This window comes from Cryptomeria japonica, chromosome 5 (assembly GCF_030272615.1).
Source record: "Cryptomeria japonica chromosome 5, Sugi_1.0, whole genome shotgun sequence".
Classification (NCBI taxonomy): Eukaryota; Viridiplantae; Streptophyta; class Pinopsida; order Cupressales; family Cupressaceae; genus Cryptomeria; species Cryptomeria japonica.
The window spans coordinates 497,385,032-497,673,389 of NC_081409.1; the positions used below are offsets into that span (position 1 = coordinate 497,385,032).

Here is a 288,358-nt window from a genome sequence, read left to right on the forward strand (position 1 = left end):
GGCTAAAGGGGTATGGTCGTAATAGTACATGTTAAAAGGGGTATGGTCATAATTAGTTAATTACATACTAGATATGTGTCTTAAAGGGATGGTCATACAATCAGGACACAATGTGAGATCTTATGTGGTCAAGTTGGGCCAGCCATAAGGGGTATGTTGTATACACTAATGTTAAAAAGGTGACATTGTGTCCTAAGGGACCATCATATATATGTGGTCCTGAGGGGTTGGACACATGTGTGACCTCTTAGGACCACATATTCAACCCTTTTTAACATTAGTGATCCTAATTGGGACATGGCTTAAGGGGATGCAGGCCTAATTGGGACATGTGGCAAGAAAGGGGATCAAACTAAATAGGACATGTGGCTTAAAAGGAGAATGAATTTGAAAATAAGACATGGCTAAAGGGGACACGCATGTGTTCTAATGTACATGTGTGACCCCTTAGGACCACATAATATGACCCCTTAGGACACTATGTGATCCTATGGGGTCATACATGTACATGGTCCTAAGGGGTTGAATGCATGAGTTACAACGTGTGCATGTATGATGGGCCTTTAGGACCAACTTGTGTTCTAAGGGGTCATATGTGATCCTAAGGGGTCACGCATGTGTGACCCCTTAGGATGACATATGAGCCCTTTTAACATCTTAGTAGTGTATAAAATATAATATATACCCCTTAAGATCCAACTTGACCTAAGAGGTCCTATTATGGCATTGAATAGGACCTATGATGCCATATTATATGGTATATATATATATATATTAGGTCAAGTTGGGTCATAAGGAGTATATTGTATACACTACTAGGATGTTAAAAAGGCTCATATGTGGTCCTAACGGGTCAGGCATCTGCTCTAACACATGCATGACCCCATAGGATCACATATGACTCTTTAGAACATAATGTGCTCCTAAAGGCCCGTCACACATGCATGCATTCTAACTCATGCTATAATATGGACATAGCTTAAGGGGATCAAACTAAATAGGACATATGGCTTAAAAGGGGAATGAATTTGAAAATAAGACATGGCTTAAGGGGACGCGTGCATGTGTTCTAATGTATATGTGTGACCCCTTAGGACCACATATGACCCCTTAGGACACTATGTGATCCTATGGGGTCATACATATACATGGTCCTAAGGAGTTGAACACATGAGTTAGAACGCGTGCATGTGTGATGACCCTTTAGGACCACATTGTGATCTAAGGGGTCATATGTGATCCTAAGGGGTCACACATGTGTTAGAACACATTCATGACCCCTTAGGACCACATATGAGCCCTTTTAACATCCTAGTAGTGTATATAATATACCCCTTATGACCTAACTACTAGGATGTTAAAAGGGCTCATATGTGGTCCTAAGGGGTCACACATGTGTTCTAACACAAGTGTGATCCCTTAGGATCACATATGACCCCTTAAAACACAATGTGGTCCTAAAGGCCCGTCACACATGCACGTGTTCTAATTCATGCTATAATATGGACATGGCTTAAGGGGATGTAGGCCTAATGTGGCAAGAAAGGGGATCAAACTAAATAGGACATGTGACTTAAAAGGGGAATGAATTTGAAAATAGGAGATGGCTTAAGGGGACATGCGCATGTGTTCTAATGTACATGTGTGACCCCTTAGGACCACATATGATCCCTTAGGACACTATGTGATCCTATGGGGTCTTACATGTACATGGTCCTAAGGGGTTGAATGCATGAGTTAGAATGCGTGCATGTGTGATGGCCCTTTAGGACCACATTATATTCTAAGGGGTCATATGTGATCTTAAGGGGTCACACATGTGTTAGAACACATGCGTGATCCATTATGACTAAATACAATCCCTTTTAACATCCTAGTAGTGTATATAATATACCCCTTATGACCCAACTACTAGGATGTTAAAAGGGCTCATATGTGGTCCTAAGGGGTCACACATGCGTTCAAACACATGCGTGACCCCTTAGGATCACATATGACCCCTTAGAACACAATATGGTCCTAAAGGCCCATCACACATGCACGTGTTCTAACTCATGCTATAATATGGACATGGCTTAAGGGGATGCAAGCCTAATTGGGACATGTGTCAATAAAGGGGATAAAAATAAATAGGACATGTGGCTTAAAAGGGGAATGAATTTAAAAATAGGAGATGGCTTAAGGGGACGTGGACATGCATTTTAATGTACCTATGTGACCCATTAGGACCACATATGACCCCTTAAGACACTATGTGATCCTATGGGGTCATACATGTACATGGTCCTAAGGGGTTGAACACATGAGTTAGAACGCGTGCATGTGTGACGACCCTTTAGGACCACATTGTGTTCTAAGGGGTCATATGTGATCCTAAGGGGTCACACATGTGTTAGAACACATGCGTCACCCCTTAGGGCCACATATGATCCCTTTTAACATCCTAGTAGTGTTTACAATATACCCCTTATGACCCAACTACTAGGATGTTAAAAGGGCTCATATGTGGTCCTAAGGGGTCACACATGTGTTCTGACACATGCGTGACTCCTTAGGATCACATATGACCCCTTAGAACACAATGCGGTCCTAAAGGCCCATCACACATGCATGCATTCTAGCTCATGCTATAATATGGACATGGCTTAAGGGGATGCAGGCCTAATTGGGACATGTGGCAAGAATGGGGATCAAACTAAATAGGACATGTGGCTTAAAAGGGGAATGAACTTAAAAATATGACATGGCTTAAGGGGACACACACATGTGTTCTAATGTACATGTGTGACCCCTTAGGACCACATATGACCCCTTAGGACACTATGTGATCCTATGGGGTCATACATGTACATGGTCCTAAGGGGTTGAATGCATGAGTTAGAACACGTGCATGTGTGATGACCCTTTAGGACCACATTGTGTTCTAAGGGGTCATATGTGATCTTAAGGGGCCACTCATGTGTTAGATCACATGTGTGACCCCTTAGGACCACATATGAGCCCTTTTAACATCCTAGTAGTGTATACAATATACCCCTTATGACCCAACTACTAGGATGTTTAAAGGGCTCATATGTGGTCCTAAGGGGTCACACATGTGTTCTAACACATGTCTGACCCCTTAGGATCGCATATGACCCCTTATAACACAATATGGTCCTAAAGGCCCGTCACACATGCGTGCATTCTAACTCATGCTATAATATGGACATGGCTTAAGGGGATGCAGGCCTAATTGGGACATGTGGCAAGAAAGGACATCAAACTAAGTAGGACATGTGGTTTAAAAGGGGAATGAATTTTAAAATTGGTGATGACTTAAGGAGACACACACATGTGTTCTAATGTACATGTGTGACCCCTTAGGACCACATATGACCCCTTAGGACACTATGTGATCCTATGGGGTCATACATGTACATGGTCCTAAGGTGTTGAACACATGAGTTAGAACGTGTGCACGTGTGACGACCCTTTAAGACCACATTGTGTTCTAAGGGGTCATATGTGATCCTAAGGGGTCACGCATGTGTAATAACACATGCATGACCCCTTAGGACCACATATGAGCCCTTTTAAAATCCCAGTAGTGTATACATTATACCCCTTATGACCCAACTACTAGGATGTTAAAAGGGCTCATATGTGGTCCTATGGGGTCACACATGTGTTCTAACACATGTGTAATCCATTAGGATCAAATATGACCCCTTAGAACACAATATGGTCCTAAAGGCCCATCACACATGCACGCGTTCTAACTCATGCTATAATATGCACATGGCTTAAGGGGATGCAAACCTAATTGGGACATGTGGCAAGAAATGGGATCAAACTAAATAGGACATGTGGCTTAAAAGGGGAATGAATTTGAAAATAGGACATGGCTTAAGGGGACAAGCACATGTGTTCTAATGTACATGTGTGACCCCTTAGGACACTATGTGATCCTATGGGGTCATACATGTACATGGTCCTAAGGGGTTGAATGTATGAGTTAGAATGCATGCATGTGTGACGACCCTTTAGGACCACATTATATGCATGTGTTAGAACATAGGTGTGACCCCTTAGGACCACATATGAGCCCTTTTAACATCCTAGTAGTGTATACAATATACCCCTTATGACCCAACTACTAGGATGTTAAAAGGGCTCATATGTGGTCCTAAGGGGTCACGCATGTGTTCTAACACATGCGTGACTCCTTGGGATCACATATGACCCCTTAGAACATAATGTGCCCCTAAAGGCCCGTCACACATGCACGTGTTCTAACTCATGCTATAATATGGACATGGCTTAAGGGGATGTAGGCCTAATTGGGACATGTGGCAAGAAAGATAATCAAACTAAATAGGACATGTGGCTTAAAAGGGGAATAAATTTGAAAATAGGACATGGCTTAAGGGGACATGCACATGTGTTCTAACTTACATGCGTGACCCCTTAGGACCACATATGACCCCTTAGGACACTATGTGATCCTATGGGGTCATACATGTACATGGTCCTAAGGGGTTGAACGCATGAGTTAGAATGCATGCATGTGTGATGACCCTTTAGGACCATATTATGTTCTAAAGGGTCACACATGTGTTAGAACACATGTGTGACCCCTTAGGACCACATATGAGCCCTTTTAACATCTCAGTATACACTACTAGGATGTTAAAAGGGCTCATATGTGGTCCTAAGGGGTCACACATGGGTTATAACACATGCATGACCCCTTAGGATCACATATGACCCCTTAGAACACAATGTGGTCCTGAAGGCCCGTTACACATGCACGTGTTCTAACTCATGCGTTCAACCCCTTAGGACCATGTACATGTATGACCCCATAGGATCACATAGTGTCCTAAGGGGTCATATGTATGTGGTCCTAAGAGGTCACACATGTACATTAGAACGTGCATGTGTGACCCCTTAGGACCACATACATGACCCCTTAGGACATATGCATGATCTTATGGAGTCATATGTGGTCGTAAGGGGTTGAACACAAGTGTTAGAACACGTGTACATGACCCTTTAGGACCACATATTAAATGACCCCTTGGGATACTAGGATGTTAAAAGGGGTCATATGTGGTGGACTAAGGGGTTTAAGGCATGTGTTAAAACACATGCGTGACCCCTTACGACTAAATATGACCCCTTAGAACGTGATGTGATACTATGTGGTCATTGGGGGTATGTTGTATACACTAGATGTTAAAAGGGGTCGTATGTGGTCCTAAGGGGTCACACATTTTAAAACACATGCATGACCCCTTAGGACGTGATGTGATCCTATGGGGTCATATGTGGTCCTAAGGGGCCGCGCATATGTTAGAACACATGCATGACCCTTTAGGACTACATATGACCCCTTAGGGTCCACTGTGATCCTATATGGTCATATTGGGTCATATGGATCATATGGTCATGTATGTGATCCTATACTTTGGTTTTTCAACATTTTCATTTTCATTTAAGAAGGTTTTGGTTTTGGTTTTTCTACATTTTAGTTAAATTTCTATGTTTTGGTTTTCACTTTGGTAAATTTTAACAATATTTTAGTTTCGATTTTATTGTAACTTTTTGGTTTTGGTTTTCATTTTGATTTTGTTTTGATTTTGTATTTTGTTTTGGTTTTGATTTTATTTTTTGGTTTTGGTTTCCTTTCAAGTTTTTCAACATTTTTATTAAATTCATTCATCAACCACAAAAAAATAATTTATAAAAAAATTACTATCATTAAAACCTAGATTAACAATTAAAAAAAAATCCTAATCTAATCAATTCATAAAAATAAAATTCATTATCAATAATTAAAAAAATTAATTTCAAACTAAATTTAACTAATTTTTAAACTAAAAAAACAAAATTTTAAACTAAAAACATAATTTTTTAATGAAAAAAATAATTTTGAAACCAAAAATCTAATTTTTTTAAGTAAAAAAATAATTTTTAAACTAGAAAAAATAATTTGGAAACTAAAAATCTAATTTTTTTAATTAAAAAATAATATTTTAACTAAAAAAAAATATTTTAAATTAAAAAAATTAAAATTTTAAACTAAAAATCTAATTTTTAAACTAAAAATCTAATTTTTAAACTAAAAATCTAATTTTTAAACTAAAAATCTAATTTTTTTAACTAAAAATTAATTTTTAAACTAAAAATCTAATTTTTTAAACTAAAAAAATAGTTTTTAAACTAAAAATCTAATTTTTAAACTAAAAATCTAATTTTTTAAACTAAAAAATTAATTTAAATATGAAATATTGAAAAAAAAATGGTAAAGGGCATACCTAGAAGACTTGTTGGTGGCTTGCTTGTGGCTTTTGGGGAGGGCTCCAATGGTTCAATCGGGATCCCGTGTGGTAAAAATGAACTCAACCCCGTAAAAAAAAAAAAATTATATATTCGAAACAGGATCCCATTTGGGGTTTCAGGCTCGAGATCCAGTTTGATTTTGGGCTCAGGATCCCGTGCCTAATCGAGGTCCCAATTCGTCTCCTACAAACTCCACCCGATTTTCACTTTTTTCCTAAGTCTAAAACTTCCACATTAAGTGGACACAACTTCTTGCACTTACCCTATAAATTATTGAATATTTATTTAAATATTAAGGAGAGATTTTGGATTAAGACATATTTTCCTATAAAAACATACATCATCCCAATGTATTACGAAAATATATGCATACCATTCTTACCCAAAATAAGATCAACAAGATTCATATTGGACATAGTTAATATTTTCATTAACTAAATGCAATCTAATTTTATTTTTTTCAAACATTCAAGATAATGCATGCATGGGCATTCATCAAATAATTATTTTTAATGAAAAATCCTAAGTGAGTGTGTGAATTTCCATCACTTGCCTTCAATTTTGTAAAGCTATGCTACCTCTCTCTAACAATGTTCTCTTCCTCATGATGGTGCCAACCTATCTGTAACAGTCATACAAAAATAACACTTAAACATTAGCCCTTGTTAGTGTTGTCATGAAGGATTGCGTCGTGTTGCTAAGTTGAGAGCTCAACAATCCCATGAAACATGCAAACACCTTCAAGCCTGTGGGTTGCTTGAAATGACAACGAATCTCCAAAGCAAGCTAGTTCTCTTGATGGACCTCTTAAAAATTAACTTTGATGGGAAAAGGGATAGAAGGATAATTGGAATTTAAACCTATCTTAGGAGGTGATGCACCAAAAATATGAGAAGGCTAATTATCTACTCAAACTCACAATCGAATGTAATAAAGATCTAATTCTGCTTACAACTCAAATCAAAACACACAATGCATAAATATTTCATAGGAAGGCTTTGAATTTATCATTTGTTTGAAGCAAAACACTAGTTTTTCACAACTTCAACTTGTTAAAAATCAAATGAGCACAATTTATAACCCGCACTAATAATGTTGTTGTTGCATCATCTATGTTTGAATAAATGGAATCTAGAGGATTTGAATGCAAATCATAAGAGAAACACATAATTTATTCATTCAAGAAAGTAAACAAGAATCATAGACAAGGAACAACTACTGATATTTTATTAAACTAAAAGGAATAACTTTACAAGCTCAGAAATGCTTCAAAATGAGCTACAATGTCTACAGTGCCTTGTTGTTGTGCAAAAGGAAAAGAGAAAAGAACTCCCTAAACAAGAGAAAAGAGAAATCCTTATAGAAAGGAAGGCCTAAGTCTAATTAAGAGATAATTGAAGAAGACTTGAAAGTCAAACTTGAGATGAACGAGATGAAGTCCCTTTGAAATGCTCTTCAACTGAAGTTGACTTGATCTTAAAAGATGCCTTAATTTGCATGAAATATCTCCTTGGGGTCGTGCATCTCTGAAAATCCTATAAAATAGGTGCCAAAACTACCCCAAACTGATGGTTTATTTGTCCAAGACATTTCACAATTGGTACTCCATCCATGTGTGGTCTTCAACCACACTTGAACTGCTACTTGCACCTTACAATTCTACCTTTTTAGGACCAAACTGCTAGCATGAGTTTGAACTCTACTTCTCATTTCTTCAACTAACACTGATTATTTGATCCTTTCAGGTAATTGCATGATACAAGACTTATGTTTGATCTTGAGGTTTGATTCTCTTTCATGAGGCATAGGATACTTTCTAGGAGATCAAAGTCATATATTTTATTTCATAGTACCTTAACTTCATCTGTCAATATACTGCTCTATGTATGATTATTGTTCATCCTTTATTTTGATGTTATTACTATCTTCATCTATCAATCGCAACTTTATTCAACCTTTCTAAGCCTTATCGACAGGTCATGCTTTATCACTAGTAAGTGATTAAAAATGGCTTTGCTAACTATGACCTTTCACCCGACTGCACTATCATAGAACGACATATTTGACTGTGATTGAGCTCCCATTCTGTCCTTTTGTTTTGTTCAATATTGTTATTTGTGACTACAAACATGCATTGTTGACAGTAACATGATTGCTCTTAATGTTGCAATTGTAATTCCTTTGACAGTGTTATGATTCTGCACCATTGTGATCGTACACAACCATCTTTGTCTTTTGATGTTTTTTTTCAAACCTCTAATGACTATCTTTAATTTCTAGTCTTCATTGTTTTCTTTGTAGGGATACAACACTAGCTCTTACAAATCTCTATGTCCATGACTATGATTGGGATGATGTGCATTGAACCTTGGAGCCACTATTTTGTAGATCTTATATGATGATTGTTCACTATCATAAGGTCATATAAATGTGCTCCTATTTACTTAATGGATTCTAGCTCCTATTTCATGATATATAAATGATAATTCCAAACATCTCAGGACTTATTGTCTATGTCGTGTTCTTTAATGGACTATTTGATAGTCATGATAACTCTCATTCCATGCAAAGGTCTGACATAACTATATCCCTTCATTGCCTATTGAAATGACATGGAAAATCCAAGAAGTGAGAAACCACAAAAAATGTTTTTGAATAAGGGAAAACAGGTTTTGAAGGGCCCCTGAAACCCTTTACAACATTAGATCAATAGATAGCCATTAAAGAACAATGAAAAAGCAAGAGACATCAAACATAGAAAAGACAACTGACCAAGAAAAAAAAAATCCAACAACAGAAAGACACAACAAACAGGACCTACAGATAAATAGCCAAGGCTAGGTAAAGTTCTTTAGCAGCTCGGTAGCTTCCAGCTCTAGTTGCTCCATGTTATCAGCAGTCTGCTTAATTTCCTCAATCTCTCTGCTTTGGCTTTGCTTTTTTCTGGTGCTTGTGTGAGTTCTTCTACCATGACCGGTCTCCTTATCTTCAGGGGTGTCTTCCTTCACCTCAGTGGTGTCCCCGGAGGCCTTTTCCCCTTGATCACTTTCAAGCTTGTTGATAAGAACTTTAATGCTTTCAAAGGCGACCTTTAATATCTTATGACTTTGCTCCCCAATCTTTTTGAGCATATTCTCAACCCCTTCCATCCTTTTTTCAGTAGCCCCAGATCTGTTTTCCAATATTTGGAAGCTATTACGTTGGGCATTAATGATTTCCTCAACGTTATTGATTGTCTTGGTAAGCTCACTTAAACAATCATAAAGGGAGCTGAATTTACCAGTGCCAATAACTTCTAAAGTTTCAATTTTGCTGGCTTCTTGGGTTTGATTGGACTTTATGCTTTTTATTTCCTTCTAAACCCATAGGAAAACCTTGTTGAAGCTTTGTGTGTCATTTTTGAAACATAGGTCAATATCTAGATGGGAGCCATCCTGGGCCTTGTCTTCTGCAGGATCCAAGTTCACCTCCAGACCCACCTCCTTCAAATCTGTACTCTTAGCTTCCTTCATGGAGGTATCCTCCCCAGCTAAGCCCTTATCCTTAGAACCAGTAGAGAAGGGTGAAAGACTCCTAGCTCCCACATCCTCATTTCTCAGAGTTTTCCCCTTACGCTTCTGGCTAGAGAGGATTTGAACTTCCTTGTTGTCAATCTCCATATCATCTGCAGTCTCGTCTTCCTCCTCATACCAACTTTCATCATCCTCCCCCTTATTCTTCCTTCTAGCCGACCCTTTACCCTAATCCTCTTGCCCTATTTTTCTTCTTCTCTTGCTCGACCCAGTGATATGGGGGTCATCCTCAACATCAGCCTCAGTGTCATAACCTTCACCACCATCATCATCTGAATCATCCAATTCCTCGTCTGACTCAAAAACCTCTGCAATATTCAATTGAACTGTGGTATTCTTGATGTGGTCGTACAAAAATACCATAAGATCCTCATGCATAGCCGGATTGGTTTTGGGATTGGAGATAGCATCCTTTATCCCAACATTTAGGGCACAGAACAAGTAATAGGGGATGGAAATTTTCTCCTTGTACCGAAAATGGTTAAGAATAACAAAATGATAGCTGTAAACCCTGGTAAATCTACCATCTAAAGTAATAAATTCCATAATTGCAAACAAAACCCATCGCCAGATCATCTTAATTACCTTAGGGGAGTAGTAAGTGTGACTTCCCTTCACCAGCTTGGCTTTCTCCTCCTCATCCTTAGGGAATTTCTTCACTGCATCATTTGACAGCTTCATATCCCTATAGAATTTGATACTGTCCATCGGTAGACTCGTAGCCATAGCGATCATGGTCTCATTCACCTTGACCTTCCTACTACCAATGGTCAAGGTGCCCTTATTCTACCCCATTTTGAAAATCCTTGTGATTTTTGGTCATCTTTCTTGCATTCTCTCCATATAATCAGTCATTTTTGCTGCTTGCAGCATAGCCCAGACCTGGGGACAGTCCCGCCATTTATCAATTTTAGTTGCTTCCATTCACTTGTGATTTCCTCCCATTTTCTTATCGATTTCTATCAACTGTAATTTCCTACAAATACCACTCTTCATTGTGGAATTTCTAATTAGCAGGGAAGAAGCCACTAGAAGCCAATGGATATTTCTTAGGCTTCCGCTCCAAAAGGAAAAAAAACACCCACAAAGCATGCGAGATGATCTGGCAATTACTAATGTACCTCCTTCTCGGTTGCATACAAAATCGTTTCATGATGCCACGACCACCCCTACATCTCGGGAAATGATATCAAATCCTGCCTTTCTTACCATGATATCTTTCATAATTTAAAATGTCACATGCCACTCGAGGGAGCTCCCCCTCGCTATTCCAAATCTTGATTTGCCCATTCCGTACTGCCTCATTGGCGGCCTAGTCAACACTCTTGTTGGCCTTTCTATAATCATGAGAAATGTAGCATTGATCGAAACCCTCAAGCATCTCCCTGATTGAATTAGTGATATTTTTAATCGTCCACAAGGGTTGGTGCTTACCAAGGAGGCAATTGATAATGGTTTTAGATTCCCCCTCCAGCCATAATGATTTGACTCCCAGATTGTGTGCTAATTTGATACCTTGGAGGGCACCCATAGCTTTAGCCAGATGATTAGTCTAGTTCCCCAAGGGGAAGGCCACCGCTCCAATGCAAAAGCCAACACAATTCCGGATAACTCCACCATAGCCAGTAGGCCCTGGGTTCCCTTTAGCAGGCCCATCAAAGTTAGCCTTAAACCAATCACTAGGAGGAAAAGACTAGCAACACATCCTTCTTTTGAGTTGGTTGGTGTTGATGTCCATGACGACTGGGATGTTCCAAATTTTTAAAACATCAAAATCCTCCTTACTATTGCAGTAATGATCTCCCCTAGCCATCACATTGTCAACAAAATTGTATTTTATCTTAGCCCAAACCACCTCAAAGGGGTTAATATCATTCTTGAAGATTCTGTTATTCCTTTCTTTCCAGATACCCCAAAGGATATGTGGAAAGGAAAACTTCCATAAGTTTCTTATGGTTGGATTATTTGTATTATAATACCAACTCCTGAAACAATCTTGAATCTCCTCTTGGAATACCCAATTCAAATCCCAATGTTGGAAAAACATAGCCCAGATAGGTTGGACAAAAGGACAGTGTATAAAAATATGGTTCACGGATTCCTCATCATTGAGACAAAGATATCATCTGTTGGGGAAAACCACAAAGAATGTTAGTCTCAATATAAAACATTGGTTAAGGTGATTTTTACAAAGGGTGGCTCGCTGCTGAAATGCTCACTATAGGAGGGCTCACTACCCATAAAAAGGCTCACTGCCAAAGAAAGAGAGAAAGAAAGAAATAATCCACCACTGAAACACAATATGCAAAACTGGACTGCTTCCAGTGCTTCAATACCAACACACTCTCACATATCACCAACAGTTAGATCTTTCCTTTCTAGTCTCATATAACTTTAATAATAATGTCACACTTTTTCATACTAACTTATCCCAATAATTCTCATATATATATATTGTCTCTGAGAAGCATAATCTTCCAAGTCGGCCAAGATAGAGATCTAAAATGGGTCAACGCTAATCATTCTAGTGGTGGGAAGGAATGAGAAGCAAACCATACCACGACACACATCAATGGTCAGATCAACATGTTACAATCATTATAAATTTTGGACCCAAAACATGACTCACACGTTATGCCAAAGCCGCTACACATCCTCAAATTTTGGACTCAATCCAGACCCTAACATCATTGCCCAAAACACCAAAAATAATAATAACCAAGATATGCATAAATACAATCGATCAATACCATATCTGATAACCAACACATTTGATCCATCAACACATCATCTATGCTGAAACACACCTTTCAGAGCATTAAAGATTTCAGAAACACATATTTCGGATCACCAACACCAAGAACATCATAGACATCAACGACAACCATTATGTTGACATCAATGACAACCACTCATAATCATCAACAACATATCTGCAACATTGCAGATATTCTATGATGATTGCTCACTATCATAAGGTCATATGATTGTGTTCCTCTTTACTCAATGGATTCTAGCTCCTATTTCATGATACATAAATGATAATTCCAAACATCTCAGGACTTCTCTTCTATGCCATGTTCTTTAATGAACTATTTGACAGTCATGATACCTCTCATTCCATGCAAAGGTGTGACATAGCTATATCCCTTCGCTACCTATTGAAATGGCTTTTTCCTTTTGCTATATTCCTTACTTTCCCATCAAACAACCTTTGGAAATTATAAGGGTGTGACTATTTTGTCACTGTGAATGACTATTTATCACTGTCCACCCTTTATCTCAATAATGGCCCCTGTCTATTGTCCCTTTTTGTATCTTCATGATGATTCCTTCATTGCTATGGTTGCTATTTGGATTCATTGCTTCATTTTGAGGCTCTATCTAAATTGTTGTGGTTGTCCCATGTGTTGTATGAGGTTGTGTTAGACCCCATGTCTTTAAGAAGCTTGTTGCAACAATGATCCATGTGTTTCTATCTCAAAACTCAAACTGTCCTTAGTGTTGCAACAATATGATGTTCCTTGCTATTCTTTGAAGACCCTATGGCCTTTCTCTGCCACTAATATCCTTGTTCATGGGTTGTGAGCACTGCTCTATCTATCTTGTGCATATATTATCCTTTTCATGAGCTTTATTACCACTACCAAGCATTTCTATGTCGATGACCTTTATAATAATCAAAATTTTGGAGCCTTTTGACCTCACTGTTATTGTTGCTCATGTTTTTCTTTGACAAGATCACTACTTTTTTGCCCTTTAAAAACTGCCATATGAAGCTTTGTTCCTTATTGTTTAAGGTCTTCTAATGGTTATTTTGCTCCTGTAACTAATCTTTCTTGGATTTGCAATCTATGTCCTTGACCATGATTCATATATTGAAAAGAGGATTGCATCTTTTCTCTTGAGAATTATTGTCCTTTGTATTTTTTTTAAAACATGACAATAACTTTGAAAGAGGCTTATAGAAGCTTGACATCATGTCTTTTCTTTGTCATCTTTTCATGATTGTTATTATCAATCACTGCATAGTCTTTTATGTGATCCCTCACTGCCTTTACTATGTATGAAGTCTGCAGTTGCTTTGATTTGATTTGCACTTGAATGCATTCCTCGTAGCCTTTAAATCTCTCTTTCTATCTTGATGTACAACAATCCCTCTTTTGACTATCACTGTTTTTTATTTTCTCTTTTCCATCACTATCACAAGTCCTTATTACTGATGCATGCCAAGAAAAAATACTAATCTTTGTCTTTGATGTCTGATGGACTGCAATGACTATCTACTCTTGTAATAATTGGACTGCTATATTGACTAAGATCTCATTATTTCACGTGATTGTAAAAACTCTGATTTTGCCTTTTAATAGTGACATGAAAGTTGCTTCAAGCTCTTTGCATTCCTTTCTTGTTTTGTGCTTTGTGACAATGAAATATTCACTGTTCTTTTTGACCGTGACTGTCTTTTTTGAGGCTTTGTTCTGTACTCATGTCTTTCTACAATGGTTGTTGCACTAACTTGTATTACTCATTGTTTATCTTTGTTGCAACTATTCTACAAGACTGTCAAAAGAATGAAACTTTTTCCTTGACTGCAAACTCTTTCTTCTTTGTGTATTGGGTTTTTGAAATTAATTCTCTGCCTTCAAAAAGGCTTATACTACTTTTTATGCCTATGCTATTGTCCTTGGTCTTTATGTGATCTGGACCCTGAAACTGTCCTGAACCCTTTGTATTCAGTAACTGCAACTTTGGTAATGTTTGGCCTCCATTCTTTCAAACATGTGACTGCTATCATTTGTCAATAAGGATTGTCTTATTCATGTGTGGTGACTACCATTCTGGTTATCCTCTTTAAAGCCTTTTTGATTTGCATCAGACCTTGTGGTTAAAGGCATGCCCAACACTTTTGGTTTTGTCAAAATCCATCTTGGACTGGTGATATACATTCCTAATGACTTTGATATCTTATCTTTCTATCTTAAAACCTTTTGGCACTTTTGTAAATGTCTATCTTGTTTCTTGCTTAAGGCTCTTGACTGAGGGTTTGTTTCATTGTCACAACCCTTTGACTGTCTTTGAACTTTTATCAAAACTTCATTTAACTTTTGTTACAAATGTGATGTTGATGATTATGATTGGTTGTCATTGATGTCAACATAATGGTTGCCATTGATATCTCTGATGTTGTTGGTGTTGGTGATCTAGAAGATGTGTTTCAACATGGATTACTTGAGTTGATGGTGATCTGGATAGCTCTGTCTATCGGATATGGTGTTGATCGATTGCATTCATGTGTATCTTGGTTCAATTCTTATTTTTGGTGTATTGGGCAATGATTTTTAGGTCCAGATTAAGTCCAAAATTTGAGGATGTGTAACGGCTTGAATATAATGTGTGAGTCATGCATTGAATCCAGAATTTGTAATGGTTGTAACATTTTTATTTGACCATTGATGTGTGTTGTGGTATGGTCTACTTCTCATTCCTTCCCACCATCAAAATGTTTAGTGTTGACCTATTTTAGATCTTTGTCTTGGCCAACCTAAAAGATTATGTTTTCCAGAAGACAATATTTATATGAGGATGATCTAGACAAGTTAGTATGAAAACGTGTAGCATTGTTATTGAAGATATGCGAGATTGAAAATGAAAGATTTGATTGTTGGAGATATGTGAAAGTGTGTTGGTGTTGAGGCACCAAAAGCAACCTGATTTTGCAGATTGTGATATAGTGGTGGATTCTTTCTTTCTTTCTTTCTTTCTCTCTTTCTTTGACAATGAGCCTTTTTCTAGGTAGTGAGCCCTCCTGCAATGAGCAATCTGGTAGTGAGCCACCCTTTGTAAAGATCACCTTAACCGATGTTTTATATCGATAACTAACATTCTCCTTGGTTTTTCCCTTCTTGGGTTTCTCACGTCATATTTGGTGTTCATTTTGTGATCTGTTGTATGTTTATGTTTCATGCTATATCTGTCTTAATTAAGTTTATTGGTTACTCCAGATGTGAAAAAGGATAGAAGAAATTAACTTATTCACCCCCACTCTTAGTTGCCCATATATTCAACAACTTTTTCACACAGTCATATGCAAATAACATAGTGAAGGGAAAGAAACACAACTACCATATAGGATAATTAGAAAGGCTAAAGATAATGAAGGGTTTTGCATTGCAGTGCATCTAAGGATCGATGCTTCATTCTAATCTTAGATCACACACTTCTATCCTTGTATCAGGCTCATTATTATACCCTCTTATCATCTCATTTTTTAGGGGAAATATTTTACAATGGATAATGACAACTCCCTTTTTATGTGTACAAGCTTTAGGTTCCTTTTTTGTGAATAACAAAAGGAGAGTTCTAGAAAGATAAAAGTGACCTTCTTGTCAAATCGGTGATCTTGTTGGCTTGTGCATGGAACTAAGAAGAACTTCCTCATGCGTTTCTTACATTCGTGATCCTTTTTTAAGCACCCAATCTTTGAAAACATTTTGCTCACACTTATAAACTATGAATGTATTGAATGCACTCCCTCATTACTGAAGATGTATAACTCACTCATGACTAGATCTGCTATTAAAACTATTGTTGGAGACGTTAAACTCCATCAAAGATCAGCATGAAGGAAAAATTCTAGCAAAATATGGTTTCTTCTCTCGTGTCACAACTAAAAGTATTCTCTAAACCCTAAGTTTACCCCTTTCTATGTGGAAGATAACTTGGAGAAATAGTAAATTACATGGTAAAAGACAACTTTTTAGATTGACCCTTCCATGCAAATATGAAAACCTTTCTTTTCTTTTAAATTTAAATTCCTTTCTACACATTAAAATGAATGCTTTGACCTTATTTCAACGTGGAAATTTTATTTTGAAAATCCTTCCAACTATAAACAAAATATTGCCTATAATTTCAACCATTTGACAATTCTTAATAGACTTTTGATTCTTACTTGTGTTTTTACCTATTCCTCAAAAACCTTTTACAACCTCCAAATAAGATTTAAGACTCATTCTAAAGCCTATTTTGTAGAGAGTGGAAAAAATAGGTAATAGTTAGTACTCATAATCAAAATCAAAACCATAGGTTCCTCAAAACATTTCTCCTTGTCCAAATAAGATTTACTTATCTCAATGCCTACACAACATAATTTTTTTTTGCAGGTATTTCCACAAATTCAAGGTCACAATCATACACATACATACCTATTCTTACCATAACCTTGTAGTTCGATGAGTTGACCAAGTTTCTAGGTATTTCTCATCAACATTCTTGACATGTTTATATACACACTTGCACTAATTTTAGCTCATTTATAAATATCAATACCTCATGGAAAGATCATTGCGATGTTCAAAATTTTAAGACAAAAATGATCTTTTAAAGACTACAAATTTCCAACTAAGAATAGTTTTAAACTAGATCATAACTTGATCATATATAAATATTAACAAATAAATTATTCATAATTACCCTTTCACAAATGATACTTATGTGTGTCCTTATATCATCCATGCATACTTGCAAATCATTAGAAAAGTTAGTGGATCCACCTAGGTAGTTCACGTGACCTAAGCATCATGCCCATCTCATTACTATCTAACAATGTGACATAGGCATCATTTGCATCTCGTCACATCATTCTAAATAAGATTGACTATTACATAATTGATAGGCTTCTATTATAGAGGGACTCGTGCTTTTTTAGAAACACCAATATATTGATACCATATGTAAGGACCTCCACATTCTTAAATTAAAATAATACTAAAAAATACACAATAATTCAATTATATAGATTAATGCCACATGATCCAATCTACGGGAATAGAGACATGAAACTATATTTTGACATAAAGTCTAATTACATAAGCTAATATAAGGTAGAACTTAAGAAACAAATCCTTACATTAGACCACAAGGTCGAATACAATGAATACATAATGTACATAGTTGATGACAATCCCGATAGGAACATTGTTTGAGAACTTAACGATCCAACCACAAAGCTTTTACACTCCCCTGAAATTATTCCTTACATGAAGAATACTTGATTGTACATGAGGATACCTAGCAATTTGAAAATGACAAGAGTAATAGAATTTGTGCAACATGGTATATCTACATTCTAATGTTGATGTAATGATATCATGATGCGACATAGAGTAATGAGACAACGATCAACATTAGTAGTATAAACTAATATTAAATTTGATCAACCAAAGCTTTATCTAAAGCATCTTTTAAGTTGTTTGTTGGCAAATAAACATAGTTTGATAATTTATCCTTTTTTGTTCTTCCATAACCATCCATAAACACATGAAACAATCAATGAATACACAAGATGCACTATAAGCATACATAAGTGGACGAAAGCTCAACAATCTTTACTTTTCTATCTCAAATCACTTCATAAATTTTGGATTCCATCTCAATAAAAAATATTCCATTATAATGCAAATTTATCTCAAGCATAGAGAAAACTTAGTGACTTCATCACGCTTCTCTAGGGATCACTATATTAAGTGAATAATTATGCACAATATGAAAAATGATTCAATCACATTAAAGTGTGTGAAATCTTATATCATAGCTACCATTAAGATTTGAGTTCTTTTTTAGTCACAATAAATAAAGATGTACATTACTACAATCAAGTCTAAAATAAAAGTCATGAAAAAATGTTAATGTTAACCTACATCTTAAACATACACATGAGAGAATTACTAGGTTAATCATCTTCGTGATACATAATGCTATTCGCCAATTGATTTTATTCGATAAGAAAAGTACCTGAACTAACCTATATAAGTTGATAGTGATAAGTACATTAACCTACATCTTAAACATACACATGAGAGAATTACTAGGTTAACCATCTTTGTGATACATAATGCCATTCACCAATTGATTTTATTTGGTAAGAAAAGTACATGAACTAACCTATATAAGTTGATAGTGAGAAGTAGTATGTTAATCATTAATATAAAGGATCCTAACCAATTAAATACTTTAAACAAAATCCTAGATAGGATGAAACCAAGGTTGTTTTCCAAATAATGTTCCTAAGTGTTGCCCAAATAATGTCCTAAGTTTATCAACAATCTTCTAATACACTTACTTTAAGAAGTCACGCAATAAAAGTCATAATTCTCTCATAAGGCATATCTCGTTTAACTTTTTATCCTAGATATCATTCAATGAGAAATGAAAATATATTTACAAGGTAATTTCTTATAGTATTCTTTCTTTATCTCAAAATGAAGTAGTATAAAGTGATACTTCTATTTAACTTTTTACTATTTAAAGATCTATGAAACTTTTCCCATTTCTCTTAGGAACATATAATAGAACCATTTTTTTTTTAAGCAATCACTCTATTTTTCGTAGAAAATCATGTTATGGATGGGACAAATTATTGGCATCCTACTAACTTTTTATGTTTTACTTAAAGTCTCTTCAAAGAAGCTAAATAACATTGTAGCATAGAAGATTAGGAATCATCAAAACAAGTATATCAATCAAAACACAAGACATGATAACTTAATCAAAAGAACACTCATTGAAATGAACCTAATTCCAAAGCACATTCAATAGAGGCATAAAAACAAAGCATCTAAAAGAAAATATCATGCAAACCATATAACAATTCGGATGCTTCTTCCATGCGGCTCCATTGTTGTTCTTTCCTCTTCAATGGGTTTGTGGATCTCACCTACAAGTGCTCACACAATTGAAAGCAAAAAGCTCAAGAGTACTAGAAACGAAAATTCGGTAGTTTGATAGAAATTCGGGATTCATGAAGGATCAAGATTCAAGATTATGAAGGGATTTGATTGAAGAAAATCATCCAATTTATAGAAGAATTGGAGAAATGAACAAATTAGCATGATAGTGATTCGAATAGAAATTCAAATCAAGAATAGCAAAATTATGACATATCTATGACAAATTGCTATGCAAGGATTTATGACAATTCTATGACAAATTTCTATGTCAAGAATTTATGACATTTTATGACAAATTCTATGACAAATTCTATGACACATTTCTATGTCAAGAATTTTATGACAATTTATGACAAATTCTATGACAAATTTCTATGTCATTGCCATAAATTTAGGAGAGAAATAGGTGGAAATTGAATTTAAGAATTAAGAAATTAGGAAATTAGAGAATTAGTGAATTAATCAATAATTTTTCATTTATTAATTAATTCACTCACAAAGAGGAATAATTAGCCAATTAAATGAATATTTAATTGTAATGAGAAAACTTAGGATTAATAAATAATTTAGTAATCCTAGAGGAAGAAATGACACATTAGGTTAAATGATTAAATCATAAAACCCTAGAAGGCGAATTAGAAATGCGAGGATGACAATTAGGTCTATAATTGACTTGATCATGATTTGATTTGATAAATGACCAATGCGACAAAACGATTTGATTGATAGATGCACCAATTGACGAGGAACAATGACAAATTGATCCAAATTGACATAATTGAGACAGACAATGATTGATAGCAAAATGATCGCAAAATGACAAGATCGACAAGAGGACAAGAATCGACGACAAAATGGATTGCAAGACGACAAGATTGAAAATGACCACGATCAATGACAAATTGATCGCAAAATGACAAGATCGAACATGACAACGACTGATGACAAATCGATCGCATGATGACAAGATTGAAAAGAGGACAAAACCCTAATTAGGATTGATGATGTCCAAAATGATAAGATTGATGAGAGGACAAAACCCTAATTAGGATTGACGATGTCCAAAATGATGACAAATGAATACGCACATTGATGCGACAGGGTAAAATTAATCAAAATCATGATTGGATAATGTTATCAACAAGACCAAATTCGAAGACGAGATGATTGAAGAATGTAGAAGAATGACTCGACGTTCGCAAATAATAAAGACCAAATGCGTGACATAGGAGAAATGTTAATGCGACGCAAAAACCTAAAATGAGGCAATGCGCAAATGTTAAAGTATGACTCCGCAAGCGTTGACCATTTTTAGGTGTCTACAAACATATGTCTTAAATTTCAATATAAATGAGAGAAAACAATTTCTTCTAACTAAAATAGTAAAATAATCTTTAACACATTACAATCATATTTTCTGAACTAAAGGAACATTAAAATTACTATCATAATTAGAAACATATGACTACTACAAATCTTACATTAATTGAATTTCATAGCTAACACACAATTTAAGCCTGATATACATGTATGGTTGAAATATATCATCTTGCATAATTTAAGGAAATGGAAAGATATTTGAGAAACTTAATGCTCAATAAACCAAACAAATGATTTGTTAGGTGAAATATGTCAAGGAATGGGTTCTTATGGTTTTCAAAGATGACTAGGTAAGCACAAGGATTTGTTGAAATGGCTTAAGAAACTACGTAAAAATATGTGGAGGCTTGCTTTTAAATATATGATACTACCAGTTAACTCCCTACCCAAGCTAAAATGGGCATTTGGAATACTATAGTACAAGCATGGAATATTCAAGTTGGTCAAAGATATATCTACCTTGGAGACTTACTATTATCAAAATATTTTGTCTTTGAGAATCTCTTCCTTGGGTATATCCATTCTATGTTAATTTTTTGAAAACATAATTTTATAAATAAACAAGAACAAATTAACAATAGATAACATCAACATCATTTTCTCATTATCAATTCTAAAACTAAATACCCTGATCCCTGCATTTAATTTTTGGATATTTAATATGATCTATAATCCCACTTAGTTTAACCTAAATTAATCTATACTTAATTATTGCTTTTTATTAATAATAAGTAAAATAAAACATTTTATTTGTGTGATTGGCTGCTCTAACGAATTTGTGCAGTTTTAGGCGGAATGAAAAGGTGAGACAATCATCCTGGCGGGCAGAGACCCTTGGGCCGTAAGCAGCGGTGTTTTGAATTCCTGCAATGTCTGGCTTTGCTCCCTTCGCAAGTAATGCAGAACACCCTTTTCGACCACCAGCTCTTCAGAGGCAGCTCAACATCGGCCTAAATGTTCCCCTCAAGGCGATCCCGGCTGTGCCCCCTCCTGTATGGAAAATCTGAGAGCTCATCTACTTCCCATATTTTACTTAATATGATTGCGTTAGCAATATTTGGTTTTTATTATTCTTTTCAGGACTCTTGATACAAACTCAATCTCCAGTGTAGGGTGATTTGATGACGCCTTTTTTTTTTTGTGGAGTGGACCTAAGACGAAATGTGGTTTAGAAAACATCAGTTAGAGGGGAAAAAATGCCTCAGTAATCTCTGTTGATAATTGTCATCATAGTCTAGTCCAGCAGGTCATTCTTTAGTTTCAGTTGTCTTTATTTTGAGCTAGTCACACGCAAGGCTAAGCACAGGCTGGCGCGCTTTAGCTATCGAGTTTTTGAGTTCGGCTGGTGGAGAAGTCGCCAATCCCGAATACGCACTTGCCATCATGGTTACACTGTATTCCTCACCAATGGATTATATCTCACGGCATTAACAATCACACTATTTATACCCGGAAGCAGGGTTTTTTTACCTAATTGGCATGATTAAGGCAAACTAATTGCTATGATGATATCTGGGCCTAACCTCCCCGGACGTGCTCCTTCCCACGCTAAAAGTGATCATATTGGTAAGGGCCTAAGGATTACTAGCCGTGGATTGCAACGACGGCTAATGAGTCTATAATTTATCTATAGTGGGAAGCATTGCGACATTTTTTTTAACGAGGGTGCCAAAGACTTCCAAAGATCTTTTCTTCGAGTAAAATCACTCATACAAGTTGTTAAAGGAGTTTTTCAATGAGAAAATTCAAGTACAGATATTCCAAGCTCTTAGGAACTTAGAAGTTGCTTGGTAAGAAATATTCAAAATTATTTCGCACTGTGGACAATGCAGCATGGATGCTACTTTGAAATAACAAATAAGAACATCTGCATTTATGAAAACCTGAATTGTTTTATCTTGGCCTTATAGATCAAGTTGCAAAGCAAAGAGCCCACAAAGGGGTCAAAGTGTTCAATTACTGTTATTGGATGGACAGGAATATTGGAAGCAGCTCCTATTGGTGCATTTCAAAGTTTGTATGCATTTTTTTAATCTTTTTCCCTCTAAATAAACGGTTTATATTAAGCTTAAGAAAGGTACACAGAAACAACACAAGACAACATAATCAAGCCCCTCATGATAGCATGCGAAGTTATGAAGTTTAGATCCTCTCAATCCATTATTGACATAGAACATTACATATGACTAAGAAGCAAAGGCATCAAGTACGGGAAAGCATTATTGACATAGAACATTACATATGACTAAGAAGCAAAGGCATCAAGTACGGGAAAGCTAAAACAAGCTTATTGGGATCTGCTTGCTTTATTTTTATCCATATCTTCAAATGTGGGCACACTCATTTTATGAGCACCATTCTCGTGGAAGAAAATCTTGTGAGAAGTCATGAGATGCATGTGGGCTTTGATCTTACGTAATCGTTCACAATCGATTAATTGGAGAGGAGCATTTATGACTTTCATTTGGTTTTGAACCTTTACGATAACATCCAATTGAAAACTAGTCTCCTGTTGAAAGCAACGAATCTCTTGACTTGCCTTTGACACAAATCATTCAGAGATGAAAGGACCAATCTCTGGGTTTGAAAAGTCTAGCTTACACCCTTTAACTAGTTCTGCATCTCCCTCCCAAAAGCATTCATTTCATTATGGTTTTGTTGAACATTTTTATGCAAGGACTTAAAAAGCATGCTTTCAATTTCGAACACTTGAAAATTATCCTTCATTTCACTTTGAGTGTTTTTCAAGTTCTCATTACCCTCTAGATAGTGTCAAAGTTGCTATTATTCTAAGCTATCACGATTTCTTGTTCAACTAGATTGTAATTAGCATCAAGATCCGACAACATTAACTTCTTACCTTTCACATGTGAAGACTGACCTTTGGAAGGGTGATTTGTTTTTTCAGAGAAATGCTGATCTAGTCAAGATTGGGGAGTCAAATGAATGGCCACCTTTCCCTTGCAGTAATACCTAACAACACACTTCCGTAGTAAATTACAAGAGTCTGATAATGTTCTAAAAAAAGGTTATATGATCCCAACGCTTGCCCTAAACTTAGGAGGAAAAGATTGCCAAGACTAGTCTTCAATTTAGGCGATTTTTGAGGTGAGATTCCACAGTTTTCTTTTAGAGTTTTACACATTCACTTTGCTGGTTTATTACACAACTTAGATACATTTAAGAGATATCATATGACTGATTTTTAGCAGAATAACAGAGATTAGCAATCCTCACGAACACATCTGGATGTGGGAAAACTGGTTATAACATGAATAAAATACTTGCAAGTTTATATTAAAATCCTGGAAAAAGAAAGAATGAAATTATATTAAGGTCCATGGATAACCAAAAGTAGGTCAATGCGACTTTAGAGTACATCAGTATATGTCAGTATATGATAGATAATTCTAGGATGAAGAAATCCTAGAGAGGCCCGAAAAGGAGAAGAAACAAAAACAAACCACTAACATGCGGTCAAGAAACCACTACAAATAGCCAAGTAGGGGGAACAAGATCCCTAAAGAGCAAAGGCAATGTTTGACTTCAGTAGACACTTTTGACACTTGTTTATCAAATTTGTTCAGGCTAGGCTTTTTTTCAAGTTACTATAAATGAAACTCTATCCCATTGCATATTCACCTTTTGCTTTGAGAATGATCATTGGAAAGTTGAGCTAGATATTATGCTATTGACTTAATTTTTTTTATAATGCAACTGAAGGGAAGTGGCTTATACTGTAAAAGCAGACTCGTTTGTCTTAACATGTTCTTTCAAGAAAGTTAGAAATTGTTATGTGCATCTCAGTTAGATGCCTGTGCGTTCTGGTTTTATTGAGGTTTAAGTTTGCAGCTTGCTGGGTTATGAGGTACATATCATAATCTACATACTGTTTGATATTGCTTGAAGACTAGTTTATGCACTTCACTTTGTCTCAGACATTGGAATAGAAATGCAACTGTTTATTGGGATAAGTGTTGCCCATTTCAGTATGGTATTATTAGCTCATATATTTTTCTTGCAAGCTTTTTGGTTTAATGCGCATGCATGCAGGAATACTTGACAGCTAACTTCTGTGATGCAGGTAATGTCTGTGGCAAATCCTTATACTGTAATGAATGCTGGTCATTGTGTTAATGAGGCTAGGTACCTGCATAACTGTTAATATTAATGGCAATCTGGATTTGTAGCCATTTAATGGGGTGGATTAGAATCATTTGCATGTATTGGTATTTGCAGGGATAAAGGTGCCGACAATGCTTCAGTAGTGACCATCAATGACAGGAAAGTGAGTACCTAGTAAAGTCACCTTTTTGTTCTTGTACTTGAGGTCAACATTGTTAGCAAGTTCCGATTTACATCAAATCAACAAAAATACTAAGATATGCAGCTATTGAATCTTATTTTAGATGATTAAATTGACATACAGTGTTTATATATATATAACAATCCCCGCCCCCCAACGAACACACACATATATATCAACTACTATTAAATGTGCTATATATTTATAACTTTATTAAATGTGCTGTACACTATATATATTAACTCCTACTAAATGTACTGGAATATATATACCAACTCCTGTCTAATGTGCTTTACACTGGAATTATAATTTATATACAAACTGTTTCACAGCCCATACATACATACATATATTTATCAACTCAAAAATTCCATTTTCCATATATATATATATATATGTACATAAACAAATTCCACTGTGTATGTATGTATATATTTAGGAGCAATAGCCCATGGCATCCCATATATATCAACTCCTATTAAGTGTGCTGTATACTTGAATTATGAACAAGTTTACACCTTGTTCACAACACATATATTCCAGTGTACATCACATTTAATAGAAGTTGATATTATACAATGGTAGAACCATTTTCACTAAGACCAATATCACATTTACCAGAGTAGCTGGAAACTCCTTTGTCTCTCCCTGGGCATGCGTATCCTTGTATCCGTTCCTGTATCTGAAACGGATATGTATCCAATACAGCCTAGATACACGTCAAATAGCGTGCCCAAAAAACCTTGATTTCCAACCATGCTAGATACTATGTGATTTGATTTTTTAAAATTTGACATAAATCTTCATAAATTTGATTTTAAAAAAGTTCGTTCATGCATTTAAAAAAAAAAAATTGGTATAAACAAAATCTACACCAAATGAGAAAAACAAATGAAATGTTTTTCTATTTTAGTGACCCATTTTTGGGGTTATCTTCCAATGCAACTCTACTATTTTTGCATATTTTAAAATGTTAAATCAACTTATCATTATATATGTAGCAATTATGTGACTATATTGCTTTTGAAGTAATGAAAATCTCCTCAAATAACTTAGAAAATTGTGTTAAATATGTGTATGTGTTTTTTATGAATGACGTATCCAGCCGTATCCATATTGGAGTTCTTAAAAAATGGCCATATCCGTATCCGTATCTGTTTCCATGCAACTTTGACATTTACAATTGACCAGCATAAAAGTGATAAAATTTGAGTACCAAATAACTTAATAAATATCTTTAGACACAAATTGTACACGCATGCAATCATGTACACACACAATTTACTTTAATAAGAAGTTTTCAACATCAGAAGGAAATATAAGCATAGAGCTGCAGGTTGTGTAATTGATCTGTTATCTCTGAAGTGTAAGTACCGGCTTGAAATTAGAACATTAGAATCTGCCCTATCATAATTTATGCTTCAAATGAAAGTATTACAATTCAATTTGTGTAAAAATTAGTGTTTTCAAGTTGCACTAGAAAGGAAATGAAGACTGTAGTTTCTGAAATTCAAATAAACAAACTAGAAAATAGCTAGAATTGATAAACCACAACAAACTTGACACAAGAATTCTATTCTAGAAATCCTAGTTTTGGGAAAACTAGCTGGAAATGGCAAAAGACCAACTTTCTCTCTTTGTCTTGGCTGCAATATTTACAGAAAGCTTGGAGCATGCTACGACATTCATCCTACTGTATTCTCACTAACCACTCATTATAATTCTTCCTCAACGACCAACTGAATTCACTAATTCACACTCCTTCATTCTTATGTTTATAATTGGACTTATGTCTCATTTTTATAACAACTTTGGGAGTGTCCTCTTGTTCTCTAAAGAACTGTTCTTTGGCATTGCTCTATCTATTCTAATCCAAGAGATGAAATAGCTAGATAAGACATCGAAATTGCCACTTGTAGGCAAAATGGTTGACTGTGTGAAAAACTGCCTTTGAGAATTCTGAAATTGCTGTATAGTAAATTTGAATTCTGTAATGTCCCTTATCTGATTAACATAATTAATCTATTTCAATATACTAAAATTGATTGAGAGACTAATCATGAAGCCAGTCATTGATATTCTTCAACTTATTAGTTATTAACAAGTGCTTATTTATTTTCCAAATTAGATGATTAATTTCTTTATTCATAGTTCTTAATATAGTTATCAGACCCTGCTACTACTTCAGTTTTAAGGGAGAAGGGTCTATGTATTTTACCAAAACGCTTAGAGGACCAAATACAATAAGTTCCCTCAAAGTTTACAGATCCAAGTCCTTACCTATCTTGGGTCTATACCCTCAAGGCTTATCTTGGATCTATACCCTCAAGGCTCAAGACTTATGGGTCGCTGATCCCCACCCTATCTTGGGACTTAACCTATTGCTTGGATTTAGACTGCCCCTCTTTGGAACATCTCATTCCCATCTTCTTAAATATTGACAGTAGTAACATGATTTAGACTGTAAGTATACTAATTTTTTATGTATTATGAATATAGATGAAATTGTATGACTGTCATACATATTGCAGTCCATATTAATATTATTATTATTTTGCATAAGAACATTATCGGGCTTCATATATTAAGCTTACTTCTTAAACACGTCCCCATGCATACCACCAAGAACAAGGATGTTACTGGCTGTAACTTAATAACAGTTCTGATCTGATCTGATCTGATCCATGGTGCTGTCACTGGATGCTTTTGACTCCTTTCCTTTATATCTCTCAATGTGAGGGAGAGGTCACACCTCTTCATCATGTATACCCTTTGGCAAGAGACACACCCTTTGAAAAAGTGCAACTCTTCATTATTTCTGCCCTTTGAAAGGGACACAACCTTTCAAAATCAGATCTGCACTTCTCATTCCCAAATTATCCTCTCTTCAAATGAGTTCTCTCCTCCCTTTTATACCTCATATTTGGGGGAGTCACAACTTATCATTTCATGCCTTTTGACCATCCATTAACTTTAATCAAATCTTAATTATATTTAATTATTCTTTTATATTTTATTTTATTTTTATTTTTATTTTTATTCTTTTGTATTTTAATTTTATTATTATCATTTATTATTAAATTATATTTCAAAGTAGGGACATTACAAATTCGCCATTTGCAAAACTGCTAAGTGATAATCACATCCACAATCGCCATTGGCATTGATTCAACTGCTACCTTGTTATATGTGGTGGTTTTACCACTGGATAAAAACCACTCATTATAGGTCTAAATCTGATGAGTTTTTGGCTGTTGATGAAGAAGTTTTAAACCTGAGCCTTATGAATTGTACTTCCGCATTTCAGGAGGCCTTTGATTTCACAAAACCATAGTCGTTTAGGAGACATGAAAAGAGTTGTCACTTTCTCTTCAAGGTACAATCTTGCTTGCTTGGGTGTCCTCGCTTTGATGCCAATCTGCCTATATTTTTTTCAGTCTCGTGTCTGTGATTTTTCTTTTCATTGCGACATATTCTAACTTTTCTTATGCAACCAAGTCAAAGTTTTTTATAGAGGGTAACAATTATCCATCATTTTCTTCATTCAACATGGATGGCACATATAAGTGGACATTCTATTAATTTATTATTTACAATCTCAGGAATAAAGGTAAGTCGAACATGAAAGAATTCTCTCCAATCTTCTCCAAGATTATAAGTGTTCATATTTTAGAGGTTTGAACTTCATAGTTTGTTCTTGAATTTTCACTTTGCTCAAGTAAAAGCACACCTTGTCTCCGCCTTGAGTGGGTGCTCATGATGATGTTGGTCTTGCCTAGCCATTTGGTTTGGGACTTCACTAATTGTTCATTTTGCTGGAGATGGATTTGTTTAATCCTATGTTCCACCAAGTTTCTAGGACAAGGATGGCAGGGAATGGGGAGATGTGTTTTTTAGGTTTGATAAGGGACAACAACAAAAAAAATAGGGGAAATTTTGAGAATTTTAAATATTCATGTGATAAGGCATTCACTATATTTATTATATAACCATATTATGAATCATTAGAGCTGAATTTAGAATTCACATTAGTCGATATACAAAGTTTTCATTACCAATATGCATATACAATAAAATGAAAAGGCTGAAATGCTAAAAATACAAAATAACAAAATGTAGATTGTAGACAACTAGATCTAATGCTGCTATGCTTTTGTCTCATCTTCACCTAAATCTAAATCAAACTTTGAATCTAAGTCAGTGCCAATATTAAGGCCTGTCCCGTTCAATGAGATCACCACCAATCCCTCCTATGCCTCTTCATCAATCTATGTGGTATCTTTGAGATTGACATACCATTGTAAAGTCGGAGTTTGTTGATTGTGAAATTGCATGGTGCTATGCACAACAACTAACTTCTTGCTCATTGACAGGTAAGTCTATTTCTCTTGATAGAGTGGATGAAGTTGTATGTGGACCAATTCTTCTTTGTAGTAGAGGAATTGGCGGCCTATGAAAGGAGTCGAATGATAAGTATCTTCAATTCTCATGTAACCTTGCCATGCCATGCCCACCATCCAATAGGGTTGGATTATGCTAATGTAGCTCTCTGTACTGAATGTTGGACCACAAAGATTGACAACGGCAATCTGCTGTGTTGAAGCAAACTTGTCTCTTCAATTTTATACATCTTTCAAAGGGCGTTCATTATAAAGCGGGTTGTTCATAGTGATCCACCATTGCATTGTAATGGGATTAATATACTTTTTATATTATCCCAAAGTATGAAAGATGCCGACTACTGACTGTAGCAATCTGATTTAGTTTTTATGATTCTGATTTCTTTGGCCAGTGGTAGGGGAATTTGGTTTTATATGTTTGTTTTTGTGGTTTTATGCTTTTTTTTTGTGTTTTTGCAACATATGTGCCTTGGAATTTTGACAATGCAATTGAATAGCAATGATATAACATAAACTAATGACTGAAAATAAATTTCAAATTAACTGATTTTCTAACAGCAATTAATAAATGCCAATAAATAGTGGAATTCAACAATGATATGCCAAAATTGGCCTACCAGGATTCCGACGCCTTGCCTGGAGGGCTGCTTTATTGACTTCAATGAATCCAGATGCTGCTACAGGAGCTATCAATGTGTCCTAACTGCTCCAATGAACTTTATTCCTCTAAATGATAATTACCAAAAACAAATCTAACACAAATAGACCAAACTACTGCTGATTCCCTCATGCCCCCAAGAGACTTCAGAAAATGGTCAATTTTCCCCACTGATTTGCTCATATCTCTCTCCAAGGACTTCATAAGCCTGAATGAATGATTCTAATCTTTATTCCTAATGCTGACAATGAGATTTGTACAAAAAATCCAAAGGTAAACCCTTCAATTTATTTTTAATGAATTCCAGGCAAGGATAAGTGTGTAAAGTTATTTCAATTTTAATTAAAGAACAAGTTATGAACTATGAATGCTATATATGGATATGAGGAATTATGTCAATGTCTAATAATTCTGATTTTTATCTGCAGGTCTGAAGGAAAGAGATCATTTAATATTTTCTATGTCTTCTCTAAACGAATTCAATTGGCATATATATCATTTAGGCAACCGGTCAATTGGTGTATTGACCGGTCATGCCTTTTAGGCATGACCAATCAATGCACCCATTGATCGGTGCCTTTACAATTATACCATTAACACAATGCTGATTATCGGTTCAAAAACCCCCGATAGCATATTGTAATATCATAATATAATGACTGATCAATTTAATGAATTGGTTCATATAAACACCGATGATTCAAAGTGCACGATGTATATAATCCAACCGGTGCATTTGCTAACCAATGTTAATGCCAAATGAACCGGTGTATTCATTAAACCCGATAACAAATATGCCCGATATAATTAAGCCCGATAACAGATGTGAATCGGTGCCAATGTTTATGCACCCGATAGCAAGTATGTATCGGTGAATTTAACCCGATAACTTATAGCATTTAATATGCTATCAGGTTAATACCCCGATAGCATATTAATGCCAATTAACAATTGACATTAATATGCTATCGGGTTGTTAGCCCGATAGCATAATGATAAGCAATGTTTGTACAATCCAATAATCATATGCAATATAAATCAGACATGAAGCATGTAGATAAATAACAGAACAAGGAAGGTTAGGAAGATCTTATCTTGCATAAGCTACCATGCATTAACACTCCCTCTTAGCTTTGGAAGATAGATAAGGCAACCTGCATCACATTTCCTTTTCATAACTAAGATAATGTCAGTCAGCAAAAATCATTTATACATGAGAAGTACCATCAAGACATATGATACAAAATAGAAGAACATCACCTGAGCATGTGACATAAAGTATTATTTTAACATGTGATAAAAGTAAGAGAATCATCACTTGATCATGTGAGAAATCACCAAAACATGTGATTTGTAAGATTCATCAAGATATCACCTAACACGTTATATCAGTATTGCCTAACATGCAATACTTAAGGATAAGTCTATGAGAAAGGTTAGTTTCTCATCATATCCAAGTTGTGATAAGTGCAATAACATTTATAAATGTTTATCACAACATAGTCATGGCACATCCATGACTTACCAGAGATCCAACATGATCAGTGGTTGAGATATCACCTACACGTGATATCAGTATTGCCTAACACGCAATACAAGGATAACCATATGAGAAGTGCTTAAGTTCTCATCATATCCAAGTTGTGATAATGCAATAACATTTGTACAAATGTTGTATCACAACATAGTCATGGCACATCCATGACTTACCAGTGATCCAACATGATTACTGGTTTGACTATCATAAGATCATCACCTTATGATGTCTACATACAATTGTTCAGTATCTGAGAGATCGTCACCTCTTAGATATGAATACAGGTGGCAAGAAGCCAAGAGATAGTCCAAACATGACAAAGAAGTTTACACCTTAAACATCTTAAATATATGTAAGTATAGATTACAAAGCAGATTACCTTTCTATCATACCTAAACCCTTTGTGAAGTGATCAACCTTCACTCTGGAAAGTGGTTTGGTCAGAATATCTGCAGTCTGATCTCCTGTACACACATATTCTAACTTTATCACATTCCTGTCAACCATATCTCGTACATAGTGATATGGAATCTCAATATGTTTGGACTTGTCATGAAATACTGGATTTACAGAGAGTTTTATATAGCTTTGATTATCACACTGAATGACTGTAGGTTTCATAGGTTCTCCAAATAATCCCACGAGCAATTTCCTTAGCCATACTGCTTCTCGGGCAGCCATTGAAGCTGCAATATATTCAGCCTCTGTGCAACTCTGAGCTACTGAAGATTGTTTTCTGCTAATCCAGGATATCATGGCTGACCCTAAACTGAAGCAGCACCCTGAAGTGCTCTTTCTGTCAGTCACACTGCCAGCCCAATCTGAATCTGTAAATCCATGTAGATCTATGTCAACCTTTTCATATTTAAGACCAAGCTTTAGGGTACCTTGTAGATATCTCATTATATGCTTTACTGCAACCAGGTGTATCTCCTTAGGTTCACACATGAACTGACTTAAGGCATTAACAGCATAGCAGATATCTAGCCTTGTATTTACTAGATACATTAGGGACCCAATCATCTGCCTGTATTGAGTGGGGTCAGTAGGTCTTGATTCTGCTGCTGCTTCTTTAAGTTTATGGAAGTTGGTTTCCATAGGAGAGGTCATGGGTCTGCAGTTTAGCATTCCAAATCTTGTCAATATGTCCAAGGTGTACTTCCCTTGGTTCAGTACAATATTATCAGAATTTTGCCATACTTCCAATCCTAGGAAGTAATGAAGAAGCCCCAAGTCTTTCATATCAAATTCTGTGGATAGATCTTTCTTGCATTGATCTATTAGGTGATCATCTCCTGTGATTAATAAGTCATCAACATATAAAATTAATATTAACATATCACCTTTATTTCTTTTGAGGTAGAGATTAGGATCTGCATCATTCTTAGAGAAACCCAGCTTTGAGAGATAGGTGTCAATTCTTTCATACCAGGCTCTGGGAGCCTGTTTGAGCCCATAAAGTGCTTTCTTGAGTCTACACACATGAGACTTTGCATCATGAATTTCAAACCCTTCAGGTTGCTCTAAGTAGACTTCTTCCACGATCTCGCCATTTAGGAATGCTGTCTTAACATCCATCTGATGTACCTTCCACCCCTTTGCTGCTGCAATGGCTAGGACAACTCTTACTGATGTGTACCTGGCAACAGATGCAAATGTTTCTTCGTAATCTATTCCTTCCTTCTGTGAGAACCCTCTAGCTACAAATCTGGCCTTGTGTTTTTCAATACTGCCATCTACAGCATGCTTGATTTTAAACAACCATTTAGAAGACACAACAGACTTCTTGGTTGGCCTAGGAACAATCTCCCAAACATCATTCTTCATAATGGACTGATATTCTTCAGTCATGGCATCTATCCATACTTGATGTTTGAGTGCATCTGAAACATTGTTAGGTTCAGCTTTAGAGAGATCATTCATAAGTGCAACATAGTTGATGAATTTATTAGGCCTCTTGCTTTCCCTGAAGGTTCCTGAAGGAGCAGTGAACTTGTGAGCTTCTGCTATAGTTTTGGTGGCCCATAGTGGTTTTTTCTTGCGATTATCTATAGGTGGGTCTTGTGTTTCACTTATAGTTTCTTCAAGATACTCCCTCTGAAGCTCAGGAGTAGGATTATGAATTTCAGGTTCTATTGTATTTCGGGCCCTTTTGAAGGCTAAATCTTCTTCGAAGATTACATCCCTACTGAGTTCAATATTTCTCTGCCCTTTTACATAGATTCTGTAGGCTTTAGAAGTTTCACTGTATCCTACAAGTATTCCCCTTTTCCAGAGGGTTCTAGTTTTAGTCTTTTCTCTTTAGGTACATGAATATAGACCGGACACCCAAATATCCTAAGATGGCCGATATCTGGTTTTGTCTTGGTAAAGACTTCCTCAGGAGTTTTATCTTCAAGGTGTGAATGAGGACATCTATTTTGTATGTACACAGCAGTGTTAGTTGCTTCTGCCCAAAGGTTCAAGTTTAGATTTTGATCTAGTATCATGGCTTTGGCAGCTTCTACTATGGTCCTATTTTTCCTTTCAGCTACTCCATTTTGTTGTGGATTATAAGGTATTGTCAACTCCCTCTTAATCCCAAAATTTTTACAAAAGTCTTTAAATAGTCCTGATGTGTATTCCCCCCCATTGTCAGTTCTTAAGGTTTTAATTTTGTTTTCAGAGAGATTTTCTGTTAATGTTTTAAACTCTTTAAACCTACTTAGGATCTCTTCTGATTCTTTACATTTCAGAAAGTAGATCCACGTCTTCCTAGAGTAGTCATCAACAAAAATTACATAGTACAAAAATCCCCCTAGCGAGGGTACGGACATAGGTCCACATACATCAGAATGAATTAACTCCAAAACTTTGCTAGTTTTCCTAGTACTATTCTGAAATGCATTTTTGGTATTTTTACCTAAGGCACACCCTTTGCATGCCTCTGAATGATATTGCTTCAACTTAGGTAGACCTGTGACAAGGTTTCCCATGGTTGACAAAGCTCTATAATTCAGATGGCCTAATCTCCTGTGCCATACTTCATTTGCATTAGTTGCTTCATGGATCAATGCTAGATTGGGCTCTGTACATAGGTCATACAAATAGCCTTGTCTTTGACCAATGACCTTAGCGTCTTTGATGGAGGATCTCTTTGGCCAAGCCAACACCTTGTTTTCCATGAAGGTCACTCTGTATCCTTGATCTTCTAGTGCTGATATGGAGATTAGATTTCTTTTGATGCCCGGAACATATAGTACTTCTTCAAGTCGTAGTGACATGCCTGTCTTCAATTTGATGGTGCAGGTTCCAATTCCTCTGACTGGATGTGAAGAATTGTCTCCGATGGTTACTTCCTCATCATCTTTCTCTATCATGGAGTCTAGTATTTCTCTAAAGCCGGTGATGTGTTTGGATGAACCACTGTCGATCACCCATGAGTTAGATTTGTTTGAAGCATGGCTTGTAAGTGCTGAGTAGAGGACATAGTTCTCGGAGTCATTTTCTCTTCTAGATTCCTCACTTTTGCAAATGTGGCTTGCTTCCCTTTTTCCGGACAGTTTGCAACATAGTGTCCGAATTTGTCACACCTATAACATTGAACATGTGATAGGTCTTTCTTAGAAGTGTTCTTGCCTTGTTTAGCTTTTCTTTTCCTGAATTGCTTCTTTTTGTACTTCTTATTGATGTTTGTATTTAGGACTTGCAAGTCTTCATCTATATTCTTCTGTTTTATTCCTACCTTGTTCAATCTGGATTCTTCTTGTAGACAGTCATCTCTTAGTCTTTCAAACTTAGGATATTTGGACCTAGCACTGATGCCTTGGACGAATGTGTTCCATCCACTAGGCAATCCATCTAGAGCAATGAGTGTTAACTCTTTGCTTTGGATGTCATATCCAAGGGAAGCTAGGTCATCTCTTAGGCTTGATATCCTCATGAAGTAGGAGTTAATTGTCTCTCCTTTGTTCATATTGATATGGTTGATCTCTCGTTTTAATGCCAGAGTACGACTTGCATTTGATATCTCAAATGTCCTTTCAAGTGCCTTGAACATTTTATAAGCCGTCTCCTGCTTTCTAATGATGGGCATTATATTATTTCTTACCCCATCCACTATTATTTTAATAGCCTTATCATTTCCCTCGATCCATGTGGATTTCTCGGTTTCATCTTCTGGTTGTGCACCTTCAGTTTGGACATATGAATCAACTTTGTTTTCTCTTAAAATCATTTTGATTCTAAACTTCCAAGCTGAAAAATCTTCGCTACCTCCGAGTCTATCTTCGAATCTGATAGCGTTGGCCATTATGGAAATGTGATGTAGTTTGTAACTTAGTCCTTGAATTTTATCAAAATTGAATAGCCTTAGGTTCGATTACCTTGGCTCTGATACCATGTAAAGTTATTTCAATTTTAATTAAAGAACAAGTTATGAACTATGAATGCTATATATGGATATGAGGAATTATGTCAATGTCTAATAATTCTGATTTTTATCTGCAGGTCTGAAGGAAAGAGATCATTTAATATTTTCTATGTCTTCTCCAAACGAATTCAATTGGCATATATATCATTTAGGCAACCGGTCAATTGGTGTATTGACTGGTCATGCCTTTTAGGCATGACCAATCAATGCACCCATTGATCGGTGCCTTTACAATTATACCATTAACACAATGCTGATTATCGGTTCAAAAACCCCCGATAGCATATTGTAATATCATAATATAATGACTGATCAATTTAATGAATCGGTTCATATAAACATCGATGATTCAAAGTGCATGATGTATATAATCCAACCGGTGCATTTGTTAACCAATGTTAATGCCAAATGAAGCGGTGTATTCATTAAACCCGATAACAAATATGCCCGATATAATTAAGCCCGATAACAGATGTGAATCGGTGCCAATGTTTATGCACCCGATAGCAAGTATGTATCGGTGAATTTAACCCGATAACTTATAGCATTTAATATGCTATCAGGTTAATACCCCGATAGCATATTAATGCCAATTAACAATTGACATTAATATGCTATTGGGTTGTTAGCCCGATAGCATAATGATAAGCAATGTTTGTACAATCCGATAATCATATGCAATATAAATCAGACATGAAGCATGTAGATAAATAACAGAACAAGGAAGGTTAGGAAGATCTTATCTTGCATAAGCTACCATGCATTAACAAAGTGGTACGGCTGACATCTAGGAATGGATAGCTTGCTGTAGAATCCTCCAATTTGATCAGAATTTGCTGTCCAAACCCTCCACTTGCTGTCTTAGCTGATTAATCACACAATCGGGTCCTTCAATGACTTGAAATACTGAAAATCGTGCCAAATAAGGTAGGGGCTATGTCCAACCTAAGAGAATATGGGAGATTTTGTTCCCAAATCCTTGTCAAATCCTGCAGATCTGAATTTGCAGACTTGCTCCAACTATAATGATGAGAAAAATAATCCAAGAATGCCTCAAAATGCATCGCCCAATTCACCCTATGCCTTTCCAACCTAGGTTGAACCCCACAAAGCATATTTAGAATCTTCTTTCTCTAGGAAGTGGCACCAACTTGGAGGGGAGATAATCATCATGACTTTGAACCACTTTTTAAGTTATTACTTGCCTAGGGAAAAGGGTCATGTAACTTTCTAAATAAAGTTACTTATTAAATCATATAGTAACTTATAAGTTACTTTTATTAACTTTTTCTAAATTTAGAAAAAGTAATTTTATAACATAAAATTATAAAGTATTATTATTAAGGCCCACCAAAGCAAAATTTGTCTAAGTATAGGTCCCCTTTGGCTAACCCATCATCTCCCAACACTGAACTTCACCTGTGGAGATGGGTGATAGGTGAATTTAAACATCTGGATGGCAACTAGAGAAGTGGGGACATTACAAAGTAGAACTCCTATTATGAATTGCGTGCTTCATCTACCCAAGCATGCTATTAAATGTCTTGTAAATATCTCCTAGACTAGGAGAGTGTGTGTTAATGTATTTAAATACTTTCAAAACAGGTGAGGCAGAGGATCAAACATATCTACAAACAAAAATTTCAATTAAAGAATAAGATTATAAGGCTCAATGACAAAAGTGAATGGTAATACAAAAAAATGAAAATAATTGAAGATTTACAAACATCAATAAATTAATAATTTAGTAATATCAAATATAATTAGAATTCTTGTACCTCACAGTGGCCCACCGATAGTCAATCACATATCTTTTGTTTGACAATTTTTGCCTCAGTTGTGTTCACATCTAGGCATCTTGGATTAGCCATCATTAACTATAGAGGCTATGGCGGCTTAGGAATCCTCTTTGAAAAATAAAATAAAGTATCTAGCATATATAGTTCCTATGGGTTTGTCATATCCCCTTATTTATAAGAGAATTAACTTTGCCTTGTAATATATTAAAATCATATTAAATCAAAATCAGAAACATTGCCTTATTAATCATAATATTATATTATATTATCAATATAATGAAATTTACATTTTACATTTATAAGCAATGATATTATATTATATTGTCAATGTAACCAGATTTACATACGATATTCATGATAGCTAATTAAACAGACAACTAATTAAACCGTGGCATTTACAATTATACGAAGCGGTGTTGTTTTGTAGAGTAGCTGTAAGAGGTGAAAGGGCAGCGACCCTTCTAAAAAGGGGGGCTGCCAATTAAGGAAACATCGTGGCTTTTCACCACGATAGGAGGATGGATAAATACCCTCCCCCGTGCTAATATGGAAATATAGGAAGAGATCATTAAGTCTGCCAGCAAGGAAGGAAACAGGAGTAAGCTCAGTGACAGGTACGTTTCATGAATAATTTCTAATTTAGTATTAGAATATAACAGCTAGTATTTTCTATATCAAAGTCATATATGTATATCATTGAATATAAAATGCTGTGTATAATCTTAATTAAATTGATGACATTAATGTGATACAAGTTGAAGAAGTAAATAACATATAACCCTATTCAATACAGCATTAAAATGATTACACAGAACATTACTGTTTAACATTATATATATAATCTGTTAATGAATCCAAGGATGAATAAGGCAATCAAATTCAGTTTGTACAATTTGTCATAATACTGTAAATCCATATAGTGCTAATAATAAATAACGTAGTGATTGTAATGGAATAATGTCAAATAATGGTTAATATTGATACAAAATAATACTAACAGAAAGTATCGATGACAATCTAATATAAGGCACTAATATAATATAATGTAATGGAATTGTGATAACCATCTCAAGTATAATTGATGGGTTGAATTGAATAACAAATACAATTTCATTGGAATATCACAAATGGTTCATTGTATAAGAGGGACTCTCTCTTAAGTACGCCACTCCATTGTGGATGCCTAAACCCTGCCACATGGGGCGAAGAGGGGTGTAGCATCTGCTCTTGGGCTTAAGAGAGGAGGTGGTTGTGATGAGGGGAACGGTGAGAGGACACCTCACTAGTTATGCCACCTCATCTGGATGGCAGGAGGCCACATGGGGCCAAGAGGGATGAAGCATCCGCTCTTGGGCCTAGGGTTGAGGGTTTCTTGGGCACCCTATCAAACTAGCCTATCCGTGTTTATTAAGAATGGTATAACAAGAACGTGAAACTCATCTATGATTTAATTCTACCAACACTATCCATAACAATATAAATGATCAACTAACTCACTAACTATATCACTCATTCTAATTCCTTAAATGTAGATATTTTAGTTCGTGAGCATTACTTTATAAAGTTCTCTAATTCTGTGTTTGCAGGAAATCAGTTTACTAGAGGTACTTCCCTAAACTCAATTACTTGTTTAATTTCAATTAATTTAGAGTATTTCTAATTTGGGACATTACAAGGTTTCAAGAATTCCTTCCTTGAAAAAGCCTTGAAGAGAGCAAGGTGTGGTAGTTGGAAGCAAACATTTGTAGATCTCAAATTTTCCATCATTGTCTTCCCCCAATTTGTTGGGACTCAATTCTATTGTACTAAGTTTTTCTGCAGTCCTTTCTTGTTTTAGCCTTTGTTGGCCCAAGTTTATAAACTAATATGAGATAATTTATGTGGGCTGTGTTTGTGTGTCTTTTCCTTCTGTGTTGCCTTTCATTTTCACTTTAGTCAACCATCCAAGTTACAAAAATCCAAAATTAACTCTCTATGTTGCTGATCCTTTGCTAAGGTTTTTGAAATCTATGTTGACTCTTGACAAGTTTTTCACAACCTCGTCTGTGTTCAGTAGGTCTTTTGAAATTTTTGAAGGCGAAGGGGAGAAGGCATGTTTGTTGGCTTGGCAGAGATTTGAGATGGTTTTATGATCATCTAAGGTTGATGGAGGTTCTATTGCTGCCATGTTTTGCCAACTTGATGGAAAGGGCATGTATTGTGCGTTGGGTGTTTGGGGTGGTTTTGGAACCTCTTCCAAGTGTTGAAATGGTTCAATTTTCTGTCTAAAGCTTGTGTGATAGGAAATGGGCACCTATTTTATTTTAATGGCAATTTCAAATGAGTTTTTGGTGCCAAACATGTAACAACCATATTACTTAAGCGGGAAAACAATAAACTAATATAACATTTTAGTGAAACATTTTACATATAACATTCAATTCCAGCTGAAATGAAACAATTAACTAACTAACTATTTCATCATAAAGAGAAACTAATTGCCAAAAGAAATATATTCAATTTCAACTATAAGGAAGAGAAGAGTTTAGAGATTACATAGTAACAAACTTACTACTGTTAACAAATGCAAATCTTAGCATAACATGGGAGAGGGAGAGCGTCATCAAGGGCTTTTCTGCCCAACCATAGACTTAAAGTCTCTTGTGCTTCTTCCTACTAGAAGGGCTCAACTCTTCACGAGGGTAGTAGGCTAAGGATAGAACAATACCATTAAGCCATTTGAGCTTGGTGTTTAGAACCTACACAGTCTAGCTGGTCATACACTATAGGTACCCCCCTAGCTAGTATGACCCTTTGGCTAGTGGTGTATCTGGTTCAAGTGAATTGACAGTCGCATGCTAGCTGCAGTGCCACCTTGGCCAAGGATTCATAATATAAGTACATTCACCACCCTTACTCGGCATAATGAAATGGAATGCTTCTGACTCTCTACTCATAACTACATGGTTCAACTGACCAAGGATAAACTCACTGGTTCGCTATTCACATTACTACTGACAAACGGATATAGACAACCGACAAGTACTATGTAATGTCCCCACTTTGAAATAGAATTTAATAATAAATGATAATAATAAAATTAGAACATTAAAAATTAAATTAAAATATAAAATAATATAATTAAATATGATTAATTAAAAATTAATTAAGTTAATGAAAAGTCAAAAGACATGAAAGGAAAAGTTGTGACTCCCTCAACGATGAGATATAAAAGGGAGAAGAGAACCTCATTTGAGAGGGGGGATAATTTGAAAATGAGAAGTGCAGATCTGATTTAAATAATAAGTGCACATCTGATTATGAAAGGTTGTGTCCCTTTCAAAGGGTAGAAATAATGAAGAGTTGCACTCTTTCCAAAGGGCATACATGATGAAGAGGTGTGACCTCTCCCTGAAATTGAGAGATATAAAGGGGAGGAAATCGCTGAGGAAAAATCATGTCTAGACTTCAATCTGAATATACGCTGCTCTAATCACTAGCCATTGGTTGACATCCATTGCATACGATTTCCTTAGGCTGGGAATACGCGTCTGGGATCAGTTTACAAGAATTCCGCTGCGATCCTGCCAAGGTACACATAATTTACACAAATATATATAATGCAAGTCATCCATAATACAATAAAATACAACGTCAGTAATTTAATTCATGATTACTAGAATAAACCGTAAAGGGGATGTCAAATATATCAGTGTTTTAATAAAATTGCAATAATTTAATAATTAATTTCTTATCTATAACTCATGTATGAATCCATAACTATTTATTCTTTATCATACAAACTCTTATCCGTAACTAGCAAATGAACAAGTTAGAACAATTAAACAAGACAAACAAATTGTTAATCCTTAATATGAATGTAGTCGGAAGGTTGTATGAATGAATAGGGAAAGGCCTGTGTAAAACCATCGGGTGTCTATCCCAAGATGGGTAGAGATCAGCGACTGATGTAAGACCTTGAGGGTGTCGTCCCAAAATTAGGCCTGGGCTTGGATCCAAAAACCCTGAGGGAGTCGTCACGCTGAGGTATTAAAGCGTCCTATTCAAGATCATAATCCTTTCCAAACTTACATTGGTAGTAAGGTTTTTAAGTTGAACTCCATCGTGATGTTAATTTCTATTTCTATTTCTATTTGCTTTGAGAATGTTGGAATTATGATGTCTTAAATGGTTAAACTTACTTGGGGACATTACATACTATAATTAATCAACCAACTTACTGTTGGTTACAGAGTAAACTAAACCATTGACAGAATCAGTCAAAGCATGCGGACAAGGATTATCAATAATGGCTGGTTGAGGAGGAATTACAAATATACATAGCATATATAACCATTGCTACTTTAATTTATGTTCATTACACAACGAACAGATAACAGATTCATGAGACAAAGATTCATTACACCCGTCAAATGCTTCCTTACAAAATTGGATAACTTTTTCCATTTAGTCAAATCGAACCACATCCTAGTTACAATCTGTCCATAGACAACAATTACCGATTGGATCCTATTCCTGATAGGTATATCGAGACTCTGTCGATCCAACCCGCAGTACCATGGAAGGGTATGCAAGACGGATCTTCAGTCATTAACCAATTGACTCATTCTAAATTACATGATCAACATTACCAAACACAATAGAAGGCAAGTAATGATACAATCCAACTTCACAAGCATTTCCCAACAGTGATCATCAATCACGTATATCACATAGATTAAAAATTAAATAAGAAAGACCCATGCGTGCATGCGAGACTTCTGCTCCCGATTCCAGTTCTCATGTGACCCAATCCTTCCTCACGGATCTTCAATGGATAGCCCAAGGTATATTGCAGCCAATAGAGCAAGCAAAAAGTCAACATTCACTTTCCATTCATAGAAAAAACAAAAAGCAATATCTTTGATTAGCTTATCACAAAAGCATAATATGCATTTCAAAAGTCAATAGGTTGGGTTTGTCTGTTGATTGGTTTGGATGTTCATTTATTTAATTGCAATACTTATTAAGTTAAACCATTGGAAACACCCTTCAAATCTAAGCTAGTTGTACTTGGTTTAGTGGCAAACTTTGGGACTAAGTCAATAGGTTGGGTTTGTCTGTCGATTGGTTTGGTTGTTCATTTTTTTAATTGCAATACCTGTTAAGTTAAACCATTGGGAACACCCTTCAAATCTTAAGATGAGCTCAATGAGCAAGAGATGAAACCCACTATTGTAGAGTTGGCCTATTACCGTCCACAATTTGCTGATGAGCCGATTTCACTCGCATGATGACAACCTTGGCCTTTGTGAGTGAGATTAGTTCTAGGAAGTGGAGCAGTGGTTTTGGGACTTGTTGACGTGTTTTTTAGGACTACATCTAACACAAAATAAAGTTTACCAACGCTCACTCTATTCTCTCTTGATCAAAGTTATACCGTATGCTAAAATTGCAAAAAAGTTCAAACGGCTAACTCCAAGGTTCCTTTAAGCCTGGACGTGACTTAGTCAGTTGATGAGTTTGCTGTTCACCCAAGGGGCCTTATGCATTCACTTGAAGAGGATAACAAATTTGTGCAAGTTCAAGGATTTGATACGAATGATTTAGCTTTGAAAACAATGTTTTTGCGGGACTTTTTGATTTGGAATATGCTGAAAATAAAATGAGGTGAGGGTTGAGAGAGCTATGCTAAGACTAATCTAGCCCTAAGATCAAGGAGACAGGTTCACTCATGCAAAATCAAACCACTCATGCAAAATCAAAGATGATTTAGCTTTGAAAACAATGTTTTTGCGAGCTTTTTGATTTGGAATATGCTGAAAATAAAATGAGGTAAGGTTTGAGAGAGCTATGCTAAGACTAATCTAACCCTAAGATCAAGGAGACAAGATCACTCATGCAAAATCAAACCATGATTCGTTTTGCCAACAGAGCACAACTACGCGAAGGCGGTGCAATCTTCAAAGGGTGTGTAGAGGGTTTTCAAATCACCAATGAGGATCATCAATTCGAACAATCTTCACTGATAACCGAAGTTAAGCATACACATATAATGGAGGCTCAGGCTAACTTTGCAAAGTATGCAACAATTAGCTGCACACACAAAGTATGAGCTCAGACTCTGCAACAAGCAATTCTATCAAATCCAGTTCTTCTAACAACATAAAGCAAAATCTATTCTAACTGAAGCAAGACCATGCGGATTGCTAAAATAGAACAAGAATACACCATCAAATTGAACAATATATTAAGTTGGCTACTTCAACAATCTTAATGCAACAATCTCAGAAAACAATCTCTCCTCCCTTACAAATGAAGGGGGTCACCCCTTTATATATGCCTTGAGCCATGAGAACATGCAAACCCTAATTAGGGTTTCACCCCAAAAGATTCCCCACTCAAGATGCAACAAGGTGGGAATCAACAATTAATGCCCACTAAGCCAATATACAATAAATTCAAACAATCCCAAAATGGCATCCATTTGTGCATTAAATGCACCCCATTATATCAAATTTGCCCAAAATACCATAAATATTTCTCATGCAGAAATAAATGCCCATCATTCTCCATATGACAGCTGCATGCAAAAGGAATTTGTCATAAAATCTTAAATACGGTGGCTGCATGCAAAAAGATTCTTCATGTGTTCAACATGCATTGACCAGGCCGCCACTAAGTCAAAATATTCTAGCAGTAAATACGTCACCACTACTCAGTCAAAAGATTCTTGTCCAAGAATGGACAATCATTATCCCGCTCATTAATTGCATATGTGATGAACTTAGTGATGACGGCTTCCAGGTCCCCTACGGAGACACTTGGCACGCTTTCAATTTCGAATTCCATCAAGGCGATTTCTTCCTCGCTCTTGGAAAAGAAGTTTTCCCAATCCACCAGCATTTCCTGTGTTTTCTTCATTGTGCTGGAAAATGAAGAAACATTTGCAAAATGTTTCTTAGAAAACGAACCTATGAAGAAGAATTCATGCAGTTGGGATTTCAAGGAATTCATCTTCACTCCATCTTCACTCAACCTCTTTGCGAACAATGCTTCAATTCTGCTGATAATTTCTTCTTGCACCCTTCTAATCGAGTCTTTCAAAGCTAAAGACTCCATGCTAAACTTTTCAAAGGTATTCCTTCTGGAACAAACGTCACAAAACCATCGGGAAAAGTCATAAACCTCATTCTCTTGAATTACTTTCCCATCAATTAGTGTTTGCTTCAAAACTTTCATTAAGGCCTTGAGTCGCGGAATGGTTAAGTCCTGATAAATGTGAATGTCCTCCCATAAACCTTCCGCTTCCTCCAATTTGTTTAGAAGGACAACAAATCGGTGTGAAGCTAAGGCAAGTCTTCACTGAACTTTCCAGCCGCAGTAAAGACGTCTTCCACCCACTCCCTGGAACACCGGGCCATTTCCTTGATTACTTCTGTGTCATCAACGACTTCCTTAGGGAGGGAAGGAGGAGGAACAAATGAAGGATCTGCTTCCTTGAGCGGCCGCTTGAGACTTCTAATGTGTTCGCATAAGGCCCTATTTTTTTCCTTCAACCTTTAACATTTTGCCTTTGTTTTCTGCATCTTTTCTGTCATGGTCAAGGAAGATCCCTCAAAGTCTTCAATTACCTGCCCGGTGGAAGCATGCCCTAAATCAACTTGTCTAATCACATAATCCTCTGGCATAATTTTATTACTATCTATATCTACTGCAAGCTCAGCTATATGCAAGGTTCGGGATCCAGATTCATCCCTCATGACCTTGGAGAATTTCCGGGGAGCCTTCTTCTCTGCTGATTAATCCATTCTTTTCAAAAGCTCTTCTAACTCTTATGCTAGATCAATCTCTTTTTCGGGCTCCCTCCTTAATCTATCCATCAGCCAATCAGGAGTAGAAATGGAGTGACTGTGAATTTCCATCTGCTCGTGCTCTTGCGATTCTTCTTCCATCTCCCCGAGGATGGCCTCTATGAAACTATCTTGGCGAGTTTCTTCTTGATAAGGAGGAATTTTCTGTCTCTGACCTCCTGGCTGATTGGGTCTATGTGAAGCACTGACGCTAAGAATATCTTGTGCTGGAGCATTGTCAGGAGCGTTGCCTGGAGGTAGACCTGTTGGATTTTCCTGTGAAAACATTTCTACCTCCCGCACACTAGAAGAACTAGTTGGCGACTGTATCCTTTCCACCCTCACTCGTTTTTGCGGTAGTTCTTCTTGCTGAATTACTTGCTGAACTTCTTGATGGACTTCCTGGTGGGATTCTTGCTGAACATCCTTCTTCCTTGTCGTCCTCGGCCTCTTTGGAGTGTTATTCCCTTTATCAAGCTGAACTTCTCCTTCTTCACCTTGGGCCTGTGAAGATCCTCCCGTAGTCTCGCTGTGGGAATCAAGATTTCCCATCAATTGGAAAGTCAGACAGATGTTTCCTTCTTTCAGCCTTCTTATATGGCGAGCAACCCGGTGTTTAGTAAATCTTTGAACCGGTTTGGCTAAATATACAGATCATCAACTTCTAGTTTTGACCAATTTGGGAGTTGTATAGGTTGATCTTTCACCTTTTCAAATTCTGGTTGCACCAAGTCCGAATCTTCCTTCCTGCTGAATTACCTGCTGAACTTCTTGATGGACTTCCTGTTGGGCTTCTTGATGGACTTCCTGCGGTAGTTCTTCCTGCTGAATTACATGCTACAGGATGATAGGTCTGAAAATCAACAGTAATAGTGGACAGACCTGCAAGATAACATGCTACAGGATGATAGTCATATGAAATTGTTATCAGCTTCAAATCTACATTAAAAAGATGTCTCCAAAGACTCCTAACATGTGCACTTCCAGCCAGCGATAACCCTCTGAAAATGTTTCCAAGGGTAGGTCTAATCACTAACAGCAACACACCCAACACTGATCCAGTGCTAAAACAGGGTTGGCAGGGTATAAATTCCCTCCAAACACAGTCTAAACTGTCCACAATAGCTTTTGAGAATTCTGCAGCAGTTATTAGCACCTGGTCAACCTCAATGCAAGGGCAATAAACACCTCCAAACACATTATGAGCACCCAGATATGCCACACGTGGGTTTCTAGGAAAATAAATGCCAGTCATTACTACTGGAAGTTGCTTGTAAACGAGTACACAAGCTTAGGGAAATCCAACAAAACAATATCCATAATCACAAGAATAACCTAACTAACATGGTATCCAAAAATGAAGGTACAACTATTTGCAAATCAACTAAAATCCACACCCAAAGTTGCCAAAAATCCAATGTCAGTCATCTCTAAAAGTTCCAATTAGTTACCCTGAAAATTTTCATTCTTCCAAAACCCTTAATCACCAAAAACTCTGTGAAGACCTATGTATTTTCTGAGTGAAAATACCAGACCAGCTAGTGTGGGTCTCTCACCACCAAAACCAACAAGATTGAAGATGGTTTTTGTCCTCAAGAACACCTGTGAGAACTCCTTTGTTCATTCTGACAGCATCTCCTTAAGTGTTTAAACTTTAAATCTTCAGTCCCTTCAAATGTGTAATGTCCCCTTTGTAAGAGACATTAGTTTCGACCTAGATTTGCCCTAGATATGATTTTTAAGTTTTTAACCAATAGGAAGAGGGTTAGAGGGAAAGTACCTTTATCTCTTTAGATATAAAGACCTGCAAAACAAAGTTAGGAAACACTCTACAAATCATGCTACATAAATAAGTAATCATAGCAACACTATAACCAAGTAAAGAATTGAATCAGAAATGACTAATGCATAAAAGAGAGAATGAAGTAAGCACACATTTGATCATAAATAATTGTTAATACAGAAGTTAGAAACCATGATTTACTAATTGTTCACACTGGTACTTGGCTACTAATGAAGCCTCAAGCATAGTAAGTTATTATGGATGCTTGATAGGGTGTCTTGATCAACCGTTCCCCCTCATCAAGCCCAACCAGATAGGGTGTCTTAATCAACCATTCCCCCTATCAAGTCCAACCGGATAGGGTGTCATATTCCCATGTAGACAACGGGAAATGATTAGAAACAGTAAACAATACATATACATAAATACATATATTTTCAATGCATAAATTATTTTTATCGCTTAAAATACGTTTTATCTTAACTAATGTGAGTGATGAAAGGACGCGTCCATTCCCAAGCCACCTTCGGAAGAGACACCATGTTTCAAGGGGAATCGCGTGGTTTCAAAGAGGTATAAACCCGCACCCCAAGGAAGCACAGGAGAGGAGGTGACAAGGAGAGAAGGGCAAGGAGAAGCGTCCAACAGGTAACTTTGTTACTCAGCAATAATATTTATTTCAGTTTTCATAATTTATAATGCCTAGACAACCATGAGGATTGTCCAGTAAACGCATCAGTCAGCAGACGATGTGAAGGGCTAGTCGTTGGTTCTTCCTAGTGATGAAGAACCAGCACCTAGTAAGCATCCCTCCCCATCGCCAGCAGGCTGGTACGTCACCAGGCCAATCCGCTTAAATGTCGAAATGTGCCCATGTGTTTATCACCAATGAAGTATGTCTCTGTGCAAGTCGTATTAAATCTGCTTTCATTCCTCATATAACAGTAATGAATATAATTTAAGTAGTGGCCCAGATTAATTGCTAAATCGGTTCCATGCCTAAAAATGTCTTGACAAATGAACTAAGCACATTTGTAATGTACAAAGGGTAAAATGAACTTAATCTTCACGTCAGATAGGTAACCTGCAATATCAGGTTTAGTATGCTTCATTAAAATACACTTTAGTGACAGAGAAGAATAAAAACAATTCATTCATTCTCAGACACAACTAATAAGTAAAGGAAAGGAATACTAATTAATGATAGTCATGTTTCTGTAACTAGGCACAAATATAATGAATTAATCCCTACAAATTTATATAATGGATAAATGTTAACCAAGTAATATAGTCATGAATCTATGTTTTCTGTAGGCATTTATTATCTACCTGTTATCCTCTGTTTGTTAGTACATTCAAGATAATGAGTGCAAGCCAGGGGTATGTTGGGCCCATCCTCAGGTGGCCCTATTAGCCCTAAGAGATGGGATGGGTCTGGATGGGTAGCCCAGCCAACCTGGAAAGTCCTCAAAATCTAGAATGGGTCGTGTATGTATTTTGTGCTGCAATAATTATGCCACTGATCTAATATTACTGCTGACATATAAAATGAAATATCTAAATGTTGCAGGAAATCGTAAATCCCTTTTGTGGCCCTAAATCCAACCTTCGGTGGACAGATCAGGACCTAATTATCAGGAAGGCGAGGCAGGTACAACAAAGGTTCGTTAAGTGGTATCAGAGCCTCCTTCCTGCCACCCTGTGGAAATAGTTGATGCAACAAAGCCAAAGAACCCGTAGGGCCTTAGAAAGAGAGGAAAAAATGAGCCAACAACATGAGTGAGCAGGCTAGTAAGGGCCTTAGAAAGAGAGAGGAAAAAAGGAGCCAACAACATGAGTGAACAGGCTAGTACTGAACTTAGGGCCTTCATAGAGCAAACCGCTCAAGCACTGAGGGAACAATTTGAAAGAACCATGCAGGCCTTCATTGAATATAATGAGAGGAACAACCAACCGGTCCTTCAGGCCCTCCAAAACATAAGCAACCATAACACCAAAGAAGCCCAATCCACCACCCCACCCCATCAAAGGACACCAACTCAAGGCCCACCTGACCTTCATTCCTATGTGAGGAAGCGTCAATAAGTGATGATAACCATGACAAACTCATGGGAAATGTAGACCAGATCCTTGCAGACTATCGCGGGTTGGATCCCGAACTACGAGATCTTGTAACCTTCAAAGACTATTGTGATGCCAAACTAAAGACACTTGGCCGTAACGAAAGACATCCTCCAATCCACAAAGAGCTTCAAAACAAGCTCAGTAAGGTGACTATCCCCAACTATGATGGGGAAGGAAAGGTATCGGCTAGGTCATGGGTCCAAAAATTGGATACCTATTTATCCCTCAGCCCCATGACTCAATCCAATGCCATTAAATTTGCTATACTTCAACTATCCGGAGTTGCCCATGAGTGGTGGCACCCTGGCCTCATCACTCAAGGACATCAACTTATAAACACATATGAGGAGTTCACCCAAAAGCTCATAAAAAGATTTCACCAAAAGCATCCCGAGTGGTACTTTCGAGAGCTCACCCAACTAAGGCAGCATGGGACTATTGAAAACTATGCCACAAAATTCCAAAAATTAGCACAGTAAGTGCCCATGAACCCCAAACTTTATTTGAGGCTATACAAAAAGCTATGAAATTTGAAGAAAGCTCACCCAAGGACAAGACCAAGCCCTTTGACAACTCCTCCAAACCTCCACCCAAGGACAGTAAACACAATCAAGAAGGGATTGTAAGGTCTTGCACCTATTGCAAGGGAAAGAGAGAAAAGGGACATATGTGTTCAGCCTTGGAGGACCTTAAAAAGAAGGGACTTTGTTTCACATGCCTAAAAATGAAGGAAGGAGCCATAAATGTGAAGGCCGGGCTCACAGAATAGAAGCCTCACCATATGAGGATGAGGAAGACCCACCTAGCAAAAGGATGAGACTGGGGGAGGAAGATCAGGCCATAGTTGCCACTATCACCCATGCTGCTAAACGCAACCTGTTTAGAATCAAGAGTTCACTTAAAGGGAAGAAAGTAGTCACACTTGTGGACAACAGAGCCTCCCATAATTTCATCGATGAAAAGGTTGTGAAGCAGCATAAATTATCCACACAAATTTGTAAGGGGTTCGAAGCAACAACAACCACAGGGGCAAGGGTCCAATGCACTAAGTTGGTACCTAAGTTGGAGTTCATAATAGGTAGCCATTCGGTAAGGGAAGATCTCTACGTGGTACCATTGGTCATGAATATCATATTGGGGACTCCATGGATTTATTCACTGGGATGTTTCATGTTTGATCTCCCAAACCAAATAATCCGATTTCAGCATGAAGGGAAGGAAGTTACTCTCAAGGGCTTACCTAATGGTAGCCCTAAAGTGGTTTCTTGTAAGAAATTGGAGCAAATTTTTAGAAAAGGGCGAGGAGAATGGGTGGCCCAATGCATGATACTAGATAAGAGCAATACTCATGAGAAATCCACGCATATGGACATCAAACCCATCATGGAGAAATATAAAAGGATGTTTGGGGAAATTCCCCAAGGGTTGCCTCCCAAACGGGGGTTTGAACACGCTATAGAATTGGAAGAGGGGGCAAAACCAGTCATCACTACCCCTTATCGCCACCCTCACAAATATAAGGAAGAAATTGAGAAAACCATTAAGGAACTACTTGCTATGGGACACATCCAACCTAGTTCCAGCCCTTTCGCACATCGGTGGTACTTGTTAAAAAAAAAGATGGCACTCTAAGGATGTGTATTGACTATAGAGCACTGAATATGAAAACCATCAAAAATAGGTACCCAATCCCAAGAATAGATGAGTTGATTGATGAACTACACGGAGCCAGATATTTCTCCAAGATGGACCTTCGATTAGGATATCATCAAATCAAGATGAGGGAGGAGGACATCCACAAAACAACTTTTCGGTGTCACTATGGACATTTTGAATTCTTGGTTCTACCTTTCGGTCTAACCAATGCACTAGCAACATTTCAGTCATGTATGAATCATACTTTCCGCAAGCAACTAAGGCAATTTCTACTAGCTTTTTTTGATGACATTTTGATCTACAACAAAACTTGGGAGGAGCACCTCAAACATATTGAGGAAACATTGAGGATCCTAGATTAAGAGTCACTTTATGCTAAGGCGTCCAAATGCGAGTTTGGAATGGAGGAAATCCTATATGTAGGGCATAAGATTAATGCGGAGGGATTTAGCATGGGTGAGGAGAAGATAGCCACTATCAGAGAATGGCCTAGACCTACACAATTAAGGGGGTTCTTGGGGTTATGCAGTTACTACAGAAGGTTTGTATGGGGTTTCTCCAAAGTGGCAGCCCCTATGACCGATCTAACTAAGAAAGGGGCTTTTGCTTGGAGCGAAGCAGCCCAAAGAGCTTTTGAAAGTCTGAAGGAAGCTATGAGCTCATGCCTCGTCCTAGCTATCTCTGGTTTTTCCCTTCCTTTTGAACTACAATGTGATGCCTCTGGAGAAGGGATTGGAGCTGTCCTCATGCAAAACAAACACCCCATAGCCTTCGAAAGCCGTAAGCTAACAGAAACAAAAAAGCATTACCCCGTCTGTGATAAAGAGATGTTAGCCATCATGCATGCCCTAGCTAAGTTCCGTCAATACCTGGTTCGCACCAAATTCCATGTAAAGACAGATCATAACAGCCTAAGATTCTTTTTAAACCAAAGGGATCTAAATGATAGGCAACAAAAATGGGTCAGCAGGATACAAGGTTATGACTTTGATATTGAATACGTTAAAGGAACAACCAATGTGGTAGTAGATGCCTTATCAAGGAAGCCACAAATAAATACCATAACTTCTATAAATGCTGATTGGAAATATGATCTTTTGGTAGAATACGCCAAAGACCTTTTTGCTAGCGAGATCTTGAGGGACCCATCAAGTCATGCAAAATACAAAGTTGTGGAGGAGCTTATCCTATATAAGGACATGGTGTACTTGGTGCCCAACTCTAAACTCAAGGAAGTAATAGTTAAAGAGTACCATGATAATCCATTGGCAGGACACCCAGGGTTCTACAAGACATATAAACAAATCAGAGAACGGTATTCTTGGAAAGGACTTAAGAAGGAAGTCCAAAAATACGTACAAGAATGTGCACAGTGCCAGAAGAACAAAGCAAAACTCAACCACCCAGCCGGGTTGCTACAACCATTGCCCATTCCCGAACAGAAGTGGGAGAGCATTTCGATGGATTTTATCACCGGCCTACCCAAGGCTGAAGGAAAAGATTGTCTATATGTGGTCGTGGACTGTCTCACCAAATATGCACACTTCTTTGCTATAACAAACAAATTCCAAGCATCTCAAGTAGCTGAAGTGTTTTTTAAGGGAGTCTTCAGACTTCATGGGCTTCCCCAGAATATCATAAGTGACCGAGACAGCCGGTTTATGGGGCAATTTTGGCAAGAAATCTTCAGGATGGCAAGGACTAGTCTCAGTCCGAGTACTAGCTATCATCCCCAAACCAATGGACAAACTGAAATCGTCAACAAATGGATTGAAGGATAGCTAAGAAATTATGTCACTGGGCAGAAGAAAGCTTGGATCAAATGGTTACATTTAGGAGAATACTGTTATAACACTACACACCATATGTCGATCTAAATGAGCCCATTCAAAGCACTTTATGGTTATGAACCCACCTCTTTAGGATCACTAATTACTCCAGAAAGTCAAGTACCACGAGCCAGGGATTTTATTCAGGAAAGCATGGACATCCTAAGGGCTCTAAAACATCCCATACATCAAGCCCAAAATCAGCAAAAGATATATGCTGATCGTAATGGTATTGAAAGATCATTTGAGATAGGAGATTTAGTCTTCCTACGATTGCAACCTTACAAGCAGTCTTCGTTGAAATCTAGAGGGGCAGAGAAACTGAAGCCACTGTTCTACGGACCTGTTGATGTGTTTTTTATGCACATGCGAACATAGAATAAAATACCCAGAGGTACCTTATCCTCTCTTGAGCAAAGTTTCCTAACTGCTAAAGATCTTGCCGAAGGATCAGTCGAGGCAACTCCAAGGTTCTTGTATGTAGGTTCTCTACTCGTGGATAAGCTCTTTGTGGTATGATGTGATTTTGTTGGAATCACAAGGGGACTTACATTTGATGACTAAACGTTTGATTTGCTGGAATCACAGGTCCTATTAACTAACTGGAAGACAAACAAATGACAAAAGATGCAGGGTTCAGGACGTCTACTCTACTACCTAGAATGCGAGAAAATGGATGAATGACTAGGTGGAGTCCTACTGGGCTGGGTCTCACCATCAGGTTGAACAATTCAACACCAACTCAGTGCGATCTTCTAAGGGATGCTTCCAATATGTTCAAATCGTACACCATCTGACAATGATCACCATTCAAGATAATGTATGAACAATAGACGTGTAACGACTTAAGATTAAGCTCATTTTATGCCAGTTGACCACGCAGGGCGCACTTACCATTAGTAAGAGGCTAGTGGTATGGACTAGACAGATTCCACACAGGTGCATTCAACAATTTTCTTCACTCAATTTAATCATTTATCATCAAAAATGAAGATTCAACAAGAGACCATGCACATTGCAAAGAAACAACATATTCCACCATATCTTCAATGAAAAGAAGTCTTTACAATTAAGGCAACAATGTCTTGCCTTCTCTTCTTAATCTACTCTAATTGCTATTCTACTATTCTGGCTTCTATTACTAACTATTAACTATTAGCTATTATTGACTAACTATTCTCTGACTATTGACTAACTATTATTGACTCACTATTCACTAACTATTAGCCTTTACAAAGGAGGAGCCAGGGCTTATATAGTGCCCACAATACAATTCAATGGCTTGGATCAATTTGAGATCAATGGCCAAGACTTTACAATGAAACCCTAATTAGGGTTTGTTACAACAAACTTAATTCTGACCAATGAAATAATTGCATTATTTGGACACATGTCTTCTCTGGAATATTCGACCAATAGATAGCCGGGATAGGTACATTGAAGTTTGTGCCACCTCCCATGAGTCAAGTACATTGAATCTGGACATGCTGAAGTGGACCAACCCGACTGGAGGAGTGATGACTGGGATGCCACCTTGTCTTTCCTTCAAATGTTGGACTGGAAGAGGTCGCCCTTGATGAGGTTGGGCTGGAGAAGGTCGTCCTTGTTGATGCTGGGTCTTCTTTCATCTGCCAAAACAAACCAAAAGATGATTAAGGACACATGATAAATTCATTTCAACATAGCATTTTCAACTTAAATCATCAACAAAAAGATATTAACATGAAACTTGCCCAAGATTTTCTCCAGGAACAGACCCTATAAGAATTTCGCCCTGGACCCTTTGGAAGGGTCAGGAGCGAAATTCCAACTTTAGCTCAAAATTCACATTTTTGAAGGTCAAACATCTTTCCAAGGCATTCCAAATAGCTTTTCTCACCCTAGTCCAGGCCTGACTTAGCACAAAATTTGGAGAAAAGGATGGTTTTAGTGTTTTTCGCTCTGGACCCTCTGGAAGGGTCAGGAGCGATTTTTTGTTTTAGGCCTATTCCTTCATGCTTTTTAACTTCAAACCACTTCTAAGGCATAGAACATCATGCCTCTCTCCCATCCAAGTCCTGAAAACCAAAATTTTATCTTGAAATGCAAGGAAAATAGGAGGAATTGGAAATTTCGCTCTGGACCCTCTGGAAGGGTCAGGAGCGATTTTTTGTCTTGGCATCGAAATTCTCATCCTTAGCAATCCAATTCGACTTTAAGGTAATTCAAACGTCCTCTTATACCCATGCCTAAGCTTAGCTTTGCCCAAACTTTGGAATAAAAGATAGGTTTTAGGATTTTCGCCCTAGACCCTCTGGAAGGGTCAGGAGCGAAAATCCTTTTCTAGGCTTGGTTGCTTCCTCTTGACCATCTCAAATATCTTCAAAGGACAAAACATACTTCCTCACATTCATTCAAACCATAAAAACCAAAAAGATTGTTTTGACCTTGCAAGAAAAAGGTGATTTTAGGAATTTCGCTCTGGACCCTCTGGAAGGGTCAGGAGCAAAATTCACAATTGGGCTCAATTCTTCCACCTTTTGATAATTTCTTCCAACCTTAACATATTCTCAGGGGCAATTCCTTCTGAGTTTCATCTTATCCCCCACTTGGTTTAGCCAAATTTGATAGCAAAAAGGTGTTTTTGAGAAAATTCGCTCTGGACCCTCTAGAAGGGTCAGGAGCAATTTTCACTATTTTGACCAAAATCCTTCATTTTTTTACCTTGAAGCTTCTTTGCTAAGTATGATTTCACCTTCCACTGTGCTAGGAATAAAGTCTCATGTCCAAGGAAGGCCAAAAAATGTGATTATGAGGAATTTCGCTCTAGACCCTCTGGAAGGGTCAGGAGCGAAATTGCCTTTCCTGGGCAGAATCCTTCATTTTCTTCATCTTCAAACATACCTAAAGGTTTCAACATGCTCTTTCCACCTTTCATCATGCCTTTAATATTCCAATTTGACCAAACTGAGCAAGAAATGTCTCTCATAAAGATTTTCGCCCTGGACCCTCTGGAAGGGTCAGGAGCGATTTTTATTCCAAGCTAAACTGCTTAGTCTTTAAGTTTCAAACCATTTCACAAGACAAGGTTAGATCATTTTCAAGGCCAGGAACAAGGTTTCAAGCTCAAACAAGGTGGCAAATGAAATTTATGATGAATTTCGCTCTGGACCCTTTGGAAGGGTCAGGAGCGAAATTCTTCTTCCAGGCTAGAATCCATCATTTTTTCAAGGTTTTCAAACATTTCCAAAGTCCAAACATGTCCGCTTTTCCCTTCAAAATGCCTTGCAAATCAAAATTTGGTCAAATAAGGCAAGAAATGAGTCCTAGGTTGATTTTCGCTCTGGACCCTTTGGAAGGGTCAGGGGCGAAAATCACTTTTTAAGCAAAATCTTGATCTTTGAAATCATCCAACTCCCTCTCAAGGTAAGAACATTCAAAAACCCCTCCACACGTGCCTTGGAAACTAGGAACTTGGTCTTGATAAGTGATAAATTGAGGTGTATAAGGATTTTTGCTCTGGACCCTTTGGAAGGGTCAGGAGCGAAATTCCTAATCTTGGCCAAAATCCTGACTTCATTTTCACATTTTTCCATCCAAACAAGTGTTTTGCCCTCAAAGATGCCTGGGAACGAGTTGGTTCTAAGTTTGGGTCAATCTAAAATGTCTTATGGAGAATTTCGCTCTGGACCCTTTGGAAGGGTCAGGAGCGAAATTCGCTTTGGAACCTTTGGAAGGGTCAGGAGCGAAATTTGACATTTTAGACTCTCCGTCAGGATCATTTTATGGAATATAACATTTAAGTACTTTAAGTTATATTCCATATATACTTTCAGGATGTTTGAGAGTGGTTTCAGACCTCCAGGAGTTATATTGCAAAATCTAGTTTTTGGAGGATTCTTCAGTTTTCCAGACTTAGTCAAATTTCAGGACATTCCCGACTTAGCCAAATTTCAGGATCAGGGCATTCCAGACTTAGCCAAATTTCAGGATCAGGACATTCCAGACTTAGTCAAATTTCAGGGCATTTGAAGATCAGGATGACATTCCAGACTTCATCACTCACCAACTCGACCTAACTCAGACCTTCAAGGATGATACCCACTCACAAAGCAAGACACAATTAGCAACAAGCGCAAAACCAGGCCCTAAAGAAGATTCTCAAAGAAACCCTAACCTGGAGCACCTGCTGACTCCCTTGGCTCAAGCAAAGCCTACCATCCTATTGATCCCCTGGCGACACTCAAAATGCAAAGGCTAACAAACAAACCCTAAACACCTAGAAAGCAAACCCCAAAAAGCAAAAAAAAGTAGGGGTCCCCATTTGTAATGGGGTGATGTGTGAATACGTCACAACAGGACCCTACCCAATATCAAGGAAGGTAGGGGAGGTAGCATATGAACTTGAGCTTCCTCTAGGCAGCCGCATCCACAATGTATTCCATGTGTCTAGATTAAAAAAAGCATTAGGGCAGCAGATATCCCCATGCAAGGAGTTACCTCTGTTAGATGACAAAGGAATTAACATTGGAGCCAGAAGCTATTTTAGACGTAAGAGAAAGGAGAATAAAGAGTAAAAACATTGTAGAATACTTGATCTTATGGAAAGGGTTGCCGGAGGAGGATGCAACATGGGAGGGTGAAGAGATCTTCAACCACCCAAATCTCCACATCGCTTGAGGACAAGCAATGTAAGGGGGGAGGACTGTCATATTCCCGTGTAGACAGCGGGAAATGATTAGAAATAGTAAACAATACATGTACATAAATATATATATTTTCAATGCATAAATTATTTTTACCGCTTAAAATACGTTTTATCTTAACTAATGTGAGTGATGAAAGGACGCGTCCATTCCCAAGCCACCTTCGGAATAGACGCCATGTTTCAAGGGGGATCGCGTGGTTTCAAAGAGGGACAAATCCGCACCCCAAGGAAGCACGGGAGAGGAGGTGACAAGGAGAGAAGGGCAAGGAGAAGCGTCCAACAGGTAACTTTGTCACTCAACAATAATATTTATTTCAGTTTTCATAATTTATAATGCCTAGACAACCATGAGGATTGCCTAGTTAATGCATTAGTCAGCAGACGATGTGAAGGGCTAGTCGTTGGTTCTTCCCAGTGATGAAGAACCAGCACCTAGTAAGCATCCCTCCCCATCGCCAGCAGGGTGGTACATCCCCAGGCCAATCCGCTTAAATGTCGAAATGTGCCCATGTGTTTATCGCCAATGAAGTATGTCTCTGTGCAAGTCGTATTAAATCTACTTTCATTCCTTATATAACAGTAATGAATATAATTTAACTAGTGGCCCAGATTAATTGCTAAATTGGTTGCATGCCTAAAAATGTCTTGCCAAATGAACTAAGCACATCTGTAATGTACAAAGGGTAAAATGAACTTAATCTTCATGCTAGATAGGTAACCTGCAATGTCTCGTTTAGTATGCTTCATTAAAATACACTTTAGTGACAAAGAAGAATAAAAATAATTCATTCATTCTTAGACACAACTAATAAGTAAAGGAAAGGAATACTAATTAATGATAGTCATGTTTCTGTAACTAGGCACAAATATAATGAATTAATCCCTACAAATTTATATGATGGATAAATGTTAACCTAGTAATATAGTCATGAATTTATGTTTTCTATAGGCATTTATTATCTTCCTGTTATCCTCTGTTTGTTAGTACATTCAAGATAATGAGTGCAAGCCAGGGGTATGCTGGGCCCATCCTCAGGTGGCCCTATTAGCCCTAAGCGACGGGATGGGTCTGGACGGGTAGCCCAGCCAACCTGGAAAGTCCTCAAAATCTAGAATGGGTCGTGTATGTATTTTGTGCTGCAATAATTATGCCACTGATCTAATATTACTGCTGACATAAAATGAAATATCTAAATGTTGCAGGAAACCGTAAATCCCTTTTGTGGCCCTAAATCCAACCTTCGGTGGACGGATCAGGCCCTAATTATCAGGAAGGCGAGGCAGGTACAGCAGAGGTTCATTACATAGGGTGTCTTAATCAACTGTTCCCCCTATCAAGCCAAACCTGATAGGGTGTCTTAGCAAACCGTTCCCCCTATTAGCCATTCACGATAGGTTGTCTTATTAAACTGTTCCCCCTATCAACTATACACGATAGGGTGTCTTATGAAATCATTCCCCCTATCTTCCACATGTGATAGGGTGTCTTGATAAACCGTTCCCCCTATCAATATTACAATCACCATGGATTGATTAATAGCGCTCAGATTTCAAGTTACAATAGGAATCAAATTTCAGTACTCAGATTATTAAGTTCAGTACTCAGATTATTAAATTTAGTACTCTGATTATTAGATTATAGTATTCATTTATAATGCTGTATTGCTCAAATCATTGTATACCCAGATCAGTATGCTTAGCAGTACTATCTTTTATTACTATATAATATTATCAGTGATTAGATTCATTGTATGATGCAGAAGATATCAATGCTTAATGCAAAACAACGTTATAAATTTCTCCTCATTATTATTATTGAATGCTTGATGCACATTTTGTGTTTCTATATCTTAGAACTTCTATTCCGATTAAGCTATACGCATAAACACTGACAGAGAAACATATATCTACCTACCTGTGTGTGCCAGCTACGTCTCACGATGCCTGCCTTTTTCTCTTGACAATACCCGATCCTTGTTTATTATCTCCTATTAGTCTTTCTTTAAGTATGACACCAAGAACAAGGATGTTACTGCCTGTACCTTAGCAACAGTTCTGATCTGATCTGATTGATGGTGATGTCCACAAGAGGCTTTTGATTCCTTTCCTTTATATCTCTCAATGTGAGGGAGGGGTCACACCTCTTCATCATGTATGACCTTTGGCAAGAGACACACCCTTTGAAAGAGTGCAACTCTCCATTATTTCTGCCCTTTGAAAGGGACACAACCTCTCACAATCAGATTTGCACTTCTTATTAAATCTGATCTGTACTTTTTATTCCACCATTCTCCCCTCTCAAATGAGGTTATCTTCTCTCTTTATATCTCATATTTGAGGGAGTCCATGTCTTTTGCTCATTCATTAACTTAATTAAATTTTAATTATATTCTTTTAGATTTTAATTTTAATTTTATTTTTTATTCTTGTGAATTTTAATTTTATTATTATTGTTATTTATTATTAAATTCTATTTAAAAGTGGGGACATTACAAAATGAGATCCCCAACCTTCTTTAATAACCTTTAACGATAAACTTCCGGAAATTACAATTTAAATTACTTTTAAAAATATTAATCCTTATATCTCCCAAAAAATTGACTAATTTATTTATTTAATATTTCCGACACTTAAGTCACTTTATAAGTTAAATAAACCTTTGCTCCAAAAGACCCCTCTTAATGAAATAATAATTAGTTTTGATAAGAAAGGTCCCCTTTTTATGCGTCTATGATTTCAAACTTTTAATTTTCATTCCATCGAGCTATTATTACTAAGGTTCTTTCTAAATTATTTTAATAAAATTATGCAACCTTAGTAAAATAATCAAATTAAAGCCAATAATACACTTTAGTTGTGTTGTGATTTTTTTACACATCGCCCCATTGCAAACAGGGACCCCCTCTTTCCTGCTTTTTGCGTCTTGTTAGTTTAGGGTTTTGGTGGTAGATGGCAATTTTGAGCTCCCAGTGCCTAAGTCTCAAATTTTGAAGTGTGATCATGCCTAAGTGCTATTAGGGTTTTTTTGAGTTTTGAATAGGATAAGTGCGTATAAAATGTTAAATGTCTAAGTGATCCTAATTTTAAAGTGTCCTAGTTGGAGATAGTTTTGTGCTTGAGCGTCTGGAGGTCCTTTAGGGGTTATTTATCTTTCCCCTAGGAGGTAATTCAAGTCAAATTTGCACTTTATCCCGATGAAATCCATATTTTCTCATTCAAATTTTGATAAAACTGGCTAAGTTCGGATGTGTAGTGGTGAAATTTGAGGTGTCCAGATGTTTTTGAGTGGGGAAATCATTTAATTCTAGATGAAAATCCATGTTTTAGTAGTCTAAGGGTCAAAATTTCTGATGGAGGGCGATTTTCTACCAGGAGGCTAAAATTTTGACTGTGTTGGAACTATTCCTGATGACCCATGTTTTTCTCCTGGAATGTAGATGAATTTTATTCGAACGAAATTTCCTATCCAGATGCAGGTCGATTTTCCCCCAGGACAGTTTATGATCAAGTTTGATGGATTTTTGTGTAGATGATTGTCCAGATGAGTGGCAAATTTCTACAAGTGTGATTTTGATGAATTTTGATCTGGATAATCATCTAAATGGGGATTGATTTTCCCCAAGAGTGGATTTTTGGACTTAATGAGAAAAATGAAGTGATTATTTTGGAGTCCAGATGGGAATTGATTTTCCTCAGTGATATTTTTGATAAGTTATGATGATTTTGATCTGGAATTTTATCCCAAAGGAGGTCGATTTTCCCTAGGAGGCAATTAAGGTGATTGATGATGAGTTTTTCATCAGGATTTTTATCCAGATATGGGGCGATTTTCCCCAATTAGCTCAATTTTGGTGAAAGTGAATTAAATTTGATACAAGTGGGCCCAAATATAATATTTTTTGTTTTGACAAATGATTTTTTAATAATAAAAAACAATAATTTAATGATTTGCAACAGTTATTAATGACTAAATGTTTTTCAAGAGGCAAATCGTTTTTCCTAGGCAGGCTATAAAGGCAAAGCTTTATCCCACATTGCTTGTGTGGTGAACTGTTAAGGTGAAAACATGTTTAAAAGAGCCTGCCCAACATTAAAATATTATTATAGGTGCTGATTGTGACAGTCAAGTGGCAAATTGAAGACATTTTAGTGGCAGATTGGAGTGTTCCCAGCTAGGCGATTTTGCCTAAGTGTCATTTTTGACACCTTTGGTGAGCTGAAGTAGCAGATTGAAAGGAGTTTTCTGCCCAAGCAGACCTGGTCGCCATCATTGGGAGGGAGTTACAGTGAGTTTGGTGGCCATTTTTTATCACATTGGGCGATTTTCCAAAGTGGCGCCATTATTGGAGTTTAGTGATTTTATTTGGGAGGTTGATTCCTCCATATTTTGGGGTGATTTTCTTGACTTTGTTGGGCACGATTGATGTTGGAAGGCTGTGAATACACTCAGACCTGCGTTTTTCACCATTGCTGGAGCTTACTTGGACACCATTGTTGGCTGAAGTTTGCATTTTCGGACTCAATTTTCCATTCCCAGCCAACTCCCACTTAGGCGATTTTGTAAGGAGGCCATTTTGGGGCCATTTTAGGGTGGTTTGGAGGCATTTTTTGGGTACACTATTACTGGTGTAAAGTCTGAAACTCCATTTTCAGGTTGTCTTCAGATTAATTCTTCATTTCCAGCCACCTCTACAATTGAGCGACTTCACTTGTACATCATTTTAGTGAATTCTTGAGGCATTTTTGGAGGCTTCCATTGCTAATATAGGTCTGAAACTTCATTTCCAGATTTGTCTTCAGACTTAGACGTCCATTTCCAGCCCTTTGTTTTTGCCTGGATTTAGCCATTTTCACTTTGGGAAGGTAAAATTCATCAAATACAAATGTTTCCTATGACTGCGACAAGTTCAAATGACTGATTTTTATGAGTTGCAGGTTGTCTTCAGACTTTGGGCAGCCATTGTTGATATTCGAAGGGTGTCTTCAGACATCTGAAATTGCAAAATCAGACTTTTCACACCATTTTCCAAGCATTTCCAGATTTGTGGTATACTTCCGGACACTAAACTTGACTTTTTTCTGAGTATATCGCATTTGTCTTCAGACTTTATTTTGAATTCAGCCCTTATGCAAGTCTGAAACTAAGGGTTTTAGACCCTATTCTTGTGAATTTCATTCTATTTTTAGAATTCGTGATGAATATGGATAAAATTGTTGATTTTAATCCCTAAATTTGTCTAGATCATAAAAAACAGGACTTATTCAATTCTGAAAATAGGTTATTAGGATAATTTTCCATGTTATTGACTTCGAGTTTCATACAGGTGCCATGTCTAAAACCAGGATTGGAGCTCAGAAGGAGCAGCTGAAGATAGTTCAAGAGGAATTCTATCCAGATTCCCAATTGTCCTCTTGATGGAAAGAAATCATAGACACGAACATGGAGTTCCTGAATATGGAGCGGATGCGGTAGAGGATGTTCGGAGCGAAGAACCAACTTCCTTCGCCTACATACACCAATATCATGAAGAGTGGCATATATATCACGCCGCTGGGTTTCCTCAATCCATACAGTGCAACGAGCTTGTTTTGAAATGCGCAAGACATTATGATCCACTTTCCAGGATGATCTGGACTCACAAGGGGATAACCATTGCTTACCTCACTGAAGATGCAATTACAGAAGTGTTTGGAATTTCTTGTAGTGCAGATATGAAAGAAAGAACGAAGGATGAATATGAAGCAAAATACAAATTGAAGGTGGATGCGTGCAAGATTATTGTGAACAAGGAATGGATGATTGAGCCAAAGCCTCATCATTCCAAGGCGCCAAAGACACTAATGTGTATAGATTTCAAAGAGGAATATAGCGACTTGATATTCCTACTCAACTGAGTGATGTGGATGCCGCAGGGTGCCTTGTTTGGAGGACAAATGTTCTACTTTATCCAGGTATGTATAAGAGGAACAATGATCAATTGGGCAAGGATTATCAATGACAATCTGGATTTTCAATTGAGGAATGTGGAGAATAAGTCATTCAGCATGACTTCCTATCTTGTATACATACTTGCAAGATTTGTCACATACAAGGGATTAATATGCAAGGGCAAATGAAGTCGGGAATGGACCAGGACAATATAGAAATTATGAATGTTATCCACAACTTGATATGCATAGAATTGAAGACTACAGGAGGGTGCATGATGCTTTAACCATGTATATTACAAGGTGGAATCCACAAGAGGTTGTCCAAGGTGGCAACAGAGTTAGTTGAGCAATATAGATTGTGGTACGTATAGTTTACCACATACCTAAGGATTTAGGGATTCAGATCTGCACCTTACAAACTTCCTAGGTATCCTACAGACATAATGATCCTACTTGAGGTGGTGAGACAACTTCTGGAATCATCCAGAAGGAGAAGCATAGATTAGGGATGACTTTTCCTATTTCGATAGGAAAAACTTTGGAAGTGTGCCACACTGCCGTTGTAGCTAGTATAGTGATTGATAAGATTGCATTCTATTGCCTTGGAACTTACAAGAGCAGAGACAGATTTGATCCACATAAGAATTTTGAAAGATTCAGAGGAGAAAGATTCATACACAAGGTTGACATTGAGGATTACTGGGCAAATCTAATGGATGAACAAGCAGTAAAGAAGAGGATGTGGTCCAGGGTGTCAGTGGATTTCATAATAAAATGTGAACTCTTTCTCATTTCGGATCAAATTGTGGATGATAGTGATCATACTCATCTGCAGTATGAGAATGAAATGAAGAAATCTATCCTTTTGCCTAATTGGTCATAGCCAGAAGTAATAGATTTGAATGTGCTTATGAGAGATGTTGATTTCTCCAGAGAATGGGTAGACAAACAAATGAACAAATTGATAGATATGGGTGTTGCCTTCACTTATGAGAAAATGAAACAAGAGGAGTCCTCTCTTGAAGATGATCAAAGAACAATTACTGATGTGAGGATGCATGCAACTGAGGAGAGTCATGCTCCTAAACGAAGGAAGAGTATGCTTGGAGAATCCAGGACAAAGGAGAAGGAGATAGTTGGTCAGCAAACAGAGAATAAGAAGCAAAAGCCTAGCGCTCCTTTGTCTCCCCTTAGTTCCCCATCAGTGAAGGAGGTAGATGTGCCAAAGAAGAGCAAGGAATTTGAACAATGCTCTAATATAGTAATTTTGCCAGAGAATATTCAGGAGCTACATGCTACGACAACATCGACATTGTGGCATGAAGATGATGAGCAACCAGGATCACCCATTGTCCAGTTGGAGGTCAGTTTGGGCAATAATGTTTATGTTTTGAGTAAGGACAAAGAGGAAGATTATGATGTTATCTCAGCATTGAGGGGACTTGATCGAGAGATGTGTCTTGATGATGGGATGGAAAAATTCATCATTCCCAATTGGTTGCTACGGAGCATGGAGAAAAGTAAGAAGATGGTGGAGACACAACCTATTGATGACATTGATGACTACTTAGCTAGGAATGATAAGGAGAAAGAATCTAAGGAGGCTAAGATATTTTTAAACATAGTCAGAGATGAAACATGTATGCGGATTGCACAGGTGGCTATCGCGATTGGTGATGTGACTAGGGATGTGGCTACTCCTATGGATTTCTAGATCACTTCGGTTACCTTTGGATGGACTACAAAGACACAAGAGTTCCAAGAACTTGGTGACACAATCTGGGCAATCAATGCAAGATTGGATAAAGGGAGATAGAGAAGAAAAATATCTATTAGGAAGAGAATATCAAGCTTAAGGAGTATATTGCAGAGATGAGGTGTGAAGATCACACCTTTGTCTCGCTTATCGCAGTTGACCGTGGACTTCATTTTGATCATGAGGCAGTGAGGAATACACATCCAGAGTTTGGTAAATGGATTGAAGATGTAACAAAGTAGGCAAACGATTTCCTTACTCAGTTTGTCCAAGCATTCAATAGGACGACTATGCTCGCATATAGGATACAAGATTTGGAGGGAGTTTGGGATGAGTTCCAGCCTATTCAAGAGAAGACTATTCCTCGCCTTAGAGTGTTGAAGGGAATCCCTATGTCCATGTTGATCCATGAGGGAGTTCTGAAGGCAGGAGATAGATATGATTTCCAGGGTGGGTATTGCTCATTGGCCATGCAAAAATCTGTTTATGAGCATGCACGAAGAGATTGTGCAAAGATGGAAGGATCAATTTAGGAGATACAATCGAAGATCCTTACATCCATGTACTTAAGCCAGTTGGATTCTTTGAAGAAGAATCAAATTGATGATTTGGTTTGCTGATCCATGTCCATAGTTCGCAGAAGCTTATGCCGGACTGGGAGCATACTTTGGATGCTTGTTCAAATGTGTTGGATGTGATTGATGCACAACAGTAGGCTTTGCCCAACCTTTCTATAGAGGAGTTAGATTCAATTCTGGCTGGATTCTTGGAATATGCTGCTAGAGAGAGGAATGCGGGCCAAAATATTCTAGAAGATTCCCTACTTGATGACTAGGCGTCATCCTATTGGATCACATGTTGGTGGTTCACCTTTTGATGTAAACCCTAATTAGGGCAACTTTAGGGTGTGTTGGCATGATCTTGGCCCTTGATTCTAAACGAATCTTGGCCATTCATTTCTTTTGAAGCTCTATATAAACCCCATTGCCTCTCATTTGTAAGGGAGAGATTTTTGAGAATTGTTGTCTACATGTTGCATATTTGAATACAATCATTGATGTTTAGTGATTTTGTTTAAGTGTTGTATGCATTTGTGGTTCTCATTGCCTCCAATTTAGATTAGAATTTGTTTTCAAGTATTTAGATTGAATGAAAGAGCTATTGAATGCATTTGTGTGGAATTAATTTAGTCCATACCACTAGCCTCTTGTTGATTGCAAGTGTGCCTTGCGTGGTCAACTAGAATTTTATGTAACTTAACTTCAATTGTTATATGTTCATTGTATGCATTGCTTTGATGGTAATGATTTGAACATCTATGAATTTACCTTAGTTGATTGCACTAAGCTTGTGTCAAATTGTTCATTTGATGGTGAGACCTAGCCTAGTAGGATTCCATCGAATTTGTTCATTGCCTCTTGCATTCCGGTTTTTAGAATAGAAATTCCTAAACCCTATTCCTTTTGTCTTTTTTTAGAAATCCTTGTTAGATTAGATCAAGATCTTAATTGCAAAATCTTAAGTCATCGACATAGCCTATGCCACATCCATGATAAGATAAGATCGATTCGGACAATTGTGTAAGTCCCCAAGTGAAACAACAATATCACATCAAGCCATTGAGTTACGCACATGTTAAGAATTGACCGTAGAAACCTTGGAATTGTCTTAGTTGATCAGATATTTAGCATCTGAGGTGATTTTGTTCAAGAGAGGGTAAAATACTTTGGTATTTTGTTCTGTGTTTGTATTTGGATAAATCACACATCAAGAAGCTAGAGAAACTACTAGAAACCATCATAATCGAAATCTGGCTATACTATAATGATACCAATGATGAATAATGAAAATCGGGGATGATTAGGTGACTTTCTATATATAGGCGCTTTTTCAAAGAATCTTGGAGAACACATTAGAAGCCGAAATTTACTAAGAAAAGAGCCACATAAGAGTCCTCAAGAGTTTTCCCTTTTTGAATATACCTTTTCTTCCAACTCTACTCATCCCTTCTTGTTAGATTTTCAAACTTCTCCATCATGGCATTCGTTTGTCCCTTGCTCCGTTGTTGTATATATCAAACTTTCAGACTTGCCCTAATCAGCATGCTCGTTGTTGAACCTCGACTCCTCAACTTGTAGTATTTGTCTAGTGGTATGGCCAAGCTTTGATCTCCAATATTCTTGCTTGTGTTTTTGGTCCCCTCCTAACTTCCTAGCTTGTGTCATATTCCAATAGTTTGTTTTTGGTGCCATAACTTCTAAAGTGGAATCGTTCTCGCCCATGATCATTGTTTAAATTTGAATTTGTCGGTGTGGCTGACCTATTTTGTCTGTGGAGGGTATGAAAGAGGAAATGTTTTCATTTGGGATGGTCATCAACACTCATCCAAATTCTTTTCAAAATCTGTTTAGATCATTGGTGCTGGAGGATGGGATCTTAGGATGAAAGCCCTAGTAATTTCAGAGGGTGATCTCATACAGAGATCCCATTTGAGCTTCATTGATCTTAGATCTAAATGCACTATATTGGTCTGATTTACTATTGCTTTTGGTATGAGTACAATAGTTTATTGCTGTTGTAACTGTTGATTTTGCATAAGTATTTGAATGTAATACGATCATTGTTCAAAATTCAAATAAGGAGTTGGGGAATCATATCTATTATTTGCTATTTATTTGTAATAAGGAGATTGGTAGTTTTATATATCATTTTCTGTTGAAAATGTAATGCTTATGCTAAATGTAAATAACGAGTTCAATCAGAGTTATCTAAGATCTGGTTTGATTATGAGAATCCTATATAGTGGTTATCCAGATAATAAGTGTTTGTAGAAGGAATGAGGCTGGATTTGCTTAACTATTTTAAATAGGACATTATAAACAACCATATGATGCTTTCAACATATAGGTAAGGAGGGAGGCCAAAACCAAAGATAGTTTTACCGAAACGATGGATGCCAAAATCATGTATCATGCAAAAATCCACACTCACCATGGAGAGCATCTTCCAAGAACAGTAAATGCATTACTTTGGAGGGCATCTTCCAAGAATAGTAAATGCATCAAATGACTTCACACGGGTGTCATGTGTGCTCAATCAATGAGTCCCCAAATATAATGGTAACCACAAAGGCATTTAATAACTCTTCAATGGCTCACATCCTCAAGTCTAGTTCTCCATTTTGGAATCCACTAGCTCATGTGGGCTCCATCCATCATAACAAGATTCTTAACTTCTTCCTCTAGCACCTATGAATGGGGAACGTGCCTTAATTGACCCCAAATTTGACCATAACTGGAATTGTTGTGCTCCACCTCCCTCACAAATGCATATGACAACAAATGCCACGAATATAGGGGAATAAATATTATAAATTATTTCTCTAATTACACCCTAAGCATTTAAGCACACATTCCAAGAGTGTCGGAGAGACATAAAATATATAGAGGATTGCAATTTTAATGGCACCTTAATATTAACAAATACGACCCTTTCTACTTTAATTAAAAGAAGTTTATCTAGCACAATATACATGACGTGTAATGATGAAATCAAAAAATCTATCAGAAATGAAAAATATTAATGATAAGAGGGCCTTTTTCTCATTCCATTGAAGATTGCAATCAAGAAATGCCTGATTTGCAAGCTGAAATGTCCTTCATCAGTAGGTCCTGTGTGCTGAAATTGTTTGCATTTGCATTTCTAGAGAAATGTTTTGCTCCAGCAGAGAAACACAACATGCTGGATGAGAAACATGCGTTTTGTTGTGCAATGTGTTTCTTGGTCCAAGAAGCAGAAGCATTGTCTAGAGAATGCATTTCTTGTGACATAAGTAAGGGTTAAAAAATAGAACGCAATTAAAGACACATAATGTAAGAATTTTTGGACTGGTTTTCTCTTGGACTGCGTTTGTTGGATATTTGTGATTTGATGGTCAGATTGGTTACACCTCTAAATTTGAAGGTGTCATAGTAAACAGTGTTTCTCTGAGTTTCGGGGCAAGGCAATGTGGTTTTGGGGACAACAAAACATTTCCTGAACATTGGGGATGGCAGGGGGAGGGCTATTCAAATAACTTAAACAAATTCAAAGCAGCAAGTTGCTGAATTTGTAATGACATTCCTGCCTCTTTTACATGTTTAGGGGATTTCAGGATTATTTTCCTCAAAAAGTTACTTCTAAATTTTTTTATGCACGAAATGGAGTAGGCTGTCCAGTCCTGGATTAAGGGGACATCTCCTCCAAGTCCCCAAATCCTTGGGACACTAGGAACATCATCTAGATGCCTGGGGTGTGTACCTGTGGAAGACCACCATAATTAAGTTTTGGTTTCAGATCAAGCCTAAGTTGCTTTTTCTTTTGATTTCAGATCAACCATGGCTAATTTGGGGTTTTCAGGTTCAATGTGCATGAATGTGAGGAAGTGTGTGGATGTGATGCAAACAAGGGCATACTTGGTGTGTTAAGGATGTGCTGCAGGATGTGGTTGCTGATTGGCTGCATTCCCTGCGAAACCAAGAAGTGCAAAAGAAAACATGTATATATAAAAGATAAAAGAAGGATGAACTTAATTTTAATATTTGATATCTTTGGTGGAGGAATATCATAAGTTAAATGTTTAATGGGGAATTGAAATTCATTTGAATGGGAAAATATAAAAATTTCTATGTTATAATGAAATTCAAATCTTTAGAAAGAAATTGTGGAAGAGAGAGTGTGACAGTTCTTAAACCCTTTCCAAAATTAAAATAAGTGACTCCAAGCCTTTGTAGAGGTTAAATGTAATTCGGCCCATGATTTTTTATTTTTTATTTGACTAGTCATTGAATTGAACATTCTTTTTACTACATGAAATACTACTGCAATATCACATATGCATATCATAGTAGCTTTCCATTTACATGGTATTGACGCGGTGTCATAAAAGTGTAAATAGAATTCAGTTATCGGGATTCAAAACAGGGAAAACTTGGCAAAAACCTCAATAACTCAATAATAATGTAATAATTAAAAAACTGTAAAAATGAATTTGGTCATTTCATTCCAAATATAATATGTATGGATAAAAACATATTTATATGCTAAATAAATGCTAGTTATAACAATTTGCATTGAACTTTTTACTTTCATCTAAGAGGGTTTAAAAAGCACAAAGTTGACCTTTAAACAGTGTGTCATTCAATAATGAAGCATAGCCTGCAATTTTAGGGCTACCCTTGTGTTTTTCACCTAAACCCTATCAGGGTTTAAAATTTAACTTCAAAATGAAAAACATTCAAATTCATATTTTAAAGAAAAATCATGTAATGTCCGACTGAAATCTGAATTAACAATGAAGATAAATCATTACAATCCTTATTTTCTAAACAGTTATGAAATACCTCTGTTTCTTCAGATTTATGATGTCACAAATATGCCCAGCTATGAACTCTGTCGTGGATCCACCTCCAAAGATGAATTTGGTTTCCGTCCAATCCATCGAGAAATTTTGAAGGTTTCCGTCCTCGGGTTTTCAAATCTGAAAGCCAAAGATTCCTAGAATTCTCCAAGAGAAAACAATAACCAAATATAAACCAAGCATAATTAGAATGAACCTCTCAATGTTCTTTTATAGCACATCCTTGTGACCCTTCGTTTTCCTTCCGTGTCTCTTTGTTTCCCCTTTATTTAAATTAAAATGACTTTATTAATTATTCACTAAGCTCTATTAAGTCATTTTAATACTATATTAAATAATTAAATTAAGTTGTCATTAAATTTGATATAATTTGGCAACTTAAATTATAATTATTTAATTGACTTCTAATGTCCCAATAGTCCTCCCTTCCCAGAGATTGCTTGCCCTTAAGCAATCTGCACCTGCATGCTGAAACAAAATGCCTGGATCCCATATCAACCTCAAGAATGTTGCTCCGCCAATCCGCTGCGCTACTCTGATATAAACAACATGCCCGGAATTGTGAAGCCACTCATCAAAAACTCACTGAAGTAATGCACCAAACATACCAATGCCAGGATCCCAAATTATCATGCTGTCATAATTGTCAAATATGAGAAGATAGTAGTATCTCAAGGAGCTATCAGAACTGAAAAACTCTCCAACTGCAAATGATCTCCTATGGAAGTGTAACACCCATCATAGGCACAAAATAGTATATATCAGCCCATCCTGAGTTGCTGGTGTAAAAATCAAACTGCTCAAAGGCTGAGGTCAACACCAGTGGTACGGGGAAACTAGTACAGCAGTAATCAATTTGAAATGCTACTGAATTCATAGGAATCATGAGTAAGAAAGTATTTGAAAAATCATCTCCTCTGATCAAATCATACCTACCATCCACCCTCAACCAGGAACTACTCATTTGCTGAACCAAGTTATCCATCCAACTCATTTGTAGATCAAAATCCGAACCCATGTGTAAGCTGATCAAAGAGTGGGCAGCAGTACTAACTCGAGAAATCGATCTACTACTCCAATCCTATGACGAAAACTCATCACTAGAAACTATACGTGGGTCCCAAATCCTGCAATCACTTCCATTCTCAGCACTGGAGTTAGAAAGAACTCCCTCATCCAACTCGAAGAGTGGATTATCAAATGTCCAATCAGCATCACCTCAAACAAAGAATTGTCAGCCAACTGAATATTATTCTTTTTTCCCAACTCATACTCAGGCTCTGGCTGGTCCAAAAATTTATTGCTTGATTTTTTGGGACAGTTATCCAAATCATAGGTTTGTTGTATGCGGTTAAGTTCCTTAATCACTTCCTTAAAAAACTCAATCCTTCCTTTGTCCTCCTGCTCCCTGAAATGATTGGTGGCAACAATTTGATTTTTTGCTTCTTGAAGAGCCATGTGAGTAATCTCAAATATCTCGTGTATCGTTAAACTCCATGATGAGCCTATTGATCTCATCCTCCTTTTCCTTCAATTTATCAACATATACTTCAGCAACCTCAAAGATATGATCTCCATCTGAAAGTAAACACAAATAATCAGATTTCATTGATTCAAGGGCTACTTTGACTACCTGCAAGTCAGATAAATAAGAGTCACCTTCCATGCCCCTTTTGCCTTTTTCAATCCGAGTCTTCCAGTAGAGGTTTTCAATGATCTTGTGAGTGCTATCATAATGAGTTAAGGCTGCAACAATCATATCATCGGTAACCTTCAGTTGATTCTTCAAGTTATGTTTTCCAACACCGTCATCTTGAAATGCATTTTCTGATTGGTCATTCAAAACACAATCATCTATCAGTGAATTGCTGCTATTAAGAACACACGACTCAGCATACCTTTCAAGGGTGTTGTCAATGTCATCACAGGCCTCAAACTCCTTGTTTGATTGATCTGTAGGCAAAGCCAAGGCTGCTGCTATGTTATCATTTTCAAGCAAATTCTCATCATGTGAAGATTCATACACTTCATTGGAAACATCTTGAGTCTCCAACATGCTCTCTCCTTGAGTAAGGTCATCCTCATAAAAATGTTTGTCAATAACAACTTCTAAGTCACCAATATAGAGATTTGTATATCCCTTATAACAACAGCTCAATCCTTCTTCTTGCAAGCATTTGTGATATTCTGTTGAAACAAAACTGTGAGATACCTATCTTCTTTATCACTGGTTAGACTCTCTTATCGAACAGCAATATGATGTAGTATTTGTATAGTTCTAGTGTACTGACATTTTGTCAATCATTTGTATGACTATCACCACCTTAACCAACTAAGAATTCTCAGTTCTGCACAAAAAAATTAGAGTATAGCAGCCAGTCAAATCCAAATAACTGAAACCATTCCACAACGACGACAAGATAAATAGGAACAAGCTTCTAAACCACCAATAAATGAGCAATTACTCTTGCAATAAGCACAGAGCACTGGGTCACCTGAACCAATACTCCACATCTAAGTTATTGTTTAACGGCTTAGAAATTCAAGAACTCTTCCTGTGTTCACCACGTGACTCCAGAACACAGCTTGTATACATTCAACACTAAACAACAGATAAAGAAACCGAATTCTAGCATTCAAAGACAAATGAAGATGCAGTTTCAATACCTGATAACACACAGGCACCCTGTGATAGAGTATCTGTCTCATAATATACTCGATGACATTCAACCTTAAGCAAGGAATAGCTCAAACTGAGCTGTCTCCAGATTCAATAACCATTCTCAATTTAGGTTGCATCAGACTCGATCCAATATATACAAACAACTGCAGATGTATATATTGCTGTTGGAAATACCTAGAAATATATTTTGACTATTCAGGTGGAAATATGTGTGCAAACCATAAGCCCGCCTCTGTGAGTAGGAAGTTCGACATGCACAGGCAATTATAGCTCGAACCAATCCTTCATTGCTTCGTCCAGGCACTCACGACAAATATTAGTGTTTGTTCAACCAATGATATTGCAGGCAACTCACAAATATTAAGGATTGAGTATAGTTGCCATGAAATAGTTGTTACTTTCGACTCTAACTCTTTTCGCCCTTTGAACAAATATTACATATAATAATCAGGGTCCACAGGAGTTAAATTAAAAAAAAAACAAATACTATTTTCTTGCCCGTACACAAGTTGGGCTTTAATAATCATATTTTTAGAAACCTTATTACTCCCGATGATAAAGTTCTGTTGAAATAATTAATCATATTATTCACGACAACATCAATTCTATACAAATGCAATCCTTTATTTATCGGGCCACCAGAATAAATATTATGCCTCTGATATCATGGTTGTCTAGATATATTCCCCATGGCAATAGCAATTGAAAAAGAAATCTTGTAATGGCAATGATTCAATTTGGAATGCCTTCTGATATTAATATCACGCCATCAGATATGAAACATCAAAGCAAGGAGACGCACAAGCACGGGCCCGGAAAGGCTTGAGAAATGAATCAATTATTTATTTTTTCCCTTTGCCAAAACTATGGTCATTGACAAGTATTTTTGATATGATATACTTTCAGTGCAGAGTCGACTTAATGTCCCTTACGCCAAATAGCTAATGGCCCCACTCAAATATTTCACACTTCAATCTCTATAATCCGCCTTTGTTAATGTTATCCACGAGACCTGCCCACCATACTCTTGTTCTCGATATTTTGGAAACCACAAATATCATTCATGAAACCTCATAGGTTGGCAGGAGAACCAACTTTAATACCACTGAAATATCACCCTAGGATATTTGCTTCAAATTTTCCAAATGTTCAAAGGAATTTGAGCAAACAATCTGTATGCAAACTGATTTCTTTTAATCCAACAGGTTATACTGTAAATCATGTAATATCCGACTGAAATCTGAATTAACAATGAAGATAAATCATTACAATCCTTATTTTCTAAACAGATATGAAATACCTTTGTTTCTTCAGATTTATGACGTCACAAATATGCCCAGCTGTGAACTCAGTCGCGAATCCACCGCCAAAGATTAATTGGGTTTCCGTCCAATCCACCGAGAAATCTTGAAGGTTTCCATCCTCAGGTTTTCAAATCTGAAAGCCAAAGCTTCCCAAAATTCTCCAAGAGAAAACAATAACCAAATATAAACCAAGCATTATCAGAATGAGCCTCTCAATGTTCTTTAATAGCACATCCTTGTGACCCTTCGTTTTCCTTCTGCCTGTCTCTTTGTTTCCCCTTTATTTAAATTAAAATGACTTTATTAATTATTCATTAAGCTCCATTAAGTCATTTTAATACTTTATTAAATAATTAAATTAAGTCGTCATTAAATTTGACATAATCTGGCAACTTAAAATTTAATTATTTAATTGACTTCTAATGTCCCAAAAAGGGGATATTACACAAAATGTGACAGTTTGTAATTACTCATTGTTAATCATGGGGTTTTCAAGTGTAGTGCTACTATGGTCCATAGTTGTATGTGTTTCAGGTTAAGAAGCCCTGGACTATAGTGAACCAAACTTTTGTAGAGGACAATCCATGAAGCTTGTACTGATATTTTCTGTTATCACATTTTTTTACTGTGAATAATCCACAATCTGTCTTCAATGAAGGAAATTATGGTTTTGAAGGTTGCGTTCACCTTCAAGGAGAGGAAGGCTCTAATCAAGTCTAGACTTGGTCTATGGCATAAGTTTAGCATAAAAACATAGCCTGCTCAATAAGTAGAGTTGACTGTGCTTTAACAAATAAATTCAAAATTGAAATTTTGATCTCTATTTCAAAGAATTTGTGATTCATGTATATACAAATATATTTGTCTATAATACTAATGCATTCTATACCCTGCACAAACCAGAATTGGGGTGCGCATTGTGCTCCACATTTGTACCTTGCACATTACCCCACCAAAGAACTTTGCTTTAATTGTTTTTGGTTAAATGGATCTTTTGACTGTAAATGAGCTTGTGCTGCTCCTAATGAGTTTTTAATGGCATATTTGTTTGTTGGTATATTTTTTCTCAAAATTTTGGCTATGCACATATGGAAACTTGTTTCATAGTATCATTTGTGGCAATATTGCTTTGATTACCAACTTACTCTTTCCATTCTTGGTTGTAGGTGAGATTATCTAATACAGGTTCAGATTCCCTTTACACACTTTGTCGTCGTTGGGTTCGTAATGATATGCCTGTTAAGGATCAGGTTTGTCATAATGTTCCTCGCTAATTATTTTCGTACTATCTCAAATGTTTCACCAGAAATTTTTACTCAACATATTGAAGTGTAAATGCTATGCAAGTTTTATTTTCATTATGGAAATTAAAACAAATACATTGGTTAACATCTGGAGCCCTTTCATTCAAGACTTTGGGATTATTAATGACTGATTGACCAAGCCATTGAGCTTACAACAATAGAAAATGAAAACAAATAATTTCCTGACCTTATGCAGATTTGGTAAATTCAACTTGATTCTTGGCAGCTGGCACAATGACAGTCAGGACTGCTGTAGAAATGCATAACAAGGGGAATAGGGATGGTGCCTTTCAATATCCAGATCTGCAACTCTATTCCTTATTATATTGCTGTCTCAACCCTACGACTGTACTCCTCTTACTCATGTCCCTTCTTAACTCTCCTACATGCCATGGTCTCCCAAAATGATACCCGCAGGGATGGCATTAGGGATAGTGGTCTTCAAAGACTCCACACACTGGCACGATCCTCCCTTTTTAAAGCCTGCACCGTATATGCTTCCAAATGTCCCCTTCAGCATAAGTGCCTCATATCTCTGAGGCTGCGGTTATCAAAAGCACACTATGGATTCAAGGAAATAATACTCATTGCAAAATTAATCCCTTTTAAACATCTCTGTACAAGTGGTGTTGAAGATTGGCAGCGTCGGTCATCACTTCCCGCCTGAGGAAGACAAATATGTAAGTGGCCTAATCGGCCTAATCGGCCTAATCGGCTTAGAGTTAGTGTTGATGCTATGGTCGGATTCCTTCAGGTCGACATAGACAACATAAAGGTTGTGATAATATAATTATTGTGATATAATAATTATATTGATAATTATTGATAATATAGCAATGAAATTGATAATATAATATAATTATATTATTATTGTGATAATATTATTATTATGAGATAATATAATTATATTATTATGTGATAATTGTATAATTATTATATTATCATATAATATAATAATAATTATATTATATTAATAATATAATTATTGGTGCCACTTGGAAGAGTGGCGTCCCTTGGTGAAGGGGCACCACTAAAGGTATAAAGGAAGATTAATCTTCTCTCTTGAATAATATATAGAGATATAGACACACAATCCTACAACAGACTGAAACGCATGAAGAATAAGCAGTACTCAGGGGAGATGATAAGCATTTATCATCTATGGTTGGGAGGGCAACAATGATTGAGTCATTGCCCGTGGACAATTGAGCACCATAAATTCAATAAGTGGCAGCCAACTATTGTAGGCATAGGGATTTAATAAGAGCTGACCAACACAAAACATAATAAATCTTTTACAAATTTATTTTTCCTGCAAACCCTCAATGAATAGCTCCTCTTACATATAATATTTGCTCACAAACCTCTATAAATATGTTGCATGTAAATCCCAAGAGACCATAAAAATATGACAATCTGCTTTAAACGTCCACTTCTTCATTTTAGCACAACTATAAATCCTGATTGAACCCAATCGATTTTGACTAGGAAGAAAAGTCCCTTCTTTGAAGCCAATAATATTTATTAGAATAATATCTTTTATTATTTGTTAATGGTCAATTATGTAATATAATGTATTAGTTAGTTTCTATTTATGATTGTTTCTTTTTAGAAACATCATTTTGTAAATTCTTTATAATGATCTTTTGATCATTCTTTTAATGCATTCAACCTTTTACTAATTACTTTTCGTAATATGGGAAAAACCCACAAGGAATCTGCTGTCAAAAATCAATTCCGACAAAAATCTGAGGGTTTTCTACAAAACCCTAGCCGGTTGAAATCCTAGGTCGTCAAAATTTGTGCAGGAAGCTATAAAAATCCGTGGGTTTGATGCAAGAGAATTTGGAGGGTTAGAAAACCCTAGCCGTCGCAGACATAAAGCACCCAGATCGTGAAAAATGTAGAAGCCGCAGTTGCAAAGGAGAAAAATGCGAAAAATCGCGTGTTGAGGATCGTGCCACGGATTTGCCGAGGCTGGAAAAATACAAAGAAGCCGTCGTGGAATCCCTTCGTGCAGAAAATGGTGCCCAGATTAGACGCGGGTCGTAGTAAAATAACGCGCCATGATTTTGCAGAAGAATGCGAAAAATCGCGTTGAGAATAGACGCGGTCATTGCGCGGGCAAAGGACACAAATCATGCAAGAAGAAGTCACATTGGGCGGGAAAAATGCCGTCGAAAGCAGAACACGACACAGAGTTGCAGGCCACACAAAAATTGTGAAAAAAAGATCAAATCTCGCGATTTCGAGAAGAAACCCTCGAGAAAAACATGCCCTTGATTTTTATTTTAAAAAGAAACTAGAAAGCCAAAAGAATGGATCAAAATAAATTCGTCTTGCAGAAAAACTTTTCAAAAATTTCTTTTCTAAAATTTTTGACGAATTTATGTCTTTTGCTCTGATACCATATTACGAAAAGTAATTGGTAAAATATTGAATGCATTAAAATAATGATCGAAAGATCATTATAAAGAATTTACAAAACGATGTTTTGAAAAAGAAACAATCGTAAATAGAAACTAACTAAATATTTACAATATATCACATAATTGACCATTAACAAATAATAAAATATATTATTCTAATAAATAACACTTGATGATATTCGTCCTACTGTTTGAGTTGAACAAAGATGTCCAAAATGAAAAAATGAAATGACTAATGATATCAAATTTCCTTTTGCAACTCTTTTTGTATCCTCCTCAAATTTTTGAGAAACTTTTTACTTTATTATTTCACAAAGTGACCCCTTTTAATTTTTAATTAACCTTTGGCTATAGAAAAGACACGAAATAATTAATTAAACCAAAGTTGCTCATAAAATAAGAATGTAAGACCACTTAAATTTAATTAATTTATTCCCTCTTCAAACGCTCAATTAGCCTACAAGAAATGAAATAGGCTAAAGGGTCCTCTTTGAGTACCTAGGTTGAAGAAGAGGACATTATAGTCCTCCCTCCCCAAAGTTGCTTCAAGTTGAAGAAGGGCCATTACAGTTCTCCCTCTGATAATTCTCCCCCCATTATCAGACCGAAGAGTAACAATAGGTTGACCAGACTCTTTTTCAACTAATGCTTTGAACTTTTGAAACACAACAAACACCTCTGATTTCTGCTGAAGAAAATACACCCACATTTTTCTACTATAATCAGCAACAATATGAAGAAAATACCTGGACCCAGTAACATAAGGAGTAGCCATACGTCCACAGATATTATCAGCATGGACAAGTTATAGTACCTTAGAGGCTCTCCAGGAGTTGCCATCCGAAAACGCAGTCCGACGCTGCTTTCCAACCTGACATGCTCTGCAAACTCCAAGGTTTTGGGTCTGGATCTCTGGCAATCCGATAACAAGATCTTCCCGAACAAGCTGAGCAAGATAGTGCACATTTAAGTGCCCATAATGGTGATGCCAGAGTGTACTAATAGAGGAGCGCTTGGCTGCCATGGCAAGCTCTTGAGAATCACCAGAATCAATGAGTCTGAATAGACCATGATCCTCAAGACCCACGACAACAATAGACTGAGTCTCCCGATCAATGATACTGCACTGATGTGAATTGAAGGTCATGTCGAGCTGAGGAGAATGTCTCAAAATTTGACTGACTGAAAGAAGGTTAAGTTGCATTCCTGGAACATAGTACATGTTGAGAAAAATCAATTTCCTCCCTCCAGACTGAAACTGCACGTTGCCCTTTCCGACAACGGTGTACTATTCCCCTCCAAAAATAACTGAATTTGAGCAAGGCTGAAAATTAGTGAACCAATCTTGGCGATGAGTGAAGTAGCATGAAGCACCTGAATCTATATACTAGGCAGAGGATTTGACATGGTCTGTAGGTCTTTTAGCCATGAAGGCGTAAAGGGCAGACTTGCTCTGCTCAGTGTGCTCCGCTACATTTGCTTTCGGTTGCGAACCACTTTGCTTAGCCCGTGCAACCAAGCATTTACGACACTTAAGCTTCATGTGACCAAATTTATGGCAGTAATTGCACTAAACACTCTTTTTCTTCGAACCTTCTGATGACGGAGTAGAGGGTTTCTGTTGAGAAGACTGAGAAGATTGTGATTTGCCTTTATCCTTCTGAATGCTTGTTTTGAAGAGGATGAGCTATTACCACTACCGAACTATTGCTTCCATTGATCCTGTTGTAGAAGTTTAGTGCAGAGATTAGTGAACTTTAGATCAACACTAGTTGAGGTGATGTTGAGAGTTTCGACAAAATGCTCATAGGATTTTGGCAAACTTTTCAAAGTTATGACGGCCATGACCTCCATTTTTCGGCCGATGGCTTCCAACTGGTCACGGATTTCCTTGATACGATTGAGATGATCTTGAAGGAATTTTCTCTCATCCATGACAATAGAGAAGAGCATATTTTTCAGAAAGAAGGCTCTGCTCTTATTAGACGTCTCATGTAGCGTCTTGAGATGCTCCCATATCTCGACAATTGTTTTGCCGAAAGGTATCTGAGGAAGTTGAGCATCTGTCACTGAGAGCTTGATGAGCATGACAACTTCACGATTTTGCTCATCGAACTTGGTCTGATCAGGACCGGCTGCAGAAGGACGTTGGACTTTGCCAAGAACCAACTGATCAATAATACGATACTTGAAAATGGTGAGCATCCACTGTTTCTAAGTATTGTAGTTTCTGCCATTGAATTTTTGACTTCCCTTGAGCAAAATATTCGTCAGAGATGACATTAGGAAAAACTGAGGTCAAAGCTGGTTGACCGAATGATGGTACGGATATCGAGGTAAAAGTTGTCAATGCGTGAAATCGCGTAAATATGACGCGTGCATACAACTGAGGCAGAAAATTGACACTGATTAGAAATTTTTGGCGGGATGAATTCCAATGTATGGATTTCTAAGCACCCAAAAAATTCTGATAGAGACCTAGTAGGATTTTTGAAAAACCCCAAAAAATCTAGATAGCAGATTTTTGAAAATGATCTTTCAAAAAACCCTAGCCGATGAAAAAGTACGGAGTGTTCGTGAGAAACCCTAGGCAACTTGAACAACGATGTAGAAAAATTGATGGATTTCAAACCGAGGGTAAAAACCCTAGGGCACGGAAAAACGAGCCACCGTTGGAATATAAAACCAGAAGCCGCGCAAAAAACACGTGTGCAAAACAAAATGCGAGGTCGTGTAGATCAAAATTGTGGGCTTGAAAGCAGAGAACTGCTCCCAATCGTGTAACCAAAGGAACAGAAACAAAAATTGCGAAATGAAATTGCATAATAACAGAAGATGAAAATGCGCGAAAAATCGTGATCAGACACATTGCGGGATGTACAAAGGCGCGGAAAAAAATGAAATTGTGTGATGCTGAAAAAATAACCAGATTGATTCATGTTGCAGAAAAACCAACGTTGTGCAGAGAAAAAAATGCACAAAAAAATGCGAAATCGCCGCCGAAAATGAATCCGCAGATGAACGCAGAGAGTAGATGGATGGTTGCACCAAAAAAAACCAGATAAATGGGCCTTTTTGATCAGAAAAATCATGATGGAAACCCTCAACTGTTGCGGCGATAAACTACACGAATTTTTGAGATTTTCAATCTAAAAAACGACACACAACAGAGACGATACGGACGCGAAAACCCTTGCACGGGAATTGGGCACAGAAAACCCCTAGAAGGATTCGTGAAAATTTTCAAAAATATTATACTTAACAGAATTTTTGAAAAAATTCCTTACCTTGGCTCTTATACCATAATACGAAAGTATTTGGTAAAAACCTGATTGAATTAATGAATGATCAAACGATCATTAAATAGAATTACAAGAGATCGATGTTTCTATTAAGAAACAATCGATAGCAAACACTAAATTAGAAACTCCTAATATTTACAATATCTTACAATATTGACCATTAAATTAACTGAATAAAGATATTTAATAGCCATCCGTTGAGGACTTGGATCCAATCCCTGCTTAACAGTATACCATATGCACTAGGGATAACCACCACTTGGATGTCAATGTACATTTGTATGCGTGGATCTGCGGTTAGCTGCATGTGGACATTGTTCAATTCACCCACCACATTCACTTCGGTTTTGTCTACCTATGTCACCTTTTTGTTTGTTTTGGTGGGAGTTATGCCTAGGGTTGTGCATATGGATAAAGGCATTACATTGGCCGAGGCCCCTGAATCTATCAGACAGTTATGCAGATTATTGCCAAAGATTCTAAGTGTTAGGAGGAAAGGTGTTGGTTCTCTTGAGCATTGAATTTAAATCAATGGAATCCCGTGGTTTCATTAGAAGCTACAGAAGTTTTCTTGAAAAAAATGGAATCAAGCATGCCCTTAAGAATTTCGATAGAACCCTTAGCATTTCTGTTGTCGGGAATAATCATTATGTTTTTTGTCGTATTATGTTATGTTGTCGTCGGTAATTATGGGTTACGGCAGTCAGTTAGTCTTCCTGAAGGGCAGTTGGACGCGACGGTTGGTCGCACCCCTTTGGGTATTATATATTGCATACCTTTCCTTCTTAGTAGGATCATGATGGTCATAGCTAGATGTGATGTTATAAGCACTTGATGTACATGGACTGTTGAATTAATACAGAAATTGGTTCTTTAATATATTTCCATTATGTTCTGTGCATTTACTTTCTGCGTTTAATCGTTTACTCGTATGTGGCAAACGTCTGGCGCCATTGCCGGGGAAGGAAGGATCGGATGGCGTACGAACACGATGGGCCTACCCATTGGTGAGATTAACCCAAAGGGCGACGACGCGCAAACAAAGCTCTACAACGGAGAAGACATTGCAACGAGGGAATTCTCAATCCTGGTGCAGGTGGCCATCGAGACCTACGTTCGAAGAGAGGCCACTGAGGCTGATGTCCCAACAAGTGCCGTGTGGACAGCACTGGAAGTTAGCCCTGCAGCGAATCGGTTGATGAAACACCTCCCCCGGTGGCTTGCACAGGCATCACTGGCATAACGAACCCGCTTAGAGGAGATTGCCCGTGAGGAGCGATGCCAACAGGTCCTCTGACAGTACGAAGAAAACAATCGTCGTTGGGAAGTAGAGCGTGATGGCAAGAGGCGAAGGGGAAATTGAACCTTGAGCCTTCGGGAGGAATAAAGCAATACTGTAATAATCCCGACACAATGTCGACTTAAATTGTGGCCGAAAGGGAAAATAATAATTTTTTGTTTTGTTTTGTGTACATGGTGTGTGCTCGCTATGTACGGAAGTGATTTATGCCCAATATACTAAATAAGGACAAAAATTAAAAGATACGAAGGGACGAATGGGAAGTGGCACAAAGAGCGTTGAATCTCAGACAACAGATAGAACGAAGGCGTAGGCTAAGGCAACTTGCCGAGGGACGACCGGCCGAGGGGTTGCTCGAAGAGAACCCAGGAGGTGTCACGGAGGTTGTGGAGGCAGAGATAGACGGAGAGAATTACACTCTCTACACTTTCGTGGGGTTGCCTGAAGGGAACCTAGAAGGAGTCACGGAGGGTGCCAAAGGAGAACTCTACTGTTCGCCAAAATACCAGCGTAGGGTAAGAAGTCGCGAAGAGTTGGTGGAACAAAGAAGGCGAAGTCTAAACCTGATCGATGCCACCAGAGACCTACTAAAGAACTTGTCCATTTCGGAGGACAACCGGAGGGAGACGACTGAAGGCGACGGTACGACCGAAGGTGCCGGAGGAGCACAAAGGTACCGTACGGGAGGCAATTTGTTTGGTTCGGGGTCAACAACCTTCTCGGGAGGACCCACGAGTGGAGGGTCAGGTGCAGGAGGCGGAGGCGGAGGATCACTAGGTACAAGCACACAAGGCACTGGAGGAGCGAGACCCAGCGGTGGGATGGCTAGTAAATAGAAGCTGCCGAAGTTCAACGACGACGGGAAGGAAGATCCCGTCCGCCATTGCCGCACTTGCGAAACCATATTGTCAGCGAACGGTGTTACCGACCAGGACGAATGGGTAACACAATTTCCAGCAACCTTAAGGGGAGTGGCCATCGACTGGTACTCCGATATGGATAAGGCCAAAGTCGGCACATGGCCCAACCTGAAGGAGTTCGAGATAGAGTTCCACCTCCTCAGAGACGACAATGAAATAGTAGCCGAAATCTATGGCACAAAGCAGAACAAGAACGAGACGTTCCGAGCCTATAGTCGGCAGCTCAAGGAACTGTTGGGGAAAATGGACAGTCAACCAGCGGATGGGTTGAAAAAGAGATGGTTCGTGGAGGGACTGAAACACTCCCTCCGGAAGAAGATGAAAATTGTTCCACCAACCTCGTACGAAGATGCATATAATAGAGCGATGGATGTCGAGAGCGAGACCAAGACATCCAAGAAGAAAATGAAGATAGTCCCTCCCTCGTCATACGATGATGCATACAATAGGGCTATGGACTTAGAAAGTGAATACAAAACGTCTAAGAAAAAGGGAAAGTCCTCTGAGGAAAATGACTCTTCCTCTAATGAGAGTGGTAACGAGGGGTCGAAAAAGAAAGTGACGGCTCTGCAAAGGGACATGGAGCTTATGATGAGGGAATTTAAAGCGATGAAAGGCTCTACTAGCCGGACCGAAGGAGACGTGTGGTGCACAGAGTGCAAGGAGGAAGGACATACGAAGGGTACATGCCCAAAGAAGGCCTTTTGCGAAATTTGCCAAGTAATGGGACACTCCATCAAGGAGTGCCCATACAATATGAAGAACCGAAATACGCAAGTGCTGTTCACTGAGCAGGCCACAACATCCGCACCAGCGGGTATGACCCAGCAAACCAACACAACAACATCATCTGGAGGTTACCGGGACAATAGATGCGGCGGTGGAAGGAATAACAACGACAATAACAATACCCGAAGCCGTGTCCAGTATGACGCCAAGGGCCGACCAATGATCCAATGTAGGGCCTGCAATCAGTGGGGGCACTTTGCCTGGGATTGCACGAAGGAAGCCACCCCTCAGCACCTCTGCCGGTGGTTTGGGCCAGGTGACCATGAGGATGCAAATTGCCGAAAGCCAGGAGTAAACCTTTTGAACATCGAACCCACAAAGGCAGAAGTGTTGGCAATCACAAGGGCACAGGCCAAAAAGGCCACATACTTGGATCCTCGCACGGAGACCGAGAGAGTGCGGGAAGCAAGGGTCGAGATCACAAAGGAAATGGCGGCACAAGGACAGAGTAGCCACGAGGCCACAAGTTCGTCACGGACGAAGGTAGAAGAGAGAATCCTATGGCAAATATTGCAAATAGAGGTACCCGTGAAGATTCAAGACCTCCTTGAAACCATGCCACAGTTGAAAACGGCTATCTTAAACTTTGTACCCACACAAGCTAAAACGAGGGAGGTGGTAAGCCCCACGGTCGACCCTATGTCGTTAGTAGTCAACAGCGGACGCCAACCGGCGGTGGTAGAAATGGGCATCCTGGGAACTACCTTGACGGACACCATTGTGGACGAAGGGTTAGGAGTAAATGTGGTCGCATAAGAGACATGGAAAAAATTGGGAAAGCCTACGTTGTGGCCCCCCACGTTCAACCTGCTAGGGGCAGATCAACATGGGATTAAACCCCTCGGTACCCTCATGGGCTAGCGGGTGATGATTGGCACACATCCATTCGTGCTAGATTTTGTAGTGATTCCATTGAAGCAGAAAGGGTATGACGCCATTCTCGGACGTGGGTGGCTCATTGCAGCAAAGGCAAACCATAACTGGAAGCGGAATACGCTTTCCTTGGAAAGCGCGGGGAGGAAGTACGTGATCGATCTCCGTACGCAGATGGTGAGCGAGGAGTTGGCATCCTCCTTCGAGTCGGAATCTGAGGGAGACCAGTTGGGTGAGTATGGAGACGGATGCCGTATGGACCCCAATGACGGAGGGGTATTAGAATTGGAAGCATGCTCGAGGGATGACGACGACTCCATGAATGGCCTCTTCCACTGGTAGATGGAGGATTACGAAATGTTCTAGAGCTACCGGCTCGAAGTAGAGGAACCAGAGCAAGTAACAGAGGAGGTGTACCTATCGGAATACGGAGAATATTGGAAGGGAGACGCTCGTGTGAGTGACACCACCGCACACCAGTTCTCGAAGGAAGAACCCATCAGGTATAAAGAGGTAAAATTGAAGGAGACAAACCTCGGTGACGTAGATAATCCCAAGATCATTCGTGTCGGCAACGATTGGAACCCTGTGTGGAAGACCATAGCCTTCAAAATCTTTATTCTTCTTATTCTTCTTATGTACGGGAAGGAGACCGTGGTTCCTGTAGAAGGAGGCCGCAACTTGCAAAATCTTTATTCTTCTTATTCTGATTCTAATGCTGATTTACTGGGATTGTGCGGATAGCACTTCCTGGTATAGCAAAACGTGGATTTGAAGAACTAGGTTCACTTGGGTCTGCAACCATGGGATATTGTCTATGCCTATAAAATTGTATTCGAGCAAAATTTTGTCGCCCAGGAGTAGATCTTAGAATTCTTTCAAACCTCTCTGGAGAGAAGGAACCGATTCTATCCAACTTGGGCCCTCCTTCTAGCGCCAATTCTGTTGATACGTCTGTAGTCGGACTTCAACTCCTTCGGGTCAACACAGAATAGAATTCAATAGCAATCCCATTCTCTCTTGCGTAAGGAAGTTCCAATGCTACTAAAATGATCGTTGGAAAGCAACCTCAAGGTTCATTTCGCCAGGTCTTGATTGTGGGATGGCTTAGAAGTTGATGTGTCTTGCTGGTAGACACGAGGGGGACTTATGTTTTATGGATAGAATGAGATTTAGAGTTCATGCAAGGTCCCTAAGACTCTGCAGGTCTTGATTTCATTAGATTAATCATACGCATGATGCTGTTTTACGGTCTGCAATTTCAGATTTGTTTAAAAAAAAAGGAAAAAGAGAGAGAGAAAGAAGCAGATATTAACTAATCTAACTAAAATAGCTTATGTGGGCAAATAGACGGGGATCCTAACATTACCATATTATACTTCGCCAGTTAAAAACAACTTAGTATAATTTGGTGCAATCTTCAAAGGAAAGTTGGATTTTCAAACTTTTAAACACTAATACAAAATCTAAAATATACATTCATCAAAGTGTTTAACAGCCGAACTAGATGCATGAATATGTTCAGACTAACCATACAGAGGGATTGACAATCAACCAATCCTTAATGGTATGAACTAGAAATCTCTATCAAATATTTTCCCAAATACACTACTTATAAATAAAATGTGTTACAAAAATTTGAATGAAGAAGAGAGAAATATGCACTCACAGGAAATATGAACAGCTTGGAATTCCATAAAACTTGTAAACATTTCTGCAGAGTTTTTTGCAACAATTCTATAGTCATTACAAAATAAGGAAACTCAGTCCCTTAAAATAGAATTTCAAAATTGGATGAATGGCCCATATCAAACAATACAAGTGGCCCAAATTCATCCCCAAAAGTATGACTACCCATACCTAGTTAATAAGGAGCATACCTCCCAACTAACCAACCAACAACCATAAAGCTGACCCCCCAAAAGTGCATTGCACGGAGCTCTAAAACTGAAAGGAGTTAGTGGCACATAGCTTGTGCTCTATTTGTAGACAAGGTTCTTTGCTTTCTTTGACCCTAATCAGATCCTTTTCAATGAATGAACAAAACCATAAGCATTTCAATTCCTCTCACAAGATGAAGAGTTGACTACTTGTGAGAGCAACCTTATTGCAAATGATTGCAATTTAGGTGTTTCACTTCCATGGTTCCACCACCACTCTATAGAATATACTTTTTAATGCATCTCATATAAAACTTCCATAGAAGAAAAATCACCTTGCCACATGAAAGCTTATTTCATTGAGTCTTGATAATTGAAGCATCCTCATCTCACCCATAAATCTTTTTTAGTGCAGTTGAAATCCATCCATTGTCTCTATCCTCGTATGGAGACGTTTTCTTGGTCAATTTTATCATACTACTTAGGATTCAAGGCATGAGCAACACAATGAAGGGGTGTGTTAAGTTTGTTCCATATTCCATGCATCTTTTCTTCTATCAAAGGATATAGAGAAAGATCCCTAAAATTTGTTATTTTCTTAATTCTTTCATACATTGAATCCATTTCTTCATAAATTTCTCGCATACATTGCTTGTCAGCATTTGCGAATTCAATCATCTCATTTACGGGCTGAATAACAAATTTAACATCAGCCCTAAAATGGTCATCAAGGACCTGTTGTGACCATTTCACACATCGCCCCATCGCAAATGGGGACCCCCTCTTTTTGCTTGTCTTTCGCTCACTTTTGCTTTCGTTTTTAGGGTTTTGTTAGTTAGTTGGTCGTCTGGATTTAGGGTCAAGCCTTAGGGTTTTAAATTTTGTCGTTTCAGGCCAAAATCCAGTCATTTTTGAGAGCTTTTGAGCTTCCTTTTCTAGGATGCAAATTTTGAATGCAATGAATTCGCCAAAATGGTCTAATTTTCAATTGGAATGTTAATGCAGAGCTTAAATTTGTCTAAGTCTTGACAGTGAAATGTGAATTTTTGTCTGATTGAATATTTTGACCAAATTTTGACTTTTTTTGATTTTGATCCTGGGCATTGGAATTGATTTGTTTCCACCTCGTGAAGTGTTAAAATGTGAAAAATCATGTTATTTTGGCCTGTAGGAGCAAAATCGCTCCTGTCCCTCAGTGAAGGACGGGAGCTCATTTTCAAATATTTCATCATCCCTGCAGAGTCCAGACAAATTTCAAGTTGGAAGTGATGGAGAACGGCGATATCTTTCCATTGAATATAAATTGAAGATTTTCATGAGCACAGAAATGCCTCTAGGAGGAAAATCGCTCCTGTCCCTCAGTGAAGGACCGGAGCTACAATTCAAATTTCGCCTTGTCCTTGCAAGATTTCGAAAACTTAATGATTTGAGGACGTCCAAGGGAAGATGCTTTGCCAAATGAATATAATTTGATATGCAAAAACGAAGGAGAATGACCTATATTGACCAAATCGCTCCTGTCCCTCTCCAAGGGACCAGGGCGAGGTACCTTGTAGCTCTCGTCCCTCTCCCAGGGACCAGAGCGATTTCCTTCATTATGCAAAATCCAGACAAAGGTCAAGGCAAGTTTACGTTCAAAAACAAGGGAAAACATGAGATAAATGCGTTGAATATAAATTGAAGATTTTTGGGACGTCCATAACAGTGTTAAAATGCCTAGTTCGCTCCTGTCCCTCAGGAAGGGACCAGAGCGATTTTTGATATAATTGCTTTTCTTGCAAAGTTACAGATGATGTCAAGGCATGGACGAATAGAGTGAAGAGGGACGAGTCCGTTGAATATAAACTTGGAACCTGGCAAAGTGAGATAGTGGCCACAAGGGAAGGATCGCTCCTGTCCCTCTCCAAGGGACTAGGGCGATACAATGGTGATGATACTTCCTACGCAAGTTCAAGGTCGTTCCTCCAAAGTTCAAGGTCGACACAAGTCAAGACAAGGTGGCGAGGGACATTTCAAGGCGTCTTCATCATGCGCAAACACTCAAAGGACGTTAAAATGAAGAGATTGACACCCTATAACATAGATCGCTCCTGTCCCTCAGGAAGGGACCAGGGCGATGTTAGATGCATTGGCCATTTCATGCAAAATTTACGTAAGGACAAGATGTTGCAATGTTCTAGAGGGTCCATGGTATGATAAAAGGATGATATACAAGGGTTTTGGACGTAAAATGATCATCATTTTGAGCATGGAGACTATATCGCTCCTGTCCCTCTCCAAGGGACCAGGGCGATTTGCTTTGGATTCCTCGTTTTGCTTCAAGTTCAAGCTAAGTCAAGACGTCATAAGATAGCATATGGTCCAAGGCATCGTTTGAAGATAATTCGCAAGAGTGTTGAACGTCCAAACATTGCCAATCAAGGTAAAAGCTCACATCGCTCCTGTCCTTTGGACAAGGACCAGGGCGATATCATCAAAAGCACGCATATTCCTTCAAGATCAAAGCTAGGCGAGGATAAACAAGGCAAGGGACATCGTTTGGAAGACATCACAACGAAGATTGAAGTTTAAACTTGCCAAGGTTAAGGAGAAAACGTGGATCGCTCCTGTCCCTCTCCAAGGGACAAGGGCGATGATCCCTTTAATGCGTCCAAACACATAATGAAGACAAATGGAATAAGCGCAAAAGACATGAGCATAGATGTTATTCGCCAACAATAAAGATCGAAGTTAAAAGATGCAAGATGGACGTAGAAATTTGGAGATCGCTCCTGTCCCTCTCCAAGGGACAAGGGCGATGAACATTCAAGAGGCCTTTAAGTACGCATGCAAGATGATCAAATTCAAAGGGCTCATCATGATGATCGATTTTCAACGCGAAGATGAAGGAGTTGGACGTAAGAAATGCAAAATCAAGACCAAAATCATGGATCGCTCCTGTCCCTCTCCAAGGGACCAGAGCGATGAGGTACGTCCCTTTGTTTTCCAGTTTTGGCGCCAAATTAAACAATTCAAATTTTCCTTAAATGCTAAATCGATTAAAAAATTGAAAATCCATTTTTATTTAGCATTTAATATGGCGTTATCTTTTATTAATTATTTTTTTGCCTTTATTAAAAATCGAAATTCACATTTAAAAAACGCAAGGCATTAATAATTAATTATTTAATTAATATAAAATCGATTTGAAACGCCCAATTAAGCAAGTTGGCCTTGTTATTTTATTGCAAATCATTTAAAAAATGGTTTTATTTGTCAAGTCGGCCTAAGGGGTGAAAGGATGAGCGCGCTATTTATAAGGGGAGTGAAATGTTCATTTTCACATCATTATTTTTATCCTTCACATGCGATCTTGAGGAGAAGCGAAGGTGATGCGAAGTATATCATTAAGTGTGGAGTGCGAATTGCGTTGAAGACCAAAGGTAGTGCGAATTTCATTCATCCAAGGGTGGTGCTTAGTTATCAAAAGGTGGTACGAATTTGAAGACCACACCAAATGCGAACTTGAGGATACATTAAGGCGAATTTGCTAAAGACTTGGAGGATTTGTTTGGGCAATTTGTCAAAGGCGAATTTGAAGATCATTTAAGACCACGTCTAAGGCGATACTTGAAGATCACGTTCTCTCCAGAGGTGGCGAAGTCAATTTTGAGGAGATCATATTGAAGATTATTTTATACCTCAATTTTTGCCTAGGCGAATTTTGTTTTTGCATTCTAGAGTTAGCTCTCTATCGAGGTATGGCGATTTAATTGTTATTGCTTTATTCATTCATCGTCATATTTCAAATTTTGAAATTTTGAAATTTTGAATCTCTTGGCTCAATCGTTGTTTTTTTTTTAGGAAATGATAACTCTAGAGACTTATCATGATGTTTCCTAAAAAATTTATCTCTCTTATTTACGTTATTTATTGCAAAATCTATTTCTTATAATGAAATGTTGTGTAGGTATGGCGACCCCGAAGGCGGGAGCATCCACCAGTCGCTCGGCTCTCATGAAAGAAGATCAGAAGACCGAAGAAGTGGAGACCAAGATCGTGTCGAAGTGGAGCAACATTGGAGATACCAACTTGGGGAACTTTAGCACGAAGAAGTTTCGAGAGGTCCCTTACATTGGCAAGCCATCACCTGTCGCCCGGAGAATAATAGAGAGTGGCATCATCAAGGCGGCCGGTTTTCCTCCAGCTATTCAGTGCCACGAGTTGATGATCGAGTGTGCCCGTCACTACAATCCACAGTCCAGGACAATTGTGTCCAATGAGGGAAACACTTTGGCGTACCTTTCAGAGGAAGCCATAAGTGAGGCTTTCCATCTTCCAGAGCACAGGGACATGATATACAAGAGCATTGAAGGAGCCAGATCAGTGTACGATGATGATCCAGATGCTTGCCTAAGCATAATCAACAAGAACTGGCTACTCAAGAGTCGTCCCCGTCTGAGCAAGGTACCGAACACACCGCATCGGATTGATTTCCAGGAGGAGTACAGAGATTTGATTACCATGCTCAACAGAGTTACAGGAGCACCTCATGCCTTCTATTTTGAGAAGTGGATGTTTTACTTCATCCAGGTGATTGTTCAAGGAAAGGGTACGATACATTGGGCTAGAATAATTAGCCATTGCTTAGACGTACAGTTGAGAAGACTCAGGGCTACTAAGTCCTTCCACATGAGTTCATACGTCATCTATGCCTTAATCAGGAGCGTTGAATACGCAGGACTACCTCACAGAGGAGTGATTGGAAAAGGACCCGGCGAGGTCAGAGCTTGTGAATCCTATACCTACTTGCATCATCCGCCAGGAAAGAACTACAAGTTAGTCAATGATACTTTCATGATGAACATCACAAGGACGTTGCAAGGAGGGATTCACAACAGATTATCTCAGGATGCCCAAGAGTTCATCAAGAGGTACGGTGCTTGGTTCATTCAGTTTCCCAAGTTCACTTACATTAGAGTGCATGGATGTCCTTTACCTCCATACATGTTGCCGAGATATCCGACAGACAGAATTGTGTTACTTGAAGTAACAAGGCAGTTGGCAGCATATGTAAAGGCATTCAGACACAGACATCAGAATGGAGTTCAGGTACCTATTATTTTGGGTAATTCAGTTGAGGTATGTCCTAATATCTTAGCCATGGATGACGCAGAGAAGGAGTTAGCCTTGTATTCTTTTTCATCTTTTGCTTGGAGGAATAGTTTTGATCCCCATGGACATTTAGAGGAGACGGTCGGTAGAAGATTTAGACATGAGCACCAAATTGAAGATTTTATGATGAATCTCCTAGATGATCTCGAAGTGAAACGAAAGATACATTCTAGATTGCCTTTGGATTTCATCAGGAAATGTAAGATTTACAGAGTGGCCGACCAAGCTCAGGACAACGGCAGGCACATCCAATCTTCATATGATAGAGAAAGCAAAACAATAAGTTTGAATTGGAATGAGCCCGAGGCCGTGGATTTAGATGATTTGATGGCACCAGTCTTGTCTTGTACTCGCAGATGGGTAGACGTTCAGCATCAGAAGTTGAGAGAACAAGGCATAGCTATGTCTTTTACTTTGGAAGAGAAACCAGCCGAAGGTGGAGCCAGTGTTAGCGAAGGCAATCCTAATCCTAGGAATTCAGGTGAAGGTAACCTTCGATGTGCCAGTGAGGGCAATCTCCATTCGAGAGGTTCGAAGAGAAAGGAAAGATCAGAAAAGAAAGAGCCTTTCGAGAAAAAGTTAGGTGCCAACAAAGATCAAACACCAGGTACTTCTTCCAGACCAGAAGATAGAACAGTTCGAGTGGAAGAGTCCATGGAGTCGATGGTACAGAATGACAGACAGGAGGAAAGACAGGCACAGCATGTTTCGTCAGATGGATCTCTCCAAGACTATGATTTAGATAATGATAATGAAGTAACATCTCCTCCCAGACAAGAGGAAATAGTACATAAAGAAATCCAAGTTCAAGAGACAAGATCGAATATCCCAGATTGGTTGAAGGAAAGATTGACTAAGGTGATCGTAATTGAGGACGAGGACAGTGCAATTGATTTAGAGAGCCTTGTGGGACGTTCACATATGACAACAGAGAAGAAGAAGGCTACAAAGATGTCCAAGATGATTCGAGATGAGACTGGATCTAGAAAACTGCAGATAGCTACACCGGCAGCAGACAAATATGAGGGTGAGATCCTAGCAGAGGATTATGATATACAGACTTTTGAGTTAGGACCATCCATAGCAGAGCAGACTTTAGATGATGCCACCGACACATTTGAGGCATTGAAGGACAAGCTTAGAGAAGAAGTAGAAAAGAATAGAAAGCTTGAGAGAGAAGTCGGTGCATGGAGGACATATTTCAGTCACATCAATGAACCTTTGGGACGTTAGGATCCAGTTAGATCACCAGTGCAGGCATTGCCCCTTCAATCGATCAATGAAGCAGAAAGATTCAGGAACCTGGTCCAGCGTACATGTAGTTGGATGGATAGATCTCATACAACGGCCATAGAGTTTGTTACAAGGATGTCGAAGATCATTCATCAGGCTATCCAAGTTCTTGAGATAATCCACAGATTGATGGCAACAGTAGCTGCATTTGCCCATACCAAGGACGTTGTCATCCCTGTCTTGAAAGTAATAAGACACACATCCAGAAGAATTTTAACGCAGGAGAGGATCTTAGAAGGTGATTCTCACAGTTTGTTTCAGTGGTCAACCTTACTCCATATAAAGAGTGTTCTCTTCGAGGACATCAGTGTTAGATGTGGTCAAGTTGAGGAGGTGATCAATCCGATACAGGACAGAGTATTTGAGGTACTTCGTACCATTCTTGGCAGAAGGATCGAGGTCGAGACAGATGTGGATATACAAGAATTTGAGGATAGAATCAAGATCATCTTTCGCAAGGACGCAGATGTTACAGATGAGCAGTATGATCATATGTATGCTACCATGCTCCTGATTGATAGAACAAAGGAACTTGAACCTACTTGGGACGCAGCTCTTCTAGATGCATTTGATCAGGTTATCCACTTAGAAGAGAGTATCAAGAATCTTCCCGAGATTCCAAACACAGAAATCGAAGGAATCGTGACAAAATTCATTGCATATGCTAAGAAAGAGAATTGGAAAGGGAATAAGATTCTAGATGAAAGGTTGTTACAGATGACATGACATCTTATTTCTCATTGGTTGACACCTCCTAGATTTTTGTGCCAAATTTAATATTTGGCTATGTATTTAATATTGTTCAGTAAAAAGGAGGTCATTTGTAACAAACCCTAATTAGGGTTTAGGTGTCATAATCTTGTCCATTGATTTACTTTCAATCTGGACCTTTCATTGTAACTGGGGATGCTATTTATACCCCCATTTTTCATTTCATTGGAGAGTAGTGAATAGTTAATAGTAATAGTTGATGTAATAGAGAAGAGAGATTAAAGCTAGAAGCAATTTTTATTTTGTAGCAAGATTGAGTCTTGAAGAGAGAAATTCAAGCAATTGTTGTATATGATGACTTGGAAATCAATAAAATATTGAAGTTATGGTGTTTTGTTGCAAATTTCTTAAGTTATCTTCATGGTTGTTGGATGTACTTGAATCACGCTCAATCAAAGTAGTTTGTTAATTTGAAAGACTAAGTGTGAGATTTGATATTTGGTAGGATTCGCTATCCAAACCACTAGCTTCTTGCTGATTGTAGGAACGCCTTGCGTGGTCGACTGGAAAACATTTTGAGTCCTTAACCTTCAAGCATTTTCGTATCTAGGATATGTACCTTCGTAGTAGTGTCCTTGGTCTTTGATGCATTGAACACCATTATTACCTTAGAAGATCGCACTAATTTCAATTGAGTTGTTATCTTATGGCAAAATTGAAGTTGGTTGAGTCTTGCCAAATCTCATTCATGCTAAGTCGCTCATAGGGTTAGGCTAGATTAGACTTCCTTAAACCCTATCCTTTTGCTATTTTTTGAAAGTTCCTTTTAGTTTAGTAAAATCTTCGAGCCTTTGGAATCCGTAAGACGCCTTGGAGGAAACAGCAAATCACATCATACCATTAAAAAGCTTGTCCACACGTGGAGACCCCACTAAAAGAACCTTGGAGTCCATCTAACTGATCCTTTTTGCAGATCTTCAGCAGTTAGAGACTATTTTCTCAAGAGAGGATAAGATACCTATCGGTATTTTATTCTGTGTATGATTGTGTATAAAATACACGTCAACAGGACCATACCTCTCACGTTAATTGTAGTATCTAATGTAGATTGTTTCCTTGATGCCCATACATCACTAACTGCTATAGAAAAGTTAAAATAAAGCTCCCTTGATTGCATAAAGACATTCAATGAGTATAAAATTAGAAGCAAACCATGTATTGACATGTTTGAGGAGTTCCACTTTGGCAAATTTTTGATAAATGGCTTGTGTATTGTGATGATTACATATGCACATTTGTATTTTTCTACTAATTTCAATGAGATCTAAAGGCTAAAATCCTTTCAAACTTGCCAATATCTTTGATTGCATTATTCAATGAACACACACAACATGGTGTCCAATATATATGTTTGTACCAACAAGCTTGTTGCTTTACAAATAAGAGCAGCATCCGTAACAAATTGGACTACATGAAATGTCCCCACCTCCTCGATGGCATCACATAGCTGGTTATGAAGGAACTTTGCATTATTTTCCTTCCTTGAATAGTCTATTGCCTTCAAAAACTAAGGGCATTTATTGCATGCAATAATGATATTAAGAAGTGGACGATTTCTAACATTTGTCCACCCATCCATCACAATGTTGCATCTCTACAGACTACACTCTCTTCATTGATGTAGTTTATTGCTCTAGTTTAATGCGAAGCTTTTCATACTCTAGTGGTTATAACCTACTGGTCCGCTATTATTAGCTTGGACCATCTCCTTGTAGAAAGGTGAGTGAGCAACACTATATGGTAATAACTTGAATAAAAAAGCATGCAATTGTAGCACTAACAACATCTCGGCTTTGCACATCAATTGATTTTCCAATGGGGTTTGAGTTGCTAATGTGTGGTCTCTTGCAATTAGCCCCTACATCTTTTATTGACACATCAAAGAAGACACATGCTTTGATTCTCTATGTTGATCATGAGTTGGCCCTATTGTTGAAGTGTGAGAGCTCAAATGGGACACTTTCCCATCAACTCTTTCTTGATCCCTAATAACTTCATATCATTCTTGCTCATTCAAACAAGGTTTGACACTTTTTCTATGCATGTGAAGAAAAATGAGCCCCCACCCTCGACTAAGTGTCCTGAAATGTCTTAGGACAAAGTTTATACTTGATGGTGGCTATTCCACTTGATCCATTCGACTTGGAAATACCATCACAAAATTTACATAGTGAGTACAAACCTTGTTTTCCTCCACTAGACATTCTGAGAATTTGAACCAAAAAAATATTAAATTGAAAACAACATATTCAATCGAATTAGACTAATATTAAATTCAACTATTTAAAATTTTAAGTTAACAACTTAATTATGAATATTTCAATATTATAAAAGTAATTGTTATTTGACAACTTGACTATAAAAATTAATCGATAGTCAATCTGTAGGTTTTGTATTGCTATATGCTATTGTACTGCAAACAATAGTTTAACAACATTATTGCATTACATCTTTCGACGCATTTTGTGAGTTTGGCTTTACACTTGCTAGTTGCATTTGCTTGAGAGCTTTTTTTGCATATCCTACAATCATTGCATACCATGAAATCACATTTCTTTGATGCATTTTTTCAATCCATGATTGTAGGATATGGGAAAAGAATATCTCAACCAAACACAATTTGCAAGTGTAAAGCCAAACTCACAAATGCATCAAAAGGTGGGATGCAATAATGTTATTCAACCATTGTTTGCGATACTAGTAGCATATAACAATACAAGGCCCAAAGATTTGATTACTTCGCTATGCCATGAAACCACATTTCTTTGACATACTTTGTCAAACAGTTCACATACCTTGCCTTGCAATGAAATTTTGAATGCGTGTCTTCCAAAGCATTTCCAACTATAATATTTGAGAAAATCTCCATTATGTTATGATTTGTTAATTCATGTCATAGAATGAATTGTTGATGCATAGCTTTGTTTTTGGCTAATCAAATTCATTAGATGTTCATTCATAAAATTCCACTTAAGTGTGTGTAATCTTTTAATAGGTAAAAGTACAAAAAATATTTGTTCATTGGTCTAACCCGCCTCCCATTCGCGTTTGCTTTTTGGTTGCATGGGAAAATCCAAGTGATTGAAGAAAATGAAATTGCTTGATGTAAATGAAGGAAAATAATATTGTGTGATGAGCAAATAGTGGCATAAATCAAATCATGCTACACTTTAGGGATTTTTTGGTTTTTTGTGCATGAGATGCCATGATTTAGAGCTCTTTTGAAGGGAGATGGAGGAAGCGTGTGCCAAACGTTTCCTACATTTTAGGATGTCTTCATACCCATTTTTGGTATGGGAAATGTGTCTTTGACTTGTCTCAAGGGGTCGGATATGCATCTCCTTGCAACATTGCATGAAATTCAATCAATTTTTTGAAGGGTTTGGAGGACGTTTAGAAGAGAGTTAAAAGCAATAAAATTATGGAAAAAGGCATGCCTCATGAAGATTTGGGTGGTATTAAATGCTTTAATGCCCTTGAATTGCATGAGAGGCATGGCCCCTTGACCTCATTGGGGGTGCTGCTTTCAAACCCTTGCTCTAGATTTGAAAAACAAAAAAAAAGCCATTTTGGGCCATGCTAGATGTAACAAGAATGTTTTTGTGTTCTTTCGATTTTTTGCCGATTAAATTCCTAATAATTGAATTACATACATCTAGTTTGTTAAGTCAAGCACTATCCCAAGTAATTCTCCTATGATTTTAGCAATATTTGTAGACTTGTTTGAGATATAAGCACATGAGTCCAAGTAGAGCTAGGAATGTTGAGCCAAGGTATATCAGCTCCTTTCTACCATGGTTCATGACTCCATATTGTGATTTTTGTTTTTGATGCCATAGATATCATAATCCATGAGTTTAGTACACCTAAAACAGTTGACAATATTTATATATTTAAAATTTTTACTTCAATTAAAGCTTACTTCTATATTCATGATTGAAGTATACTTGTGTATGTGATCAAAGCAGCTTCTATTTGATTATTTTTTTTTGTCTTTAAAGTTTATTTATCAAAGGGTGCATGATAAAAATTTTAAATCCTTAAAAATCTCTATATTTTATGGTCTTTTCAATTCACTGATTCTTTGTTGAGTCTTGACCTAGTTTGAGTTACAATTCCAAGTCTAGGTCAAAAATCAGCTTGTCAAGTTTGAGTTTTGTAACTCACTATGGTCACAAGGCTGTGTGTTGTTGACCCTCTCCTTGTTATCTTGTTGGATAAGCCCTTGGGTTTTGAAATGAGATTATAAGTTAATATTGGTTTCTTTTGTTAATCAAGGGAATTGGGAAGGCCCTGGGGTTCTTAGACATAATGGGCGACCCCGCTATAATCCTTTGGTTGGTGGCTTGCCCTATGCCAGTGGCATTTGCTGTGGTTTCCAACATGTAACCATTATTTGTATCTTCCAACAACTTAACCATTCGGACTACCCCCAAGGAGGGGGGTCTTACAAGTTAATATTGTTAAATGGAACCCATTTTCCCAATTTTGACAAAATGAAATAATTGGTGATTACATAAACACATCAGGGATTTGATAGATACTTATAAATTGAGATAGAAGACTTTGTAGACTTAAAGAAAAGTAGTCCTTATTTAGTGATAAATAATTCCATGAGCCCTCCAACTCACATACTTTTCTTTTTCAAAATGTTCTATAAGAAATATTTTAGGCTTATGAATACATTACAACTATGGTCCTAAAAACATTAACATGATTGTTGGTCTTACATGTTAAAGTTTAATTATATGCACGGACAGCGTAGTGGTTTGGTGCTGAAAAACCACTTAAATATGCCTTGTCTGGCCATTTGTTTCTTATGAAATATGTTATCAATCCTAGGTATTGGAGCCACATTTGTCCATGTTCTTTTATGCATCAGATTCATATGAGCATTACAATGGTAGTTTCAAATTTTGGCATTGTAAACAACAGGGATTGTAATTTCCACTACTAGTATGGTGTATATCAAACATCAGGATTTTAAGTTTTTACAATCTGTCTTATGGATAATATCTCTGAATCTGGTTATCGCATCACAATTCAGAAAGATAATTAATTGATTAGAACATGTAATGCCTAAATAAAATTCAATAATGTTGTGATTCAAATGGAACTTTAAAACATTGAAAGCAGTACATACCATGTAAAGTCAGTGGTAACTTTTCATCCTATTTCTTTGTCTTGGTTATAATGTTGAGTGACTTTGAAGGGGCCTATTTTGGTAATTCATGGAATGGGTATTTATAGTTTAAAATTATTTTGCATAATTCAATACAGTTTTTTTTTAAGCTTTACAAAAGGTAGAATCTCTTGGCATAACATTTTGTTGGGGTTTCTTATTGATAAACAACCATTTTATGTCTTTCTTTTTATAACTAGGCTATTTGTTTGAGTGATTAAGTTCTTTTTTGCAGCATGATCCTTGGGATACTGTAAAGCCCCTTCCCAGGCCGTTATCTGCTGGTGTCGCAGAAAGCAATGAGGAAAAGAGTACAGAAGATGACAAACAGGATGATATGGAACCTGAAGGTTGCAGTGAGGTGCTTTCTCTCTCTCTCTGACACACACACCACATGCATACACACACACACTACCTTATTTCAAGTCTCCTCTTTGATTCCATTTCCTGCTTCTGTAAATCAATTTATTACGTAAGAAAACAATTTTTTTTACATTTTAGTTGTGCCATAACCAAAGCATATATGATACAGAGTTTTGGGCATTTAATCGATGCAGCAAAAATAGTAATGCAAAAGCCATGGACTTCAATCAGCACATAATAAAGCTTCCTCCAAAAAATTAAAAATAAAAATAAAGCTTCCTCCAAAGAGAGGCTACGCAGTTAGGATATTTGAGCATGAATTGGATTTGAAAAAGATGATGATAGAGTTACTCCTGAATGGAATCGTATCCTTTGGAAGTGAAAACATAAACAAACTTATGAGTGCTTCTCCATGATGTAGAAGATTGGACCTTTTTTGTATTCCTTTCAATTATCAACATTTTGACAAATCTCCCCCTTTAGGCAGATGGCCTGATGTTTGGGCTTGCTTTCTGGTGACAATTTTATGTATCAATCAATCAATATCTGTGGAATTTTTAATGAATTCTTTATATGGTAAATGTTATGCATTTTTTTTTTCATTTGAGCAAGGCCTATAACATCCAACAAAAGCAACCGGTGGATGGATTTAATTATCAACACTATCTGTCAAGGTTTGAAAAAGAAAGGAGGCAAAGGAGGGCATAAAGTAGGAATAGTGACCAAAATTGGGGCAATGTAGAGATGTTTATGGAATAATTCACAGGAAGTTATGCAGTTTGTACTAGTCAGGGATGAAAGCTAAAAAGAGGAAGAAGATTGATGAATATTAACAGCAAACTAGTGTTACAAGATTCAGACTTGGCCCAGACTCGGCAAGCTGATTTTTGACTTGGACTTGGCCCAAACTTGGCAAATTGATATTTGACTCAGACTCAGACTTGACGCTCAAACTCGGCAAATTGGAAAACCCAAAAAATTCAGAGATATTTAAGGATTTAAAACTTGTTTCATGTCCCCTTTAATAGATAAACCTTAAAGACAAAATAACCTCATTAAATAGAAGCTAGAACACATACACAAGTATACATTGATCACATAACTATAAAAACAAATTTAAGCTGAAGGAAATAACACATTAGATATAAAAATAGTATCAAATGTCTACAAAACTCATGGAATATGAAATCCATGGCATCAAAAGTTCCAAACAAAAGCTAGAAATCTATTGCTCAAGCCTTAGAGGAGCCTATATCATTTGGTACCCCTGTCCTCCTATGTGTGCATCTAAGATAGGTCCTGGATGGTGTTGCAGCCATAATATCTATCTATCTGTCTCATGCTTAGTGACATCCACATCACCATCCAATGGGTCTCCTTGTGCATTGTCCTCCTTTGCCTCTCGATTCACTTGATCAACCCATGCCAAGTCATCATCACTGGAGACATGATCATGAATCTTGGTGATCCTCTTTGTCTGTGGATCAACCTCTTGTAAAGTGATAGGAGACGAGTCAGTGCACAAGATCTGTTTGTGATGGAGGCGAAGGTTGTAATGAACATACACAAGATCATTCAACCTTTGCACTGACAACCTATTGCACTTTTTGGAGTGTATGTGCTCAAATATACTCCGATTGCACTCACATCCTGAAGCACTACATGGCTGGATCAAGACATGAATTTCAATCCTCTGTAAATTTGGCACCTTCGCACCAAACATCTCCCACCATGTATCTGAATTGAGAAAAAAATAAAAATCAATTCAATTATGTAACTTTGAGTTTATTAATGTAAAATGGTAAAAGATAGAAAAGTTTAATTTTTAAATTTAAATTTAAATCATGCCTTCAATAGATTTTTACTTGGCTGCATTTCCATCCGATTTTCTTGCATTTGTCTTGTGCAAAGAGCTCTCCTTGTGCAACCTTGAAGATCTCTATCTCATGGACTATTTGTGCTCGAACTGATGAATCGGGTGACATTCGCTCTACAACTGTGTAGAGCCCACTCGACACCTCCTCATTGGCCTTGAAATCTATGCGAAATTGGAATGCTGGATTAAGGTATTAGGCAGCTACATGCAAAGGCTTGTGCAATTGAAGGTGCCATCACTGATTAATGATATCCCATATGGGACGATAGTCACGATACTTAGCCTCAACTCTTGAATAAACAAATCTTAAAGGCATCCTTCGCCCTATTCATGCCCTCATATATGTAGTCTATTATAGACTTGTTTCCATCAACAACTCGTAGGAGAAAAACAAGAGGCTCCATGAATTGCAATCATTGTTAAGCATTAACAATGAAAATAAATAAATGTGAACAAAAATAAGCAAATGAAATGCAAATAAGAACAAAAGTATAATGGAAAGTTACCTATACAATCTCATTGGCTGGTTGCCAAAAACTATGCTCATCAAAAACCTGATCAACCATGTCAACCTTGTAGTGGTCTTTGCATATGATGATGTAGACCATTGCACACAAATGTGCCTCTCAAAGTGGTCTTGGACTGAAGGAAGGATTGCAACGTGATAAAATTGGCTGCAAAGTGAGTAATTCGTAGACAAGTCAACTTGTGCTTACTTGTGAAATTCCTCATAAGGTGAGGACCCAAGTATGATTATATATGTATTTACAAATATTTCTTTCATGCTCCATACATGTTTTGATATAGAGAAGTTTGCCAAGATCCTCAAATATGAGGTCAAGGCAGTGGATAGCACAAGGAGTTCAAAACAAGGACGAGTGTCTATCCATAAAAACTCTACCTGCAACAACATAATTTTCTGCATTATCTGTAACTAGCTGTACCATGTTCTCATCCACCTCGACAACCACTCCCTCCAAAGGCCTCACAAAGAATTTTTTTTTTTTGTTTTCTGAAGCATTAAATGTTTTCAAGAACACTATGCCACTTGAGAAAGAAAAAAAAAAAGTGATTGAGTAAAAAAAAAAAAAAAAATCTTAATCACTAAATCAATGGACTTTACAAAGTACAATTACCTCAGGAAGTAATAGGAAAATTCAGCAATGTTCTACTGTTGGTCGAACCACCGGTCTTGATGGTGTAACCCTTGTTCCTCCATATCTCATGCTGCCCATCAATTGTGGCTTTGACATCAGCCACCTTTTGAGTCAAAATAGCCCGCACCACAAACAGTAATGGCGCTTATCATATTTTGCCAATAAGGACACCTAAAACAAATTAAATATTAACTTAAAAAATAAAAATCTTCAATGCCACACTCTTAAAGAAAGCAAATCAATAGACATTGAAATCTAATTGTATTATAAAGCAAAAATAATAACAATTACTTGGCTGCTTGGAATGGAATGGTGTAGTACAACTAGAAATCTCCATTTGCACTTTTTGTAGTATCATGCTTCTCCTTAGAACAATTCGTGCTCTCAAGTGATTGTTGGGAACCAAGAGTCATGCGTGGAACAAAAAATGAATCTATTATGGATGAAGATTTACTTTTACGAATTTGAGGCCCAATAATTACACTGGCACTACCACTGCCACTACTCATAGATCTAGGAAATGGAGGAATTGAATAACTCTCTCCACCAATGTTTGCGATTTCTTCCCTTTGCTTCCTTTTTAATTCTTTTTGCTCCTCAAAAGCCTCTAATTGACATTGTACTTCATGTACAACTTCGAGGGGTGCTATTGTGTATGGTTTAGCATCATGGCATGGTATGTGTCCAAGCTGATACTTCAACCGATTAATACCTCCCCCATTGTAATTTGTTTTGCAATGAGTACATGTTATTTCACCTTTTTTTTGTCCTTGGGATAACTTGTTTCACATTATGCTTGGAAATTTGGATCAATTTATAAATAAATAGTAAGCTGCAATAAATTTTAAATTTAAAAAAATGGCATTTACAGTTTCTGATTGAATGTAATGACCCTTATATTATGTTCTCACACACACACACACACACACACACACACACACATACACACACAGCTTTAATTATTTGCATACACTATTATTGTTAAAAGATTATTGTATTACATACAAAAAATTAATCCATTATTCATTAATTAATATCTTTGATTATTAATATTTATTATTAATATCCTTGTTTTATTAACACCCTTGTTTATTACTAGTACCATTGATTATTCATATTTATTATTAATATCATTAATTATTATTATTATTTTTTTTGATCGGTAAAAGGCCGAAGCCGAATAATTTATTAAATTTAAAAACCTAATACAACCTAGCTCACTAGGGGCATTGGTAAGAAAGAGCTGGGTGGAGAAAACCTCCAGTCTTACCCCGTAAAAGTAGAAAAATTTAGTACATACACAACATCCCACAAGACAGGGTGTGATTAGAAGGAAATAGTCCTTTACTTAGCGTGGTAATGCATACAAACACCCCTTTTTAACAACCGGGGTAATAAATGAAGCTACAATTCTTAAAATGACTAATAAACTTTCATCCTTTCGCATGATGGGTGCCAATACTTCTATCCAATTAGGATCTTCCCCTTTATGATACAAAATAAGCCTTTCCTTAATCGCTGTCTAGGATTTGGACAATTGCATTCCTGACACAAGATGTATCTTTGGTATTTGGTACTTCCTGTGAATCAATCTTACCTGTTTCCTGCATACTCAAGAACATGCTCCAACATATATAAAGTTACTGTAAAGGATATATGACCTTAATAATGACACTACCTTAGGAACCTCGAGATTACCATCCTGCAAGGTCCGGCTCTAAAACGTCTCGTGCTGCAGAAAACCATGAACCTTCTGAAATGAAATTCAAGTTACAAAGGATTCTAATTGCCTATATAAACTCAAGCAAACAGTACCGCAAATATTATTCTGAGCTGTAAGAAACTTTCTTATTATAAGCGTTTTTACAACAATAAAGATATTACCTGACTCCAGTTGCTGAGTGGGAACAGAAGGGGATCTGCAGATTAGTATTTAACACTAAGCATATCTGCTCAAGGCAGCAAATATTAATTTATTTACTTTAATAATGAATTGAATCCGGGCAGTGTTAGTACACATAATTTAGAACCTTATAACCACGAGAGAAGGCTAAGCATCACATTTACCTTAGAAAGTAGAGTTTATCATTAAGTCTAATTAATATAGGCTTCCTTATATTTTCTATTTAGCGGGTACAGTATCATATATACCTCTGTCCATACTTTAAGCTATGACGAAGTTTACAAAACTCCTACTTCTCGACTGCTATTCATTGCTGTATCTTGAGCATAGAATTACTATATCCTTATCCTTTTTAGCTGGATGCTTGTTTTCAATTAGTCATTAATCCATTTCGCACTGTATTTATGACAATCTCAGAGTGAAGACTCCATTCCCATCTTGATGCTCGGAAGGGGTACTTCGAATGGGATAATCTCGCCAACTAACCAAAAAGGGAAATAACTAAGCTCCACCATATACAAACTATCAGAGCTTGATATCCCCGGATTTAAAAGAAACGATGACAAAGAAAAGTTTTTATTACTAACTTAGTTATAGGTCTGTATCCCCTCCATTTCCAATCCTACCCATACCACAAACCTTAGTTTATTTTCTTTACCATCAATCTAAATGTAATATTTCTACAATTTCACCATCAGCTCCTCTATTAGCCAAGCTGTCAACACATTTATTTCCTTCTCTATAAATATGGTTTATCGTAAAATGATTAAAGTCTCTCAAAATATCCATTACTCGATGAATATAACCGTTGAGAAACCAATCAGGAGTACTCCCTTTTCTTACCACATTAACTATAATAGCTGAGTCTCCTTCAATCTCAATGCTATCCAGACCCAACCTCCTACAGAGGAGAAGTCCCTCAGTGAGTGCATATACCTCAGCTAAATTGTTGGATGTTATTCCCAATGGTTTAGCTAAACTTCTACTATTCTCCCTTCCCAATCATGAATACAACACCCCAATCCTGCTTCCCCTGGGTTACCACGCGAAGCCCCATCAAAGTTAAGCTTATACCAACCTTGATGGGGAGCCTGCCATACACATTCCTGTCTAGCTTGTTTTTTATCCCTACTTTCTTTTCCTATGAATGGAGGAATCTTAAGACCAAACCATCGATTTCTAATAGAATCATCCCATGGAGAGAAAAAATGATCACTATTAGGAAGTGAATTTTTGCTATTAACTACTTCTACAATACACGCCTCTATTTTGTTCCATAGTCTATCGACATCCAATTTTGAATCTTTAAACAGTCGTCTGTTTCTCTCCTTCCATATCTCCCATATCAAGAGAGAAGGAGCCGTCTCCCAAAGTATGCCATACATGTTTTTTCCTTTATTTCTCGGCCAACATTGAAACAGACTCACCAAATCCTCTGGAATGGCCGATATCCAGTCCATCTGAGTTATGAGCTTCTGCCAACATTGCATCGTGTATTTGCAATGTAACAGAATATGATTAACATATTCTTCATCTTTCTCACAGAGCACACATCTAGAAGGTCCATGGTACCCCATCTTCCTGAACCATTCCGCAGTTAGAATTCTTTTATGAAGGGAAGCCCATGCAAACATACCTGCTTTCGGTAAACAATTCTTATTCCAGCAGAGATCTAGGGGAAGGTGAGATTTCTCGTGTTGTGATCCATGGATGTTCATATAACCATCCTTAGCATTGTACTCACCATTCTTAGCTCTAGCCTAAACAATCCTATCTGGTTCAAATCTAGGGGTAATCCTTCTATTCAAAAGAGCATTATTCAATCTGTCTAGGAATACCGGAGGTAATCCAAGATTATCCCAGGGTTTCCACTGCCAACCCTAGGCTGGATTACCATCTTTGAGGTCTATATAATCACATAGATGAATGCCCCTCTTAATGATAATATCATCGATTAACGGGTCATTCTCTAGTAGAGGTCTCAGAGGGGGATAAGCTCCCCATGAGTCATCCCAAAACAAAGCCTCCCTCCCTTTACCAATATCCCAGGTTATCCCTCCTAAGATGATGTTTCTACATTCGAGCATAAAGTTCCATATTCTAGATCCCTTTGGCGGATTTTTGTGTCCAAAAATGCTTAAAGGATCCAAGCCATTTAGGTATTTGAATCAAAGGGTTTTAACCCATGTGGCCCTTGGGTTCTTGTGCATGCGCCAAACCAATTTAGCTCCCAATGCCAAGTTTTGATGCCTCGTGTCTTTGAAATTCAGGCCTCCCCTGTCCTTTGATTTACATAAGTGATTCCAAGCAATTAACGCCATTTTCTTCTTGTCCTCTGAGCCCTGCCAAAAGAAATTCCTAATTATCTTGACTACCTTGTCCCTCACCCCCGCAGACATACTGAAACACATCATTTGATAAATAGGTATCGCCGATAATACTGATCTGATCATTGTGGCTTTTCCAGCTGTTGAGAGCCATTTACCCTTCCATGATTTGACCTTTTTGTCCAGGTTACACAAAATATTATCCCAAAGCTTTGTTGAGCTGTTACCTTTGTCTAGAGGCATTCCTAAATATTTACATGGAAATGCACCTTTTCGAAACCCTAAATATCTACAAATATAATCCTCAATTATTCTAGTTGAATTAAAAAAGAAAATATCTGATTCTAATCTATTAATAAGTTGGCCTGAAGCATTAGAGTAGGAGTCCAAAATCTTCTTGATTGTCACTGCCTCTTTAATGCTAGCTGCCCTGCATATAAGATTGTCATCCACAAATTGTTGATGCGACAAAGGATCTACTCCTTGTGTAGTTCTGAGTCCACGCAGTTCTCCCTTACTTTTTGCCGAGTTGATAGCTTTGCCTAATGCTTCAGCCATGATAATATAAAGAAAGGGGGATAATGGATCCCCTTGCTTGATTCCTTGGGATATCCCAAAATAACCTTTTGGAGATCCGTTAACCAGTATTGAGAATCTTGGGCTAGAAATGCATCCAAATATCAGATTTATCCATTGTCTTGAGAAGCCAAAGGTTTCTAGACATTGACACAGGAATCGCCAATCTACCTTATCGTAGGCTTTGCTAATATCCAGTTTAATAAGCATACTTGGATCGCGATTCATTTGAACCGAATGAATGGCTTCATGTGCCAAGATTACCCTGTCCAATATAGACCTACCCGGAACAAAACCTGTCTGCTCCTTCGAGATAATATACGGTAAGATCTTTTTGAGCCTATTCGCTAATGTCTTAGTGAGTAATTTGTAAAGAGTATTACTTAGGGATATTGGTCTAAAGTCGTTAAAGGTTTCAAGCCCAGTCTTCTTTGGAATAAGGGCTATAAAAGTATTATCGATTTCTTTCAATATGTTTCTAGAGTTCCTAATACCTTCTAGAACATCTACTACTTCTTGCCCTATGAAAGACCAGCACTTTTGAAAGAAAAGGGCAGGAAATCCATCCGGCCCTGGGGTCTTATCAGGATTAAGGCTTTTTAATGCAAGCTCTACTTCAGCATAAGTAAATTTCGCGTTCAAATTCCTATTCTGATCCTAAGTTATTATACGCGGAATATTAGATAACATGTTCTTCTGTGCTATAAGATTGGAGCTCTCATTACTATTAAGGATACTCTTAAAATAATTCACTGCCTCCTTAGCTATACCTTCCGGATCTTCAATCCTATTCCCACTGGTGTCCTTGATAGTCGTGATCCTATTTACCATACTTCTTGCCTTAGTGCTGTTATGAAAAAATTTCGTGTTTTTATCTCCTTCTGCTAGCCATATTTCTCTCGATTTCTGTTTCCAAAAGATTTCTTCCTTTGATAATATGTCTTCATAATGCTGCCTACATTCCTTCTCCTCTAAATATAATGTCTGATCCATACCTGTCCTCATAATTGCCTCATTTATTGCTGCTAATCGCTGTTCTAGACTCCTTTTATTTTCAAATATATCTCCAAAACTATCTCTATTCCATTCCATAAGCTTTTTCTTAACATATTTAAGTTTTGATACGAAGATATAAGCTTTTGATCCCTCAAAGGAGCTTTTCCCCCACCATTTCTCTATCAATTGTAAAAGATTCTCATCTTTTAACCACATTTTTTCGATTCGAAAAAGGATATCTTGATGGTTGTCTATGTTCTACCAAAGTAAGTTGGACAGGTAAGTGATTCGAACCAATTGCTGATAAGATGGACGAACAGATATCAAAGTCAAAATTTGCAAGGTTCCCCTTAAAGAAAAACCTGTCTAACTTTTCAGCAATAAAGGTTGCCCCCGATCGTCTATTGGACCATGTATACTCTCCATTAGTAGTTTGAATTTCCATATAGTGGTTATTCTGTAGCCATTCCCGAAACTCTCTAATCGTTTGAGTTTCCTTTGTGGATCCTCCTTGCTTATTAGACATATTTAGAACTGCATTGAAGTCCCCCCCAAGAAATATCTGTTCACCACTAAAATCCTGTGCGAGTCTGTCTATCTCTGCCCATACCTCCCTTTTTTCATGCAAATTTTTTGGACCATATATATTGATGATAATGAAAGTTAGTTTACTCTTTAAACTCTGTACCTTGCCACAAATCCAATTACTACTACTCCCCATTTTGGAGAATAACACCCGTCTAGGATCCCACAGTACTCCTAATCCACCTGAAGCCCCACTCGAGGGAACACCTACTACCTCCCAAATTCCTACTTTTTTCTTGAGAGACTTATATCCTTCTTCGTCTAATTTTGTTTCTTGTATCAGCATTATGTCTCCTTCAAGAGAAGATAGACAGCGTTTCAATATACGCTGCTTGTTAGGGGCATAACATTCCATGTAATTACCTTCATGGCGCCTTGGGAAGGTTCTTCCCCTTCCCTGCATCGAAAAGCGAAGTAATTTTGGCCTGGCCTGCCAAAATTATTTTCATGTTTATTATTAATTATTAATGCTTATTATTTTCATGTTTATTAATGTTCATTATTATTATTATTATTCATATTTATTATTAAGGTATGTGAGTGAATATCCTCAATTTATTAAAATTTATTATTAGATTATTTATCCCTTCCCCACATCGATCAATGTTTATTATTATTATTAATAATTTACTCTTTAGCATAATCGATGCTTTGAAAGCACCGATCTGCATTTTAGGAATAGACGTGACACATGAACTTGGTGAGGCATGTATTAAGAAACGGGTCTTTGGGAGAGGTCATAACCGTTCAATGGTCTTAAATACCATTGATCCCCCCTCTCCTACGTAGCACATCATACTCTCACTTGGGAGGGGGATAAGAGAAAGGTAAGCAACAGCACACAGACTCACCACGAAATAGGAGGAGATAGTATGGGAGGGGAATACAGCAGCTATACGGACTGGTAAAGTATGAATATATGGGACTGTTAATTCAGCTTGGTATTAACAATATAATTAACACTAATAATAAATCTGACCTTGTTAATATTAACACTGCTACTATAATCTAATATTGTTAATACAGTAAATACTGTTATGCAATTAATATTTAATACAATCTGTATTAAATAATATTAGCACAACTCAACTCTGATGATACATAATGATACTATTAACGTTATGGTATCAACATAATATAGTAATCTAAAGCTAACACTGTTAATACAAGCCATTATGGTATTGGAAACAAGCTGATAACATTGAATTACTATCAATATTGATAACATTCACTGGATAAATTATAATACGACATAACACTGTTAAGAAAGTTAATCAATGATTAATATTATAGTGAACATAAATATTTTACAATTCTAAGCATGATGAGGGAAGTGTGAAAGTATTGTGAGAGGGGTAGGGTGTATGGACACTCTTCTAGATATGCCACCTCGAAGTGGGACAAGATGAGCCCATAGAGGCCAAAGGAGTACAAAGGGTATGGTCTTCGCGTCTAGGAAGAGATGGTTTCTAGGGCACTCTCTACAATCTCTCCCGTCTTCTCCACCATAGCTCACAAATACAAGAAGTAAAATCGTCAAGGTATTAGGATGATGACTAAATGAGGGTCAAAGGCACGTTATTGTTGAAGTGAATCAATCATAGGAGATGAGAGGTTGATATGATGGAGGGGAACAATCTTAAGCCCTCACTAGGTACTCCACCTCATGACGATGGTTAAGGACCATCGGTTAAGGACCACATGAGGTCACAGAGGATAAGGTCATGTTGTTGGGCCTAGGGCAGAGGATACTTGGGACAACTCATCATGTCTTCCAACCCTTGTTATGGTTGAGTCTCCATGTAACTGTTGATATTGGTTGTGTATATATATACATATATATCCCAAACCTAGGATTGGATGTATTTCATGAATTATATTTACGTTGTTGTCTAAACTCATTGCGGATTTCAGAAAAATAGAATGAAGATTATATCTCTAACTATGTTTTGCCCTTATTTCATTCTAGATTTATGAATTTAGGGCAAAGTATAAGGTGATACCAAAAAGGGGACATTACATTGAATTAAAAAAAAAAAACTAGGAACAATTAGGGTTTGCAGCTAAAAAATAAAGGAGAAAAATTAAAAACAGCTAGGGTTTGATTATTTGATAGCGAGGGTTTCTTGTTTTTCATTAAACTAAAATGAAATAAAATAAAACAAATGTACAACAAAATAAAAATTTGAATTTAAAAAAACAAAAAACAACAAAAAATACTAATTACCTCTTTAGATTTGCTCCAAAAATGAAGAAATGCAGCTTCAAATTAGCGACCGCCTCCTCCAAATCCTTCTTAAGCTCCTCTAGATACATCAATGGCAGCTACTAATTGTTGTGACGTATTCACACATCGCCCAATTGCAAATGGGGATCCCTGCTTTTTGCTTTCTAGGGTTTGTTTTCTAGGTCTTTTAGGGTTTTGTCTGTTAGCCTTTGCAGGATGAGTGTTGTTGAGGGGATCGTTGGATTGCAGGCTTTGCTTGAGCTAGGGTGAGTCCACAGGGCCCCAGAATTAGGGTTTCTTTGAGAGTCTTCCTTGGGGCCTAGTTTTGCTCTTGTTGCTAATTGTGTCTTGCTTTGTGAGTGGGTATCATTCTTGAAGGTCCGAGCTAGGTCAAGTTGGTGAGTGATAAAGTCTGGAATGTCATCCTGATCTTCAAATGCCCTGAAATTTGGCTAAGTCTGGAATGCGCTGATCCTGAAATTTGGCTAAGTCTGGAATGTCCTGATCGTGAAATTTGACTAAGTCTGGAAAACTGAAGAATCCTCCAAAAACTAGATTTTGCAATATAACTCCTGGAGGTCCGAAACCACTCTCAAACATCCTGAAAGTATATATGGAATATAACTTAAAGTATAAGAATTCTTCTTTCTTATACTTAAATGTTATATTCCATAAAATGATCTTGATGGAGAGACCAAAATGTCAAATTTCGCTCCTGACCCTTCCAAAGGGTCCAAAGCGAATTTCGCTCCTGACCCTTCCAAAGGGTCCAGAGCGAAATTCTCCATAAGACATTCTACTTTGACCAAAACCTAGAACTAACGCAGTCCCAGGCTTGAATGAAGGTAAAAACGCTTGTTTGAATGAAGAAATGTGAAAATGAAGTCAAGGATCCAACCCAAAAAGTGATTTTCGCTCTTGACCCTTCCAAAGGGTCTAGAGCGAAAATCTTTGTAGCTCTCATTTCCTTTCAAATTTTGACTAAGTGTTGGTTTCTAGGGCATGTTGGGGAGTGAATTGGTATGTTCTTGCCTTGAGATGGAGTTGGATGATTTTGAAGAGCAAGATTTTAGCCTAAAAGAGAATTTCGCTCCTAACCCTTCCAAAGGGTCCAGAGTGAAATTCACTATAAACCTCTTTTGCTACTTTGTTTGGGATCCAATCCTTGTTCCTTAGGTGGAGAATGATCTAAGTTTGCTTCTTGAGGTGGTTTGGAGTTGGAGAAATGGAGAATCAAGCTCAAATCATGATTTTCGCTCCTGACCCTTCCAAAGGGTCCAGAGCGAAAATCTTCATGGATCTCATTGTCTTCCTTGTTAGGCCAAGTTCTTAGTGTCCAAGGCATGTTGGAGGAAGGATAAACATATTCTTGTCCTGAGGAATGATGGAAAGCAACAAAAGATGAAATTTCAAGCCTAGAGATGGAATTTCGCTCCTGACCCTTTCAAAGGGTCTAGAGCGAAATTCCTTGTAAACCTAGTTTTTTGACCTTGCCTAGGCTTCAATCCTTGTTCCTTGGATGAAAAATGATGAAATGTATCTTGTAAGGAAGAGTGAGATTGAAAAAATGAAGGATTTTAGCCAAGAAGGTGAATTTCGCTCCTGACCCTTCCAAAGGGTCCAGAGCGAAATTCCTAAAAACCCTTATTTTCCTAGCAAAGTCAAGTCAAACTTGGGTTTTTGTAGCCTGGATGGGTGAGGATAAGTGTTTTCTTGCCTTTTAAGGTGGATTCAAGTTGAAATGATGGAGGAATAAGCCTAAAACAAGATTTTTGCTCCTGACCCTTCCAAAGGGTCCAGAGCGAAAATCCTAAAACCCATCATTTTCTCCAAAATTTGTACCAAGCCATGCCTAGACCAAGGTGAGGGATGCCCTTGAGATTGTCCTTGAATTGATTGTTGTCTCAAAAAATTATGATTTTGGGCTAGAAAGGGAAATTCGCTCTTGACCCTTCCAGAGGGTCCAGGGCGAAATTGTGCAAAACCTATCTTTTCCCTTAGTTTCATGCCAAATCTAGTGTGGATCATGGTTAAAGAAGGCCTTAGGAATGACTCCAAATTGTCAATTATTATCAAACTTGAAGGAATTGAGCCAAAAAGTGAAATTCGCTCCTGACCCTTCCAAAGGGTCCAGAGCAAAAATCTTGAAACCACCTATTTTCCTTGCAAGTCTAGTCAAACGTTAGGTTTTAATGGCTTGGATGGGTGCGAGGAGACATGTTCTTGCCTTTTGAAGTTAATTGGTGTTGAAAATGATGGAAATTAGCCCAAACCAAGAAATTCGCTCCTGACCCTTCAAAAGGGTCCAGAGCGAAAAACACTAAAACCATCCTTTTCTCCAAATTTTGTGCGAAGTCAGGCCTAGACTAGAGTGATAGAAGCTATTTGGAATGCCTTGGAAAGATGTTTATCCACCAAAGATGCAAATTTTGAGCTAAAATTGGAATTTCGCTCCTGACCCTTCCAAAGGGTCTAGAGCGAAATTCTGGATAGGTCTTGTCCTTGGCTAGTTTCTTGAGCGAATTCTCCTTTTTGGGCCTTGTGAAGATCGAACCAATGTTGCCAAGTTGAGAAGTGGGTTCAATATGGGGGATTCCAGATGAAGTGAAGTGAAGAAAGTGAAACTTAGTGTGAATAGGCAAGCAAAAAGTGAATTTCGCTCTTGACCCTTCCAAAGGGTCCAGAGCGAAATTCATCAAAGTCACTATTTCCTCTTTGTGTCAAGACAAGATTTTGATTCCTAAGTCATGAAAAGATTGTAGAGAGGTTGTTTAAGCCTTGCAAGATGAGTTGAAGTAAAGGAAGTGTAAAATAAAGCCTAAAGAAGGAATTTCCAGAGCGAAATTCTCATTATCACCTAATTTGCCCATGTGAGAAGCTAAAAGGATGGATCCTTAGACTTTGTTGGACTAAAACAAGCATATGCTCACCTTCCGGAGGATTTTGGAGTGAAAAAATGGGGTAATTGAGGCCTAATCAAGAAAATCGCTCCTGACCCTTCCAAAGGGTCCAGGGCGAAATCCTTTGAAACTGCTATTTTTCACCTTGTTGGGGCCAGGCGAGGAGCTAATTGTGAGGTAACGTTGAAAGGAGGTCTAAATGAGCCAGGAATGCAAAATTCGCTCCTGACCCTTCTAGAGGGTCCAGGGCAAAATTCGTATAGGGCCTGTCCCTGGAAAGAGTCTTGAACTAACTTCATTTTAATATCTTTTGTTGATGATTTAAGTTGGAAATGCTATGTTGAAATGAATTTATCATGTGTCCTTAATCATCTTTTGGTTTGTTTTGGCAGATGAAAGAAGACCAGGCCAGGACAAGGACGACCTTCTCCAGCCCAGCATCAACAAGGACGACCTTGTCCAGCCCAGCCTCATCAAGGACGACCTCTTCCAGTCCAACATTTGAAGGAAAGACAAGGTGGCATCCTAGTCATCACTCCTCCAGTCGGATTGGTCCACCTCAGCGTGTCCAGATTCAATGTACCCGACTCATTGGAGATGGCACAAACTTCGATGTACCTACCTCGATTATCCATTGGTCGAATATTCCAAAGAAGACATGTGTCCAAATAATGCAATTATTTCATTGGCCAGAATTGAGTCGTTGTAACAAACCCTAATTAGGGTTTTCATTGTAAAATCTCGACCATTGATCTTAAGTGGATTTGAGCCATTGAATTGTATTGAGGGCACCATATAAGCCCTAGCTCTTCATTTGTAAAGGCTAATAGTTAGTCAATAATAGCTAATAGTTAATAGTTAGTAATAGAAGCCAGAATAGTAGAATAGCAATTAGAGTAGATTAAGAAGAGAAGGCAAGACATTGTTGCCTTAATTGTAAAGACTTCTTTTCATTGAAGATATGGTGGAATATGTTGTTTCTTTGCAATGTGCATGGTCTCTTGTTGAATCTTCATTTTTGATGATAGATGATTAAATTGAGTGAAGAAAATTGTTGAATGCACCTGTGTGGAATCTGTCTAGTCCATACCACTAGCCTCTTAGTGATGGTAAGTGCGCTCTGCGTGGTCAACTGGCATAAAATGAGCTTAATCTTAAGTCGTTACACGTCTATTGTTCATACATTATCTTGAATGGTGATCATTGTCAGATCATGTACGATTTGAACATATTGGAAGCATCCCTTAGAAGATCGCACTGAGTTGGTGTTGAATTGTTCAACCTGATGGTGAGACCTAGCCCAGTAGGACTCCACCTAGTCATTCATCCATTTTCTCGCATTCTAGGTAGTAGAGTAGACATCCTGAACCCTGCATCTTTTGTCATTTGTTTGTCTTCCAGTTAGTTAATAGGATTTGTGATTCCAGCAAATCAGACGTTTAGGTCATTGAGTGTAAGTCCCCTTGTGATTCCAGCAAAATCACATCATACCGCGAAGGACTTATCCACGAGTAGAGATCCTACAAAGCAGAACCTTGGAGTTGCCTTGACTGATCCTTCAACGAGATCTTCAGCAGTCGGGAACTTTGTTCAAGAGAGGATAAGGTACCTTTTAGGTATTTTATTCTGTGTTTGGTTGTGTACAAAATACACATCAACACTAACCTACCCAAATGATCTCCAATAATTGTTTTGTCCTCAATCAATCTGCTGGTTTTCTCTTCAATGGCATACAATTTTTGCTTGGTTGTTTTCTGTCTTCCTTGTGCTTGAAAACAATAAGAATAACTTTTTATGGTTGAGTGAAAAGTATTTTTGTTTTAATTTTTTAGCTTGATGTTTCCTCTACCCACGTGATAGAGTCTACAACTTGGGACTCATCAAGTTTGAAGAGTCTTGTAGACTTTGTGAGTCTGCCAAGACTCCCCCAGACGTGAGTCTTAGGTATTTGGGGCTCGGCAAGATTAGTTCGGCTTTGGACTCACCAAGTTTGAGCGAGTCTAGGTGAGTCTTGTAACAATACAGCAAATCACCTTGTTTGTTCACATTCAAAATCTTAGTTAGGGTAAGGAAATCAAATGACGAAATAGATTAAAGATTGATCGAAGATTGGGATTAGTAGAAAGAAGAGAAAATAGTTGAAGTGGGACTCTTGTGTGAGGAATTGTTGAAAGGCGAGAAAAATATTCAGGTAGTACTTCGGCTTGAGAATACAATCAACCAAATATTGATGATTAGTTGGTCAGATTTCTAAAGAAAACTTTGCGTGATTTTGTTTGAGCTTAAAAGTCGAACTAAAAGGAAATTGAGATTATGACTTCAGCGATATAAGTATGTTGATGTGACCAAAAGTAAGTCAGTGGGAGTTGAGAAATCGTCAGTTTATAGTAGAAAGTTATAGAAAGTGAACATCCTAGGAAAGCAAAATAAGGGAATGAAAGAACTAAAAGAAAAAGGAAGCAAATGTAGCACGAATACAAGTGGTTAAGAAACCAATAGAAATAGCCATGTGAGGGGAAGGAGTCCACAAATAGCAAGAGATGACAATGATAGGAAGGATATTATAAACATTTCATCAATTTTCTTCCTTTGGGCTTGGTAGGGAAGAATCATTGGTGCCATTGTTGATCAAATGGAAAGGCTTGGAAAGGAAGAATCATTTGTGACTGGTTTGTACTCTCCTGGTGATGTTGCTGCCCATCTTTTGTTCTTGCTTCATGTTATGAAAATGATGGCTGTTTTCCCTATATGGTTCTGTATAAGATGTTGAAAAGAGAGAAATCTGTGCTGCAACATGGATTATCATTTGCAGGATTATGCAAGGTGTGGGATATGGTGGGGGCACTTTTTTTCATTTATTTATGGACACCATCTCTAATGTCCACATATTTGGGTTCTCTTGCATTGCAGTTGGCATTGATCTTTTGGGTGTGTGTCAACCTTATAAGAGGGGTTATTTGATGTTATTAGTGAGCTCAAATGTCTAGAGGATTTGTATGAAACTTTCTGAAGCTATTTAGGCTTCTAGTGTGTTCTCCAAAATTCTTGGAGAGAGCGTCTATTTATAGTAAGTCACTTGGATGGGCTTGATTCTCAATATTCATCATTGCTATCACTCTTGTGTAGTTAGTTTTCAATTCCGAGGCCTTTCGACAGTTTCCACAACTTGGGTGCATTAATGACTATTTTAATTATGTTACCAAGGTTGCTTAATATTATTTGAATTATTTAAAAAACACCTTAGTGTAATAGTTCATTGGAATTGGGATGGAAATTTTAAATGTTGCGATCCTAATAAAGTGACTTTTGGTGTCAAAATAATTAAATAATGAAATAAATCTGTAACAATCTCAAAACTTATAACAAGAAAAACATAAATATAATAACATTTAATAAAAGAATTTACAACTAACATTCATTTTCAGCTGAAATGAAAAAGTTAATTAACTAACTAACTAACTTTTATCAAAAAAGAACACTAACTAATCAACTGAAAACTACTTAAACAAATCACCTAAAAGAGGAAAGAGTTAAGAGATTACAACTCTACAAGTTTCTTGCTGATTAACTGGTACAAGCCTTGGCATAGTCTAGGAGAGGGAGAGCATCATCAAGGGCTTTTCTATCGAACCATAGACTAATTAGTCTCCCATACCTCTTGCATTTGGAAGGTCTCGACCCTTCATGAGGGTGGCAGACTAAGGATAAGACCAATATGGCATTTGCCATTTGAGCTTGGTGTTTAGAACTTACATGTACTAGTCGATCACATGCTATAGACCATCTAACTAGAGGTGTATTTGATTCAAGTGAATTGACGAACACAATGCTAATTGCAACATCACCTTGGCCAAGATTTCATTAAAGAAGCACTCACGTGCTGTTAGTCTTCACCACCCTTACTCGACTTGATCAAACTTGAGTACATCTGACTCACATAACATAAGAAATCATCTATCTCACTAAATTTGATTGTAGGTCAGGATTTACTAACAATAAAGGTTACACTGACTCAAGAGTAAAATGACATTAACCCCCATTCCTAGCTGGAACAAAAACTGACCCCTGAAGGTTCTGGTATTCTGTTTTGAACTTCATTTAATTTGATAAAGATACTAAACTTAGGTAACAACCATTTTGATTATTTAACTTTGCTGATTCATTGTTCAATCTGTTGCTCTAGAATTTAAGTTTCGTTTTTAAGAGTAATTATGTTTGATGCTATACATTCTCATGGCTTACATGCTCATGCTAACGCCGAATGCTGCTTGTCATCCCTTGATATAGGTGCATGAGGAGTCTTACATCTTGGTCTCTTGGCATTTATTAAGCATTGATATATAGAACAGTTATATACAACCACACAACAGAGCAACCCTAGATAAGAATTTAGTTTGCATTAGCTACACAGTCATTCCTTGATTTCTACTTATGTTTTTAGAACATTATTCCCACCCGATTGATCAATGCATGAAAGAACTTTGTATTACAATTGGATATGATCCGATCGTCTTCATGATCCGCAAGAAGTTATGCTGTTGGGATGTTGCTTTGTCATGTCATTACTTGGCACACTGGCAATATCCCAACATTATGTTGAACACAATGTACCACTGAGAGGGGGTGAATTAGTGGTTCCTAAATTCTTTTCCTTTTTAAAACAACCTTAGAATACCGGTTATCACCCTGAGCACTAAACTATCAAACCAGTAAGACAAATGTGGATATCGAAAGAGGCAAACACACAAATACAACCCACAACACCAGATGTACGAGGAAAACCCAATATGGGAAAAACCTCAGTGAGTAATGCTACTGGAGTCTACTACTCCAATCCAGCCTCACAAGTGAAACATTGAATTAAAATGATTTAGGGCACCAACCCAAGGAGCACCAACCCCTACTAATTTAGGGCACCAACCCCTGCACCAAGCTCCAACTTGGTGATGTATAATGAAATACAATTTTGATACAGTTATAGCATCTGGTTGCAAATGAGTTCTGCAACACCTGATCAATAGATTTCTGTCGGTTAACAACCTTCTCTTCTTCACTAGTTCTCACACTGCCGGTTATCAGATTACTCTCTCTGATCACTCACCAGTTACTCTTGGCCTCTCTTCTTTCTCTCTCAGCCTCACGGCACACTATGTCACACTCGGATGCCTTCTTGATCAATCACACCTCACCGGTTAGCTTAACTGTTAGACGTGCAACACTTTACCGGTTACTCTGTCTCTGCTGGTTAAACCCTCTCACCGGTTCACCTGCTAACTCACTTTGCAACTTTCTTAGAATAAATTCTAAAGAAGATGATCTTTCTCCTTGCTCAAGCTCTCTTCTATCTCTTTCTTCGCATCAATAATTTCTGTCTTGAGCTCAAACATTTATCATCGATGGTTCTCGCCAAAAAACGCATTCAAACAGTGCAGTGTTAGGTTTTTCCTTCACCAACTCGATCCATATTGGATTTGATTCGATCTGCTTTTCCAGGAAGATGATCTTCATGTCATCGATCAACACCACCAACACTTCGCATTCCAATGTGCGTTTTTTAAATCTGGAGGTCCGCACCATGCTTTTCTGCTTTTCTCTGTCATACGCCATTAATGGCTCGGTTGTTTCCTTCAGCAAACAGGTACGAAGATCAAATCTTCTTGCAGGATAAGTTCAATCGCATGCCAGCTTGTCTTCCTCGAGCCGCAATCTTCTGACATCCTCCATGACTTGCGGGTTCTTCATAAAAGTCGACCTGCTTGCTGTCTGTAACGTCAATGCACACTTCACCGACCTGGGCATTATCACCACCTGGCTTCCAACTATCATCTTTGTCGACATCCACCTCTGCTTGGTTTGCTATGTCGGTTTGACATTCTTCGTTGACCAAGATTGACTACTGGTTCAACTCACCTTACCAGTATGACCTAACTCCACCGGTGGGCCTTCATTCTAGCAAACCTCTTCTCTGTTGGTGGGTCAAGTTAGCCTTTCATCAAACATGTTGGTCCTACTACTCAGTCCATTTACTGACAACATTAATCTTCTCTGAGTATACTGGTTTACATCCTTCAGTTATTCTTTTGCTAGGTTGCTTGCCTTACTGGTGAGCCTGCTTTCTCGACATATGACACAATTCATGTGTATCGGTAACCTTACTTCTGTCTGCTTACTCACATATGGATTGACATCATATGTATACCGGTCACCACTTCTTATTCACCGGTGACCATGCCAAACCAGTTGACATCAATGACAACTTAATGCCAATAATGCCGACAATCTCCCCCTTTGGAATTGATGTCAACTTATTGCAAGACTTCATACCGATAGATTTCTACCCCTCTGACACAATGACAAAGGGTACCGTATACTCCTCCTTTGATTCATCCCTATCTCCCCCTTAAACTAATACCAGTGATTACAGCCGGTATTGAGACATGCAACCTTGAACTTTCCCTATGATCAGCGTGTGGTTCAAGAGTTATAGATGCTGCTATGAACTCCCCCTGAACCATATAATTCCTTACTAACTTAAGTGCATATGGCAGGTGACACAACTCCCAACTTGTGTCTTAAGTACTCAAAAGTGCTTACCAGCAACGGTTTGGTGAAAATGTCTACCACTTGTTCTCTTGTAGGGACATAGTCCATCTTTACTTCTTGTCCTTCAACCTTCTCTTTGAGGAAATGATACTTGATGGTTATATGCTTTGTCCTGGAATGCATCACCAGATTCTTTGATATGTTGATGGCACTTGAATTATCACACCAGATGAGAATAGGAGTAGTGATGTCCACCTGTATGTCCTTGAGGGTTTGCTTCATCCAAAGTACCTGAGAGCAGCATGTAGCAACAACAATGTATTCTGCTTCAGCTGTTGATAGGGAGACTGAATCTTGCTTCTTGCTATGCCATGAGACCAACCGGTCACCTAGGAAGAATGCACCACCACTTGTGCTCTTCCAGTCATCAATGCAACTTGCCCAATCAACATTAGTGTATGCTTCCAAGATGAATTCCCCTTGGTTAGGGTACCACAAACCATAACTGAGTGTTCCTTGCAAGTACCTAAAAATTCTGCTTACGACATTCATATGTGATTGCTTAGCTGTAGCTTGAAATCTAGCCACCATGCACACTGCCTGCACTATATTCTGTCTAGAAGCGGTAAGATACAATAGGCTGCCTATCATGGATCTATACAATGTTTGATCCACCACCGGTGATTCATCATTCTTGCTTAATTTGCTTCCGGTCACCATGGGGGTACTTACCGTATGCAATCCTCCATTTGAAATTTCTTCAACATATCCTTTGCATACTTGGTTTGTGAGATAAAGATTCCGTTATCTTGCTGTGATATCTGCAAACCATGGAAGTATGTCAATTCTCCAAGCATTGACATCTCAAATTCTGACTGCATCTGATCAACAAATTCTTTGCAAAGGGTGTCGTTATTGCCTCCAATAATTTCATCTACATACACAACCACAATGATCATGTGGTTTCCATCTTTCTTTCTTTATAAATTGCTGTCAGCACTCCCCTTTTTGAATCCTTGCTCCTTCAGGTACTGATCTAGCCTTGAATACCATGCTCTAGGAGCTTGCTTTAAACCATACAGGGCTTTCTTCAAACGGCACACAAAGGTTTCATCATCATGTACCAGAAACCCTTCCAGTTGCTCCATGTACACTTCTTCCAAATTTCCATTTAGGAAAGCAAATTTTACATCCATTTGATATACTTTATAACCCTTGTAGGCAGAAAAGGCTAGAAACATTCTAATTGCTTCTAATCTAGCTACCGGTGCAAATGTTTCTTCAATATCAATGCCCTCTACTTGAGAGTAACCTTTGCACACAAGTCTAGCTTTATGCCCAACAATTTTACCTTCTTCATTCATCTTATTCTAGTAGACGCATTTGGTGCCAATGATGTTCTTGTCTTCCGGTCTAGGGACTAATTCCCAAGTCTTTTTTTTCTCAATCTGTTGCAGTTCTTCTTCCATGGCATCCATGCATTCCTATCTTTTGTTGGTCTCATTGAATGTTTTAGCTTCTACTTCAGTCATGAGGTAGAAGTTGACTTGCTCATCATTTCGAGCAAGTCTTCTCCTAGTCTGCACACCATCACTCTTATTACCTAGAATCTGCTCTTCCGAGTGGTTCATCTGCACATACCGGTTAGGAGCCTTTTTGGATGCTTCTTTCGGTTCATTGTCTAACTGAGCTTACTCACCTTCATCACCGAATCAACATACCGGTTTACCTTGTGATTGACTTCCTTTGTGCATATCCTCATCAACTCTTACATGCACACTCTCAATGACTCTTCTTAGTCTTTTGTTGTAGCATTTATAGGCCTTGTTGTTAGATGAGTAACCAAGGAAGATTCCTTCATCTCTCTTGGAATCAGAACTACTTAGACCATCGATATCTCTCTTGATAAAACATTTGCTTCCAAATAACTTGAAGTATTTAATTGATGGTTTCTGGTCATACCACAACTCATAAGGTGTCATTCTACTGTTTGTTCTTAGTTGAACCCGGTTCAAGGTATATGTAGCAGTATGAACCGCTTCCTTCTAATATATGTCTGGCAGACTGGCCTCATTTAACATGGTTCTGGCCATCTCTTTGACTGTCCTATTCTTCCTTTCTACCACACCATTTTGTTGTGGTGTCCTAGGGGCCGAGTATTGCCTTCTAATTCCATGTCTTTCACAGTAATCTTCAAGCTCATTTGATGAGAACTCTCCACCCCAGTCTGATCTTAGACATTTCAGCTTGCACCCACTTTCCTTCTCCACCATCTTCCTAAAGATCTTGAATCTGTCAAATGCTTGTGATTTATCTTGTAGGAAAGTGACCCATGTCATTCTTGAATAGTCATCAATGAAGAGCATAAAATATCTTTCACCGGGAAGAGCTCTTGTCCTAGTTGAACCACACAGATCTGTATGTACAATTTCAAGTGGTCTTGAGGTGTTGTGTTCTTTTGTTCTGAAGCTCACCTTAGTTTGCTTCCCTTTCACACATTCATCACAAAATGTGCTTACTGGTTTGATGTTTGGCGGAATATTTGTTACACACCCCTTTTTGCTTACTGCAACTAAGTTATCAAAATTTATGTGGCCTAATCTTCTATGCCACAACCAGCTTTCATCCACTTGTCCCAACATACATTGGGATTCAAAACATTCTTTTAGATTGTATACATTACCATCTGTCCTCTTTCCTTCGGCTACAGTCTGACCGGTATTCTCTTTCTTTATTTGGCAGCCGGTAGAATCAGAGGTGAATTTGTAACCTCTGTCACACATCTGACTCACACTCAGCAGGTTGTGCTTTAGGCCTTCCACATAATACACATCACGTGCCTTCAGTTTTCCATCAATATTTAGGGTACCTTTTCCCTTTATTTTGATGGATGAGTTGTCTCTGAATCTTACTGAACCACCATTCCAATCTTCAAGGTTGATAAATTTCTTTTTATCACCGGTCATGTGGTTGGAACAGCCACTGTCTACAACCCATAGATTTTTCCTTTAAGCATGTAAGGCAGTCTGCACTATCCGACTTGATTCTACCTTGTCCTTTTGTTTCTCAACCCATACCGGTTTGGTTTCCATCTTGTCAGCTGCTATTTTGTGCTCCAGTTTAACTACTGGTTCTTGATCAGGGTCTATCCTCTTCTGCTTGATTTTCCTGCTTTTACAAAACTTTGCTATATGTCCAAACTCTTGACAGTTATAGCATTTCACATTTTCATTTAAAGATGAATCTTTGAAACTATTGTAGGACACTAGTTTATTCTTCCTACATTAAATGGATTTCTACTTTCATAATTCATAGTGGGCTTATTGGTGAATCTATAGTTAGCTATTCTATGTCCAAATTTGCTACATCGGTAAGAATAATCGTGAAAGTTTGGAACATATCGGTTAAGTTGCCTTGGTCTTGCAAACGACTGCCTCACTGGGGCTCTTCCTTTCATGCTGTTGACTCTAGTGAATCCTTCATGATCAACTCTTGTATTTCTCCTTGGATTTGCATGTCGGTACATTGAGTGTGGCCTCCGCTTCATTGATTGTGTATACCGGTTTGTGTGGCGGTTTCTAACAGCATCCGCATATGTCTTCTTACTGGTATCCTTACTTACCGTGAATGTCTTCTTCTCTTCACCTTCATTTGAAGAAGTGAACTGTATCTCCTTACCGGATGTGTCTCTGCTGTTTGAACTTTGTCCTTCTTCAAATCCTAAGCCACTGGTATCTTTAGATGGCTTCTGTTTGCTCAACATCTTGTCTAAGGCTTCGGTGCTGCCTTCATATTTGCTTCTCACTTTCATTTCTTCCTTACCTTTTTCAAGATCCTTTCTGAGCTTCACTATTGTTGCTTCCAGATCTTGATGCTCCTTTTCCTTCTTCATTAGATCAGAGGATGTAACTTCACATGTCCTCTTGGCTTCTTCCAGCTGGAGTTTCAAGTCAGATATAACTTGATTGGACTCATCCAAGGATTGCTTCAAGAGACCTTGTTCATCTACTACAACAAGCTTGAACTTCTTGAGTTCTCTTCTTGTTTTACTCAGCTCCTCAAGAGCACATATGAGCTCTCCTTCTAGATTCACTTCGGCCTCACTATCTTCTTCTTCCTCATCTTCACCAACCGGTTCATCAAGTGCCATAAAGAGATTAACTTCTCTGTCATTCTCATGGTAGTCATCTTCTGATGCACTTTCTTCATCTGTGGCATCATCTTCAATAGTCTATAGGTTGTTCTGCTTCCGCTAGCCTCTTCTTCCTTGCTGGTAGACATTTCTTTCTTTGTCTTTACTAGCAGATCTGCTAAAACTTCTTGACTCATCTCCACCGGTTTCATTATAAGGACATTTTGCAGCAAAATGTCCAACTTTACCACAATTGAAACATTTGAGTGGTAACTTTCCTTTATACTTGCCGGATCCTCTTTTGAACTTTCTGACAAAGTTTGCTACCTCTGCATCCGAGTCTTCACTGGATCCTTTATGAGCAACCTCTTCTTTGCCCTTCTTGGTGGAGTTGAAGGCTGCCTCTTTCCTTGAGGATGCATCACCGGTTGTTCTCATTTCATAGGCTGTTAGTGAGCCAAATAGCTCATCCATTGTGAAGATCTTTAGATCCTTGGCTTCTTCTATGGCAGAAACTTTAGTAACATACTTAGGTGTGAGAGATCTAAGTACCTTCTTGACAAGAATCTCATCTGCAATTTCTTCTCCAAGTCCTCTAATGGTGTTCATAGTTTCATCGCATCTGTGAAGGTAGTCTGCAATCTTTTCTTCATCCTTCATCTTGATGCATTCAAGTTGACCCCTTAGTGCTTGCAACTTGGCCTCTTTGACTTTTGCATCTCCTTCAAATAACCTCTGCATTTTATCCCAAGTCTCCTTGGCTGATGCATAGTGCATGACCTTGACAAACTCATTATTAGACAACCCGCTTAAGATAGCATCTTTGGCCTTTGCATTATTCTCATACTCCCTGGCATCCGGATCAGTGGGCGGAACACTAGGGATAGTATACCCGTTCTTGACAGATATCCACACATCAAAACCAAGGGAGGAAATATAGGTCCACATTCTTCTGCTCCAGAAGGCATAGTTAGATCCATCAAACATGGGGGCTTTTGAGGAGGCAGACTCATTTCTTGCCATTGTGTTTTAAGACCAGAATCTACCCAATCTTTAATCAACCGGGAACCTATGCTCTGATACCAATTGTTGAACACAATGTACCATTGAGAGGGGGGTGAATCAGTGGTTCCTAAATTCTTTTCCTTTTTAAAACAACCTTAGAATACTGGTTATCACCCTAAGCACTAAACTATCAAACCGGTAAGACAAATGTGGATATCGAAAGAGGCAAACACATAAATGCAACCCACAACACCAGATGTACGAGGAAAACCCAATATGGGAAAAACCTCGGTGAAAAATGCTGCTGGAGTCTACTGCTCCAATCCAACCTCACAAGTGAAACAATGAATTACAAGGATTTAGGGCACCAACCCAAGGAGCACCAACCCCTGCACCAAGCTCCGACTTGGTGATGTATAATGAAATACAATTTTGATACAGTTATAGCATCTGGTTGCAAATGAGTTCTGCAACACCCGATCAATAGATTTCTGTTGGTTAACAACCTTCTCTTCTTCATTGGTTCTCACATTGTCGGTTATCAGATTACTCTCTCTAATCACTCACCAATTACTCTTGGCTTCTCTTTTTTCTCTTTCAGCCTCACAACACACTATGTCACTCTTAGATGCCTTCTTGATCAATCACACCTCACCGGTTAACTTAACTGTTAGACCTGCAACAGTTTACCGGTTACTCTGTCTCTGCCAGTTAAACCCTCTCACCGGTTCGCTTGCTAACTCACTCTGCAACTTTCTTAGAATAAATTCTAAGGAAGATGATCTTTCTCCTTGCTCAAGCTCTCTTCTATCTCATTCTTTGCATCAAGCATCAATAATTTCTGTCTCGAGCTCACACATTTATCATCGATGGTTCTCGCCAAAAACTGCATTCAAACAGTGCAGTGTTAGGTTTTGCCTTCACCAACTCGATCCATATTGGATTTGATTCGATCTGCTTTTCCAGGAAGATGATCTTCATGTCATCGATCAACACCACCAACACCTCGCATTCCAATGTGCGTTTTTTAAATCTGGACGTCTGCACCATGCTTTTCTGCTTTTCTCTGTCATACGCCATTAATGGCTCGGCTGTTTCCTTCAGCAAACGGGTACGAAGATCAAATCTTCTTGCAAGATAAGTTCAATCGCATGCCAACTTGTCTTCCTCGAGCCTCAATCTTTTGGCATCCTCCATGACTTGCGGGTTCTTCATAAAAGTCGACTTGCTTGCTGACTGTTACGTCGATGCACACTTAACCGACCTGTGCATTATCACCACCTAGCTTCTAGCTGTCATCTTTGTCGACATCCACCTCTGCTTGGTTTGCTTTGTCGGTTTGACATTCTTTGTTGACCAAGATTGACTACCGGTTCAACTCGCCTTACCGGTATGACCTAACTCCATCGGTGGGCCTTCATTCTAGCATACCTCTTCTCTGTCGGTGGGTCAAGTTAGCCTTTCATCAAACATGTTGGTCCTACTACTCAGTCCATTTACCGGCTGCATTAATCTTCTCTGAGTAGACCGGTTTACATTCTTCAGTTCTTCTTTTGCTTGCTTGCTTGCCTGCTTGCCTTACCGGTGAGCCTGCTTTGCCGACATATGACACAATTCATGTGTACCGGTAACCTTCCTTGTATCTGCTTACTCACATATGGATTGACATCATATGTATACCGGTCACCACTTCTTACTCACCGGTGACCATGCCAAAGTAGTTGACATCAATGACAACTTAATGCCAATAATGCCAACACATTATAGGTTCTGGAGGGAACAACAACATAAATGTATCAAAAGACATTCGATTTACATTATTTCATAATACTATGGAAGTCATTTCATCTACATTTGATGGGATGCATCTATAAGATGGAGAATAATAAACATGCTTGGATAATATCATAGAATGAATTGAATCTTCTGATGGTGCCACACAGAATTACTCTATGAGTGCTCCCTCTAATTTAGGGAAGGATCTTCCCAGAAGAAAACAACAGCTATATGCTCACAAGGACTGCAACAAGAGACTAATGGAGAGCTTCACTCTCTTCTTAGAGAAAACCGTCCCCTGTGCGTTACTTCCTCCTAAAATTCAGAATGCTTTTTACCCAAATGCCAAGACCAAAACGCATGAATGAATGATCCACCCCTATAACAAGCAAACCCTCTCATTAAATGGTCATGTGACAAAAGAAAACTGCCACAAGATTGTGGCTCTTCAACGCCAAGTAAGAGGTGGTCGAGGGTGGCATACTCCCAGTGACCCTTATTAATATAAAGCAAGGCTTACGACTTCAAGCCGTTTCAAACAATTACCTTGATAAAGAGTTAAGCTCAAAATACAAAACAATTACGTCCATTATCTATTTTATATATATGTATACTTTTCCATTTAGAGGTATATGTGTGTAACGTCCAAAATGAAAGCCGACTTTGCCTTGGTGGTTGAGTTGACCGTTGAGCTTATAGGTCTGCCTTACTTTGCATTGAGATGGGTGCGGAATGGCCCAGTTGCAGGGAAGTTGGTGCGGATCGTGATCCGACGGCAGATAATTCAACTCATTGCAATCGGATAGGTCGCATCAGTTATTGGTCCCATGTTGGTTACGTGCGCGGGGTGATCCGACGGCGGATATAATTAAACTCATGCAAATCGGATAGGTCGCATCTGTTATTTGTCCCATGTTGGTTACGTGCGCGGGGTGATCCGAGTTGTATAGGTCAGGACCTATAGAGCGGGTTTGTGAACTCGAGGCATGAAAAGCGGATTGCGCTCCTTGGTGAATTTTATAAGCCGTGCGATGTGATCTAATGGTGCGGATGCTATGCGAGTTTCGAGGGCGATCATGGAGGTGCGCCTTTATAAGCGAGCTGTGGGAGCGAGCTTAAGAATGAAGAAAGAGTGCGAGTTGAAGAGGCGAGTTGCGAAAGGAAATACGAAGCAGCGAGCGAGGAGCTAGCTTAAGGTTTCTTTGTTGCGACAAGTCTTATTGTGTGGATCAGGCTGAGTCTTGGGTTGGGACTAGCATTGGTCTTAGGGGCAAGGTTAAGAATACTTGTTAACTGTGAATAGCGTAGGCATTTTCGGCGGAGCCCGACCTACTTGCTGAAGCATGACTTGGCTTTGTATCATGTAATATTGGATTGCTGAATGACATAAGAAAGTTGTGTTGCCTCTTATACTTTGTGCTCTATATTGAGTTGCATTGTTTTGAATTGAAGTTGGAAAACTACTAAACGGTTCTGCTAAAGTTTGGGGAAGGCGTAGTTTGGGATTGACTTGTGTAGGGAGTGATCCGATTTGCACAAGCTGATTGCCAGTGCCACGCGGGTTAAAACACTGAGCTCGTGACAGTTGGTATTAGAGCAGATTAGTAGTGCTTCTTTATCCATGGCGGATGCCGATGATGTTACACAGGAGCAAAACATGAATGTGAATAATTGGCGTGGATCTCAGCGTTCTCGTGACTGGTTGCAAGATCGTGAGCAGCGACTTGACATTTTGGAAGCTGCTAACTTGGAGGACCGAGTCATTTAATTGCGAGGCGGGTTACACCGTGAATCGTGAGGAGCTGAGTAAGTTGGCCGAGTAGGTCGACATCCTGAAGGAAGAGGTGAATTTCTTGAAGGAGGGCCAGTCACTTCATAGTGCGTTGTTGCAAGGTGGAACTCAGGTGCCAAAGACCTCTCTACAAATCGGTGCGTATGGCGGAGATCGCGATGGTAAGGCTCTGGATAACTTCTTCTGGGATGTGGAGGAATACCTATTGAGCTCTCTCGAACTGACCGATGAGGCACAAGTGAAGAAGGTTGCATCGTGTTTCACGGGAAGTGCGAAGCTTTGGTGGCAGACTCATTTGGCCGATGAGCGAGATGGGAAGCTCGTGAGATCGATGAAAACTCGGCTCGAGTTGAAGGCGGCTCTCCAAGACCAATTCCGACTGGGTGATTCGAGCTCAGTTTGATGAGCTGAAACACTCAGGTAAGATCCATGATTACGTCCGTGCTTTTCAAGTGTTGGATTTGGAGTTCACCAAACTGAATGATTTTGAGAAGCTATATCTCTTTATGAAGAATCTTCAGCCTTGGGCTACCGAGGAGCTGCGGCGACAAAAGGTCAAAACTCTCGCTGAGGCGATAACTATTGCAGATGGCTTGTTGGATTACAAGGGTGATGCTGCCAAAGGATTCGGTGGGGCGAAGTTCAATGGTGCGGAGTGACGTCGATCCTTCAGATTCAAGAAGAATGGGCGGAACAATTATGAAAACCCGAAAGGTGGCGATAAAAAGGGCAAAGGCAAGAGTGAAGGGAACACTCAGAAATCCAAAGATTCTGTTCCTGCGAAAGAGAAGACGGCATGGGATCGCAACTGCTTTATTTGTGGGCAACCTGACCACTAGGCGCGTGAGCGTCCGAAGCGGGCTCGGGTGAATTCCTTGTTGGCGGACGACAAGGAAGTACTTGAGATGGGGGTACTGCGGTTTTTGAATACTATGCAAAAATCCGAAGATCCCAGTGCGGCTCGACATGAGCTGTCCTATGTCAAGGCATTCTTTGGTGGAAAGAAAGTTATGGCGATGGTCAATTCTGGTGCGACTCATAACTACATATCGGTGGGCCGAGCTAAGGGGGTGGGGCTCAAGATGGATCCTACTCAGATGAGTTTTTAGGCAGTGAATGCACCTGCACAGAAAGTGAGTGGTGATATCCGGAATGCTGTGATGCGGATCGGTTCCTGGCAAGCACCTGTGAATCTTGTGGCGATTGAGATGAAAGATTTCGACCTCATCCTGGGGCAGGAATTCTTGAGGCAGGTTGCCGCGGTTGTGGCACCCCATTTCAGCTACATAATGGTGCTGGATCTGACGAAGCCGTGTATGTTTCCTACAGTGCGTTGCAATGACTCAGACCGGGTCTTGAGTGCGTTGAGTTTGAAGCGGGCTGGAAGGAAAGGCAACATCGAATTGTTCTTGGCGGCTTTACTTGGTGGATGGGACGAAGGAGAGTCTTCTGGGACTTCGAACACCTTTGCTGTTTGCGAAGTTTTGGAAGAATTGCCGATGTGATGGTGGATAAGTTACTTGGGACACTACCACCGAGGCGACATGTGGATCATAGGATAGAGCTGGAGGCTGGAGCGAGACCACTTGTGCGAGCTCCATATCGATTGTTCGGGCTTGAGATGGCGAAACTGAGGAAGCAGTTGAAGGAACTCGTCGAGGTAGACTTCTTGCGACCGTCATGCTCTCCCTATGCTGCGCCTGTGTTGTTTCAACGCAAGAAAGAGGGAACCTTGCGATTGTGCATGGATTATCGGGCTTTGAACAAGTTGACGATAAAGAATAAGTATCCTCTTCCGCTTATTGCGGATAGCTTTGACAGACTTGTGGAAGGCAGGTACTTCACTAAGTTGGATTTGAGACAGGGATACTACCAGATTCGGATTGCACCAAGTGATGAAGAAAAGACAACCATCACAACTCGATATGGGTTGTACGAGTTTCTTGTCATGCCTTTTGGCTTGACAAATGCCCTTGCTACATTCAGTACTTTGATGAACGACATTTTCAGACCTCTGTTGGATCGGTGTGTTGTTGTGTACTTGGATGACATCTTGGTCTTTAGCAAGACGTTGGCAGAGCATAAGGAGCACCTTGCTGAGGTATTCAGCCTGTTGAAGATGCACGGCCTCTTTGTCAAGAAGGAAAAGTGCGTCTTTGCGCAGGATGAAGTGCCATTCCTTGGGCACATAGTCGGACATGGGCAAATCCGACCTGATCCGGAAAAGCTTGCAGCGATTCACGATTGGGAGCCGTTGCGGAATATGCACGAAGTGCACGAAGTGCGTCAGTCTCTTCGGCTAGCTAATTACTACCGGAAGTTTGTAGCTGGCTAATTGCAGGACCCTTGACGGATCTGTTGAAGAAGAACAAGGGTTGGAAATGGGGCGACCGACAACAAGAGGCATTCGAGTTGTTGAAGGGCAAGCTCACTGTGGAGCCAGTGCTAGCTTTGCTGAGGTATGGTGAACCCTTTGAAGTACAGACAGATGCATCTGACTATGTGATTGGCGGTGTCCTTATGCATAATGGGCACCTAGTTGCATTTGAATCCCGAAAATTGAATGACAAAGAGCGGAACTACTCAGCCCACGAGAAGGAGATGACCGCTATTGTCCATTGCTTGCGAATTTGGAGGCATTATTTGTTAGGTGTTCCATTTGTGGTCAAAACGGATAATATCAGCTCCACCTACTTCAAAACTCAGGCGAAGTTGACGCTGAAGCAAGCTAGATGGCAGGAGTTCCTAGCTGAATTCGATTTTGAACTCGTGTATAACCCGGGTATGTATAATGTTGTTGCAGATGCATTGAGCAGGAAAGCTCAATTCGGCGTGTTGCAGACTTTGGGGGAAGGTTTCAGCCAGGTTGCACTCGCTGAGGAAGTGATGGATCGGATTCGTGAAGGCTTGGAGAATGACTCTCAAGCTCACCAGATCGTACTCCAAGTCCAAGCTGGGCGGACAAGGAAGTTTTCCTTGAAGGAAGGGTTGTTTTATTACATCGAGAGTTGGTTGTACATCCCGAAGTGGAGCGAGCTGAGGAAAAAAATGCTACATGAGTGCCATGATTCGACTTGGGCGGGACACCCAGGCCAGAAGAGGACAATGGCGTTGCTCAAAAGAGGGTTTTATTGGCCGAGTATGCGAGATGATGTTGAGCAGTATGTGAAAACTTTTCTCACTTGCCAGTAGGATAAGGTGGTAAACTTGCAGCCGGGAGGTTTGTTGCAGCCTCTACCAGCTTCGGTGAGACCCTGGGCGAGTGTCAGTCTAGATTTCATTACTCAGTTGCCTAACGTGGATGGATTCACTAGTATCATGGTTGTGGTGGATCGCTTTAGCAAGTATGCGGTTTTCATACCTTGCCAACAACCTTGTTCAGTCGAGACAGTGAGAGACTATTTCTTCAGGAATATTGTAAAGAATTGGGGAGTTCCTTTGAGTATTGTGAGCGATAGGGATTCGAGGTTCACTTCGAAATTTTGGTCTGAACTGTTTATGTTGATTGGAACGCGGTTGTTGATGAGCACTAGCTTGCATCTTTAGACTGATGGACAGACTAAGCGGATCAGTGCGGTGTTGGAAGACTACTTGAGGCATTTCGTTGCATCCGATCAGAGCAATTGGCCAAGATTGCTGGATACGGCCCAGTTTAGTTATAATTTGCAGAAAAGTGGTTCTTTGAAATATAGTCCTTTTGAGTTGGCTAGGGGGCAACAACCACTCTCTCCACATACAATGATGCAGGGATACCAGGCTAGTGACACGGATACGGAAGAACTCGTGAAGAGATGGACTGAGGTAGTTGACTTGGCGAGATATCATCTCACTAAGGCTGCAAACCGAATGAAAAAGTTTGCAGATGAAAAGAGGAGGAAATTGGAATTCAATGTTGGTGATAAGATTCTGCTACGGATGGATCCGAACCAGTTCAAAGTTCCTAAGGGTTTGAATGCTTTGTTGGTTAGGAGATGGGATGGTCCGTTTGAAGTTGTGTAGAGAGTTGGTCCAGTTGCCTATAAATTGAATTTGCCTTTACATCTGAGTGTGCACCTTGTGTTCCATGTATCTCAGTTGCGAGCTCATCATCCTGATGAAGAGGATTTGGTGAGGAACATTCCAAATTGGGGACTGGCCAATGTGGTAGATAATCCAAATAGGCGAGTTGGATAGGTTTTGGCGATGTGGTCGAGAGCTTATGGAAAGAGGATGATTCCTGAGTTCCTTGTGATTTGGGAAGGTTCGACTCATGAGGAAGCTTCTTGGGAAAGAGGTGAGACTTTGTGGAGAGAGGAAGAGAAGGTTTTGGAGTTCCTTCAGGGGAACTCGGCTAAGCGCAACTAAGTTGCATTTAGTATCTCTCATGCATCTTGGGGACAAAAGGTGCATCGGCACCAAGGGCGTCGCTGCGAGTTGGGTGGGGGAGGGTGTAACGTCCGGAATGAAAGCCTTGGTGGTTGAGTCGACCGTTGAGCTTATAGGTTTGCCTTACTTTGCATTGAGATGGGTGCGCAATGGCCCAGGTGCGAGGAAGTTGGTGCGGATCGTGATCCGACGACGGATATAATTCAACTCATGCGAATCGGATAGGTCGCATCCGTTATTGGTTCCATGTTGGTTACGTGTGCGAGGTGCTTCGAGTTGTATAGGTCAGGAGCTATAGAGTGGGTTTGTGAATTGGAGGCGTGAAAAGCAGACCTTGGTGAATTTTATGAGCCGTGCGATGCGATCTAATGGTGCGGATGCTATGCGAGTTCCGAGGGTGATCATGGAGGTGCGTCTTTATAAGCGAGCTGTGGGAGTGAGCTTAAGCATGAAGAAAGAGTGCGAGTTGAAGAGGCGAGTTGCGAAAGGAAATGCGAAGGAGCGAGCGAGGAGCTAGCTGAAGGTTTCTTTGTTGCGACAAGTCTTATTGTGTGGATTAGGTTGAGTCTTGGGTTGGGACTAGCATTGGTCCTAGGGGCAAGGTTAAGAATACTTGTTAATTGTGAACAGCGTAGGCATTTTCGGCAGAGCCCGATTTACTTGCTGGAGCATGACTTCACTTTGTATCATGTAATGTTGGATTGCTGAATGACATAAGAAAGTTGTGTTGCCTCTTATACTTTGTGTTCTATATTGAGTTGCATTGTTTTGAATTGAAGTTGGAAAACTACTAAATGGTTCTGCTAAAGTTTGGGGAAGGTGTAGTCTGGGATTGACTTGTGCAGGGAGCGATCTGACTTGCACAAGCTGATTCCTAGTGCCGCGCGGGTTAAAACTCTGAGCCCGTGACAATGTGTGTCTACATGTATCTATACAATTGTATATGCGTTATATGTATGTACGTATACATACATATACTTTCCCATTTAGAGGTATATGTGTGTCTATACACATATATGTATATATACAATTGTATATGCGTTATATATATATATTGGCAAGGTATAAAATCAACTGAAAGTAAAGGACGCTTCAATCTCAATCGCCCAATACCAAAAATGCTCAACACTTCAATGAACCCTAACTCATCCAGCAAAAGCCTTAATAGTTATTTCTTAACATGGGCTCCAAACTTTTCTAGCAAACTCTTCAGAAGCTTTGAACATTGAAATTTGTCTTTACCAGCTAGGGTAGATAGTTTCATTACCGAAACTGATCTTCTCCAAGAGGGGTTTTGTCCTCCAAAGGCTGAGATGAACCAAGTTCGATCTCCCAAACCAAGAGGGTTTCAAACAGAGAAAATGTAATAATCCACATATGCCAAATAATCTCACAAACCCCCTTTTATAACCTTTCCTAAGAACTTTCTAGAAAACACAATATAAAATCACTTTGTTAATTAAATATAAAGTGATTTTGTTACATCCCTCTTTTCCAACTTTGGAATTATACTTATTTATGCTTTTGGGATTGGTTAAGCAATTACATTATATTTGCTTTCACATGTGGTTGAGAATTCTTATTAATTGGAGATTGTATATTGAAGTTATTTTGACATTGTTGTTTGATTAAGTATTCGGATATTAAGCTAAGATTAGACTAACTAGTTTTTATGTAACCAAGTGGATGGAGGATGCATGACACCCTCATGAGGGAACGGAGAGTATCATCAAGGAGAGGATTCCAAACCATGGAAAAAGAGGTATAAAAGGGAGAACAGAACTTCATTTGAAACAAGAATTTTAATCTACAATCAGAAGTGCAGATCTGAATCAAATAAGACAACAATGAGGAGACATGATCCTTTTAAAGAGATATCTTTTTCGAAAAGAGATGTCTCCTCAATGCGATATGAGGGTATAAAAAGTGTAAGCAATTAATATAGATAGGGGGGATATGGAGAAGAGGAAGAAAGAATGGAGCATAGTGATTAAGGAAGTATTAATTGAAGAAGAAAGGAACGGGTAGAAAATAAGGAAGTGTCTGTTAAGGATAGAAATGATGAAAGGTTGTGACATTTTGAAGGGGTGGTAGTTGTGAAAGGTTGTGATCCTTGCAAAGGGAAGGCATGATGAAGGGGTGGTAATTGTTAAAGGTTGCGACCCTTGCAAAGGGAAGGCATGATGAAGGGGTATGACTGTCCCTCACATTGGAAGTTATAAGGGGGAGAAGGTTTCATTTGAGGAAGAGAATGGAAGGGGAGTCCATTTAAGAGCACACAAAAAGAGCAGAAAGGAGGATATGGGATGCTATCCTAAAATGCAGAATTCTGAGTATAAACAGCAGACCATAAATATGTTATCAGCAGATTTGGAAAGGGGAGTATATGTAACCATTGAATGGAATCAGATTGAATATATGGTAGTTCGAATATACTTATGGGTTTGGGATATGAGTTCTTTATGCACATCATGATGAATGTTATCTGCTCATTGATGATTAATAATATGTTGTTGGTTACAACTATTTATAATATACATGACTGTCTATAATATATATCTGACTGTTTATGACTGCTTATGATAGGCTGTATGTTTATGACTGTATATATGTCACAGCGAACATTAATTAATATCTTGCTGTTGTTTATGTAGAATGTGTGCATAATACTAGAATTCTTCATGTGTTCTGAATGTAACGAGGGGTAAAGAAATTGGGGAATCACAACTAGGGGAATGGTGATGGGGTCATCTTCTAGGTACACCACCTCATGGTACAAGACTCAGGAGTCTCATGGGGCCAAAGGGGTACAAAGGGTACTGCCTTTGGGCTTAGAAAGGATGGACTTTCAGGGCAGCCTATTGTGAATGCTCCTCATGCTCTTTATCATGGTAGATGAATTCATCAAGAATGTTCAATCATGGGAAGTAGGATAGAAGTAGCAAGATGAGGGGATGGTTATAGGACAGCTCACTAGGAACACCACCTCATATGGATGGCATGAGCCTCATGAGGCCAAGAGGGATGGTATATCCGCTCTTGGGCCTAGGGTAGAGGATCTCTAGGGCACCCTATTGAGTCACCTTATCCTAGCTTCCCTATGATTGAATTTACCCAATAAATTAGAGATATCTTATGATTAACTTTATGTTCTTGTTGTCATTTTATTTCACCCTTGGTCCATTAGTGAGAACCGATTAGATATATGTTCCATGGACCAGCGCTGTCCCAGTTGATCAAGGACAAAACCAATGGAGTCATGAAATGTTAAGTGTTGTCTTGTCAGGAGGCAGGTTTGAAACCTTTTCCTTCTTGTTCCCAGAATCCCGGAACCCCAGGTTCCAAGCCTTTTTCTTCTTGACCCTGGAATCCCAAAACCCCTAAGTTCCAAGCCTTTTCCTTCCTGACGTTGGAATCCCGGAAACCCCATGTTCCAAGCCTTTTCCTTCCAAACCTTGGAACCAGGTTCCAAGCCTTTTCCTTCTTGACCCCGGAACCCCCATGTTCCAAGCCTTTTCCTGCTTGACCTTGGAATCCCAAAACTCTAGGGTTCTCAACTCCTCTCCCCTTGCAGTAGGGCCCGATGTCTGACTTCCAACGACTTGCGACACTTCCAGATGACATGATCAACACTCAAGGCTCTTAATGCTCCACTAACCCTTGCGACTTGTCTACTTTCATTCATTGAGCTATAGGGGCACATTTAATGCTTTTTGCAGGATTGCCATCAAGTGGAGTCCAGGGCCATGGTTATTTATGGTTGTTTTATGGCCTTCATGTGAGGTCTACATGCTTTGACTTTGGAACATCACGCAATCCACCTTCTAGAAGTACTTTTCTTCTTGGGATTGCCTTGTCAGGGTATGGCTAGGTTGCTTGTACGCACACCATGTCAGTTTTGTGCACTTGCCTGCCTTCCTTGACTGACATTCCTTTGTTCACGCTAGGGTCAAGGCTTCCCCTCCTTGACCATTGGTCTCTCCTCAGCGACCAGTTTGCTATATATAGGCTGTTAAGCCTCATTGTAAAGAGTTCTCTCCTTGCTGGCTTGAGCTACTCTCCACCCTTTCACTTCTCTTGAAGATTTGTATTTTTCTTGCATTTCTGCAATTGTAAGTTTGGCCATTGACCTGATAATGAATTGAAATCAACTTTTTTGCCTCTCTTCAACTCATGCATGTTGTGTATGTTTTCTTACCTTCATTCTAAGTGTATATTTTGTGGCTTTCTCTCACATATATGCTGTGTTAACTTGTTTTTGAGTGTGACTTGTTGGAGACCTTCCCTTCTGACATTTAGCAAATTCTAACCTCCATACATGTGTTTGTGGTCATTCATGCAACTAAAGTTTGTGCATCTCCAGGGTATTAAAGTTGATTTTAAGTGTCATTTCGGGGTGGGGAGAGGAACATCTCTTATCTTGGTGCATCACCTCCTTGCATTTTAGCATTCTTTTCTTCTCTTTTCCTCTGTAAGCTGTTAGGATAGGTTTAAAAGTAGAATTTGGAGTGTTGAGTTGGTTCAACACCTACACTTGGATTGAGAAGGAAGCCGGCCTTCTTCGGAGATTCAACCCCTTTGCACAAGGTCCCCCACTTCAGGGTTGTTTCCATGTTTCATGAGGTTGCTGAGTTGATAGCTTAGCGAGGGTGCAAACTTTTGTGACAACTATTCCTAACCCTAGTAGAAAATCTCTTGAAATTGTGATTTTAGGGCAAAAACTAGGGCCTTTACAAAAAGGGACATTACATCAAAGCAGATATAGATCATTCGATGCATTGGTGAGTGATGCCCTTTGAAATAGTCACTTCCATATTTTCTACCCATTCCTTTCTATTAATCCTTCATTGATTCATATGCTCCGTTCTTTCTTGCTTGACTATTGTTGGGTGAATGATCCTTGGATGTCCTTCTCAAATGAAATGATCTCCCTTTTATATCTCATGTTTGAGGGAGTCACAATTCTTTATTTCATACCCTTTGACTGTTCATTAAACTTAATTAAATTATATTATATTTATATTTATATTTTTAATTATTTAAGTTATCATTATTATTTATTATTAAATACCATTTCAATAAGGGGACATCACACCTACACTAAAATCACCATATTTAGTTGGGCGACATAGGAACACACAAGGACTGTATGCAAACAGTAGGCGATTTAGTCAGATAAGGAAGACATCGAATTGGTATCAGGTTGAGAGACCTAGTTAGTCGATTGATTTCTACCATTAGATGTTTACTATATATATGTTGCAATTTAAAGGCATGTAAGTGTCCAATGTAAAGAAGGGTGTTGCAATTTTGCTGAAGTCTAGTATAAACCTACAATTGTATCTTGGATGGCCAAGAAGATTGTGGATATTTGTTTCTGTGGGATACTTAGGTGTTGAATGACTTTTAGTTTTGTATTTACAACTTTTATTCCTTGTGAAGAGATGTAATGGCCAAAGAAGATGCCTTCTATCATGAGCACGTAACACTTCTGATTACTCAAAGAAAGGTTTGTATCCCTGCGTCGTGGAAGCGCCTTCACTAAATTCTGCATTGCATCAGGAAAAAAAAACAGCATAAATTTTAACACTTTCATGGGTTAGATCTGAAAAAATGCTTCGTACAGCTCATTAAAATGTTGTAGAGTTGTTGCAGAGGCCAAAGCAAAGGATGCAATAAGTGTCTGTTCCCCAAGGACACATGAATATGGTCTTTTCCTAATTCTTAGCGGCAATGCAGATTTGACTGTATGTGCTGAAGCCATTAAGGAAGAAAAAATATTTCTTATGTATCTAAATGTCTAGCAGTTGCTCAATATATGGTAATAATAGAAAATGGTCTTTTTGAGTAGCTGAGTTGAATTCCTTGTAGTCAATATAAGTGTGCCATTTACCCTCACTTTTTGGAACAATCACCAGAGATAAGATCCTCTGACTTTAAAAAACAGGGTAAATGAAACCAGCATCTAGTGGCTTTTGCAACCTTTCCTTTACAATCTCTCACAAGGTTGGGTTCATTCATTCTTCTTTGTGGCTGCCTAATGGGTCTACAATCATATTTGATATATATAGGTCTCTAGTGGAATTTCTTGCATAAAATCTTGGCAATCCTAGGCAAAAGCATTGCCTTGACTTTGTTGCATTGCAATAAATTGCTGCTTTTGCTCATCCAGCAAATGCACATTGATATTTAAGGTTTTCCTAGGTGAGAGTTCAACGTGTTGTATTGAAGTGCAAATGGTTTTGAAACTTTATAAACATGTAGAAATTTATTAATAACAAGAATGTTAAAGTGATTGGTGAAAATGTGAGAAATCCCTACCAGGTTTTGAAGAGCCCTCAATGGCAATTACTTGTCTAAAAGAACAATTATTTTGCATTTCCTCATCATTTTGGAAGAGGCCATTTATAGACTATGTTTAGATGTTTTCGTTAAAGTTAGTGATTAGAGTATCCTCATGCAATGGTCTTCCAGAAAGTAGTAAATATCCTATCTATTGTCAAAATATGTTGTACATGGCTTATTGTCACTTTCATACTCTAGCCAAAGTGAGTCTTTTGAAGAGGGCTGAGCAAGAGCATAAACTGTTAGTTTCTTTGTGTCATTTCTATTAGAGATCATTATGCTGCTGGAACTACAACTAATATAAATATCAAAGCACACAGCTAATACTGACGGGGGGGGGGGGGGGGCGGTGAATCAGTATTAGAGAGAGTTTAAGTCTTTTTAAATCAATAAATAGACAAATCAGATTCAGAAACAAACAACAAGAAGACGACACAAGTTTTTCTCGTGGAAAACCCTTTCGGGTAAAAAACCACGGCATCAGTAATCTTCCATTGAAACAAATGGGCACCAACCCAAGAATACAAAAGTGAGCTACAACTCACAGTGGGCACCAACCCTACCAAAACACAAAACTGAAGCACCAAATTCACTGAAAATGAGACACCAATCTCAATACAACCAACATCAAGTAATTGGATATTTTTCTAAAATCTGTTACGCGTCCTGCATTCAAATCCTTTTTCAATTTCAGATACAAGTCAGGACTCATAAACATCATGTTCTTCTGCAAAAAGATTTCTGCACATATCTCTTCTTTACAACTTGCAGAGCATCATCCAGAACATTTTGGTCAACACCAGAGACAACCACACCAAAACACGAAAACTCTCAGCTTTTAAGAAAACTCACAGAAGCCCCTCTATCACTCTATGCACAGCCCATATACATCCATCTCTCTTCAAAATTGATATCCAACTCTCACTATTAAAAATTATATCGATCTCTTCTAAAAAAAAAATTTATATCCAGCTCCCACTATAAAAGTTATATTGTGTGAAATTCACACAGCTGGCAACAAGTCAATACACTCGAAATTAATGCCCAAAAACAGGTCTTCAAGTTTGTGAATTTTAATAACAATATCTCTCACACGCAAAAAAGAGTTAAAAAATTTGAGCTGATCACCCAAAAACGGAATCCAACCTTCGAATGGTCTGACAAAAAAACGCACCTCTCAAAGTTCTCTATAAAAGACTCACCATGATTTCTGTCCATTTCACATTCGGTTACTCTCCCAACTTTATTAAACACGATATGAAGACCATGCCAAAAATATCGGAAAAATCCACAGCAAAAGACATTCACAAAGTCTTAAAAAAAATGCACTACCATAAATACGTCCAGCCACTGAAAAACATAACGGCAGCCTTCCACACGCCTTTACTGGGTTTGTATTTTTTGGAATAAAACTCCAGCTCATAAATCCCACAAAGGCACCAATATAAAAAAAAAAACTTTTGGAACAAAAGGAACCAAGGCATATCGTGCAACATAAAATCTCCATGACTCTCTTTTGAGATAAGTAATTTTGAGTGGATTTTGATATGCATCTGACTGGAAATGACACATCACCATACCACTATCTCCCAAAAAGAAATTCTGAAGCCACCGAACCTTGTTAGAAGAAATACACTAAAAATAGCGTATGTATTGGAGTATCACAGCGATGGTAAATAAAGATTCAAATGCCAGCTGTAGCTTACTATCAAATGAAAAATAACTTTCAAAAACTTTAGACATATTTCAATTCAACTTGTTTGACTATTCAAAGAATGACATGGCACATGGGCTGATGCAGTAGCTGACAATAATGACAAGCAAGGACATACCCTACTGATGCAGACACACACACAGCTTAAGTAGATATCCAAGCAGCTGAAGCAGGTCAAGCACGTCAAGCAGCTGAAGCATGTCAAGCAGCTCAACCGAAATTGAGAAAATCTAGTGAATAAACAGTAGTTCGAAAATCACTTCAAACTCAATCCAATAATACTCTGAGCAAACCTCTAGCTTGAAAGACATAGGCTTGGCAAAAACCACTTGACATCAATGACAAAATGTCTAACACCAAGGTCTACCTAGGATAAGATGATACCTCCGAAGTCAGCCTTAGGTTGCAACACCATAAAGTCAGCTAGATTCTCCTGCGAATTAACATAAAGGATCACATCCTTTAGTAATCCTTTTGGTTGAACAATAGATTGATCTACCAAATGGACAATTGTTGGGATTCAGTGGAGACCTTGCAGGTACAGTTTTCTCATTGTTTCCTTGGTCAAGAAATTAATGGCTGCACCAAGATCTATCAAAGTGTTTTTTATACATGAGTCATTAATGTGTGCACGAACGTTAGGACTCCAAAGATCAAAGGATTTAGAAGGGACTATCTGGCTAAGTAAGAGACTAGTAAGGTGTCCATCCACCCTTATAGTTTGTGGATCCTTTTGCTTCCTACATAGTTTTTTAAGGCACAACTCCTTAATTGACTTTGTGTGAATGATAACATCTTTGATGGCCTAGAACAACAATATTTTGACACTTTTTTAAATTCCCATTGAATATTGAATTCTAGTTTGAGTTCCTCACTATTTTGTTCTAGTCTTATAGGGAAGGGAGGTGTGGGATTTGATATTTTTATAGGTAATGAACCTTTGCTGTACCTGCCTCGCCTTCCTGATAATTAGGGCCTGATCTGTCCACCGAAGGTTGGATTTAGGGCCACAAAAGGATTTATGGTTTCCTGCAACATTTAGATATTTCATTTTATATGTCAGCAGTAATATTAGTTCAGTGGCATAATTATTGCAGCACAAAATACATACACGACCCATTCTAGATTTTGAGGACTTTCTAGGTTGGCTGGGCTACCCATCCAGACCCATCTCGTCTCTTAGGGCTAATAGGGCCACTTGAGGATGGGCCCAACATACCCCTGGCTTGCACTCATTATCTTGAATGTACTAACAACAGAGGATAACAGGAAGATAATAAATGCCTACAAAAAACATAGATTTAGGACTATATTACTTGGTTAACATTTATCCATTATATAAATTTGTAGGGATTAATTCATTATATTTGTGTCTAGTTGCAGAAACATGACTATCATTAATTAGTATTCCTTTTCTTACTTATTAGTTGTGTCTGTGAATGCATTATTTTTATTCTTCTGTCTGTCACTAAAGTGTATTTTAATGCAGCATACTAAACCTGATATTGCAGGTTACCTATCTGGCGTGAAGATTAAGTTCATTTTACCCTTTATACATTACAGATGTGCTTAGTTCATTTGGCAAGACATTTTTAGGCGTGGAACCGATTTAGCAATTAATCTGGGCCACTAGTTAAATTATATTCATTACTGTTATATGAGAGATGAAAGCAGATTTAATATGACTTGCACAAAGACATACTTCATTGGTGATAAACACATGGGCACATTTCGACATTTAAGCGGATTGGCCAGGGGACGTACCAGCCTGCTGGCGATGGGGAGGGATGCTTACTAGGCGCTGGTTCTTCATCGCTGGGAAGAACCAACGACTAGCCCCTTCACATTGTCTGCTGACTAATGCGTTCACTGGGCAATCCTCATGGTTGTCTAGGCATCATAAATTATGAAAACTGAAATAAATATTTTGCTTAGTAACGAAGTTACCTTTTGGACGCTTCTCCTTGCCCTTCTCTCCTTGTCACCTCCTCTCCCATGCTTCCTTGGGGTGCGGGTTTATACCTCTTTGAAACCACGCGATTCCCCTTGAAAGATGGCGTCTATTCCGGAGGTGGCTTGGGAATGGATGCATCCTTTCATCACTCACACTAGTTAAGATAAAACGTATTTTAAGTGGTAAAAATAATCTATGCATTGAAAATATATATATTTATGTACATGTATTGTTTAATTTTACTTTTAGCATGTGGAGCGAAAGAAGCTCAAAGCTTTCTTGGCCTCCTCTTGCATCCTCTTGGTTCACAATGCACTCATTTAAGTGGCTATTGTGTTGATGATATCCATCTTCATGCCCTCTATTAGGTGATCGATTTCAGCCTTTGTTATAACTTTAACAACTTTAATCCATTGAAAGATGGATGCTTGTTGTCCCTTTGCCTTCCTCGCCATTGATCTTGAATAAGTCACACATCTCTTCCTTTCCTAGTTTTTACGAATGCCTCTTAGGAGAGTGATTTGGATTGATGCTTCATCCAACTTGGTTAGGAGAATAAATTGGAACCACTTCATACAGTCTTTTAGTCGTAACTTCTGTACAACACATCAAAGTTGATCAAGAAAGTATCCAGACCTTTTGAGACCAAACCTTGAAAATGTGGTAGTGGAGTCACTTTTTTAGTGTTGTAATGGGAAATTCATAGTTGTTTGTCTCATTTTCAGGGTTATCTACCAGTGGTTCATGGTTTGCTGTTTCTCCTTCTGGCAATGGATTCTTGTAAACAACAAACTCAAAAGAGACTTGTACTACATGGGTGGAGTCTTAAGTGCAATTCCTCTTCTTAAGTTGAAAAATGTGAAATCAACATGGAATATAGCTAGCCAATTAGGAATTAATGTTTGTCTTATTACAACTTGACTTCAGATTCAGAAGATGGATTGGGATTTTCCCTTTCTGGAAATGAATGAAAGGTTTTTGTTTGACAGTTAAAATTACATTTTTGTAATTCGGATTCTTTGGTTGTAAATAATTGCACAACCTCCTTTAAAATCCGGTTATCAGATTCAACAATGCATTCTCTTATAGTTACAGACTTCCTTTTATATGTCGATAAAGGAAAGTTTATGCCAATGGGATTGTCAGATTTTGTTGCTTTTGTTTGACCATTGCTCTCTTGTTTTATTCAATTCTTGATGTTCCTGCTCTTGCATACAAATTAGTAGTTTTTGGAAGAAATTGTCCTTTGTTATCTCTTCTATGATTCATGCATCTAGTATGGCATTGGTTCTACAAAACTCAAATGGCATACAACAAAGGTAGAAGCATATTGAATGTCAATCTTTTCTCTATCCAATTTCCTATGTCTTAATTCCTAACCTAGATATGAGAAAAGACTATTGCTACCTTTGACACATGTCCCCAACAACAACACCAAAAAGTGTTGAGCACACTTTGTTGTTATAGAAATGTAAGGGATTTTGGCTTTTGACCAGTTGTCTTGTATATTGTCTCAATTTTTGAACTTTCAAAAAAATTGACAACCCCTACAAATTTTTACTCAAAATTTGTAGTTTTCTTCTCTAAGGCATGTTTTACGAGGTTCGAAACTCATATTAGTTAATGTCAAGTCATTAGTGTGTGTGTTTGTCATCGTTGTCCAAGTTTTGGCTGGTTTTTGCTTTCATTTTCCTAGCTTTTTGTGCAATTTTGGGTTTTGAGTTCCTATCTACAAGTGGGAACTTTTTGCAGTCATTGCAAGTGGGAACTTTTTGCTGTCATTGCAAGTAGGAACTTTTTACTCAAATTGCAAGTTAACTTTACTTGCAATCGGGTCTCAGAAACCTGATTACAAGTTGCATTGCACTATTACTTGCAAATTGGGTCCTAAGACCCGAAATGCATGCTCAAACCTCATTACTTGCAATCAGGGTTCCAAAACCCGATTGCAAGCCAATATTGCATGAACGTTTTATGTGCTTGCACTTGCAATCGGGTTTTAAAACCCCGATTGCAAGTTGGTGCCTTTTGTGCAAGCATGCTTACTTGCATTTGGGTCTTCAAGACCCAATTGCAAGTGTAAGTGTCAATGTTTTTCCCCAACTTACTTTCTTCCTTTTCCGCATTCCAAGTTCGTTTTGGCCTACTTGCATTTGCAAATTACCTTCCAAGACCCGATTGCAAGGGGTCTTAATGCATGTAAAGATAGTAAGCAAAAGTCAGTGTTGTCATATGTTGATGACAATAGTGATGTAAATTGAAAAGAGTACAATGTCATATGCATAGAGAGAACTTCTCCTGAAGAATCAATATTACCCCAAGCAAGAAGATGAGATTGGAGTTTATTGGCAAAGGACATAAGAACTATCAATGATGCAAGTTGATGTTCCTGGACAAATACCTTCACTGATCTTGAATATTTCAAGTGCTAGCATCAAAGTTTTAAAACTTGGACTTGCCACGGACTCAGCAAACCAAGAAATTAATGCATTTAGAGAACATAAGAGCCATAATTGAAACATTACACATGTCATATGATCTCCAAACACTCAATATTTGAAATTTCATCATTCATACTCATAGTTTCAAACTTTAAAATGTATAATAGCAGCATAAGATTATAAATGTTTACAAAATTACATATAATGATAGGTCTAGATCTTGGGGGAGAGAGGAGATAGAGAGTATTAGAAAGTGTTAGAGAGAGGGGATAAAGGAAGAGTGATAGGGAGATAGATAGGTCTAAAATTCAGGGTAGATAAAGTTTTGAGATAGAGAGAGCGAGAGAATGCTAATAGGAGCCTGCTGATTACTAAAATTTGACTAAGTCTAAAAATTTAAAAGATCTTCTAAAACCTAGAATTTGCATTATAACTCCTAGAGATCTAAAACCACTCTCAAACATCCTGCCAATATATACATGAAATATAACTTAAAGTATAAGAATCTTATACTTAAATGTTATATTTCTTTTATATATTCTGATGAAGAGAATGAGATTGACTTGAAACCCTACAAACCTATTTTCACCAAGCAACAATGCCAAATGAATGAAAAAAGTAAAAAAAATAAATACTTTAATAGCTTGTTGGGCGTGTTTTCTGGGTCGCGCGAGTCCAGGTGAAAGACTATGGCGAGTCCACGAGTTTTAAAACTATGGCTAGCATCTTGTAGCAGCATGAAGACCTCTTAGATAGAGGATGATGTAAATAGAGTCGTGTCTCGGACACTTAGATTAGCTTCAATTATGCAATTGCAATTTCCCTATAACAAATTACATGTAATGTCAAAAGTTGTAATTGCAAGTAGTCACATTACTTGTATTCTTGTAACTTGTAATTACATATAAACAAACTACAAGTCAAAAGACAGTAGGACTGTAATTTGGAATAAGGTATAGTTAGTCGTGGAATAAGTCTTATAATTAGACTTCTCCCACTTTTGCTCTCAGCCCCTCTCATATATATTGGAGGGTGCTCTATGTATTTTTTAATCTTTTTGGCAAGCAAAGAAAACTCTGCAGAAATTTACAACGATAAAGATTTTGTGTTTTATACTTGTAAGTTGGACTCTCAAGCAATATAAAGAGGACATTTGAGTTTCAGACTTTGTGTTGATGCTTTGTTCATATGTTCATTGTATGGTTATGTTACAATGATATATTTTTCTGCATATGCTTGAGATTCTAGTAAAGTTGTTGGAAAGAACTTTAATCTGATTTCTTGCAGGATTTGTGTTACGAATATTAAGGGTTAAATTAGTAAAGTAAAGTGTCTAGGTAGGAAGAGGCTACAAGACTTTGTGCTTGCACTTGTTCTTATTCAGTAGCAGTCAAGAGGTGCATTATACTAACGGACTTTGAGCTGTTGTATGTTGTCACTATAATACTCATTTCAGAAGGTTGATAGAATAATAGAAGAGTGAAGATTTTGAGCTTTTGTTTCTACATTCCTGTCCTGGGGAAGCGACGAAAGACTTTGTACTTTCATGGAAACTTTGCTTCCTTTTATAAGCATCTTTATAATTGTTTAAAATTTCTTAAGTTCTTGAATTTGTTACTCTAGTTGCAGTTTCTTTTCTGAAAAGAGAAAAGAATATCATCTTCTCTGAAAAAAGAGGGAAGGATGTTGTCCCACCCAAGTTAGATTAGTGTTTATATGTTATAGTTAATTTGTAAAAGTAGGAAAGGGGGAGCCTTCCCTTAGAATTAGGAGAGTTTTTAAATCACACGCTGTAGCTGAAACCATACTTTTGCACATCTTCCCAGGTGTACAAAATGTTCAACCAATTATAAAGCATATTCAAGATCATAAATCCTTCCGAAAGTTGAGTATCTAAATTAAATGGATATCTACTAGGGAATTTTTAGGGAATGCCGAAGAATAAATGATTGAGAACAAAAGAAATTATTAAATCTAATAGATTGCCAAGGAAATCTTTCAACTCACGACACATTTTATAGTCTCCAGAATAATATTAAAATGGTTATAGTCAAATATTAGAAACATATATCTGAACTAAATCATAAACCAATCTTGCATTCAATAAACCACTTACCAACTGTTGAAATTAATAACATCACAGATTAAATAGTAAAGAAAACCTAACAGCTGCTACTAATCGTCATGAGTCGACCGTTCCTAATTAGAATGATTTATAGATCTCACACTTCTTTAAACTGGTACTTGAATTAATGTAATTAATGTTTTTCAAGAATGAGTTGTTGAGCACTTGCACAAACACTATTCTAAATGCTAGAGAGTGCTTCATTCATGCCTATGACTCTGTGTTATAGCCTACTAGGAGGTGGCAATCTTGTTAGAATAGATTCTAAAAGAAACGCCACATATTTATTTCTAAAACTACTTATACAACAAACTTGTTCCTTTTTCTATCTTCAGCTCCAGCCAGTTCAGCTGTTCGACTAACTCTCCATTAGTTCCTTGTTTGTTGCAAAACAAACACCACTTTTTTGGGAACCTTATATACTTTGGAGTTTTTTTCTGCTGAGTCATGTAGATCGTGATGTCTTATTTACTCATCAACAACAAATAGTTTTGGACAGTTTGACAATTTTGTTTGTGGGTGGCGAGGGGTTTATATGTCATAAGAGAGTGCTTGTGCAACAAAAAGGTACTTTTGTAACTAAGAGACTGCTTGCACAACCAAACGGTAACAGCGTAAAAATGTCTTGCACCACAATAGAAATGTCTTATGCAGAAAAGGCAATCTCTTGGCTAACAATGTAAATGTCTTGTGCAACGAAGGGAATTGTCTTCTAATTTGGCAAAACACTTCCATTTCTTCCTCAAAGCTTTAGAAACTCACAAATGCAACTGTACAAAACATATGATAGCAAATTCAGTTCATTAGTCAATACTTGGAGGGAAATAAATAGAACTATTTATTGTAAAGATGGTGAATTTCTCCCTGCTTTACAAAATATTTCCATGGATACACGGGGATGTGTCCCTTGCCTTGGAGCCCATCCCTGTACCCTAGGCATTTCGGGGATGGCGAAACGTCCCCTTGTCGTCCCTCATGTTTGAAAATTCACAGGAAACATCCTTTGGTTGCAAAGGGACGCCTAGCTGTACTTGGGATGGCTGGGGATGTCTGAAGGGATGGCCAGGCGTCCCTCACAATAGTAGTATCATTGCTGCACCTTGTGCAGCTTATCATTTCTGCCCCTCAAACCTGTTAGGGTGTTGTTGCGATGTTATCGCACATCACCCCTTTGCAAATGCCACTTTTTTGCTTGGTGGCATGGTTGTTTTAGCTTAGCTGTCTAGCTTGATAGTAGTTCGGGTTTGTGATGTTTGCTTGTGAGAGATGTAGTTCCTTTGATTGCCAAGAAGTGATCAAATTAGGTAGCCTAGCAGCAGTCAAGTCTTCCTCCAGACTAGTTTGAGGTCTTCTCAGGCTCTAGGTGCTTAGGTGGTAGGTGAGAGTTAAGTTAGTCTTTGGGTGGGTGATGCTTCACAATGTGACCATCCGGTTAGGTCAAGGTATGAGTCTTAAGGGTGATGAGCAGTCAAGTTAGCAAGTAAATATCCTCAGGATAGGGCATGGAAGCAAGGAGCGATCAAAGAGGAGATGATCGATCTGCGATGAGGCGATTGATGAAGATCAATCAAGGACTAAGTGATGATGGAAGAGAACATATACACCAAGTCAACCCATGAACAAGTTACCCAACACTTGGTGAAATCAACTTAGGCAAGGAAGTGATCAACTCAAGGTGGAAGTAAGAAACTTTTCCTTGGCACCTTCAAATCCACAGTCAAGGAAGGAAACTTCCTTCCCTCCTCCAAATCCACGACCTAAGTTGGAGTTTTCCTTGACATGCTAAACTTGTTTGGAGCGAATTGAAGGATGATTAACATAATATTGAAAGTGAAGTGAATTGATCCGCTAAGTGCTTGAAGTCAGCAAGCTTGAGCAACAAGGAAGATTTTATCCTTTGTTGGCCAAAATCCATGACCATCCTTGCAGCATTCCTCACCCCTCCGAATCCGTGGACGTCCTCACCCATCCAAATCTACTACAATCCAAGGAAGGAACTTCCCTTACCCCTCCAAATCCACAGACTTCCTCACTTGCTCAAATCCACAGACTTCCTTGAGAAATTCTCTTGCACCCTCAAAACCTCCACAAACATGACATCCTTCCTTCACACCCCAAAATCCTCGGCCTAGGAGGTGCAATAATGAATGAAAACACTGCTGTCTTAATGCCTTGATGACGATAAAGTTGCGTTGATGAATCGGATAAGGAGATCTTAATGCTGAAAGAAAATAACAAAGATGCATCCATGGCATGAGATTATCCTTTACTTGTCAAAATTCATGACCATCTTGGAAGACTTCCTCCACCCCTCCACATCAACAAACTTCCAAGCATAATTTCCTCACTGCCTTGAATCCCCGACCATCCTCAAGAAATTCCTTTGCATGCTCAAATCCATGGACTTCCATGCTGAAATTCCACTTCCCCTCCAAATCCACGACAGTCCTGGGCAATATTCCCTCACCCCTCCAAATTCAAGATTCCTTAGCAATCTTCCCTGGCACCTCCAAATCCATGGCAGTCTTGGTGAAGGGTAGCAATTTGTTTATCACTTGGTAGAAACCCCAAGCAGACTTGAAATTAGTAAAATCAGACATGAGATCAGAACTGAGAACATCATGTCCCAAGTGAAAATCAGTCATTTCCAGATCTGAGCGAAGGTTTGAAGGCATGATTTAGGACAGTATGGAGCATTTATTTGGATTTGATCTAGGCCATTCAATTGTATTGAGATCAGTATAAAAGGGCTTGCTCTCCTCATTTGTAAGGTTAATAGTTGATAGCAGATAGTTAGAGTAGATTAGAAGGCAAAAATTGTTGCCAAGCTTCTAAATAAACATCCTTTTCATTGAATTTATGGCGGAATGTGTTGTTTCTTCTACAGATTGCATGGTTTCTTGTTATATCCTCATGTTAGATGAAGTTCATTGATTGTGATGGAGTAATGTGTGGATGTTGATAATTCTTTGGTTCATACTACTTGTGGTTGGATGATTTTCAATTGAAGTGCATAGTTATCCTAAACATTAAAATGTGCTAAGTTCAATTGTGGATATGTTTATTCAAGTTGTGCTAGTGTATTGGGTATTTGGGTGAATAATTCATGATATGAAAACCTTTCATTTCGTTGGAAGATTGCATCAGTTTTGTGTAGTTGTTGGCAACATGGTGAAGCAAAGCTTGGTTCAGGAATGTGTCCACCCTAGCATGACCTAGTGCTATCATTGATCTTAGGAGTAGTGTAGTCTCTCTAAACCCTCATCCTTTTTATCTTTTTTCATTCAATTAGATCTCAAGTTCGAGTCGCATTCAAGCAAGAGTTGATGCATCAATGTGAGTCCCCCTTGTGATTCCAGCAATATCACATCAAACTATTGAGCTTATCCACATGTCAAGACCTGACATTTGGAACCTTGGAGTCACCTCATATGATCATGAAGTTTAGCATAAGAGGAGATTTTGTTCAAGAGAAGATAAGATACCTTAGTTTTTAATTCGATGTATGAAATGCATAAAAAACACATCAAGGGGTCTCCACTCCCACACCCCTATCATGGATCTTATGATTAATTTTATTGTTGTTTTATAGTTTATATTGCTGTTATACCACTTTATTAAGCTTATACCGCTGTTATACTACTGCTATCATGATTTATTTCTATATTGATATTGCTGTTATCAGTTATTGACATCTCTCTCTCTCTCTCTCTCTCTCTCTCTCTCTCTCTCTCTCTATTATATATATTTTGAAAAATTCATATATATATATACATGTACATGATGTGTATATATATATATATATTACTGTCCCAAAAAAATGGCCCTCGGATTGCCATTCCTGAAACGCGTCCCTTGTCCCCCCGTTCCAGAAACACGTCCGCTGTTGTCTCTCTGTTCCCATCCCTGAAACGCTGTGGAATTTTGAATATTTCAAAACATGATGGGAGAATAGGATTTTTAAGATTTTTAACTTTTGTCTCACTTAACACTTGTCTAGAGTTGTTACCATCACAACCATATCCAGCAATACTAACCACATTTCAATGAATTGATTGAATAAATTCACTTAACTAATCAATTTCAGACTGCACAACAATATTCTGTGTTTTTATAGAAGACTCGAACAAGGTGATGCAGGAGCATTGACAGGTATAGGGCAATCCTGCATCACCCAAAAATATTGTTATTTTAATTTTGTGATAAGGTTAGGTGAATAAAAATAAATGCAAGCATCTCCAGGTACCTCGAAAAGTGGCCAAGAAGGCATAGGGGATTAAAATTATTCAGTATTCATGGTCTATGTTTAATGGCAATTGTAATTTTGAAGAAGGGACACCTTTTCCTATCATTTTAATGGTAAAATCATAAAAATACCCTTTTGGTTGTGGGAACAAAGAAGGGGAAGAGTCATGTGTTCATATTTATCGAATGGTTACATAAAAACAAGAAAAGACACCTTTTAGGCACCTACTTGGGAAAATTGAAAAGACACCTCTTTAGGTAGTTTAGGTGGCCTCTTGGGGAAGTTGAAAGGTCATCTATTGGCTATGTGGTGCATTTCTTGATTGACATGTGTTGCTCTCTTAGAGGGGGTGTGAAAACTGTAAGAGGCAGAAGAGAACTATAAATAGGGGCTTGGGATAGAGGTTTTAAGCATTCAAAGTTGAGTCCTTCAATGTAGAGCATAAGCAAGAAGGTTTGTAGCTCGAGCTTGCATATTTGTAAAACCAATATGGCTAATATTTTGTAGAGTTTGGAATATTGTATTTCTGTATTCCATTGGAGTAATAAATATCAAGTATTTTCTGTTGCATTTGTTGTGTTATTGTTGTAGGGTGGAGTGGCCCTTCATCAAGTGTAACAGAGCATGCATTTGGGTGTATTTGGGGAGCCCTCGTCATCACAAGGCCTTTAGAGTCTTAGTAACCCCACAAGAATCAACCCCTTATTTCAGCTATTAAGGCAGGTTAGAAGGCTTTCAAGGACTTGAAGGGATTTAAGTGTATTCCGAGCTTCTATTATTGTTATCATTTAATTCTTGGAATCTAGACTGAGGAGGAATAACTATAGTGGGATTCGCCAAATTCAATTGAGAGTTATCTATTACTATACTATTTGCTCAAATGATATCATATTCTTTCTAACCCAAAATTCCTTTTGGAAGAAATTTAGTACTATCACTACTAGTGTCATCTATATTAATTCTGTCCAAATCAACATCTATACCAGTTTTAGTAGAATGACATTCAACATAGATATTAGTGTCATGAACTTTAGGTTCTCTCTTCATGAAGGGTAATAAATTCATGTTACCTGACTGTATTTTTTGCAAAAGAAATAAACAAGCATTTAAACCTCCAAGTGCATTAAATTTGCAAGCCACTATAGAATCATGAATAGCAACAAAGATAAACTCTAGAAAATAGGGGGCTGGTTTTAAAAAAATGAATAACCTCTGCCAAGGGTTTTAGAACTCGAGGTAGCAAAAACCATATGTGAGGTGGAACATCATAAATCTCATTACATTTTGGAGAGGATCGAAGGATGAGATCATCTGTTTTAATGATAGGGTCCCATGCAAAAGCTCTAAACATGGAGCAACCTACATTCTAAAAACTCTTGGAAATAACTTTTTGCATATTACTGTCCTTAAAAGAAACAAAAAACAAACCTTTCTAAAGCATTCTATGGATTACATATATACCTAATTTTTTTTCCCAAACAGATGTTGTCCAGTGTTCAAAGAATTGACTAGACGACAAAGCATAGGAATCTATAAAAACAAAGAAAAATATCCGTACATTTCAATCTTTTTTCTTCATTTTCAATCATAGTGTTGTGACCTTTTCACACATCGCCCCGTTGCAAATGGGGACCCCCCTTTTTTTGCTTGGGCATCTAGTTGCTTTTTAGGGTTTTGTTAATTTTGCAGTAAATTTTGATCTCTAGGAAGTAATTCACTTTTAGAGGTTTGTACTTCGAGCTAGCTTAGATGAAGGATCCTTGCGATTGAAGGGTAGAAGTGAGTGCAATATTGACAATTTTGTCAAATGTTGTCAATTTTGTAAATATGTTATAAAGTTGTCAAGTTTGTCATGTTGCAAGGTAGTCAGAAGAGGTCAAGATGAGCAATTTTCCCCAAATTTCCTTCTTAGGGTTGGTTTTCCACCCTTTGGAGAGTTGATGAAGTTATGTTTTAAGTGATGGAGTTATTTCATGACAACTTAAAATTTTTGGAAATTTCCTTCTACATGTCGATTGAAGGTGATTGAAATTGAATTTGGGTGACTGAAGGTGATTATATTGAATTTCCACCCTTCACGTGCAATTCAAACTTGAGTGTTTCACATTAATGATTGATTAATTACAAAATTGCATGAGGAAAAGAGGAATGGTGACTTGGCAATCAATGAAGAGTGCGAACTTTATTTGCAAAGTAAAAATGTTTTCAAGACAAAGTCGGCTGGAAGAAAAAGGATGAAGGGTTGTGACTCATGTTGCAAGCCATATAAAACAAAGGAAAGCGCTATTCTTATAAAATCAAATCCAAATCTGCTAAATAAATTCACTCTAAGATAGACATTTCAAATTCACATTAAGGAAGGAAATCTCCTTAGTTTGCATTCAGCCAGTAAGAAGAAGGGATTCAAAATTCAAACAAGTTTTGTCAAGCATTGAAGGGCGAAGTTAAAATCATAATCGTTGGAGGAAAGGAGGAGAGGGCTGATTGAAGCTCAAAGCCCCAATTGCTTCTTGCTAGGTAGAGCAATCGAATTTTAAAGCCTAATTCCAGCATTCAGATTTAAATTCAGAACTTTGCCAAGTATGGAATGCCTGATTTTGGCTTAATTTGTGAGGAATTTCATTTTCAAATATTGTCAAGTGCATAATTGCATTCCTAGAATTGTCATTTAAAGTGTAAAATTCTGATTTATTTTAGATTTTATAAGTAGAAATCAGAACTTAACAATTCTGGAATTGGTAACTTGGAAGCATTTTCTTAGTCAGTATTTGTTTTCAAACCAAGTTTTTGACTTCGAACTTCATACGGGAACATGTTGTGCAAGGAAAATTCAGATGAAGACCGTGCTTAGAGGTTTCTTTCCAGAGTCACAAATGTCATCAATATGGAGGAAAGTTGGGGATACCAACTTGGAACAATTGGATCTAGTCAAGCTCAAGAGGAGAATGTTCAACACACGAGATCAAATGCCATCCACATTGGCAAGCAACATGGTTAAGAATGGAATTTACCAAGCTGCCGGTTTCTAGCCAGTAGTTCAATGGAATGAGTTGATGATCAAATGTGCAAGACATTATGATCCTCAAACAAGGATGATAGTTGCACCTAATGGAGTAATCCTTGCATTCCTCTCGGAAGAAGCAATTAGGGAGACCTTTGGTATTCCTCATTATGATTTGAACATAACAAAGCAAGAATCAATGACATTATTTGAAAAGGCACTTGGAAGATGTATGGGCTTTGTTACTTCGGATTGGATGAGCAGACAGAAGAGGTCACAATCCAAGCTTCCAAAGAAACTCATGTGCATTGACTTCAAGGATGAGTATAGCACTTTGGTGTTCATGCTAAACAGAATCATGGGGAGCCCACAAGGAGCTCTATTTGAAACTTGGATGTTCTACTATGTAGAAGAGATCTCTCTAGATTTGAAGATGATAAATTGGGCTAAGCTGATTAGCGACAACCTAGCTGTGCAGTTGAGGAACTTAGAAAGGACAAGAACATTCTACATGAGTTCTTATGTGATATACATGTTGGCTAGGAACATAAGATATAAGGGGTTGATATTTAAAGGCAAAGTAGGAATTAAGAGAGGTCAACTTAAGGTATATGATTGCTATCCCTAGTTGCAACTACATGAGAATGAGCATTACAAAAGAGTAAACGATGCATTCTCAATGTATTTCACCCGTCTACTACAAAGAGTAACACACGAGATTATCAAAGGAGGCAATGGCGCTAGTAGAGAAGTATGGCTCGTGGTTCATCCAGGTTTTGACTTTTACATACCTAAGAATCAAAGGGTGTACATACCATCCATACAATCTTCCAAGATACCCAACAAATAAGATGATGCTACTTGAAGTGGTGAGGCAGTTATTTGAGTTTGATTTCATTCAGAAGGAGAAACATAGACCTAGAGTATCCTTTCCTATCTCAATTGGTAAGATGTTGGAGATATGTCATACATCCCAAGTAACTGAGATTGCTAATATGGAGTTGCAGTTTTACCAACTTGGAATATACAAGGTTAGATGGCACTTTGATCCTCATCATAAGATTCATACAATGGAAGGGAAAAGATACAAGTATAGAGTTGATCTAGAAGATTATTGGGCAAACCTTATGGATGAATTTGCATTTAGAAGAAAGATGTGGTCTAGGATGCCGGGTGATTTCATTCGAAGGTGCAATATTTTCCCAGTTCTTGATCAAGTGAAAGACAATGGAGAGTATGTATTACCTCAATACGAGCAAGAAAAGGATAAACTTGTCTTAGCACCAAGCCGGTCACAACTTGAGCTAATAGATATAAACACATTGATGAAGGATGTGATAGATAATTCAAGATGGTGGATCGATCAACATATTGATAAGTTGAGAAATTGGGTGTATCCCTTACATATGGCAAGATAGATGATGAAAAGTCTTCTTCCAATGAAGATGAAACAATAAGAAGTAATGAATAAATAAACAGTGAACGAGAAGTTCGAGTTTCCAAGAAAAGGAAAGATACTACTGAGAATCCCCAAACAGAGAGAATTCTAGGAAGGGAGGTTGTAAGTGCGGAATCTTGACGTAAGAAGTCAAGAACAAGTGCTACTCAACCAATTACAAACACCTCATCAACTAGAGAGATTGAAATGAATCCAGAGACAATTCAAGATTGGAACTTGGAATAGAATTCCAAGATCAGGAGCAACAAATGTCCTCTCAAGATCGAGCATCACCAATTGTCGATCATGTTGAACTAGAAGAGACAGTTATAGTGGAAGATTTGGGAAATCCTAACCCAAATACAAATGAAGAATTAATGAGGTCATTATTTCATCCTTGAGAGGAATCAATGAGGATAGTTAGCTGGAAGATGGAATGGAATTATCCATAGCACTTGATTAGTTGAAAGAAAGAATGAATAAGAAGATAGTGCAAAAGTCCAACCCATTGAGGACATAGATGGTTTCCTTGCAAGAACTGACAAAGCTAAGGAACAAAAGAAGGCAAATAAGTTTTCTCATATCACAAGAATTATTTGAAAGTTTCGAAGCCATGAGAAGGAAGTGGATTGAAAACATTTCAAGGCAAGTAGAGGAGTTTCTACAAGGATTTTTTCAAATATATGATGAGATAGTATTGTTTAAGGGAAGAATTGAAAGTGTGGAAAACCAATGGAAAGATTTTCCGATGGCACAAGATAAGACAATTCCTTGCCTTAAGGTATTGAAGGGGATTCCTATGTAGAATTTGATACAAGAAGATGTAATTGAAGAAGGAAATATCTATGATTTCAACTGTTGGTATAGTTCCTTGATGATGACCAAGACAACACTTGATAGAATGAAAGGAGATTGTGAGAAGATAGAAGGATCCATCAAAGGGATATAATCAAAGATCCTTACATCCTTGGAAGAATTGTTAGGCTAGGAAATGAGTAAGGTTGAATTTAGAGGAATTGAAGGAGAATGTGAAGGTCACCTATTTACAGGGGTTAGAGTCTATCAGAGAAAATCAACTGAATAAAATCCTTTCCTTAATGATTTTCATGAATAATCTCTAGAGACAGCAAGCAAAGTGGGAGAGGATCTATGAAGCCTACACAAAAGAATTGGATGTGATCGAGCTGCAACTTGATGCCTTGCAAAGTGTCGCCATGGAAGAGCTTGAATTGATCATGACCAGATTCATTGCATATGGAACCAAGAAAAGAGATAAGGGAAATCAGATTCTAGAAGATAGTTTGTTAGATGACTAGGTGTCATCTAATTTTCTCATTGGCTCTCGCTCCTTGTGGTTTCTGATGAGGAGAATATTCCATTTTCATTGCATAGTATTTAATGATTTTCTGTAAACGCTAATTAGGGCTTGGGTGGTTTAATCTTGGCCATTGATTTTGGATCAATCTTGGCCCTTCATTTATAATAAGAGCTCTATATAAGCTAGCTCATTTCACTTGTACCTCATAAGAGACTTTCGAGAATTTTTGCTATAGTGTTGCCAAATTGATGTAAGACATTGAAGCTTGGTAATTTTATATTGTATCTTGGAGTATTTGCATGGTTTTCTATCTTCTCAAGTCAATTTCGATTTGTTTTAGTTACTTTAGTTGAATGAAAGTTATTGTGAATGATTCATTGTGAAACTCTTATGTTCGTACCATTTACAATTTGTTGATTATAAGTTGTAGTGCATGGTTGGCCTAAACCTTTAAAATAAGCTTAAGTTCGATTGCTTCTCACTCATTGATATGCATACCTTTTATGGTGTTGATGATTGTTAGTAGTGATTTGAATATCATTTGCTTTCCTTAGAAGATCGCACCAACTTTGCCTAGTTGTTAATTGCATGGTGAAACAAAGCATGGTTGAGTTTCACTAAGTCATTTATCGTCTCTTGCATTCTAGGATTAGATTAGGATTCTCAAGGCTTATTCCTTCTTTCTTTTTTTTACAAGTCATTAGAAGTAGTAAGCAAAGAACATTGAAAATCATTTGAAAGTATAATCAGACTCATAGGGCATTTTCCTTGTTTTGAAGTGATCATGTCCTAGAACAATTATGTAAGCTCCCTTGGATTACCAACGATCACATCAACCATTGAGTCTATCCATATGTCAAGACCTGTTAGTATAAATATTGGAATCATCTCAAGTGATCATTTAACTCAGCATTTGGGAGGATTTTGTTCAAGAGAAGGTAGAGTGTTCAGTACTTTATTCTGTGTTCGAAGTGTCACAAAACATGCATCAACACATAGGCCTCATAGCCTCGTTGGGAGTCAAGGACAAAACCAAGGAAGACTTACCTTGTACACTTATTGTTATCATTTTGGCTTGAACATGCTCTCCATTAAATTGTGCATTGTCAAATTCAGCACTTGCAATAATTTCATGCCCTTCTCACTAACCAAGGCTTGTTTGAATGTTTTAGACTCACCACCACAAGCTGGGCAGGCTTATCTTTCCTGCTGGTGTTCTTCTCAACCATATTGGATAGAGAGAATTACTCATCTAGCCTCCTTTGTATCATTGCCAATCGTAAATCACAAAGTTCCCTTAAAATTTGTACAAAAGCATACCAACCCAGCTAATGAGAAAATGATAGACAAAAAAAGAAATGAACAACACCATTCACATTAAACAATACATGAAAATGTGACTTAGGCACAACTAAGTGAAAATGCCAACACATAAACAAACACCACAAATCAAATGACCAATAAGACTAAATGCAATGAAGAAGAAGAAGATTGGAACAAGAACAATGGAGGATGACTTATTGTCCTCCAAATTAGAGCTCCACCCTCTTGTTTTTCCAAGATCAACTTTTTGTCTATATTCTTTAAAAAAAATCACTCAAAGTATTTCTTATTATTATTTGCATGGATGCACCCAAGCCTTGTGCTACCTGGGGTCTAGCAAAAGGTGAACCCGATCAGCCCAACTTTGTTTTCTCAGCTGAACTTTGTTGGAGGGTATGAATCTCTATTGTATATCAGTAAGTGAACCACCAAGTTTGATTAAAGAATATGAGGATAGAGGAGCCTTAATGGCAACACATGAAGTTGTAGGAACCCCTTCTCACTAACGTATGTCCTATATGAAGCTGCAATATCTATAGGGTGTGTGGCATGTGCCGTTTGCAATAGTTGGAACATGTCAAAAGGTGATAAACAGGGTAGTTTTTGGAGTCCCTGCAAAGTTTATGTCTACAAATGATGTCATCTTGATGGTACATGGCTCCTCTGGTTGGAAAACAGAAGAATGTGGTTAGATAGTCTCCAAAATCCTGTCACACATGGACATGCCATATAGGGAAATCCTGTTCATATCCCTTGGACATTTTGGGGATGCAGGGATGGCTAGGAAATGGTCTTGGGGCATCCCTGATTTGAAAAAATGAAGGGGAGGTTCTAGAAGTGGCATCACAAAAGGGGACGGTAGGAGATGGCTGGCCATTCCCAAGACAGCTAGGGGACGTCTCCATCCTTTATGGCCCAACAGTAAAAACTATAAAATAAAATAAAAGAGGAAAAAAAAGAGAAGAAAAGTAAAAAAGGATGGGTGGTCCAGAAGCCTCCCACATCCCATAATAAAAACACTGAACCCAAAACAAAGACAATCTTAAAAGCATAAATTTCTCTCATTTTGCCATTTTGTATTTTGTGAGAAGAAGACAAAGAAAGAGAATAGTGAGACTAGAAGATAACAGCAATGAGAAATTCAACCAGAAAAATATATCAACATCAAAACTACATTGTTTGAGGCAAGTTGAGCATCCATTGTTCATTTTCACAAATCATTGTGAACTTTTTCTTAAAAAGTTTCTTTTAAAGTTTCAAACAGTTAGTTTCTTTTGGTATTTTTCATGTTTGCAGCTGTTTTTTGATTTGATAAAAAAACAAAAAAAGTTTCTTCTGGTATTTTTCATGTTTGCAGCTGTTTTCTGATTTGAAAAAAAACAAAAAAACAATGAGCAACTATGAGGATTATAGTAGTGATAAGGTTGATTTTTATAGAGGCATTTGGTTTTTTTGAGTGTGAGTGCTATAGGTGAAGTAAGAAGTAACCCATTTGAATGGCCTTCTATTCTTTTAAAGAGTTATTCAAAGGACCCATTTAATCTCAAAAAATCATTTTTGCAATTTACAACTCTTATAAACAGACAAATTTTGGGGGGAGTAGATCTTAGTTTATCATGCGTGCAATAAGGATTAAAAGTGCAGCTACACAAGGGTGTATGATCATCTTTTGTGCATACTTGGACATGGGTAAGAGGTGAAACAATAACCTTTTGTGAAGGTCAAAGTGTCTAGATTGTACATGGAAGGTGAGGCAAAAAAATAAGAATGTGCCAATAGAGACTACACAACCCACCTACCCATACTATGGATGTTGACAATAAAAGGGGAGAGTTCTACCAAAGGAAAAATAAGGGTTAGTAGTGTTGTAGGGTTGTTGAATTTTCAATTATGGGAAGTGACAAATTTTTATATTGTCAATTTTTTTTTTTGCCCATGACATCCCATTTCATTTGGCATGTTCTCCTTATTTCAAAGAAATGTTGAAAAATAAAAATGTCATTGGTCACCCATATGCCCTCCCTGAGAATATAAACTATGCACCACCTTCCATGACAGAGTACTTTAAGGTTAGTTTGCTGATGAAAGATATGGGACAAACTTGGCTACAATGCTTGATGTAATACCCCCTTATGTGTATTTTTAGGAAATAAGGAACAATTAACTTATAAATCAATTACAAGAGACTTCTTTCTTATCAAAACACAAAATCCTTATGAATCTTATATCGCTGATAATAAATATCACTTAATACAATGAGAATTGATGATCTGCTATAAACATATATCAATAATGAAACATACAATTAATATCGATATATGATATTCAAGTATTATTGAATCTGCAATATGCAACTCTAACTAATTGGATGAAGTATCTCTGCTATATCTGATGCAGCTTTGGGGATTATGCAATGGCAATCTGATGCAATCTGCAATTATGGAGTGATCTCTGCTATTCCTAATATATCAATATGAGATATGCTGTGAGCCGCCTCCTTATTGCTAGTAGCAATGATGCTGTATTGCTGTGTCTGAATTTGCTATGGAAACATGCAAGTGTGATGGTGCTGTTTCTGATTTCTGATTTTGAATATATGCAACCTGATTGGCCTTTGAAGGCTAATGCTTGATTGAGCAATCCAATAATGGATATAAATGAAAATAGAAGACAAATCCGATGATTCCTTGGAATGGGGATTGGTCTTCTCTAAATATCTTTGATATTGAACGGTTGCATCTTTTAATTTGGAAATAGTCATACCCTTCCTTAATCATACCTCTTCATAAGTAATTATTAATGTCTAATTATACTCATACGTGGATATTAGATATGCTGTTCTAATTGCACCTTTTCTACGAAAATTAGTTATTTATACAAATCGGTTTTGGCTCTTGATTGCTGCCTTGCATCATTACTTATAATCGCTGGTCATTTGTTAATGCCTTAACAGATATTTGTTTGATATGCTTATCTTGCTTAATCTCCTTACAATCGATACTAAGTGTTGATCAATTTATGATGAGCACTTGATCATAATCAACTGATACACATGGCGGTAATATTGATGTTTGCTGATGATTATCGAATCGATCAATGATACTTGACTATTTTTGATGGAATCATTACACAGTGATAACAATAAATGGATGATTGTTGGACTATGTTACTCATTATCTCTATTATCTTTCCTTTGTATGATAGATGTTATAGGGATGATGCTGATATGGATTTATATATGATTGATGCATAAGAGATCTTTGAGTTTCTGTGTAACATCAATATTTTGATGACAGCTTTAGTATGCATCATACTTCCTTCATGTTGTCTTGATGATGATGTTGGGATACCATCTTATGGACATATCAGATGATGGATCTACTGTCGGTTATTTTGATCATATTGGATCACCGTAATTGATGGTAGGGTCATGATCTATCTGTGTATAAGATGGGTTATCAGCAAGGTTATCACACTTGACATCATGTGGGCTCAGTATGTTGTATGCTCTTAAAGCCTTCATCCATTGATTATGAGAATGTGTGGATAGTATATCAAATCTCTTGTCTTCACTACTAGATCTTATTCTCTATGCTGTACTTGGATGCTTGATAGGAAAATCATGCAGTCTAATGAATAAGATGATTTTCCACAATAAGGTTTTAATTCTACAATCTTTATTGATATAACATACAACTACCTACTTGAACTTCATTAATACTATGTACAATTTAATCAAATTCTATTTCCTAATTAGTTGGAGGTGTTCAACGTCTGCCACCCTTTTTCTTTTTAAAAGTTTTTATTATTAGGTTAAAGATGGGGACACCACTCTTGATATCATGGATGGATGGAGTGATATTAGACATCAACCACTTATCAATTTTATAGTTACATCTACAATTGACTTTTAACTTCTTAGAGCCATTGATTGTACAAGGAAGTGCAAGGATGCAAACTTCCAATTTCAGATCTTGAGATAGGCCATAGATTAGGTAGGGGCTTCAAATGTTGTATGGGCGTGACTAACGTAGTATATGTTTGTGGACTAGTTGACATGTTGGCAGAGAGTGCTAACAAACACTTTTTTTCGAGTTCATGTTGTGTTCTCACCTTAAACAATGCACTAAAACATGATGGGAAGATAGATTGCATGAAGGTAATGTTTGTAGAAGCTAGAGACATACAAATGTTCATTTGCTTTAGGTAGATATGCTAGTTACTTAATCTTGTTAGAACAGATGCTAGAGGTTAAGGTAGCTCTATATTTAGTGATGGTAAATCTTGAGGTGGGTAGGTTTTCAGAAGCTAGCACAACTAAAGGGAAGAATCTCCCTTTCTTGGAGATACATAAGAGTCTCCCCTTCAATCTTACCATTTGATTTCAGAATAGCTTCTTCATCTAATTCGAAAAGCGGATTACTATAGGATACATAAGGTTCAATCTCAAACAAAGGATTATTCATAATCCAAAATTTATCCTTGCTTCCAATATCAAACCTATCATTTTCCCAATCTTTATTATGTGATTTCTCTAGACAATGTTTCAAGTTATAAATCTCATCTATGTTGTTCAATTCATCATCTCTTCCTTTGCCTTTTAGTTGTTTGAATTGTCTAATCACTATGCTTTGATTCGCTATTTGTAGGATTTCGTGACATCTAGTTGTTGATCTGTGCTTGCTTACTATTTCCGGTATCTTAGCTTTCAATGTCATATTTCTTTGTTTATCTTCCTCAAAGTGATTAGATTGGACACACGAAGTAACTTCTGATTCAATTTCATTAGAAGTACTACTCATCTCCTTTACAACCATTGATTTGTTGGTGGATGCCCTGTACTCTTTAGGAGGTGAAAGAGAATTTTGATTGACATCCTTATCACTAAGCAACTTCACATAATCTGAATTATGATTCTTAGATTCAATCTCTACCATGTCATCCTCAATGCATGATCAGATGGCGTAAGATCAACCTCAAAATCCTTAGGAATCCATGTACTTAGTTCATTTGTTATAGAAGAACAAATGGAGAATCAACTAATTCTATTTCTTTAGAAGCATTGAAAACTATTTCCTCTCCTTTTATCTTTGGCTCCTTGAAATGTTTGGCAACTATATTCTGATTTTCTTGTAGTGCTTGATTATTTCTTGTTTTATGACTCGCAGTTGACATTCTCTTTACACTCTCTTTTAATTTACCTCCATTAGAGGGAGTACTCCTTCCTCAAAGTTGAAACTACCCGTCCTTCCTAGACTTATGTTTTAGTTTGTGAGTGTTGTCATTTTGTCAAACGGTTGGCACACATTTACCTAAGGACTGTTTTCAGAGTTTAGGCTGATTCTCGGTGTTTTGTGTGAATTGGAAGCCACAATGTTTGCTGATTGCTCTGATTAGATATAACAATTTACTATTATAGAGAAGCAAAGTAACATTGGCATGGTGAAGAAATTTTTAAAGAACATAACCCATTTATATATTCCTCATAAAATCAGACTGAGTCACCATTACAAATCACCATCGTATTGATATTTCCTTTCAATGAAGATAGTTACAGCAGTCCACATACCATTTCAAGTGCTCTTGCAGCATTTAACTTGTAACTTCACCCATGGCTTCCCTCTTGACTCCAGATGCAGCCTTCTTTGAACAGACTGGTTCGAAGGTTATAACCAAGCCAATTCTGCGTTGCAAGGAAATATAATAGCCTGAGAGCGGTGTGCTGTTCCCAGACTGCAGTCACAGTTTGGATGACTCCCTTGGAAAGTCGCAGCACCTGCAACACCTACAGGTCGATTCATGGACTGCCACGACCCACTTCCAGTTCTCTCAGACCCATACGATACCCTTTCCCTGAGACTCAGCAAGGAGTTAATGAACTACGAAATGAAAAATGGCCAGCATCTTAAACCACGCCCAGCAGTATTGTGGTGACAATCTTCAAAAACGAATCTGCATTACCCTTCCAGCTTGCATAGTCTTAACGCCAAATTCCCAGCTGAAATTATTCGCTCAATATTCAACCATTCGCATCTAATGTCCTCCTGTGTCATTCCCAGCTGCACAAAATATTTAGTTTTCCAATATTTCCCAGACCAGGTCTCTCACAGGTGTAGGAAATGTCACACTTGAGGGATTACATCCCCAAATGCTGAAAATAATTTCCAGAATTTCTCCAGAAATCACGAATTCCAGGATACACAATTTCCAAGATGTCACAACCAGCCATAAAAGCTCTTATTTATAACTCCATTTGGGCACGATTCCCAATGCACCGAGAATGTGGGATAAAATAATGTTATAATAAAATAATAATAACCCCTTATGTCTCTTCATTGAAAGGGAACTTTTATTTTTTCCCTTTAAACATTAATCCCAGCATTTAATAATCAATAAAGTTAAATATTTAAATTTAATTTTAGGATCTTTTAATTTAATAGCCCAAATAATTAATGGCTCGTTAAAATTTGCAAACCTGATGACGAATTAAGATCACCAAAATACTGACATTCAAAAATGCATCAAAAATTTCAAGTCACTGAGCCACAGCTAACTTACTATAAATAGTAAGTATCTGGAAACCTTGCAAAAACACCTCCGATTAGCCTGAAACTAAAAATGCCTAGGCCAAATCCATCACTGATCCCTGTAAAGTCCTAGTTAGCCCTCAGGACCAAGGCAAAACAGGCTAACGACACATCATCTGATAACTGGCTAAAATGGGGACATTACACAAAGGGTGCAAGAGACCTTTGGCCTAATTTGTCTTCAATAGACTTGATCTCTTGAATGTCTTCTTCAATCCCCGACTCTTGAGAAGAGTAAGAGTAGAATTAGAATCACAAAGGTCATTTCCTTGGACTTTTTCAATGCTGTGTTGTAGATTTTCCCGGACCGTCGAAGTATGACAAATCTAGTTTCCGATCTTTCTTCTTAGGTCAAGGTGAGGATCTTTATCTCTTTTAGGCAAGTACTTCATCCTTAGATCTATGCAGTCACTTAGAGGCATATCATGTTGTAATCCTCCATTAATCCAATCTCGTCGAAATTGAACTTGTAGATCAACTAACGTAGGTTCATTGCCTTCTTGACGTTCTACTCTAGATGGGAATGTCGGTGTTATTGACCTCGAACTTGTTGTAGGAATACGCTTATTTGGAGTTTTGATTGTTGATGGATTAATCTCCATTTCCTACATTGCCTCCTTTGTTGCCATTACGGTTGTTATTATTGTTTACTTGTGTTAGCAAGTCTAACAATTGAGCCAATCTCTTCTGAGCGTGTCTATGTTCTGCAATGGATTGATCTGTTTTATTATTGAGTTTGTTTCAATTCTGACACCAACCCTTGAGCTGTCCTCATCCTCTGCTCATCTGAAATGTTTTCCCTACAGTCTAGCAGGTTCATTAGCTCTGATACCACTTGTAATGTCCCCTTATGCATATGTTTAGGAATAAGGGAACAATTAACTAATAAATCAATTGCAAGAGACTTCTTTCTTATCAAAACACAAAATCCTTATGAATCTTATATTGCTGATAATAAATACCACTTAATAGAAGGACAATTGATGATCTGCTATTAACATATATCAGTTCTGAAACTTACAATTAATATCAATATACGATATTTTCAAATCTACAATATGCAACTCTAACTGATTGGATGAAGTATCTCTGCTGTCTCTGATTTAGCTTTGGGGATTATGGAATGGCAAATCTGCAATTATGGAGTGATCTCTGCAATTATGGTAATATTGATATGCTTGCTGATTCTTATCTAATCTATTAATGATGCTTGACCATCTTCGATGGAATCATTACACAGTGATAACATTTAATGGATGATTGTTGGACTATGTTACTCATCATCTCCATTATCTTTCCTTTGTATGATAGATGTTATAGGGATGATGCCGATATGGATTTGTACATGATCGATGCAGATGAGATCTTTATGAGTTTCTGTGTAACATCAATATTATGATCACAGCTTCAGTATGCATCATACTTCATGCTGTTTTGATGATGATGTTGGGATACCATCTTATGGACATATCAGGTGATGGATCTACTGTCAGTTATATTGATCATATTGGATCATTGTAATTGATGTTAGGGTCATGATCTATTTGTGTATAAGATGGGTTATCAGCAAGTTTATCATACTTGACTTCATGCGGGCTCAGTATGCTGTATGCTCTTAAAGCTTTCATCCGTTGATTATGAGAATGTGTGGATAGCATATCAAATCTCTTGTCTTCACTACTAGATCTTATTCTCTGTGCTCTACTTGAATCCTTGATAGTAAAATCATGAAGTCACATGAATAAGACGATTTTCCTCAATAAGGTCTTCATGCTACAATCTTCAGTGATATAATATACAACTACCTACTTGAATTTCATAAATACTATGTACAAACTTATCAAATTCTATTTCCTAACTGGTTGGAGGTGTTCAACGTCTGCCACGCTTGATCACATAAGTGTTTCATTGCTTTTTATTATTTAGGTTAAAGATGGGGACATCACTCTTGACTATCATGGATGGATGGACTGATATTAGATGTCAACCACTTATCAATTTTATAGTTACATCTACAGTTGACTTTTAACTGTTTAGAGCCATTGATTGTACAAGGAAGTGCAAGGATGCAAACTTCCAATTTCAGATCTTGAGATAGGCCATGGATGAGGTTGAGACTTCAAATGCTTTATTGGTGTGACCAAGTACATGTTTGTGGAGTAGTTGACATGTTGGTAGAGAGTGCTAACGAACACCTTTTTTCGAGTTCATGTTGTGTTCTCACCTAAAATATTGCACTAAACATGATGGGAAGATAGATTGGGTGAAGGTAATGAAGGTAGAAGCTAGAGATATACAAATGTTCATTTGCTTGAGGTAGATATGCTTGTTACTTAATCTTGTCAGAACGGATGCAAGAGGTTAAGGTGGCTCTACATTTAGTGATGGTAAATCTTGAGGGGGGTAGTTTTTTATAAGCTAGCACAACTGAAGGAAGATAGTGAAGCAAAAAATCCTTGATGATGATTGGTGTTCCACTTTGAGATAAATTACTATACTAAATCAGATTTTTTGTGCTTTTATTATATTTTAAATTTTTGATTTTAAAAAACAAAATCTGAGTCTTATTATTGTTTTTAATATTTTGTTTTTCATTAAGGCAAAACCAGGTTTTGAAGGGATCCGAAACCCTTTACAAGAAGATTATATAAAATGTAGCTTTAAAGCACAACAAAACAGAACAGATCAGAAAGACAACGGGACTGACAAAAACAAGACACATAGAGAGAACCCCAGCCCAACATCAGCAAAAAACCAGCAGACCGCCAGCAGAAGAACACAACAGCACCAACAGAAGAAACAACACTAACCCAGGTTCTTTAAAGTTTCAGCAGCTTCAGCTTTAAGTCGGTTCATCTTCTGGGCTGCTTCCCTCAACTCCAGGATATCCTGAGGCAAATTAGTAGTCTTCTTCGTACTTGCCCTTGTTCTCTTGCTCAGACCCGAAGTATCCTCACTACCCAAATCTTTTTCTTGGTCCAGGTCAACAAAAACCCTGTCCAGGTTAATATTTTGTTTGTAGATACATTGCAATGCCCCTTTTTTGAACGGAGTGGAATCAGCTGTACCCACAACCTATCTTCATTTTTTGTAGGTTGGAGGGAGGATTTGCAGGGAATAATTTAATAATAATTTAGTAAGTGTTCAAAAGTGTTTAAGTTTGAAAGGGACACTTAATTTATTATTATCTTGGACCAGAAAACAAATAAGAAATCATACAGTAATAATATTGAATATTCAAATAAAATAAGTAATTAATAATTAAAAAAGAAAGAGAGATGAATATTAAGGAAAAAGCATACAAGGAAAAATATTAGAGGAAAAACTTTCATTTTGCAAAATTTGGGAAGCCTGTTTGAGAACTTAGGTTCAACATTTTTCGTGAAGGATGAAAACCTTCTCAAGGTAATTGGGGATCAAGAGATAGAAACTCTTCTGATTCTCACGGTTGACTTCACTCATATGTCAAATTTGTGTTTCAAGCAAACAGACAGATTATACAGATATTATTGTTTTTAATAAATTTCGCCGTACCAGTTTTCAATTATTATAATTGTTGTCTGGTCACAGTGTTCAGCCATACTGTTTGGAAAATTAAAGAGGGTCGTACTATTTTAAGGGTCTGTAGAATTTTGGAGGCCGCATGTATTGTGGAAGACATAAACAAATTAATAAGTTGCTGAGCTGCCACACCTTTTGAAAGGGGTAAAAGTTAAATGGGATGAGAATCACATTCCTCCTAAGCATTTCGTGGGCCAGCCGTACCACTTAATCAACAAATGGAATCTACAGAAGAATCATAGGTTTTATTTTGACAGCTACAGATTTGAATGTTATAAATTTATTAAGTGTGTTTTTTGTGATAGCAACACTATCGCTTTCTAGCTGCTAGCTTCAAGGAAGATTTTAAATAAATATTAATTACCAACTCTTAAACATCCTCTAATCCAATCGCAGTAATTGAGCATGATAAAGTTTGTTGAATGAGCCACTATGGAAGTTTTGATTGTGTTTCTTTAAAGCAGCACACCACCCTTTTCAAGTAAGTTAGGTTTCGTAGGGAAAATATGATGCAGCGTTCAGGAAGTTATATTTATTTTATATTGGCTAGCTTAGTTTACACGATAAGTAGAAGAGACAACCAAAGGAAATCGCAGGAACAACTCTTGCGCCTGTGAAGAGGAATTTCAAGAAATTTTCATTTGGTTTTTGTGACTAGCGCACTAAATCAAACCAGCCAATAAGGAGGCGATTGCGTATCATTTGTGGGAGTTTAAAGCAAATAGGAGTTATCTGGTCAGTGTTGCAGGAAGAGAAGATTGACAAGGAATTAAATCAACGCAGGAATAACATGTTCTAGTTATTATTTTATCATTATTTAAATTCAATTACTTGTTCATTGTTATGCTGTGATCATACCAGTATTTATTGTTGTTGGAAATTGAAAAAAATAAAAATAAAAAAAAATTATTACAGGTAATATTTGTTATTTAATTTCTCCAAATTAGGAAAAAAAGGAACATTATAATTCGAGAACTTTCAAAAAATTGTGAAAAGGAATATTTCACCCTTTCATATCATTCATTGTGCATGCGATTATGTCTACAGATATACTCTCCTCCAATCTAGGGGAATTTTTTGAGACTTCTGACAATATGCTTTTGTAGATGGAGCAAGCTATTCATAGTAGGGACCTTGATTTGAGACTATATGAGGAGCATATTAGATCGATTTGACAATGGAACACTGTTTTCTTTATTAAGCTTATGCTCTTAATTCTTAATGGTATGCACCAAAGTTTTGGAGAGTGCCCACTTTTGATGATGAAAGGGTGAAAGGGTTGATGAAGGTTCTTCAAAAGGTGCATAGTATTGAGAAGACGACTTTACTTCGACAAGAATGGATTGGCTTTGTCAATCTCTGGAGTTCAATATTCAACAAACTAGAGGCTAAGACAAATGGGGTACATAAACTCAAAATGACCCTTTTGATTGTTGAACATGTCCTAGTAAGGATGTCATGGAGTTGAGGATGCTTGCCAGTCTCCTAATTTTGCATGTTGCTACTTCATCTGCTATAGAGAGGATTTGGTCTACATACAACTTCATTTATTTTATAAAGAGGAATAGACTTACCTTTTGACACTTAGAGAAGTTGGTGGCTGCACATAGTGTCTTGCAACTATGATTGATAAACTCTTAGGTATCCCCAAAGTTTAGTTGCACATTGGGATGTTGATCTCGAAGATGTTGATGAGGAGACATTCGAGGGGTTGGTTGGGTACCATTAGATGAGGAAGTTCCTCATGTTGGGAGTGATTTAGATTTAGACTTCAATTCTGATCTAGTGTTACATGATGAATATTAGGTGCAGTGGTAGATTTACTATGTTCTTGTCATTTTGTAGTTCTAACTTGTAGCCTTTGGACTTTTTATTGTAATTTATATATACTATATATGCACATTGACAATGAATAGCAATGAAGTATTGTTAATGTGTGTTGACTCATGTAAATTCTCAATTCAGCTCTAATGATGTATATGATGAATACCTTATATATGAATAATTGAAATTACTTGTGTGTTTAGAATTTTTCCTATTTTTTTAATTGACATCCCCTGAAAAAATGCCTCTTGTTCCCTGCTGTCCCAGAAACATTTCCTACTGTCCCTTGTGGTGCTTCTCCTGGAATCTCTGTTGAACACATCCACAATCCCCATACAAGAATTTATATCTTCCTCAAATCTCATAGTAGATAGAGAAATTGATGAGTACACCCAAGTTTCCAATTCGTAAATACAGATCTTATTGCTTTGTGGGATGCTAAACTTTAGAATCATGTGTAGTGAGAAACGAAAATCGCCAAAAATCGCCCAAACTCGGCGAGTCCGAGTCCGAGTCACCCCCCATAAGTCTAGCAAACTCAGACTCGGACTCGGCCGAGTCTGGGGTCCAAACTCGTCTGGACTCGGCCAGACTCGGCCAGACTTAGCCAGACATAGACTGGGGTCCAAAATCTTTAAAAATCTCTAAATTTCTTGAGTTTTTCACTTTCCTGAGTCCAGCCGAGTCTGAAGCGAGTCTGACTCCGAGTCCCTTGCCGAGTCCAAGTCGAGTCCGAGTCCCGTTTCTTTGGGACTCACCATTGATGTGTCTAAGGGCAGCACGAAGAAGGCTTGGGCCAAGTAGAGTCTAGAGACTAACCCTTAGAGGAATGATTATACTATTTGCCAAAGAGATAACTACTCATAAATGCTGATTATCTCTAGAAGGATGATGAAAAGGTTAGTCAAGGATAAGATGTTGGGGATCTAATAAGGTGACTCCATCTTGAAAGAACATTTGTGACAACATTACTGTAGTGTATCTCGACACTCTTGCTACTTGTTGATGTGTTTTTTATACACATGCGAACACAAAATAAAATACCAAGGTATCTTATCCTCTCTTGAACAAAGTTTCCTCAAATGCTGAAGATTTCGCCCAAGGATCAATCGAGGCAAATCCAAGGTTCTGGTATGTAGATTCTCTGTGTGTGGATAAGCTCTATTGCTAAGTTACCGGTTCAGGTTCGGATTCGGCAAACAAAAAAAAATCCTTGGGTACGGGTACGGGTACGGGTTCGTCTGTACATATATATATATATTTTAATTATATATACATACCCATATATTATATATATGTTCAATATATACAATCCATACAAAAATAAAATATGCAATGTGACTTTCCATACATAAATGATAAATGATAAATTGCCAATGCCAATAAATATTCATATATCGCAAATGTAATCAGTAAACTAATAACTAAAGTCTAATATCATATTCATAATTTGCAAAAAAGATAATATTCAAGTTTCAAGTCTTTTTTAAAAAGTCATAAAGGGGCGAATTAGAGTTTTATTATAAAAAAACTATTTTAAAAAGTCTTTTTTTATTGTTTTTTATTGTTTTTTTGACCCATGGGCCCCATTTTTGGGAAACCACGGGCGTGGGTTCACGCGGGTCCTCCTGGGTTCGACCTGGGTTCCAGCCGAGTCCTTCCCAGGTGGTCGGGTTCCCTGTGGGTCCTGCGACGCAGGACCCATAGAGAACCCAAGGAGGCAGGACCCATAGGGAACCCAAGGAGGACTCGAGAGGAACCCAAGGAGAACCAGGACCGGGCAAGAACCAAGACTCGGACCCAGGCCAAAAGGGGAAGAACCGGTATCTTAGCTCTGTTGGTGTGATGTGATTATGCTGGAATCACAAGGGGGACTTACATTCAAATGCCTGAGCATCCGATTTGCTGGAACTCAAGTCCTATCTACTGGCTGGAAGATAAAAAAACATCAAAAGATATAGGGCTCAGAAAGTCTACTCTAAGACCTAGAATGCGAGAAGATGGATGAATGACTAGGTGGAGTCCTACTGGGCTGGGTCTCACCATTAGGTTGAACAATCCAACACCAACTCAGTGCGATCTTCTAAGGAATGCTTCGAATATGTTCAAATCGTACACTATCAGACACTGAACACCATTCAAGTTAATGCATGAAAAATAGACGCGTAAGGACTTGAAGTTAAGCTCATTCTATGCCAGTTGACCACGCAGGGCGCACTTACAATCAGCAAGAGGCTAGTGGTTTGGACTAGGCGGATTCCACGCGAGTGCATTCAATAACTTCCTTCATTCAATCTAATTGACCGCCATGTAAAATGAAGATTCAACAAGAGACCATGCGTATTGCAAAGTAACACCACATTTCACCATATCTTCAATGGAAATGGAGTTATTTACAATCAAAGCAACAATTTCTTGCCTTCTCTTCCTAATCTACTATAATTGATATTCTATTCACTATTCTAGCTACTAACTCTTAGCTATTCTAACCTCTATTAACCAACTATTAACCTTTACAAAGGAAGAACTAGAGCTTTATATAAAGAGCTCTTTACAATTCAATGGCTCTGATCAATTTACAATCAACAGCTAGGATTACAAGATGGAAACCCTAATTAGGGTTTGTTATAACAAACTTCCTTAGCCAATGAGAAAATTACATTGAATGAGTGTGGACCAATAGGAAGCAGGGGTAGGTACACCGAAGTTTGTGCCATCACCGGTGAGTTAGGTACATTGAATCTGGACACACTGAGGTGGAGCTATCTGATTGGAGGAATAGTGATTGGGACGCCACCTTGCCTGCATTTATGCTTGGTTGATCTTCTTCTGTCCATGATGTGATGAATGATATATCTCCATGACTCCCATGTGTTTGATGAATCCTTCTTCTTTATCAAGTCTTTCCTTCTCCTTTGGTAGCTCATATCGTTTTGAAGTTATATAAGATCCTTCTTCCGATATCTTGTGGCTTCTCCATATGGTAGAATGAAGTCTGTGAGGATAGCTTGGAACTCCTTGAACACTTGAAATCTCCCAATGCTTTTCTCGAACACTTGAAGTCCTCCTCCATGCATTTGAAGTGTCCTTGACGATGATGGGATTGGAATAGGTCGCCCTTGTCCTTGCCTGATCTTCCTCCATCTGCAAAACAAACCAAAAGATGATTAAGTATACATGATATATTTATCTTAACATGGCATTTCTTACCTTAAATCATCAACAAGAAGACATTAAAATGAAATTCGCTCAGGATCCTCTCTAGGGATAGGCCCTATAGGAATTTTGCTCTGGACCTTTTGGAAGGGTGAGGAGCGATTTTTGCATTTTGCTCAATTAGACCTCATTTTCAACATATCACAATCTTGGACTTAACCTTCAAACCTCCTCCCATCATGATCACACAATTAGCCTCTTGCCTAGCTCAAACAAGGAGAAAAACAGGGAGTTCAAAGGATTTCGCTATGGACCCTTTGGAAGGTTCAGGAGTGAAATTCATAATTAAGACACAATTCCATCCCTTCCTTGCTCCAAATTGCTTCTCGAGGCAAGTATATAATAATCTACTCTTCACCAATGCCTTAGGAATCCATATCTTGATCACAAACATGAGCAAATTAGATGTTTTTGAGAATTTCGCTCTGGACCCTTTGGAAGGGTCAGGAGCAAAATTCAAGTTTTTGGACAAAATCCTTCATTTCTCTAACTCCAATCCACCTTGCAAGGCAAAAATACACCAATCTACCCTCAACCACGCCATAGGAACTAAGGTTTTGACCTCACACAAGGAGAAAATAGGTGTTTTGAGGAATTTTGCTCTAGACCCTTTGGAAGGGTCAGGAGCAAAATTTGTGTTTTAGCTAAAATCCTTCATCTCCTTTACTTTCAATCACTTCAAAAGGCAAGAATATATCCATCCACTCCCAACTATGTCCAAGGAACAAAGATTTTGGTCTAAACAAGGAAGAAAATAATGCTTATGGGAAATTTCGCTCTGGACCCTTTGGAAGGGTCAGGAGTGAAATTCATGATTTGGGTTGATTCCACACTTCTTCTCTCCTCAACTCACTTCAAACTTGATTTATCCAATTTCTTCTCACCACAATCAAGTCAATTTTCCATCCATTTAACTCAAAATAAGGTCTTTTTAATGCATTAGGCAAAAAAGAGAGTCAAGTTGAGGATTTCGCTCTGGACCCTTTGGAAGGGTCAGGAGCGAAATTTGTCTTTTGGGTTGATTTTCACCACTTTATTGCCTCAAACTACCTTTCAAAGACAAGTATACATCAAAACCTTTCCAACCATGCCTTAGAAGTCAAAGTCTTGGTCATAACAAGGAGCAAATAGGGGTTATGGGAAATTTCGCTTTGGACCCTTTGGAAGGGTCAGGAGCGAAATTTGTCTTTGAGCACATTTCACACCTCCTTTCTCCTTTCCTTCCCTTGGATATAACTTCTCAAGCCTTCTCCTATCATCATCAAGTCAACTTGCTCTCAAATTGGCGTTTACTTCAAGGTCTTAGTGAGGAAATAAGGTTAAGGTCATTCAAGAATTTCGCTTTGGACCCTTTGGAAGGGTCAAGAGCGAAATTCACATTTAGGCTCAAATCTTGACTTCATCTCCCACATTTCCTTATCCAAACAAGTACTTTGCCTTAAATAATGCTTGGGACGAGGATTGGTTCATGGTTTTGGGCAAGGTAGAATGTCTTATGGAGGAATTCGCTCTGAACCCTTTGTGAGGGTCAGGAGCGAAATTTCTCCTCTAGGCTCAATTCATCCTCTTTTCCACTTGGCTTCGCCTTAGACTCAATCCTTGATGCATTTCCTTCCATAGTCATGCAAATTTACCCAACTATCCAATGATTTAGGTGAAATCTTAGGTCCTTTGGGAAATTTCACTATGGACCCTTTGGAAGGGTCAGGAGCGAATTTGCTCTTTTAGGCTCAATTCTTCGTCATTTTCACTCATCTTGCTTTAGACTTGTTCTCTTTGAAACCTTTCCTTGCCATGTATGACCACCATTCGATGTCCCTAGTTTAGAAATAAGCTATTTGGGGAATTTCGCTCTGGACCCTCTGGAAGGGTCAGGAGCTTGAAAAAATTTCGCTTTGGACCCTTTGGAAGGGTCAGGAGCAAAATTTGCAATTATGCTCAAATTCCTTACTTTTCATCACTTCACTTTGTTTCACACCTCAATACTCTCTCACCTACGCCATAAGGACAAGGTTTATGTAAGACCAAGAAGGGAGATATAAGGGAATTCGCTCTGGACCCTTTGGAAGGGTTTGGAGCGAAATTTGACATGTTAGTCTCTCTGTCAGGATTCATATATGGAATATAACATTTAAGTATAAGTACTTATACTTTAAGTTATATTCCATATTTATTGTCAAGATGTTTGAGAGTAGTTTCGGACCTCCAGGAGTTATAATGCAAAATCTAGTTTTTGGAGGATTCTTCAATTTTCCAGACTTAGTCAAATTTCAGGATCAGGATGACATTCCAGACCTAGCCAAATTTCAGGACATTTGAGGATCAGGATGACATTCCAGACTCCTTAAGGCGAATTCGCTTTGTCCTTGATGTAAGGGATGGGACCTAGGAGGACATTATGCATTCAACCAAGGTTTGATTTAGCAACTTGAAGTGCGATCAGATAGTACACAAAAAACACCCTAGGAATGATCTAAATAACCCCTAATCACTCAATTGACCTGACCTGACTCAAGAAGAGCCTGCTATCCTAATGAGCCCCCTGACAACCCTTCAATGCAAAGACTAATAGCCAAGACCAGGCAACCAAGCAAACTAAACTAACCCTAGAAAGCAAAAAGGTAGGGGTCCCCATTTGCAATGGGGCGATGTGTGAATACGTCACAACACTACTTTAAATGTAGTGTAAGAAGGATGTAATCAATTGGATAGTCCTCTATGAATCCTAGTGACTTAAAACTGGAGGTTTATCTCTATGGGAAACCAAACCAAGCATGTCTGAGACATTAAACTCTTAAAACATTTGAAGAGGCATAATAGCTCACCAGAATCCCATACAATGTTGAGCATATGAAAATAATTTTAGGTATCACTTCAAGAGAGTCAATAACACAAGGTTGAAATTTTTGATCCTTTTTTTCTTATGTAAACATCAAATTTATTGCTTTCATGTACTCAAATCATATAAATATACAATTGGTACATCAAAAAACCTGTTGGAGTTTTGCAATGTTAACTGTTAAGTACATGGGTTTCTTGTTCATTTGGCAATAAGTACATGGGTTTCTTGTTTATTTGGCAATATGGGGCCTTAGTATAGGCTAGATTCGATATCTTCTTCAGAGATGCATACCAGTTGTTAATAGTTGGTTTATTTCACCTCGTTGCTTGAAATTGTTCTTAGTAATATGCAGTAAGTTGTAAGTGGTAGCTTTTGGATGAATGACAAACAGAGTATTGTGGCAGTCTGTGATTTTTCTTGTGCATCGTTCAAAATCTTGGAGTGCACCATTTATTTTGCTAAGTTCCATTTTTTAATTTTTGTGGACTTGTTCCAAATCTAGAAGTTTCAGGGAGAAAATCTAACCTCTACGATATGCTTGAAATGATTAGTTTCTGAAGCGATTTCTGTTAATAACTGCTGATAGAATGATATATATACATAGATTATGACTATCATGCATAGAAATATGTACATTTTTTGCTTGGTATCTGGTGCATCTGGAAAGAATTATACAGGATATTCTTAAATGTTATTGTTTTGACATCTAGCAGAAATCGAGAGCTGCTAGTTTTTCTATCTAATTTGCCTCTGAAGTCTTATACTCAAAACATATTTCATGCAGCTGGAAGGACCCATGGGAAACATATCTGAACATCAATTATTACAAATGCATGTGAGGAATGCCAAAAAAATTCGTGCAAGGTATAGTGACTTGTCTGCAGCTTTCTCCAGGGTCAAAGATGTGTATCATTGTCTAGTCAAATATGTTGACCAGTTTCTATAGAAAATAATTTCACATTTGTGAGTATTTGAAAAGCTTTGGGTTTTGTTCCAATATGAGGATGCCTGTGTCTTGTTGAATGACTGTTAATATTTTCAAACATATTCGTTGTCTTAGTTCTTAGATTCTTCTATGTAAACATTAACTGGAATCTGGATCTTGTTCATTCCTAATGTACTTTTGGAATAGTCCTAATCCTTTGTTCAAACTATTCTGTTGGCCAATGCAAATAATAAGTATTGTTCTTTGGCATTTGTGCAGGTTGAGAAATGAACGGAAGCAACGCATAGGACGGTTTAAGCAGAGACTAGCTTTGCTGCTGCCTTCATCTATGGAGCAAAACAAAAACGACTCAGCAGTTGCCATTTAGTCAGATGCCTTCTAGCTTCACTTGATGCAGTTTCCTTCCGAAGAATGTTTCAAGAGTCAAAATATCTATGCAATGCTGGCAATCACGGTTCAGGTTCTGAGGGGACGAATGGCTGCTATAATTGATCTTATACTTGCATTTACAAGAAAGAGGGTTATTTTATGATATTTTCTCATCAAAGGTAAAATTTTTGTAAACAAATGACTAACCTAGTGGAGTTCCTAATATGTCAGCTAAATATTAGTGATTTTTTAATGGCTAACATTTATCAATTGGTTAATAAATGAAATTGGGGATTTAAAATTTAGCTACAAATTTATATTTTAGTCCTAGTTAAATCATAAGAATGTTTATTTTATTAAATTTTTGAACAAAAAAAATTGGCACAATATTCGATACCTAATTAGATCATATTCTCCTAAATTTAAAAGTAATAGTAAAAAATGACAAATATATAATTATTGATTACTTTAAAGATCATATCACTAAGTATTTATCACTGTTATTGATTTTATTTATAATATAATGGCTAGGGTTGTATTACATGGATTACACTAGTCCAAAATTGTATTTGAGTCCTTGAAGATTTATAATCTAATGGTTGAGGTTAAATTACATGGGCCAAAATGTTCTCATAAAACATTAATGCCTTAGGGTCTGAAATATAAAAATAAAATAAAATCAATTAGGGTAATTTTTTTTTATGGTTGATTTTGAATATTCAATATTTAATTTAAAATATTAAAAAATTAAAGAATTATATATGTAGGGCATTATACTTTAAGACCTAGGCCTTTATTTTTTCATAGGGATTTTATTTTTTTTAAAATGAAGGGTTCACCAAGGTAATTAATGTATTTGCATGTTTTTTTTACCAAGATTTGCTAAATTTTTTAACAAATTTCTAGTGATTTAAAAAAGTTAGTAAAACTAATTTTTTTTTGAAAAGAAATATTTGTCAATAGAAATTAATATTTGTTTTAAAATCAAAGATTTTTCATGAATTTTATGGGAAGGGTGGTTTCTTAAAATTACCACCGTAAAATGTGATAGAAAAAACAAGATATTTGAAATTATGATACACGTAGGAATCAAGTGACAACTAGAAGGGTTGTATTAAGACATATACTTAAAGAAAACATAAAAACCTTGTAGACATTAGAATCATATATCTCCAATGTAGATTAGAAGGCCTCTTGTACCAAAAGGTTGACTTATGGAATTTCTTACATTCTTTTGAGTTTTCTCACATAACATGACACATTAAATCTTTTGGAAACCAATATTCATTTTTAATTTCAAACTCCTAACATAGGTGGATAAGATATGAGATAAAGGATAAGATTTTTACAATATTATTTACAATAAATCTATTTTTTATATATTTATATTACATTATTTAGCTTTTCATTCATTTGAAAGGTCTCATATAATGGTTGCAAGAACATAGATTGATTAATTATTTCAATATTAAATAGATTGATTAATTATTTCAATATTCACATGCATCTGTTGTATTGTTGTGTGCTAGTGGAAGGGGTTTTTGAGCAAGTATTTATCCATTTTGAGGTTCCAAGTTTTAGAACATGGGTGAATTTGCATATAGAATTGTGAATTTACTTTTCCACTATTACCAAAAGATGTAGTATAAGCAAGTAATTGAAATTACAAGAGCAATTGTACAAGAGTAGAGAAATGTTGCTTTTGTTTTTTAGGTAGTCTTCAACACAATGCTACTAGTATAGAGATGACATATTATAATATCAATGCCTTAACAACAAAAGTTTTGGATTGTTGTCATTGATGATTGTGGGCAACATGAGTTTTGTGCTCTTGGGTAGTTTTGAGTAAGTTTGGTAGACTAAGATCGCTTTTGTACAAGCCCATTTCGCTCTGGAGAGTTCACCCTTTGTTCATCATTTTCCTCCGATTGATAGGTCTTGTATTGCTGGCATGGGTCTTTCGTAATACCTTTTCAGACTTTGCCTAGGTTGCTTTGTGTGAAACGGGGGCTTCATCACATATTGGTAGTTGTGGCCCAGAAATAAATTTACCAGTTGTGTCGGGCATGTCATCATCCGATATGGCTTCTTGGGATATGCAAGAGGAAGAAGCAGAGAGAGGGGATCCCAGGTGGTCGTCAGAATGTATGTTTTGTATATACACAAATTTTTGCTATATAAAAAAAGGTTAATAAGAGGATATTTGCGACAACAAAGCTAATGAAGTGTGTAAAGTTTGTATATTGAACCTAATTGGAATTGTAATTCACGCATGTCTGAGATGCAACTTTAATAGTTCATTTTGTATGTAATTTTCAATAGTGATCCCTCTGATAGTGAGCCTTACTTGGGTAGTGAGCTCTCCAATAGTGAGCACTTTTGTAACCTTTTGTGCTTTTTCCCTCAGGTTTCCACGTAAAAATATTGGTGTCAAGTGTTGTGTGTTTTTCTCTTTTCTTTATTGCACTCAATTATGCTATGTGGATGGTAGTTTAAGAGTTTTAATTTATTTAAGGGAATACTGATCTCACCCCACTCGCCCCCTCCCCCCCCCATCTCAGTATTCCAGATGTTCAACAAGAAGTAACTAAGTTGACAATGATAATGGCAAGAGATATGAGCGGGAACGATGGTTGTGGAGCTAGGATTTCAGGAGGAGTTGAAGCTGTTGGGGATGATGATGCGGAGGATGAAGATGGCGGGGATGGTTGGATTTTTCTCCCTCATGCTGGGTGTTCCCCTCCTTTTGGGGTCCTTGTGCTTGTGGGGAAGTCTCCTCGTTTTGGCTTCCTCTTTTAGCAGAGTGTTTTAACCCTGTGTGTGTTGGATGGGCTTCCTTGTGGATCCTTGATGTTGGGGAAAGGGCCCTTGTGATTTGTCGTGGTTTCTGTTGGTGTAATTAATTATTCATCTTGGATATTATTACACCTTAAGTTTACTTAGGTACATGCATATTATAGTAGTTTGGGTATGAGACACTTGGGTGTTTGTGTTGATGCATGATAGCCTCGGTAAGATAAATGATTGAATGAGAGATAAATGAAGTCTCTCATTCAATCATCTATCTTATCGATAAACTATGATAAAGACTTCAGTTATCATTCTTTCATTTGATGATTATTCTTCGACTTATATATATACAACCTTACTTGCAAATTTCGATCAACATCGGATTCTTAACCAAGGCTTAACTACCGATAATTATCGGTTGTAAATCATAAAGCATGGAATACCGATTGGTGTCGGTTTACATTGTTAATCGTATGCACTCCGATTAGTATCGGCCAAACATGTTAATTGTGTAAACACCGATTGTTATCGGGTTTAGTTTATGACAACATTCATACTGATTAATATCGGTTGACTTGTTTATGATATACACGCCGATTAGTATCTGGTAACTTGTTAAGTTTTATATATACACCAATTGGTAAATGGGATTATGATTGAAAAGGTGCAATCAAGTAATATCTTGATCGGTCATGTCTGATAGACCTGACCGGTCAAGGTATTGCTTGATCCTCCTTGTAGACATATATATATCAATCAGTGATTGTGAGAAGGACATCGAAATTGATAAATGCTCTTTCTCCATCTGCAACATACCAGACAATAATCATATTTATTATATTAAGAAATAACACATACTTGAAAGAAAAGATAACCTTGAATATAACTTGCATCTTGAATTGAAAATTGAATAACATTTACATGGTATCAGAGCCAAGTTAAATCGAACTTGAGGCTATTCAATTTTGTGAAAAATTCAAAACAAGCATATATTCAACATCACATTTCTTCTAATGGCTAGCGCTATCAGATTCGAAAATAGACTCGGAGGAGGTGATGACTTCTCAGCATGGAAGTTAAGAATTTAGATGATTCTAAAAGAAAATAAAGTCGAATCATTTGTAAAAACAGACTGTAGAACCTGAGACTGAACCTGACAAAACAACTTGGAGAGAGGGAAATGAAAAGGCCATCAAAATCATAATTGATGGGGTGAGAAATAATATTATGCCCATCATAAGGAAACATGAAATGACCTACCACATGTTTAAAGCACTTGGAGATGCATTTGAGATATTCAATGCTAGTAGAACTTTGGTGTTAAAAAGAGAAATAAATCATATAGCTATGATCAAAGGGGAGTCAGTCAATGCCCACTTCATGCGGATATCAGCCCTAAGGGATGAACTAGCAACCCTTGGATATGAGATCCAAAGCAAAGAATTAACACTCATTGCTCCAGATGGGTTGCCTAGTATATGGGAAACATTTGTCCAAGGCATTAGTGCAAGGGATGAATTTCCAAAGTTTGATAGGCTAAAGGCAGATTGTCTCCAAGAAGAATCAAGGTTAAATAAGAAAGGGATCAAATAAAAGAATATAGATGAAGATCTTCAAGTCCTCATACAAGCTTAAACAAGAAAAGCAAGTAGAAACAATTTAGGAAGAGGAAAGGTCGTCATGGTAAGAACACCTTCAAGAAGGACCTTTCACAGATTCAATGTTATAGATGTGACAAATTTGGGTACTATGTTGCCAAAAGTCCAGAAAGAGCCAAACAACAAGCCACATTTGCCAAAGAAAGAAAATCTAAAAGGGAAGATGACTCCGAGAAGTATGTACTCTATTCAACACTTACAAACCAAGCTTCAAACAAGGTTAACTCCTGGGTGATCGACAGTGGCTCATCCAGATACATTACAGGGTGTGTGGGAGAAAAAGTGACACTAAGCAAACATGCCCTAATCTCACTTTCAACCACACACTTGTGGAATACGAAAGAGCCTAGAGGTATCACACAATTGGCTACTTCTTCTTGTGGAAGAGAGAGCCACGGGCTACCTATTAGGATTTCTATTCCTTTGTTGCAATTGAAAGATGAAATGATGCAAGTTCAATCCCTAACCCCAAAGTGCAAGTATGAACTAATAACAAGATTGCAGAATTGAACTTAAATGATGGAAAGCTGTAAACACAAGGACAAAACAAGAATGCAAATGTGTACTCGGAGTCAAAATCTGATTGAAAATGTTCGGGACGGGGGCGCGAGCGCCACTGTCCTGATTCTGCCCCTGAAACTGCTCCGAAAACTGCTGTTTTGCACTCTGGAAAAAGCTGTCAAAAATGCTGAAATGCTGTCTGTCAGGAGGACCAGGGCGCCCAGCGCCCCTGTCCTGGCAGGACCAGGGCGCCCCACGCCCCTGTCCTGGTCTTTTTCTCTGAAACTTGGTGTGTTGTTTGGTCTCCGTCTGCTTCTTCCGGATCTGTAACTTGCGGCGTCGTTCGAATTCCGAAACCTGCATTTATATCTGAAAAGGTGTGGTGGGCGGCTATATAGGGTTTTGCCTTAGTCAAACCCCCGCTTCAGTGATTTCCACCTCCACGAATAGCCAAGTTGTATTGTAAAATGTATTGTGTGTGCAGACCTAGTGTGTGTGCAAGGTCCTTAAATGCAAGAAAGCAAACTAGAGCAACCTAGAAAGTAAACCCTAATTGCTTGTAAATGATAATGTAAATGCTCTAAATCAAGATGCAAAGTGATCTAAAGCATGAATAAAGGATATATTGAAGCTTATGCAAAGACATGAAAACAACATGAAATCATACCCAACCCTTAAGGGAGGAGTACAAGCCAATCTTCAGTCGGTAATCTCCTATTGTTCTTCAATGTCTCCCAAGCCCTAAATGAATGAAATTGATGAATGCTTGATGGATGGATGTTGAATGTTATTGAAGTCTTCAAAGATCTGCTCTTTCGCTGCATAGAAGGTCCCTGAAAACAAAATTCGGATCCTTTCAAATGAAGAAAGAGAGCTCTTATATATGAAACCCTAGGTCTTAATTTCGTCTTTTGGCCGACCTAGAGATTGAATATCCCGCCAATTTCTTGGGGTTAAGCTTTATTTTATGATTGGATCGCGCTCCTAAAATTTCGGGAAAAATGTCCGGGACCATGTGCACTCCGGGCGCCATGGTCCCGACAACTTTTCACCAAATTTTCAGGGCCGTTGGATATGATGATTTTAGAGAGAATCCCGAAGTTACAGCTGATTTCGAGATGTTTTGACCCCCGAAATCAAGCCCCCAAGTTCAAAATAGGACCTAATTAGGGTTTTTGATTAGATGATGTATTGGAAGAATAAAATGAAAGGGGCACACTTTAATGAAAGGGCCCAACTTTATAATGTGGAAGATGATGAAATAGGACCTTAGACCTAATTAATTTAATTAATTAAGTGCTAAAGGATAAATGCAATGCAAAATGCAAAATGCGCCAAGGTGGGTGCTAAACTAGGTGTGAAATTGTACAACCCTAGCAAGTGCGTACAATTTACGACGCTACATTTAGCCCCCACTTTAGCGGTCATATGAACACTACGTGCATATGCAAGCTAAAGTACAGAAAAGTAAACATTATTTGAAAAAGGATATATCCATAAGTCTGTCGAACGAAGCCCCCAGCGGTATCTGCAGTACACAGTTAGGAACCGCACCCTACAAAATACACGTTAGATCACAAAATCACCTAATGCTTACTAAGGAAGATGATGAAAATTCGAGGGTAGCTATATGCCCCCCCCTGTTTCGGCTTGCTAATTTTAGTGAGTTGAAACAGAGTATCATGTTTACCACTTCGAATTGTTAAAGAAAATTGATGACAAATGCTCACAAGAAGATTTGATATGAGATCAAAAACTAATGGAGAATCATTTGGTAAGAAAGAGGACTAAATCTCAATTCCAACACAACAAAGAGTGTGAGGATTTGAGAGTTCTCTAACACAAGATGAAGGATGTAAATGGAAACAAAATGCAAAGAGAAGAAAAGAAAGGAAAAAAAGCATGAATACACACATTGGTGATCCATGAGAAAACTAGCCCCCAGAGTCTATCTAGGTGATCCATGTAAGGGAGGAGAGTGAGAAAGTCTAGCCTTATGCCGCTAGTTCCACTCAACCTCGTGCATGTGTGTGTAAGGGAGGTTAGAAGCACCTCATAGGAGTCTATGCCCGAGTATGCTACAACCTGTATATGTATAGTACAAAAGCGTGACATTTCGCTCTAAGAGTCTGTGCTCTGGTTCTGAGAATAATCACCTTGCATAAAAGAAAAATGGAGACATCTCGCTCTAAGAGTCTGTGCTCTGGTTCCGAGAATGACCCATTGCTCAAAAAGTGTAATGTTTATGTCATAAGAAAAGTAGAACAAGGATACCTACCTTCATCACAAAAGAAGATACCCCAAAATGCAACAATGTCATAGATCCAAGCAAGAGAGTTTTGCACTCTTTAAGCAAGGGTAAGATAGTTGAAAAAGGGATATCTTGTAGTATGTGTAAAGGAGATCCTTAGAGGAGAAGAGATATTTGTACAAAAGACACCTATCCCTGAGAGAAATTGTCTTAGACAAATATAACATCTTCTAGAATAAGACAAAGAAGAGAATAAGAATGCAATACTTCCTTCTTTTGCGAGATGAAAGTGATTCTTAATGAAGGATGACGCTCCTTTTAACCCAATTGGGAGAGTGATTTCATTATGGATGTATTTTACCAAGTGCAAATGAGGTTGTAGTCAAGGACTTACACCTCTTGTAAGAGAGAATCCTTGAACAAACAACAACAAATGTGTACAAGGAATAACATCAAGTAATAAAGTTCACACCATCCACGAAATAGGAAAAAGTGGATCCTTAGATAAAAATAAGGAAAGATCATTGCCTCCCAAGGATAAGGACAATGAGAAGGACTTACACAATCTTCTAGGGAGAGATTTGGACATAAGCAAAAGAAGAGATGTATGAAATCATTCTTGTCCCCATAGGAACAAGAAAATTAGGCTATTATGTTGCTTCAAAAAATATGATTGCACTTGAAATTGTACCATCATGAATGACAATGAGCCCCCAGTAAATGAGCTACCAATGTCACATAATGATGAGCAACATAATAGCCATTAATGTTATTTAAAGACATGATAGACTAAATGAGGTATTTGAATATGACATGTTAAATGCTCAACTATAAGTGAGATCAAGAACATGTATAAAATGATAAAGATTGAAGAAGAAAAGTCACATGAAATCTTAGAAGAGGGATGAGTGTAATTTATTAGAGCCTTATCCCTAGAGGAGAGGACTTTATGATGAATAGGAGATAAAGATTCATAAGTGGATTTAGAAATTTGAGGGGATTCATAAAGAGATTTGTTCATTGCCAAGATTTCCTTATGAGGGGAATGAGAGTTGATAGAAGTAGAAGATGATTTAGTTGAAGTGAGATCATCATCACTACTAAATATAGCATTCACATTGAGAGATGGTCTTTTAGATGCTTTGGTACGTTTGCAGGGATTATAGCCGAGTCCAAAGGCATAATTGTGAAAATTAGTCTCTAGAGGAACTTTTATCCCTTGTTCATGAGCGCCACAACCATTTCCATGATACCCATGCTTAGCAAAAATGCGAAAACCACGACCATAACGATCAGCCATTTCAGAAAGAGAAGGCGGTTTTTCATAAGACAAAGAATCAAACTCTTCAGAATTAGAAGTGTGAGGAGAAGAAGTTTGAGAAGCGGCCACAAAATTATTACTCATAGGTTCAAGTAAGACTGATTGATCTCTAGTTTCTTCCTTCTTTTTAACTTTAAGCTCTCTAGGAGGAACCCTATACTCACCTACGAAGGTGGGAGTGAAATCAAGAGATCTCCAATCGTCTTCTGTGAGAACCTTCTCAGGATCAAAAGCCTCTTCATGTGTAGATTCAAGTTGAGAAGAATCTTCATCCAAAGAATTTTGATTATCAGAGGATGATGATTTGTCCATAGGTAAAGAGTCATCACTAGAAGAGGAAGATTTAGAAGAACTCCCTTTGGAAGTAGATGTTTGCAAACAAGCTTGAAAATTAGTATCACCTATCAAGGTATATGTCTTATTGTTATAAATGAATTTAACTTGTCTATGCAATGTAGAGGGGACAGCTTGCATACCGTGAATCCAAGGTCTCCCTAATAACAAGTTGTATGTTAGATTTCCCGACATAACATGGATAGGAGTAGGCAAAGTAACAGGTCCCACTGTGATGGGTAAGGTGATAATACCTAATGAAGACTTAGCCACATTATCAAAGCCTCGAATGGGACGAGAGTCAGGCTCAATAAGGGATGTATCCACATTCATCTTATGCAATAGATTAATGCTACACACATTAAGGCCAGAGCCATTATCTACCAGTGTTCGTCTTATAGCAGTGTCATTTATGATAACCACAATCATCAAGGGATCATATTGATGTTGAATTTCACTAGTAGGCAACTCATCTTGAGTAAACACAATTTGAGCTTTAGGATTCATCACAGAGTTAACCAAAGACACTATATTACTAGATGTATTAGGTGGAGGAACATTCAAATCTTTCAAGGCATCTTGTAACATCCCATGATGAGCGGAAGAAGTTTGGATCAAATCCCAAAGGGATATCTTAGCAGGGGTAGCTTTAAGTTGTTCTATGAGATCATATTGCTTACCAAGAACTTGTGAAATCCGAGGAGCTTGAGGAAGAATAGGTTGGGAAGGAGGAAGTGAAGTTGGGATAACTGGAGGAGGATTAGGTTGCCTATTGTTTCTTGTGTTATAGGTATGGGCAACTGTATGATAACTCTCTCTAGTCAGTTGCTTAGCATAATCATAAGGGCTCTTAGTAGAATAACCTCCTTGCACAGTAATAATAGGTTTCTTAGGAGTGCAAAAAGAATCATTAGCATAACCGCCTTGAACCACTAAGATAGGCTTATTTAAAGGTTGAGAATTTTGAGAAGGACACGCACCTTGGACAGTGAAGAGAGGTTTTTTAGGTGTCTCATTCACATGTATCAAATTGATTGAGGATGGTTTAGAGGAATGAACAAAAGCGTTGGAAGAATTATTGATAGTCTTCTCTTGCACTAAAATCTTATCACAGATCAAATCAATTTTAGGAGAGAGACAAGGGATAGGCATTGATATTCTAGTAGGAAAAGTAATACTAGGAAAGGTCATCTCATCCTCTATCATCAAAGGATCTACATGGGGAATAAACTCTCTAGGAGAAGGATCAACATTACTCTCTAAAGTCTCACTTTTGAGAGGGAGATCTTTGAAAGAGATGTTAACCATCTTGCTTTGAACTAGGGTTTCCTTATGAGTAGAACCAAGTTGAGGAGAGCTTTATTTTTAGAGGGAGAATGATTGAGATTCAAGGAAGGTGAGGAACTATCAAGGGAGTTTTCTATCTTGATTTCATCCCCTTTGGCTAGGGGTAGAGAATAATCTATACCTTCTTCTAATGGTTCATCCCAAATAGTGAGGTTGTTGAAAGGAATGTTTGAAGTGTTGTCAATTTCGGGAGAGGAGATAACATTGTTTATTAATTCTGCATCCTTAGGAGGGAGAGCATCAATAGATGTGTTAAACTCATCCTCTTTCCTCAAAATATGTTCAATAGGGGAGAGAGAATTAAGGAAATTGCTTATTATTTCATCTTCTTTCTCTAAGGGATGCTTATGGGTAAGACCAACTTTAAGAGAAGGGTAAGCATTTACCATTAATTCATCATCTCTAGTGGGAATTTTGTTGGAAAAGGAAAGGCCATCACTAGGAAATGTAGGGATAATGTCATCTTCTTGCACAAAAGGATCCTCATGAAGGGAGTGTTTTTTAGGAGACACAAAGGCATCAAGGGCATCATTCAACAAAGCATGATCATATCTATTAAAAGGTTTATCTTTTGATTCAAAAGGAGATATCTCTTCATAGAGGGGATCATTGAAAACAACCATGTTACTAGATTTAGTGGAAGAGCTGATAGGAATGTACCCTTGAGAGGAATCATTCGACTTATCTTTCTCATCACAATGAAATGGCATAGTAACAATGTTTATGAGTTTTTGGTAAAATGAAGGTTTGGTATATTTAGGTTTCAAAAATTCATCTAAAGCTTCATCTAACTCATAATCATCACAAATATGAACATCTTGCAAATAAAAATCTGACATTTTGAAATTGCATAAAATTTTAAACACACAATGCAAAGAAACACACTTTTTTTTTCTTTTTTCTTTTTAATGAAAATGAAATGAAAACACACTAAATCTAGATCTAGATCTAACAAATGCAATGCAAGAGGAAGCAATGATAGATTCACGTCAGGTTCACCAAAATGTGTGGGAGAAAAAGTGACACTAAGCAAACATGCCCTAATCTCACTTTCAACCACACTTGTGGAATACGAAAGAGCCTAGAGGTATCACACAATTGGCTACTTTTTCTTGTGGAAGAGAGAGCCACGGGCTACCTATTAGGATTTCTATTCCTTTGTTGCAATTGAAAGATGAAATGATGCAAGTTCAATCCCTAACCCCAAAGTGCAAGTATGAACTAATAACAAGATTGCAGAATTGAACTTAAATGATGGAAAGCTGTAAACACAAGGACAAAACAAGAATGCAAATGTGTACCCGGAGTCAAAATCTGATTGAAAATGTTCGGGACGGGGGCGCGGGCGCCACTGTCCTGATTCTGCCCCTGAAACTGCTCCGAAAACTGCTGTTTTGCACTCTGGAAAAAGCTGTCAAAAATGCTGAAATGCTGTCTGTCAGGAGGACCAGGGCGCCCAGCGCCCCTGTCCCAGGGACCAGGGCGCCCAGCGCCCCTGTCCTGGCAGGACTAGGGCGCCCCATGCCCCTATCCTGGTCTTTTTCTCTGAAACTTGGTGTGTTGTTTGGTCTCCGTCTGCTTCTTCCGGATCTGTAACTTGTGGTGTCGTCCGAATTTTGAAACCTTCACTTATATCTGAAAAGGTGTGGTGGGCGGCTATATAGGGTTTTGCCTTAGTCAAACCCCCGCTTCAGTGATTTCCACCTCCACGAATAGCCAAGTTGTATTGTAAAATGTATTGTGTGTGTAGACCTAGTGTGTGTGCAAGGTCCTTAAATGCAAGAAAGCAAACTAGAGCAACCTAGAAAGTAAACCCTAATTGCTTGTAAATGATAATGTAAATGCTCTAAATCAAGATGCAAAGTGATCTAAAGCATGAATAAAGGATATATTGAAGCTTATGCAAAGACATGAAAACAACATGAAATCATACCCAACCCTTAAGGGAGGAGTACAAGCCAATCTTCAGTCGGTAATCTCCTATTGTTCTTCAATGTCTCCCAAGCCCTAAATGAATGAAATTGATGAATGCTTGATGGATGGATGTTGAATGTTATTGAAGTCTTCAAAGATCTGCTCTTTCGCTGCATAGAAGGTCCCTAAAAACAAAATTCGGATCCTTTCAAATGAAGAAAGAGAGCTCTTATATATGAAACCCTAGGTCTTAATTTCGTCTTTTGGCCGACCTAGAGATTGAATATCCTGCCAATTTCTTGGGGTTAAGCTTTATTTTATGATTGGATCGCGCTCCTAAATTTTCGGGAAAAATGTCCGGGACCATGTGCACTCCGGGCGCCATGGTCCCGACAACTTTTCACCAAATTTTCAGGGCCGTTGGATATGATGATTTTAGAGAGAATCCCGAAGTTACAGCTGATTTCGAGATGTTTTGACCCCCGAAATCAAGCCCCCAAGTTCAAAATAGGACCTAATTAGGGTTTTTGATTAGATGATGTATTGGAAGAATAAAATGAAAGGGGCACACTTTAATGAAAGGGCCCAACTTTATAATGTGGAAGATGATGAAATAGGACCTTAGACCTAATTAATTTAATTAATTAAGTGCTAAAGGATAAATGCAATGCAAAATGCAAAATGCGCCAAGGTGGGTGCTAAACTAGGTGTGAAATTGTACAACCCTTGCAAGTGCGTACAATTTACGACGCTACACAGGGTTTAGAGAAGTGCTAGACTCCATGATAGAGGAGAATGATGAGGAAGTGACTATCAGAGATGACTCCACACATCCAGTCAGAGGAGTTGGAACTTGCACCATCAAACTAAAGTCAGGCGTATCATTACAACTTAAAGGAGTACTATATGCCCCAGGCATCAAGAGAAACCTAGTCTCCATATCAACACTAGAGGATAATGGATACAGAGTGACCTTCATGAACAACAGAGTGTTGGCTTGGCCAAAGAATTCATCTATCAAGAAAGCTAAAACCATTGGTCAAAGGCAAGGCTACTTGTATGAGCTGTGCGCAGAGCCCAACCTAGCCCTAATCCATGGAACTACTGATGCTAATGAAGTTTGGCATAGAAGACTAGGTCACCTGAATTTTAGAGCTTTATCATCAATGAGAAACCTTGTCACAGGCCTACTTAAGTTAAAGCAATATCATTCAGGGGCATGCAAAGGATGTGCCCTAGGTAAAAATGCTAAGGGTGCTTTTCAAAATAGTACTAGGAAAACAAGCAAAATTTTAGAGTTAGTTCACTCTGATATATGTGGACCTATGTCCGTACCTTCTTTAGGGGATTTTTGTATTATTTAATATTTGTTGATGACTACTCTAGGAAAACTTGGATCTACTTTCTGAAATGTAAAGAATCAGAAGAGATCCTTAATAGGTTTAAGGAATTTAAATCATTAACAGAAAACTACTCAAGAAATAAAATTAAAACCTTAAGAACTGACAATGGGGGGGAATACACCTCAGATTTGTTTAAAGACTTTTGTAAAAATGCTGCGATTAAGAGGGAGCTTACTGTACCTTATAATCCTGAACAAAATGGGGTAGCTGAGAGGAAAAATAGGACAATTGTAGAAGCCATGATTCTTGATCAGAATCTAAATACCAATCTTTGGGCAGAAGCAACCAACACTGCTGTATATATACAAAATAGATGTTCTCACTCCCATCTTGAAGATAAAACCCCTGAGGATGTCTTTACTAAAACAAAACCAGATATCAGCCACCTTAGGATATTTGGGTGCCCTGTCTATATTCATGTACCTAAGGAGAAAAGATTAAAATTAGAGCCATTTGAAAAAAGCGGAATACTTGTAGGATATAGTGAAACCTCCAAGGCCTACAAAATCTATATACCTGGTTAGAGGAATATTGAACTGAGTAGGGATGTAATCTTTGAAGAAGACTTAGCCTTCAAAAGAGCCCAAAGCTCAATAGAACCTGAAGTCTATATCCCTACCCCTAGCATAGATGAAGACCCTGCTAGAGAAAATTTCAAGAAAAGACCACTATGGGCCACCAAAACTGTAGAAGAAGCTCAGAAGTATGCTGCCCCTTTAGGAACTTTCAGAGAAAGCAAAAGGCCTAACAAACTTACCAACTACACCGCTCTCTTGAATGATCTCTCAAAAGAAGAACCTACTAATGTATCAGATGCACTTAAACATCAAGTATGGAAGAATGCCATGCCCGAGGAATACCAATCCATTATGAAAAATGATATTTAGGAGATTGTCCCTAGGCCAGCTGGGAAATCTGTTGTCACCTCCAAATGGCTCTTCAAAATCAAACATGCTGTAGATGGTAGCATTGAGAAACACAAGACTAGATTTGTAGCCAGAGGGTTCTCTCAAAAGGAATGAATTGATTATGAGGAAACATTTGCACCTATAGCCAGATACACCTCAGTAAGAGCGGTCTTAGCCATTGCAACATCAAAGGGATGGAAAGTTCATCAGATGGATGTTAAGACAACATTCCTTAATGGTGAGATCTTAGAAGAAGTATACCTAGAGAAACCTGAAGGGTTTGAGATTCATGATGCAGAGTCTCATGTGTGTAGACTCAAGAAAGCTCTCTATGGGCTTAAACAGTCTCCCAGGGCCTGGTATGAAAAAATTGATACTTATCTCTCAAAACTAAGCTTCTCCAAGAATGATGCAGATCCTAATCTCTGCTATAAGCAAACAAAGGTGATATGCTAATATTGATTTTATATGTTGATGATTTGTTAATCACATGAAAAGATCACATAATAGATCAGTGTAAGAAAGACCTTGCTAAAGAATTTGATATGAAGGACTTGGGACTCCTTCATTACTTCCTAGGTCTAGAAGTATGGCAGAATTCTGATGACATTATACTAAACCAGGGTAAATATACCTTAGACATTTTGAAGAGGTTTAGTATGCTAAACTGCAGACCCATGACCTCTCCAATGGAAACAAACCTTCATAAACTTAAGGAAGCAACAACAGAATCACAACCCTCAGATCCTACTCTATATAGGCAAATGATTGGGTCCTTGATGTATCTTGTAAATACGAGACCAAATATCTGTTATGCAGTTAATGCCTTGAGTCAGTTTATGTGTGAACCAAAGGAAATACACCTAGTAGCAGTAAAACATATCATGAGATATCTACAAGGTACCCTAAAACTTGGTCTCAAATATGAGAGAGTTGAACTAGATCTACACGGATTCACAGATTCAGATTGGGCTGGAAGTGTAACTGACAGGAAAATCACCTCAGGGTGCTGTTTCAGTTTAGGTTCAACCATGATATCCTGGATCAGCAGAAAACAGTCATCGGTAGCACAGAGTTCCACTGAGGCTGAATACATTGCAGCCTCCATGGTTGCTCGAGAGGCAGTATGGCATAGAAAGCTGCTTGTGGGGTTATTCGGTGAACCAATGAAACCTACAGTTATTCATTGCGACAACCAAAGTTGTATAAAACTTTCAGTGAATCTGGTATTTCATGGCAAATCCAAACATATTGAGATTCCATATCATTATGTACGAGACATGGTAGATAGGAATGTGATCCAGTTGGAATATATTTGTACAAGAGATCAGACAACAAATATTTTTACCAAACCACTTTCAAGGGTGAAAGTTGAGCACTTCAGAAAAGCTCTTGGTATGATTGAAATGTAATTTGCTCTGTACTCCTATGCTTATTAAGATGGTTTATGTGTAAACTTCTTTGTCATGTTAGGACTTTTATGGGTTTAAACCCCTTGTGTTCATGTCTAAGAGGTGACGATCTCTTAGATAATGAACACTTGTATGTAGACATTATAAGGTGACGATCTTATGATGTTCAAACCAGTTATCATGTTGGATCTCTGGTATGCCATGGATAAGCCATGATTGTGTTGTGGTAAAACATTTTGAATAAAATGTTAGTGCACATACCGCAACTTGAATAAGTAGAGAATTTAACTATTTTCCTATACTTATTTCTAAAGTATTGCATGTTAGGTAATACTAATATCACGTGCTTAGGCGATATCCTGTCATCACAAGTTGATGTGATGAACGCTTGTATCACATGTTTAGGTGATACTTCATGTCATGTGATTAGGTGATATGATCTTCTAGAGAGTCAAATTACGTAAGGAATACTGACCATCATTAGAAATGTGATGCTTGATATGTTGTCTTTCATTTATCTTACCTAGCTAAGAGGGAGTGTTGATGCATGATAGCCTCAGTATGATAAATGATTGAATGAGAGATAAATGAAGTCTCTCATTCAATCATCTATCTTATCGATAGACTATGATAAAGACTTCAATTTTCATTCCTTCATTTGATGATTATTCTTTGACTTATATATACACAACCTTACTTGCAAATTCCGATCAACATTGGATTCTTAACCAATGCTTAACTACCGATAATTATCGGTTGTAAATCATAAAGCATAGAATACCAATTGGTGTCGATTTACATTGTTAATCGTATGCACTTCGATTAGTATCGGTCAAACATGTTAACTGTGTAAACACCGATTGTTATCAGGTTTAGTTTATGACAACATACATACCGATTAATATCGGTTGACTTGTTTATGATATACACGCCGATTAGTATCGGTAACTTGTTAAGTTTTATATATATACACCGATTGGTAAATGCGATTATGATTGAAAAGGTGCGATCAAGTAATATCTTGATCGATCATGTCTAATAGACATGATCGGTCAAGGTATTGCTTGATCCTCCTTGTAGACATATATATCAATCGGTGATTGTGAGAAGGACATCGAAATTGATAAATGCTCTTTCTCCATCTGCAACATACCAGACAATAATCAGATTTATTATATTAAGAAATAACACATACTTGAAAGAAAAGATAACCTTGAATATAACTTGCATCTTGAATTGAAAATTGAATAACATTTACATGGTATTAGAGCCAAGTTAAATCGAACCTGAGGCTATTCAATTTTGTGGAAAATTCAAAACAAGTATATATTCAACATCACATTTCTTCTAATGGCTAGCGCTATCAGATTCAAAGATAGACTCTGAGGAGGTGATGACTTCTCATCATGGAAGTTCAGAATTTAGATGATTCTAAAAGAAAATAAAGTCAAATCATTTGTAAAAACTGAAACTGCAAAACCTGAGACTGAACCTGAAGTAGTTTTGTTGTAGTGAAACTACCCGTGTGTCGTATGAGAACCTTCAAAATAGCCCATTTTGTCGTCCTAGAGCTAATCTTGTGTCGTATCAGTGTCTTTTGTCGTACTAGGCCTATTCTTGACTCGTACGAGTTGTTGTCTCTATTGTGTTATGTCGTTTGAAAAACAATGAGCATTTTTAAAGGTGCAAACTTGAAATTTTGATTTTGCCGTTGATGTAGTTGGATTTGCGTGATGTTTTGTGTCTCTTTTAGGCTAATTTGAAATGTTTCCTTATGGTTTGTTGTTTGATTTTTTTGCAGGTTCGATTGCCCCATGTGTTATTCCGATGTGTATATCCACCGACCATGACATTAGTTCGCGAGTTATCTGATATTGATCGGGCACATATTGATTTGTGCGGATTGACTCACCTTTTACGGGTACCTGATATCTGTGTGAATCACGATATGCTCACGATATTAGTTGAGAGGTTTCATTCAAAGCATAACACGTTCCATTTACTAGTTGGGGAGATAACGATCACTCCCGAGGACGTATACAGGATTCTCCGTATCGCTTTTGCTGGAGGGAAGGTTGATTATGATGCAACGCATCTTCCTGGGTTACTAGCTGTTAGACAGGATTTTTAAGGATCCTGATATTCTGACACGTTCTATTAGTTGAGACGTGATGATGACCAGGTATAGTGAGGACTTTCCACTGGCTTGCGTCTTGGCAAGTTTTATTGGCTGCTTTCTGATGCCAGATAGGGGATAGTAGGGGTTTTTGTGTGGATGGGGCAGGATGTTGGACAAACTTATTGAGCACCCTCAGAGATTAGGATGGGGTTCGTGTATTCTGGCACACATGTATCGTGAGATGCATGAGATCGTCTACCGGGAGGGGAAGAGTATGGTTGCAGGAGTTTTGATTTTATAGGTATGGGCTTGAGAGCATCTCCCAGTTTGCAGGCCGATTGTCGATGAGGGCAGGGATCCTGGTCAACCCATTACTTATAAATATTCAGGTTATGTTACTCAACCCCATCTGGGCAAGATAGATTATTGGAGACGACAGCTGGATGACTTGATAGCCATGATATGGAGACCATATAGGGGTCTGGAGCTTTGGGATGATTGGAGAGTTGTACGCAGATACCTCTTCATTACACGACCTCTCATAAGTAGATCAAAGACAGTTGTCGAGCGGTTTGTTGTTACTTGAGTGATGAGGCAGTATTGTAGACCTCAGGGGATCTCGCAGGATTTTACTGCATATGTGCGTTATGCAGATGAGGAGAGGCAAGGATGGGGGCTTAGGCTATCATACGCCTTAGGCATGCAGGAGCTGACTGGGTTACAACGACTCAGATGGGACTATATGGATGATGTTGCAGATGCGGGGGTATTGCGCCAGTACAGGGATTGGTTTTAGCAGCATCCATTCTCGAGATTTATAGATCCAACGAAGCAGGTACCTCGCATAGAGGAGGTTGAGGATGATGCCCCCGTGCAGGGACAGGGACATGGACAGAGAGTCGGGGCTCCGAGGCAGGCAGGTGGCGATCCTGGTGCTAGCAGCAGCAGGGTGCCAGCTGGTGGTAGACAACAATAGAGAGGAGAGTGTGCATCCCTAGGGGCTGTTGGCGTTAGACTGAGTGGAGCTAGGGAATCTGAGGGTGGAGGAGTGAGTAGCTTTGAGACAGGTCAGCCAGAGATGGGAGGAGCATGGTGGAGTCAAAGGTGGAGATGGAGGCAAAGATCCTGCGAGAGATGAGGGGGCTGACACAACACGGTCGATGAGAGCACGCCTAGTGAGTTTACAGTCGCAGCTGACATTGTCATAGACACAGCTGGCGGAGCGAGACCGACAACTAGCAGTGCTTAGAGCAGAGAGAGATCATCAGGTCTTAGAGATGAGAGCAGAGGAGGGTAGAGACAGACGCTTTACGGTAGGAGGTACTTCATCATACGAGTTTGGCAACCTATTACGTTGCGGCTTACAACGTAGTAGTTTCAGTAGCACAATAGGTTGTACCTTATTCTCATTATATGGCTCGATCTAAGGGAGCTCAGGCACCTCGTCAGGATCCAGGCCAACAGGCTCCACCTCCTCCACCAGGCGATGAGGGAGAGGTCGAGAGCTAGATATTCTTTTTGTAGTTATGAGATTTTTTGTAGACACACCCATTTTTTGTAGCCCTTAGGATTCTTGCTCCGATGGGAGTTTGTACATGTCAGTTGATATTATTTATACACAGAGACATTGATGATTATATATATACGAGATCTGATTGGACTTCATAGTACTTGTGTCGATCGATTATGAGATGTCTTCTATATGCTTTATTTTATATGTATGCATTTTTTTTTTTTCCAGTATGGATGTATGTAAATAAAAATGAATATGAATGTTTGTTTTTGTTGCTTTTCATATGCAAATAAAATGAGTGAGAATGAGTAATGAGTAATGCAAATTTTTATATTTTCTTTTTTCTATGCAATAAGATGAATGTGAATGAGTGATAATGAAATGTATGAATTTATATAAGATGCTTATGTATGCAGCTAACATCTCAATACACAAGTACTCGATCGGAGAAATGATGAAAAAGAGACCGCTTAGCTAAGAAATGATGATGCATCCAACTCTCATTCAGAAGATAAATAGATTATTACCATACCGAAATCACTCTAAATTCACAAAATAGAGAATGAAATGCAAAATGAGTGCAAAATGAGATGCAACCTAAACCTAGTCAATGGATTTAAAATGCTTAAGTTTCATCACTGAGCATAACAAGCATAGCAGGAAGATTGGAGGTCCTTTCTTTTCACTTGCAATATTAATTATCTTGTCCGCAATGACCCTTTTTTCGTTCATATCCTTGGACAGATTTCAAAGGGACTCGGATTGCATGATAAAGAAATTCACTCAAAACAGACAAAGAAATGATGGGAACCTCCCCGTAGCATACAAATAAGCAGAGTTGAGGCATGTGTGGCGATTTCACCTTGATGTGAAGGCTCTTATCACAGACACCCAGCTGACTAGATGTTTCTAGATCATCGGAATCATTCCTACAAGCAAAAAACAAAGAAAATATTATGCCCCCAATACTTGCTCCTCTTAGTCAAGATAGACTTCCTCGAGTTACTTAGAGGGAATAATAATCGAAAACCAACATAAAAGACAACACACATAAATCTTTTCATGCATAGCTCAAACTGTTTAGTGATTGTTTTCCGTTATGTTGTTTTGCTTGTGTACTTAGTGATAAAATTTTTTGGTGGTTAGGAGACAGGTGACTGACTCAGAGTGGACGACTAGGTTTCACTGATGGAAAGATGACTTGGTTGATATTGCTTAGGACACGTAAATTGCTCATTCGATTACCCTAAGACTAGGACATTAATCAGTTTCAAGCCATGGGGGTTCTAAAAGAACCAGGATGTCACAAAAGTGACTAAAATATATGTACAAGCGATAATAAAGATGCATGAAAGCAGGAAATGCCAACGTTGCGTTGATAGATGGAGCGTTGAGTACAAGAGGTGCATGTTTTCCAGGTTTTCACCTACTTGGCAGAGATTCTTTTTTTTTACCAAGGTGCCTGTTTACCAGGTTTTCACCAAGGCATTTTTTTTCTTTTTCCCTTTTTTTTTTCAGGACTTTTTATGATTTTTATAATTTTTTTTTAGGACTTTTTTAGTTGTACAGGTTGCTGGAGAAGAGAATGGTAAGTGAATAATTTCTTCAAATGGATGGTGTTAATCGATTCACGGAGTTGTTCTCCTTCCGATGTTGAGAGCTGATAGGCACCAGAGCCAAATACTGCAGTAACGATGTAGGGACCCAACCAGTTGGGTTCAAACTTCCCTTTGTTGTATCGAAACTGTTGATTTTTAGGATTTTCTCTAAGAACTAGGTCACCAACCTGAAATTTTCTTTGTCGAACCTTCTTGTTATATCCTCTGGACATTCTCTTTTGATACACTCTGAGATGATCAAATGCCACTTGCCGACATTCATCCGACAATTCGAGTTCTTGTAATCTAGATATCCTATAGTCTTCATCAGTAACAAGACCTTGCAAAGAAACTCTTAGAGATGGTATTTCTACTTCAATAGGTAATACTGCTTGAGACCCATACACCAAAGAGAAAGGTGTAGCTCCAGTAGGTGTTCTGATACTTGTTCTGTAAGCCCATACTGCAGGATTGAGCTGCAGATGCCAATCCTTCCCAGATTTGTTTACTGTTCTGTGTAAGATAGTCAATAGGTTTTTGTTAGATGCCTCAGCTTGTCCATTACCTTGAGGGTAATATATAGAGGACCAGTGTTGTTTAATTTTGAATCTCACAGAGCTCGTCCAGATCTTTATTCTTGAATTGTCCTCCAATGTTAGTCACGATGGACAAAGGTATCCCATACCTGCAAATGATATGGTTTAGAATGAACATAGCTACTTGTTTACCGGTTGCTTTGATGAGTGGAACCGCTTCTACCCACTTAGTGAAGTACTCAGTGGCAGTTATGATAAACTTGTGTCTGTTGGATGATGCAGTATAGATCTGACCTATGAGATCAAAGGCCCATTGCTGAAAAGGCTAATGTGTGATGAAGGGTATGAGATCCTTTGCTGGAGCATGTATGAGATTTCCATGTAGTTGACACTTCTCACAAGTTTTAGAAAACTTTATAACGTCCTCCATGTCTGGCCAGTAGTAGCCAACCCTTAGTAGTTTCTGAGCTAAAGTAAGACCATTCGAATGAGATCCACAAATACCTTCATGGGCTTCTAATAATGCATGTTTAGACTCTTCAGTTTCTAGACACCTAAGCAATGTATCGTCCAAACCTTGCCTAAACAAATCGTTAGCAATAATGAGATACCGTGAAGCATTTCGGGTTAGGTTCTTTTTCTCATTACAGGTAAGATTTTTTGGGATAATTTGGTCACGCAGATAAGAGTAAATGTGGTTATATCAAAATGAGTAATGTCCAATAATAGAATAGACTATCTGGGACTCAAGAGAATCATAGGCAGGGTAATGCAACTCTTCCAATAGGAATTCAAAGTGAAAACTAGATTCCTATAACTTAGGTATAGATGCCAAGGTGGCCATAGCATCTGTCGCTCTGTTTGCTAATCTGGGAATCTATTGGAATGATGCAAAAGTAAAATACTTCTTGAGATCATCAACCATTCTCTTATAAGGCATCAGTTTCTCATCTCGAGTCTGATATGTATCATTGATTTGATTGATAATTAGTTGAGAATCTCCATAGATATGTAATTCAACAACCTTCCATTCGATAGCCAACTTGATACCATTTACCAAAGCTTCATACTCTACAATATTGTTTGTGCAAGGGAAAAGAATCTTGTAAGCCTTTGGGATTGAATATTTTAGAGGTGTAATAAATAGTATTCCAGCACTGGAACCATTTTGGGTGAAAGATCCATCAAAGAACATCTTCCAGGATTGTGTAGTAAGGTGCATTATTGATTCGTCTGAAAATTTTATATGTAGCGGTTGAGTGTCTTCAAGTGGAGCTTCAACGAGTTGATCTGTAATTACCTGTCCTTTGATGGCTTTGCGTTCCAGATATTCAATATCAAACTCTGTAAGTACCATGACCCATTTTGCCAATCTTCCGGCGAGTGTTGCTTTGTTGAGAAGATACTTGAGCGGATCAGTCTTAGCTACTAGCTTGATGGAATGTGCCAACATGTAGTGTCTCAATTTTTGTGATGCAAAGACTAATGCCAAGCATGCTTTTTCTATTATAGTGTAGTTCATTTCATAAGACACCAATGTTTTGTTGATGTAATATATAACTCTCTCTCTTTTTTATTTTCATCCTATTGTGTCAGAAGTGCTCCCAATGATGAATCAATGGTTGATATGTATAAGATCAATGGTTTTCCCTGAATTGGTGGCATCAGTATTGGTGAATTGGACAGGCACTCTTTGATCTGCTAAAGGTGCTGTTCACATTCTCGATACCAGTTGTATATTACTCCTTTCCTCAATACTTTTGTGAAAGGTTGAGCTTTGTTTGCCAGCTAAGAAATGAAGCGTCTGATTGATTGGAGACGTCCCTGTAAACTTCTCATTTGACTGATGTTCTTTGGAGGCGGCATTTCCATTATAGCTTGGACCTTCTCAGGATCAACCTTGATTCCCTTCTTTGAAATGATGTAGCCAAGTAGTTTACCAGATGTCACTCCGAATGCACACTTTTTTGGATTTAGCCTGAGTTTGAATTTTTCCATTCTATCTAATATAGGGCCTAGCTCTTGAATATGCGTGGATCTCTTCATAGTCTTTACTAAAGTGTCATCAACATAATCTTCCATATTCTTATGCATCATGTCATGAAAGATAGTAGTTACCGCTCTTTGGTAAGTTGCTCCTGCGTTCTTCAGCCTGAATGGCATGACATTCCAACAAAAGGTTCCCCATGCACAGGGGAAAGCTGTCTTTTGTTGATCTCTAGGAGCTATTTTGATCTGATTATAACCAGAAAATATGTTCATTAGTGAGTACATCTCATACCCAGTAGTGATTTCGACTATCATATCAATGTTTGGCAATGGAAAGTCATCCTTCGGACAAGCTTTGTTGAGATCTTTGAAGTTTGTGCAAACCCTAATAGATTTGTCTGCCTTTGACATAGGTACTGTGTTTGAAATCCATTCCGCATAGTCAATAGCTGTGATAAATCCAACTTTTAGCAGTTTTTCTAGCTCAACTTTGACTAGTAGTGCCACGTGAGGGTGCATCTTACAGAGTTTTTGCGTGACTGGTTTAACTCCTGGTGTGATAGAAAGATGATGCATGATAAGATTAGGATCGAGGCCTGGCATATCAGAGTATGTCCATGCAAAATTGATCTTCTTTTCTGAAAAGAGATGAGTGAAATCTTTCAATTCTTCTGCTGACAATGATCGAGCTACATGAATGATGTGTGGTGTCTCTTGACTCCCAATATTCACTGACTGAGTTGGCTCAATCAATATAGAAGATCTCTCCTGGAAGTGACTTGGCTGTATATCAAGTATCTCACCTTCAGGCGCCTCAGAGAGGTTTTCACCTTTAGGTACGTCCTTTATTTTCTCTTTTTTAGATTTTGACACCGCCACAATGTGGTTTTCGCCATCAGATCTTTTATTTTTATTTTTTTGATTTTTGCGACTAAGATACTTGATATCTGTTTCAATCATGTTTTCACTCTGTTCGTTGGTGGAAGAGTACATGGGTTCAACTGTGTTTAGGTAATAGGCTAGCGTATAGTCATTGGAAAAAGTAGGTACATTCATGGGTTGGTCTTGTAGACTACAGTCAATTAATTCAGGATGTACCAAGGATAGAGTGTGGATAGGTTCGAGGGAGGTCACGATATTGTCATCAAAACTGCGGATTGAAAAGTCGAGTTCCAAAAGGATACCTTGCGTAAATGTCTCGAGACAAGGAAAAGTCAGAAAACATGATTATTAAAGTGCACATTGATATTTAGTTGACCTAATCCAATAGACCTACTTCTGGCATCGTTCTCTACACCAGGCTGGACTTCATATCGAGGTTGGATAGTAACAAGATCAGTAGCAATATTCTTGCCATTTATATCAGAGGATTCAGAGTTTGATGCTGAGTAGATATTGTCATAAATAGGACTATTGTCAGAGTCCTCAGAGTCATTGGATGAAGTTTCTGAGTCTTCTTCAAGTGGTTGAGTGAATGTATGTATGGTATCAACACCAACATCTTTAATGCTGCCAGTTCCTTCAAGATTTGGCTCATTTAGCATTTGTATCTGACACACCTGTTGACATGATCTTGATGGTTCTGTGACTCCCTGTCGTCTACTCGATTCAGCTTCTTATGGACTGATGACCGGTTCTGCTTCTGTAGCTTCCAATTCTTCTTGTGTAATCCCATACCTGATTTGTTTTGTCTTTTTAGAGGGGTATATAATAGATGAAAAAATTTCTGGTATTCCTCCTTCCTTCAGCCCTTGTTCATAGTCTGCTTGTCTTTTTAGTCTGATTTCCTGTATCTCCTTTTCTAGCTTTAAGCACATCAGCTCTTGAGTATCATCTATGATACCGCTAGACTCTTCTGGATTTTCTGTACTGGATGTATCTGAGAGGTGGTCTGGACCCCATTCATACTTGTTTGAGTTAGTCTCTGAATCATCTACTTGTTGCCTACCAGTGTATGTGACTAGAACTTTCAGTGGTGCAAACAATTATCTAATTCTTTCTACTTCGTCTCTTATATCCTCTAGGACTTCAACTCCTTGTATTGTTGTAGCTGATGTAATGCCCCGCCAGGAAACCCCGAAGGGATAAAGCTAAAACACACGAATGGAGTGCAGATTTTTTATTTTAAACAAGACACAACATAAAGATACAATAAGATATCAAAGTACAGATTACACAACAGAAGACATCAACTATCACCTAAAGAGTTTCCCAATGCGATTACTTAATTCCACATTTAACTTAACTTACGCTAATTAATTCAATAAGCCGATTGTCTTAATAACGAGAAAATTCTTAAACAAGGATAATTTCTTTCAGTAAGACAAAATATAGATCACAAGATAAAGTTCATCCATTAAGGTTTATTCATACCCTTCGTCTATACTTTTCATTAAAATTTTAGTCATGCATCCAATTTAATAACACACTTGAATTTCATCATAAACTAATGAGATCTTTACATGCATTCTTAGTTTCCTTAACAATTATAGAATACATTCTGCAAATCAACTACACTCTTTCATGAACCACATTACTGCATAAAGAGACGACTGAAAACATGCATTACAATTAATTTCATCTAATCCACTTACACATTCTATCAAAATGCCATCCATACATGCTAACACTAAAACATGAAACATAAGAACAAAAGCAACACATGACACCAAAATGATCTCAGAGTTCACCCCTAGAGGGCTACATCTCTGGGTCTACTCAACTGCAAGACCCCTCTGATAATTAAATAAGTTAAGGGTACATAAGTTTCATATCATTTACATTCCTGCCATCAAGGCGAATCATACCAACAAACAACCAACCACATCGGTCAATAATTACATAAATGATCCCTACAAAGAAATGGATCCAACTGAATATATCAAAAGCTAATACAAGGTCCATTGCCCGACAGTACTCTAACTAGAGACCTGACCTGCTATGGCCAACCACAAATCACCACTTGACACTCGCATAAAGGACAAGACCAGTTAAAACACCATCACAAGGCAACAACCAAACTAGAAACCGAAGACATAAACAGGTACCCCAAATCAACCAAACGACAGGGTCCAAACAAACATATCAAGGCCTTGCCATTACTTTAAACAAAAGTGAATACAAAAATTAAATTTGCATAGGCAATAACCAAAAAAGGACAATCTTCTTTTCTATTGGTTTAAACAATAAAAGTCGATCAAGTTTTCTAAATGATCTAAGTTTTCAAAATACATTAACAGAAAAATCACCATAACGAGGAGAATACAATACCAAAATTGCAATAGTCTATTTGTCTATGTCTCAATACAGAGGAAAAATATAAATTACATTTATTTTACTAAATGAAAATCTCATTAACTTACCAATTTTCCAAATGATACATTATTAAATTTCCAATAATTCCAATAGCATATCGTATAATATATTCCTGAATAAAATATTATTTAAAAATTATCAATTTAATAAATATATTTCATTTCAACAATTTTCCAAATAAAATAATATTTTATCATTTTCCCAAAAAGATACTTCCTCAATAAAACAGATACCAAAATTAAATATTAATTATATTATATTTATTTATCCCCCAAAATATAAACAATTAATAATTTAATAATACACAATATTAACGAATTAAGTATATATATATATATATATATATATATATATATTATCATGATTAACATATATTTAAAATATATATTAATTAATGATTAATAATTAACATATAATAATCAAATATATTAATTAATATTTAATAAAACAATTAAACATATTAAAACCCACTTTAAATTTAATATGTTATAATATATATTTTTTTTTATTATTATTTATTTATTTATATTTTTTTTAATTTTTTTTTTTAATTATTATTATTATTATTATTTTTTAAAACATCTAAATAATTTCCAAATTCATTAAAACTCCTTTGACAGAATTTACATAGAAATAAAATTCCCAACTCAATAAAATTCATTCACATAATTTTATTCCAATTACTTTTTCTTTAAACTAGATAAACCAATAAATTTAATTCACAATTAAATTTATTTCTAAAGAAATCAACTAATTTCATAGAGATTTATTTAAAGGACTATCTGAAGAAATCAACAAGAGAGAATAATTTTTTTTATAATAATTTCCCTAATTTTCTCAAAATTAAATTACTCCCATTAACTAGAAAATTAACATCAGGCAAGAATTTTAAATCAAAACTTGAATTAACCAGAAGAGGGTTTTGGATCTGACAAATAGTTTACACACACACCATTCAGAGAAAAATAGAATTATTTTCTTAAAAACCAACAAATCAAAGAAGCCACCCAACCTGGTATATCTTTCCTGAAAGAAATCTGTAGAAGAGCCCTAATCTTTTCAATAAGCTTCCAATAAATTTCTTCACCTAAATTCCTGACCTGTTTCCCGTGTATCTAAAATAAAGACCTATTCCCTATTTAAATTAAAATTCTAGGTTCAATAGCTTTTTCTCAAAAAACCTAAATTTAGAATAAAAGTAATTTTATTTTATTTTCTAATTTTATAACAAAAGATAAGCTAACATGCAATAATTAAAAATCATTATTCTTTCTTTTCTTTTCTCATGCAAATTAATTAATTTCCTAAATAAATAATTAAAACAATACTTTAATTCCAATTAATTCTTTTATTCATTTTTTTTAAATTTATCCTTTTATTTATTTAAAATTCAAGGAACAAAAAATATAATTAATCTAATTTATTTTTCCACTAAAATTTAAATAAAAATATATTTCTAATATCATGCAGCTTGCAACTTAATTTAATTAATTAATTAATTAAGTTTATGGAATTATCTCATAGTTGAATTGTTTATGTATTGAGATTATAAATTTAGTTAATTAAAAGAAATGCTTTTCTCCCTCATTTAATTTTTAATTAACAAAGCTAATAGTTTCATTTCACAATATTAATGAGGGTAAAATATTTTTAATTAAATTAAATTCTCAAAATCAATCCTACACACTATATAAAATAAATATGAATAAAACTCACTTTTTTAATCAAAATTGATTTTCTTAAATAATTAAAATTAATCTTCCTATTCCAAAAAGTAAAAGAGATTAAATTATTTCTATTTCGAATAAATTTAAATCTTTCCTTTTTTAAAATGCATAAACTGAATAAATTCGTTATTTAAAATTAACCATTAAATTAAACTCGCTACAAAAATAAATAGAGCGATCTTTTTAATCAATGATTAATCACATAAAAGAAACCTATTTATTTTAATTCCTCAATTACTAATGCGTAAATGAACACATTAAATCAAAATAAATACTTAGGGTTAAATACTCTATTTACCACACGCCAAGCATGCAAACCAAGTAAGCCAACCAATTACTCGACCCGCAAACCCAAATGAAAAGAAAACTGATGGAACACAAGCGACACTTATTTGAGTATGACTAGGGTAAACTGAAGGTTTTACGACCACCTAACCCAAATTCTAAGGATGAAAGAGGTATACTAAACCCTGCGAATCCAGGTGAAGACGAACCTTACACCTAGGCGGTACTGTACCTGCAATCTCCTGCAACCAAGAGTCAGACAAGCATACATATATACATATTTAATGAAGAAGTTAGCTCGAGATTAATAACAAGAATCAGGAGGACAGTTTAAACTTACATAAGAATCAATGCGAAAGCACATTAACAGATACTCACAATAATCATAATATCTGACTAAACATTACCTCATGGTAATTCAACCATTCAAGATTGCCACATAAAAAGTCAACCAAGGTCAAACTGGTTTTACAAAGTTGTCTAGGGTAGGGGTACTATCATCCTCTCCCCCTAAGCTTCGACTTACTCCCGGAAGTCGTAAGGCTAAGCGGAAATCATGCAACACGTATTAGCCCTGAAACTCATTTCACAACTATTAATTTGCACATATAAATATTTTCTCAACAATTGAACATTATTTCTAAATCCTCTACGAATGTCATTATCCTTTCTAAAGATATATCTAAAAACATACACTTCTTAAAATATTCATGGAATTATCCACAATCATAGCAGAGAAACAAGAATTTTCTTCCTTTCATTACACCAAATTAAAGCATTAAAAGAGGTAAGCAACAATTAATATACTAATCTATCAAACATGACAAGAAAAACATGCCATCATGATCAATTTCTTTTACCAATACATCTTTTTTCATAAAACTCTAGCTTCAAATATCAAATTCTACAACCAAGTTAACTTTCATGAAATAAGAGAAACATAAATAACTCAATTGTTTACACTTGCCAAGCATATAAAAACCTTTCCAAAGACTATGTCCCATAACATAGTGACAAGTTAACACAATTTACTCCATGATTACACATAATAATCATCCACATAACTGGAATGCACAACACAAAAGGCCACATGTGAGCATGTCTAATGCTCGGTCAAAGATAACATGCACAATCAACATCTCTATGTCTGATCTCAGAATAATAATATGATCATAAATATCCAACATCTCACTCAAAGGCTTGATGGTGCTAGGACACACCATAGCGGTGCTACCTTCCATACAAGACCTTCATGAACATCCCTTGTTGAGTAAGGTGGTTAGCCTCCAAGAGATAGTCACCACACATAGGTAGGTAGTGGATACTAGTTGCATCACAGCCTCACATACCCCCATCCTCAAGGTTCCTTACGTCTACTTCCTCGTACACACTCAACCAAGACCGTCTCATACGTCCTTGGAGAGGAATTTCACATTTAAACACAAGACCAACATACGAAAACAATAAGGACAAATCAATTTAGACACCAAAGTATAGAAGAATAAAGATAATAAATCACCAATTCTAACAGTAAGGGAATAAAATAATCCAGGATTTGCAACACCAAATCAAGTATGTAAAAGATCACAAGATCATGGTTAAACTTTCAAAGTCTAAATAAAATAAATTGCTGGCCCACAAGGAAATAAAATAAAATAAAAATATCACAATTGCACATAACATCACTATGTGACTAGAATCTAGCCACCAACGAGGAAGGAAGGAACAATCGTCTAGCTAGCGCAGTAGCTTATCATGTGGTGTGACATAGTCACACTACCCACATGGCATGGTGGTGTGCACCTCGACATCACCCCGCATCACGTCATCACGTGACATAGCTCTACCCTAAACCTATCGGTAGGCTGCATGGCAATGTCTACTACATCCTGCATCGTGCCTCAACACGGCATGGCAATACTCCAAGTGGAAAAAGAACACAATGGACGTATCCTACATGTCAATGTCTACTACATCCCGCATCGTGTCTCAGCATGGCATGGCAATACTCCAAAGCAGAAAGGGCACGCAATGGATGTATCCCACATGACAATGTACCTCGCGAAAAAGGGCACGCGCAGGTCACACCCCGCATAGCGACGTACCTCTCAGGATACTCACCGTAAGCCAGAGGTATACATGGCTAAGGTCCACCCACATGTTTACCAACGCTGGACAATTGGCAGCTCATGTGAAAAATAACATACCTTTCATGGAGACAAGGCAAAATAACATACCTTTCATGAAGACAAGGCAAAATAACATACCTTTCATGAAGACAAGGCAAAATATCCTCCAATAAAACCATCATTCTGCTCAAGAACTGGCATCAATATGCTCAAATAAGGATAGGAATAGGCTGGCACACATGAACCTTATAAATCGGTTCATCACAAGGGAAAGTATTGAGTACACCTATAATACAGTTTCATTACAAAACTATATTTTTCCTCGAAATAGAGAAGCTAAAGGTTGCTTCGCGTCGACATTACTCGTATGCCGTTCCATACTATTCAAGGAATGGTGACTTCTAATACTACCCCTACACATACTGACTTATCTACAATCCCGTGGGTTGGCTGTCAGTAAGGAAACAAATAAACAACATCACATAAACAACATGGTTTCCCATACTCATAAGTAAACATATCCTCCATGGTTGATTACTTCACCATCCCATGGGCACACATAGCGAACACAGGTTTCTTACAATACACAAGGAATAACACCATTACTAGTTTAGTCACATTTAAAGGGAGTACTTTTTGATATGCTATCATCTACTCAAGAAATATTTTACCTATGCTTTCCACACGAATCACTGAATAAAGTTTACTCCAGATACCAGTACTGAAATTCTTAACAATTCAACATTACATAAGGAAATAACATCATTCTGATATCTTTTCTAAATCCATTAAGCATTCACAACCACATTACTAACTATGCAAATTTCGTTATGAAGCTCAAGACTTTCATCTTTCCATAAAAAGCCAAAAATGCAAAAAGTACAATTTCACATGTTTTATAAACACTCTATTTAACTCAATACACTCTTTAGTAGCATTACTAAAATCTAAAATCTAGGCAAAGAGGAGGAAAAAGAGAGTTTGATAACCAATCTATTTCCTACAAGGACACAAGATCAACAAGACAAGCTAAAATTTCTCACTATAAGTCTATCATTTATTTGCACGGTTTTCATTTTGCTACTATTTTAGAAGGATGCCACATAGCCTAACAAGACATTTCCAATTATTATGGTTGCAATAGAATGTTCTAGTTTTCCAAACAATAGAGATCAAAAAAGGTAATCTTATCAATAATGCAAGACCTCTTGAGGACACTCACTACTTTAGTACAATATAACCACATATCATAATTTGCAACCTATCATTGAAAATTTAAGGTACAGTACGAAGATAAGCGAGGAGATATCAACTAAATAATACACATTTATGCATACACATCAAACAAGCTTTTCATTCGCACTTTCTAAACATAATAAGGCAATTACCTATATCAAAAGACAAGTTCAATGGAGCATTGCTAAAATAGATCTTCAATCAAATTTATTTAAAGAAACACATAAAACAACCTTTCTCTTGTAATAAGAAAACGCACATAAGAGAAAAATACACATATAACAAAAACATTTAATTTATAGAGAGAGAGAGAAGAGGAAGGATGATAATCATTCATTTTACTACAAAATAAGCATTCAATATTTACCATATAAGTCCTTCAAGTGGACAACACTAAGCTAGATCACACTCTTAAACATGCACATTTCATACTTTTTGATTCAAGACAACACTAACCAACCCAAATGGATTAGTCAAAAGAGTACAACAATCAATAAGGAAGGTACATACGACTCTCCTTCAGAATAAGAGAAATCATAAACCAAGACCTCAATAAGAAGACAAAGCACATACAATCACTCCCAAACACCCACATCAAGAAGGTGAAAACAAGGTGTGAACACACACGTTACACAAAAGTTAAGGTCTGCTCAATCACAAACATACAAAATGGAGGACAAGCATACACATAAGGTCGATACACCAAACACCAACTAAGGGCACAAGCGAAACCAGAGATCCCAGTGTTTGCAACTTGGCTCTGATACCAAATGTAATGCCCCGCTAGGAAACCCCGAAGGGATAAAGCTAAAACACACGAATGGAGTGCAGATTTTTTTTAAAAAAAAAGACACAACATAAAGATACAATAAAATATCAAAGTACAGATTACACAGTGGAAGAAATCAACTATCACCTAAAGAATTTCCCAACATGATTACTTAATTCCACATTTAACTTAACTTACGCTAGTTAATCCAATAAGCCGATTCTCTTAATAACGAGAAAATTCTTAAACAAGGATAATTTCTTTCAGTAAGACAAAATATAGATCACAAGATAAAGTTCATCCATTAAGGTTTATTCATACCCTTCATCCATACTTTTCATTAAAATTTTAGTCATGCATCTAATTTAATAACACACTTGAATTTCATCATAAACTAACAAGATCTTTACATGCATACTTAATTTCCTTAACAATTATAGAATACGTTCTACAAATCAACTACACTCTTTCATGAACCACATTATTGCATAAAGAGACGACTGGAAACATGCATTACAATTAATTTCATCTAATCCACTTACACATTCTATCAAAATGCCATCCATACATGCTAACACTAAAACATGAAACATAAGAACAAAAGCAACACATGACACCAAAATGATCTTGGAGTTCACCCCTAGAGGGCTACATCTCCGGGTCTGCTCAACTGCAAGACCCCTCTGATAATTAAATAAGTTAAGGGTACATAAGTTTCATATCATTTACATTCCTGCCATCAAGGCGAATCATACCAACAAACAACCGACCACATTGGTCAATAATTACATAAATGATCCCTACAAAGAAACGGATCCAACTAAACATATCAAAAGCTAATACAAGGTCCATTGCCCGACAGTACTCTAACTAGAGACGTGACCTGCTATGGCCAACCACAAATCACCACTTGATACCCGCATAAAGGACAAGACCAGTTAAAACACCATCACAAGGCAACAACCAAACTAGAAACCGAAGACATAAACAGGTACCCTAAATCAACCAAACGACAGGGTCCAAACAAACATATCAAGGCCTTGCCATTACTTTAAACAAAAGCGAATACAGAAATTAAACTTGCATAGGCAATAACCAAAAAAGGACAATCTTCTTTCCTATTGGTTTAAACAATAAAAGTCGATCAAGTTTTCTAAATGATCTAAGTTTTCAAAATACATTAACAGAAAAATCACCATAACGAGGAGAATACAATACCAAAATTGTAATAGTCCATTTGTCTATGTCTCAATACAGAGGAAAAATATAAACTAACCATTTATTTTACTAAATGAAAATCTTATTAACTTACCAATTTTCCAAACGATACATTATTAAATTTCCAATAATTCCAATAGCATATCGTATAATATATTCCTGAATAAAATATTATTTAAAACTTATCAATTTAATAAATATATTTCATTTCAACAATTTTCCAAATAAAATAATATTTTATCATTTTCCCAAAAAGATACTTCCTCAATAAAACAAATACCAAAATTAAATATTAATTATATTATATTTATTTATCCCCCAAAATATAAACAATTAATAATTTAATAATGCACAATATTAATGAATTAAGTATTAATTAATATATATATATATTAATATATAAATTATCATGATTAACATATATTTAAAATATATATTAATTAATAATTAATAATTAACATATAATAATCAAATATATTAATTAATATTTAATAAAACAATAAAACATTTTAAAACACACTTTAAATTTAATATGTTATAATATATATATATATATTTTATTATTTATTTATTTATATATTTTTTAATTATTATTATTATTTTTTAAAACATGTAAATAATTTCCAAATTCATTAAAACTCCTTTGACAGAATTTACATAGAAATAAAATTCCCAACTGAATAAAATTCATTCACAGAATTAGGAACAAAAAATATAATTAATCTAATTTATTTTTCCACTAAAATTTAAATAAAAATATATTTCTAATATCACGCAGCTTGCAACTTAATTTAATTAATTAATTAATTAAGTTTATGGAATTATCTCATATTTGAATTGTTTATGCATTGAGATTATAAATTTAGTTAATTAAAAGAAATGATTTTCTCCCTCATTTAATTTTTAATTAACAAAGCTAATAGTTGCATTTCACAATATTAATGAGGGTAAAATATTTTTAATTAAATTAAATTGTCAAAATCAATCTTACACACTATATAAAATAAATATGAATAAACTCACTTTTCTAATCAAAATTGATTTTCTTAAATAATTAAAATTAATCTTTCTACTCCAAAAAGCAAAAGAGATTAAATTATTTCTATTTCGAATAAATTTAAATCTTTCCTTTTTAAAATGCATAAACTGAATAAATTCGTTATTTAAAATTAACCATTAAATTAAACTCACTACAAACATAAATAGGGCGATCTTTTTAATTAATGATTAATCACATAAAAGAAACCTATTTATTTTAATTCCTCAATTACTAATTCGTAAATGAACACATTAAATCAAAATAAATACTTAGGGTTAAATACTCTATTTACCACACGCCAAGCACGCAAACCAAGTAAGCCAACCAATTACCCGACCCGCAAACCCAAATGAAAAGAAATTGACGGAACACAATCGACGCTCATTTGAGTATGACTAGGATAAACTGAAGGTTTTACGACCACCTAACCCAAATTCTAAGGATGAAAGAGGTATACTCAACCTTGCGAATCCAGGTGAAGACGAACCTTACACCTAGGCGGTACTGTACCTGCAATATCTTGCAACCAAGAGTTGGACAAGCATACATATATATATATATATTTAATGAAGATGTTAGCTCGAGATTAATAACAAGAATCAAGAGGACAGTTTAAACTTACATAAGAATCAATGCGAAAGTGCATTAACATATATGTACAATAATCATAATATCTGACTAAACATTACCTCATGGTAATTCAACCATTCAAGATTGCCACATAAAAAGTCAACCAAGGTCAAACCGGTTTTACAAAGCCGACTAGGGTAGGGGTACTACAACTGACACCATCAGAACTTGAGTGCTGACCGTTTCTTCTTTCTTGACTGCTAGTTCTTCTTTTTCTTTTACACACTCTGCTTGAGTTTGTTGAGTGTTTGTTTTCTGTAATTTTGAAGGCGATATCCTTTTCTGCCACTTAGACTTAGAAGCATGTTTTTGGTTTGATGTCTTTTTTGGATTGTACCCCAGTCCAGCCTTATCATTTGTTGATTTTGTTTGCAGTTGAATCGGTTCAATAATACCCTCTTGATGTCTTCCTAGGGGACCAATACCTGAATATCCCATGCGTTGAATCATTTTGTAGCCTGGACCATATTGTGTTGAGGAAATCTCACAATGCCATACTTCTTTGTTTTCACTATCTTCCTTAAAAAGCCATTTTAGAACAACATCCTCTTCTATTTCATCTGCCAGGGAAGTAGAAGATTGTACAAAAAGACCATCATATATGATATTCAGAGTTGAAGTTTGTGTTTTCATAGCCTCTGATGGTTTGCCCAACTGTTTCAGCGATGGAGGAAGAGAGACTAATTAAAGTACTGGTTCTACGTTGTATCCATCCATGCTAGTATTGGTAATTTTCAATTTCTTTTCCAAGTCTTTCATCAGGGCTTCTAAACTTTCATTTGTAGAGGCTGCTCTATTATGAGGCACAAAGGTATCAACACCTTTTGTCAATGCATTACAGGGGACATTTGTATCAGCAGGAATACTGACCTCAACTCCGTTATAAGGAAATTTTAAGCATTGATGGTATGTAGATGGAACTGCCTTCATTTCATGAATCCATGGCCTACCCAGTAAGATATTGTATGACAGAGGAAGATCAAGTACCTGGAAAATGACATCTCTTTCTATAGGTCCCACCCTGATTGGTAATGATACTAGACCTTTATTGGTCATTTCCTCTTCATCATAGGCTTTAATTGTTATTTTCTTGACCGGATCAATGACATTTTCAAAAAATCCTAGTTGTGTAAGTAGACTGTAAGTACAAATATTCAACCTCGCGCCTCCATCTATCAAAACACGTTTGACTCTGTGTTTATGGATCATGGCTTCAATGTGCAATGGCTAGTTATGTGGATGATTTAGGGAGTTGTCATCTTCTTCAAAGAAGGTAAAATAGTGAGGTGAAGTTAGATGACCCACCATAGACTGAAACTGATCGATATCTAAATCTTTTGGAACATTAGTGGTGATCAAGGCATTGTCCAAGATTTCTTTGTGAGAAGAAGAGATTTTTAGTAATTCAAAGATGGAAATTTGAGCATTTGTCTTTTTCAACTGTTCAACAATGCTATAACCAGAGGATGATGATGAAGTTAGCCTTTTAAATTTATCAAATGTTGATTCTTTTTGTTTGTTTGACAAGGCTGGTAGGTTTGACGTTGTTGGAGCAGAAGTTGAAGAACTAGCTCCTTGGAGAGTTACTTTCTTCTGAGAATGGGTCATAGCCTTTGCATATCATGATTCATTTTGTTTATCTTGGATTATGATCAAATTGCAATATTCAGATTGGGAAGGCTCAATCATGTTGATGACGTTGTCATTGCTGGTATAAGTATAATTTACTTTGGCACCTCCTTTGGTCTTTGAGGAATCACCTTGTTTGTAAATAGGTAAGGGGTCTTTAAAATATTTATGATCAACATTTGTCGGGTGATTCCCGACAATAATTTTACCAGCCTCTATGAGATCTTGAATCTCATGCTTGAGATTCATGCAATTGTTTGTGTTATGACCTTTATTCCGATGGTAGTCGCAATAGTCATTTTCTCTCCACCATTTTGGTTTGACTTTCGGATCATATGGCCTAGAATTATCTGATAACGTTATTAGGTTGTTTGCCAATAGAGTTTTGAAAGTGGATTCGTATGATTCTTCCAGAAGAGTGAATTCGCGTCTAGGTTTTGAAAGCTAAGGTTTCTCTTTGAACCACTACTCTTTTGCTTTCTTCAAAGGATTTTCTGCTACGGTTTCAGCTGCTTTGAGTGCTTGTGTGCCACAAACCAAGTTGAATATCGTAGTCTTTGAGTTGGTTTTAACAATGTCTACTACTTCATCATTAACAACATTCTTATTGTTGTCTTTGCCATACTTCCAATACTTGTTCATCTCTTTAGAGCTAGATCCTGGTTGTGTTTCTTTCCAAGGTGTGATATCTCCTTTCTTTATAAGCACATCTTCCATTTGGATAGCATTATCTACCATTTTGTTAAATGATGGGTGTACTTGCATTTGGATACTATATTTCAATTTAGGGATCAGATTGTTGATGAATATATCCATTTTCTCAGCATCTGGGATAGGTCGTGAATACTTAGAGAACATCTTTCTCCAATGTTGGAGGAAAGTGAGAAAAGGCTCCCCTATTTTCTATTTGGTATTGCAAAGTTTGATCATAGTAACAAGATGTCGAATGTTGTAGGAGTATTAATGTAAAAATAGTTGGATTAGTTCTTCAAAAGTTTTTATCCCCTTAGGTGTACTTGAGAACCATTCCATAGCTTGTCCTCCCAAACTCCTTGGAAAAAGGCGCATGAGATACGCTTGATCGTGCATGAACTCCATCCAAGAAGCACAAAATTCTCTGACATGATCTTGAGGATCTGAGGTACCATCATATTTGTTAAATTTTGGAATCTCAACTCGTGAAGGGAGTGGAGGCATGTATAGATTTTTGTCAAATGGAAATGGGCATATTGTCTCCAGAGAATATTGTTTTGGGGATTTATCCTTGTTTTTCAGTTCTGTGATCTTAGTCCGTAAAACTTGTAATTGTCTATGGACCATTATTATAGGTGATTCTTCCTTTTTAGTGACAAGAGTCTGAACATCATATCCAGTAGGAATTTTGGCACCTTGTTTTGCTAGTTCTAGAAAATAGTCTTCTTTTTCTCTAGCCATGATAGCCTTCACCATTTTTTGGAAATCTTTATCCTTTTGACATTTATGAATATCTTTTACTGGAGGTTTAGAATCTTCAGCCTCACTTGATGAGGAATCATTATCGGTTTCATGAATACTAAGGTTGTCTTCTTCATTTTGTTCTGTTCTAGGTATAGTGGGAGATAAAGGTTTATCATAAACTGGTATCTCTGATGATGAAGATTTATCAGTCAGGGGATCCTCTTTGTAAAATGGATTATCTTTATATGAAAAGGGTTGGCCTTTGCCTTTGGCATCTTTCTTATGAGAACTCCTGGTTTGAATAGGCATTTTTATTGATTGTTGTGACCTAAAGCTATTTGTGATGCAGAAGTCAAGATCAATTTAAGAGCTAGTTGTTCAGTTAACGTATTGTTTGAGAGGAGCAACTAAGATTTAGTCTAGTTTTAGGAATGATCTATCCTATATAAGACATTTATCTAAGTTGATCCGAGAGAAGTGACTAAGACTCAGTTTGGTTTCAGGAAAGATCTATCCTGTATAAGATATTTATCTAAGTGACTTAGGTTTGATATGTAGTTGATTGAACTAGCTGAAAGATGATCGACAAAATCGTGTGACACAAATGGCAGAGGTACACTGTTTTGATCTGTTTATGTTCAGGATGATGATAACCAGTTTTATGCTCGCTCTAGACTATTTTAGGCAAGTTTGACTATTCTAGACTGACAAAATTAGAGATTCGTACGACAGGTTTCTCAGGACCAGACGACAATTCAATAATTTCAGGACAACAACAACAGTGTTTCGTACGAGTTGCTACCTAGTACCGTACAATAGATGGGTATGTCTAGAATGATAGACTGTTCAATGTAATGTTTTATCGTACAACACTGGAGTAAAGCTTAGACGATAATTCTTAGAAGTGGATGACAGACAATCAAGATTCGTACGACACATGATTGAAGATGAAATGATAGACTGTTAGGACTGATGAAGTTTCGTACGACACAAAATATGAACTAGGACGATAAATCAGAAGACTCGTACGACTGTTTGTTGGACAGAGGTAAAATTTTGAGTTTTCAATGACTGAGTATGACCAGATTTGAGATGGACTAAGTTTTTTTTATCGTTGATTGATGATGAGCAGTTTAGAGGTGGATTGAATTTTTGACAGCTAAGGTATACTAGTTTGTGACACAGACAAAGTTTTGACTAGGATAGACTAGTTTTGGACAGAGTTTCGACTGGGATAGCCTAGTTTTGGACAAAGTTTTGACTTAGGATAGACTAGCTTTGGACAGAGTTTTGACTTAGGATAGACTAGTTTTCGATGAAGTTTCAACTTAGGATAGACTAGTTTTGGACATGGTGATCACTGAGTTGTTTCTTGTTTTCTCCAGTTTTGGTATTTCAGTTTCAGTTTTAGGGATGAAAACATAGAAGACATGTAATATGAATAATAACTCCAATCACAACATGCAAACCCTACGGAAATTGGTGAGAGAAGAAAACCTTTGCTTGTAGACTCAGGTACACACCCAATAGACAATCAAAATACAACCGCTGAGTCTCACGCAATGTATTCTCAATGCCGTATTAGCCAAATCCAAATGCTAATGAGGGAACGAAATGACAAGTATCTTGGGAGAGTTACTATCTCTCTTGCACAAAGATTATCCCCCCTTTTGGAGGTGAACCGGGTAGCTTCTAATTTGAATTGGAACTAGTAAGGGGTCTGTTCGATGCGTCGAGGTATAAACTCAATTAAGAGGTCTCCCAGCCTTGAAAACCAAGGTTTAATATATCTGAAGGTGCTGAGGAGTGCTATTCCCGAGCACTACCATTGACTTGATTTTCATCAAATCACGTTTATTTTATAGTGGGTTGGAGTACTTGGCGTTTAGTCATTCCCACCTGGGTCGTTCCCCTCTCACTAGCTATAATGGCTTTAAGAGTTATTAGCTCCTCGGGAGGGCAGACCCGCTAAAGATGTACAAATCTCAAACTTAAAGAAAACGCCTCAAGGGTTTGGATTTCTGATTGTCTATACAGACAAAAGCATACTCTCCTACCTCTCAGAATTTACTTAAAACACAGAATACAAATTTGTTCTTTAACCAGATAGAAAGTTAGGTACCTAAAAATGATTTTAAAGAATACACGATGTTTGGTCGATTCTTCTCAGGCAACCTGCAAAGACAACAAATCAGTAGTTATATTGTCTTTGTGTGACAAGCATATTCTTCGACAAGCATTCTATAAAAAAACTGATTAGGCTATGAAAATTTATCAGATAAACAAATAACAAGCCAGGGTCAGCGTTAATATAATCAATATAAACCAGAAGAATGAAAGTTGCTTTTTTTTTAACCAGGAAAATACAGAATCGTACGACAATTCTTACCAGACTATACGATAAACCATACCAGATCATACGACACCTGCAGTTTGTCATTCGAGCGTATGAGAAATGTCGTATGACAATTCGCAGAAACTGTACGAACAAAAATCCTAAAAGTCAAAAATTTGAAAAAAATAAAAATAAACAGTTAATCTTGGAGGCCGAAAAAAAGTAGTCTTATGCTCCATGGTGGGTGCCAGAAATGTGTGTGAAAAAGTGAAATAAGAAGTCTGATAGCTGCAGGCACAACACTTCAATTAATTCATTACATGTATGGTTAGTAAATCAATAATCAATAAATAATAAACCATAACAAAGTGACTAATGGTCTTCTAAGAGATGCAAGTATAAGATTGCTCTCAGATTTTTATAAGCAATACCAGTGACTAGACTACACCAAGACGAAGGATTTAATCTATATGAGCATGATATTAAACTATATGAATACAAGATGGATGAATAATTCAAGCAATAGTGATTCGAGCAATATGGATTCAAGCAATATGGAAAAATCTAAACTAAGATGCAATAATCTCATAAAAAGAAAGCACAATATCTCCAATGACTCTAGAGAAAAATCAGCATAATAATAATCTCCAAGGTGTTTCTTAAGTATCTCTGGGGTGATTTGAATGAGAGCTGAAGGCTAAATTTATAGAAATTCACAAGAGAGATCAAGAAAAAGCACAATTTAGAATTAATTGAAATAATTGAGAAATCAGGTTCAGTTAACCTTGAAATAGATTCCAATTATAGTTTAATTGAAATGCATTCAAATAAGAAGTTCAAGTTGCATTAGAAATAATAATTAATTAATTCCATGCATTTGTGATAAAAATAGATAATTCTTTGATTTATTCAAGAAAATAGTCTTTTCAATGCAATTGAACTTCTTTTTCTGAAAAGCTTGGAGTTCCAATTTTAGAGAATGATTAATAATTCAATTAATTGTTTTTCTGATTTCAAGTTCTCAATATAGAAGAAAGAAATAATATCTCAAGTTTGATTTCTCTCTCAATTTAATTCTTTTATTTTATTTTTAATTTAACTCTTGCTTTGTGATAAATTCCTCTTTGTAATAAATTAATTCATTTTTTGCATGATTACATGGCAAATTTATTAATTTATTAAATATGCTAGGATATTTAATAAATTAAACAGGATAATTGATCAAAACGATGTTCTTGGAATGATTCAATTAATTAAATAAATATTTAATTAATATTGAGTAATTGATTTGGCATGTGACATTTGATGATTAAAGAACTAATTAATGTGCTCAAGATTGATTTAATTGCCTTTGGTTAGGACCTTGGTGATGTTGTCGAGATTAGGGGCCCATGGTTTAAATGACCAATTTTAGGGTATTACAGGAATCTTCTTGAGGGAGGATGGTGGCTGTTCTTTGCAGTAATCTCTCAACGATTGCTGCTCGACTACAAGATTGTTGTCAGTTTTGATTGCCTGTTGTTGTATTTTCTTCTCATCTACTCTTGTTGTGGGACCCTCTCCTATTGAGGTGGAGAGAAGTTTGGTAGTTGAGGGGTTGTTTCCTAGTTTAGATGCTTTTGGATGGCTCAGGGTACCATTTTTGGACCCTTTGTAAAGGTTTGGGGAACCTGGGTAAAATAACCCCCTTCTATACCTAGTTGCTTGGGTTGGATGAGGTTTAGTTGATGGGTGGTTTGGTGTTGTCCACTCTTTGTCTCTCTAGTTAGTTAGCTTCTAGAGTGAAGGTTTTGCGTCCTTTTGAAAACCCATGCAGGATTTTGGGTCCTTTTTAAAACCCATGTTTGGAAGTTGTCCTGCCTTGGTGGGTTGTTGCTTTCCTCTTTGTACAAGGGTTCAAGGCCCCTTGAAAATCTTGCTTTCCTAATCTCTTACGAGTGAAGGCCCTTCTATGTTGGATATTAGAGATGTTGGAATGTGTTGTTGTCATTGATGTCAACATATTCCCATGTTTCTTGTGTTTCGATATTGTATATAGTTGGTTCGGTTGCAAATGTGATGATGCGGATTTATACGTTTTGAGATGCTTATCTCTAGTTGATTCAGTATGAGTTTCAGTGTTCTGGAAGGTGATTTGATCGAGTTATGTGATCCAGTGTGATGATTGGTTTTTTTGTTGGTTTTGTATTGCAGAGTTGTGATTTCTATTTTTTATTGCTCTTGAATTGATTCTTTATGTTATGCAGATTTTGGAGAGTGTTTGGGATGTTAATGTGTGCCCTCAGTCTGGGTGGTTCATGATTTGGAACTTTGCAAGCGTATCTTTTAGTTTGTCAATAAGTTATGTTGGTTTTCTTGAGCTCCAGAAGAGAAATAATGATGATTCTAGTTATCCGAGTTGTTGTGGAGGAATTAACATTGCTTGCTGATGTTCTTTGATTGTGTTCTATGTATTTTGGTTGTCTGCATTGATCATGGTGCACATTATTGAAGATTTTATTGGTTTGGTGGTATTCTTTGTGTTATATGACTTTTTGGTCGACCCGATGGTTGTTGCATGTTGCAGATGATTTTGGCGAGATATTCGATGGTGTTGTGTGTTCAAGATTTTGATTTGGGTCCATGCTATATCCTTGCCGACATTGTACTGGTCTGCATATAGATTTATGTATCGTGTGATACAATTTTGTAATTAGGTCTTATGTGTTGAGCCGACCTTGAAATATAGGTTGATGAATTGTATAAATACATGTAATATTCATTTGAGAGAGGTGATCTACGTGTGCGAATATTGTTTTGATCCTTCAGTAGCAGAGGAGAAAAGCGAAGTAGTGTGAAAGAGTGTGTAGAAGTGTGAAGAGCAAATTTTGAGTATATGTGCTTAACCGGAACTGTGATCAAGCATTTGGAGATGCTATTCTTTTAGTTCATGTAATCTGGATTGTTGTTCGATCTTTGTAAGGTAGTGAGCCTTCCCAAGGTTGTAGCCCTTTGTTGTTTTTGAGTAGTGAGCTCTAGGTAGTGTTCCTGAATGCATTTTCATTCCCCATTGTAACATTTATACATACTACTGCAGAGTATCATCATATTGTGGGTAGGTTCCCACCGTGGTTTTCCATGTCAAAAATTTGTGTGTTATGTGTGTTGTTGATGTGATGTTTATATTTGCTATTGCTGTTCTTGATCAAATTTGAAGTTGAGGTTAATTTGTTTAAGTTTGGTAAAAAATGATTCACCCCCACTCTCAATTTTCCTACTTTGTTGTTGCCAACAATTGGTATCAGAGCTAGATCCTTTGGAAGAAGAAGCTTGATCGCTTGAGGAGATCCAGGATGACTAATTTTGTTTTCAAGGAGAGTCTGAGATTTGATGGAATGAATTACGCTATATGGAAGGACTGGATGAAGTGTCACTTGAAATGTCTTAGATTAGATTATTGGAAGATCACAAAGAATGCCTACAATGTTCCTTAGAATGGTTTTGTTACCGCAGCTGGGATCAAGGATGTTGAATATAATATAAGAGCTAAAGAATCATTATTGAGTGCCTTGATTGATGCAGAGATGACTAATGTGATGGGATTGCAGACTGCTCATGAGATTTGAAGCTAGAAACCTTATATGAAGGAGATAAACATGTGAACGTTGCTAAATTGTAGAGTTTGAAAGGAAATCATGAGTTGTTGAGAATGAGAGAAGATGAGAATATTTCATCCTGTATGGTTAAGGTGAATGATCTTGTATTGAACATCAAATGTGCCAGTGGATTCCTTGAAGAAGATGATATTGTAGCTAAAGTGCTAAGATCCTTGCCTCCTGCTCATAAACACAAAGTTGCTGCTATTGATAAGATTTAGACTGTGACAACTATGACAAGAGACATGTTGGTTGGTAAGCTTGCTGCTTTTGAATTGAGCAAACTTAGTGAATCAGCTGGCAAAGTCGAGACTGCATTTAAAGCTACTGTATCCAGGAAACAAAAGTATGATTCAAGAGAGAGTTCAACTAGGGTTTCTAGATATGAAAGGGAAATGAGAGAGATGGAAGAACAAGAAAGAGAATTGGAAGAGCTTGAAACACTTATTGCCAGAAGATTGCCTAAGGGAGCCAATAAGTATGAAGGGAAGTTACCTTTGGAATGTTTTTCATGCAATAAGATATGACATCTTGCTTCTAGGTGTCCTGAAAGAGCGGAAAGAGTGTCAAAGTATGATAAGCCTTACAAGCCTTACAAGCCTAATCACAAGTATATATATAAGAAGAAACATTATTATGTTGCTGATGAAGGTGTGATTGATGATGAGTTTGAGAAAGGGAATTTAGAAGATGAATTTGTGCTCATTTCTATCAAGGAAGATGATTCAGTACCTGCTGATTCTACAAGCTACATTGTTGAAGAGAAAGCATTGACTGCAAATATTGAAGAGAAAGATGAATGGGTGATTGAAAACGGTTGTTCACATCACATGACATGTGATAAAAGTAAATTTGTGAATATGGAGAAGAATGATGGTGGTGTAGTAAGATTTGGAGACAACAAAGCTTGTGTAATCCGTGGTATAGGTTATATTTCTCTTGATGGTAAACATAATACTGATGATGTTTTATATGTTGAAGGTTTGAAGCATAATCTTTTGAGTATTGGATAGATGGTTGATAAGGGATATGATTTACAATTCAAGAATGAGAAATGTCAGATCTTGAATAGCTCTGGTATAGAAATTGCATCAGGAACTAAAACTAAAGGTAGTATCTTTAATCTGAATGCTGATGAGAAAATTTGTTTGATTGCTCAGATTGATGAGAGTTAGTTGTGGCATAGGCGAATGTGCCATGTTAACTTTGACTACATGATTAAGATAAGTTCTACCCAAGCTGTTAGAGATCTGCCTAGATAGTGAAGCCTACAATCCGATGTGTAAAGAATGCCAATTGGAAAAAAAAGAAAGAATTTCATTCAAAAGCAAATTGTATACATCTAATGGGTTATTAGATCTTATGCATACTAATTTATGTGGACCTTCTAGAGTGAGAAGCTTTCAGGGTGACAAATACTTTATGTTGTTGATTGATGACTATTCTAGAATGTTGTGGGTCACTTTTCTAAGGGAGAATTCCGAAGCATTGGAGAAATTCAAAATATTCAAAGCTAGAGTGGAGATAGTGACAAGATTGAAGCTGAAGTGTCTAAGATCTGATAGAGGAGGAGAATTCACTTCTAGTGAGTTTAATTCCTTTTGTGAAGAGAATGGAATCAAGAGACAATTATCTACTTCATGGACCCCTCAACATAATGGAGTTGTTGAAAGGAAGAACATAACTGTTTTGGATGCTGCTAGGACTATAATGATTGAAGGAAATGTTTCACATATCTATTGGAGAGAAGTTGTTAGCACTGTTGTGTACACATTCAACTGGGTGCATATAAAAGGTGATTCCAGTAAGACCCCTTATGAGTTATGGTTTGGTCATATTCCTACAATTAGTGTTGGCATATGCACACTCCAATGAGACATTGTATGTGATTGAAGGTTTTTTCATTGATGGCAAGCTTACAATCCTATGACACTAGCATCAGTAGAACACACTCTACACTGGCACTCAGAACACCGGCACTGGCACAGAGAAAGGAAGCATACCGGCACAGAGGCCGACATGATTTTTGATATATCATATTTTGTTTATTATTTGAAAAAATTTGTAAGCTGACTTGATATCATTGTAAAATGACTCTTATATATAAAAGAGATCATTGTAGACATTTTGTAAGTAAGTGAGGTAAGCGAAAAAGTAAGGAGAACAGATTAAGCAGACCTATTATGTGAAATATAAGTTAAGGGGTATATGTAAAGAACAAAGTAGGAACTGGTACTGAATCTGGCATTGAAGATGCTATTGTAAAGCAGTACAAGTTATTGGATTTGTATAATCCACATTGTAAGTCAGTGAGACTTCCCATTTTGAGCAGTGAGCTCTAGGCAGTTGGCCTTCCTGCATGTGCAGGCCCCTATTGTAAGTAATATTCTCTTATTGGCCAGTAAGTGAATATTGTGGGTCACAAATCCCACCGAGGTTTTTCCCACATCGGGTTTCCTCGTTAAATCATTGTGTTATGGTGTGATTTTCATGTGGTTTCTTTCATTTATGTTTATTGCATTATTTCTTGCATACCGGTACACTGTTACAATATGTTCTGCATGTTTTAAGTTGAGAAATTCTAATTACTGGTTAGATACTGATTCACCCTCCCCTCTTAGTATCTGTAAGTTTCCTAACAATTAGATATTTCAGAATTTTTGGAAGTAAATGTTATATCAAAAGAGATGAGGATATAGGAAAATTTGATGCATTATGAGATAAAGGAATCTTTTTGGGATATTCTACTAAGAGCAAGACCTATTGGTGTTACCAAAAAAGACTAAAGGTTGATGAGTGGCATAAGAATAAAATCAGAACATGCGGATATGAATATAATGATCAAGATATTAATTCAAAGAAAGTGTAGACTTTGAGCATGAAACAATGATCTAGAAGAGTTAATAAATCCAGATGAAGTTCAAGAGAGTGAAAACCAAAACAATCAGAAGACTCCTAGGTATGTAAGATTAAATCATTCAGAGAATCATATTATTGGTGATAAAAATAAAGGTGTGATGATTAGGAGAAGAATTACAACTGAAGAGACATGTTTGATTTCCAAAATTGAGCCTAAAGATGTTGCTAAAGCTTGTAAAGATGAAAATTGGGTAAAAGCCATGGAAGAAGAGTTAATTCAGATTGAGAAGAACAATACATGGGAAGTTGTTCCAAGACCTAAAGACAAGAGTGTAATTGGTACTAAATGGGTGTTCTAGAATAAATTGAATGAAGATGGACAAGTTGTTACAAACAAAGTAATACTGGTATGTAAAGGATATTCACAAATGGAAGGTATTGATTTTGAAGAGACTTTTGCTCTGGTAGCTAGAATTGAAGCTGCTAGATTATTTCTTGCATATGCTGCTCATAAGAAATTTAGGTATATTAGATGCATGTGAAGTCAACCTTTTTGAATTATGAGTTGGAAGAGGAAGTCTGCATTGAGTAACCAGGTGGATTTTCATTGACAGATGAAGGAGACATGGTATGCAAATTGAGGAAAGCATTGTATGGACTTAAACAAGCCCCTAGAGCCTGGTACACCAGATTGGACATGTATTTGATGAAGTTGGGGTTCTGTAAGGGTACTGCTGATAATAACTTATACTTTAAGATTGATAATGATAATATCTTGATTGTTGACATTTTTGTTGATGACATTATTTTTGGAGGAGATGATGATTTGAGTAAGAAGTTTGCTGATGATATGTAAAAAGAGTTTGAGATGTCTATGATAGGTGAGATGAAATTCTTTCTGGGATTGCAAATTTCACAGACTGATAGAGTTGATGTTGATGACCGAAAGAGCACTACTGGTGGAGCATTCTTTTTGGGAAATAAGTTGATTTCTTGGGCAAATAAGAAGCGAGATGCTATTTCTTTATCTACTGTAGAAGTTGAACACATTGCTGCTTAATCAGATTGAGTATTTAGTGTGTGATTTAGTTGTTCAGATTTGTGAGTTTATTCTAAAGGGGAGAGAATAATGATTTGTATATGCGTTTAGCATTGATGTCAAAGGGGAAGAGAAGCATGTGAAAAATAGTCTTATCTATCTAGATTGTTTTGTGTGCATGATCTTAGGGAGGGATTGTTGGAATTGATTTCTTTCTTTAAATTGATATTTTTTTACATTCATATGTTGCCATCAATGCCAAAGGGGGAGATTGTTGGATATTAGAGTTGTTGGAATGTGTTGTTGTCATTGATGTCAACATATTCCTGTGTTTCTTGTGCTTCGGTCTTGCAGAGAGTTGGTTTGGTTGCAGATGTGCTGATGCAGATTAATGGATTTTGAGACACTTATCTCTAGTTGATTTAGTATGATTTTTAGTGTTCCAGGAGGTGATTTGATTGAGTTATGTGATCCAGTGTGATGATTGATTTTTCTGTTGGTTCTGTATTGCAGAGTTGTGATTTTTGGTTTGTATTCCTCCAAAATTGATTCTTTATGTTGTGCAGATTTTAAGGAGTGTTTGGGACATTCATGTGTGTCCTTAGTTCAGGTGGTTCATGATTTGGAACTTTGCAAGCATATCTTTCAGTTTGTCAGTACGTTATGTTGGTGTTCGAGCTCCGGAAGGGAAATAATGATAATTCTAGTTATCCAAGTTGTTGTAGAGGAATTAACATTGCTTGTTGATGTTCTTTGATTGTGTTTTATGCTTTTTGGTGGTCCACATTGATCGTGGTGTGTGTTATTGAATATTTTATTGGTTTGGTGGTATTCTTTGTGTTATACAACTTTTTGGTTGACCTGATGGTCGTTGTATGTTGGAAATGATTTTGGCAAGATATTCAGTGGTGTTTCATGTTTGAGGTTTTGATTTGGGTCCATGCTATGTCCTTACAAACATTGTATTGGTCAGCATCTAGATTTATGTATCGTGTGATGTAATTTTGTAATTAGTTCTTATGTGTTGAGCCGACCTTGAAATATAGGTTGATGAATTGTATAAATACATGTAATATTCATTTGAGAGAGGTGATCTGCATGTGCGAATATTGTTTTGACCCTTTAGTAGTTGAGAAGAAAAGCGAAGTAGTGTAGAGTGTGCATAAGTGTGAAGAGAATAGTTTGAGTATATGTGCTTAATTGGAACTATGATCAGGCATTTGGAGATTCTATTCTTTCAATTCATGTAATCCGGATTGTTGTTTTATCTTTGTGAGGCAGTAAGCCTTCCCAAGGTTATAACCCTTTGTTGTTCTTGAGGAGTGAGATCTAAGAAGTGTGCCTGAATGCATGTGCATTCCCCATTGTAACATTTATACATACTATTGCAGAGTATCATCATATTGTGGGTAGGTTCCCACCGTGGTTTTCTGCTTGATTGGGTTTTCCACGTGAATTTTTTTTGTGTTATGTGTGTTGTTGATGTGATGTTTATCTTTTCTATTGGTGTTCTTGATCAGATATGAAGTTGATGTTATTTTGTTTAAGTTTGGTGAAAATTGATTCACCCCACCTCCCCCCCCTCTCAATTTTCCTGCATTGTTGTTGCCAACATTTCCTTGCTTACCTTAATAAAAAAATGTTGATAATGATGGACAACATAAGTAATTTTCACATGTATTGAAATAATTATTAACATATTACATTATACATTATCTTCTATAAAAGAAAGGTACGAGTACTATCGAACATGACTTATGAAAAAATATAAGTTGACAATGATTCTTGTTATAACTAAGTCACCATAAACATTTGATACTTTACATTATTTACAATAAAAGAAAAGTCAAAAATACCTTTTCTAATAGATCAAATTAAATACAAAGATCAAGAGTTGGGGAGTAAGATGCCACAATTATTCACTATAAAGTAGTGTGAGTACACTTTTCTATGTGTTGTTTAAAATGACGATCTCTCATGATTTCTCATTTTCACAAGAATTTTAACAAATTTACATTTTCCTTTGAATGCAAATTGTTCCCTTCAAGATCAAATGAGATTGATAAAGAACACACCTTTAACCATGGAACAAAAAAAGTCCATAAAATTGTGATTATACCCCTCAATTATTTGGGATTTGGTCTCATGGGTGATTCTTGCCCCCTACCCCCTCAAAAGAATGAGCCTTTTAAAATTTTTTGGTGAAGCATTGGGCCTTCTCAGGAGGTTACCCATTCTAGTACTACTCCAACTTAAGGATGCTTAACCACAAAGTTTCCTTTGAGGTTAAAACTCACAGCCTAGAACCAACACATACAAGAGCCCACTCCCCCATCCATGAGCCAAGGCCATAGGGTAAAGATACAAATCAAATGAAAAATAACACTATCATGAAATCTCAAGAAGATACAATAGCCACAACAACAACTAAATACAAACTGAGCAACAAGGACTCAAGGGTCAGCTCAAGGAAGGAGACCCTCACAAAAGGAACATCAACATAAGCCTATCATGAATGCAAATCATAAAAGAGGTACAAATAAAGTCAAATCCTCAATAGTGAGGCATATCACATCCCACTTGAGTCATAAAATCAATCCCTCAAGAGCGAGGCGTTATCCCTCTCGCCATAGCGTCAAATCACAAAGGAACCAACTCATTGGTAAGACATGAACCTTCTTACCAAAGAACATGAAAAAACATAAGGGATCAAACAAAATCATAATAAACTCTAAAAATGTCAATACATACTACACAAGCCTCTGGAGTACTCACACAGATCAAAGATGCACTCAAACAAGCTAAAAACTGACTTTCAGAGACCCTTGGGACAACTCAGCATTCCTGATATGTATGGTAATGTTTTTGGTCAGTATGATAGTGTTTTTGGTATCTAGGGTGGCATTTCTGGTAAATATGGTATTGGATTGATGATTATTGTAATTAATTCATCATATGTTGTCATTGATGAAACACATACACACACATATGTTTATATTGTTTACTGGTGTAACTTCATAGTTGTTTATACTACAACCGGTATACTAGAGGTTTATTTCTAACCGATACTTGGTGACAACTGGTATATATATGGATACAACCAGTGGATATATATAACTCGGCAGCAACATGAAGATCCAATGGAGATTATCGCAAGAGCATCAAGGATAATGGGTTATATGTTTAACTCCAACTGGTATTGATTGTTCGAACTGATATTCACTGGTTATGTGATGAGTTATCCTTACCTACAAGATTTGGAGGTATTTTTTTGATGATTTATGATCACTTGACCAGATACACTACACCTAAGTAATTGTGTTATGATTTCTAGAGGTCGACATGAAATCTAAAATATCTATACGTTGACATCACAATGAATTATTTTGGATGAGCAAAAGTTATATGCTATGTGTAAAGAAAGAAGTGTTAAGTCGCAAAGTACGTTGGTAAAGAGGAGTTAAGTGTGCAAAAGAAGATCTATACAAGCAATTTGTGCTACTACTAGATCATATCACCTGTTGTTTTCTAATCACTGCAACAGTCAAATCCCTTAACCGGGTAAGCTCTAACAAGCTTCATTGTTCAAATCCTCTAACCGGGTGATCCATTAGTATGGATTTAGAAATCCTCCACTGAGGTTACCCCTTATAGGGTACTACCTTTTATAGGGTATAGATTTTAACTAAGCTTTGGTTTCTTTAATAGGATTCACTCCTAGCAGAGCATTTTGTAGACCCTAACCGGTCAGTTATCTATTAATGCAGATAGTTAACTTGTGAGTCTCATCTCACCATGGTTTTTACCTATTTGGGTTTTCCACGTATAAACACTTGTGTTATGGTGGATGTTTTACTTATTGTGGATATTGTTATATCATTTTTGATTGCATGCATATTGTTTAACAAACTTTTTAATTTTATCTACCGGTCAGTGTTTAAAGTAGTACTATTTTTTGTGTGACTGATTCACGCCCCCTCTTAGTGTTTTACAAGTCCATCAATTCATATCAGAGCCTAACTTCCTTAAAGCCTAATCAGTTGGAAGAAAATCCTAAAGCTATCATGGGGGATATGGGCTAGTTTGAGATGGCTAGAGAGCTTGAAGCTAGTAGGAATGAGCTTGAAACCCTAAGGATCAAATTGAAAGCTTCTCAAGTCAAAAGAAGAGAGCTAACTGAACAACTGTTAGAAATATTTGATAATAGTTCTTTAGATGAGGCCGATATTAATGCTTTAGTTGAGGAAGTTGAAAAACCAAACAGTGGAAAGCTATATCTGAGGAGAGAGCTAGAAGGTCTTACTATCCGCATGAGTAAGGAACTGGAAGCTAGGAGAACTATTGAAGATATCACCAAAGAAAGAGATCATGAGATTGCCAAAATCAAGTGAGAGAATGCTACCTTGCATGAGCATTTGAATGCAGAAAGAGAAGAAAAAGAGAACCTACAACTAGATCTATAATTAGCATCATCTCTAAGAGAGAACCTATCAAAACATAATGAAGATCTTACCAGACAACTCACTGAAGCAAATGGGAAATTGAAAAGGTTCAACATAAATTCTATCTTGCTGGAAGAACAAATTCAATCACAAAGGATGAATGGTGATACCTCTGGACTTGGTTTTCACACATCTAAAAAAGGTGAATCCTCTGGTACCAAGAGCAACACTCTTAAGAATAAATCTACTCCTAAGGTCAAAAAGCCTATCGGTGAGAAGGTCTTTAAACTTGTTTGTTTTGTTTGCCATAAACCTGGTCACACTGCAAATGTATGTAGAGACAAACCTAATAGAAATGCAAGCTACAATACTAATTCTAGGTATGTGTCCAAGAAATTTGAAGGTCATTGCTTCATATGTAAAATGTATGGACATAGATCAGTTGAATGCAGATATGGAGTGAACAATCCTGTACCACATATGCATTCAAGACCAAATGGCAACTGGATGAGAATTTTTGACAACTAGGTCAACATGAACTGGCAAAGACCCTACGACAACCGGTTTAGTCCATTTGAGATGGAAAAGGTAACAAATGTCATTTGCACCATCTGTAACAACTTTGGTCATGCGGCTATGAATTGCAGAAGAAGAACTAGGAGAGGTAATGCAGGACCTTGGAAATCATCTGGTATGGCCTGCTATCACTGTCACAAACTAAGACACTTGGCAAAATTTTGTAGATCCAAAAAGCGTAAACCGATCAACCCTTCTAAAGATCAGAAAGGAAAGCAAAAAGTTAATGTTGAAGAAACTAGAGAAGAAATGAATTGAATATGGAAGAAGAAGAGTGATGACTCACCTGGAAAAGAAACTGTTCCTTCACCAAATGTGGAGAATCCTGCACTGGTGAATTAAGCCTTTTCAATATGGCTAAGGGGAACTTAACAGTAAATCCACCTCCGGACCCCTTGAAATGAATGAGCGGTAAAAGAATTTGAATGCATGAAATTTTGATAACTTTTTATTAATCAGTTATTAACCGATTTTACATCTATGTATCATTAAGCGGTGTAAATAGGGTTTGTAACCCTAACGGGTGAGCATTTAATGCAGTAGGTAAAAAGGAGAAAAGAGAGTTTTCACTTTGTTATTTTTACCCTAATGCATACGAGAAAGAATTTTTGAGTGCTTACAGAGCTAAGAAAGGATTGTTGGTTGATATTTGTCAAAGCTGCATTGTGATTTGAGTAATCAAGTAGATTTGAAGGTTGGAGAAGACTAAACTGGTGTGCACTTGAGCATTCAACCAATTAAAGAGGCAACGTGTGTGAAATAAGGTATTTCTTTGAAAAATCCTGCTTTGAATCTAGTTTATCTAGAATGGCATCGTGTTCTAAACCATAGAGAGATTAGTGATTACATCTGAACCTATGAAAGTTGTTGAAGTGGAACAAATTGTGTCTTATAATTCTTTATCACAAGTTCCTAGTGGTGTTGTAGTGAAAGGAGATTTGTCCAGCTACATTGATTGCAAGATTGAGGATTTAGGATCATTGTCAATATATTCTCAGTTAAAATCCCTTTGCAATGAGAATGAAAAGATTAAAACATAATATATTAGGGTTTATGAAACAGGTTTTCATAACACAACTTACTTTCTTGAAGATTTTGAAGAACATATCTGAATTATTTTGAGTCGGGTTCATGGAGAAAACATGTATTTAGAAAGGACTCATACTATAACCAAGGAAGCTATTCAAGCTATAACTGGTTTTTACTGAACTGGTTAAGTACCTGTGCTGAGGTGTATTTCAAAAGTGATAGTATACACTCTAACCGGATCAACATCTGATAAGCATGCTTTTTCTATCAAAAACATCAGGGACCCAACAATAAAGTTGGTAGCTATGGTTATAGGCTACCAGATATTCTACTCTAGTAGATTAAATAGTGTTCCATCAGCAGCGGTGCATACTGCTTACAAGATGATAGCTGAAAATGCTAATTATGACCTATGTGAGGCCATAAGGAGCCAATTAATGTTAAATATTCACTCTATGAAGAAGGAAAACAGTCTAAAGTTTAAATTTGGACAGTTATTGATCGGTCTATTCTTTTATTTCTAGAATTTTCTACTGGAAATAGATGATCTTGAATGGTCCAAGGATCTACCGGTATCTGCCCAGATTAAGAACAATATCAAGGCTGTGAAGAACACCTTTTCTGCTGCATTGAACAAATACTTCAATAAGTTTCAAAAGAAAATGAGCATGAGAGTAAGATTGCCCAAGGATGTGGCAAAACATTTTTCTAGGGACATTGTTTTCATAGTTACCACTGATTTCTGTTTAATGGAGGCAATTGAACCTAGAGAAGAAGAAACAGAAGATATGAGTTATGCGGTCAACTATGACTTACTGATTGGTTATGCTAATAACCTGTTGGAATCTCCAAAGGATAAAAAGAAGGAAAAAATGAATATTGTTGTAGATCAGACTGTACAAGCCAGAACCAATATTGTTCTTACCATGAGTGATAAAGGTAAAAAAAAGAAGGCTATGAAAGAACCTCCGGTGATGAAAAATACAAGAGTGACACGAAGTGTCCAAACCAAAAAGGAACCATCACCTAAAATTTTTGCAAAGAAGGAGAATGCATCTAAGAAAAGAGGTCAGAAACTAATTCTCCAAGTAGAATCTGAAGGTACTGACACTGAGGAAGAAACCAAGAAGATGAAAGCAACAGGTAGAGTAGAAAAGCAAGTGAAGGAAGTGCCGAAGGAAACTGTGCCTTTTGATATTTCAAGTTACAAGCTTGAGACTACCTTTTAGAGGATAGTGAAGACATTAGGGAGAAACAGATTTGACAATGTCAAAGAACATTTTGATTCTTTCACTAAAGATGAAAAGGAGCAAATCATTCAATAGGTAATCAATCATTTGTGTCATTACAATAGATTACCACATGATCTTGAAAAGGATATCTCTATTTCCTTGTATACTATTCTTTTGAATAAATGGGAGGAAGCAATAAAGAAAGAAAAAGGAATCATAGATGATTTATTTGTACAATATTTTCCTGAGTTGTCAAAGGATGAGTTGAATGAATTGGTTGATAAGTATAAAGTTCATTTTGCTTACAAAATGAGAAGATTGAAGCTGATCAATGGAAAAGTGCAACCTGTTGAGACTGAGACTCGCCAGATTGCTCGTAATGTCAAACACTCAAAAGATCTTATACATTATTCTAAGGATGAGCAAGATACTATTGATCTACCTAAAATGGATGAAGAAGAAATTGTGCAAGCTGATGTGGTCTATCCTATCAAGAAGAAGGATGACACTATCATCCAAGTTGTTGATGATATTTAGGATACAATTGATCTATCTAGAGACATCATTGTACCAGATATGCAGCCACCTGAAATCACTAACTTACATGTTACTTCATTTGAGAAACTGACAACTCAACCAAGAGTGGACATTCCACTAGCAAAGGAACAACCTGAGAAACCCCAACCCCCATTGGTTTCACAGAACATTTAGAAGGAATCTAATGAAAATATTGACACATAGATTTATGAACAGAAAACGGAGAAAGGACAAGAGAAAGCAATTGTTAAGGTAACATCTTCTAAACCGGCAAAAACATTAGTCATTCAACAAATTGATGAAGATGATGATGACTCATTAGGCATATCAGGGCCTATAATTTTTGATAATATGAGTGCATCTGAAATGATGAAGATTGCAACTATCATGCAATCTAGAGCACACAAGAAGAGACTTAAAGATCAAAGAATGGAAGTTGAAAAAATTCAGAATGCAATAGATATTTTATCAAGTCTACTACCAAAAACTTCTACAGGATATTTGACAACCCCTATTAGCAAACTTAGTCAATTGGTTGCTGATGCATCTAACCAAATTAAGTCACTTGAAGAAGCAACACAAACTTATGCTGAGAAGAGTTACAAGAAGAAGCATGGAGAGCAGGTTATGAAAGCAATTGATACAGGGAAACTTTCTCTATCTTTGAATAAAGATTTGTTAAGAAAATCTATTGAAATAGGAGGAAAATATCTTGCTTCTACTTCTAATGTTTCATTCTTTTATTTTGATATCAATAAAAGGCGAACTGAAATAGAGCAAGAGCTAGAAAAGATATGCAATGCATATGTACCACTTCAAGACTCTATTTTTGCTTTTAGCAAATTTGTGGATGATTTGCACAACAGGTTGGATACCTATAATCTTGAGAAAGAAAAAAGACCCCGATCACTAAAGGAATTGAAGAGTCTACTCACATCCCAAGTGGACATACTGCAGAGAGCCTACAAGAATGTAGAAGCTATTTTAGCTACTCCAGAAACTTGTACACTTGATTCCATAGAAGAGTTCCATACATAGATTATGTCTACACTTGAGTACACCGAGAATATGCTGGAAACATGGAAACATGCCTTATCATAGTTGAAGAGGAACTTTAATGTTATTTTCATGAGACTTGTGAATGCATGAATCTTAATTCAGTTTTTCAAGTTTTTGTATATGTAAAACATTTCGATACAAACTTTTCTATATATATATATATATTGCTTTTCAATTTGGCATTGTTGTCAAAGGGGGAGTAGAAATATGTATGTGCACATGTGTATATTTTTTCTATGATGTATGTAGTAAGGGGGAGTATGTGTATATGTGTATATTTTTTTTGTAAGCACACTTAGCGGTATTACTATAAAATTTTCTAAGTGTTGCTATCAATGCCAAAGGGGGAGATTGTTGGCTTGATGATGATTGTAATGAATTCATCATATTTAATCATTGATGAAACACATACACACATATGTTCATATTGTATACCGGTGTAACTTCAAAGTTGTTTATACTACAACTGATATACTAGAGGTTTATTTCTAATCGGTACTTGGTGACAACCAGTATATATATAGAGACAACCAATGGATATACATAAGATCCAGTGGAGATTATCACAGGAGCATCAAGGATAATGGTTTATATGTTTAACTCCAATTGGTATTGATTGTTCCAATTGATGTTCACAGATTATGTGATGAGTTATCATAAGTTGTGATGAGTTATCCTTACCGAGAAGATTTGGTTGTATTTTTGTGATGAGTTATGATCACTTGACCAGATACATTGCACCTAGGTAATTGTGTTATGATTTCTAGAGGCTGACATGAAATCTAAAATATCTATATATTGACATCACAATGAATTATTTTGGATGAGCGAAAGTGATATGCTATGTGTAAAGGCAGAAGTGTTAAGGCAAAGTATGTTGGTAAATAGGAGTTAAGTGCATAGAAGAGGATCTATACAAGCAATTTGTGCTACTACTAGATCACATTACCTATTATTTTCTAATCATTGCAACAGTCAAATCCCCTAACCGTGTAATCTCTAACAAGCTTCATTGTTCAAATCCTCTAACCAGGTGATCCATTAGTTTGGATTTAAAAATCCTCCACTAAGGTTACTCCTTATAGGGTACTACCTTTTATAGGGTATAGCTTTTAACTAAGCTTTGAGATCTTTAACAAGATTCTCTCCTAGCAGAGCATTTTGTAGACCCTAACCGACCAGTTATCTATTACTACAGATAGTTAACTTGTGAGTCCCATCTCACCATGGTTTTTACCTATTTGGGTTTTCCATGTATAAACACTTGTGTTATGGTGGATGTTTTACTTATTGTGGATGCTGTTATATAATTTTTGATTGCATGCATATTGTTTAACAAACTTGTTAAGTTTATCTACCGGTCAGTGTTTAAATTAGTACTATTTTTGGTGTCACTGATTCACCCCCCCTCTTAGTGCTTTACAAGTCCATCATATGGTTGAATCTACAAATCATGACCTCATCTCTCCTAGTTAGTTTGACAGAGCATATGGTACAAATAGTGGCATTCCTGACATGTATAGTGGCATTCCTGGTATGTAGGGTGGCGTTTCTAGTAGTTTTCATGGTGTTTCTAGGTGTTTCCATTGCATTTCTGGTAAAAGTGCAGAGATCGGTTCAATACAAAGGCATATGGCTTAGGAGGGGTCTCAAGAAGACTCATGGGTATAAAATGACCTGCATACCAAACGTAGGAGTTTTGAAACATCAAAATATCATCATAAACCATCAACATATTCATCTCATTCTTCCTGGTAAAAAGATGCAGAAGAAAATCTCTCTCCCACTGAGCTTAAACTAAGAAATAGGAGCCCAAAACCATAAAGGGGAGAGGAAGGAAAGTAACGAACATCAAGAAGGGAATCAAAATAGATAAAGAAGGTTCAAAAACATGTAACACAAGTGAAAGGAAATATCCACACTTCCACATAATAGTCATAGAGAAAACACAGTAATTCTCAAGGAACCTAGAAAGCCAAATCTGCACTTCCCCCTTTCCAAACTTGCACAATAACTAGAAATTCACTAATGAAGATCATTTCCACAATCAAATCAAACTTAAAGAGCAAATAAAATTCATAAATTATAGACATGGAGAAGACAAACTTTTCTAGAAAGAAAATGCAGAAGTAAGAGCCACCAACCTGCAATTCGCAAAACCAAAATTGAAGAAGAAATCTGAAAAATGCCAAGCCTTCCAAAATCCAAATCACAATCCACATTCCAAATCCAATTCCAAATTTGTCTTGCAAAGATCTACCAAATGATTAATCCGTGCACAGACCAACAAGCCAAAATAAATAGAAAAATTAAATTAAAGACTATAGTTTTCTCAACCAATAGAAAAATTCCCCAAAACCATATATCATACTTACCTTTACAAAATTCGAGAAAGGCATAATATAAATATATATTCTTACCTACCCAATCAAGTTGACCAATCAAAAATAAATGTAGGTAGAAATAAATCAAATTCAATTACTTAGTACATATATGACAATTAATTGGGAAATACAAAAATTTCCTTAAAATTAGACGGTAGGTAAAAATAATATTATTTACCCATATCTTATTAAATAATTCCCTCATAATTATTTATAATTAATTATCATTATTAATATTAACACCAATAAATAAGTAAATAAAATAAAATAAATAGAACCCAAATAAATAATTAAATTAAAAACAATAACTAAATAAAAGTCATATTCAACAATAAATAAAACAAATTAAATAATTAAACAATAAATAAAGTTCAATTAAATATCAATAAATTAAATTAAATAAATTAATTACTAAATTAAATTCTTAATTAAAATATATAACCCAATCATGCAATAAAGCCAATAATCAAGCCACGACTGAACACAATAAGAAGCCAGAGAGATTTGACCTCACGACCTACGAAACAAGGTAGAAGAGACTTGACCAATATGCCACATCTCTTAGTTGACCCTAAAGGGGAATAAACCAAGCAAAAGACATCAAGATAAACTAACAAGGTATACATCTTAGACCAAGAGTGTGTGAAGGAAACTATGTCATCTCTGACAACTTGCCATTGGGATAGGACATGCTCAGACCTGTGAAGCCAAGTGGAGTCGATGTTCGGTACCTCCAAACTTGCATCAAAGATTAAACACAACATATATGATACATATACATCATATTAAATAGGCATGTGATATAGAATCACAATGACACATCCCGCTCGCAATGAGTGATATGGCATCATCTCTACTCATGAAGAAAGTCACACAATGCATATAATCAATACCATGAAGTAGGGTTAGTATCATCATCAATCTCATAATACATATAAATGATAATCATATGTGAATCCATGAATCATATAAATCCATCCATCTAGGAGATACCAATTCAACATCCACAAGAATCATATATCATATAATAAGTCTCGCATCATTGGTCATAAAGAGTCATCACAAATACCATGAGTCCACATAATGTCCTAGTATCATAGATACCATCTCAAAATAGAAAAAGAGTCATAAACATCCATCCAAATAACCATCATAAGTCTAAATAAGTCTATCAGTATGAAAATCAAAATGCAAGTCTAGGAGGGACACTACATATAGCGAAGGACAAGGCAGTCCTTACCCCGTACAGGTCAAAAATTTATACAAAGAATAATGCGGGGGAAACAAGGGCTAAGCGTGTAGGATTCCCCGACATCCCACAATGATAGCACAAAGAAAGAATGGTTTATTCCCAGCCTACAGGTGCAACCTATGGATGGGGTCATGTAGGTTAGTGGGGTATTTTGAATGACAAAGTGAGGTTTACCCCACACAAGTAAAATGGGCTTGTAGGGGGCAATGCAGGGCAACAAAGAGGGAAGAATATGGGATTCCCCACCACCCTTTAGAGGTGAAAACAAAAAGGTTGTTTCCGTAGGAGTACATAATGCACGTGCTAGTTGATCCCCCGAACATGCCAGCATGCAACTCGATTGGTGAATTGTCCATGTGGAGAGGTAGATGGAGGTTGAACAAAAGATAGATGGGAAGATTTTGTGGAGGTGGCACGTATTGATTGAGTCAAACTCCACATGTTTAAGGGAGAGACAATATCGATAGGGAATTGTTGTTTGTAGCCAAATCCGATCAGATCACAAGGATGATGCCAAGAGGGAAAATGCATTTAATGAGGATCAAACAAAAGATCAGTTGAGTGGCTCCACGAGATTGGAGGATCTTTTGTCAATGAGATTTCATGACCTTGAGCACATCAAAAGATATCAAGTTGAGAAGATGTAAGGACACAAGATAGGTAATGATTACTAAATGTAGTAATATAGACTTAGAGATTGATCGAAGATGGAAAAAGATGAAATTTATGATAGCGGATAATCAACAAAGGGGTAGATTTATTTGAGGCTCAAGGAGACTAATTTTGAGTATCCTTTTGGAGGGAAGGTCTCTATGTCTGTAGGCTCATGGCTCTAGATTCCAGAGGCTATCCTCACAACCACTTGTATTGAATGCTTTTAGAGGGATTGCATGCACTATGATGCCTTAGGGAATATCATAGTCTAGAGCAATTAGATTTTGATATGGTGTCTCACCTCAGTTGTAGCTTTTATTCTATCCCTTGTTTTATAAAAGGAAATTTAGGGCTAGTGAGATGAGATTCTGAATATGATTCTGGAAGCAGGGGCTTCCATGTACAATCGAAGGTTAGGAGTATGCTAGAGTTCCATTTTTTAATTTGTAGTCATTTTGTCATTTCAAATAGTGTATAACCAGAATGCATACAAGTAGTAATGTTTTTATTATAACTGTCTCCAACATGTAATTTCACTATTTTATGAAATAGATGATCAAGGATCCTCTATTTTATCCCAACAAGCTTAGGTGTTTATCTTGTTTCTTGCCTCTCTTCAAGGAAGAGGTTAAAACACTTTCTACAGGATAATCAAATGGTATTGTGTACATATAGGATATGTAAGAATGGATGCAATAGAACTGCAATAAGGGGTATTGATGTAATGCATCAATACTGAGCATTCACTGGTTATAGTTTAGGCTATTTGGGCTTAATGTCACATGCTGCAACTTAACTCTGCTGCCTTGATGAAGGCACTAGTCATGGTGCTTGTATCCAGTTCTCAGAATCAATTTATTATCTTCAAGTCTCTTTTATCTCTTGTTTTTATTTCTTGTTTTGATTAAGTAAAAGCAAGTTTTTGAAAGGAACCCTAACCTTTACATATTAGGAAAAAGAGAAAGCATTAGAGCTTAAAAGAACCGAACCTGATCACTCCATCAAAAAAACTGATCCCACCCGAACCAAAAAGGGATCACAAAACACATAACACAAAGATCCGCATAAAGAAAACAAAAATAAAGCAAAAGGACAACACAAAGACAAAGACAGAGACCGAGACAACTAGATATTTTTCATAATATCTTCTGTTGGCATTATGTGAACTGGCATGAAGACATAATGATATTGTATGTTGTCATTGATGTCAATATGAGACATGGTGAGAACCGGCACATGTGATAGGTGAAGAGAGAGGAACCGACATATGTATGAACCAGTTTATTTGCCAAAGTGAAGCGACACATTTGTTCAAGGTGAACCGGCATGTAGTTATGAGAACTGGCACATGGAAGCATTGTATGGCTACCAGTTGGTAGGTAGCTTCCACTTAAGGGTTTCTGGTTGGAGCAACTCAAGTGACTCAATTGGTAATCTTCGTGTGATGCATTAGCAGTATGATGGAGGACAGATCATGTTGCCATGTAAGCTCTATGCACATGAAGGATCTTGCATGAAGAAGACTATTCCTATCCACCTCGGGAATGTGTGAAGTCTGTCAAACGGTGATAATGCGTGATGGGTTATCAGCTGCCATGAAAACGGTGGATAATGGATGATGGAGAATGTCTTGAGATCGATTCAAGATTGTTGTATTTAATGCAGTATGATTCAATGGTCAGGATCGAACCGTTTGAATTGCTTAACCTAATAGGTTGAGGGTTTAGGGTTTTTGCTACCGACCTGTATGTTTCCTATAAGGTCGATGTTGTGTTTCTTTCTGAGGTTGTTGGCAAAAGTTGTGAATGTGTATCTAAGGGAAGTGATACATGATTCTTGCCAGACCAAAGGAGAGAAGAGATATCTGCAAAGTGAATGTGCAGAAGGTGAAGAGGAGCTAAAATGGATCTGCATTAGCATTGAGTGCTGTTAACAAATCATTGTAATACCTATTGATCTCTAACCACTTCAACAGTTGTAAAATCCCCTAACAGGGTAGCTTTAATTGGCTTGATTCAAAATCCCTTAAATCGGGTGGTCTTAACCGACTTGCTTCAAATCCCTTAATCGGGTAACTCGAGGCTAATGAGTTCTGAGAAGCTAGAGAAGCTTAGGAGATCCTTTCAGCTATTGAGTTCTTAAAATCCTCTAACAAGGTGACCCTACCAAGTTTAACCCTTAACTAGGTATCCCTTAACCGGGTGATCTCTAACAGGATCAGTTCCTACCAGAACCTATTGTAATGTTCTTAACTGGACAAGGCTCCTAACAGAGCGGACTTCTAAAGAGTTCAAAAAGCAGCTTGTGGGTATTCATCCCCACCGTGGTTTTTCCCAGTTGGGTTTCCAGATGAAAAATATGTGTGTCATGTGAAATGCTTTTGTCTTGTGATGCTTTGTTTTATCTGTTATGCACATGAAGGTTCTATGTTTTATGCCTGTCTATAAAACATATTGAACTCACTGTTGTGAAGATTTGATGGTTAAGTCTACTAGTTCATGCATGTGAATATTATGATAATGTGGTATTGAGCTAAGAGAAAAGCTTATTGAGTGACCGGTTCATGACTGATTGAGCTATACTGGATGTTACCGGTTGCACTTTGTTTTACTGGTATCTCTATTTATCAGTCATTTGGAGTGTTTGCTGTCAAACTAGTTTTGGACTGTATTTGTGTTTGTACTAATTCACCCCCCCCTCTCAGTACCGGTTTGGTACTAGTGGTTCATCATTGAGTTATCATCTTCTGCGGGAACCACCATCTGCTTCATGTTGTTCACAGAGGTTTTCAAATCATCCAACTCTTGTCCCTTGATGTCACCCTGGTTCTTGATGTTGGCTCTAGTCCTCTTCTCATGACCTTTTCTGTCCAACTGATCCTTGTCATCTTGCAAAAAGAAAGCAAAAGGACAGCACAAAGACAACAAAAAGACAAAGACAACACAAAGACAAAGACAAAGACCGAGACAACTAGATATTTTTCATAATATCTTCTACGTGAACCACCATCTGCTTCATGTTGTTTGTAGAGATCTTAAAATCATCCATCTCTTGTCCCTTTTTTTAATTTCTTGTTTGTTATAGTAGGCTTGGTGTAGAAAACATCCTGAGAGCTGAGTGAGAGCTTAAAAGCCAAGAATGTAGCAAAATCTGAACATCATACACTTTCCTTGACACAAACACATTGGAATATCTGCTATAATATGTAATGCCATGAATGTTGGAAGTCATGAGTTAGTTAGGCATTACTTAGGTACACCCGCCTTGATCTCGCAGAGGCAAAAGTGCAAGAGATTTTAGTCCCATGTAATTGAATCTCGTTTGTTGGCCAAATCCTATTCTGAGTCTGTTGATGAGTTAGTGGCTATTTATCTAGGACTTTGAATCTATTGATTTGGGAACCAATGAGACTAGTGATCAAGAACAAATCAACAAGACATAGTCAAATAAAAGAACATAAGTTAATAATCAATTAAATAATTGACACCATTTAATTAATAGAATAATGACACAATATCAATGAATGATAAAGAATAAGCACACAATATATAAGACATGTTAAAAAGCATAGCCATAGACATTGACCATTTTTTAGGTGTCTATATTGTGCCCCTCTTTGAGAAAATTCGATTTAGAGTGTTGTTTCAAAGAAAAATCAAGAAAAATTGCATTAAAAGTTGCCTAGTTATAGTGGATTACAAGGTGAACAAGTGGCCAGTTTGTCAAAAATAATGCTAGGATTCTAAAATCATGAATAGAATTGAAATCAAAGGTCAAACGAGCAAGATATGGGTCCCAAAAGGTGAAAAAGACTACAACCAATACAAATGGTAAGGCATGCACATCCATCTAGGAAATTCAAGGGGTATATAAGGGCTTGGGTGGGGTAAAAGAGGTAATTTTCACTCTCACTTTTGAAAATTTGGAGCCTTAGAGAAAGAAAGACTTCATGAGGATGGTGTGCATTCGAATGGAGAATCATCATGGTAAGCATGCGTGGAGCTACAGGCAACCAGAGGGCTTAGGAATAGGGCTATGAACATCATATTTCACTTGTCAATTTACCATTTTAGCACACATTTTTATGCATTTATTTATTTGGTTTTCGAGGAGTTAGGGCATGTTTCTTCACAGTCAATGCACAGTTGGCTGAAATACTATGAAGTTAATCCATATGCTGAATAGTTGACCCATAACCTACATAGTTGACCTGAAAACTATGTAGTTGAGCTATATGCTATATAAATTTTTGATAAGCTACACAATTGACTACAAAGTGGTGCAATGGCTTGCATTGGTGCTTGTTTAGGATTGACAGTTAGGCATTACATTGGCATGCTTTTGTAATTTATAGGATATGTATTAACATTGATGTAGCATGTGGAAGACCATTGAATTCCTATTTTGCAAATAAAAATCCATGAGATGTATGCCTTGACACATTTGTCCCATTCTATTTAGGTTCCTCTCCCCACATTATAGACTTGGGAGAGTAGACCAACATGCATGTTATTGCACCACCAATTGGACGACCATGAGTGGGACACTCTTTAGCCTTAGGATTGAATCATATCACTTACAAGCCTAAGATAAGGGAGAATAGAGGGATTATCATCGTATAAGCTGAGCGGTGGCATTTAGAGACCAACTCATTCTATTTACCAATTGGAGAGGTTGCAATCACATTAGAGGATGTGTGGCATATACTAAGGATCCTAATTTATGGTGAGAAAACTGTCAATAGGTAGGGTGACACTGAGAAAACTATTTGAGTGTGATGTTATTAAGTTAGACATCATAGATTATGAGATCAAATGGGAGACCATGGCGACATAACATGAGCAACTAGTGGTAGTTATTAGTGTAGTTAGTGCAGGATTATTGGCATCAGATAGATGGGGTCACAAATTCCCTATTGGATGGGGTCATGTGATAGAGTGTGTGGTGATGGAGGGGATTGTGTTCACATGGGGACCATGTTTTTTGGCATGTTATACTTCCATCTTGATTAGGTAGCATACAAATATGGGTTGACTATCATTTGTGGCTTGACATTACTACAATTCTGGGCATTCGAGCATATAGAAATTTTTTGACCTATCCCAGACAGATAGGTGATTCCAAATTTACCATATGTATATTTCTATGTTGGTGCACTATTATAGGTACCACTAGGGTATATTCTATACTAGAGACATGAGCTAGATAGACTCAAAGGATTTACTTGGAGACCTTATAGAGATTGCCTCAACTGGGAAGATGATGCTCAACACCTTCCTTATTATAGACAAGAGAGATACCTGATTGGGAAGACCATATCTAGATAGAGGATCATAAAGGTGCAACTACCAAAGTGAGTACAAAGATAGTTTAGGGAGCGACATGATATCCCAATAAGTACAACATACTTTGCACATTCTACCAGAGAGGTTGGAGCATGGGGACTAGTTATCAAATCTTAGGTTGCATTCATACAGTTTGATCAGTAGGACCAAATGTGATAGATGCAGGTATGACAATAGAATATGAAAGATGGTTTGTAGAACACATGCCTATAGCTTTGATGAGTCCAAAGAGGCCTGTTTCGAGGGAGGTACCACAATAATGGGGATGGAGAAGGTTTAGGAGGAGGCAAATGAGGAGGTTGAGAAGGGAGAGATAGAGGGAGATGATGATGAGACACAGGATGAGATAGAGGATGAGGAGACCGATGATAACAATGATGACAAGGATAAAGGAGATCATGGTGCCATTCCTATACAGATTGAGTAGGAGGACAATATACAAGCTCCATAGGATGAGCTGATGCAAGATATAGCTATGGGTGAGGAGGTTGAGGAGATCCTAAATGATGGTACTTTGAGGGCCACAGTGAGGATTCAGAGGGGTCAGATTGAAGTTTTGTAGAGAAAAGCAACATCTTTACAAGCTAAGAGAGCAACAAACAAGACAACCTAGGATGCATAACAAGCATCTTTGATGGACAAGTTGATAATAGAGAGGGCTACACTTATAGCCTCTCAAGACACAACTTTGTCAGGGGCACAAAGAGAAAATTAGGTTGTCTATGAGTTCGTTGAGAGTATCATAGATGCTGACATACAAGAGATATCCCCAAATTTAGTAGAGATAGGTCAAGTGATTAGATACTGGAGGAGATTATATGAGAGTGAGGTACCACTAGAGTGGAGAGTGTGATCATATTCAATAATTTGATCATAGAGTAGGTCACACAAAAAGACTTATTTCCAGAGGACACAAAGTAGTGGGGGTGTGATAGTACCATTAAGGCCACCTAGGTTAGGATAGATAGGACCAAGTATATAAGGATATTCATCCTCTAGACAAGATAGGGGCTAGAAGGATCAAGAGATCATTTGGTGATCCTTTTTAGTTACAATGATACTTGTTTGCTTTTGTAGACACTTTTTCGCCTCACACTAAGTTTGCGAGATTTTCTTGATACATACACCCTAAACTTTGTACTCTGATACATTTTATGATATATATATGTGATGAAACTATTGGATAGTGACTATATATATGATTATGCTACATGCATGTTTTATTTTCCTATATTATGATGTTTTGATAGAATCTATATGCATATGCTTATGTTATGTGATGTATGAATTAGATGAACTTTTTGGGATTATGATACTAACATGTATATGTAGGATAAGTTGATGCATGTATTATATTCTATGAATATATTAGATGGATGATTATGATACGTCTATACCCTAACATATGAATGAAGGATATATTTGTTTTTGTGTACTAGAGCATGAGACCAAGAGGATTGACTAAAGAAGTGTTAGTAAGAGGCATAAATTAGATGAAGAAAAGTTAGTAATTATGAAACCTTTCTTTCATAAGTGCACTTTATCTTTAGAGATATTTATTTAATATAACAAACGAATGCATCACGCCATGACATATAAAGAAAAAGTGATAATGCAATCCCTTTGCAGAAAACAGACACATTGTAGACAAGGAATGTTTCAATCCAGCTTGAAACATTTATATGTTAAGGGTCTATATAGTTCAAACATACAGAGTTCACTTACCAATTAGAAAAGAAGTATGATCTAAACTAGAAGAACAAATATACAACATTTTAAATTACATATCTTTATCAAGCGTCCTGCATCAAACTCATCAATAGTTTGTCATGAAATTCTTCGTCCCATGATTTCCAAAATCACCTATAAAATTGTCGGTAACACCAAATACCCTACCCTAATAGAAGCAGGGAATTCAAGGATTAAATGAATGTTAAAAATAGAAACTCATTTTTACTAGTCAAATGCATAGCAACCTGCAACAAAGGTGCAACAAAATCAAACAAGTGCATAGAATCTCAGACAAATGCACAAAAAACCATGTCAAACATGCAAAATATGATGAAAATTGAGTAGCAAAAATCCCCAAATGTGCTAGAACATACAGATGATTTTACATACACTAAATCAAATGGCTTGATTACTGTAATTGACCGAGAATGATTGTTCATTTTAAACCCCTATTTAAGTCTAAATGAGAATCACAAGGTTCATTTCATCCATCTAATTAAACTATTTATCATTTGCTGTTAATTCATACTCCTTAATTAAGCTAGATGAGATTTGTTGTGAATTCAAACCCCTTAATTAATCTAAGTGAGAGATTGTCATCAATTCAAACCTCTGATTAGGCTAAGGTTATTTATTTTAACCATCTTAACCAAATGATCAACAAAAATATCCAAAACCCTACATTAACCAAACATTAAAAAGATAGATATGTTGCATCGAAACCTAATTAGATCAAATCAAAACAAATATGCAAAAACATCCATCAATTTCACAGGATACATGGACATTTGTACAAGTTAGAGGGAAATTGCACAAAAATAGACTGCATATGTGCAATTATGGATAACAAGTACATAGGAGAGAGGCACAATTATGCAGAACATTAGATCAAATGTGAAAAAATTAGACCCAACGTCTTCGTCCTTGCAAACACAAATAGAACTTGCAAATTCATCATATTTTTGATGCGTTCAAGTTGGGTTCACCAAAATGTTGACTAGGAAAAGGGGTTACAAAGTACATATTATAATAAAGCCAACCATAAAAAGTTATATATCATGTAAACAACATCCTAATCACATAAATGAAACTATGAATATGAAATGCAGAAAACAACATAACAAACTCAAACAAAAATTATGCATCTCCTTCATTCCATTCCATCATTTTTTTTCTCTTGTAATTGATGTTGCTATCAAATATATAAGTGTGCAAATATGATAAAGTCAAGGTAAATAAAAAATTAACCATTAGGATAATCAAAAGATCATGGTTCCAAGAATGAGAAACGAGATTCCAATTCAACATCACTTGGATGGACGAGATCAAAGAGCAATCAATGAAAAAGATCAAATGTGAGGGCCAGTTTGATGAATACTAAGAGGGGGGGGGTGAATTAGTATGCCAAAAATATTTGCACTTAAACACTTTGCAAGACTGACAGTAAACTGGTAAAACAATTTAGCAGACAAACCGGTTAACAAATATGCAAACCAAATAGCTAATAATGCATTCATCCACAGAAGCACAAACACCATAACACAAGAGATTTTGATGTGGAAACCCAAATGGGAAAAACCACGGTGAGATGGAACTCACAAGTAACTATCTGCAGAATAGGAACCAAACTGGTTAAGGTCAGACCGGTTAAGGTCTTACAATGTTCTTTACTAGAACAGATCCTGTTAGGAATCTCAATCTCTATTAGGAGATAAGTCTGATTAAAGACTACCTTGCTAGAGGATTTTAGATCTACAGATGTGAACCACCTTGTTACAAGATTTACAAAAGGCTTTTGGGCCTACCCGGTTAAGGGCTACAGACTTGTCAAAGATGTGAGTAATCAACAAGTGTTTGATCTAGCTAGTTGCACAGACTGCTTGGTTAGATCCTTGGTAGCTCGTTCCTAATGCACTCTAGCATTACTTCAGTCTTCTACACATTCATATTCTCTCCAACACCTCAATCACCTTAAACCCTAGCAACAACATAAACTTTCACTATATCCACATCAACAACCTAAAACCCTAGACATGATGTCCTTATAAAGGAATCTGATTTCATGTCGGTCCAATAGGATTACATTATGATTTCCTAGGTTCAATGAACCTAGACATACTTGGTACCATGACACAAAAAGCACCGTTAATGTGTCAGCACCATCAAACAATCAGTGGATGGTAACTCATCACAAAGTATTACTGGTTCATACAAAATGTCGGTTACCGGTTTGACAAAAATGAAGACTGGTAAAAATGTGTTATGCCGCTTTAATCCCTCGTACTGCTTGGGATCCACAAACCACTTGGGGTCAACATGTCGCTTCAAACCAGGAAACACATTCTGCAAAACATCAATAGTCTAAAGACTATAATACAAGATACTGGTTGGAACAAATACTGGTTGTGCTCTAGCTTATACATATAAAGAGGATCTCAATGCAAGTGTGTGTCCATCAATGACAATCACAACATAAACATCAAAAATGCCAACAATCTCCCCCTTTGGTATTGATGGAAACACTTAGGAAAATAAAAATTTGACATCTAAGTGTTTTACAACAAAATCATGCCATTAGCAAAATTGCTCCCCCTAAGCATATACACTATCCCTTTAACAATGCAATGTATAGCACTTTTGCATATAGAGCATAAACATTGAGATATTCAGAGCATATAATCAAAATTTTGATTACTAGATACTTCTCCAAATAGAATTCTTCTCCGCCTTTGCCAACAATGACAAAGTACAGCTGAACAACCCTATTTTTATTTGATATTAAAAATAATAAAATTTTATGACAACAAGGAATGATACTTGTCAAAAACAGATTTAAAGTCCTGCAAGAATTGTTTCATCGACAAAGACCAGGACTCAAGTAGGGAGGTGTCTACTTCTTGCTCTGTCTGCATCTAGGAGACCTGTTCTTCCATGGCATCAATTGTGCTCATCTCCTGTGTAACTGTTAAGGCATCTAGGTTCAGATAGCACTTCTGAAGAATTTGTAATCGTGGGAGTAGAACTAGTTGTAGCTCCTGCAAATCTCTAGACCGAGTGCTGATCTCTTGCTCCATTTTTGCTGATTGGATGTGAAACCGATGAACGGTTTTCCCATAATTTGTAAAGGAATCATAAGGCAACTTGAATGTGCTCAAGTAGGACTGCAAGTCCCTTTCAAGTTTTTTCTTTTGAGCTAGCACATCATCATAGAACAAATGGGGTTGGCAGATCTTGCTGAGTAGAAGATTCCCCTCATCTAGAGCGTCCCTTATATCCTTTTGTTCTTTCTTCAGTTCAGTTTGGAGCTCATTCAACTTCTTCACCAGAGCATATTAAGAGATTTTTGATGCTCCTTCTTGACATTAGCCTCTGCTGCCTCTTCAAGGCTTTGCACCTGATCATCCACTACTGTGCATAGGAGCTTGAGTTTAGCTAGTGATGAATCAGTGTTGGGAAGATTTGTACCGGGTATCAAATCGGTAAGCGTATCCACAGCCGCTTGAATTACATCCTGCTCCTTCTTTCGTCAAATGATTTCAAGGCACTCTTGAGCTACCTTGATGCTCTGCATTAGCTCTGTTTCACTTGCAGAATGGAGATCGATGGGACTGGAGAGATCAGTTGGTTTGGCTTGACTCCCAGTTGCCTTCAGAGTCTCCATCTGGGTGCTCTTCTCCGCTTCTCTTGCCTTGTCCTCTTCCACTTTCTTCTTCTCTACTTCTCTCCTCTTCTCCACATCCTTATCCTCCTTTTCCTTCTTCCTTTTCTCTACTTCTCTCCTCTTGTCCTCTTCTGTTTCTTCCTCTTCCTTCTTCTTCCCTGCTTCCTTCTTCTTCTTCTTCCTTCTTTTTCTTTTCATCTTCTTGCTTATTTTTCTCTTCTTCATCCTTCTTCTTCTTCTCCTCTTCATCTTGCTTCTTCTTCTCTTCTTCATCCTTCTTCTTTCTCTCTTCTTCATCTTTCTTCTTCTTCTTCTCTTCTTCATCTTTCTTCTTCTTCTCTTCTTCATCCCTTTTCCGCTTCTCTTCTTCATCCTTTTTCCTTTGCTCTGCCTCTTCCTTTTCCACTTCCTATTTGTCCTCAGCTTGCTTATCAACTTGTTTAGCCTATTGCTTCTTCCCTGTTGCCTCAGATGGTGTTTCCTTAGTAACATCCTCAACGTCTAGAGCATCAACATCAATGGTGTCGATCAGTTCAACAACCAGATTTCCTTCATCATCAAATACTTCATTCGGTTTGGACATAACCGGTTCTTTTTCAGCTTGCCGGTTGGCTAGACCTACTTTGTGAGTCTAGACAGTGGTTCTCATATATAGATGAGTGTCTTTTTTGACATCATCAACTCTACCTTCTAACAGCCAGAGTCTTCTTCTTCTAGTGAAGAAGAGTCCTTTATTTTGGTTAATAACGTCAAACAATTCAAAATTTGACAAGTCGGGAAAGTATTGTGCAAAAACTCTCCCTAATTTCCTATTCCTTTTCTATGGAAATGCACCATCTATTATCCAATGACATATATAAAGAATCTGGTGTCTGAGACTTAATCTCAGAGGGCGACCAATCATTAACACATAAATACTGAATTATTTCCTTTTCAACCGCTTCGTTTTCATCATCATTAAAGTCGTCAAAAGACTCAATTAAGTCATTTAGCACTTTTCTCCTAATATTCTTTATTGTTCTTTGACAATGTGTCAAAGGTTTGTAGGAAGAGATATCTATATTTACCGGTGCAGATGATGCCGGTTCATTATTTGTCTTCTTGTTTGCTTGACATGTTTTCTTTGGGTTTTCCTTAGACACAGTTTCTTCTAAGTCTGGAGAGGTATTCCTTGTTTTCCTCTTTCTCTCGAACACTTTAGCCGGTGCTGCTTCTGGTTTCTTCTTGGCTGGTGACTGCTTGGCCACTTTTGGAGTTGCAGTAGTAACCAGTGTTGATGCTGTAGGCACTGCCTTTGCCTTCTTTATTGTCAGTTCTTTTTCTTTCATTGCTGGTGGTTCCTCAACCGATGATATCCTCTCTAGGTAGGTGTCGATTCTCTTTGCCTTAGGATCAAGCTGTGAGGCAATAAGGGTAAAGGCATACCCTTCCAGCATATCGTACATCACCTCATAGCCCATTGGCTCCACTTCTTCATGTCTAGGCTCAACAACCTCCATTATGCATTTATCGACTTGGATGGTGAAGCAGATATCGTCTTCATATTTCTTGACGATGTCACCTGATATCCTCACTCTTTGTCTCATTTTCCTTCTGAACTCATCAAAATACTTGTTCAGAACATTAGGGTAGCCGGTTCCAATTGCTTTAATGCTTTCCTTGATTTGCTTGGTCACCGGTTGGTCACTAGACCATTGGACATCTCCTACTCCTGGAAAGTAGCCTTGGAAATAGAAGAACAACCCAACCAGTAGTTGTCCAAACTTGAACCTAAGTGCATTATCCTGTTTGATTGAATTTAGATTCAATAGGAGTTGTCTCTGCATACCGGTGCACAGATCAAATGATGCATCCTCCTTTATCATCCGGTAAGCAGCATTTACCGCTGTAGTAGATACAGAGTTAATTCTGCTAGCTGAGAATGTCTGGTATCCAATCACCATGCATGCATACTTCACTAGATCATCTTTGATAGAATTTACTGTCATGCCTTGTAAGTCGCTCACTGAACTGGTGAGCTTGGACATTTCAGTTTTGCTTACCATCCTCAGAGCTGGCACTTCCCCTGTGTTGTAGAATCTGTTGACTGCATGAATTGCCTGTGGCGTGATATCACGTGTTCTCTCCAAGTACATCTTATCACCATGGACTCTGCTCAGAATGATCCTTATATGATCCTCTGTGAAATCCTCCAGGAAGTAAATAACATTGTGGAGCTTTTTCTTCTCCAAAATATTAAACTCCGGTTTGATCTTCTTATCTTTTCCACAAAATAAATTCCCTCTTCTACTATCACACCAGCCAGAACTTATGATAGGGCATTATACTTGGACTTCCATTGAATAAAACTTGCAGACTCGACAGATGCACTAGAATTGGTATGAGATACGGAAGCCATGATAGAAATCTTAAGAACTCGAGAAATACCTTTTGAAACACGTGAAATTAGGGCTTGCCAATTCACCTTCACTTCACACTCTGTTGGTTGCTGAATCACCACTTTGTGTTCTCCACTTGACCGTTTCCAGTTTGAATTTGAATGTCCTTCGCGGTTTCTCAATTTCTCAAAATCTCTGCTCAAATCACCTTTTCATCGCTCTTCTCTTTGAAAAACTTTTCTTCGCTCAAAAACTGATAGTGAGAAATGATTTGAAAAATGCTTTTAAACATATTCCTTACCTACCATCATTAATGCTCCTCCATTAGGGTGTAAACCCTGATTTGCCTTTTTACCATTTTCGGTCTTCTGCCAAATGATAGGTATAACATATCGGTAAAGGTCTTTTACTAGTGTAAATCGAGGGTTCGAAACATTTCGCCATTTTCTCCCCCTAATCTTTTCTGAAGCTTAGTTTGCCGGTTCTGTGATTTCCACACTAGGTGCAGAAACCAGTTCCTCTTGTAGCATCGCTGGTTTCTCCTTCCAGATTTTGTTCATGTCCGCTTGAACAGTGTCAAAATCAATGTTTCCTTCTAGAGTGACTGATATATCATCAGATATGTTCTTTCTTGATCTATAGAATCTGGCAATGTGACTCGGTTTGTTGCAGTGATAGAAGACCAATCCAGGTGCTCTCCAAGGTCCATTGTTCATGTTTCCATTCTTCCTTTTGCATGTTGTAGCAGTGTGACCATTACCATGACAGATCATACAATTTGCTCTCCATCCGGTTGCCGCTTGATAACCACCACTTCTTGGTTGATGATTGAAAGCATTAAACCAGTTGTGATTCCGGTTCACAAAAGGTTCAGGACCAACTCCTTGGGTCCTCTGAGGATATCTTCCAATGCTATTCATAACAGACCTACATTCAGATGCTCTATGCCCATACTTGTTGCATGCATAATAGTTACCATCAAATCTATAGGATCTAGGCTTATCATTTAGGAAATAAGGAAAATTGTTGTAAGCCTTACTCCTACACACATTTGCAGTATGTCCTTCTTTAAGACAGTTAAAGCAAATAGGTTTAAACTTTTGCTTACCTTTATCCTTTGATGCCGATTGTTTATTTGATGTTCCAACATTTGTACCAAAGGTCTCACCTTCCTCATGACTAGAATAACCAAGTCCATTGGTATTCTTGAATGGTTTGGCAGATTCAAGCTTTTGCTCTAGCTTGATAGTACTCTTGTTGAACTTAGCAAGTATTTCCTTTGAATCAGAGAGTTCTTTGGAAATAGCAGCATTTGTTTCCAACAGGTTTTCATTCTCAGAGATGGCAGTGTTCAGTTCTCCTTGCATGTCTTCCTTTTCCACTTTGCTTGAATGGAGTTGAGCATTTAGGGCACTCATCTCTTGTTTCAGCTTGGAGATCTCATGATCTCTTTCTTTCACCAGATCTTTAGCTTTCCTCTAGTTCTCAAGCTCTTGACACATCCAGATAGTCAGTCCTTCCAACTCCTTTCTCAGGTTGGAGTTTGATTCATTCAACTTATTTACTTCAGCAATTAGGGCTTCCATGTCTGCTTCATCTAAAGAACTATTTTCAGATAGCTCCATCATCTTTTCTACATGTTCTCTTCTTTTTGCTTGAGATGCCTTGTATTTGACCATAAGATCATCATAGGCTTGCTCAGACTGAGTGAGTCGGTGGGTAAGTTCCCTCAAAGTGTATTCCCCCATATCTCTTTCCAAGTGGTTAAACTTATAGAAAGGTTGGCTCTGATACCAATTAATGAATACTAAGAGGGGGGGGGGTGAATTAGTATGCCACAAATCTTTGCACTTAAACACTTTCCAAGACTGACAGTAAACCGGTAAAACAATTTAGCAGACAAACCAGTTAACAAATATGCAAACCAAATAGCTAATAATGCATTCACCTATAGAAGCACAAACACCATAACATGAGATTTTGACGTGGAAACCCAAATGGGAAAAACCACAGTGAGATGGAACTCACAAGTAACTATCTGCAGAATAGGAACCAGACTAGTTAAGGTCAGACCGGTTAAGGTCTTACAATGTTCTTTACCAGAGAAGATCCTGTTAGGAATCTCAATCTCTGTTAGGAGATAAGTCCGATTGAAGACTACCTTGCTAGAGGATTTTAGATCCATAGATGTGAACCACCTTGTTACAAGATTTACAAAATGCTTTTGGGCCTACCCAGTCAAGGGCTACATACTTGTCAAAGATGTGAGTAATCAACAAGTGTTTGATCTAGCTAGTTGCACAGATTGCTTGGTTAGATCCTTGGTAGCTCATTCCTAATGCACTCCAGCATTACTTCAGTCTTCTACACATTCATATTCTCTCCAATACCTCAATCACCTTAAACCCTAGCAACAACATAAACTTTCACTATATCCACATCAACAACCTAAAACCCTAGACATGATGTCCTTATAAAGGAATCTGATTTCATGTCAGTCCAATAGGATTACATTACAATTTCCTAGGTTCAATGAACTTGGACATACTTGGTACCATGACACAAAAAGCACCATTAATGTGTTGGTACCGTCAAACAATCGGTGGATGGTAACTCATCACAAAATGCCGGTTGGTAACTCATCACAGAGTATTACCGGTTCATACAAAATGCCGGTTGCCAGTTTGACAAAAATGAAGACTGGTAAAAATGTGTTATGCCACTTTAATCCCTCGTACCACTTGGGATCCATGAACCGCTTGGGGTCAACATGTCGCTTCAAACCGGGAAACACATTCAACAAAACATCAATAGTCTAAAGACTATAATACAACATACCGGTTGGAACAAATACCAGTTGTGCTCTAACTTATACATATAAAGAGGATCTCAATGCAAGTGTGTGTCCATCAATGACAATCACAACATAAACATCAAAAATGCCAACACAGTTAAGTGGAGTCAAATGGGAAAGTGTTATTTGGAAGTGGAGAGGTAAATGACATGTTAGTAGGGTTATGTAGAGAGAAATGAGGAAGGTGGAAGAGTGAGGTGGAAGAGTGAGGTGAAGTGACGGGGAGTTTAAAAGTGGAGAGGGAAGTGTAAAGAAATGAGAGAAGTGGAGTTAGAAAATAGAGTGGAATTCATGATTAAAAATTATTAATTCCCTCACATGTTAGAAAATCAATCAATTAAATAAATAACATTATTTAATTGTGGGAAAGGGGGTATAAGGTGTGAATAAATAAATGTATTTACTTACCAAAGAGGCTACATTAGGACAAGGGACAAATTAAATGATTATTTTCCCTAAGACAAAGATTAAATAATTGATGAAATTATTTAATCAAACTAGTGATCAAGAACAAATCGATATGACATAGTCAAATTAGTGGAAACAAATTAATAATTAATTAAATAATTTACATTTAATTATTGGAAGAATGACACAACATCAACAAATGATAGAGACCAAATGCGTGATATAGAAGACATTAAAAAGTGTAGCTGCAGTTGTTGACCATTTTAAAGTGTCTACACCATCCATAAATGTTTGAAGTTCCCTCACAATAGGTATATTATCACTATCAATCATAGCTTTTATTAGCCCTTAGCAAAATGTTGAAACTTCACCCTTGATTACTTTTGGCCTCAAAAATCTTAACGTTTGTAATCTCGTTGAGTTGTCTTTTTTTTTTATTAAGAAAAAATTCAAACATGAAAGGATATCAAACTTGAGTAAACCTAAGGATTCTTCGCCCATGGATATTCCTCCTCTACATCCTATAGCTGGAATTCTTCATACACCTTATATTCCTCTTATATATTCTATGGTCCCACCTCCTACATCCTATAAAGGAAAGCATGGGTAAAAGCACAAAACTGTGTCATGTTTGAGGCCAACTTATCAGCACAAGTTAATTTAAGTAATTCTATCTAAATATTAATTTTAGTCAAACATATGGTCTATACAGATTAATTATAGCTATCTTATATATGGGCCACAAATTTTTCAATTGGAATTGCCTATTAAATGTATATTTTATATTGCTTTGGATCTAATTATCAATTTTGTTTTTTAAAAAATTCGATGTTTCAACTCCTACTCTTATAAATAATATTTTTTTTGAAATGTAAAAATACCCTTTTGTAGATCTATAAGTGAATATTTCAAAATATATATCTTTTAATAATTTAATTGGTTTTTAATATTTAATATTTTATTTTTATTGAACGTAGGTCATCAACACTAAATATAAGGCTGATTATCTTATAGAGGAAAAATACTAAAATTTATTTAAAATTTTTGAAACAAATAAATGCACTAGAGAAAAGAGTCTATGTCAAGATAATCTAATTCTTTTCAAATTTGGGTAAATAATTAAGGAAAAAGGTCACGCCAAATGGAAATAGTTATATTTCAATACATGCAACTTTTCAAATTTATTGAAAAAAATATATACATAAAAAATAGTTAAAATTATATTTTTGCATTAAAGTTTCAAGTTAACAATATACACAAAAAAATTAAGAAACAAAGGTAAAATTTACTATATAAAGTGTGATACCTCGTGTAACTTCAATTTCAATATTTTATCAACAACTAAATTATAGTGTTTACTTTATAAAAAAGTATATTAAAATAATTTTTTGAATTTTTAAAAAATTATAAACATAAAATACACACAAAAAGAAAATTTAATTAGTTCATATTGTTTCAAAATTCAAACATATATTTCTCTCTATTGATTCAATTTAAAAAGTTGAATCAACATTAGTCATTTCCTTTATAAAAGTGTGACACAAGTTTGTTCTTTTACCCCCTAAAATATTTTATCTCTCAACCTAATGAGGTTCCTTTAGTTGCTCCTTCTACAAAGGAAGAAAATAAGCCTACGTTGATTGATCCCCAACCCTCACAAGTTTTGAGTCATACCAAGAGGAATCATAGGGTGAGAGACTACTGAAAAATATGTTATACTAAGGCTTGTGATCTATCTTCCCAAACCATTTCCTCCCCTAAGATGTTGAGTGTTTACTTGGTCCCATTTTTCCAACCTTCGCCTGACCCTACGGAGGAGATATATATTAATCAACCGCATCAAAAATTGAAATTTTCTATGCAAAATGGTTGTTTTGCTTCATATCCTTTGGACATTAAATATCATATTGTGATTAATTTGGATGACGATGTTAATGCTTAGAATATGGATACTAATGATTGTGATGATATGTATGAGATTATTGAGATTAATCATGATCTATCTTTGAGATTTTCAAAAACATTAATTCTAGCTCCTAGTGACAAATAAAGTTATTCATCATTAGAGAACGGTCCTTTATTAGAACTTTTATTAGCTCCATCTTCTATTCTTGTTTTGGCTCCTCTTATATCTTTTCCACCATCTTTGAATGATGTTAAATGAGATTTGGAGGGGGATTATTTTCTAGACTAGCTTCACTTTTACAGTGGACTCTTTTGTGTGTTTTATTGCATGTGATGTGCTTACCCCATGAAGTGTTTCTTGACATGTCTCTGAGTTATGTTAGGATCTCTTTGGATGAACCTTGTTTATCTATTGGTGCTAGGTAATGATGAGACTGAACCTATTGTAACATTCTTCTATTTATATCTTAATTCTTCTATAAGTCACAATCACTTTTGTCCTAAATGTGTTATTTTGCAAATGCGCCTTTGTGTTGTCTTTTGGGGAAAATGAGATGCATTGAGATATATCTTTTTGTTCTCTTCCATGTTGACCCAAAAATATTTTTGTTGTTCATCTTATGTGCTCTTCTTCCATCGTAATTGCAGTTTCACTACCTTTGGGGGATGAGGTCAATTCATTACAATCATACTTGATATGCATGGTTTATTTGATGCACATATTCACCCTAGTTAGTGGATCCCTTATGTTCTCTCATTGTGTTTTGTGAACTATCATATTTTATTTGTCTTTGCTTGGGGAAATTTTATTATTGTGGCATGCTTGTCTTTTGGATGTATGTATGCTACCTTAAAGCAATTGCTCCCAGTAGGAAATACACAATAGCTTTAATGCAAGGTTGTACACTCTGCTCTTTGTTACACTTTGTGCACACACCATGAGGTTTGGTTTGTAAAATTTTATCATACACTATGACATGTTTGGTGCATATTGTAGCACCCATTTTGTAGTTTATGTTTATTCAAATTACTTTGGAAACTAAGGCTTTGTTTTATAATCTTCATGCATCAATTTTATTGTTCTATGTTTTCTTTCCTAGCACGACACATAGTAGCATAGCCTTAATAGGCCTGAAAGTCAATTCTTCTCTCTCTTCTTTTCATGTGCTGCTCCTTTTATCTTGATATTAGATTAATACGATCCTAATTCCCTAAGGGCTTGGCATGTCTCACCTCTTTAATACCTTGATGAATTTTTTCAATGCTATTTTGTACTTCATCGAGAATATGAGCATAGTGGTAGCACTTTAATTTCTGGTCATAATTGTCTTTTATACCCTTTGTTTGCGATTTTTCCCAAGTCCTAAGAATACACGAGAAAACCCTAAACTCTTGGCCTACAAATTTTCTTTTGTTTCGTAACTTTGGTGTTATATTTTTATAGTGACTGATAGCAAGGAGTTTCCGATTTTTAGTTACAACTTCATGTCATCTAAGACTAGTCGGTCACCATTCCATTTCCCAAGTGACTTTCCCATCTAGTTTTAATTTTATCCTAAGTTTATGCTTTAATATTTTATTTCCTTGAGAAAGATCAATGGATGGTGAAGCTCCAAAGCCCTTTGACATGTTAGACATATCATTCCTTTAAGAGCATGCAGATCAGTTGATTGATGATGTGCCCATTGGAATGTCAGAGACATGTCGATGTGTGGTGGAGTCATTTCATTGGAGAGGGCCCTCAAGGCAATAGAACTGTCAAATCCTAATCATGCCTCTGGCATTTCATGATGATGATATGTGTCAACATGGGCTTGAGTTTGAAGAAAGTATTTGTTAAGATTATAAGGTGCTTGAGATTTTAACCTTGACCATCCATTTTCCCATGACCATTGTAGATCAATGGCATGCATTAAAGATGGAAAATTATTACAAACACTAATACATTTGGACTAGATTTCAGACGGAGAAGGTATATTGTGACCAAATTTGATTTTCTTTTGAAAAAATTCTTGAATTCGTCGGAATTCCGATGGTAATTTGCCATTTGGTTTTGATGAAGAAGGAATTAGTAATGAAAATTGTTTTTTTTCAAAAAAGTGCTCGAGTTCGTCGTAATTCCAATGACAACGACCATTACTTAAAAAAAATAAGAGGGCAAGTCATTTGTGCATTGCAATCCCTCGTAGGCGTCCATGGAGACTTCAACCCCCAACAAGATCAAACCCGCGTCGAAGGCATTTGTGCATTGCAATCCTGCGCAGGAGGTAGATTCTTCACCTTAATTTCATGTTGCAAAAAATTACACCATTCAAGAGATTCTACAACTTTTGCTTTTATACATGCTAGCTATGCCTGCATTCTTGTGGGATATTGACCGATTATGGAAGCAACTCTTGGAGTATGAGAGATTACTTTTTTATGCAAAAGATGTTAGGAAATGAGACATGTGGTGGTTAATTGCCCAAGTTTTAGATGAAAATTGGTCAATCTTGTATTCATATTGATTATCCAATCTCAGGCCGGATTTCTCCTTGTCAAAGGTGTGGTTTCTTGAATGCGTAATCTCTATAGGAATCCACTCCTCGTAATACCATAGAACCGTGATTGAGGAGTGAGCATTCAATTTTGTCGGAGCAATCCCTTCCTCCCATATATGTGTTGATTTATCATTATTGTACGAGCTAATATATAGGGTAGTGTCTGCCTATGGCTGCTGAATCGATGGAGATCAAACCAACGTACAAGAGAACAATGGGAATGAATATTATTCAAGTGATTTTCAACCTTCATTTAGTGTTGTTCAGGCAAGCCTTTCTTTCTCTTTCCAGCCAACCTAACACACCCGACCTGGAAGCCCTAGGGAGATACAATTATGTTTGGTTTAGCACAATCCTAACCTAGAAGGGGTGGATTGAAAATCTCCAACCACACAACTTATCACTTTGTAATTTACATACAGTATAAAGCTAGTCTATATGACCCCCAAACCATTTTCTTACTATCTCGGGTTACCCTAGTTTAGGGTATTGGCAGTTTTTACTAAATCTTCTATATTTTAGGGTATTGGCAACTATCTATCCTTTTGCATAGTTTTAGGTGGCATACAAAGTCATTGCCTTCTTTGGCTTCCTTGCGGCCTCAACCTCAACGATCATCTTTTGCAAACTTACTTTCTTCAATACTCTCTTCTTTATCCTTTCAAAGTTGAATTGTAGCCACTTAGGAACATCTAGATTCTCATCACTTTGGATGGACAGGTTCATGGTAGTTACAACCTACTTTGGCCTTTGTTCTTCATCTTGTTTCTTATGCACCTAAGTTTAAAATTTTAGAGGAGTCATCTTGGGGGTGGGGGCCTAGATAGATCCTCTTTTTCTTGTTCTCCATGCTTCTTTGACTCCATATTATAAGTTCCTTCTAACTTATATTTCATTTTCATGAGTCAACTTATAGTTCTTAATTCAGTTATAGGCTAGTATCTTGTGTGTTGATTGTACCTCTTATTTTGATAAGGTTTTGGGTGGAATTTAATCTCTAATTTTGAGGAAAAAGTTTCCCTATAAATGTAATTTCAAAATTCATTTTGAAGGTCTAATAATTGATTATTTAAGGTCCAAGTTTAGTAACACTACTTAGTGTGTTTTCTTTCAAAAGACATTTAGCAATAGGCTATAGATTGAATACTTGTGCTTTGCTAGTATATTTTGAAGAATTAATGGAAATGAAGTTCATAGTTTGCAATGGTATTGGTATTCTTTTTTGATTGCTTGGTATTCTTTTATTTCTTTCATTTTCCTTAGTCCTGAATTAATATTTACATTTATGAAACATCTTCTTTGTTATAATCAATTTGTGCATCTTTTGTGGTGATTGAGGTTAATAAGGAACATGTGAATTAATAGTAGTAGTTGTTCTAGAGCTTTTCTTGATCTCATTTTCATATTAGAATTGGCAATTTTGGCATGATAAATTATTTACATACAATGTTATTTCTAGATTTGTTGATAATGTGGGTTTAGGTAATATTGATGATTCATTTTCTCATAGCCTTGTTCTATCTTTTGCAATTTATTTTAACCTTTTAGCTTAGGCAGATTGAGAAATCGACATTTCAACTTGATTAGTGAAATTTTCCCTTGAACAACTTGATTAGGAAATGATAAATTCTAAAGGTAAGCTAACTTAACTCAAGGGATTGAGATGGTATCCTACCATGAAATATGATAGTTCTAAGCAAAAGACTACCTAGTGATATGAAAGTTGATGCAAGATAGTAAGGACAACAAGGAAATTTATTTTGAACTTTGACAAGATTGAATCTTTGGGTGGAAGTTTGAATGGATTGATAGCGAAAAGGCATGGTGATGAAAATAGTCCAATAAACTCAACCAACAAGGGAGATATTTCTCCCAAATCACCTATTCAATTAGGTGTCAACCCTTCACTTACTCACAAGACCCCTCACAAGGCCACAAGTTACTTAAAAGGATTCAATACCCCAAAACACACCCATACTCACCAACCCTCACCCAACCATTGAATCACACTCAAATAGGAAAAATAAACATGTCTAAGTCACAATCCAACTCTCCAACATTTAATCACCACCAACACCCTCAAACCTTATTCACACAAATCCTCCTTCAGCTGGGTCTTCTAATCCCCTGGTACTCAACTCACAAAATGTACTAGATATCCAAAAACCAATGTGCTTTTGGATACTCTTACAAGAACCACTCAACATATACCACCATGGGTCTTTACCCTCCCAACCACCCAAAGGTCAAAGGAAGATTCACTGTTGTAACACTTAGTTTTTGTGACAATATGAAGCACTTAGGATAGTCACTCCTTTTATGACAGTATCAAGATCAGATCGATACTGGACTAGGTAATAACGGAATTGCCAACAATGTATTTCTCATCTCAAATAATAAAGAGAATATAGGGCTGCATCTATGAATTAAAAAAAATGTTGGAAAAGACTACTTCCACCTACTTGGCCACCTAGGAGTGGTTTTTGAGGTGTATTCAAAGCTTTTACTCCTTTTGTTGCATTTTCACTTGAAATATGGTTGAATTGGCTTTGTAAGCTCCTAGATACTTGGTACATGTTCTAATAGAGTTAAAAGAGTCTCAAGACTACCCTATAGTCATGCTCTACCTTATCCAGCTACTCAATTAGCTTCCCAAACTTATAGGACATATGGTTTTATTCCTTACTTTGAGTTGAAATTGTCTTGGGTTAGATATAACTAAAATAAGCCATTCCTTCAACTACTTCAAAAATCATCAAAAAGACTTCATACTACTATCTACATGTGTTTCTATCCTTAAGAAGTCTAATTTATGTAAGTGAAAAAACACCTAAGAGGTCATAGCTACTCCTTTTGACTTGGTAATATTAATGGTTTTTCTTTGTCTATTTAACTTCATTCCTTGCATCTTACCCACTATCTTGTAGCATACTTTGTTTTCTTTTTTAGTGAATTGCATTTAGTGGACTGTTGTGCATCTTTAAAATCATTTGACAACTTCACGAAATGGTTTTCCTTCTTTATTACTTGACTATATCATTTAATATGCATGGATGGTATTATCATTTAATTTTCAAGATGAACCTTATATGGATGGTCCTTGCACCTTTTCAAATTGAACTTTTGCAAAAGTCCAAATTTGGAGAGGAAATTCCTACTATTTGCGAATCCAACATTCATCTTTCAAATTTTAGGTCCAATTTACATGAATAAGGGTTCCCAATACCCCAGTTCTATAAAAATGAGCCATGAGGAACATCATTAATAAGGGAATGAACCAAATTTATGGAAACGTTGTCAAACCTAAGTACAATTAGGCATAAATAAGGCACAACCACTTAAATTGAGTCCAAACTTAGTGTATATTTTTAAAGAGATACAACTTATGATGCAATATTTAGCCCCCTCTTAGCAAGAGTATTAAATTATGCTCATGTACTCTTGGGAAAATATGGAGAAACCAAATGGTATTTCACCAAGATATTGAAGAGTCAAGATGACTACAAGTTTGGAAGGTGGTAGCTCCCAAGACTTATGATATTGTCAATCTACAATATTGAGATAAAAGAGAAGTACAAAGTGAGTAATATAAGTTAAATTGGTAACACACATGGAGCATGCAAAACACAAAGTTATGACATTTAGAACTAGTAAGATTCATATATTCTCACTAGGAACCATATCAAAAAGACAAGGCATAGATCTAGGACTAGTAAGATCCTTATATAGTTACTAGGAGTCATATTAGAGACACATAAAAGCATACCCAAGTTAGTAATATCCTCTAATACTTAGTCATAGATCACATTTTAACAACAAATAGAGACCTAATTGTGAAATTTTGAGGTCCATTGGGAAAAAAGTTGTCATATTGCCATGACAACTTTTGCATTTCTTGTAGAAAATTCTTAAAAATATGGTTGGAAAGTTAGTTTATGGTGGTTTGAGGTTTTAACCCACTTGGATGGGAATAAATAGGCCTTTGGCATGCCACCCAAGAGTTTTTCTTAATGAAATTGAGGTTTTATGTGCATTTTTTGGCATTTCGGTCTGATTCTCTTCATTTTTCATTGTGAAAATCATCATAATTTGATGGGAAGTCTATTGGATGTGGTAGAGTAGTGAGTTAACTTCTTTTTTTTTTTTTTGTGGCATTGAATTTCATTGTGTTTTAAATTAGATATCATATTTTTCCCAAAAAATGTCAAAACCTTGCTTAGCTAGTGTTTATTGAGAGGAGTAAATAATATATAGTTTGGTTGCCCATGCATATAAATTCACCCAAATGTGTGGGAAGACCTTTTTTCATGCTATGTATCATATCACAGAAGGATTTGGTGGGAATACCAAGCAATTGGTATTTTGAAGTGGTTGATGATAAAGAGAGGGGTGAGGGGACACTATGCAACCTTCAGAAGGGCTTGTCGATCAAAACCAAATGAAATAGATTAAATTTCTATGACTGTCCTAAGGGTATTGATTGTCACAGTCATAGTTTTACTACTGATATTGTTTTTGTTTTGATAGAGTTGTGTTTGTAAACCCAAGTGTGGACACGTAGTGGAGTCATGAGATGTCTTCAGACTACATCAATACTTAACAACAACATAGTGTGTAGGCATCTAAAATATGAAAGGACTACATATTGGAAGGCGCGTGTGATGATGCCATGAAAGGTCTGATATCCCTATGTATCGGACTAAGAAAACTAGTGAAAGACAAAAAAAAATGCATTGAGAAGGCAAAAGGTTGAATTGCCTAATGTTTGTTATTGAAGTGATGTGTGGGGACCCTGCCAAGTTGAATACCTTGTTGTAGTTTCAAAGGGTGGAAAAAGAATAAGCATTTTATTTACCATCCTAATAGACCATCCATCATAACAATTATTACCAATATTGATGTGTGCGTTACAAACAAAGTTCTAGAGGAAGGCTCTTTCTATTGTAATACCAAGTGAGTGTTCATAGACCTTCTGTAGGGTCCTCCTAGCCTAGAGTTAGGAGTTAGAAGCCTACATACATTGATTTAGCCTTGTGGCCATCAATGAGTGCTCACCCAATAGGAAAAATCTTGAGACTGATAATTTTGGAAGTGTGGCGTTTTTGAGAGCCAACACTTATGTGTGAACCCTGTCTTCAAGTATTATGATTAGTTGCCATGATACTTGACTCTATCCTCATGGTGTTGGCTGAATTCATATTAGTGTGTTTTATTGAAGAAACATGATGTGAGAAGTTTGATGCAGAGGAAAGGGTAGAACTCAGTATTTCATATTAGGACAACAACCACATTGATTAGGCAAGTCAGATAAGGTCTCTCCAATGTTTAGGATACTGAATTCACATTAGACACTCATGGATTACCCTATTAGACATTAGTCAACTTAATATATTATACAAGGATTGCCTACCACAAAACCATTAGATATGTTTTGAGATGAAAAAGAAGAGTTAAATGGTTTTGGTTCAATGGTGATAATTTCTATTTTCAAGTAATTTAATTTGGTATATTATACTGAAACGTGATTTCATAACTAACATTTTAACTTCTATATAACTAGTTCTATAGCCCGATTTTCTTACCTATGAAGAAAGACCATGCCAGACAATATCAACGAACAACAAAATAAGGAGACAATTGCTAGATTGTGGTCTAACTTGAAAAGAAAAAGGTGATGGAAAATGTTATTGTGTTGGCAAATGCACACTCCAATGAGATATTGTAGGTGATTGAAGGTATTGTCATTGATGGCAACCTTACAATCATGTGATACCAGCAGGAAGACACAAGCACTAACACCGACAGACTCTACACCAACATACAAAACATCAACACCGAAAATGAAGATTACCGGCACCCTGGCCGACAACAATTTTTAATGTATTTTTTAATTAATTGTAAAATCTTTTGTAAGCCGACATGGTGGATTGTAATATGACTCATATATGTATGAGATCATTGTAGATATGATAGGGTATGATGCAAAAGATAGAAGGTAGCAGACCTATTATGCGAATTATTGGACAAGGGTTTATGTATGTAGCAGAGCTTGAACCGATACTGAATCTAGCATAGCAGATGCTAATTTGAAGTAGTATAAGACATTGGATTAGTATAATCCATTTTTGTAAGTCAGTGTGACTTCTTTTGTAATTGAGCAGTGAGCTCTAGGCACTTGGCCTTCCTGCATGTGCAGGCCCCTATTGTAGCAGTAATATTCTCTTATTGGCCAGTAAGTGAATATTGTGGGTCACAAATCCCACTGAGGTTTTTCCCACATTGGGTTTCCTCATTAAAACATTGTGTTATGGCATGCTTTTCATGTTGTGGTTGTTATTCTTATTTGCGACATTATTTTTGGTTTACCGGTACACAGTTTTAATATGCTTTTCATGTTATAAGTTAAGAAAATATTATTACCGATCAAATACTGATTCACCCCCCCTCTCAGTATCTTTGGGAATCCTAACAATTGGTATCAGAGCCTGGTCCTCTATTTTCAGAAGCCTAACAGCTTGAGGAAGATCTTATCATCGGTAGAGATGTAAATTTTGAGAAAGCAATTGGAAACAACTCTTTCAGACTATGATGCAGAAAAGGTGAAGAATATCAAATTTGAGGATGATTTGAAGGCTGCTCAGGATATCATTCAAGCACTTCAAGAAAATTACACAATAGAAAGGAATAAAAGAAGAGAAATATGTGAAAAGATGCAGAAAGAGGAAGATGAAAAGGAAACTCTTAATGATTTGGTAAACAAGCTAAGACAAGAAATCAATACAACAAAGAATGAGATACAAGATATGACTATGAGATTTTGTAAAGAAATTGAAGACAGAAAGAAGAATGAAGAAGACTTGGTTAGAAGACTAAATGATGCTAGAAATTAAAACACAAGACTCAGTCATGAAAATGATATGTTGAAGATAGATATGATTCATACACAAAATGACAGAACTGAACTCATAAGATAGAAAGGAATCTTGGAGAATGAATTGACTGCTAAAAATCAACACAAGGAGAAATTCAAGAAAAGTTCAGAAGAACTTGTTGACATGCTGAAGAATCAGAAACCTAACGGTGATACAAATGGACTTGGCTTTGAAATTGGTGAAAGCTTCGGTACTGCAAACAATCATGATTATAGAAAACTGGTAAGACAACCTAATGCATACAAATTCAATGGGAAATTCTTTAACTGTGACAAGTATGGTCATAGAGAAAATCAGTGTAGATTTAGAAATTATCAGAACACTAATACACCCACCGGTCAATGTTCTAAACACAATAAAGTTGGTCATAATTCAGAAAATTGCAAAATGAATGTAAGATGTTATGTTTGTGGAAGATTTGGACACTTACCTAATCAATGCAGAACACATACCAACATAAGATATGGGAAAGCTATTCAGAAAAACAATGTGACCTATTATGCTTGTAACAAAATTGGACATATTGCAAAATTTTGTAGAAGCAAGTCCCCACCAGGAGATAACAAAGGTCCTAGTTTGAAAGGTAAAGAAAAGGTTGAAGAGGTAAAGCAAGAATTCTCAAAACAATGGATCAGAAAGTCAGATCAGAATGTTGATGGGAATACTCCTCCACCAGTAGAACAGTATCACTCCACCAATAGGAGACTCTTCATCTAACTGAAGGAAAATCCTTTGGGGGTTTAGCAACACAATAAAAAACATGCTATTATTCCCTCGATTGATGGTGAGAAGTTGAAATTAATTCTATATTGGAAGATGAGTTAAGTTGTGACTTAATCGACGAGCAATAACTGTGGTAGTTGGAGAAAATTGTTAGGAATCCCACAGATACTGAGAAGGGGGGGTGAATCAGTATCTAACTAGTAATTAGAATTTCTTAACTTAAAACATGCAGAACATATTATAATAGTGTACCGGTATGTAAGAAATAATCCAATAAATAGAATCAAGAACATCCACATGAAAAGTACACCATAACACAAGGATTTAACGAGGAAACCTGGTGTGGGAAAAAACCTCGGTGGGATTTGTGACCCACAATATTCACTCACTGGCCAATAAGAGAATATTACTTACAATAGGGGCTTGCACATGCAGGAAGGCCAACTACCTCGAGCTCACTACTTAATGGGAAGTCTCACCGACTTACAATGTGGATTATACAAATCCAATATCTTGTACTGCTTTACAATAGCATCTATAATGCCCGATCTAGTACCGGTTGCTACTCTGCTTCTTACATAAACCCTTCAACCTATATTTCGCATACATCACTTTGTTCACTTACTTCCTTCCTTACCTTATTTTTAAATGTCTACAATGATCTTTTTTATATATAAGAGTCACTTTACAACATTCCAAGTCGGCTTACATAGTTTTTACAAAAATAAACAAAATATAATATAACAAAATCTTGTCGGCCTCTGTGCTGGTATACTTCCTTTCTTTGTGCCAGTGTCGGTGTCCTGAGTGCCGGTGTAGAGTGTGATATGTTGATGCTAGTGCACTATCTTGTCGGTGTAATGCCTTGCCGGTATAATGCCTTGTTGGTGCCATAGGATTGTAAGGTTGCCATCAATGACAAAACCTTCAATCACCTACAATGTCCCATTGGAGTGTGCATATGCCAACAAAAATAACATTATAAAGAAAGTGTTTTGGCTCCATTTTCATTCACCAAGCATTCAAACCATCGAGAGCACGAAAATTCCAGAGCGAAGGCATCCTTAGCAATAAAGTAAAGCAGTTCATCAAAGCATTCATCCTTAAGGAAGATTAAGGTATTTATAACTATGGCTTCTTCATCCACTCCTGAATTTATTGCAAACCCTATTGTGATTGAGGTTGTTAAGCACCCTAGACCCATATTCAAACTGGTTCCTAAAATTGCCAAGAAAGATGATAGTATAGGTGCATTTTCTCAAATTCCTAAGGGAGTAGTATATGCTGAAGACCCCAGGATATATATACATTTTCATATAGAGGAATTAGGTGACGATGAGATCAAAAATATGTATAGGGCTATGATTTGTGATGAATCTGGAAATATCAAGCCAGAACATAAGATAGTGGAAACCCTAGGTTTTACTGAAATCCTTAGTGTCCTAGATTTTCCCAAGGATATTATAAGGATTGTGCTAAGAAGAGTTCATGGTGAATTCTTCTGGTTGGATACAATTCATAAAATCACAAAGGAAGCTGTTAAGGCAGTAACAAGGTTACCTTCCACCGGTAGTAGACCTGACAGAACAAAGAAGGTCTCAAATGACACAGTGATAAACCTAACCGATGCAACATTCGACAAAAGGTCTCTAAGGGTAAATGATGTAAAGGACATAAATGTGAGATTTATTAGTATGATCTTAGGCTACAAGGCTACACATGCAAATAGGTTGAACTCAGTTTCTAGCCTATGTATTAAAAGTGCATATGACATGGTTAATGAAAATGCTAGAATAGATGTATGTGAATGGCTCAAAGATGAATTGATAGACAATATGGGGAAGATTAAAGGAGATAAGAAAGGAACATTCAAATTTGGAAATTTGCTTATTTGTCTAATGCTGTACATAACTAAACAAGTACCTGGTATTGGTGCAAGAGATTTTGGCTTTGACATTCCGGTAGGAAAGCAACTATTGGATATACTAAACAACATGGGAGAAAACAAGGAGAAAAACTTAAATGAATACTTTCAAGCATTAAAGGCTTGACTGAAAACTAGAATGAGACTGTCACAAGCTATTGTGGACAAGTATCAGAAATAAATTTGTTTTGTAATTAAGAAAGATGAAATCTGGATGGAGGCAGTTGTCCCTAGAACTATCCGGGTAACTGAAATGGGCTATGAAATAGATGACAATATTATTGAAACTTATGCAAAAGCCCTCCTTGAAGCACCAAAGGAACCCACTGAGAAAGTTTTTGGAAATGCTGAAACAATTGAGAGTGGAATTCAGTCTAGAAAAAGGGTTAAGAAGGTCGAAGAAACAATAAGAAAATGAACCCGACAGGCAAAAGCAATTAAGGAAGATGTTTTGAAACAAACTGGTATAAAAGAAAGTGAGTTGGAAGGACTTCAACCGGAAGCTCATCTTTCACCGGTTGGAACCTCCTCTGAGAGTGATATGCCAGTGGTATTTAAAAGAGTAGAAAGGAAAAGAAAACCCTCACCGGTACCCTCACCTACACCCAGGAAAACAAGGCAAAAGCAATAGGCAGTGAGGCCTCAAGTGAAAAAGAAGTTGACTCCTAAGAAGAAAAGAAAGGTAAAACAAGATATTGCTCCACTGGATAAACTCTTGAGCAAAATAACTGAAGCTATAAAATTGAAGAACATCAGCAAAATATACAACACACTATCTGCAGATGACAAGGAGAGCATAGATAACAGTGTAATCTTACACTTGGATATATATAAGAAATTTTTGATGGAAGTTGTTGATGAAATACCAAATGATCTATATAGGAGATTAGAAGCTAGAAGGTTAGCCATCGTTGAGATGGACAAGAAAATCAAGATTGAGAAATTACTTGCAGTACATCCAGTCAACTCAACTGATGAAATAGACAAATTAATTAGTGAAGCAAACCAGACAGTATTCTCAACTGCTCACCGGCACGTAGTACTAATGGTAGGCAGAGTAAATGAAGTCTCCGAGGAAACAACAGATGCATGGGATATATTCTTTGTGGAAAAAGAAAAACAAGAAGAATTACTTAGACCAAATACTATTAAAGTATATCAAAAGGAAATGGATAAGGGGAAAGGTAAGGTAGGTGGACCTCCAAGCCTGAAAATAACTGATAACTTAACCCCACCTCCTTCCCTTCGGGTGCTCCACTGGTAGAGACTACTGACAGTCAACTAGATAACGAGAGCATGAAGACTCCATTCAAGGATACAAATCCTGAGTCTGAAGTTTTGTACACTGTGAATATAGATACTCAAGAAGTAAATGTTGTGGTTGACAGAGAAACCACCGAGGACAAGAAGACATATGTGACTACTGAGTCACTGGCTGCAGATGCTGAGGTTGAGGTAAATGAAACTGTAAATATAAACACAGAAAAACCCACTCAGATAGAGCAACTGATAGAGGATACCATAGGTAAACCATTAGAGAAACTGTTAGATACAACTGAAAAACAATCAGGAGAACCCGCAACGGATAGTGCAAAGGTACAAATAGAGACGGAAGTGCATATAGAGACACACATTGAGAAATCGGCTGTTGAGAGCTCAGAGAAACCTTCTGAGATACATATTGAAAAACCAGAACAGAAGCAGGTTGAGACACAAGTTCAGATAGAGACAGCGCCATCGGCCAAAACTGAAAAGCCCAAACCTTTATTTGTAGAAATGAAAACACAAACTGACCTACCAGAGGTTGAACCAAGCAAGGTAATTACTACAACCGGTAGTATGGCTATTTTAAAGATAGTTGGACAAACATCTGGTACTTCTATGATAGAATTTCAACCTACAAATGTAACATAGGTCTTATTGGATTCAATAAAGAAGATCACAGAGTGCAATGCACAAGCCTATAAGGCTATAGATGATACAATCCCTATTCTCAAACTAGTAGCACCTAAGTGCATTGTAGATAACAAAGATTCTTTAGGTCAACTAGACACATTGTCTAAGTTCATCACCGACAACATTTTGACAGTTGATCAAATAAATGAGGATACATATAAAGAAAGATTGATTAAGGAAAAAGAGAAATTCTTTGAGGAAATTATGAAGAAGAACAAGGAAAAAATGGACACCTTGTTACTAGATCTAGGAAAAAAAAATTTGGATTTTAAGAAAATATACAGGGATACTTGCAAAACAGACATCTTGACACAAGATATAGATTCAGAGATCAACAAAACTCAAACTAAAATAAAACATGTTGCTGACAATTTGATAGGTACATCCAATTCATTTTTGGAGATAGAAAAGAAAATTGGAGATCTAGAAGAGAAAATTGAGAAGTTAGAGAAGGACAAAGAAAAGGTTAAGGATAAGGCAAAGAACTTGAAATGTAGACTTGGTCCCAAACTAGATTACCTCATTTCTTTGAGAAAAGAAATTTCTGAGGTTCTGGTTCCCAAACTTAAGACACCGGAAGAGAAAATTCACATACTCACCGATATAGTTTAGAGAACCCAAGAGGCATTACATGAAAGCACAAGATTTAGTGACATCCTAAAACTAATTTTGACAGATATATTTCAGATTGTAACCCACCGGTTACAAGAATCCAGCTAATGACAACCTTTGTCATTGATGTCAAAGGGGGAGTAGTAGAGATGAGAAAAATAAAAAAGTAGAGATCATCTGCTTAGGGGGAGCACACATCTGGTACAATTCTTGGTACAGTCTTTGGCAAGATTTTTGGACTTCAATTTTTGGATACATTCTTGAATTTTTCTCATGAGTGTTGCCATCAATGCCAAAGGGGGAGATTGTTGGTAGATGCACACTCCAATGTGATATTGTAGGTGATTGAAGGTATTGTCATTGATGGCAACCTTACAATCATGTGATACTAGCAGGCAGACATAAGCACCGACACTGACAGACTCTACACCAGCATACAAAACACCGACACCGAAAAGGAAGATTACCGGCACCCTGGCCGACAATAATTTTGTATTAATGTATTTTGTAATTAATTGTTAAATATTTTGTAAGATGACATGGCAGATTGTAATATGACTCATATATGTATGAGATCATTGTAGATTATTTTATATATGATAGGGTATGATGCGAAAGATAGAAGGTAGCAGACCTATTATATGAATTATTGGATAAGGGTTTATGTATGTAGCAGAGCTTAAATCGGTACTGAATCTGGCATAGCAGATGCTAATCTGAAGTAGTACAAGACATTGGATTATTATAATCCATTTTTGTAAGTCAGTGTGACTTCTTTTGTAATTGAGCAGTGAGCTCTAGACACTTGGCCTTCCTGCATGTGCAGGCCCCTATTATAGTAGTAATATTCTCTTATTGGCTAGTAAGTGAATATTGTGGGTCACAAATCCCACCGAGGTTTTTCCCACACCGGGTTTCCTCGTTAAAACATTGTGTTATGGTGTGCTTTTCATGTTGTGGTTGTTATTCTTATTTGCTGCATTATTTCTAGTTTACCGGTACATAGTTTTAATATGCTTTTCATGTTATAAGTTAAGAAAATATTATTACGGGTCAGATACTTATTCACCCCCCCCTCTCAGTATCTTTGGGAATCCTAACATATTGTCCCTGCAAAATTTGTAAGGGGTTAAAGACTAGAAGACTTCTAATCAAAACAATGAAGAAACATTGTAGGCTGCATGGTCACATTGAAGGTGGACATGATTATCATCCATTGGTAAGTTTCTCATTATATCGTTTTAACAATTTATATACATAATAAATCACGTGATGATGAGATCATGATCATGGTTTATTTATTTTTATCAATTTTCTATAGGTCGAGCATCTCAGAGCACATGGTATGGATCAACACAACCCAAAGAATATGGTTTTCGAAGTGGACAAACATGGAGGTGTGAATATTGAAGCTGAAGATAATGATCCCATGGAAGATGACGATCATGAGCCAAAAAACACAATTGAAGATGATGGTACAAATACATTGATCCATGACACATTTAGTACTCATGCAGCTGATCATGATGATGAAGATGACCTTGATGTTGTTCATGATGTCCCTCTACTTGAGAAGGCATCTAAGGCCCTTTACGACGGCTCGTAGACAACTCTTCTCTCCGCTGTATTGTTGTTGGTGAACTTGAAGGTTATGAATGGTTTATCCAACATAACAATGTCACGTATGTTAAGGTATGTCATATATCTCATAATAAACTATGAATCATGTTGTACCATTAATATTATTTATATTAACAAATTATATTTTTTTGTTGTAGATTGATAGGTGAGTTTTTGTTACCACCATCAAATATTCTACCTTGGTCATACCGAGAATTATCTGTCGTTATGAAAGATATTGGAATGGAGTATCAAGCAATAGATGCTTGTCCCAATGATCATATTATATATCACAAACAACATGAATTTCAAACTGAATGCCCTAAATGTCATATCAGTAGATATCAAACAGATCAAATAACAAAAAGGGTTCCTCGCAAGGTTCGTCACTATATTCCCATTATTCTACATATGCAACGATTATTCAAGTGCACTAGCTTGGCAAAATTTATGGATTACCATGCACGCAATAGAAGTTGAGATGACATTATTTGAATGCCTATGGATGGTTCAACATTTATGGACATAGAGGAAAAGTGACCACACTTTAAAGAAGAACCTCGTAATCTCAGGCTTTCATTGGCAGCGGACGGTGTCAATCCATTTGGAGAGATGGGATCTCTTTACTTAGTGTGGCCTATTTTTGTTATCAACAATAATATTCCTCCATGGATGTCAATAAAGAGGGAGCACATAATGTTGGCAATGATTGTTCCAGGTATTTTATCATTTAAATATTGTCTAAATTTAATTATAAATATTGCAGTAAAATGGTCATAATAATTATGTAATGTTTTTGTTCATTCGATTTGGTAAGTACCAAGTTAAAGATATGAATGTATATATCGAGCCTCTTATCGATGAGTTGCTAGAGTTATGGAATGGTGTCACTATGTATGATGTCTCAGACCAATATGACAAAGACAATTTCAATTCCATGTGATGCTTCTATGGACAATACACGATGCCCTAGGGCTAACACATTTTTGTGGTATGTTATAGTGTTTAAGTTGTGCATGAACATTATAATTCAAAAAATTATCCAATTATACATTATCTTGTAGGTCTTCAAATAAAGGGAAAATTTGCATGTCATGTTTATGGTCCAAAGATGAAATCTTGTCATTCAAAAAGTTTAGGAAAGCAGGTGTTTGATGAGTATAGGCACTTTCTCCACAAAAATCATAAGTATCAAAATACTGAAAAACATCTTTTCAATGGGAAAGAAGAGAATACATCAAATCCATGAAGAATGACACCTCACCTATGGAAGTTGGAATATAATAGAATTAATCATCAAGGTAATGCCATTCCATCTATTGGTTTGCCATAAAACATCTTTTCTATTTTGTTTTGTTTACTGATAATGTGATTGATGATCATGAAGGTCATGAAGGCATAAATGACCACCTTCCTAAGGGACTAAAAAGTTATCCCCGACAATTTAGTAGGTTGCCCTATTACGAGTAGTTACAAATTGTTCATTTGTTTGATAGTATGCATATTGGAAAGAATATAACATAGAAATTATGGAAAATATTGGATGGAAGGCGTGACAAAGAAAAAATTGTCAAAATATGTAGTGACATTCAGGATTCCAATCATGCAATGATAAATGTCATTAAATCAAATAGCCATGGAGACCAGATTAATATAAGTGAGAATCCTTGGTTATTAATAGACTAGCAAAGCAATGCTATAAAAGAAGTCATACGAAAAATTCAATTTCCCACGGGATTTGCTGCGAACATAAACAATCTCATATCAAAGAAAAGTGAATTTGGGCTAGGGATGAAAATGCATGATTGGCATACCTTCATTAAGGTAATTCATGTTCTTGTGTTTTTAGTATGTATTTAAGTACTGTGCCTACGTGTACTTTTCATTGTATTATGTTACAAAAAAATGAAAAGATAATTTTATAATTGTTGCAGTACGTTCTACCTCTATCTCTCCTAGACAACTTTGACAATAATGTCAAGCAAGTCATATATGATCTTGGAAAATACATGAGGTAAGTAGTGATATTTGCTCAGTTCGTTGTATAGATATTATATTTGCTATTTGTTTTACTTGTTATGTAATATATTTTTTTTCATCTTGAATATCTTGTAGGTGGTTGTCATGTAAATAAATCCATAAAGACGATATAAAATATTGGAAGAGAAAAATTCCTCATTTAATGTGTGAAATGCAAAAGTGTCTACCTCCATCTTTTTTCAATGCACAAGAACACTACCTCATACACCAAGTTGAGGAGATTGAATTGTGTGGACCTGTACACACTAGGTCAATGTGGATGGTTGAGAGGCACTTGAAATTTTTGAAGGCTTTGGTTCGACAAAGAGCACATCTTGAGGGTTGTATGGTGGAGGGATATATGGTATACCAGACTATGGTGTACATTTCTAAATATTTTCCTAAGTTTGCAGCAAAGATCCACGTGGATCACATTTGGGATCCCAACCCCATTAACAAATTTGAAGGGGAGTACTTGATGGGGAAAGGTAGATTGAGGAAAGTGAGAGGTAATTATAAGATGTTATTGTAGTTAATTAATTCTTAATCTTCAAAATAAATCGGTTGTAAGATGTCTATTTATTTTTTGTACAGTTGGTCGAGAGTGGGATGCACTACATTTGTATATTGTAAACAATATTGATTGGATGACGGTATGGATTGAACATTGTCAACATTCTGGACGCACGTTAACATGGTAAGGTGTGGCTTCATTGGTTAAAGAAGCTCATCGTAATGGAGATTCCAATGTTATGCAAAGGGAAATTGATTTAGCATATGGTTTAAGAGATAAATAGGTACAAATCATAAGCAAATCTAATACAGTTATCAACACTTGAGGCCCCGGTTGGACTTATTCCAATTTCATCCCAAAATCAACTTTAGGGCTGACTTCTTCATCAACATTACCCTCATTTACAAAATTTCTCTCTCATTACCAATTAACTCTCTCATTTCATGGAGTGCAGGTACCCCCAAATAGGTATTTGTCAGATCTGTCTTCATCGAGTGAGGAAAATGCAGGAATAGAAAATGAAAGTGACACATGTAGTAGGTCTACAATAGGGAGATCAACAAGAGGTCAAAAGATTAGAAGAAAATTCAATAAACGCATGAAATTTTTCCTTGCTCAAGGGGGGTCATGTTCTTATGATGATGAGACCAAAGGCAACATTGAGGTGCCACTGAGGTACATACATCTATAGAAACAATGGGTGCCGAAGGAACTTCCTCCAATAAACATCAATTTTTGTGTTAATGATAGGATATATCGCATAACACCTTCATCGTTACATGGTTTAGGCTTATTTTCCATGGACGACATAAAGGTCTGTTACAATAAAGTTGCTAAATTGATGGAGTTTGTTGGACCTTGTTACAATTACAATAATTGGATGCAGATTGTTAAATATAAAAAAAGTATGCGTAGGTATGCACTGTCAGCAAATTATATACAACAGAAAGATAATGATAAAAGTAAACGAGTGGCTATATACATTGATGGTCGGCCAAAGGCAACATGGAATATTGCAGGTTTTATAAATAGTACGCGACCTAGGTCAACTAATAAACAACCCAATTGCATATTTGAGGTGCACGAGGGAAATCGTGTAATTTTATGTGCGATAAAATCAATAAGTGCAGGCAAAGAGATTCTAATCAATTATAGTTTGAATCGTATAGATACAAACAAAGTTAATATCATGGGGGTGGTACATACTATATACCATTTAAATTAACCAACCTCCAATTAATGAATCCAATATACCATTTTATTATGAAGTTTTTTTGCTAAGTCTATTGGTTTAATTTCGCTAACGTTTTTTGAATTTTTTCTTTGTCACTGGGCGACATGGATACATCACATATCGCAGACAGGGATGTAGGTTGCGACACTTCTACCGAGTAGGTAAACCTCATTGTAATTGTACAAATTAGATAGAAGCAAACTGCTACATTATTATGTTCTATTTTTAGTGATTTAGACTAATTTTGTAATTGTTAATGATATTCATGACACATACAGATGTTCGGGGAAAGGGAAAGGGAGTTGTAGTACTTGAGCACCTCTCTAGGGATGTGGAATCAATAGGGTTAAGTGATGATGACCCTGAAGATTCCACACAACCTATGGAATTCATAAAAAAGCCTCTTAGAAAAATTACTAAAGAGATTGTTGCTTTGGCACAAGTGAATCCTATTACTGATGAGATACGAGAGAGGGTGAAATTATTGATTCAGACAACAGAAAACTTGCAAGTAAGCAGTAATGAAAGCTTTAATTATAACAAAAGTTCAATAATGGTTTATATTTTATTCTCTTTTATGTCATTAACTAAAATATGTATGTATTGTTTTTACAACAATTTATCCACCCTCATGAAAGTCGTTGCCATGATCAGGGTGTTGTACGTTCTTCAACTGATGACGATTTTCTTGTATTATCGCTTGCTTGGCTTATCACTCTGAGTACCCAAAACACATCATACTTGATACTATCAATTTTCAAAATAAAGGTTCATCCTTGTTTACAATTCTTGCACTTTTCATATATTTAATGTTTGATATATTTAATGTATTATTCTTAAGTGTTGTCAATGTTCCTGTGCAAATGTCATTGCCGCCTCATCAGAGGTTACCCTCACCTGTATTGCCAACTACAATGTTAGCAACACGTAGCATGTAGACATTCTCTACTGCATGTCATATTGGCTTGCCCACTATTGGTAGATCCCTCTTTTGCATTATCTTCTATTATGTGTTTATTTCCCTTCAAGCATTCTTTCTTGAATTCTAATGCCATTTCATAGTGGATTATTTTTTGCAGGAGGAGATGCACATGAGGATGTGCTAGAGGTGACTATTGCTGATAACATACCATCATTTCCTAGATCTTCTCATATTTCTAGTACGGGAATATTGCAGGCCACATTGGTGGTGAGCGATGAAGAAATGATTCCCTTAAAGATACAAAAGGTTCCAGGTACTTTAAAATTATTATTATATATACTCTAATTGTAATTTACCTTAAGATCACTTGTTTTGGACTAATGATCCCATGAATTTTTTGTAGGCAATGATATTTTCTATAAACATCTTAGTGACATTGCATTGCAAATATTTAAGCCCACCATACGCAAAAGGTGGTACATCATATATGAACTAACCCTCATTCACTATTTTGATTTCACATCATTGCTAGAATAGTTTTCCTTTGATCCATTTCTTGAAGTGTAATAAATGTAGCTTCAGTCCATTTCTGAATCTAACAGGTTTGTTTTTGCTTTAAAAGGTGGAATGACAAGAAAAATGGTTAAAAGATGAATTGACAAACCAAATGGTTGAGTGGTTTGGAAATGACACCTTTGATAAAACCAAGCTCCTTGAAAAAGCTGGCACATATCTAAAGTATGTGAGGGACCAATACAGGACCCATTTAGAGAGGAACCTAAAGTACGAGCGTCCCCCCATGATTCCAGAGAGGGAGTGGAAGGACCTAATTTTGGATGCCAAGGAGAGAATTTAAAGGAAAAAAAGAAATACACCACCAGATGCCAGAAGAAGGTACGAGATACTATTAAGAATGTAATTATGTACTAATTAATTACTCTTTATATTTATATAATCTAACATATTTCAAACTTTTTATAGACTGAGTGACACGTCAAAGGCAACCAAGGCAAGACAAGAAAAGAACGGGCAACACAAACTTGGCTCTAGTGGTTATATGAAACTTGCTGCATGAATTGTAAGTATCTTATGTAAACGAAATATTGCATCAAAATATTAATAAATTGCAAATGCTTTTTTTTTAATCAAACAATGCAAGCAAAATTCACGGTACCAAGCAAAAATGCAAGGCTCTGAATTCAATAGAGTGCCCACAAAAGATGACAAGAGAATTGCCTACCAGCAAGGCTATTCAACCATGGCTGATCAGCTATGAAAATTGAGTGGGCATACACAACATTCGAGTGCATCCGTCACACAGGTAAATATGCTAAATGGAAATTGTTTCAAATTGAATACTTTACCAATAATCTAATTGATGTTGAGTTCCAACATAAAGTGACTATATTTGTTTTAAATAAGCAAGAAATGATAATAATGTGCATGACATTGGAATGCAGCCTGCTAATCGTGAAACACCACCTGCACATGAAGGTCTGGATGTGCATCCCAGTAGTGGAGGTATTCATTTTCTATTCAAATTTATTTATTTAGCTATTAATACAATTAAACATCTTAATTTGTAATTAGATTAGTAATTAATGTAACCCTTTTTGTTAATATTTTAGAGCATGTAGTCGGTGGTGACCAAGTGGAGCATGATCTGGGTACACAACATCAGGAACGTGATGTTCCCCACTCAGGTAAAGAGGACCACTATTATTCCTTTAAACAAATATAATTGCAATTTGTGTTCAGCATTAAGGCAACCTTTAGTATTTCAAATCTAGATGATCTAGAGGGTGTTCAACATGTTGAGGTTGAGGCTACACAAAATGATGTGGCCCTATCAGGTAAAGAGCGCAACAATTATGTTCTCTAAATTAATGAAATAATTATAATAATAATTTTTTTTTTTAAAAATTTAACCCATTTCTTTGTTATTGTAGAGGAACCCCCTTCGCTTTAGTGTCCTCATCCTCAGTATAGGAATAGGCATACATCAAGATCATGAGCAGTTGGCGGAACATCTGCAGAGGGGGGAAATGATGAAGAAACCGATGTTCCACTTAGTCTTTTAATAGCTTCAAAGGAAAAACAAAAAAAGAAATGATTGTAATCTAACTTATTTGATAATGACTGATTTTTATGTGTTAGTGAATGTAATTATGTGCTAATTAATGGTTATGGATGATATGTGTTAATTAATATTGATGAATGTTGTGTGTTAATTAATGTTAATCAATGTTATGTGTTAATGAACGTTATGTGATATTAATGAATGAATGCTATATTTTATTAATGGTAGAAAGAAAGAATGAATGAATGTTATAAGATGTTAACGAGGAGTTTAAAGTGATGTTAGCGGGGGGGAGGGGCCAAATGAGCTTCCACCTTCACGTGGTTGGCCCTATTAAGTAGAGAATATTAAAATATTCTTGAAACCAAGCGAAGCTAAACAAGATAACACACTTTTCAATATTTCATTATGTTGCACAGTTAATCTGATTGAATCTTAATTGTAGGGTCCAACAGAGCCAACATGAACAACAACACCACAAGTTGTTGGGTATAATGAACTCCCATATTGTCTTGTCTGTACACAAACAATATGAGTTGCTTCTAGTGTTGATATCCAAGGCAGGACTGCAAAAGTTATGAATATTCCTCATCCTTGTAAGTTTTTTTATTACTTGTTATTTTCTTTAGCATTTTGTTACTTCATGAATGAGATGTTTTCAAATGCCTATTCCATGAATGCCTCTTTATTGTATGTTTCATGATCTCACTTCTGATTCAACTCTTTATATGTCCTAAAATTGTATGAGCCTAATAGATTCTACTCTTGTTGATATTTTGGTGGCTCTGAACAATGGCTCCTTCGAAGAAGCATGATCCTTGTAATTTTGGCCTTCCATGATGTGAAAAAGAGGTTATGTTATGAATAACGGTCCAGATGATTTAGATATTTCTTATTATGTTGAGTATGAGTAAATTTGGGCTTCCTTGGCTATGGTCACTATTTTGTACTAGCTATTGTCATTTAGTGTGATTTGAGAATGGACTTCAAGTAATCATGTGGGTGGAAACAATATTCAAGTGTAAGGGGGTACGCGGCCTTGACCAAGGGATAAAAAAGCAAAGAGGTATGTTGAGTGCATATATACATTTTATGTTGTCATGATATAAGTAAGATATCAAACATATAACTTAGATTGATTTGCAATTTCATTCATAAATATTAGATCTTCCTTGCAATTTCATTCTTGGTATCTCTATCAATCATGTTGCTAAATGAAAATCCTAAACCTCTCTCATTGATGCATGGACATATAGAGCATTGTTGTTTCTACACAAAGGATTGTAGGAATTGCTTTCAAAAACTATCAAAAAATTGTTAAACCTTAATAGTCCAAGAATCCCTAAATTCATTGGTGAGAGACCTTCTCAAGTGAAAAACTCTAGTGAAGGTTGTGTAACATTATTTTGAGAATGTATGGTAGTGCATAAAGGTTGTATAATAGTGTTGGGAGAATTGATAGATGATTGATAACAATGACTATGACAGCCAAGTCACTTAGGACAATCGACAAGATATGATTTGTTTCCACTTATTAGGGCCTCCGAACCCCTTTAAAATTTTCCAGGGATCACTAAAACCCTATCTTAGATGTCCACCATATAATAAGATTATTCATTTCATCATACTCCCAAAAACTCAGTCTTCATTTGTTCACTAGGACAACCACACACTATCTAGGGACAGGCATAAAGTTCTTGATGATTTGCCCTACCCAAGGGCCACAATAGCTTGTAAAGGGTCCGCACTAACCCTCTGCACCCCTCACTACCTTCCTCCAAACACCAAGGGGGTCTATCTTGCACTTACAACTTCAAATCTGCCCTCGATGCTGCACTAGGTCTGATATATGACCAATATCATACCAACAGTCACCATTTGCACGTGCCAATCAATCTTGGAGACCTACAAAGCATGAAAACATGAAAGATAATACCAATATACATGTTCTTTTGCTTTGGAGAATATGAAGTGTTGGTAATCACAATGTACATAGATTGGTTTTAGTAGTAAATCCATAGAAGTAACCTTTTAAAGTAGTGCAGTTTCATTGTAGTCTAGTATGGCAATGTGAAAATCACAACTTGTATGTTTCCTGCAAAACCTCAAAAGCATAAGTTATTATGTTCAGATATTTGAAAGTTGAAAATCCAGAAAGTGAAAACTTATGTAATAGTTGTGCAGTTCTATGAATTTGTATTTCAAGCTTGGAGAAGCGTGTTGAAGTTACTTTTAGATACTACACATGTATTCTTTATTGTATGCCTTTACTATGATACAACAACTACTTCCTTATTTGAACAAAAATTTGTTTAATCTTAAGGAAATGAATATGGACTATATGAGGGGGCATCTGTTGTTTTCTTTACTATATTTCTAAGAAATATTTTTACTAGTGTTTGTATGCTACTATTGCTTTGGAGGGGTCCTCATTGTATAGGTTCATTTGGAACTAGATTAGATTTGCTTTGGTCTTTTTGTAATATTCAGATTTTGGGTGAGTATGTACTATATAGACAGTGTATTAAGAGTTAGAGACCATTTCATTCTTAGATGCTTTTAAACAAGTTTTATGGGGGTTGAAGAGTTAGAGAGGAAGAGGCACATTTAGGTAGTATAATTGTAATGAACCAGGGCACCCATCATTCACATGTCCTAAATGGAGTGAAGATAAGAACGATAGGAGGGTAAACTTGACACAAGAAAACACAAAAGGAGAAGAACAAGAACCTATCTTAGAATTTCTAGAGGAAGGAGAGTTATTACTCATGGGGAAAGTACAACCATCATAGCAAGAGAGGATCTTCAGGACAAATTGTCTAATCCATGGCAAGGTATGCAATTTGATTGTTGATTCGGGAGCTTGTCACAATTTGGTTGCTTATGAAGTAGTCAAAAAGTTGAATTTACAAACCCTTGCACATCCTAAGCCATATTTTTCTACATGGGTTAGTGAAGGTCAGAATATGTTGGTAAAGGATCAAGTAGTCATAAAATTCTCCATTGGTAATTATGTTGATAGCATTTTATCTGATGTCATGGATATGAGTTGTGGTCATTTAATTTTGGGCAGACCTTGGCAATATTCTAGAAGAATTATACATGATGGTTACACAAACACCTATTTGGTTCATAAAGGTAAGATGACACCTATTTGGTTCATAAGGGTAAGATGGCAATATCAATTTCAAGGTATGAGGTTCCCAACCCCAAAAGCCCTAAATTCTTCACTCAAACCCCTAAAAACAAGGGTTTCTCCAATCTCACACTTCCACACACTTCTAGAATCAATTGGTTGTTGTCTCATCTTTATATATCCAACATACAACTATACAAATCATAAGATGTACCCCTTCAATGGGTATATCTCTCCAACCTTCACCCTACCTAGCCTCTTCACTAGGCTTTCCTAGCAAGAGATCACTGTAAATTTGTCGACATTTCCTTCATTTAAACCAAGTAAACCTTTATGTATAGGTATATGCATATGCAAATGCATATATGCATATGCATATGCAAATGCATATGCATATGCATATATATATGTATATGTATATGATCTTTTATGAATATAGAAAGCTTACTATTGTATATACTAATTCAATATCCAACAATTTTATTTTGAGAAGTAATTCATTCCTTTAAATATTATTAACAACCAAAGGGTTTTAGTTCAATCAATCAAGCATAATTGGTGTAGGTGATGGCGTGTTTCTTAATTATACCATCCATAAAAGGCTTATACTATTATATATATATATATATATATATATATATATATATATATATATATATATATATATATATATATATATATATATATATATATATATATATATATATATATATATATATATATATATATATATATATATATATATATATATATATATATATATATATATATATATATAATCAATAATTCAACAATTGTATTTTGAAAAGTACTCCCTTAATTTAAAAATTATTAACAATAAAATGGTTGTACTTAAATCAAATGAGCATAATTGGTGAGGGTGATGATATGTTTCTTGATTATACCATCCACAAAATGCTCAAAATTAAATGAAAATCTTTTACTCAAATACATCATCGGTGGAAAGCTGCAAAATGTCATTTTCATATATAAGAAAGACATACTCAAGTGGGCACAATCACCAAGAGAATGGTAAAAAATGTGTTTGATATCATTGTCCTAATTATGGTGTGGTCACCAAGAGATCACAATAAATTTGTCAACCTTTCCTTCATTTAAACCAAGTAAACCTTTATGTATATGCATACATATGCATATGTATATGTATATGCATATGTATATGTATATGTATATGTATATGCATATGCATATGATCTTTTATGAATATAGAAAGCTTACTATTATATATACTAATGAATACACAAAACTATATACATATGCATATAAATATACATATACATATACATATACATATACATATACATATACATATGCATATGCAATTGTATGCATATCCATATGCATATGCATATGCATATACATAAAGGTTTACTTGGTTTAAATGAAGGAAAGGTTGACAAATTTATGGTGATCTCTTGGTGACCACACCATAATTAGGACAATGATCTTTAATGAATACACAAAACTATATACATATGCATATAAATATACATATACATATGCATATGCATATGCATATACATAAAGGTTTACTTGGTTTAAATGAAGGAAAGGTTGACAAATTTATGGTGATCTCTTGGTGACCACACCACAATTAGGACAATGATCTCAAACACATTTTTTACCATTCTCTTGGTGTTTGTGCCCAATTGTGTATGTCTTGCTTATGTATGAAAATGGCATTTTGCAGCTTTCCACTGACGATGTATTTGAGATGTCTTTCATTTAG

At 37.0% G+C, this 288,358-nt stretch overlaps 1 protein-coding gene across 2 annotated transcripts; it reads left to right on the top strand.

Annotated features, from left to right (window-relative positions):
- Nucleotides 1–21,685: 21,685 nt before the first annotated feature.
- Nucleotides 21,686–180,379, top strand: LOC131064891 (uncharacterized). 2 transcript variants are annotated; one of them, XM_057999218.1, is made up of 7 exons: nucleotides 21,686–22,002; nucleotides 25,095–25,156; nucleotides 25,250–25,298; nucleotides 76,271–76,354; nucleotides 100,537–100,662; nucleotides 179,544–179,623; nucleotides 179,964–180,379. In XM_057999218.1, exons 1-7 carry the CDS (start codon nucleotides 21,880–21,882, stop codon nucleotides 180,070–180,072), a joined length of 633 nt encoding a protein of 210 aa, XP_057855201.1. In that variant the 5' UTR covers nucleotides 21,686–21,879; the 3' UTR covers nucleotides 180,073–180,379. The 2 variants fall into 2 exon arrangements, with proteins under 2 accessions (XP_057855201.1, XP_057855202.1); XM_057999219.1 differs by lacking the exons at nucleotides 25,095–25,156; nucleotides 25,250–25,298 and having other exon boundaries at nucleotides 21,749–22,002.
- Nucleotides 180,380–288,358: the final 107,979 nt, after the last annotated feature.

Bases quoted from the DNA above. Each gene is read 5' to 3' on its own strand.
- LOC131064891 (XM_057999218.1), top strand. From the start codon at position 21,880: ATGTCTGGCTTTGCTCCCTTCGCAAGTAATGCAGAACACCCTTTTCGA. The intron at 25,157-25,249 runs GTACCTGCATAA...TGGTATTTGCAG, and splicing joins CATTGTGTTAATGAGGCTAG to GGATAAAGGTGCCGACAATG. The intron at 100,663-179,543 runs GTGCTTTCTCTC...TATTTCATGCAG, and splicing joins AACCTGAAGGTTGCAGTGAG to CTGGAAGGACCCATGGGAAA.